Source organism: Oryza sativa, chromosome 1 (genome assembly GCF_034140825.1).
Source record: "Oryza sativa Japonica Group chromosome 1, ASM3414082v1".
In the NCBI taxonomy this organism is placed as follows: domain Eukaryota; kingdom Viridiplantae; phylum Streptophyta; class Magnoliopsida; order Poales; family Poaceae; genus Oryza; species Oryza sativa.
This window is the reverse complement of record NC_089035.1, coordinates 24,318,119-24,598,994: the sequence shown is the minus strand read 5'-3', so window position 1 is coordinate 24,598,994 and position 280,876 is coordinate 24,318,119. Positions and strand designations below refer to the sequence as shown.

The window sequence follows — 280,876 nt, the reverse complement described above, 5'->3', positions numbered from 1 at the left end:
GCAAGCTGAGGTCCTTGAGGAGCTCCATCCACCAGCCTGGATTACATCCCTTTGCATCAGGGAATATAATGGTACGACATACCCAAGTTGGTTGTCAGTAAAAGGGGTCGTGCAGCAGGGAGAATTCCCGGCCGCATTGCAAATCCTTATGTTCTGGAGTTGTAAAGGCTCGAATAACCCACCCATGATTGGTGAGCGTTTCGGTCTTCTGCATCACCTCTCAATCACAGATTGTAGCTGGAACTCTTTGCCTGCCAACTTGGATTGCCTGACAAAGCTTGATATCCTGACCATCCAAGAGTGTCCAAATATACAGTCACTGCCGACGCTTCCCCAATCCCTCGTGAACATTGTAGTTTTTCAATGTAACCGCTTTCTCACAGAGAGCTGTCGGATACGTGGGCATCCAAATTGGCAAAAGATCAGGCATATACCGTACCAAAGCATACATTAATTTTGGGCTGTCTTTGAGAATACAAATGTTCACGCATGTGTAAGGAATATAGGCTGTGTTTAGTTCCACGCTAAAATTGGAAGTTTGAAGAAATTGGAACGATGTGACGGAAAAGTTTAAAGTTTGAAGAAAAAAATTGGAATCTAAACAGGGCCGTAGAGTCCTTTACATTCGCTTCGGAAGAGCCTTCCTTTGGAAGGGAGATGACCCCTAAAAGTTCAGTGTTGGAACCAGCTTGGTTAATTGGCAAGGTGTTTGCAAGCTGAAAACTGGTTCCGAAGGTCTAGGAATCCTAAACCTTGAGAAGTTTGCAAGAGCTTTGCGCCTCCGATGGCTTTGGCAGGAATGGAAGTCACCGGAGAAAGCATGGGTGGGTTCTGGTACGCCGTGCGATGACACCGATAAGCTCCTTTTCGCAGCAGCGACATCCATAACAATCGGAAATGGGGCGACTGTGAGTTTTTGGGAGTCAGCCTGGTGGCAGGAGAGAAGGATGAAAGATGTGGCACCGCTAGTCTACGCGGTCTCCAAGAAAAAGAATAGTACCCTCCAACATGCCTTGCAATCAGATCAATGGCTGCTCGATCTGGGATTTCCAGCGGACGTGGGCTGGACAACAGAGCTGATTGACCAACTTGTCACGGTTTGGACCGCCATCCAGACAATAGAGCTGACAGAACATGAGGACGACCAAATATCTTGGAAGCTCACTAGCCACGGTCAATATACGGCAACATCGGCCTATAATGCACAACTACTTGGAACAACGGCCAACAACCTAATTTGGAAGCCCTGGGCTCTTCGCAAATGCAAAACCTTCGCCTGGCTGGTCATTCAGAATAGAGTCTGGACCTCTGATAGACTATCTACCCGCGGATGGCCAAATGGATCCATATGTCCCTTATGTCGTCGGGTCCAGGAGACGGCTCTACACCTCCTCGCAGGCTGCCGCTACACAAAGAGAATATGGGCGACCCTAGCGGAATGGACGGCGTGCAACAATATCCACCCCAACCATTGGTGGCAGGTTTCGTCGGTGTTAGAATGGTGGGATCAAACCACAAGTGTAAAAGAGGCACCCAAAAAGGCTCTACGCTCCCTAACGTTCCTAGTCGTCTGGGAGATCTGGAATGAAAGAAATCGCAGAACATTCCAGCATAAGGAGCTCCCACCGAGTGGTCTTCTGACAAAAATCAAGGACGAGGCCAAGATATAGGCCTTAGCAGGCGCGCATCATCTGAGAAATTGGCTTGTTCCTTAGTTGACTAGGGCGAAAGGTCCTGAGTTTTTTTCTTTCCCTTTACACTGTACAGTTTTCTCCTTCTATATTCAATGAAATTGGCGGCTCACCGATTCGTTCAAAAAAAATGCGCTGAAAACTATGGGAGGTCTGGGATTTTGAACATTGGTTTTTAAGGGTATTAGATTTTTTTCTATTTTCTTTTAATTTTTTCTAAGTTGTTGTCGGTGACATGGGACCGGGAGTATCATGACTAGAGGCTTGAGGCAGACACAATCGCCCACGTAGCCTGGCACCCTCGGGGGGCGTCGGGCCCGAGGGTGATGTGTTCGCCCTCCTCTGTCTCCCCGAGGGGGTTGGACCGCTCCCGCCTCGGCCCCGAGGGCCGAGGCGCCCCGACCCCTTGTGGGTTTTGCGCCGCGCGTATGGGTTAGGTGAGCACAGCGGGGCTCACCTAACCACATTTATTGCGGTTTGGACGAGCGCGTCACGCCGCATGTAACGCAGTGCAGCGCGCTCGTTTATCCGGTCTGTGACCAGTCACAGACCGATCAGATCGTGGGTTAGGTGGCGACAGGCGGTCTGACGCACGCCTCGCCCCATCCCGTCAGGACGAGAGCCTCCAAGCACTCGTCCCTAGCCGGAGCCGGCGTGTTAGCTCCTGGAGATGGCACGTTGGTTCCGGTCAGATATATGCCAGGCTTCATCCTAACCATTACAGGCAAGATATTGTATGAAGAAGGGCGAACATGCAGATTGTTAAACTGACACGTGGTGGACAAGAATGACCGATTTGTAACCGGACTGACTATGGTCATGTCATCAGCAGACAGCCATGTTCCCACGTCGCGCCTGCTTCCGGCGGAAGTGGAGGTAGGTATGGGCCGTCCCATCAGAAGGTCATTCGGACGGCAGCCATACAAATCTCCGTCCATTAATGAAGAGAAGTCAAGTTGGAGGGAAGGGAGGATGAGTCCCGACACAAAAGAAAGAGAGGGAGAGATGGTGCATGTGGTATCCCCTTGAGATATAAAAGGAGGACCTTGCCCACTTAGAAAAGGGGGAAAAAACGATCCCAGAACGATCAGGGGCTGGCAGGCACTTTGTAGCTTCTTCATACACAGATCCACCAAAACACAGGAGTAGGGTATTACGCTTCTCAGCGGCCCGAACCTGTATACATCGCCCGTGTCTTGTGCTTTTTCCATTCTCGCGAACCTTCCACACACAGACCAGGAGTTTAGAACCTCACCCAGGGCCCCCGGCCGAACCGGCAAAGGGGGGCCTGCGCGGTCTCCCGGTGAGGAGCCCCAAGCTCCGTCAGTTGTTTTTTTCAATTTTGCTATATATTTGTCGAAAAATTTTCTCCTAAAAATTTGACAAATGTAAATTACAATACAATCGTAGTATAATTACACTGTAACTTATATAACTTTTACATAATTTTAAACCGTTAGATTTGTTTCAAGATTTATGCAAGTGAAGAAGGAAAAAAGTCATAACACGCACACATGTGAGAGGATTCGTTCCCACGACCTCCGTTTCACCAAGATAGCATGTTACGTAGAGATTTTAAAAGTTACATTGTAATTACATGCAAGTTACAGTGTAATTACATGGTGATTATATTATAATTACATCTGTCAAATTTTTGATTGAAAATTTATCGATAAATATATAGGTAATCATTTTTTTTGGAATTTATGATGCAATAGGTAGAGGAGAAGGGAAGGAGCATGCCCGATCGCTCTCGGTGATCACCCACCCATTAGCCCTCCCCGAACAAATCAAGTGCCTGCCAGTTGGGAACAAATCAAGTGCAAACTCTTCATTATTCATAAAAAAATCATTAAGAGAACACTACTTGTCAATACATTGATTTCTTGTGTTGCTATCACAAGACAATTATTTTTTTATACAAGATCAAAATACACTCATATATATTATGATGAAAACTACGTGTTGATGAATTTTTGCAAACGTATATAGTAATAGTATTCTTATCTCACAACCACAAACTAGTCGATAAGAGATCCATGCATGCATATGTACGACAGTACAAGACCAGCCTCGACGTTCGTGCGTCCGGCCGATCAGCAAGCGCCGACGCGGAAGCCGAAGACGCCGCCGCCGACGTCGTACAGGACCTCGAACGTGCGCTGCTGCACGTTGCCGATGGTGCCGAAGGCCTTGTCGTCGCGGGTGGGCGCGAACGCGAGGCAGCCGCCGGACACGATGCCGTGCGCGTCGAGGTCGACGACGGCGCCGCCGGCGAACACCAGCGCGACGGTCGGTATGCTGACCTTGTCCAGGCCGGTGAAGTTGAAGCACGTGTCGAGAATGCCCAGGGGCTCCGCCCTCGCGTACCGCGTCATCCCGGCTCGGAACGCCGACGACAGCGCCGCGTACGCCGCCGGCGGCAGCCGCGTGATCACCGTGCCGGAGTCCACCAGCGACCCGGCGGCGAACACCGACGGCGACAGCCCGAGCTTCTTCCCGCCCACGGCGATGTCCTCCAGGGCCGCGAAGTAGTACGTCGGGACCTTCTTGCTCCTGAGCATCGGCGTCGTCGCGAACCGCGACGCGCCGCCGCCGCCGCCGCTCGCCGGCGCGCCCAGCGTGAGGAACCCCGACGAGGCCGGCGTCGCCGGGAGGCAGTAGAAGAAGGACTTGCCGTACCTCGCCGCCGTCTGCGACACCGGCGACTGCGCGTCGCCGCCGAGGCCGATGAGGCCGTCGGTCTTGTCGTCCATGCCGGCGCCCAGCTCGGCGTGGCTGCACCCGAACTGGAAGCCCCTGACGACGTCGGAGCCGGACAGCGTCAGCACGTCGGAGCTGTACGTCCCGGTTGTGTTCGAGCCGTCGCCGTACTTGACGATGTACTGGCACCGCGACTTGGCGTCGCAGCCGTTGGCCTCGCCGCTGTCGCCGAGCTGCGCGCACGCGGCGGCGCTGCAGTTGAACGCCGCGTACGTGCTCGACGCGGCCGGGTCGAACAGCGCGCCGGCGTGGGCGTGGCACGGCGACGGGGCGGGGCACGGCTCGCACTGCACCCACGACACGTCGCTGCCGGTGTCGATGACCACCCTCTGCGTCACCGCCGGCGAGCCGAGCCCGACGGAGATGACGTACTCCAGCGTGTCCAGGGAGGAGCCCAGCGTGGTCGGCACGGACACCTTGGACGACTGGCCGTCCTCGCCGGCGGCCGTGCCGTTGCTGCCGGAGAACTTGCGTCGGATGTAGTCAGCTCGGAGCTGGTCACGGCGGAGCAGCTCCTCGTCGGTTGGCCTCTTCTCGCCGGAGTTGGGATCCGCCGGCGAGCATGGGCCGTACCGGTGGCTCAACGTCACCGAGCTCGTTCCATCTGAGGATGACGGAATGGTCGCTGCAAAAATTAAATTTCATTTCTTAGGAAATTTGAACTTTCACAAGAAGTATATTAAAACTTTCACTGCATGCAAAGTATATTAAACTTTCACTGCATGCATGAAATTTTAGTTGCAGAAAGATACGAGAGATTTTTATGGACAGTTCACTACCATTGGGCTCAGAGCAGACGGCCCTACTAGGATTAAGGTCAAGAACCTTGTAACTCTATTCATTTCCTGCACGAGCAACGAAAGAATGGTAACTGCACAAGAGGAGCAGCAACACAAGCGAAACAGAAGTCATTGCTGTTCCTTTGCTTCGTCCTAGGTAGCTAAGGCTATGGGCAAACCTGAGCTAGATAGATGCAGCTTCAAAACCCTACCTTCTCTATATATAAGAATCGGAGATCGATTTTCATCCTCCGATGGGACATCCTCTCGTTTCTTTCATTTCATCTAAATAGTTATAAAAAAATAAAAAAACTGATAACATAGATTAAATATGATATATATCACTTCATAGACGTCAAATTCGACTTTTAAAAGTTGTAAAAAAACTGAAACTAGTTAACATACAATCATAGTTGTATTTATTGTTTTTGTTACAATATGTAAAAGTCGAATTTTAAACTCGCATATCTATGGAGTGATACATGCCATATTAATCTAAATTATCATTTTTAAAAAAAAAAGTATAACTATTTAGGTGATAAAGAGATATTTTCTTGAGGGATGAAAACACCTTCTCATAAGAAACTATCTTAATCACAGCCCATTCAGTTCAGCTGATATGCTAACAGGTTCCACTAGCCAATAAATATTATAGATTATAAAGTTAATAAATAGTAAAAAAACTATGGACCAAGTATAGGGTGGCACGAATTAGAAAGTGGATTGTTTCTGTCCTTCGAGGGACATCCTCTTGTTTTCTTGTTTTATGCATGGTATTTAAAAAATCATAAATTTTTGTTAAAAAAAGTTAAAATAAAAAACATACAAGTTGAAATTCAACTTATACAAATTTGACTGTGATTACGCGTTCTATCCATAGTCAAATTTATTTTTTTTCAATTTGTATAAGTTGAATCTAAACATGTATGTTTGTGATGAAGCGATATATCACATATTTATCTATTTTACTATTTTTTTAAAAAAATGATGATTTTTAGACTACATGTAAAAACAGGGGACATTCTTAAATGAATAGAGTTTCCCCACGAATTATCCATATGCATCTCCATTAACTCTAAAAAAGACAGACCCCTTGACCGAGACTCATAGTTGACCCAGTAAATCAAAGTTCTTGCATTTTAAAACTAGATTTAATTTGTTGAAAGCCATAGCAAAGAAATGCAACCTAGGCAAGATCATCGCAAGTACGTCATGCATGTATAGCAAATTAAATGGCGACGCGCAACCGTTAGTATGAGAAAAATCATTGCTGTCACCTGTCACAGCATTCTCTGTTCATTTTATAAACTTCTTTAACCACAGAAATATTAACATCCCAAAAAATCAGTAAAGCTATTTAAGTTAGCAAGCAAAATATCCCAAAATGAGAAGTTTGGATTTTGAACACAATATATAGCAATTAGAAAAAAAGATCATAATACGAGCAAGAAAGAAAATAAAAAACTAAATAAAAAATATAAATATCAGTAACATTTTTCCTGTTCTAGGTATTCAAAATTCTATCTCGATCTAAATTAAATTTTATTAATGGAGAACTTTTTGGATCACATTTGATATTTTTTATGCAACATTTAATAAGTTCATGGATAAAGAAAGGCAAATCTTTTTTTTTTAAGAAACGACTCGCACCCGATGGTGCAAAATTTTATATTGATATAGCATGAAAGATACAACATTATAACCTTTGGAGGTTAACCGGGAAAAAAAACAAAAACAAACACACCAGCACCGCACGCTGGCAGCTCCTCACACAACCCAAAAGAAGGCGCTAGCACCAAGCCGACCGCCATATGCGTGCGATCACTGCTAAACTTTAAGGGGGGTTGCAAATATTTCCCACATACCGACTCTGTACAGAAGATAGTCGAAGTTTATGGTTATCATCATGTAGAGGTGTTGAAGAGAGGGAGAGGGCGAGAGAGAAGAAAATACACATACTCATCCCTCCTGACAACATGATGATGACAATCAAGAACCGCCAACAATCAAACCGAGAGAAGGCGGCAAAGGCAGGGAACAAGACCTCCTAAGCAACGTCTTCAAGGAGGTCATGACATCCTAGGTGCCACCGTTGTCCATCCAACTAGACTGGTTTTTCCAGCCGATGAGATTTGCAAGTAGGAGGAAGGGTAGCTGCTTGACAACGGCCCAAAAGGGGTCACGGCGCCCGAACACGTTGTCATTGCTGGCTCGGGAAATCCACCCTCTCCCACACCTTCGATGCCACCCCAGAACTCCTCCGCCCAACAATCTCTATCGGCCGGCAGCTCCACCACACCCGGTGCCACTGGGCCACCTTCACGACCGACGCTGCATTCCGTAGTGGCGTAGAGTCGTTACCCACGTTGACCACTATCTCGGCCAGCACTGCGAGTAGCCGTTCCTGCCCTCTGCAACAGCCGCAGCCTTCTCTGTCCATGTCGACCTCACCTTCACCAAATGCCTGCTATAGCTTCGTATCGGCCTCCTTGCCCTTGGGCCCTGGTCATGGTGGTCTCCTGCCGTCGTCGCCCACGTGGGCCTCCTATCGCCGCAAGCCATCATAGCCTCCCGCTATCATTGCTCGTGCTGACCTCCTTGCCACTAACCCCCGTGGCATCTTGTTGCTGCTGCTTCGTTGCACTGGCTGCTCCGGCCAGATCCGGCACAGGGGCAACGGATACACACACGGGGCGACCAGACCTAGCTGTGGTAGAGCCGGATCCGTAGTCTCCACGTCGTCTTCCCTATGCTCCACGCACCAAGCCACTTTCCTCGCGCTGAAGGCGAGGCACCACCATGGTTTAGTCCCGCCGCCGCCATCCCGGTTGACCACTCAATTCTCCGGTGGCGAGGAGAGGGAGAAGAGGGGAGATGGGGCAGCGAGCGCTAGGGTTCAACCCCCTAGGTAACTCTCATGTGCGGAAGAAGGGCAAAACAATTATTTGTATCATTTTTCTCTAACTTGAATGGATGCTTTGCATATGGATTGAAAAACTATCGATCGGTGAGATGGTACTTTTCAGATTTATGTGTTCATTCCCGCAAAAAAAAAGATTTATGTGTTCATTTGCAATATCATTTGGCTATGAGAGAATTTTCAATTGTGTTTTTCTAATACCTAAGTGGCTAAGTCATGCTTATATGCGATGGGATTTATCAAATTTCCTCTTAAAATTACTCCCTCAGCAGGACAATATAGTATGCATTTTGATATAGAAATGTCAAACTTTTTAGAATTTGATCGAGTAGTCAAATTATAGAATATTTAGTATATAAAAATTATTCTAATATTTATATTTTAAGGTGATTTTGCAAATAATAGAGAGCTATGAAAAGATATATAGAATGAGCCCAATGCAAACAAGGCTCGAAAGAACCGAATGAAATACATATATATTTTACGAGGAATGCATGGTCAAAGTTGACTAAATGACTTAAAAATTAAAGTAAATGTACGAAAGGGATAAGATCTTGTTAAATTCATCTGGTGCGATGCTGCCGTCATCAGGGCAGGAAGTGATACATGAATTGAATCGTACGTCCTTGAATCTTATATACTCCCTACGTACTCTACCATTTAAATGCAATCACAGGTTTTTTTACAATATTTAACCATCCATCTTATTTGTAATTTTATTATTATTATTATTATTATTATTATTATTATTATTATTATTATTATTATTATTATTATTATTATTATTATATAATACATGACTAGTACTTTATGCATGATTTTTTAAAATTTTTTTATAAATTTTTTAAATAAGACGAATGGGCAGAGGGAGTAGATAACGTGATTGGTTTACATTGACCGGTGTTCTACCGCTGTTAGCCTGTTTTGATTTTGATCACCAACAAATTTTAAGAGAGAATCTATTCTATACAATTGAGTTTGTTCGAGTTCAATAATTTGTCATTAACATTTTCACTTTCTATAATATATTTTTGACTTTATCAATTATTCTACAATAAGTCATTGGGCCTGGGGCCTTCTTTTCAAAAATACCAAAAATACCCTTATGGACATACAAGGTTAACAATTAATTTATCTCATTAGAAGTTTAAAAAATATATGAAAACTTTCATGTGACCTCCTTACATAACATGGAAATTTGTATAGAATTTCTTTCTTTTTTACATTTTTATTTTTTAAAAAATATAACTTATCTGTTGTATGCTATATAAAATAATTTTTTATTGTTGTTTTTAGTATAAATCATCTTTCATACACTACATAAGATATTTTGTGCTATTTTCTCTTATATAAGCAAATTCTCTCTCATATACCACATGAAAATATTTTCTTTCTAAAAAATAAATATACCAGAAAACACTTGAAACATGTACACAAACTTCCATGTTGTGTAAGGAGGTCACGTGAAAATTTTCTCTCTTTTTTTTAAACTTTTGATGAAATAAATCAATTGTTAATCTTGTATGTCTCAAAGGGCTCAAAACTTAGATTTAGATATGCAAACACGAGATTCCCTGTAATCTATGACGGGCTGTCCCTATTGTAGGTATTCTCACGCCCAATGACGTATTGTAGAATAATTGATAAAGTCGACAGTATATTATAGAAAGAGACAATGTCGATGATAAATTGTTAAAGCCGAATAAACTCATTGGTATAGAAGAGATTCTCTCAAATTTTTAAGAGAGAATTACTGTTTGTGCCAGGTAAAGATGCATAGCTTTATGTGAAAACCTTAGATTGGAGGTAGTCCAAAGGGAAACTTTGATTAAAAAACATGTCTCAAACTACAATTTACTCAAATTTAAATTATGAAGTTTTGGCCAAAGATAATTGAAGATCATATTTAGATACAGCATACTTTCATAGTACAGTTTATTGCTAAAATATAAGTAGTCAAACATTATATAGAAATAGAGTCCAGTGACAATTGTTTAAGAACCGAGGTTGCTAGATGTAGTTAATGTTATTTCTTATTCTCTTATCATGCAACAATATACCAAATATTTATAACTATTGGATGATTAATATATAGTCTAATAAATTGTCCTTCTTCTTTATTTTTGCTTCTGTGACGAAGGTAATCACATCGATTATTTTTAGCCTTCATCCAGAGTGTATGTCTTTCCTGCTATATATAGCTTGCACCATCTCAATTATTTCTAGCTTTTTGGGACAATTGATTAAAGTTCAACTTGTGAAGAGCACATAAATCACGTAATGTAACTATAAAACAAATCCATCTTGCAACCCATAATTGCCCATTGTCAACAGTGCATGCAAGGTTATCATATAGTATATTTTAATAGCATTGGCAGTTTTTATATGGTAGAGGCACTGGACTTTTGACGTTGTAGTACTTTAGATTATACATGTTTTACAAAAATAGATCCTCTAGAAAACTTGTCGTATTTGACTACACGGAGGGACTTTTTTTTTATTCAACTGTGCTAATCTTGGTATGGAAGATACATAATCTTGGTATGGAAGATACATTTAATACATGTTTCTCTCAAGTTATTTAGGGCCTGTTTAGTTCCAAAAACATCACATTAAATTTTTAGATATATGTATAAAGCATTAAATATAGATTTAAAAAACTAATTACACAGTTAGAGGCGAAATCGCGAGACGAATCTTTTGAGTCTAATTAGTCCATGATTAGCCACAAGTACTACAGTAACCCACATGTGCTAATGACGGATTAATTAGGCTCAAAAGATTTGTATCGCGGTTTCCAGGCGAGTTATGAAATTAGTTTTTTTATTTGTGTCAAAAACCCCTTTCGTTATCCGGTCAAATGTTCGATGTGACGTTAAAAATTTTCTTTTCGCGAACTAAACAGGCCGATGTGACGTTAAAAATTTTCTTTTCGCGAACTAAACAGGCCGGTATAGACCTCTACCTGGGGATCAGCTAGGTCGTGGTCTTGCACTACTACACAGAAGGTTTTCCCATGTGGTCGAACGGATTTTCGCGTGCAGAGATTCGGGCCGTCTGGAGCAATTCGTCTGCGAAAATTGCTATTTGTGCGTGCGAGCGGCACAACCGCACGCGAAAATCCGATTTTCGCGTGCGGGTGCTTATGTCGCCCACACGCACAAATAAAAAAATAAAAAAAAACAAAATTGAAAAAACAAAACCCTAACCCTAGCCGTCGCCGCCTTCCCATCGCCGTCGTCATCCCGTAGTCGCCATCGCCTTCCCGTCGCTGTCACCGCCTTCCCGTCGTCGTCGCCGTCGCCATGGCCAGATCCGCCGCCTTCCCGTCGTCGTCGCCGTTGCCGTCGCCAGATCTGCCGCCTTCCCGTCGTCTTCCCGTAGTCGCCGTCGCCTTCCCGTCGCCGTCACCGCCTTCCCATCGTCATCGCCGTCGTCGGAGGCCCGCCGCCACCGTCACGCCGCCGGATCCGCGCGGGGGGCGGCCGCCGCCGCCGGATCCACGCGGGGGCGGACGCCGCCGCCGTTGCACCACCGGATCCGCGCGGGGGGTGGCCGCTGCCGCCGGATCCGCGCGGGGGGCGGTTGCCGTCACCTACGCCCACCACGCGCCGTCATCGCCGTCGCCGTCGCCGCGGGCCACCGCCCTCGCCTACACCCGCCGCCGTCGCCGTCGGTGCGGGCCGCCGCCCTCGCCTACATCCGCCACGGGAGGAGAGGAGAGAGGAGTGAGGAGAGGATAGGAGGGGCACTGAGGAGAGATAGGAGAGAGAGCACTGAGAGAATAAAGGAGAGGGATGGGACCGAGGCATGGAAAAAGGAAAATTTTGAAGTGGGTACGAGGGAAAGGAGGGATGATTACTTTTGCGTTCTTAATAGGCCCGCACGGAAAAATTGGTTTATTTTTCTGTGCGGTTCATTTAGGAGGACTGCACGGGAAAATTGATTTTTCCGTGTGGGCGACAGCCTGACACCAGGCCTCTATTTTTCTGTGCGGTTCCACTTACGAACCGCATGGAAACAAAAGGGGATCGCGTCCAGAAAAATCAATCCTCTAGTAGTGTTGGCGCTCATTGTTTTGGCTCTGACCTCTCTCACTTAAGAACAACTCCTTTCTTTAGATTAAAATAATATATTCATTTGTTTTCTAAGTTTTAGAAAAACTGACATATCAGTGTATCCTAATTCATTTCCGATAGTTTATTTCAAAACACACATATTATAGTTTAAATTGGACAAAACCACATGGTGACACATAACTCTGGGTATTATAATCCTAAAATTTCACAAAATCACATTACTGATCATTTTGACTTTGATCTAACATATTTTTTAGTTATACAATCAGATCTTAAATTTATAAAGAATTTATCCATCATGTAAATGATAAATCCACTTTATAGAATTTTGATATAGGAGTATGTTAAAATAATTAATGGTGTAATATTGTAAATTTTTAGAAACATAATACCCTGGATTATGTGCCATGTATCAAAATCCACGTGGTTTTGTATAACTTGAACCATAATAGATAACATTTTATAAAATTTGCTCTTACTTTTATTTTTAAAAACTCATTTGGGAGGAGAATGTGGGTCCCCCCCTTCATGCTTTCAGAGGTGAAAGTTGTGAACTTTACCTCCCCACAAGCAAATCCATTAGTGCATGATTAATTAAGCTTTATCTGGAATAAATCTAAAAGTATTAATATGATTTTTAAAGCAATTTTCATTTTATTTTTGCAACACACATGCTGTTTAACGGTTTGGGAAGTGTGCGCGTGAAAACCCGAGGAAGTAGAAGTTGAGAAGAGGTGAAAATGAACACAACTTTAAGTTTTATTGATTTGCTTTCGTATTTTCTGAAAAAAATAGGGGAATTAAATTATGGCGCATGATTTGTAATTGTTTTCTCAAATTTTGATACAGGATTTTGGTATGACAAGGAGGGAGGGAACCATATCCTCCCTAATTAAGTTGGATGACGGCAAATTTTTCGGAGCTTCTTTTTCTTTAGGTTCTATGTTTACGTTTATGTTATATATGCAATGGAACCAAATATTTTCTATATTTTTTTACGGTTTGATTAAATGCACCGCTGGAGATAGCCTAATTGTATCGATCAAGGATTTAGATTTTCGTTGAATGGAAGCTCATAAATTCAATGTGTTTGGTTTAAGGGCAATACTTGATAGGACTTGACCATCTATGGTTTTCGGATGAACAATCCATTAAGGGTTTGTTTGGTTGGGTGGATAGAAAGGGTTAATATTTTGTTTGGTTATATTAGATAAACTCGAGGGTGGATAGATTGAGAATAGTAAACAATTGATTAATAATGAACTACTCATTAACAATAAAGTAGACTATAACCAATCGAGTATGTTATTTAGTAATAATAATCTTATTGTGATAATACCAATGATGCGAACTAAACCAATTATCACTAATCAAATAACTAATAATTAATTAAGGTCAGTGAAGATGGGTAGTACTTCGTTTGGCCAATTTTACCATATGACCTCGTCCAACAGCTTCCTAGAATATTCCTCTAGCTATCATCCACCCTTATTGTCAAACCAAACAGGTTCAAAACTTAAAATGGTCATCTCCTATCTAAGACTGTGTTTAGCTTCACACCAAAATTAAAAGTTTGAAGAAAAAAGTTGAAAATTTATGTGCGTAGGAAAGTTTTGATGTGATAAAAAAGTTGGAAACTAAACAAGGGCTCAGGATAATTATTTACTCCGAATGTACCGTACATGGTATGAAGAGGGTCAACCTTCTAGTTTTTTCTCCTCTGGTGATGCACATGCATCAGAAATGCTCAAAAAAAATTATAAAATCATATGGAATTTTTAAAACTTTGACTCTGATGTTTAATACACTTAGTTTAAAAATGTAAAAATGGTGCTTGTAAATTTGTATTGAAAAATACTTTCAACCTCTTATAAACTCCTCGTGCTTTAGAAGATGATACCCCAATATAAAACTGGACCAATGTCAATCCTTCATATCCATATCAAAAAGTCAAACATCAAGTAGAATTTTTACCGAATGAAATGTTAGTCTATATTTCTTTACCCAACTCTTGAAGCTCCGGATTCTTCCTTTACAAATTGCACGGAAGAACATCGCCAGAGTTATTTATCCAATTGGAAATATTTGTGCAATAATATGAACAGGTCTTGGCTGGTTTGAAATGTTAAATGGAGTATATCTACACTAACCAAACAACGATGGCAACACTTATACATAAGTGCATGTTTATACGCATTGAAAAGCTTATCCTTTTTGCCATTTTGTGCCACTAGCCGCGTTTGCCAGTTCAAATGGCGGTTGCCAGACTGTATAAAGAGTATATATAGTAGTGAAAAATCGAGTGACGATTGCCTGAAATAATGGCCAAATCAAATACCGGATGCTTGTACGCATCATCGATCTTAATTACTACTACCTCCATATTTTAATATATGACGCTGTTGTCTTTTTATTCAACGTTTGACCATTCATCTTATTAAAAAAAATTATATAATTATCATTTATTTTATTGTAACTTGATTCATCATCAAATATTCTTTAAGTATGATATAAATATTTTCATATTTACATAAAAATTTTAAATAAAACGAAGGATAAAAATTGATAAAAAGTCAACGGCGTCATAAATTAAAATACGAATACGGAGGGAGTACGTACTATGTCAACTTCTTGCTGAGTTTGGTGATTTGTGACATTGCAAGAGAGGACTTGGCGTTGCCTCGAACTTTCTATAAGGTCGATCGGTCGTCGTCGCCATATATACTAGGCATCGGTGCACCATCATTCAAGAGCTATCGATCTCTCCTTGAAAATATAATTGATCTACCAGACATCTGTCCGTGCAAGATCAGACGATGACACCAAAAACACGATGTTTAATTCATAACGGTGCAGCCAAAGTCTATATATATCTCCGAAGCACACATCACGGGTGTTTCTCTTCAATTAGCATCAACCGGCTAAGCCGGCCAATCGTACCTATTAGTGACGGCTTCGAGAGGTGGTCCATATAGCCCTTGAGGCCTTGAACCATCCACTACCACAGAACCCCTAATACAAGTGGACACTATAAGTGTCGAAAGTGGTAAAACAAGCACCTATAGTATCGTTCCCGCCTACCCGCCTGCTCACGCCACCCCGCCTAAACCCTGAAAACCAACACCTTTTTTCTTCAAATAGTTGCTGGTTTTTAAAAAGATCTTTCACCTATTACCTCTGTCAGAGAAAGGTGCCGTTTTGTATATAAAATCCGGCACCTTATATTCCCCAGCCCATCGGAGTAGTTGGTGCGGGACCCACCCTAGAACCGGCATCTTTTTGGTGAAAGAGATTGATTTTATTTTAAGAACCGACATTTTTCACCCTTCACCTCCTGAACTATAGCTGTTGGGGGACCCACCCTGTAAACCGGCACCTTTTGTACTGTCAAACATAGGTGCCGGTTTTAGTGTGTAGGGATACGCGTAAGCTACGATAGCATAAATCAAAATTTTCTACCGCGTAAACCAGGAACCAAGCAAGTCTTAGATCATAGATCGTTACCACTCGACGCGCTGCGCAGTAGAAGAAAGCGCTAAGAAGGCAAAGGAACCCTCACGATGTAGCGCGCGTTGATGTAGAGGAAGTAGTCGATCGCACCGGCTCGACCTTCTCCTCCTCGTGCGTTCTCCTCGCCGTGCTCCCACGCCGATCAGCACCGCAGAGCAGCGGCGCCTCTATCGGTATCCACACGTATAGGGACAGAACGCCACGTGCAGATGTGCTAGCACCCGCGCGCGGCTAAGGTTTTGCTCGGGGAGGGGAGCGGCGGCTAGGGTTTCTCACGTGATGCAATACCTCCGCCGGTCACACCCCTCACGAATATATACGATCCACGACTCGGGCCTCCAAGGCCCGTAGGATTTATATTCGGATCCCTATCCGAATTAAGCTCATATTGGATATCCATCCATTCCCCTTATTCCAGCCCATTAAGTGTGTAACCCTATAGGTTCATATACACTCGCCTGTAACCCGAAAACTCTTTTTCGGTCCATGTGTCAATAGTGGTCCCTAGCCGAATGTATTGACCCACCGGACATACATAAAGATCATATCGGCTGAACCTCTAGTGTATACTTGTATGAACCCCTTTGCCTCACGATATCGATTAAGCTTAAGGCTAGATATGTGCCATCCTCTAATAGCTCATTCACTCGAACTTGTGATAGATTATATATTACTTGTGATTGACTCCTCAATCACCTTTGGCATGGCCATGCACTTTCATAATCTATAACATCGAGGGGCCTAGGGATATCTTTTCATAGGAGGGGCAAATCCCATCTTGATTTTTCATATCCCACTACATGTTTCATAGCATACCCGAAAACTACTTTTATAACTACCCAATTACAGAGTAGCGTTTAGCAGTCTCTAAGTAAGCTACTACATATGTTGGGAACCATGATAATCTCAAGTCTAAGGATTCGACACCAACACTAAATGAGATCACTGATGACAGAACACATATGGCTCTTGCAGTGTCTCATGTTGGGTCTATCCAACAATATGTTCCCCAACATGTGTCCACATTATTAATTTAGTATCTCTATACCATGATCCATGAGACATAATCATCAATTAATACATGTGCTGATTATTTAAACATATTTGTTCCACATTTGATATTTGATCAGTGATCCTTTAGAAATAGTGACATACAACATAAAGAATCTCATGAAAGAATCACATATTCATTAACCAATAATGAGTTATCTATTTCAAGGAACAATATCAGATAAATATGTAAACATAGTATGTGTGGGGATACCCGGTTTGAGTATGGTATCCCGAAACCACCCAACCGTCCAGGATTTCGATCGCGCACAGATTGATATACAGAACAACTTTCGATACGTATACCCAAGTTTTTATAGAAATTATTACATAAAAGATAACTAAGACAGGTTTTAGGGGCCGACAGGGCAAACACACTCCCCACAAACAGAAGACCCATACACAAAATAGGATAAAAACACCACAGGCAACGCCTGAGAGCAGATCGACCTAGAACAAGAACTCGTCAGCACCATAGAATTCTTCCCCTTCCTGCGCCTCCTCAGGGAAGAACCGATCGTCTGAACCACATTTTATGCAAGAGGTGAGTACCGAGGTACCCAGCAAGCCACATCCATAATAATACAAATAGAATATGTGCAAGGCGTACAAAGAAGAATATAGTTCATCAAGGAGGTTTCATAACAAGCCTATTATAAATAGTTTTTTACTACTTTGTAAAACATTTCATTTGCAAACAGTTGTAAATCATTATTTTAAAATAGTAGCAATATTAATCACCATTCATCCTCATCTTCATCATATTCCATATTTTAATTTAAAATCTACTCATACCATGATAAATAGGAATCACCCAATGACATAGCTTCTTAACCGGAAGCACGGCACATTCGAATGATTTAAGACTCATCTCTGCAGAGACTGCCTAGCTTTACCCACCTGATGTCAACAGCGAGCTAGGCTGAGGACAACATAGCCGTTCGAGAGTCCCACTTACTACTAGTTACTGCCCAGTGGGATATTGATCCGTCCTAGCAGTCGGGCACTTGCTGGGCCTAAGCAAGGCTAGACGGTCGCTGCTTTCATGGGTTCCACCGTTGCGGATCATGTCAACCTGGCCGAAGCCCCTTCCACATGTCCACCCCAAACCTGCTCATAGAGCCACCCTACAGTCTTTCATATAGTGGGACCATGTACTAGGCTAAGTCTGATTACTTGGTCCTGTGGATGGGCGCAAATTACATCATTTTCCATGGCATAAGGGGGTAGTCCTTATATCCGAGGGAAGCCACCAAAACTAGCACAGGCCCGTGCATACTTTAAGTGTAAATATACACTTTCAACAAAATAATTATAACAATATGCACGGCCTAACACACCACAACATCCATCTTCATCCGGAATTAATCTTCCATATCACTCCAGGCGAGTGACTCATATCAAATAACATATTTTATATCACCCGACACGCCACCACGTGACAACGGGTAAACCATGTATATGAGTATAGATATTTTGTGGTCTTATCCACTAGAATATTATTGTGAAGTATATAAATCTACACCTAGGTTATCAAAGGACGTGATATAGCAATTCATGGATCTGGCCAATAATAACAATGTAATATTGGGTAATAACTAAACTAACAAGTTTATTCAAAAATAATTCATACGCAAAATAATTTTATAAATACTCAATGCATAAAATAACTAAGTGGTTCTCTACTAGGTTTCAATATGATCAAAGATTGGAACTGTGGCTTGCCTTACGGAACGTGGCCTTCCGAAGCTTCAGCGTAGCCTTCTAGGTCCACTTCAATTCCCGTGAGTCCGGTGGGATCTTCAACGTGATCTAACGTACGCACACAAAGAAACGACCAAATAAGCCTATAATAAAAATACTACAAATAAATGGTAAAATAAATATTGTGAATCAGAGCCCGAACAAAAAAAAATGATAAATTGAGAGTTAACTTAATTTGGAATGGCAAACGATTTATCCTAGGGTTATGATTTATGGCATGTGTAATAGTGGTTGCAATTTGAGAGTAACGCTATAGACAACAAAGGTGAAAACTGAAATTGATTTGGTGTTTTAGAGCTTGAACAGGAGGAAAACAACCTAATAGAAGTGTTTGGACTGGTTTTATTGTGGTTGGGCACTATTTAGGTGGTTTTGATGGGGTTGGTTGGGTTCAACCAATAGGAAATAGTGCTGGCCGGCACTGTTTATCTTCTTCCCGTGGCTTTTCTCGTGATTAACAGAAGTGGAGAGAAAGGCTCCAGAACTTAAGTGAGGGAACGGCGACGGAGACGATAGCATGATGTGTTCCACAGGCTGACACCCCCACAGGACGTGGACGCTGGGCTGGAAGACAACAAAGCTAGCCGGAACGCAAGTTCTAGATCTGCAGCTATGGTGACATCGGGCATGGAAGTGGCAGCCCCGGTGGCGAACGCGGGCGGGTGAGCGCGTCAAAACATGTTCCCGGATGAGAAGGTTCCATTTTTGTGGTTAGTTGATAGAGGTGAAGCGTCGGCCATGCCGACCACGGTGGCAGCCATGGTGACGGACAGGAGCACGATGGGAGCTCGACACAAGCAAGGAAAGAAGGTTGGGGAAAATTCTCACCAGTGAGAGGTGATCCTGCTGGTGCTATGGTGAGGAGGCAGAAGGTCGACGACGGCGAAACGGCTGCACAGCCGGCCTTGGCCCTGGCAGGAGAAATTTTGGGATGAAAACGTACGAGATTAGCACTTGATGTCTACAGAGGAATAGCAGACTTCGGCTCGTTCACTTTGAAGGAGAGAAGGACTGGAGGAGGAGGGAAAACAAAGGAGGGATGGCTACGAGCAGCTGCGTGGCTGTTTCGGAGCCGCACGGCACGACGGCCATTGGAGATCGGCGCGTGGTTGGCGCGAGGCGGCACGAGGCTGCACAAGGCGGTCATGAGTTGGGCTCAGGGTGGCACAAGGAGCAGCGTAGGCAGGTGCAAGGCGGCACGCAGCTAGCGCGTGCGGACACGAGCAGGACACAGGGCGGCACGAGCGGCGGCTAGAGCGAACGAAGCGAGCAGCGGCTTGGCTGGGGTGGCTGCCTCGGCTGGGCCAGGACATGAGCTAGAACAGCCCAACACAGAGAGTGACAAGGGAAAAAGAAATCCGGGATATGGGCTGGAATGCAAGGAACTCGGCCCGAGAAGAAACACAGTGATCTATTTGAATTTTTGGAGAGATTTTTGCATAGAATTTTGGTAGGATATTTTTTAATAGGAATTGATGGGATTTGGGGTCTTAGAATATTTGCATGATGACTCTGGGATAACTTAAAATAAACACGAGCTCTTCTGATGATTTTGGGAATTTTCTTTGGGATATCTCGGATTTTGTTTGGAGAGGGAAACTAAACAAGGTTATGTGGGAGTAGGAAACTTAGAGCGAACAAAAGAAATATAAGGATTGGGAGACTCCAATTCGAAAGAACGAAGAACATCGACTTTAAATATTTTCGCAAAAATTTTACCCTGAAAAATCTAGTATGTTACAGTATGTGATACAATCATCTCTATGATTGTCTCTAGGGCATATCACTAACACTATGAGCCGACCACATATATGAGTACCATCCTATCCACCGAGTTGATCAAGCAAGAACAGACTTGCGCCTCTTGTTCTTGCCCGATCAGCTAGAGGAGGTGTGGTTTTGCTCCTTTTTTTTTTAAAGATTGAAGCCTGCAAGGTAAATATTCATTATTTCTCACTCCATTCCTCTCTTACTTTATGATTTGAATTACCATGTGCTATGTATGCATGTAAAATTATGTGTTGTTTTTAGAGATAATTCTTATCTTTTTTGTGTCCATTAATCTCATTAGATCTATTCTCGGATGACATGCTAAATTTGAATTAATGTTTTCTTCCATATGTAGGATCGAATTACTAGAACTAAGCCAACCAGAGAGGAGTGAATGGTTGGTGTACCCAAAAAATCAAACTTTTTACGGAATTAAAAGTTACCCTCAAATCGATGTAGATCGGTCTGACCGCGCCTGTGCTGCCGGTCTGACCGATCTGGATCACCCGGTCCAACCGCCTGAAATCGCCTCTGCCTCTTGACGCTGCCGCCGGTCTGATCGGTGTGTACCCGCCGGTCTGACCGCCGTGATGCCGTCGGTCTGACCACCGGTGTTTCGTCGGTTAGACCGCCGAACCTGAGCAAACACAAATCGAAGATCTCTCAAAGTAGATGACAACTTTATTACTTCTCTCTGTGTTTACAAAGTGCAACAACCACACTCCTTATGAAAATCTCAACTAAACTCGAAACCCTAACTCAACTATCAACTCAATGCTCTCAAAAGCGATACTGGGAGGCCACGCCCTCCCTCTCTATTTATACATGAGGTAGACAGTCTAAAACTACGAACCCAACTCATACAAGACCACACTTTACATAACCAATTGTACCAAATTTGGACTCCTTCCAAATTCGACTTCGTATCCCATACGCACACAATATCTCCATCGTATGCCATATGGAACCTTCACCAACCATTTGCATTGAACCCTAGCCTAAGTATACCGCATGATATCTGATCATCACGGACGTCGCCTTATCCCCAAGTCGACTCCCGATCCATAACCGGCAATACTCTCCCGAGGCATCAAGTCACCTACATATGAATCAAACAAAGAAACCATATTCCGAGACCAAGCTATCTCCAACTTGACTCATTGTTAGCAAACAACAGTATTACATACATATAGTATCTATCTAGAAGCCATAAACATGAAACAATCATGGATATCCAAACAAACAACCCGAAACCGAAACCGACATAGAGTCGGCTAGTCAGACTGCGGGCTGGCCGGTCTGACAGCTCGATATATGCCAGTCTGACCGCTCGGTATATGCTGGTCTGACCGGCAGCACTTACCCGATCTGACCGGTCCCGACAAAGCAGTAGTCCCTGTTCACCGTCTAGAAATCCATCATCTCCAAAACCACTTCGCCAATAATCTCCAAATATCAAAACCAATAATCACAGATGCCAATTGTTCATCACAAAATAATAATCAAACACACTTTGATTTTACGCCATATCTATGCTATCACCGTTAGTCAATTGTTAGTCAATCTCCGTTAAGGACAAGAAATTGTTTGTCTTTTCGTTATCCCATATCCCGTAAGTGGTAACCTCAAAATATTTTTTTTCTAGCATATGTGGCATGAGTAATAGCATAACAAAATTGCAGAGAATCCCTGTGTGGTGGAGATGGTACTATTGGGCAAACCCAGTTGCCTGGAGCCTCTAGCGTCTGACTTACATCGCAGTTAGGGGATCGGGATGGCATGCTGGACACCGGCGAACCCATAAGGGCATTCCTTCTGCGGTACTTTGGTTTCGAGATGGGCTTCTTGAAGCTTGCCGCCATGGCTGTTCTTGGCTTCAATCTCCTCTTTGCTCTCATATTCGTAGTGTCCATGAAAGTGCTCAACTTTCAGAATAGATGAACATCATTGACCATCTCCCCTCTTTCATGTACTTCCTGGGCATGTTAGCCCTAAAATCTAAGCTCCAATAAAAAGAAGAAACAATCTTCTTGTCTTGAACGAGAGCTAGTCTATCTTTTCAGGCCAACTTGTGTTGCAAAGATACTTGCTTTACTTGCACAACATTTCGGATTGATTCAGTGTTCCAGGACGCATCAGATTATGGAATACATCAACACTTGCAGCATCCACGAAAACGTACACAAACAGTTGGTGATACTTAATAAAAATGGGAGAAATTAACATCCAAGGCTCCAAGCCATTGAATTCGGAAATCCTAATTGGCGATCGATCGTCTGGGACGGGGGTAGCGATCAATTCCCCTCCCCCCTCCCTCACTCCACTGGTTTCCTTTTTTGGTACCGCATTACTTTTCTATTTTAGTAAATTTATGCACCTCAAGTTTATACACCTCAAGTTTACACATCTAAAGTTTAGAGACCCAAAGTTTACACATCTAAAGTTTAGAGACCAAAAGTTTATATATCCGATTCAAATTTGAATTTGAATTCAAAATTTTTTATATATAGTATTTCTATACATCTAAAGTTTATAGACCAAAATTTTATAGACCCAAAGTTTATAAGTCAAAAGTTTACATACCCGATTCAAATTTGAATTTGAATTATATCTGATTTAAATTTGAATTTGAATTCAAATATTTTCTATATATAGTATTTTTATGCATCTAAAGTTTATAGACCTAAAGTTTATAAGTCAAAAGTTTACATACCCGATTCAAATTTAAATTTGAATTATATCCGATTCAATTTGAATTTAAATTCAAATATTTTCTATATATAATATTTCTATACATCTAAAGTTTATACACCTAAAGTTTATAGACCCAAAGTTTATAAGTGAAAAGTTTACATACCCGATTCAAATTTAAATTTGAGTTCAAATTTGAATTTGAATTCAAATTTTTTATATATAGTATTTCTATACATAAATTTTTCTAACTTTTTGTTTTTTTAAAAAAAATTATGTGGTGTACTGTAGTAGGAAGAGAAGAAGGGGAGGAGAAAGGGGGGAGAGAAGGGAGGAATGTATCGAGTATAGGGGGAGGGGGGCGGATATGATCGCTGGATCGATCGCCCGCCCATTAGGGCCCCCCCACTGAATTAGATCAAGGGAAGGGTTTCTTTGCATCCTGTTTGGCGATGGCCCAATGTGAAGCCAGGAACAAGCCCAACATCTGGTGGGCGTTGGCCTTCGGAGAATGATTCGGTTTTCTGGGCTGCATCTAAACTTTGAAGAGTTTTTTTTCCCCTTCTTTTGTTCACCTTGAGATTCGTTTTGAAACATATTACAATCGCAGTCGCTTACAATGCGCGCACACTCACCACTATAAAGGCACATATGCACACCCTACGCCTATGACGCAGTCGCTCATAACGCGCGCACACTCACCTATATAAAGGCACACATGCACACCTTATCCCTATGAGCACCTCCGGAAGACTGAGCCGGCATATATTGAGATTAACGAAGTCACCATAGGTATCTCACTGTCGACGTGTATGTCACTTACTACTAAAAGAATAAATAGCCATAAATGCGAGCACCTATATCAAGTTTAAAACTTGAACCAGTTGAACTATACTCTGAAAAGCTAGCTATTGAGACTTTTTTTAAGGGGAAACATTACTTAAGGAAAGTTGTTTTTCTCATCTTCTAGATTTAGGGTTATCTTCTAAAATCTGTAGGTAGTAATTGTAAAAAAAACTAGAGATTTTACAGAAACTACATGTGTTATAGGATTCCTCAAAAGGGGTTCAATTTCTAATTATTTTTTTTCTTTGCGAAGAAAAGGGTTACAAGATTTAGGGTGAGTTTGAGGAGAAGGAGATTGGGAAAATATGCAAAACGAGGTGAGCCATTAGCGTATTATTAATTGAGTATTAACTATTTTAAATTTCAAAAATGGATTAATATGATTTTTTTAAACAACTTCCTTATAGAAAATTTTTGCAAAAAAACGCACCGTTTGTTAGTTTGGGAAGCGTGCACGCGGAAAACGAGTTGTTTTCTCACCCTATCTCACATGAACTAACACAGCCTTACAGCTCTTGCTTATCCCTTCCTAAGCATTCTCCCCTTGTCTAAATAAAAGGATTTTTTTTATATGGCAGTAGATTATAATTTGGTAGTGCAACAACTTACAATTTCGGTACAGTTTAGTCGTAAAGGTCTGACGGCTCATGTTTATTTTGGCGGTTGAAAAACCATGGCCGAATAATGCCAGTGAAGAATCAAGCATAAATCATGGCCTCATGGGTGCAACAACTATCCAGCCTTCTTGTGTTGTGAGACAGATTTTTGCATCATACAGTTAGGTGTTCAGCCAACCTAACTTTGAGAGCTCGATTGAATGTGTGCTTTTTCTATAACATAGTATGATTCTTCTGTCCTCTAAAGGAACATCCGTTCTTTTCCCTTTTATTTTTTTTTGAATAAACTGTATTTTGTTGTACGGCACACGGGGTACACAGATGCACCTAACAGTCTATCTATCAATCAACTATGGCTGGTTATTATACATACATGGTGTGCTTAGCTAGAGCAACCTAATATAACCACCGCCGTCCAAGGTTAGATCGCCAAATTAAGTGACGGAATTCCACAAAACAGACCAAGCGTACGTATAATCCGTACTCCCTCTCTCGATCGGTCATAAAAACATGTACTCCCTCTGTTTTTCAAGCCATTCATATTAGAATTAGAATTTTGACCACCGATTAGATCATTAGACTAAACTTAACAAAAGATTTACTATTATATCTAAGTACATGGTACACTTTAGTAACATAAAATTATTTTAAGTATTTTTAAATATTTTTTAAAAAGATAAATAGTCAAATTTTGAAAATGAATAGTATCCGTTGTCATTTATTTAAATATGAAGGGAGCATCTTTTCAGCATTGACGGGTATCCAGAATATAATTTTGACCATTGATTTCTACACAATAAATACTTACAAAATCTGACATAATAATATTATGAAAGTACAAATTTGAACACATAAGTTTCACACGCCCAGTCTAAATATTTGAAAAGATATATTCGGCACACTATGTATGTTTTTTTTATGTTCTAACATAGTTGGATCTAGGGGTGATCATGGGAAAAAATATTAACCCAATTTATATATATATGCATATATAAAAATACTTTTGAAAAAAAAAACAAAACTCTTTTATTGATATATTTTTTGCGGGGTCTTTTATTGATATATTATGATGCATATTTCATCAATTCATACTTCTAACTTTGGTATGTTTAGGGTATTTAATAAAATTATATAAATTTGATCAACTATATAAAAATATATGATACATTGCGTTTTAAACGAGTTCTTTGCCCAGTTTGCTACTAGTACCATGAGCTAAGATACAACAAGTAAAAGTCTTTCGCGTGGCGCGTGACTCCTGTGTCGTGAGAAAGTCGTCATGGCATCTTGCTCTGTCTGTCCGTAGTGAATCTCCCCGTCTTTACGCTCGGATCGATCGGTTTCCGTTTTCTCTGGCCCATGCCAACGCACCCAGCAGTCGTACTGTCGGCTGAAAAATAGCAATTTTCCATGTTGACCAACTTGTCGACTATAAAAATATTTGGTCATTCTGGCAAGGAGATGCTCTCCCCTACCCACCGGTTCATATTCATAACCTGCTTTTTCTTTAGAGTATTTTGTTTTTTACATGCTTTTGTGATAGATTATGGTTATGTTTAGCTCACACTGAAATTTGGAAGTTTGGTTGAAATTGGAACGTGTGACTGAAAAGTTATGTGTATGAAAGGTTTGATGTAATGGTAAGTTGGAAGTAGAAAAAAACTTTGAAACTAAACAGGCCTATATATGGGTGAAGTTTGTAGGTGACCTAGCTAGGCAGCTAGCTATATTTTGCTTCTGAGCTTTGTTTGGGGTCATATAATGTCTAAACGTCAAGTACTACCTGAGTCTTAAATATTTGATGTTGGTAACGTCAAATAAAAAGTAGAGGGAGTATATAAGAGATAGTATATTTGTTTTATATGTGATGTAGTTCTTGTGTCCCAGATTAAAATAGAAGATATGTGTCTTTCAAGAAAAAAGACCAGAAGTTAAAACTTTACAAAAGTGGTATAATTGGATTTGTATTTAAAAGTATTTTCTATGATATTAATTCCATAGTCGTTGATAATATATTACGAAAGAAATTCATATCATCAGGATTTTTTGCACTACCGCTATGTCGGTGACATGGGACCGGGAGTATCATGACTAGAGGCTTGGGCAGGAGCAATCACCCACGAGGTCTGACCCCCTCGGGGGGGTCGGGTCCGAGGGTGATGTGGCCGCCCCCCTCTTTGTCTCCCCGAGGGGTCGGACCGCTCCCGTTTCGGCCCCGAGGGCTGAGGCGCCCCGACCTCTTGGGGGTTTTGCGCCGCGTGTCTGGGTTAGGCAAGCGCAGCGGGGCTCACCTAACCGCATTTATTGCGGTTTGGTCAAGCGCGTCACGCCGCATGTAACGCAGTGCAGCGCGCTCGTTTATCCGGTCTGTGACCAGTCACAGACCGATCAGATCGTGGATTAGGTGGCGACAGGCGGTCTGACACACGCCTTGCCCCATCCCGTCAAGATGAGAGCCTCCAAGCACTCGTCCCTAGCCGGAGCCGGCGTGTTACCTCCTGGAGATGGCACGTTGGTCCCGGTCAGATATATGCCAGGCTTCATCCTAACCATTACAAGCAAGATATTGTATGAAGAAGGGCAAACATGCAGATTGATAAACTGACACGCGGTGGACAAAGGTGACCGGTCTGTGACCGGTCTGACACTGGTCATGTCGTCAGCAGACAGCCATGTTCCCACGTCGCGCCTGCTTCCGGCGGAAGTGGAGGTAGGTATGGGCCGTCCCATCAGAAGGTCATTCAGACGACAACCATACAAATCTCCGTCCATTTATGAAAAGATAGGATAAGTCCCCACACAAAAGAGAGAGATGGTGCATGTGGTATCCCCTTAAGATATAAAAGGAGGACCTTGCCCACTTAGAGAAGGGGAGGAGAAAAAGAGGGGACCGAACGATCTGAGAACGATCGGGGGCTGGCTCGCACTTTGTAGCTTCTTCATACACAGATCCACAAAAACACAGGAGTAGGGTATTACGCTTCTCAGCGGCCCGAACCTGTATACATCGCCCGTGTCTTGTGTGCTTCTTCCACTCTCGAAAACCTTCCTAAAACCAAGAGCTTAGAACCTCACCCAGGGCCCCCGGCCGAACCGGCAAAGGGGGGCCTGCGCGGTCTCCCGGTGAGGAGCCCCACGCTCCGTCACGCTAATACAGTAATAGCCACTTACTCCCTCTGTTTCACAATGTAAGTCATTCTAGCATTTCCCACATTCATATTGATGTTAATGAATCTATTAACATCAATATGAATGTGGAAAATGCTATAATGACTTATATTGTGAAACAGAGGAAGTATATATATATATATATATATATATATATATATATATATATATATATATATATATATATATATATATATATATATATATATATATATATATATATATATATATATATATATATATATATATATATATATATATATATATATATATATATATATATATATATATATATATATATATATATATATATATATATATATATATATATATATATATATATATATATATATATATATATATATATATAGGACACTCATATGGGGCACCATGGTGCCCGGGCACCATGGTTTCAAATGCACAAAATCACTCAAATTTTTCAAAATTTTTAAATTGTGAGTATATACCTAGTTATAAGAATTCGATTCATACCTATACCTATCAACAAAACAACTCAAATTTAACTTTATTTCACAACCCATGATTACATACCTAACTAATTATATGTATGGATGCTATATACCTAGAATCAAAATCTAACAAAAACAAGTTCAAATTCAGTTCAAACTTGCTTTCAACTAGTTAGTAAAGTAGTTAATATTAATACCTAAATAATTGAAAAAGTTTCATGCTCATTTGAATTGGGTATATACTCAATTTCAACAATGGTGCCCGAGCACCATGGAGCACCAAACAAATTTACTCTATATATATATATATATATATATATATATATATATATATATATATATATATATATATATATATATATATATGTATATATATATATATATATGAACCTGGAAGAACCTGTCAATGACGGTTCTTGCATCCACGCGATACTGGATAGGATCCAATTCCATACGATTGATATGGAATATATATACTTATTTGATGTTGTATGGAAATGCCACAAATGATACCTTAATCTTTAAAGGATCGATTGAGTGGTTTGAATCTATTACAACTGTTTGCTTTCATAAATAAGATGTTATAGTTTATGCCCCTATCTTTTTGAACGAATAGTTTATGCCCCTATCATGGCTGATCTGAATGAAAATAACATATAAGGATGTAGTACTAGAAGACAATGATATGAGAGAAAAAAGAAACAGATATGCCAATCGCAATGCCCTATTCCTCAAAGTGGTAAGTTCTAGCGTGATTGATTATTAATTCCACAAACCAAACCAAACCAAACCAGCCGATCATTTCACCATAGACGAATTCATCCTAGAACAGGATGTCACCTAGCCAAAAACACCTAATTAAAACGCCTTTTAGGCGCGCGCTGCCCGTACTTAACCCCCATGATTGCGCCACTAAACACATGGGCCGATCGAGATGCTTCTTTTGCAGTTGCAGGCTGTAGTAGTACAACCGAAGAATCCAAGTACTCCAGATAAAGTGCGGTTTAGGTCCAACTTAATCGCGATCGATATATTTATTCGGTGTGATTAAGAAAACCACCAACCTAGAGATGCTACTGCTGTCGTCACATAAATGGATGTCTTGATAGATTAGTTAATGCTTCGATCAGCTGGCAGCATATAAAGATCGCAAAACCAATTTCTCCTGCCTTTTACAGGAGATCGCCAGAATTGATTTTGAGTCTGCTTGTTTAGAGTAGAGGCGTCAATCAATTTCAATTTAAATTTTCGTCTTTTTTAATTAATTTAAGGGTATTTTTCATCGTTGTGTTGCTCAGTCTAGATCGCTAGAAATAGGAGTGTAAAAGTTTTGTCCTGAAAATAGTTTCCATTGTTTCGGCACATATGTTCGGTTTATAAGCTACATAACACTTTTGCACTTTTTCTTTAATTCTTTGCAGAAAGATATATTGTAATTATTTTAAGTAAATTTAACAAAACTACATATACTTTGATCAAATTATCGTAAAACTAAAATTCAAAGTGATGTATCAGAAAACTACATATTTAAGGTGGAGTATCGTAAAACTACAAATTTAGTAATAAAATTATCACAAAACTACAGGTTTAATATCTATCTATCTATCTATCTATTATTATATACTAAAAGTCCATTAAACTTTCTACAAACGCTCTCAAGCCGCCACGTGAGACTCCTACAAACGCTTCTAAGCCGCCACATGGCATTCTAATAAACCGGTGGACCCAATATTTCTATAATAATAATAATAAATCGCTAGACCTATTATTTTTAACTATTATATTTATCTTTAGAAAAAAAAATCCCACAACCCACCTCTTCTCCCATAGTCCCACCCTCTCATACGTGCGTACGTACGTATACATACATAATCTAAAATAGTCATCGTCACGAGGCGGCGGCGGTGGCAGCGCCGCACGGCGCGGGGCAGAGGGTAGGGACGAGTGCGGACACGACGAGGCCGAGCATGCCGAGCTGGGACAGAACACCGCCGGCGGCGATGGTCCAGAGGAGGCGGCCGGCGAAGGAATCAGCCGTGCCGGTGAAGTTGGTGATGAGGTTCGAGGCCTCCACCAGCGGTAGGTCCAGCTGCTGCGTCAGGTACGCGTGATCATGTTCATGTTGAAGCCGGCCATGGTGAACCTGTCACACACATCGTTCACTACATTGGCATAGTAGTGTGTATTTTTTATTATACTTAAAATTTTATATATGTAAATCATAGATACATAGATTTATCCAGATTAACATGTCCAACATCCGTGATGACGTGATGAGGTAAGATGAATAATTTGGTTAGTTGGACTATGCATAATATGCTAGGTTATCTAAATATCCAACGGTTAGAAATGACGGACTACCGAATTAAGTAAAAATTGAGAGTCATATATTTGTTTTTTCTCATAACTTCTACTATTTTTTTTTCTAATTTGTATCCCTATACTGTACACATATTTATAATTTCCTATGAGGAATTATCCGTAGCTATGACCAATCGATGTCTGCCATCAAATAATAAAGTTATTATATTTTTTTCTACATAAATCAGTAGAACTATTAATTATATATGGTTGTATATGTAATGTCTTTTATAACTTAGGCCAAATTTGGTTAATGGGGCTAATCCATTAGTCCCTCCATTTTAGTCCCTAAGAATTCAAACAGGGTGACTAAAAGTGCATATTGAAACTAAAATCCATTAATCCCTCTTGAAGGTACTTATAGGGACTAAAGTGACAGCCTCTTTCTTCTTTCTCGCTCAGAGCACATGCCTTTAGTCTTTTTTAAATCCCTGGATCCAAACAGTAAGCGACTAAACTTTTTAGTCTAAGGACTAAATGATCCCAATAGGCCTAAGTTTTTTCTCTTTCCATATGAAACTTCAAGAGTCATGTCTTAGGTACCATAAGTTACCAACCCCAATCTTCAATATGTAATTTTATAAATAAAATTTAAATTCATTTTGTAATGCTAATGAAGAAAACTCATGAAAAACAATCACAGTTTTGAAACATTTTATATATTATTTCGCTGGTATACCGTCCCTATAAGTTTCTCAAATTCATCCTACATACGGTACATGCTCGCGCGAATGCGCGGGCTACCTTCCTAGTTAATATAATTACAAAACATGAATGTTGATAACTCAAATGTAGGATTTAGACCTCCAAAATATGTAGTTTTGAGATAATTCTATTATTATAAATCATAAATCTATAGTTTTGCGATACTTAGTTTTAAACCTATAGTTTTATTATTGCACAACCGTCTAGATTTCAGTACGAGACATTTAATTCCAATATTATGTATATTGAGTTATATATGCACCAAATAGTTTAACACAAATTAGACGTAATAAGATAAAGTTGACAATTCAAATATATAGCCAGTGTTCGCCTAGATAATAGTTTGAACAAACCAAATCACGTCTAGAAGCTTCGAGACTGTCTAGGCCACACACTAGACAACATCGAGATGAGTGTAGATCATAAAACTATCGTTTAAACTATGGTAGGCAATGAGCTAATGCATTTTTTATGTGACCGGAGTTGAAATTTTCTATCCCACCCAAAGCTCATATGGCTTAGGGTTTTGACCCCATTCCAAACCCCTCCCCCTGCTCTAAGTCACTCGCTACCCTATAATCATGTCGCCTCTCCTCTACTAGTCACCATCTTGGATCTTGCTGAGTTGCTTCGATGACCTCTCTTCGACCCATGGCTCTACATAAGTGACTACACCGTACCTATCACCTTGTTATTAAATTTTCTTAGGAAGTATACTTATATGTGCCAAAAAAATACGTATAATATGGAGTATTGTACAGTATATAATATATTGTACGAGTTTACAATATCGTGTACTCCCTCCATCCTATAATATAAGGGATTTTAAGTTTTTGCTTGCACTGTTTGACCACTCGTCTTATTCAAAAAATTTTGGAATTATTATTTATTTTTTTTGACTTACTTTATTATCCAAAGTACTTTTAAGCACAACTTATCGTTTTTTATATTTGCACAAATTTTTTAAATAAGACGAGTGGTCAAACAATACAAACAAAAACTCAAAATCCCTTATATTATGGAGACGGAGGGAGTAGTTACTTAACAATAGACCAACGTGAACACTGAATTATACTCTATGTAGTCCATCGATGGTACCACCCTGTGGCTCATCATGATGTGTCTTAATTTTATCGTGTTATGGATTAATGTGCTGTACTAGCTGTGCTAGGAGCTCGTAGAAGCTAGCGTAGATCGAGCCGTCCGTCGTTGGCCCATGTGTGCGAATGTACAAATGATACTCGATAACAACACGCGCGCGACGATCTCTCGGCCGTCCGATCGGGCATCAACCGATTGGATTTGGAGGGGTCCGTCCGACCGGCCGGCCGGCTACATGGTGCGCGGCGGGCCGACGAGCTGAGAGCTAGCGAGTATAACTGCGAGCAGTGGCGGCAAATAAAGTGGCGGTTGGGGGGTGGCCGGCTCGATCGCTGTGGAACGACTCCCCCACGCACCGCACATTGGCACATGCGTGCATCGCAGCTGACGGATCACGGGATCACGGATGGCGGATGAATTGTGGGATTTTGTCCTATCAATCAATGGGGACGCGTTGATTAGGGCTATATCGTGCTACAGTACTTGCAATGCCTTCCTTTTCTCTTTCTAGTTTAAGATGGATGTTCCCTATTAAAAAAAAAGACAAAATTGGTTATATAGCATGAAAAATTCACGTTTTTTTTATAACATAAAAGATACCGGTTACTTTAATAGCAACTAAAGTTCATCCCGTTCTAGCTAGTAAGATGTAAATTAGATGATTATTTCCAATGTTCATATGTGATCTTTTGTTTTTCGAGCTAGTCATATACTGTGCCAAGCAAAATTCTCTCAGTTATAAATATATGGCGTTTCAGATACGATTTTATGAGCTATTTTAAATGGCAGCCATTAATTTTGTGTTAGAGGAGCTATTTTAAATGGCAGCCATTAATTTTGTGTTAGAGAAAGGCTCCGCGTCGAGTGGGGGGAATTACCACATGGTTAATTGAGTATTACCTATTACAAACTTTAAAAAATAGGTTTATTTGATTTTTAAAAATAGATTTAAACTAAGCATTTGAAAAACTATTGATGGTTAAAGTTTTGAAGTTTAACCAAATCTTGATGACTACCATGAGTAATAACATTGATGCACAAAAAAGAAAATTTTTAAAACAAATAATTGATGTCATTTTAATTAATCAAATATTAACATTTTTTATTTGTTAGTAAGTTAAACCTTTTTATATTTGAGTGAGCATAAAGTCTAAGGGCATTATGGAGAAGTACAAGGGAAAGCTGATTTCTCACTTGGTGAGTTGCGGCGAGAAGAAATCGATGCTACGAGAGAAGATGGTAATTAAGGGCATGTCAAACACTCGTGCCTTGGGTATGTAGTGGTGGACTGAGGTTGACGGCACCAAATCGACCTGTACCAAATGCTGGTCGGCTAAGGGCGAAGGTAGAACGAAATATATGACTTTTCAACTAAGTTTAGACTGATGCAGATATTTATGTTTTATGCTAAGAGAGTGTGCATATAATAAAAATAAATAAACTTTGGAAAAAAAATCTTAATCAGGTTCATGGGTAACCCCTTCTTATAATGTGTTAATGTGGTTCGGTCTTAGAGGTGGGCAGCGTTAAGGGCATCCTCAATAGGTGGGCAGCGTTAAGGGCATCCTCAATGTTTATTGTAAAAGTAGATAATAAGGTGGGCTCATGTAAAATGGTAATAATAGATTGAAAATGCACCACAATATATATGTGTAGAGTGGGTAATAAGGTGTGACCCATCTGAAAAAACCCTAAATATAAGCCATACCACAATTAAAAAATAGATAGGACCCACCACAAAGTGCTATATAACTTGGTGGTAAGCTTTGACTTGGCAATAGCTATTTACTATTACTTCCACAATGTATCTACCTAGTAGCTAGTAAGAATATTTTAATCCCTAATACCCACTTTCCAACTAGATTGTGGATGCCCTAAAAATCGTGTATCATCGTGACACTGTAGATCAGAGTTGATAATACATATAAGACTTGTAGGGGCCTCCGTCATATCAGCAGGAAAACCCGCGTATGACAGCGTTCACTCTCCAAAGACTAGTAGGAGGATACATTGTGGTTTCTATTTAGAAATGCCCTGAGAAGAGGATCTCTCAACTGTAGTCGAATGCACCGTGTCTTTGTCATTAACATGTGGACCTGACGATACATCAGGCCTATATGTCAGTGACAAAAGCACCGTGCAGTGACTGCAAAGGATACTAATCCCTGAGCAGAGGGGCTCTTGGCCCTAGCAATGGCAGCAATGCATAGCATATACTCCCTCCATCCAAAAAAAAGGCAAACCCTGGGTTTTCATGTCTAACTTCGATTGTCCGTCTTATATGATTTTTTTTATAATTCGTATTTTTATTGTTGTTAGATGATAAAACATGATTAATATTTTATACGTGACTTGTCTTTTTATTTTTTTTATAATTTTTTTAAATAAGACGGACGGTCAAAAGTTAGACACGTAAACTATGGTTTTTTTTTTTTGACGGATGGAATATAGCATAGCATAGGTGGTTGTGGTCCTCATCATACTAGTTGCCTGGTAGGCTGGTAGTAGGAGCAGGATACACTAGCCAACAATTTCTTCACAAATTCGCTTCAATCATTGTACCGTCCATCTTATTGGTTCTACTGTTCTTAGTGCCGGTTTAGCTCGATGATGGTCACGCACCTTGTGCCTGGTAGATAATATCAACCGTCTTCATAAGTTCATTTTGCCAAAATTATAGTATATTGGACTGATTAGTTCGTGTTTAATGTATAGTTACTCCATGTACAGTGTATATATGCTGCAATCCTTAGCTGATAACAAGTGGAGTTTTGGTTCGATCAATTATCAAGTGACTTGCCTTGCTGGCTTCGTCGCCTTATCAAATCATACAAGTGCATGAGTGATTAAGCCGCGTTAGAATAATGGCATGTCCGCGAATTGAAGGAGATCGATCGTACTCTCCATGCATTGCTTATATATATTTGCATGCATAATATAGCAAGCTGGTGCATGATGAGACCACATGACAATGCGTTGGGGATAACATTGAGAAAACGTAGCTTTTCGAGGCATTTTGAAAAATTAAACGTGATCTCCTCGCTTTAGCCAAGCACGCTGCCCTGATAGCCAATTATTCGGCTTCGCTGAGATTCATCACGCTGGGAGATCCCCATCAGTATTCGCAAATATTAGATTATTATATATAGCCTCCGAACAAATCTATCAAATTACAATTTGCTAATTATTGATTTCAGACATTAGGATTTTAGTTATGAAATACTAGTATGATACTAAATTGAGAGCCAAAGCAAATATGACTATCCATATAGACAGACCAAAATTTAACTAATTAGGTTAGATAATTATTAATTTTTTAATTGATTGCTATGGGCCTGTTCGGTAAGCCAACCTGCAGCTTTTTCGGTTGTACAGCGCAGCCATAGCCGAACGGCTGAAGCGCTGCAGCGGAGGGTGCCCCTAATGGGCGGGTGATTGATCCCAGCGATCAACCCGCCCCTCCCCCCTATATTCCTCTCCCTTCTCTCCTTTCATCATAAATTTCAAAAAAACAAAGTTAGTAAAAAAATTAGAAAAAAATCTAATACTCTCATTTAGGGATGAAAACGGTTGGAAACGATCGGAAAACAGCCTCAACCATTTCCATAATCATATTTTTCTCGAAAATGAAATTGAAAACGGTAAAGCCAGAAACGAAAACGATATCGGAAATATCGGAAAACCGGAAACGGAATAATACGGACAGAAACATGTCGGTACATATCAAAAACCGGTAAATAAACATTAAACTATAGAAAACATATATTTAATTTTACATAAGTATGTTATATGTACAAATAAATTCAAGCTATACTATATAAATTATAAATTAACTCCATTTTAGCCCTCAAGTTAGGGATTTAATTGAAGAGTCAATCAAACTCTAAACTATGGGTCAAGTAGAGACATGCCCAGGGCATCCACAATGTGAAGCAAAAGTAGTCCATAGGCAATATTATATTCCATTCAGCTACCTATTACCATTGTGCAACTGGTCCATATAGAAAAAATAACAAAAGGTATCCATAAGCATATAGACTACCCATATGGAATAAATAATACTATCTATCTTTATTTCTCTCTCATTTCCTAATGCAACATTGTATCTATATACATTGTGGAGATTGTTATAGTTAAAGTCCTTTTATGTGAGTCCCATTTATATGGATCACTTTTGCCATATACATTGGTGATGCCCATTTGATTGAAGAGACAATCAAACTCTAAACTATGGGTTAAGTAGAGACATGCCCTATAAATATCAACATATTTAGAAATACAGTAATTACTATATTATAAGAAACGGTAATTTCCATAAGAATACGGTAAATACGGAAATGATCAGTATAACAGCAAAACCATTTCTGTTTCCATTTCCATATTTTATCGGTCGATTACCATTTCCGTATGGCTTGGCCGGTAGAAAGTCGGAAATGAACACCGGACGGCCGGGAATTTCTGTTACCATTTTCACCCCTACTCTCATTCATGTGCATAGACTTTATATCGTAAACTTTGCATGCATAAACTTTATGTATAGAAATATTCTATATAAAAAATATTTGAATCCGAATTTGAATTTGAATCGGGTATATAAAATTTTGACTTATAAACATTCGCTCTACAAACTTTAGGTGGATAAACTTTAGATGTGTAAACTTTAGGTTGTATAAACTTACTAAAAAGAGGAAAATAATGCACGCATAAACTTTATGTATAGAAATATTCTACAAATAAAATATTTGAATCCAAATTTGAATTTGAATCGGGTATATAAACTTTTGAATTATAAACATTCGCTATACAAACTTTAGGTAGATAAAATTTAGATGTGTAAACTTTAGGTGTATAAACTTACTAAAAGAGAAAAATAATACGGTGACCAAAAAAAAAAAGAAACCAGGTGGGAAGGGGAACCGGTTGCCACCGATCGCGTGGGGCGATCATTCACCCGTTAGGATTTTCGTGCAGCGGATGGCTATTGTAGTAACGTTGTAATAAGCTTGTCCTGCTGCAGACCTGTAGTTACAGCGGTTGTAATAACAGCAGTTGCAGCGCAGATGCAGGGCTGCAACAGCTAGTTCTGTCGAACAAGCCCTATGTTACTTAAATTGAGAGTCCAAAACTAATGCATTAACTAATTCTAAAAATTGGATTTAATAAATCTTTGAAAATCAATCTAAAAGAAACTCTGGACCTGAGATATGATGAAATATTTAGGGAATAATGCCTATTGACTAAAAATAATTATTAGATGAATTTAGTGAAATAATTTGTCGACAATAAAGAGGATGCGTGAGGATCTAGTCCCAATAATGCGAGCAACATCTTATGATCATTACTTTTATCATTTCAACGGAAGAACCTGTGCTAAAACTCTAATCATGAATTGCTGTATTTACACACTTAGTTTTCATAAATGTGGTACTCTTTGTTCGAGTAAATAGTGTCCATGGTGCACAAAATTGTATTTAAGTGCAAATAGGTGCTATAGCTTAAAAAGAACACGAATGCAACAGGTTGCAAAGTCCTTGAAAATTACAACCAAAATAGGCCACCCAAGCAAATTGGCGCTCTCAAACAAGTTTGGAGCTTCTGTGTAAAAACGATGCTTATCTTCACAAGTCCTCAATTGCAAGCTAAGTGACATTTCAATCAGCAACACCCCCCAAAACTATTAGCTGTTGAGGGCCCCTTTGAATCGCACGAATGAAATTCTCTAAAATTTCTATCTTTTTCTTCCAAATCAAAGGAGCCCTAAAAGTTTGGTTGTACGAGATTACCGTGTTTGTTTCAGGTGTGGGGGAGCTAGTTGAGATGAAAGTTTAGGGCCCCTTTGAAATAGAGGATTAGTAAAGGAATTTTGGAGGATTCATTTTTATAAGGATTTTTCTTTTCTATAGAGGCCTTTGATTCGTAGGAAGAGCTTTGATTCGTAGGAAGAGGATAGGAAAATTTTCATAGGATTGCATTCCTATGGTCAATTCCATAGAAAAACAAGCAAGAGATTAGACCTCTTGTGAAACTTTCCTTTATTAAGTGTTTTCTGTGATGTAATCAAAGGGCTTTTCTCTCTGTCTCCTGTGTTCTTAATTCCTACAGGATTAGAAAAACATACTACTTCAATCCCTACATTTGTCCTGTTCATGTGATTTTTCTATCATGTGTTTTAAAGAGGGCCTTAGCATTTTGTTTCTCTTTTTTAGGTTATCGCTAATGTTTTTTTTTAAAAAAAACCTTATAAGAATTTTGGGTTTGCACTTCTATGAGTTTGCGTACCAAGACTAGGTTTTAAACCATTTTCTTAAAAAAAAACTTCTAGATAGTAGACATGCATGTTATATTTGGTTGTGTAGATATAGAGGTTGGATTTCAATCCATCTATTACCTTATTAAAGTAATAGAAAAAATGAGTCTCCATGTTCGTTTTCATGGTCTAGAAACTTATCTTGAACAAATGCTTGTCTCTCCATTCTCTCTTGATTTAGTTAAATAATGTCGTGGGTATCCTATTTACCTTTTTTTTACCGCGTCTTTCAGTAAAAACACGTTCTTACAGTGTCTTCCAGCAAAGAACGTGAATTTCGGGTGTCATGTAATAAATTTTGCCAAACAAAATTAAGCAGAGTTCACATGGTAGTAGAACAGTTTTTTTTTCTTTTTAAAGGAAAAATATAGCAGTAGAACTTAATAGTTTGAAGAGAAAAAACACATACACACAATCGGTACTGGCAATCGCACAGGTCGCGGCACTATATTAACCCCCACGTTGATTCTTACAAATACGGACCTCGGTCGGCTGAAGGGGTAATTTGCCCCTGTCCGGACGTCGAGAGCGGATTTTCTCCATGTGATGTCCCCGTTTTGTCTGCACGTTTTGCTGCCCCAGAGGAGAGGACAACGCTACGTGCCCGGGGAGATTCCGGTTTTCTGACTCCTGGAACAATGAGAGAGGGCGCTCGCTACATTTTGTCTATCTTTGACCTGACCGCGCCGGAGAGAGCCGCTGCTACACACGTCAGATAAGACGATCAGCATCTGCGTCTGCCACGGTACACTGTTACTAATTGGTTAGACGCGCGAAGCCCATGTAATCTCTCGCTGTCAGGGACAGTATCAATCAACGGTTGCAAAGCAAAGCTAGCTAGCTAAAGCCAGGTGGTGATCGATTCTGTTTGGTTTCTGATCAAGACGCTGGGATTTTTATCAGCGGTTGGGGCTAGCTAGCAGCACGAGAGCGCGCGCGCGCGTACGTGCTCTGGTCGTTGGACGTGCGCCCGGTTGTTCGCTCGCCGCGGTTCGCTCCGCGCGCAACGACGACGGCGACCGGCGATCCGCTTCGATCGAGCGGCCGCCAACTTTCGGCAACTGTACTTAACCGCCGTGGCGATCGAGCTGGCTGTCTGTCTGGGTGTGCCGAGGATTGATTGACCTTGTATGTGTGACTAGGTGAGTGGCAGACTGCTGGTGGCTGTGGCTTGTCAGCTCTGCATGCTCGTTGCTCAGATGATGGGGTTTGTTTGTTTTGAGGGGGTTAAGCGATGGAGATGGCTTAAGATGGGTTTGTTGGTAGTAATTTGGAATTTTGGACCCCCAACGTTTCGCTTTGCTGGAGCGAGAAGCTATTAGGAGGGGGATTCTGTTCTCTGGTTGCCGGGTGTTTTTCAGGTTGCATCGCTGAAAAAGAATATTGGATGGACACACATTTGTGTGATACACACTTGTTCAGCACCCGATAGCGTGAGCCGTGGAAGATCCTGTTACAAGGGTCGATCACTTTTTGCACCTGATGTGCGAGCTCTATACAATCCTCATTTAATTCGAAAGCTGCGTTATTAGAGAACTAGTTATACAATTTGTTTGGCAAATGATGCTGTTGCTATCACATTGGCACTCTAAATGAACAGTCTTATTTGTTCATTTATGTGGACGTTTGGAAGTTAAAAAGGACTAATTGAGATCCACAATCTCTTAAAAATAGGTCTTACTACCAAACAGGATTAAATTAAAAACACGCCAATGTATAACTGCAAACGCAAACAAACACTTCTGCTAGAAAGATCTGTAAAGTGTCAGAGTCTGGTGGTATGAAAACGAGATGAACGGAAGCTAATTAGTTTTGAACGGAAGCTAATTAGTTTTATTATTAGTCTACATTTAATACTTATAATTAGTGTCTAAATATCCAATGTAATATTAATCTATTATATTATTAAATGAATAGAAAAAGGAGCCTCCACATTCGCTCTCATGGCATAGAAATTCTCACAATAATCGAAGAAAAAGAAAAAACAGAGTCCATATAGAAATACAATTTAGAAATAGCTGAAATTCGGAATTAAAAAATAAGGAATATTAGAAGATGAGATTAGAGTCCATATAGAAATACAATTTAGAAATAGTTGAAATTCGGAATTAAAAAATAAGGAATATTAGAAGAGGACACTAGAGTCCACATAGAAATACAATTAGGAAATAACTGAAATTCGGAATTAAAAATAAGGAATATTAGAAATAGAGTATAGAGTCCATATAGAAATACAATTAAGAAAATAAATAGAAATTCAGAATTAAAAAAAAAGAATATTAGAAGTAGATTATAGAGTCCATATAGGAATTTAAAACTAACTAAAATTCGGAATAAACATAACAAAATTAAAAGTAGAGTTTTGAGTCCGTATAAAAATACAATTTACAAATAACTAAAATTCGAAATTAAGAAAAACATGGGAAGAGTTTAAAGTCAATATAGGAATACAATTTAGAAGTAACTAAAATTCGAAATTAAAAATTAAAGAATATTGAGAGATGAGTTTAGAGTCCACATAGAAATACAATTAGAAATAATAAAAATTCAGAAATAAAAATAAATAATATTAGAAGAAGAGCCTAAAGTCTATATAGAAATACAATTTACAGAAAATTCAGAATTAAAAAAATATGAAAAGACGAGTCTAGAGTACATATAGAAATATATATAATTTACAAATAACTAAAATTTAATATTAAAAATAATTAATAACTAACACATATATAAAATACAATATGAATATTACACATTTGTAGTTTTGTAAAGTTATTGCAAAATTTAAAATTTTGATGTCATTCTAAAAAATTTGAATAATATAATGAGAAAACATATATGCTATTATATGAGAGAAAATATAATGATTCTTGCCGCGCAATCTGTGCGGGCCACCATGCTAGTTAAAATTTAATTCATAAATCCAAGCACCACCTTAAACGGAAAAGCTCAAAAACCGATCTCGAATTCTTTTTTCCCCCCGAAAATTCTCCCAGCTGGACACGCACCGACCCGTCCACAACGACACCCCCGTGCTACGCATGCAAACCATGACGCGGAACCGGCACCTGCCGCACCACACCCAGCCCCCTGCCCGCTCACGAGTCACGAATGCAACTATGGCACAATGCGTGTGAGCCACCCGCCCATCCACAAAAACCCAGAAACCAACAAGGGCGCAAGCCCAGACACGGCACAGTGCAGAGCAGAGCAGCGCTTCGCTTCGCGCCACTGCGACGCACAGCCACAGCGTCCACAGATCACAAGGCGCGCGCGCGCCGCGCGCCACACGCACACGCCCGCGAGACGCCCAGCGTCACGGGCTTTACCACCACGGCATCGTATGCGCCACTGCCTGCCGATCCGGCCGCGCTGGCTGGCTGCTGTGTAGTGTGTACTCCTACTGCTGCTGCTAGTATAGCACACCACGCCACTGCATAAAACGCTCCCGGACACGCACATTCTCCCGGATTTTCCCACCACTTCTCTCGCTAACCCACAGTGTGGTCGTATCCGCTGCAGTTTGCTAGCTTCACACTCCGATGCCTCCTCGCCCGTAGCCGTGTCCAGCTGCTGTGCGACGCGATGGCCGGCGTCGTGACGAGGGCGGTGGCGGCGGCGGTGCTGGTGGTGGTCGTGGTCGTGGCTGCTGCCGAGCTCGTGGCCGCGGAGCCGCCGCCGAGCGAGCGGTCGGCGCTGCTGGCGTTCCTGGCGGCGACGCCGCACGAGCGGCGTCTCGGGTGGAACTCCTCGACGTCGGCGTGCGGGTGGGTCGGGGTGACGTGCGACGCCGGGAACGCCACGGTGGTGCAGGTGCGGCTCCCCGGCGTGGGGCTCATCGGCGCCATCCCGCCGGGCACGCTCGGCCGCCTCACCAACCTGCAGGTGCTCTCCCTCCGCTCCAACCGCATCCTCGGCGGCATCCCCGACGACGTGCTCCAGCTCCCCCAGCTCCGCCTCCTCTTCCTCCAGAACAACCTCCTCTCCGGCGCCATCCCGCCGGCGGTCAGCAAGCTCGCCGCCCTCGAGAGGCTCGTCCTCTCCAGCAACAACCTCTCGGGGCCCATCCCCTTCACGCTCAACAACCTCACCTCGCTCCGCGCTCTCCGCCTCGACGGCAACAAGCTCTCCGGGAACATCCCCAGCATCAGCATCCAGAGCCTCGTCGTCTTCAACGTCTCCGACAACAACCTCAATGGCTCCATCCCGGCGTCGCTCGCGCGCTTCCCGGCCGAGGACTTCGCCGGCAACCTCCAGCTCTGCGGCTCGCCGCTCCCGCCCTGCAAGTCGTTCTTCCCGTCCCCGTCGCCGTCGCCCGGGGTGAGCCCCGCCGACGTCCCCGGGGCGGCATCCTCCTCCAAGAAGCGGAGGCTCTCCGGCGCCGCAATCGCCGGCATCGTCGTGGGCGCCGTCGTGCTGGCGCTGCTCCTCCTCGTCGCCGCCGTGCTCTGCGCGGTGTCCAAGCGGCGGCGAGGCGCCAGCGAGGGACCGAAGAGCACGACGGCGGCGGCGGCGGGTGCGGGCGCCGCCGCCGCGAGAGGTGTCCCCCCGCCGGGGTCCGGCGAGGGGACGGGCATGACGTCGTCGTCCAAGGAGGACATGGGCGGCGCGTCCGGGTCGGCCGCGGCGGCGGTGGCGGCGGTGGCGGCGGAGCCGAGCAGGCTGGTGTTCGTGGGGAAGGGGGCCGGGTACAGCTTCGACCTGGAGGACCTGCTGCGGGCGTCGGCGGAGGTGCTCGGGAAGGGGAGCGTGGGGACGTCGTACAAGGCGGTGCTGGAGGAAGGGACGACGGTGGTGGTGAAGCGGCTCAAGGACGTGGCGGTGGCGCGGCGCGAGTTCGACGCCCACATGGACGCGCTCGGCAAGGTGGAGCACCGCAACGTCCTCCCCGTCCGCGCCTACTACTTCTCCAAGGACGAGAAGCTCCTCGTCTTCGACTACCTCCCCAACGGCAGCCTCTCCGCCATGCTCCACGGTCAGTCTACTCTCTCTCTCTCTGCGTCACCGCATTGCCATTGCCAAATCGTATTTTGGTCGCTTTCTTGCGCGGGGATTTTTCGACATGAGATCGGCATTACGCGCGAGCGGAAATCACCAAGTCCAAGAAGCGATCGATGAGTGCGTGCGTGCATCGTAGACGCAGAAATCGTCGCGGAATTCGGCGGCATTGATGGGTGTTCGCGAGCAAGGTAGTAGGTAGGAGCAGGAGCGAAAGCCAAAGCCTCCATGGGAGGGAAGAGGAGGACGAAATTCCCTCTCCTCTTTTCCTCGCCATGGCGGCATGTGGACGGTGGCGTGGTGGCTCCCGCGCTTTTCCTTCTTTTTTTTTTTATCCCTCTCTCTTTTCTCTTTATCGTTTATTTATTTATTTTTTTCGCGTCGCTTTTCTTTGATGCGGAAGTGTGTTGTGGGTGTGGAAGGTGGTGGTGGTGGTGCGTGCGAGGGAGTGATGACTGCGAGGTTTGGGCTGTAAAGCGCCCGCGACGGTCTGGTCCATCCCATGCTCCGCCTCACGCTGGACCGGTGCGTGCCATCACATTGGCTGCTGCTACTACTCCGATACACTTGCAGCTCTGCTGCACCTGCACCTGCAGTGACGAGTAGTAGTACTCGTAGCGTATCGTGTCGTTGCGATCAAGCCCCGGGACCAGGTTTCACCAAACTGCCGTTTGAGATGGGCTTACCTCCACCCCACGGTTACCGCGATAACCATGTCGTTACCCAAAAAACCGAGCAGTAACCACGAGATATATACGGTTTTGTAAACCCAGAACAAAGTTCAGAAACGCGCAGGTTGCTGCAAATTTGCTACGGTGACCCCCCGGGGCTCATAACCACCCATTGGCCTGGTAGTTTTTGTACTCTTCGTGGCACCATAGTATCATCATCATCATGGGCACTTGATGCGGAGGGAGAAAAGGTGTAGTAGTAGTGCAGTACTTTTCCTTGGGGTCCCTGGCGTGTGGGGCCCAGCTTTTTACCGTAGAGTAGAGAATGTCTAGTGCCTCTCCACTTAATCCTGTCCTGCTGCCTGTACATCGTGGTACAGTGTACACCCCCTGGGTGTTTAAAGGTGTGTAAAATGTTGCCACGAATTCTAGCTGTGTGCGTGCGTAATGTGTACTGCCGGCCGGCCGGGCCTTCGTGCATAGTAGTGGTTCCCTCGAAGTCAATATATTCTTCAATGGTAGGGCAACGAGGGAGGAGACTTTTATTTATCCTTGTACGCTTAGCATATATTGTCGTTGGTACAGTCCCCATCTAGCTATGACTTAGGCTGTGTTTAGATCCAGCGGTGAAAAGTTTTAGCGTGTTACATCGGATATACAGACACACATTTGAAGTATTAAACGTAGACTAATAACAAAACAAATTACAAATTCCGCCTATAAACTACGAGACGAATTTAGTAAGCCTAATTAATCCGTCATTAGCAATTATTTAATGTAGCACCACATTATCAAATAATGTAGCAATTAGGCTTAAAATATTCATCTCTCAATTTACACGCAATTTATGTAATTAGTTTTTTATTTTTTTATATTTAATACTTCATGCATGTGTCAAACATTCGATGTGATAGGGTGTTTTTGCTTAGGAAAAATAGGACCTTAGGAGTAGCTAGCATGCAAGATTGAGGCGAGTAGAATAATAATGGACAAGTGTATTGTAGTGTGTGTGAGTTGTCATCATGGACATGGGGCCATGGCCGCCTTGCTCGGCTACTACGTGCGCCTTCATGGCTTCGGCGTGGCTTGGCTTGGCTTGGCTAGGCTTCACCAGAATCCGTGAGATTATTGCGGAGCTGTTCGTGCGGCCGGCCGCGACACGGGGTTGACGCCGTGTTGTGGTGTGTGTGTGTGTGTTTGCCTCACCTGATCGGGCTCCTTAATTGCCTGCGCTTAAACGTACCCCCAACTCCCTGGAAAACGACGGTTGATAGTTGAATCGATGAACTCGTAAACAGTCGAGGTGGTTGCCTGTTAGTGTCCATCACTGTCTTGGCGTCCTAATCCTCTGGCTCCGTTTCTCCCAGAGAAAAAACAGTTAAAATTTGGAGCTGCAGCCTGTATCAGCTGGAGTGCTGTAGAGCCTTGAGAGTGTTCACAGATATCAAAGTTGAGAGAATGTGGTTTTTGAGTTGGGTTGGGATCGGACTGCCAGTGGCAACAACTCTGCACTACGGCTTGCTGGTAATTCAGAGAAGGGTCACAGGAGCAATTGCAGTTGCACATGCATGTTCTTGCTCGCCTGGCCTCCAATTGCAGGGTACTATAGCTATAGTAGGTCCATGGCACCGGTCAGTGCTGCCACCCACATATGTGTAACCAGTGCCCTCTGCTACCTGCTCGTCAATGTTCTCCACTACTTGACAAGAGAGTAGAGACCACAGCTTTGCTTTTGGATCTTGCCCAGTGGGTTAGCAAGCTCACTTGCTCATCAGCTCTATTTGCCTAATTGCTCGGCAATGTTTTGAAAACACTTGGCAGAAAAATTCAGTTTTGCACATTTAGAAATGATGATGCATACTCTATTGCTGTAGGATCAGTCGCACCATTGATTTTCTCCTTGCTTTTACTAGACAAGAAGCTAACAATTCGGTGTGTTTGCTGGTCTGTAATGTACTAGGCTACCTAACAGATATGCTTAATTGATGGCCAGATGAACAGCTAATAGTCTATTTATAGTAGTACTTGCTAGGATGCAATCTATGTAATGCACTGATATATTTATTCTCTTCTTTAGTAGACCTACTGAACCAACTATTGCGCTGATTGATTAGTCGTGTGCTTGTTTGTGCTGTCCAACTGTACTTAACCAATGAAGATGTCTTGTCCTCTTGCAATGCATAGCCTGCAACAGTCACCCCATCCCATGCATGCAAGTTAGCACTACATTTTTTGTTTAAGACATACTACTTGTTTGTTACTCCCGATTTCTTTAACAGTGACCAACTCTGGACCAGTCCAAGATGAGATTTTTATTCACCCCATCAATAAAAATATCAACCTTCTCTGTCTATCCTTACCAAGAATCCAATACAACAACCAGGAGTATTCTGCGATTTCAACCAAGTGATGGCAGCAAATTTTCTCTTGTGAAGGATCACTAATTATATTTTTTTATTGTTATTTCCTTGCAACATTCACCAAAGATCATGGTGGAATGTAAATGCATTCTTCCATTGGTAATTGGATGGTAGTACTATGGCAGAGTTATTTTCAGTCTTTCATTTTTACAGATACTCATTGCATTAAGTTTGGAGGTGTTTGATTGGAGAATGCCAGAATGTAAATTTCTCACCGGAGTTGTGTTTTCTTTTTTGCCCAGGGAGCCGGGGGTCCGGCAAGACGCCGCTGGACTGGGACGCGCGGATGCGGTCGGCGCTGTCGGCGGCGCGCGGGCTGGCGCACCTGCACACGGTGCACAGCCTCGTGCACGGCAACGTCAAGTCCTCCAACGTCCTGCTCCGGCCGGACGCCGACGCGGCGGCGCTCTCGGACTTCTGCCTCCACCCGATCTTCGCGCCGTCGTCGGCGCGCCCGGGCGCCGGCGGGTACCGCGCGCCGGAGGTGGTGGACACGCGGCGGCCGACGTACAAGGCGGACGTCTACTCCCTCGGCGTGCTCCTCCTAGAGCTCCTCACCGGCAAGTCGCCGACGCACGCGTCCCTGGAAGGGGACGGCACGCTGGACCTCCCACGGTGGGTGCAGTCCGTGGTGCGGGAGGAGTGGACGGCGGAGGTGTTCGACGTCGAGCTGGTGCGGCTCGGCGCGAGCGCGGAGGAGGAGATGGTGGCGCTGCTCCAGGTGGCCATGGCGTGCGTCGCCACCGTGCCCGACGCGCGGCCCGACGCCCCCGACGTGGTCAGGATGATCGAGGAGATCGGCGGCGGCCACGGCCGGACGACGACGGAGGAGAGCGAGGAGGGCGTGCGGGGAACGTCGGAGGAGGAGCGGTCGCGGGGCACGCCTCCGGCCGCCCCGACGCCGTGACGACGCCGGCGGCGGCGGCGGAAGACACCTTCTTGGTCAGGGTAAAGGTTAAAAATTGCATAGGTTCTTTGGCTGCCTGTATGCCAATGCTCTGTTCTTTGCCAATTTTTTTCTCTTCTCTTCTCTTCTTCAGTTTCTTTTCCTGGGTATTGTTTTGTTGGATCAAATTGTATTTTTCTCAGGCTTCATTCTTCCAAGTAAATGTATTTTTTTTCTTCTCTTTTTTTTACCTTCATTTCATCGTCTGCCCCCTTTGTGATCATTGTGCCTCATCCTTCTTTCGTTTATGTTGTTCTAGAATTGAGTAATCACATGTTGAGCTGGGAGCAAAGGAATTCCAAAACTAATCATTTCCATGGCCTTTCTATTGTCCATGGCACTACTATAGTGCTCCTCTATCGCAAAAAATATAAAACTTTTTTATGCGATCTCCAATGCAAAACATTACTCCCTCTCTTAGTTCACATTCATCTCTATGATTGGATTTATTTTGGGGCAAAGAGAGTAATATCGTATATTAGTTAAGTTTAACTACTACATCCATTCTAAAATGTATCCATTTTAAAATGTAGCTATTTTTAATAATATGATTTGGTTTAAGATGAAATTATTTCTTCACCTACTATTTTCCTTTCAACCAATCAGTTCACAAGCATTTTCAATTAATTTATTTATCCACTTTCTTTTTTCAACCAATAATAGCATTCCTTTAATCATTTATATTTATTTTCTTAATATTTGTGCTCACCTAAAAATACAATTTAAGATGAAGGAAGTATTAGTCAAAGTTTACAAATATTGATTTTTTTCTTTAAAGTTGTGGGTGACACATATTTTAGAATAAATGGAGTATTATTTTTTTCGATTTAATGAGAGTACACATGTACACTCACCATCGCGTACGTCCACCATATAATTAAATCCTTAATTTTTTGTTTGTCTTTAATACACGCTAAAAGATGCGGACACTAGCGATAAATCATTAAATCCGTTAGCTTGTTAAATTTTTTATTTCCCTACTACCTCGGTCTTTACTCTTATTAATGTCGACCGTCCGTCTTATTTGAAAGTTTTTATGATTGGTATTTTTTTAATTACAAGATAGTAAAAGATGAATAGTACTTTATATGTGATTATTTTTTTTATAAATTTTTAAAATAATACGGACGGTTAAATGTTGGATACGAAAATTTACAACTACACTTAAAATGCGATGGAGGTAGTAAGTTACTAGTAGGACTACGTTTTTTGTTGCTGCTCACTCTATGAAACACGTACATTATTGTCGCCGATATAAGGTGAATCAATTTTGTTTTTGTTTTTCTTGTGCCAATTCTGGCGAAGAAGAGCGAGGAGGTCTTCGGCTCTGTATTCGTCAATGGTGAGGGCGTTTGCACAGCAGCAGTAGCGTAGAGTTTCTATGGCATCGCAACGTAGCGACGATGGAGAGCAATGGATTCTGCATTTCTTCCCCGTGGAGACCAATGGATTCTGCTACATGTAGGGAAGGCGACAAAGGCACGGGCTGCGTGACATTGGCGTGGCCCGTTCGTGCTAGGCTGGCCGGCGCGTCTTTACTTGCGCTATCTTGGGCGTTTTTACTGCATCCCCTCTCTCCCGTCCTTGTCATTTGAGTTCCATCTTTCCTTTTTTTTTTTACCAATGCCGAGTTGCAGATACTAGCAACAAGCCAACAGGTAACAAGCCATGGTATTGTGATAGTGAAGGAACAGTGGTAGAAAAACGGCACGACAGACAGTGTGACTGTTCAGTCTAAATCATCCTGACCTCCATTAGTGGAGAACAAGGGTAGGAACTAGGAAGTACCAACCGGATTCGCCTGCCAATTGGTTTGATGTCGAAGCAGCAGGGTTTGCAATAGCACGCCGTTACTCCATACGGTAATCTTATATTTTGAAACTTTTTCATTTTACAGTAATCTCACGGTTTTCATAGTAATCGTGATACCGTCCTTATAATCTACGAGGCGCGAATTGGCAGAATTCGACGAAATTCATGAACGGTAGTCGATCGGCAATTCATCGAGGAAGTCGTGTGTGTACATGTGCGTCTTCCGTATCATCGTTTGAGAGAAAAGTCTGCAAGCTACATCGCCCTAGCTCAACGATCCATTTTTCACAACGGGAATGGATCATATGCCTCCTCACTCATCGGTCAGCGTCATCATTCATCAAGGGGGGGTCGCACAGATGTGCCCTTCACGCGCGCTATAGCCTTGCATCGCATGGACGCGACGTACGTACCAGACACGCACAGAGAGCTCGTGTGGCTTGTTGGCCCATGTACCACACGGATCAACGATTGTGGATGCGAGATCTGATCTGCCCTGCGACATCTATCCCCCAGCAAACAACACGTCGAGCCCAGGTGCACCGTGCTCGTACAAACCGATGGCTAAGTTCTGGAAACCTGGAGTGTACAATGTTTTACAGGTTCAGATGGGTCAGTCAGAATGCGATGACCCCCTGTTGAATCACCAAAATATAGCTCATAATTCGCAAATCTCGTTCGAATTTCGTCAAATTACACCGAAAGCCTACTGAATCCTATCGATTCTAGCGGTTTTCGTCGCATTTTGCAAACCGGTGGAGTATATAGCCCTTCAATCTGAAAAAAGAAAAATCGTTCGCGTACTCATGCATATTGGCATTTGGTAGTACGGAGGCCTTGCTGTGTTTTCTTTCTGTAGGCCTTCGCTGAATGGTGATGTTGGGCAGTGATGAGCTGAGGACACGGGGGCCTTGGCACTCGCACTCGGCTCCATGATTTGGCCTCGGTGCGTGCCCACCTCTCACGTGCCTGCCTTCCTAAAGCTGGACCGTGTCGTCCCCGCCCACCGCCTCTCGTCGCCGTTGCTGCCCGGCCGTCCACAGCCAGGACGACGATCCAGCTAAGCGAATCGGGGGAAATTACCTGCTTAATTAATCGGCAGCCGTCAGGTCAGGTCAGGTCGGGTCGGATCAGGCCGGTTTGCAGTTTACAGAGTCCACCCACTGTGGGCTGTGGCGGAGGCACCGATGCAGTTCTTCCTCGGGTCGAAAAGCTCACATCCCGTTCTGTAATGTAATGTAAATGTAATGCGCCAGTTTTGCAGGATTTTCGTAAGAATTTCTCATGAACCGTTTCAGTTATTACTATTGCGACATGGAATTCTCAATCGTTACAGACAAAGTCTTTGGTGATGTTTCCTTCTTCATGTTCTGCAAACGAGCCAGGAATTGAAGTCAGCTGTGCAATGTCTATCTAGGCAGGGCTTGTTCAGTTTAGAGGAAAAGTAAAGGATTAATTCTTACGAGTGCCATTCGGTTTCTAGGAATATAGAAAAACATTTTTTTTTCTTTCCTACAAATTGCTTAGAGAAAACATAGTAAATTTTCCATCTAAACCTCTTGAATTTATTTTATGAATTGATATGTGCATGCATTTATATTCCTCCATTTTTTCTATTCCTATGGGTCGAAATTCCTCCCAACCGAATGAAGATCAAAGTAACCAAATTATTCGCAGCGAGTCCATTCCAGTGCAACAGTAAGGAGAAACACAAGTTACTGTGCTACGGCAGCGACATGTTAATGCGTCCACAGCATCACATTCCCAGCGAGCATGCCTTCCCGAAATGGGCCAGTGCAGGGGGCACACATTCTGATCCAAAACGGAGCAAACCGGGGGCACACACACCACCATGAATGCGGCACATCTCTCGACAATGCTACCCGCTGTTACAGGAGCTACATATATGCAGTACGCCCCCCACTTTTGGGCGAATAATCTCGATCATCTGTAGATGCAAGTTTCATCATCAAGAAGAGCAGTCCTGTGCCCAGCAGCTGCTGCAACTTCTAGCTGCTCGATGGTCCAGCCTCTCTCTCTCTCTCTCTCTCTCTCTCTCTTAAGACGCCGGTTTTTCTGATTGGAACCTTCTGCACCCCATCAAGATCGGATGCAGGGCTTGCGAAAAGAGACAAGCACCAGTTGTTAGCATGGGAGTGTGAAAGAAGTGGTAACTCATACTTCAAGTGAGTAATAATTCTGCAATTTCTGGAGTGGAAAAGTGCTGTGTATAGTTGTTCAGAAAGATATGTACAATGAGTTGACACTTTACAGGAGGAATATACAGTTACACTTTTGTTTGCAGTGTGAAAAGAAGTAATGACCTATATAATGATAATAAGTTGCCCATAACATCTGGACATTGTTCTTTGACAGTATCCGAAAAAGGGCCAGCACAGAGTAGCGATCCTAATTCAAAACCGAACAATTGGATGACAACAGAACTGCAGCACATCTGTCAGCATGTTATCATATTCATCGTTACAGTGACTAAAACAGTTATGCTTTTCTTGAAATTATTCAACCACTTGTAGCTGACTAGCTGTAGGTCTCAAAGAGAGTCATGTGGCCACAGAAACACTGTTTACTCGCTGGTTTCAGCCCTTTAAGGTGATTGGTTCTTTTATCAGAACCTTCTGATTTTAGGAATAATGCCTCCCAACAATAGATGCATACTCTGTAATGTATCTGCAAGGTTAATACAATCATGTAAGAGATGTTATTTCGTATCAAACTGGTATGACGTATCTTTGTTTCATGACCACTCTGATTTAGTCCATACTCCATCACTCAAAATAGGAATTGTATTATGAATGTGAATTCATATGTGCAAACGCCATGTATTTATGTACAGCTGTAACCTGTAAACCTGTATGTCCTATTTTACTAGCACCACATTCTTGACGCCCTGAAATTATTTACTGTGCAGCAGCAAGAAATCTTAGCAAACTCTCTACTGTGCCTCTATCATTGAAGCTACCATACATGTTTAGCAGCGACTGCACCACAGATTTCGACAATAATAGGCCCTTCTTAACAATGCATGCGTGCATTGCTTTTCCATACTGTACTGAAGCTGCAGATTTAACAGCAAGAAGTGCTGCAGAAAATATTGTTGGACTAGGTGCTGGCTCTACTTCTTGCATCTTGCAACATAGATTCATAACCTCAGGATGCATACCATTTCGAGACAAGCCGCTTATTAACAGACTCCATGTCCGCAGATTGGGGCGTGTGCTCGTTTGAAGCATCTCATAGAAGGTGCTTAGGGCATCATCTAACTGTCCATTTCGAATAAAAGCTGAAAGTACTGAATCCCAACATGCTGCAGTTGGAGATGTGCCTTCAAGCTGCATTTGATATAAAAGCTTCAGAGCCTCAGAACCCATTCCATGGTCTGCATAAGCACAGATCATCGCTTTCCACGTGGCTATATCTCTCCGTCTAATTGAATCAAATACTCTGCGCATTTGTTCGATTCTCCCACTACTTGAATACAATTCTATCAGGCTACAAAAAACCGTTTTATCTGATTCAAGATTGTTTCTCACTGCGTAAGCATGAGCAGCTCCACCCACCTCCATTCTGTAAGATTTCACGCAAGCCATGATAACGGACGCTAACGTCACACAATCAAACTTCAGGCCACTCTCCAGCATTCTATGGCATGTGGTAAGGGCTTTGTCAGTTTGCCCATCCTGCAAATATCCTGAAATCATCAGATTCCAGGTGACAATATCTCTTTCAACCATCTGCTCAAATATCACCTCTGCAGCCTCCACCAAACCAACCTTACAGTAAAAGTTGATCATTGAACTGCCCAGAATCAAATCCATCTCCAGGCCGCTTGATACTGCAACTGCATGGCCCTGCCTTCCCCCATCAAGAACCTCAAGATCCGCGGATGCGGACAGAAAGCTCAGAACACTCACCCTTGTCGGCAGCACGCCCTCGACCCTCATCTCATAGAACAAGTCAGCAGCCTCATCAATCCTCCCATTGTGTATATACCCCATCAGCATCGAGTTCCAGCTCACCACTGTCCTCTCCGGCATTACGTCGAACACCTCCCGCGCATCATCCACCTCGCCGCATTTTCCATAGAAGTCCACCAGGCTGCTCATCACGTACACGCAGTTCCCGACCCCCGCCTTCCAGGCGTAACCGTGCACCGCTCTGCCGGGGCCAAGCAGCCCGAGCCCCGCGCAGGCCTTGAGCACGTTGGGCACGACGAAGTTGTCCGCGGGAACGCCCGCCTCGAGCATGGCGGCGTACCCGGCGAGGGCCTTGCCGTGCAGCCCGGCGCGGCTCCACATCCCGATGACGGCGGCCCACGCGAAGGCGTTCTTGGCCGGGAGCGCGCTGAACGCGCGCTCGGCGTCGCCGAGCGCGCCGCACCGGGCGTAGAACACGGCGAGCTTGGTGCCGATGTAGGCGTGGCGGCAGTAGCGGGGCCCGCGCTTGACGGCGGCGGCGTGCACCTGCCGCCCCGCGCGGAGGCACCCCGCCGCGACGCAGCACTGCAGGAGGGACGCGTACGCCTCCGGGCCGACCGAGACCACCGCTGCGGGGCACGCGTCGCGCTCGGCGCGGGCGACGAGGGCGAAGGCGTCGCGGAGGGCGCCCCCGCCTCCGCCTCCCGCCCCGCACTGCTGGGAGAGCGAGGCGAGCGCGGCGTGGAGCGAGGCGGAGGCGGAGGCCGAGGCCTCGTGCGGTTTGGGAGGGTGGCGAGTGGCGGGAAGCGGGAGGGGGAGAGGGAGCGGCGCCATGGCCGCGTTGGAAAAAGAAAGAGAGAAATCCTCGGATGTGGAAGATAAGGCGGGTAAGGGCCGTGAGGTGGTCGTTCCACCTACTCGTGGGCCTAACTGGGCTTATACTAACTCGACCATTTATTGGGCCTCCGTTTTTTAACGACCCATGGGCGTATTTGGGCCTATACTTACTTGGGCCTTTATTAGGCCTCCATTTTGGTAGGCCCGTTCAACGTACGATGGTGGTGGACACTGGTGGCGTTCTTTTCTCTAAATATGAAAATGATGACGAAGATTAAGCTTTTAACATAAAATGAGATTACATTAACGTACGATTGATTAAGTTTTAATTATTATAAACTTAGAAAATAGATTGATATGATATTTTAGAGCAACTTTTATATTAAAAGTTTTCGCAAGAAACACACCATTTAGCAGTTTGAAAAACTTGCCAAAAAATCTTAATCTTCATCCAACTCTGGTTGGACAAAAGAACGGGACCACTGTCCTCGCGTTGAAAATGGCCTTAGTACCCCTACCGAATCAAAGTATTCGGGACCTGTTGCGGAGGGCTTTTATGTAATTTTCTCCCCTTTTTTCTTCTATTTCCTCACTGGCCTTTTCCTCTTCCTCTTTCACCTCAGGACAAAGTGGAGGAGATATTTTCTTATGGCTACTTGCAAATTATGAGCTGTTACAGTACTTTTGAGGCTATTATGACGAGTGACTTGACCGGGTACTAAATAAGCAAAGACCACATCATTCTTGTCTTCACGTCAATCCGATGTACATCAAACATGCTTTGACAAATAATAATAATAATCAGATAACGTTGGACGATTGGTTGTGTAGTACAACTGAATAAGCCTATAAGGAACCTTTTATCCCTTTTTTTTTTGACAAATCTTTCTTGCACAGCCATAACAATTCTCGCATCTAGTCTAGATATAAATAAGGCCATCTACGATGGGTAGCTTGGCTCGTGGCTTCAGCTCACGGAGTCCGACTCCCATTCACGTTTTTGCTCGAGCCGTCCCCAGCAGAGCCACGCATCTACTCTACAGGGGTCGCGGCTCTACAAGCTCCTCGGCTGGGGGCCCGAGCAAGAAGCCACGCTGGGTCGGTCGGCGCTAGGCGAGGAGCCTGTAGACACCGCCCTCTCCCCTCGTTTGTCCCTTTCCACCCCTCGCCCCTCCACCATCGCGACCTCCTCTGTCGGCGCCCCCCCAATCGTCGGCGACCGACGCCGCTCCATCCCGATCTGGCCCAGGGGAGGGGGGCACAGATCCGCCCACGATGGGGCCAGATCTACCGCCCTCGGTCGGTGACGACGCGAGGTAGAGGAGGCCGGGGAGGACGGTGACGACGCGATGCGACGGGCGGCGACGGGAGAGAGTGCCGTCAGCCACCCTTTGCTTGTCGTCGGCCACCGCGCCCTGCTCCCGTGCTTTGAAAGAGAGAGGGAGAGAAAGCGGCAGAGCTCACGCGCCGTCAACCAACTGTCGCTCGCCGTCGGCCACCCTGTCCTTCGCATCATTCGCCGTCGACCAGCGCGTCCCCCACGCAGTTCTCTGTCGGCCACCGCGTGGAGACGGATGGCGGCGAGTGACGGGAACGACAATGAGAGAGAGGGAGGGAGGCGGCCCTCCTCATCACCCTCGCGGCCGCCAGTGACAGGAGGGAGAGAGAGAAGCGAGCGGCGGCGACGAGAGGGATAAAGAGAGGCGAGCGACAGCGGGCGAAGGGAGAAAGACGAGGCGAAGAAAAAGAGAAGAGAGAGAGAGAATTTGTGCGGTCATCGTGGACTAGGGGTAGGGAAGTGAAAATATACATGGGGCTTCGTGGGCTGGGACACCCGTTGTGGGTTGGAGTATCTCCAACAAGTTGCTTCAGATTTTGAGGAGCCCATTTAGGGTATCCTCCAATGGGAGATGAGTGCCCTGAGGGCACTCTAGGTGTGGTTTGGTGGTAGATGCCCTAAGGGGAGTAGTTTGGTGGATTGGATGAGTTTGCGTGGCAGTGGCAGAACCATAAATGTTACTTTGTATTGTTAATTACTATCACCTCGTATTTTGGGTTGTATATTTCAGTGAATTCGCACGTAAAACAGAGACCATAAGGTATTAATAAAAAGGAGTTGTGGGTTTATAGCCAAATCCACCTATCAGTACTTGAAGTACTAAAATAAATCAACTTGGAAGTTGAAATTTTATCTCAAAATAAATTTAACTTCTATCTCCTTATCAATCCTCATTTCACAAACTTCTATCTCCTTACTCAAGATATTTTATCCTTTCAATATTCTTACCTAACCATTCACCAATATTATATTTTATTTCTCAATGTGAGGCATTTTGGTCTTTTTCTCCTTATAAAGCTAGAAGTAGGTTTTTTATGGTTGGGGGAAATAGAAGTATATAGTATAAGAAGACATGATTCCCCCCCCCCTCCCTCTTGGATAGATTATTTTTAGTTAGGGCCTCATCTTTTTTGCTTATGCTTATGCTTATCAACCAAAATTTGAATTTTCAACTTTAAATTTGGAGTTGATTTTGGGGGTTTTTTCATCGAAGTTCATTTTACAGCCTTTGCTTTTAGATCGTTAAGAACACCTATTAAATTACTTTTCGTTTGCAAATATACCGTTTGGCTTATTCCACGAATAAGACAAATGATGAGGCATTTAGTTTCTTTTTTTAGCACAAAGTTGGACACACGTACTCTTATACATATTTCACATCCTATTTTTAGTTGGTTGTATAACTAGTGAGAAAGGCAAAAGTTATCAACACTAGATCATGGAGTAATGAAAATTTAGTATGATCATACTTTGTTTTCGAGATAATTCTCATGATGGGGAAGTTTTACCTATACTTAAGGTCTCGTTCTTTTCTCCAACAAGAGTTGAATGAAGATTAAGATTTTCGTGGCACGCTTTTCAAACTGCTAAACGGTGCGTTTCATGTGAAAACTTTTTATATGAAAGTTGCTCTAAAATATCATATTAATCTATTTTTCAAGTTTGTAATAATTAAAACTCAATCAATCATACTTCAATACCACCTCGTTTTGCGTAAAAAACTTAATCTTCATCTTCAGGAGAAAAGAACACCACCTTAAACAGTAATAGTGTAGAGTTAGGGCTGGACCAAAAACTTGTGTGCCTCGTTAACTCGCTCGACTCATGACTGACTCAGTTCAGCTCGTTGAGATTTAGTAATGAGCTGAGCCAGAGGTTTAGCTCGTTAGACATAATGAGCCAGCTCGAGCTGGCTCGCGAGCCAAACGAGCCAAGCAAAAGCAAGCAGCCCAAGGCCCATCTGGCCCAACGAATTCCCAACTGAACCATAGTGACAGCCAACTAGCTCAGAGATCGATCAATTTCCCCACACCCAGTTTCCAGCCGCGCCGCCAGTTCTCTCCAATATGGCCGTAGCACCACCCCCGCCATCACGCCCTCACGCCCTCATCACAACCAGTCATCATCGACCATGCCCATCGCTACCAGCCCTCTTGCCCTCCAGTGGGTAGCGAGCTAGTGATGTCGCGCGAAGTTGCCACCCCCAAATCCCAATCCGAGGCGGACCATGGCTCCTCTACTTCATCGTGGAGGAACGAACGAGAAGTAGGAGGAGGCAGTTGTGCTCGGACCGTGCTGGCGTCACCACGTCACCAAGATACAAATCGAGAAGGAAAAGCTCAAGCCTGCCGTCCTTGTCAATGTCGGTGGTTCGGCAAGTCAATCTGCCTTGTTGGTTTTGGTTTTTTTTTTGGGGGGGGGGGGACTCAGTAGGATGTTTGTTGCCTTTTGGTTGGTTCCGATGTACCAATACTTCCAGATCTGCTAAGGCTCAGGTGTGTTGATGGATGAAATATTCCCAATTGATGGGTACACAAATTTTATGCCAAGACTTTGTGATTCGCAGGTTGCTTGATTTCTTATTCTTCAATTGCAGAAATTATAGTTTGCAGCTATTGTTATCTTTGATATATTTGATATCGTTCTTTGAAGTGCATTGCGTTGGTCATAGGTGGCTTGCAAGCTAAACGAGCTAGCTCGAGCTGCTAACCGAGTCGAGCCGAGCTGGGATTCTAACTCATTAGGATAACGAGCCGAGCCGAGCTAGCTCGTTATCCACCCTATGTGGAGTACACCACTTTAATACCATCATCAACCGATTACTTGATCACCACGTACTTAACGCAATTGATTTCTTGCCTAGCAAGGGTATTTTGTCAATTTTGTAGAGTTGTGTTCCTCAGAATTTGAAGTATGGGCGAATGTGTACTGACATTCCAACTGCATTGTAAAATAGATCAAATTTCTGGTGACCGTCTCTAAGCGTGTAAATCTAATTGTACATGTTTGGTATCCCTCTTCATGGCATACGCTATTTTGATTAGGATGTTAGCAAATTCTAGGTCTTTATATACTCAGATACTCTTTTAGCTTGTAGGTGCGCATTTACAAGGTTGATGCACATTTTTTAGCTTGTAGAGTAGGTGCAGGCTTTCAATATACCTAATAGTACTTAGTAAATTGCTAATAACTGGATATAAGAATAAAGAAGGATGTAAAATCAATAGAGAAGGAAACGAAAATACCCACCTGAATAGAATGATATATGAAAGGAATGGTTGAGTAATCATCAATGCATCTGTAAGGTAGCATATAGAAATGTCAACGAGCAATGAAAGGAACTATATCCCTACCCGTGCTTTTATATATTTTCTTCAAATAGAATGGTGAAAGGGATGTGTGTACTAAAAATGAAGAAATGGCCATGTGATTTTGGGGGAAATGACAAATCAATCAAATCCATAACAATCACATAGAAAATGTGCAATCTAGATTATCCCTCCACTTCCATATAAGCTCAGCTTCCCTCATTGTAACCTAACTCACTCATATCCTCTTCCTCTCTTAGGCGCCTCCCTAATTAGGACATCAAGCATTGACACTGTCCATCCCCATCTCCTCCGCTTAGCTTTCCTTGCCTCCATGTACATCCTTTCCCTTTTGTGGCAATGTTATCGTTGATTGAGCACGCACCACCATCTAATATTGCTCTATTCTTACTATCTCATCATGACATCTATGTCCACCAACGTCCTCATTCGCGCTATAGCCAAGGTCCATTGAATCTTAATCGTTCCCTCCCCTATGCCTACACTAACCTTAGCCTTCTTTGGAATCGAGGAAGTTTGTGGGAACCGAACTAAATCCTATAAAATTTATATTCTACAAAATTCATGCATATCACAGAAGGGCACATTAATTTGGCAAGCTCGTTAGAGAAGAAGAATCACACAAGTCACAAAACATATAAGAACTTCAATTATTTTATTAAAAATATTTATTCTAGGTAATAAATATGCAACAATTGACATATTTCTACCCGCATAGCTAGTTAAAATTTCCAGACACCCGATTTTGATCCAACGCTTAATAGCCATCGACCTCTTTACTATATAACTCACCCTACCCACCCCACCGAACCCTAACCAATCCTAGCCACCGCCGCGGTTCCACCACCCGCGTCGGCCGCAATCCCCCTCCGTGTGCCATCCCTAAACTTCTTTTCAACGCCGGCAAGGGCCACCACCTCCCTCCGCCACCGCAAACCTCTCATTGCCACCACCCAAGGTTGGACCAATCTCCCTCTAAGCTCGCTTCCTCATTCTAATACCTCCCCAAACTCTAAAAGCTACCATCACATCCTCACCCTCGGAGGCCGTTGGAGTTGGAGAAGCGGAAGCGTGGAGCATGGTTCTGTATTCAGATAATATGGCCCAAAACATGTGAGATTTCTTCACTGATTTTCTATCAAAAAATTCTTAGTAGATCCGTTTGTTCTAACATGCCCCTCTTTTAGATCTAGAAAGCCTTGTTATATTTCAATCCGATTCACTTTGAGAATTGACCTGTCTCGTACTATCCAATCTTTTACCCTCGCACACAACAATCTCCTTACATATGAAAGAGAACACAAGAAAAATCATCTTGAGTTACTAATGTTGAAGTACTATATGATTATGATGACATGCATCATGCATTTTTCATGATTTCTGTCCATTTTTTCATTAGTTTTTCTTCCCCCATTTCCAAAATATATGTATTTTTTTTAGTTTTGGCACAAATTAAGATTATAAATGGTTGTGATTGATTAAGACAAGAAAATAAATGGAGAAATTAAATGATAGCTAACTGGTTGAGATGGAAAAATAGTTGTTATGCATCTTGCTTCCTAGGTGGTGTTTGGCTGGCGTTAGATCAATTTGAGTGTTTTCCATTTTTTTTAGCAATACCGAACGGCGGGATGGTAGCTATGTTTGGAGGTTCAATCTTGTATGTCTCACGAGTAGGAGGATAGTAGACGTGAGTTTGGGAGCTGGGGTTTCAGGGAAACCCCACTTTGTTGTTTTGGATGGTTTTCAATAGTTTGTTTGGCTTGTGAAAATGATTTAAAGCATAACCATTTGGGGTCTAGGTCTGGAATGCCTCAAGAAAACAAAGTAATGGACCAGGGAGTGGGGTAGATTTCCTCTTGTCTCCAGAAAATGTTGTTTGTGACAATAGGTGAATCCTAAGTATTGCTTGTAAAGCGGGTCATACAAGGAATAATATATGCCTTGTTTATGACCGAGAGGGGTCTCAATATCTAAAAATATTTAGTACAATTTTGTCTTGGTTATTTTAGTTGGGAGTAAATTGTATTCACGATACATCAACTTTACAAGTGGGTATAACTTAAGAAGTAACCATACGGGTGTACTCGCTCCATCCCGAAAAAAACGAATCTAGGACGGGATATGACATATTCTAGTACAATGAATCTGGACAAAGGTATGTCTAGATTCGTAGTACTAGGATGTGTCATATCCAGTACTAGGTTAGTTTTTTTTACGGGACGGAGGGAGTACCAACTTGGAATGTATGTGTAATGGTTGTACCATTACTTAAGAAGTGAGCATGTTAGCGCATTAACTTGATTTTTTTAATTAGCATCGTTTTGCTATACATGTTCAATTTCCAAGTATATATTTTCTCAATATATAACATAGTTTTATATAGCATATTTAATATGCTGTCATTCTAGTAATTAAAAGTCAATTAAATTGTATTATTTAGAAAATTTTGTATTTTGGTTTAAATTGTAGAAGGTGAAGAAACAAATCCAAACTAGTGGTGCAAATTGAATGAGTAACATAATTTTTATAGATTAAATGCAAGATTGTAAGGTAATATCTGCATAACTGGTATATGATGGCATATAAACATCATGAAAAAACTCATCTAGCATTTCTGAACTAAAACAACACACATCTAGCCAAATTGTTGCACAAAAATGCTAAATTGTCAAGTTTCTTTTACTAGAACGTACCCATTTGCCAAGTTGATGCACTTAGATGTTCAATTCTCACTTTCTTGTACTACTAGATCATACTCGCATGTCAAGTTGTTGTTCCAAGTTTATACTATTTTACTGGGATTCAGGTCTTCTTTTAGTTGTGAATGTAGAAATGGCTAGTTTTTGTAGCATTCTAATTGCAATACGGAATTTGAGAGTACTGTTATTGTTAATGGGTATTTTTGTAAAGTCTGGACTTTGTAATAAATGGATTAGCCAAAGCTTGTTTTGTTTTGGGCTATCATTTAACAGGCTTATTGATGAGTCTTGGTGATTTCTATAATATCTTGTGGAAGCGTACATAACATAGTGTGTTAATGCACCTTTCTAATATCCGAGAGAAATCCCAGTTCCAGAAACACTAGAACAAAACATGGTTGCTTTCTACTATTATTTAACATTTTCATTTCTAAGAAATATCAAAGGTGAAAAAAGTATACAATGTGTACTATCATGTATCTTTCTACATCCTTTTTGTTTACAACATTATTGTATGATAAGTTAAAATTTATCTGTTTCAGAATCCATCCTTGGAAGGACTAATTTATTGAGTGTGTAACAAAACAGGCTGGACATTTACATATATGACTATTTTGTCAAGAGAAATTTACAGACAACAGCAAAAGCCTTCCAATCAGAAGGAAATGTCTCAACGGATCCAGTTGGTATGCATCTCCCTGATTCTTTTTATGGAGAATCACCTAGAAAGTTGCCATGGAGCTATTTTTTTTGGCTTGTGTTTGCCACCGAATTTTAGTGATTGGAAGTTTTTTTTTTGACTTAATTAGTGATTGGAAGTTGCTATGGAGTTATTTAATTTGGCTTGTGTTTGCCACAATTTTAATGATATTACTTACTTCCTTGAATTAACTTTCATACAGCAATTGATGCTCCTGGTGGCTTTCTTTTTGAGTGGTGGTCAATATTTTGGGATATATTCATAGCACAAACAGATCGGGAACATTCTGATGTTGCAACGTCATATATTGAGGTGTGTATCTGTGCTTTTATTTATCCTTTTATGATTATAATTTCCATCTATGACAAATGCTACTAATTAGGGCCTTTCATTCTTCCTTTTCTGCTACATCACAACATAGAAAATTCTTTGTTGCCTTCATAAACCATGTATAATGTAGATAGTTGAACCATTAAAAACTCAATTTTATCTACTTCATAATGTGGCATGCTAGTTAAATCATCAAACATTTTTCCAGTGAAGCCTATTTGGATTGCTAATTGTTTGTCTTTTATTTGTTAGCTCCAGTTTAGCCTGTTGATAACCTCTTTCAAATTTGTCATATGTATTTCATCTGGTGCTAAGTGTAGTCTATGAACTTTATAGTTGAGTTGCATACTTGATGATGCGTAGTTTTGGATTGAATTAAATAATAAAGCAATGCCCAAGTGCATAAAAAAATTGCAGAACAATAGACAAAGAAAAAATGGAGCACCTATCACCCATTTTGTAGCATGCCTAATGGGAGCCTTTGCCTACTCCCTTGTGCACCACCTACATAGGCACTGCACATGTAATGGGCTTCTGTTATGTCTGATCTACATGATGCATTGGAAAACCTAGTACCTTATTGTGACAAACCGTAGCTTGTCTCATGTTGCCTTGATGTGAATTAGAGTCATGAGTATAGTGTTACGAAGAGTAGTCTGGCTTGGTCATGGCTGAACCGCCTTGACGTGATATTTTAGGATATTTACTACAACTAATGGGTCTTTGCAGGTAAATAAGCTTACTATTTGAATGATGTTACTTTCGCAATAAATGAAGTATCTTTTTCCATGTGTAGTTTCTGCAGGACAAGAAAATAATTGTATCACCTCCTTAATTCTCGTGTACGAGTGTAAAATGACTTGCATTTGGAATATGATGCATTTTTCACATGAATAGATAATGCTAATTAAATTGTACTTTGCTAAAATCTTTCAGACTCAACAAGCAAAAGCAGAGCATCAAAAACAACAGCAACAACAATATCATCATCAACAACATCAGCATCAACAAATACAAATGCAACAAATGTTATTACAAAGAGCTGCACAACAACAACAACAACAACAACAACAACAACAACAACAACAACAACAACTGCATAGAGATGGTTCTCATCTTTTTAATGGTATCACAAGTGGATTTTCTGGAAATGATCTTTTAATGCGACATAACCCTGCTATTGCAAATGCTATGGCAGTAAAAATATATGAAGAGAGGTTAAAGCTCCCTTCCCAAAGAGATTCTTTAGATGAGGCATCAATAAAGGTACCACACCAAGTCCAACCTTCCTAGGCTCCTATCTGCCTCTTAGATAATGCGTTTTTGGTTGATCTAAATCTTGCGTTGTTGTGCTGAACTTATAGTTGCAACAAAGATATGGGGAAAAATATGGGCAAGTGCTTGATCCAAACCAAGCATCATTGTTGAAAGCAGCTACATGTGGACAATCTTCAGGGTATTTTCTTGCACTTTTTTTTTGTTGTACTAACATCAGCAAAGTTTACTTGCAAAGATCACTAGAACTTAGTAGATGCAACACACTACTAAATTAAAGTAATTGTGATTCTTTATTCTTTTTCAATGTATGCTATGTTCTTGTTAGAAAATTATTATCTTAATCATGCATGTAGTTTGCTATGATATACATTTGTTTGCACCTAGTAATTTCATTTTGTATATGTATGCACATAGTTAGAATTTTGACATTAGGAACACTATATTATTTTATTGGGTATTGCATTGCGTGTACACTTATAATATTATTATGGCGTGTAAGCTATGTAGCTTTATTCTTAATAGTGTAAGTTCATAGCTTATCCAGACCTGCCATGATACATGAATCATGGTTAAGCCATTCAGAAATGAAGTTAATAACCATACCAGCAAGGATTACTTGTTGACTTGTTGGATGTTCAATGCATGTAGCAACTAGCAACTTGTTGTACATGTGCTTTCATATAGTATTGACACATACCTTTCAGGCCAATTTTGCCTGGAGGTATTGGTGACTTATCAAGTACTCTGCAACAAGTTCAGGCAAGAAGTCCGCGACTTCCTATTCCAGAACAGGTTAATTTGAATTGTATACTGCTTATCACCTCTCACCATACCAAATACAAAATAACATAAGAAAAAAGATTATTACCAATTTCATCTTATCATGATATTCTTGGCAGAATATCAAAATTAGGATCAATCCAATTTTGACAAATAGAGATGTTATTTCTGATGGATCATTACTTGGTCTACAAGGTAATTTTCATCTAGCTTGAACCCTTGAATTACTGTTCTACCTTGCCTAGTAAATAATTCATGTTTCAACTTTCACTTTCCTTTTTAGTTCAAAACTCGTACCGCTTTTTAGTCTAAAAAATTACATGAGTTTTGATTCATGTTGAATTCTTCAGGCGATTGTTATTGGTATGCAAAGTTGCATAATTTTATTGGTTAGTTTTTGAAGCTAAATTGAGATGTCATTTTAATAGGATCTAATCATGGTGGAAGAAATTTTATGCTGAAAGGTTGGTCACTCATGGTAAGCTTTAGAGCCAACTATTATCTTGTATTTGGTTTAAGTGCATTTTCTTTTCTCTAGGAGACGTTGGAGACATTTATTTTAGGAAATTACATATTGCAAAAAACATGGGTATTTAATAAAAATATGTATGCATTAATTAGCGTTCTATGTTTATGGAATTCCAAGTAAAAACCCTCTACTTATGATAGGAAGCCCCTAATTGTCTGATGTCAGCTATTTTCATTTTCTACGGCATATGCTCGATGTTCATATTATATTTGCATCTGAAAATTCTATTCTTGTGATAGCTTGCTATATTGGAGGGACTAGGGACTTGTCGAGTACTGATATTTTGTTGACAGCTAATTAAAAACTACCGACAACAATTGCTAGAAATGTTTGTGCCAATAAAACTCTACCTAGCAATTCACACAAAATTCATTGGAATTTTGTTTAGTACAATGACATGGGTGGTAGCCATGCCTCGTCATCATGAAAGAAATTGCCAATGTTTCTATGTGCATTTTTGTTGTATTACTTGAGAAAACCCTTTGATTGGTTTTCTTTTAAGGAAAACCATCATAGCACACTTTATTGTTTGCAAATAAAGTTATATCGTCTAAGAGCAAACCAATAATAAAATTAGGAGATTCATCAGCCCGGTCGGGTTACTAGATCCATCCGCTTCACAAGCCAAAATGTGATTGAGAGTCTTGTGATTGTTTGTCCTACTCAAGATGCCAATGCACATTTCATATCCCACATCTGGTCACCATTTGTTGTTCCTTTTCTCTAGTTGGTGTACATTATGATCTTTGGGGTGTTAAAAGAGCACTATGTTTATGTAAATAAAAAGAAGCATGGTGTCGATAGAAATTTAAAAAAAACACCAAATACATATGTAGTTTTTCCGTATAGTGCAAAACATGACATTTACACATTATTATATTCTAGAAGCTTGCAACTTTTTTTTAACATATACATCTTTCTATTATCATTGCTCATAAGGCTTGATCAACATCGTTCTGGAATTTTGCAGCAGAAGCCGCTCCTACAATCACCCCAACAATTTCAACAACTCCAGTTTCTAACTCCACAACAACAACTTTTGCTGCAAACCCATCAAAACATGGCTTCCCTTCCAGCTAATGATGTAGAGACTAGAAGATTATGGATGCTTCATAACAACAAAAATATGGCCATTCATCTAGATGGACAGATTAATAATAATAGTGGTCATATTATTCCAAATATTGGTTCCCCTGACCAAATTGGTGGATCACGTAATAAGATAGATATGTTAATAGCGGTATGTTCTATGACTTCCTACCTTGGAAATGCTAGTTTTCTGCTGATACTCCTAATTCTGGAAATTTATGTACTAGTTACATTTCCAATAAAAGCTTTGATGCTATTAGTTTCTTACTTTCTAGATGTTGCATAACCAATTTGCTTAGAGGTGTGGCATGTCCTATCCAAATGGCACTTCTGTCTGATCTGATTAAAAGTTGAACATATTTATTTGTAGTTTTTTTATTGAAGACAATTTTACTTGTTACCAACATTTCCCTATATAACATATTTCAAACAATTTTCTATACTTTTTTTAATCATTTTCATTCGACCCTGAAAATTTTATTCTAAATGTACTTAATTTATTCTCACAATTGTAGCCTAGAAGCTTCCCTGGTGCTTTGCATAGCTTATTTATTAAGCAGAATGCTTTCCTGCTAAAGCAACTAAAGATATCGAGTCAATTCATTCTATGCCATCGAAAAAAGCGCATGTTCTATAATATGCCACCAACAAAGCTCAGTTCTACAATATACCATTGAACAACTCATTTTATTCCTTATATGTCATCATTGTTAGTTGACTGTTAGTCAAACTCCAATAGGGAGCAAAAAATGACCATTTAGCCCTTGGATAAAATTGAGATTTTGCATAATGACATGTCGCATTGAATAATCTTGGATGATAAAAAGACAAGCGATTTATATTTTTCATCATTAAGAAAAAGTAGTGGGTCATGACCAATAAAATTCATGACTACGCATAATAACATAGGGGTAAAATGGACATTTTCTCATCTTTAACGAAGTTTAACTGATAGTTTACTAGCAATGATGGCATATGAGGAAGAAAACGATTGACTGATGGTTTAACTAACGGTTGTTTGATGGTTTATTATAGAACTGAGCTTTGTTAGTGACATATTATAGAATCCAAGCGTTGTCAATGGCATAGAATAAATTATCTCAAAGATATTTTACAATAAGATATGCTGATAGTGCAGTATGAGAAGGACATTACAGGGATTTGTCTTTAGAGTGTTTTATAATACACCTATCAGAAATACTTGCTTTGGACAAGAATTCTTTCCATTTGTTTATCAACTACTCTCTTATGTTTCTATATAGTAGAAAATTGCTCATTTACAACAGTTGCAACAACAGGGTCATAGCCAGCAGCAACAGCTTCAACAGTCTACAATCTCCCATCAGCAGGCTCAAAGCTTGAATCAGCTTCACCATCAACAGGCTCAAAGCATCGGAAGTATGCTAGATGGGAGCATACCAAATTCTTTTGGATTAGCTAACCGAGTATGATGTTATAATAAAAATATGATTTATTGTTTATAAAGCTACATAAACTCTATATCATAGATCATATATATACTACATTTACACTACACTATGCAATGTTTCTGCTTGTTGAAGCATTACTCTCATTGTCTACTGAGAAAATTCGTTATGCGCCTCCAAGTTTTTGCTCAACCCCTTCTATACCCCCAAATATGATTTTTTTTTCTAGTCTATTCCGATGGAACTTTACTGTTCCATGTCTTCATACTATATCTTTTCGCTACTACTAATTGTTTTAATCATTTCTGGGAAATATTTGGAGTTGTATCGATTTCTTAAGCCTTGTAGGATTGTATTGTTACCAATATAATATTCTTGTATTGTATTATTTTATATATTTATATATACTATATTACGTTGTATCCACTAGGGTTCTGCCCCTATTAGTCTCATGAAACAAGACATATTTACGATTGCCTTCCAATATATTTAGATTGGCAAATTGCATGTTTACAATGTGTCCCTCGTTGTTCAGGCATCAAAGAAGAGAAAGAAAATTGTCTCATCCTCTGAAAGAGCTAATAGCTCAGGAACATCAAACAATGTTGGGTCGTCTTCAAGTTCTGCACCTTCAACACCTTTCACTCACACTCCAAGAGATGAAATGTCCATGCCACAACTGAAGTATAATGGTGGTAAATCAAAATCATTGTCTATGTTTGGCTATGATGACACCAAAAGCTTGATCTCTCCAACAAATCCACTGGTATTTATATACCACTCTATTTTAAAGTGCCACTAGCACATAGCTTGGTAAGTAAGATGAAAAATCTCTCAATTCCAGGGTGATGTAGACCAGTTGCAGGAAGATGGCTCCTTGGATGAAAATGTAGAATCTTTTTTATCTCAGGAAGACATGGATCCTCAGGAGACCATGGGGCATTGCATGGATGCCAGTAAAGGTATCTCCATATTTCACCCTGACTTAATGATGATGATAACCAAAATTTAGAAAGTGAGTATACATATCACAAAGCATCATATTTCATAATTGGATTGGGTACATTTAACTTTTATTGACCTTGATAGTAAAACAATCAAGAAAAAAAATCTATGCCATCCCATCATATGCAGTATCATATGGCACCTCCCTAAAAAGAGTTATAAAAGAAATGTGTGTCTTTTTGAAAAACTATTACCCTTCTCTTTGCTTAAGACTTTCACAACCTCACCACTTGTGAGATCAAACATATTGAAGGGATCATTTATCCTAAAGGATGTTTCCAATAATCAACATCTGCATTGATAGGGATCTTTTCTTCACTTCAAATTTCATTGCAACATCTAACCGGTCTCCATGCCTATTTGAACTATTGAGTGTAATGCAATTTCAATCCCTGTTCGAGCATGCATACCCAAAGTCAGCAAAAAAAGGTCATGAAATGATTTGCACAATTTCCTCATTCATTGCTTAGTATGTGGAACAGACATGATAAGATTTCAGTTTTCAGAAAGCAAAGATGGTGGGATGTGTTGTTTTAGGATTCATTCGCTTTCAAGAGGATTGAAATGCTCATATATGATATGCCTTTACTAGGGTGTTATAGAGTATTAGAGTTATGTGTTCTTTAGCTTGACTAGAATTATTTGGCAGAGACTAAATGCATAACATGTTCTCTTTGTTGTAGGGTTTGGTTTTATCGAGGTTGCAAAAGCTCGTGCAAGTACAAACAAGGTTGATTGTTGTCATTTCTCGTCGGATGGGAAACTTCTAGCCACGGGAGGCCATGATAAAAAAGTGTGTAAAAGCAACTATGGATTTTGTGGTGCTAAAAAGGCTATATATTTATACTTATCTTTTTTTTTCAGGTTGTTTTATGGTTCACAGATGACTTAAACATTAAAGCTATATTTGAAGAGCATTCTATGATAATTACAGATGTCCGATTTAGCTCAATCATGACTCGTCTTGCTACATCTTCCTTTGACAAAACCATACGGGTTTGGGATGCTAACAATGTAATTCATTTGTGTCAATTACCCTCTTATAGTAATGTCACTTTGATGTGTTCAAATGTACTAACTATTTTACTATCTTGATGCTATGCAGCCGGAGTATTCTCTCCATACTTTCATAGGTCATTCAACATCTGTTGTGTCACTTGATTTTCACCCAAATAAAGAAGATATAATTTGCTCATGTGACAGTGATGGGGAAGTGCGTTGCTGGAGCATAGATAATGGTAGCTGCGTGAACTGTGTTAGGGTATTTAATGTATGTATCAGCTATTTCTTTTCTTGTTCTTTTCCTTAGTGTTGATATATGTTGTTTGCAAGCTAAAACTTGCCCTGAATGCTTTTTTATCATATCTTCGCAGGGAGGTGCTATTCAGTTGAGATTTCAACCTCACCATGGGAAATATCTTGCAGTTGTCTCAGAAAAGATGATTTCCATACTAGATGCAGAAACGCTGCACATTTATAGGAGTGATCTACAGGTAGACAACCAATGATATTTACCTATATCTTTTTACATATGCATTTCTAGGAGAATTTCTCATATCGATAGAACTGTTGCAGAATATAGTATACACATTGTTCAGCTATGTTTAGTAGAAGTCGTTTTGCATTTACACATTGGACCATCATTCCACTAGTTGGCTAGAGCTTTTTGGATTATTTAAGACATAAAGAAAAGGTGGAATTGCATTCTTAAGTGTTCAACGCAATATATATTCTAGAACTTGACATCATAATATTGATATTGCAATTAAAAATAGTGATAACTTTTGGTTTCTGCACCAATGTATATATGCATTTAATTGTGTGCACCCACAACTCCCACCATTACATCAATACTTCAAACTATGTCATTCGGTATTTGACTCAATTGGAGCATGTGGGTCTGCGATCATGTGCAGGGGCACTTAAAGAATATCCATTCAGTTTGCTGGGATGCTACGGGTGGCTACCTAGCCTCTGTTAGTGAAGATTCTATCAAGGTTTGGTCATTTACTACAGGAAATGATGGTGATTGTGTGCATGAGTTGATTTGCAGCGGGAACAAATTTTATTCTTGTGTCTTCCACCCAAAATTTCCATACTTGCTTGTGATTGGTTGTTACGAGGCAAGTTCTCTTATATATCATATTCAAGATAATCATTTTATAGTACTTTAAAAATATTTTAAATTAAATTTTTGTATGGTTAACATCTTGCAGTCTTTGGAGCTGTGGGACATCAGGGAGAAGAATATCGTGACCATTAACAATGCTCATGATGGCATGATTCCATCGCTAGCAGCATCAAATGCATCAGGGTTGATTGCCTCAGTGAGCCATGATAGGCTTGTCAAGCTCTGGAAATGACATTAAGTTGCAACCTTCATCAAACTTCGTTGTAGGAACATGTCTTTTTTGCTGCAGATAATCATAGGACAAAATGGCAGCTAACCAAATTGTTGAACCGTTTGTGCTGAGAACTAACCCTATTTACATTTTATGGTTGTCCCAGTCTCTCAGACTCCGTTGCTGCATGTGAATCTCTGGTAATCATCATACATGTTTCCTTAAGAATGCCCCATATTTGTTGGTTGTGGTACTTGCGCAAACTCGTAGTAGTTGACGTGGACTCATCATTATTGTCGTGGACTTATAATTGCTAGTGTGTTATGCTGGAAGAAAAAAAAGTTATGGTCTTGATGTGCTTCAGGTGTCTACTGCATATTTATGGCCAAATGGGCACTTTTCTTTTTTTATTGGAGAACGTATTGAGTAGATTTTTTTCTTGAAAAAACAAGAAATATATTTTGCTATGTGCTTTCTAGGTCTAAGTTGAGTTTTGAGGCTGTTGGCTATAGGCCATGTTTTAGGACGCTTTTTTTGCACCTAAAGCTTCTTCGAGTATAATTTTCACAAACAACCAGATTCTCACAAAGATTCTGATAACTAGATGCCATAGAATCTAGAAAATGAAGTAGGATTTGTTTAGATTGTAGTCAAGTTTGCTACCAAAATTTTGGCAACTTTATCATATGGATGTTTGGTTTGCTACCAACTTTTGCCCACGCTAGTTCAAATTCTACAATATCAAATTTAGTAGTGCCAATACTTGCCAAGGTTCTCACCATCTATTTTCATAATCTCCAACTCCAAAACAAGGCCTATGGCTCGTTAATTGGCTTGGCTTGGCTAATCTGTTATACACTGTTGTAATAGACTTTTGAAGGAAAGAAGCAATTTGACTACAACACCTAGAGTCTAACCACATATATATAGTTGTCAATTTATTGTGAACATTTTTTCATCCATGTTTTTTTAATGTTTTAGCTAAGCATATCCACCAATTGTCCATTTCCAATGATTCCCAATTACTAACGTGGAAGAATAAAAAGAGCGGTAGATTTTGAAATTAAAACCAATTGCTTACGCTGAGTTCGATTTAGCTACTCTACTGAGCTACTTTCTCGTTCTACGTGGTTACGCTTTCCAAACTGATAACTAATGTGTTTAATGTGTTTTGTGCAAAAACTTTATATATAGAAGTTTCTTGAAAAAAATCCATTTTCAAGTTTGTAATAGTTAATACGTAATTAATCATTCACTGACGACTGTGTCGTTTTGCGTGAAACATATTAGCGTAACCTAACCAGAGGTTCGAACGAACCCTTACTGATTTAGTCGTCATATTTGCTTAGGGCATATTTGGACAGGAAGGGTTTTATTCAATTCCTTTTAAGTTGTAGTATAGGTTTAGTTCAATTCCTGCCAAATAGAATAGGGGTGATCTTTACCTATGTAAATGATTGCTCCGCCTTTCTTTACTCTTAGGTCTCAAGGCTACCGTAGCCTATTGATTTGCTATATTGTAATACAAAAGTTTATAGTAAAAGTATAAGAACCCTTTACTTATTTGACACGTAATAAGTCAATGACGTGTGGACAACTAATGGATCTCTTATTATAGATTGTCATGGTGTTATTGGGTACTCCTTGATGATGTACTTCCTTAAATCAAAGTATGAAGCATTTTTCTACTGAATTGTCTATTTGTGTGATACTCCTTGATGATATATTCTCTAGGCACTAGGGTTACTCCAAAGTTCTACCCATCCTATAAATCTTAATAAACCTCTCCCTTTCTTCTCTTTAAACTGCCATCACCACAACTAATTGCACTTATTATTATATAACGGTCTGTATTGGTGAGGCCCATTTAGGGTGTGTTTGGTTTGTGGTCGAGGTTGGATAGGATATGGCCATCCATATTTACAGGGATATGGTGGTACTCTTTTTTTGGTTGGGTGGAGATGGCCATCCAGTTTCTTGTTTGGTTGGATGGATGAGAATGGATAGAATAAAAATAATAACATATTAATTAATAATAATATATGTTAATTATCATTAATATAGCTATAATTTATACTAATTAACAACAAAATAGACCAATTATATCTAATCAACACTAATTTTGATAAGTTGATTACTAATTAACAACAAAATACATTAATTATTGCTAATCAATTACTAATGATTAAGATTAGCAAAGGTGGATATCCTCATCCGACCAATTTGGCCAGATACACTCATCCAACATCTTCATGGAATATTTCCTCTCTAGGCCACCCTATCCACCTTTGCCCACCAACCAAACACCCTTAAAAACTGGATCGCCATCTTCCATCCAGGGATATCCCTAGAAACTCTGCGTTGGTGAGACCTATTTAGTAACAAGTCTAGAAACTTTTTAGAGATCTGACAAACATATACGTGAACAATTATAGACATGCCGATCACTTAAATTTAAAATACTACAATGACGTGATCCAGAGCCTCTGCTTGAGGTACCGGACTTTGAATCCGCCATTGAGCCTGTAGGGACTCTTCCTCTATCGCCACCCCTTTCTATAGGGATCTTGGTTAGCTCGGAGATTGAAGAAAAGAGATATACCCATGATCTTAATCTCAATCTAACAACAGTACAGATCAACAAGTTTTGGCGAGCAGCTACCATTAAACCTAATAACTCTACACTTTTATTACGTGACACTGCTTTTTCGTTAAACTTGAGTTAATAGGATTACTATCCCGTTAAAAAAAAACAACTTTCATGTCCTCAAGTTATTCTTTTTGACGTGACGAGTGAGTTCAAGTGGACAAAACTGCGATGAACCCGAACTGTGCCATACTACCTTCCGCGGGTGCACAAGCACACCTCAGCCTCCGCCCTTCCTCAATGCGCCTCTCTTTTTTTCCCCTTTTTTTTTCTCTCACATATCCAAAAAAATTCTCCGTGTGCTGATACGTCACCAGCCAGTGTACTATATACCCTTGCCTGCGCCCCCACTCCTCCTCTCCTCTCCCTCTCGCGTGTCCATTTCACGAATTCCTCGTCTCCACCTCTCTCTCCCTCTCTCTCCGCTTTCTCCCCCTTTCCTCCACTCGCCTCACGCCACACCCCTCTCTCCCGACCACCACCCGCCTCCGCCGCCGCCTCCGCCTCGGTTCGGGTCGGCTTGGCTGCTCCGGCGTCTGTTGGACGGTGGGCGCGGCGGCGGCGGCGGCCGCGGGCAAGGGGCGGTGGGGGTGGGGGTGGGGGCGCTTCTAGGGTTTGGTGGGGTTCGGGCGGGCGCGCCGCCGTGTTTGGGGTAGCCATGTCGCAGACGAACTGGGAGGCGGATAAGATGTGAGGATTTGTGTTTTCCCTCTCCTTGTTCCCGTGGATTCACGCCGTGTTTTGCTGGGAGGTGGAGTTTTTTTTTTTTTTTGCTGCGTGTGGGGGGCGGGGGGGGGGGGGTTGGCGATTTTGAAGATGAAATCACGGGAAGGGATCGAAGTGAGTGGTTCCGGTTCCGGCCTTGTGCTCTAGGTGGGAGAAGGGTTGTTGCGGCGTGTTTGGCCGCTAGGGTTTCGCGGGCGATGTTGTTTTTCTTTTTTTTGGGGGGTGGATTTCCTTTGAACTTTGTTTGTTTATTGGACGAACCCACTGTTTTGGTTTGCGGGACTGTGTTCTGGATACAGTATAACTAGCTTCTCTGTACGATTTGGAATACCGGTGGGAAAATAAGATAACATGATTTCTGCCAGTAGGTTTTGAATATTCGACTGTATTATTTGAGCTATAGTGATCGTGAGAAGAGAGGAGCGGGATTTGTTTGGCGGTGATTAGTTTTTTCAGGATCTGTGGAATCCTGGATTAGCCTCCTACATCGGTTTACTTACTGACAGTATGATAGGGAGTACTTAGAGAATAACTTGATTTCGCTTAGACATGGATGAAATGATTTGATAGAGCAGTTCTGGTATGCTACTACAAGTTAGATTAGATCAAAGCGGTGCAGTTTGATCTGTATAAGAATTTGAAGAGGAGTGGAAATATCCCATTCTTCTGGTAACTAGGCTATACTTTCACTGATTAAGTAATATATAAGCATTATGTTTGCATAGACAAGTAATAACTAGGAAGCCTCATTTTAGTGTTGGTCAATTGGAAATTGGTCACTCTAAATGCTTCTTTCAAAATATAACTGATGTTGATTCATGGATGGTGTAAGGATCGAAAGACAGGGATAAAGGCGAGATCGCTGAGCTTGGCCCAATCACCAGGAGTCTCTTATCAAGCCAGACCTAATATTATATTTCCTTATTTCTTAATTATAATGGGGTATACGAGTCCTTTTATATCGGATATATTAAGACCTCCCCACTTGAAGCCACCTCACAGTTTTGCACTGACGTGTTACATTCTGGTGATGTCCACGTCATCACTGTGCTAGCAGGCAGCAGGATTTTGAGCACCCCCGTTGCTCGGTAGTGACGTCCCTCTCTATACCATATAGGGAAGACTGACTTGGCATCCAAGGAACTTATCTTTGATATTATAAAAACTAATTCGTTCTCTATCTCTAATCTCTAATCTTTCCTAATTAGATAATCTCTTAGCTTTGTTTGATCTATTCCTAATTTGTCCTGCCTAACCTGCCCCATGGGCCTGACGTGTGGTCATAACACTAAAACCCTCATCGTGACACAGCTCGAACAAGCTGTCAGCTATTCCTCCCTGATATCTTGACAATGCTGGATTTGTGTCCATCAATAGGAGTCAAAACATAAGTGGTAAGTCCTGGAGAAGAGCTCATCGGGTGCCAAAGGAACTGAACCACTGCTCTTGAATATAAAGAAGCGACTCTGCCACGGTCTGAAGGTGGAATGTTGGTGTTCGTACTACAAATAGTCCGTAATTTGCTGAATAAACGAGGTTACCATAAAGTAGCTAGGGAGGTGAACGAGCACAAAAGTGCATCAATGTGGCAATGAGAGAGGCAGGTTTATTGTCCTTTTGCCATGCCGGAGGTGGGGTTCTACAATGTGGTAATATCACGAAGATGGAAACTGGAGCAGTGGTAGGCGGCGAAGTCAGCTAAGTAGAAGCGAATCCTCCAGTCAGTGAGTCAAGTACCCTCAGCTGCAGCAGTGGTTTGAGGGGCTAGAGCAGTCCAAGCTGGTGGAACAGGGGCAGGAAGCGGAGAGTTGGGTGACAGCTTGGCGGACGTGGGTTGCTGAAGCAGAGCAACATGGCTGATAGCGAGCAGAGCTGGTGGAGGAAGCAGAGCTCAGGACGATGGGATGGCTAGCACCAGGAAATTGGTGGCAATCTAGTGGATTTGTGGGATGGAAGGAGAGTAGGCCACGTTAGAGGTAGAGACGAGTCTGCATGGGAGGATTGAGGGCAATGGAAGTTAATGGCAAAGCAGAGTAGTGGTGGTAGCCATAGTTGTGCTGGGGGCGGAGAGAAGCAGCAGGGAAGCTGGGGGCAGAGTGACTGGAGACAGAGAAGATGAGGGCAGTTATAGCAGAATGGGCAGAGGAAGTTGGCAGCATGCTAATTGATTTATTGAGAAACTAGAAGGGAAAAAATGGATGTACATTGATGTAGATAGATGGGCCATTGAATATGTTCACTTTTCCAGCTATTTTCCTGTCATTTTTATTATAATTCTTTCTACGCCTACTAGTTTCTTATTCACCGCTCTGCTTGAACATCCTTCGTTGTCTTGTACTTGGATAAAAGAGTTGTATGTTTGGCAATTTTCTAACCTCCAACCTAAATGTTCGACTGCTTGCTGAAATAGGCTGGATGTCTACATATATGACTACTTTATGAAGAGAAATCTGCAGGCAACTGCAAAGGCCTTCCAAGCAGAAGGGAAGGTCTCTTCGGATCCAGTTGGTATGTATTTCCCAGCAAGTTGAGTGAAGCTATTTGTGTCATGAGTTTTGCTACAATTTTTTACCTTTTGTTAGTAAAGGATGTCGCGAACTTTCTGAACTCTTGTTTCTTGCAGCGATTGATGCTCCTGGTGGTTTTCTTTTTGAGTGGTGGTCAGTTTTTTGGGATATTTTCATAGCAAGGACAAATGAGAAGCATTCAGATGTTGCGGCTTCATATATTGAAGTAAGTGTCTGTGCATCTAATTATCTTTTTATGGACATATTTAATGTTTCAGGCATTTTAGTTTGCCATGCTGGCGTTTTCAAATAAGTTCAGCTTGAATTGTAAAGCATTACGCTCAGTTTGTTTCTGCATATTGAAATGGCAACTCCCTCGTTTCCCATTAGCACGCTTCCCGAACTGCCAAACAGTGCATTTTATGCAAAAAAAAAATTCTATATAGAAGTTTTCAAAAAAAAAATAAAAAAAAACATTTTTCAAGTTTATAATAATAATTAATACTCGATTAGTTGCGCTAATGACTCGACTCATTTTGCGTGAGATACTGAGCCTTTCTGATTTTACCTTGTCAATAACTGCCTTTTGATTGGTTAGTGATTCTTTCTGTTTGTTTGTTGCTTTATGATTCAACTGCTTGTGTTATATGTATGTCAGATCCACCACAAGCAGGTAATTCCATTGTAACTTATATTTTGTTTCGGTTTTACATTGTAGGCTATTCAATTTTTTTCCTGGGAGCATATTTTACTAATGCTGTAATCAAGTGCGATAAATATTCCAAATTGTCTGATTTGCATCTTTAGTTATGGTAGTATGAACTTGAAGAGATCTTTTTCCCTGAATTGACAGTTCTAACTCAGCTTCAACTCACCACTCTTTCAGACTCAGCACATGAAAGCCAGGGAGCAACAACAGCAGCAGCAGCAGCAACCTCCTCAACAGCGACAACAGCAACCACAGCATATACAAATGCAACAAATGTTGCTACAAAGAGCAGCACAGCAGCAGCAGCAACAACAGCAGCAGCAACAGCAGCAGCAGCAACAGCAGCAACAGCAGCAGCAGCAGCAACAACAACAGCGCAGAGATGGTACTCATCTTCTTAATGGTACTGCAAGTGGACTTCCTGGAAACAATCCTTTAATGCGGCAAAACCAGAGTACTGCAAATGTTATGGCAACAAAAATGTATGAGGAGAGGTTAAAGTTGCCTTCCCAGAGAGATGGTTTGGACGAGGTGTCAATTAAGGTTGACTGTTATCTATAATCATTGATTGATGTTGTTTCTATAGATTCCTCACCTCACCAATATGTTCATTTTGTGGTTAATATTATCATAACACGTGAACTTTGGTTTCAGCAAAGATATGGAGAGAATGCTGGACAACTACTTGATTCAAACGAAGCGTTGTTGAAAGCATCTGCAAGTGGACAATCTTCAGGGTACCTGCTGAATTTGTGAATTAAGTATATAATTACTTTAACAAGCTTTATACCGTGTACAGTTGTAGCTGATATTTCACCATTCGTGTTACAGCTTCACTGTAATCTAATCCACACTACACTTAGTACTTCTGGTATCGAAATTCACAGAGTTGTCTATCTGTTGGTCGAAAAATATTATTTTATTTTGAACTTTTCTTTTTAGTCATTTGGTTAGTTATGGAGATAAATTAGACACACTTCTATTTGTTATTCTTATTTATGCTTGGAATTGCTGCTTCTGCATTTTGCTGTTTTTTTTACATGCATGCATTGTTTTGGCTCTTAATTTTGGTTCTTAATTACTTGTGTAGATATAAATCATTTAGTTATGTTTTGAAAAATGATGTGTCCAAAACAAAATATACTGAAGTGTCATCTCATTCCCATATTTTATTGCTTATTTAATGGAATGTAGATGCCTATTGAACATCACCATGTTTTATATTGACCATAATATACATGCGCTGCAAGAGGTAACTTTTCTCAGATAGTTTACTTCTTTCCTTTGTAGGCAAATTTTGCATGGTACTGTTGGTGGTCTGTCAGGCAGTCTGCAACAAGTTCAGTCCAGGAGTCCACAGATTCCTGGGCCAGCTCAGGTTAGTCTTCTGTTTATTCTGATCTGTCATGTATCTCTAATTCCTAACATGCTTACCTCCAAGGCGAGGAGGACAAAAAGAATAAATGTCAACATGTATTCCTAATATTATTCATATTATTAGCAGAGTATCAAGACAGAGATGAATCCCATTTTGACACCAAGGTCAGCAGGTCCTGAGGGGTCATTTATTGGTGTCCAAGGTAACATGTTTTCAGTATAGTCCCTGGAATTACTTTTCTTGTAATTTTTTTTCTTAGTTCAATCTTGAAGAGTTTATTAGCCTTGCTGTAAAATTATAGGACCTTGGAACATGATCTTTTTTATGTTATGCATACCTTAATCAGATGTATTTTTAACAGGGTCTAATCAAGCTGGAAACAATTTGACTCTGAAAGGATGGCCACTCACGGTAAGGTTTAGTTTATGATCAAGTAGTAACTTTAGTCTTGGACATGAATGGTTTCTATATAGATTGCCTGGCTTAAATACAGATTTTATGCATTTTCCTTATGATTAATGCTCCTGCAATAGACTGCGCCTAGGTTTAACTCCCCTATAGAGAGGAAATGCAGCGGTCTTTTCTCCCTTGGGTGTTCATGCTTTCTCTAGTTTATTAATGGCATAGACTGTCTTGTAGCACTTCTACTGAGCAAGATAAGCTTATAAGTTTTCCTGTGTTGTTTTTGTTTTGTTTGCACTGTCCATTTGCATAGTGCAATTGTAGTTCTCAGTTTATTTTATGAGAAAATCCAAGAAATGCCATTGGCAAGCGCCTAATTCCAAGAAACTTTTATTTTATTGACCATCTTTCAACAAATTTCACACTTGCCTTACTGATTCATCTTATATTTAAAACTTTAAATCCATCCTTCTTTTTGGGTCTATTCCTCTGCATATACGTAATTAATTTGTGGCAGTTTGTGTATTGGTAATATATGCCAGCATTAATATCATTGGTAGCAATTATGGGACCAACTTGCAATTTTATTTTCCAATATAGTGGTAAACGACTGTGATTGGTATCTATTATTAATTGACTGCATATGCTATCTCTCGGTGCTTATTTTCATGTGCCATTTTTTTTCTTTTTGTTTTCACAGGGACTTGAACAACTTCGCTCTGGACTTCTGCAGCAGAAGTCATTTGTGCAGAATCAACAGCAATTACAACAGCAGATTCATTTTCTTACCCCGCAACAGCAGCAGCAGCTTATGTTGCAGGCTCAGCAAAATATGGCTTCCCCAACATCTAGTGATGTTGACAGCAGACGATTAAGGATGATGCTTAACAACAGGAATGTTGGGCAGACAAACAGTGGTGGTGATATTATTCCAAATATTGGTTCTCCTAGTCTAAGTGGTGGAGATGTAGATATCCTGATAAAGGTATATCTTTTGATTTTTCATCCTTACAAGTGTTATTCCACCATTAAACTGGTGTAAAAGCTTTTGTTTGTTTAGATTTACTTTCTAGGTTTTGCAGTTACTGCATGTTGTGCTTTCTTAATTTCTTGCTGAATGTGGATTAGCAGCTCTCTTCCATTTTTCTGTTATACTAGACCTGTAGTTCTTTACAGAGATAAGTACAATGCTGCCTGTTCGATTTTTGAGAAGATAACTCAAATTTACCTTGTATCCATCAATTTTCCTAATATCTATGTTCTATGTTTTCTAATATGGAATTGATGGTTTATTTATCATTTAGTATTTGTTACATTTCTGCTCTTTTCTGTATGCTTACCTTATGCATATAAGTTGACCTAGATTACTGTAATGATTCCATCGTTCTCATTCTATGGACACCTTCCTATGCGTTATTTTTCTCTCTTTTGTATGTTCCATGTTCTTATATGGATTTTTCTGCGTAGTAGAAGAAAATTGCTCAGCAGCAACAATTATTACAGCAGCAAAGCAACAGCCAGCAGCATCCACAGCTTCAGCAGCCTGCTGTCTCCAGTCAGCAGTCTCAAAGCTCAAATCAGTTTCTCCAACAAGAAAAACCAGGAATCGGAACTATGCCTGTTGATGGGGGCATGCCAAACTCTTTCGGTGGAGTTGATCAAGTATAATTCTTATCTGTACACATCCATGCTTGCCATGCTCCATTTGCATTAATGCTTAGACCTAATATACTACTGTTCGTTGTGGTCTGAATTGATCACTGTCAGTTTTGTGGAATCTAACTGCTTTTTTGTTTCTATCCTGATATATATTATATATAATTATAGTATTTCTACGTGATACAAAAATTGCCATGAAATGTATCGTGTGCTAGTTTCAGTTTTAAACTCAAGCCTTGTTCAATGACTCAGCTGATTGCTTTGTGCTTTACTGTAATCACTGGAAATGAATCTACTATATAAGGCTGTGGAGCTAAGTGATTTGTGCATTCTTTGATTATATTGTTCTGAAATTGATTGTCCTTTGGCACAGAAATTATGTTGTTGTGTAGTTTTTCCTGCCGACAGAGTCACCATATCCCTTGCTGCTACTGATGTTCTTTCACCTTTCGTCAAAAAGGAATTCAAAACGCTTGCCACTGTTTAAGATAATATGAAGAGTAAATATTAACTTGACCACAGTCATTGAGTCACATAAACTGTGCTGTTTGTTGTCCAGACTACAAAGAAGAGGAAGAAACCTGGTTCATCCTCTGGTAGAGCCAATAGTTCAGGAACTGCAAATACTGCTGGCCCTTCTCCAAGTTCTGCACCATCAACGCCTTCCACTCATACACCAGGAGATGCAATGTCTATGCCACAGCTGCAGCAGAATGGTGGTTCCGCAAAACCATTGGTAATGTTTGGCTCTGATGGTGCTGGAAGTTTGACGTCTCCAGCAAATGCACTGGTATGGACATATTTTCTTTGGAACAACTCCATTCTTGACCATTCGAGTACAATTTAGATTCAGAAAACCTCCTTGAACATTGACCTATCATCTTTCGTCCCTCAACTATTAAAACCAATGGAAACACGTCCTCCCCTTAAACCACATTGGTTTTTTGTGGTGTGGGACCTGTGTCAAAGCATGTGCGTAACCCATACTTAGGTATTGTCTTGACCATATCAGTATGTCAGCACCCCTCCTAAAAATCTTAGTTTTTCTTTTAGTTTCACTCCATCCCTTATCACTCATCCTAGTCATTAGGATTATCAGATTTCCATTAACACTATAGTGTTGACTAGAATTTCCACATTAAGAAAATAAAAATAAATTGCTTAGTGCTACTCGCTTACTCCATCTGTCCTAAAATATAGTAACCTAGTACTACGAATATGGACTGTGCCCTGTGTTCCAAGAAAAAGAACTTTTTACTCTTCACTAATTCTAATCTCATCCATCCATCCAAAGAGATTCAATACAAGATATGTATCAAGAGTAAGTGATTACTCATTCAAAGAGATTCAATATACTATATAGACTTGACTAGAATTAGTGATTTGACTGCCAACATAGTGAACGGTTTCGATAGTTTGAGGTGGAGGGTGAAATGTGAATAGTTTTCAGAGTTGGAGATTGTTCTCTGGATTCGGGCAATAACTGAGGGCATCAGTTAGTATTGTTATATATCCTTAAAACCCCCAAATTTTATTCTTGTTTTTCATTTGTATTTAACAACATGACCACAGAAAGTTTTCAATTTCAGGCTGACGTGGATCGTTTGCTAGAAGATGGTTCATTGGATGAAAATGTTGAATCTTTTCTATCTCAGGATGACATGGACCCTAGGGATTCATTGGGGCGCTCCATGGATGCTAGTAAAGGTATTTTAATATCCTGCTGATACCTGGCTGCTGTATGCAATCAACAGGAGTCATAAATAAATGAACATAGTCTCACTAATAATCTGCATTTTTTATCTTGCCACCACAGGCCTTTGAGAAGGCAAAACATGCTTGCCACTGTTACATTTTAAATATCTATCATCACATCTGATTACACATTAAATAAGAAATGTCTCCATAACAGATCATAATCAAGATGATATGGGTGATTTTACTTATTGTTTCTCTTGGCCATATGATGAAGCTTCTGCTTGATCGCACTTGATTGATCTGTTTATACAGGGTTTGGTTTTGCTGAAGTTGCGAAGGCACGTGCAAGTGCAACCAAAGTTACCTGTTGTCACTTCTCCTCTGATGGCAAACTGCTCGCTACTGGTGGACATGATAAAAAGGTGCAGTTGTTAACACAATATATTTTGATTTCTTAGTGCATGAAAATCTTTAACGCATGCCTCTTACTCTGCGCAGGTTCTTTTATGGTGTACAGAGCCTGCTCTAAAGCCTACATCTTCATTAGAAGAACATTCGGCATTGATTACGGATGTTCGATTTAGTCCAAGCATGTCACGGCTTGCTACATCTTCCTTTGACAAAACCGTGCGGGTTTGGGATGCTGACAATGTATACTCCTTTTCACCATATATATTTTTAAGAAAAAAAAAAGCTCCACTTTACAACATTGAACTTTTAAGTTTGGGAATCAACCATCAACTACAAACCCAACCGGACAACTGTAAAGCAAACTGTTTGGATGTTTGAGCTAGAAAATGTCTAGTGTTGTAGTTTGAGGTGATCATTTCAAGACTTTTTTCTTGAGTTCAATTTTGTAAAATGGACATTTTCCTATATTTTATTGCAAAGTTATCCTATTAGGGTGCTAATAGCTTATTGTGATATCAATTCAAAAAAAAACTATTGCGATAGTGATTGCAAGATGTTCCATAACCTAAAACCATGTAGTGACTAATCATTTGATTATGTGCAGACAAGTTATTCACTCCGTACTTTCACGGGTCATTCAGCATCTGTTATGTCACTTGACTTCCATCCGAACAAAGAAGATATGATTTGCTCCTGTGATGGTGATGGTGAAGTCCGCAGCTGGAGCATAAATAATGGTAGCTGCCTGACCTTTGTTAAGGTCTTTAAGGTATGCAATGCAACTTCATGTGTTTCATGGTATCTTCTGCTTTAACATTCAACTTCTGATGCTTGTCTCTGTTTCCAATCATTTTTGTCCCAACAGGGAGGTGCTACTCAGATGCGATTTCAACCTCAAAAGGGAAAATATCTTGCAGCTGCCTCAGAGAAGGCCATCTACATACTTGATGGAGAGACACAACTTGCTTGTAGAAACCCTCTGCAGGTCTGTTAGCATTTACCCATTCAGAATGTGTATAAGGAAGCATTCACTTAGCCCTTGTAATTAACTGCATTGCTGTTTATGCGGCACCATGCCTCCGCCACTACCACTAGTTACTCGTACCAAATTGTGGTTGCCATTCTTGATCATTCACTTGGTACAGTGCATCATAAATAGGTTTGTTAGGACTTGGATGTTCAGAAAAGTGATTAAACCAATGAATATTCTTATATCCTTGATTTTTTAGCAGTTCTGGATTTTTTTTTAAGCCCATTACATTTGATTTACAAATCCTTTGGTTCTTAGTTCTAAATTTTGGGGGAAAACTCTTGCAAAAATTTCATGAGTAGGTTTTATGATAATGAAATTTCTTTAGGTTTGAGGTATAATTTAGTTTACTTTTGGACAAATTTCCATTGGTTTTTCTGTCTGGCCTGGTAGGAGTATTGCAGAAGAAACCCACAATGGCAATTCCCATAATAAGATGTATATATAAGCTGCAAGATTGAGCCCTGTTCTGTACTTCTGTGCACTCAGATTAATGCCTTCTTTGCTATATACCTACTCCAATATAAATAGTTACATGTTAGAGATCATTGCTCGATTGATATGACTTGCTTTATATGACAATATTTTTATTATGGCAATTGCAAGTATCTTTAGGTTCAAGTTCCATTGAAAGTTTTATTGGTATCTGTACTCTGTAGGGGCACACAAAGAATATTCACTCACTTTGTTGGGATTCTACCGGTGACAATCTGGCTTCTGTCAGTGAAGATAGTGTCAGAATATGGTCGTTTGCTCCTGGACATGACGGTGAATTTGTGAATGAGTTGAGTTGCAGCGGGAACAAGTTCCAGTCATGCGTTTTTCACCCCTCTTACCCATATTTGCTAGTAATTGGATGCTACGAGGCAAGTCTCTTATCTTGTTTGGCATAGTTCAGTTATTTTGTGAGTGCATTTGATTAATAGTGTACGTTTGTTTATTTATGTCGTGCAGTCTTTGGAACTCTGGGACATTAGGGAGAAGAACGCCATGACGGTCCACAGTGCTCATGATGGTTTAGTTGCAGCGCTAGCAGCATCGAGCGCAACAGGCAAGGTTGCCTCAGTAAGCCATGATAGGTTTGTCAAGCTCTGGAAATGACTTGCTCCAGGTGACCACATGACAAAAGAGGGTAGCTAACAAAAAAAAAAAATCTTGAACCGCTTTGGGTGCAAGAACTAACCTGGTTTGTGTTTTGTGGTTGTCTTCAGTTGTACCGTGTATGCTGCTCTATTAGCTTCTGAAGTTTGTAACTCTGTAGAAATGTTTGTTGGCGTGCTGTAACTCTCAACATGTCTCTGATTTGTACTGATCATAAGTTACAAAGTCTGTTAGTCTTTTTCCTTATGTGTTGTGATGCATCGTCTTATCTTTCTCGTACCCGTTTTCATGGTTCGAATCTAAAGGCCCAGTTCGAGGGCGTTGGCCAGCTGGTGAATGAATCTAGAAGCAGCTAGTGACTAGGGAGTATCCTGATTAGCTGATAAGAATATGAAGATCTTTTCTTTTTCTTTTGGATTAGCTACTGACTCAACTCATGGTCTGGAGCAAACATGCGCTCGGTTTTGGGATTTGAAGGAGCTGCTCTCATTTAATATCAGCACGCTTTTTAATTGTTGAATATTTTTTTAAAAAAAATATCGAAGTTGTTTTAAAGAAATAAATAAATCTGTTTTCAGGTTTATTAGTTAATACTTAATTAATTTTATGCTAATTATCCACAGCGGTTTGCGTGTTGGTGAGAGCTTAGCAAAGTAGCTATAACAAACACATCCATCATGTTTGTTTTTCTCCAAAATTCCAATGTAATGGCTCATTTCATAAGATTTTTCATACGAAACTTTTGGGACCAATCCAAAATTCTTTCATATTTCCTTTGTTCTAAATGGAAGTCCTAAAATGCTCAGGGAAACAGTTATTAGTGAGCAGATATTGTCTATGTTTTAAAATGTAGATATTTCTAACACAATACCTTATTCCAAAATAAATCTAAAATAAAGTTTTTTTTTCACCTATCTTCTCCCCTCAACCAATCACAACCATTTTCTTTCACCTAATTTCTCTTCTCAACCAATCATATACTTCCTCCAATTATTCCAATCTACTTTCTTAATATCCGTACCAACCTAAAAATTGCACATTTTGGGATGGGAGTAGGCAACAAAAATTGAAGAGATCGATTTATGAACGTAAGATAACTAAGAGGATGGTAGAATTCAATGCAAGTGCTACTTTTTAACACATGATTTTGCGAACACGGGAATAGAAAAAAAAATACAGAGATGCACAATAGAACCATGTATGATTCCAAAACATGGAGAATATTAGTAGTACCTTTCGATAGCTCCAAGGAAATAAAGGGATTATTTGAGGGAGTTTAATATTCTTAAAAAACAACTAGTTGGTAAACTTAGCTTCTAGCTTGTAGCATCTCAGAATCTGAATAAAAAGTTAAACTGTTTGAAAAAAACTTCTGATTCTGAGAAAAGCTATAGCTGTCAAAATTTCCTCAAACAGACCCAATTTTAAAGGAATTAGATAATGTAGAGGGATACTATCTTTCTTTACAGAGTACAAACAATTGGACGCACACATTCAATAAAAGCAGTCACGCTCGTGATAGATTCACAAAGCCAAGAGAAAAGAAGAGTTGGCAAAAGGAAAAACATCGATTCATAAAATTGGGGCAGGCTATCGTCTACATACATTTGACGGTATAATATCTACTATGGATATAGACACCAACGGCTCTTTAGAACAGCTGGGACTAAAAGGAGCTAAAGCGCAAGCAAAAAATAATAACCATCCGAAGTTACCAACAACGTCCCAGTGAGGGGCACCCAAAACTGAGCGTGTCTTATGGTCATAATCTTCAGCGTGTCTTATGGAGCACCTCAACCATGTCCTCGTCCTCCAGGCCAAGGTCCTCTGGTGTGCTTTCTGCGTCAACTTTGTCACCATCGAATGCAAATGTCAGGTCTGCGACGCTGAGATTAACCTTCTTAGCATATGCCCTAAAAAGCTTGCCAAACTTCTCATCCTGTAATGAGAAAGCACACAAGGTTGGTTCAAATTCCCATCCAGCAAGGTAAATGGACAACTAAAATTTCGCAATCCAGCTAAGCTCCAATACACACTAAACTAATGTAGATATCATGCAATCAGGTAAAGCTTCAACAATCAAATGAAGGGAAAGTGTATTGAGCATTTATTTTGTGAAATTGAATGTATTGGTTTAAAGAAGAGCATGCCAAATTATCACAAGTTCACAACCATCTGTTAGAAAATTCGAACTGCCTAAAAATGTCTAAGAACATCATATAGGTTTGGTAATATAAGCAGTGCTACTCCATTAGAAAACCAACCTTGTATAACCGAAACTGGTGATGTCCAGCTTTGTCCTGAACTGTTACGACCACCTTTTCTCTTGCTTCGTGTCGTTCAGGTGACTTGTCTAGATCTATATGTTCAGTTGGTATTCTGGCCTCAACCTTTTGCCTAGCAGTTTGAGCCAACTTCTCCAGAAAATCATCAGCTGATTCAGCAAATTTCGCCATTGCTTGCTTCTGTAATCTGCATAATACGTAAGCAGAAATCAGATGATCATAAATTCACATCTCTAGGAATCGGTAATTAAAAAACAAAACAAACAAAGCACTGCTTCCAAATCCGTACACAACATCACTGCAAGAATCATAGTATATACAGGACTTCCATTTCAACTTCCAGATATATTTGGATGTCCAGCAGGGATTGGGATCACCTGCAGTATGAACAGCGACTGCAAGTTAACTACTGCACGCGATTACAGCCATTCATTTTGGTGATGAATGGACCAGATCATCAGCTACAGTATCAACGCAAAATACCGAATATTTTTGCTACAGTGATCTACAGTATCCAGGTGCATGTGGACCGTTAGATTCGGATCTAACAGGTGGCAGTGGACTGCATAAGTTGCAGTCACAGTACCAACTGCACCTACCAACTGCACCTGATCGAAATCCGTCAAGCAGACTACAGCCAGAAACTTTAGGTCGCAGACTATTTTCCCTAGGGAAATTGTCAGAAACAATCGATTTCACCACTCATTGGGATAACATGCTGGCTATGTCATATGCAGTAGGGTATTCCGATTTTGGTCACTAATCTGTCAGAAAAGCAAAGGGTACTCTGGCCATATGAAACATGAGTTGTTATGGCACTGAGTGCTTCGATAAACAGCAGTGCATTCGCCTTATATGCACTAAATCTGCATCATCTAAAAAAAATGTTGCACAGCTCTGTCCATGACTTGGAAAAATGATGGTGAAAACAACAGTACAGTCTACCTTCCACTCTTATTAATCTATACAAGACAAGCACTTTAGGTTCAATGATGCGAAATTTAATAAAGCAGCTTTTAAATTGGAACGTCTTGACTTCAATAATCTCGCATCAAACAACAATACCTGTTTAACAATGCTTTCCTCATCAATAGCAAAATATAATATAGTTGCTCATTCTAAAGTTGATAAAAGAAACACAGCTGTACACCTTGATACGGTATGACTTTCTTAAGCTCACCGCATCATCTAATACATACTCCCTCCGTCCCAAAATAAGCCAACCTCGTACTAGGATGTGTCACGTACTAGTACGAGGTTGGCTTATTTTGGGACGGAGGGAGTACCAAGTATGGATCCCGATATGATACTAGAAAGCAGCAATCAGCATACGGCATCACCAGGTAAACTTACAGAATGGAACCATGCACAGGTTTATACCTCAGCTCCTTCAATACGCTGCTCTGCTCTGATTCGTCCGTGACAGTGGACTTGGGCTTGGGGGGTGGCGGCGGCGGCAGCCAATCCTCCTCTCCCAAGTCGACTACCGCGGCAGCCTTCGCGGCCTTCTGCTCACCCTTATCCCCCTTCTCCTAAGGAAAAAAAACACATACCAGCGCGTCAAACATTTTTCCCCCACCGTAAAACTGGAATTGAATTCGAGCGCACTCACGTCGGCATTGGCGTCGCCGTCGCCGTCGGCCACCTTGCGCCGCTTGTTGCAGTGGACGAAGATGTCGGACTTCTCAATGTCGGTATCTGCGCATCGGGGAGAAAAAAAAAACAGAGACAAATCCCTAAGCGAATCCCCCCACGCGAGAAAAACCCTAGCCCGATAGAACCGAAGCGATGCGATGGCCGCAGCCGCCGCCGCAGCGACGCGTACCGTCGAAGCTGAAGGCCATGGTGGGCTGCACGCGGGAGTAGTCGAAGAGCGGCTCCAGCTCCTCCTCATCCGCCTCCGCCTCCGCACCCGCCGCCTGCATCCACCAACCGCAAAATCCAGCCACACTTCAGCACCGCCGCGAATCGAACCGGAGGAGGAGGAGGAGAGAGCGTACGTACCATCGGAATCAGGAGGCGCAACCTGGATGAGATGGGATCTCTTCCTCCCGCTCGCTCGCCGTCGGAGATGAGATGGTTTGGGCGCGCGGGGGGGGGGGGGGGTGGCTTTGGGTTTGGAGAATTGGAGGGAAGCGCCGCGCCGCGCCGCTGGATTTTGGAAGCGGATTTGAATTTGGGGGTGGGTTTGTATTGGAGTACTGAAGTTCTGTGGATTTCTGAACCTGAATTACTACACGTTCCCTTCCGCGGGAAGATTCAGAGGGTTTTGGCTCCGGCGGCCGCTGATCTGCTCTGTGTTTTTTTTTCCCGTTATTTCCTAACTCACTTTTTTTTTCACGAACGCGTTTTTTAAACTGTTACACTGTATTTTTTTAAAAAAGTTTGTTATAAAAAAGTTAATTTTAAAAAATTATATTAATCTATTTTTTTAGATTTTTTAAGCTACTATTTAACTAATCACATGTTAATGGGTAATGTTGTTTTCCGTGTGGGGGAGGTGAAGTTCTCAGCGCCATCTCCTAAACTCAGCCTTAGAAAGGCGATAAGGGGCCTTTGTAAGAAGGCATCTCCGATCATTTTGTAGAAAATAACGATAAGGTTACCTGTAAAATAGTCGATCCTTCTTAAGATAGTTGTTTAGCATGTGTCAACAACCATGCGTCATAAAGATCGTCTTTTCAGAAAGCCTCAGGGGTGTACTTCCTCCGTCTAATAAAAAAACTAGTCCAAATTCATAGTACTATATTAGGTTGGTTTTTTATGAAACTAGGATGTGTTAGATACTGGTTGGTTTTTTATAAGATGGATGGATTAAATATGTAGTAGTAATATTTTAATATTTTTTACATCTGCGAACATTTACTTGCAACGTAATAACGCAATCACACACTCAAAATTCCACAACTGTTTCAGCTGCTTTTAGCCTTCAATTGAATCGTCAATTTCTTAGTACATATTGTCAATCTACAACCAGTGTATAAAATGTATAATCCCCTTCCACGTAATATAATTTCGCTGAACAAATCAACAACTAATCACAACACCACCACCATGACATGATATGCTCCCGTTTCCCTTCCAGATCATCTTCTTACCTGTTCTTCAGTTATACTTCTCCTCCCACCTGAAACGCCTCCGATCATCGACGACGATTCTTCCATCTCCCACTGCATTTCCATATCCACCGGCGAAAACCAAAACCAAAACCTCAATCTTGGCTTAGCTAGCCATCGAGGTTGGTGATGGGGCCTTTGAACCAGTGCCTGGCGCTGAGGAGCCAGGAGGAGAGGACGAGGAGGAAGAGGCCGCCGACGGCGACGGGGGTGTAGTTGAGGGTGTCCTTGGTGACCGGGTACGACACCGGCAGCGAGAAGAGCACGGTGATGGTGGCCACCCACAGCACCGCCGCCCAGCCGACGGCGACGCCGCACCGCCCCAGGTTGAAGGGCCCCGGCACGAAGTGCTTCCGCGCCAGCGTCACCCTGAACAGGATCGGCAGCGCGTACGCCACGTACAGCCCGATCGTCGCGATCGACACCATCGCCTGGAACGCCACCAAGCTCCCCAGCGACTGCATTTCCCATAGTTTTTTTTTGTTGTTGTTGTTATTATCAGTATTTGAGAATTTTGAGCAAGAATCAATTTGTCAATGTTTCGTTGCGTTTTCTGAAACTTTCTGAGATGTGAACAAGATTGTCAGGAACTTACCGGCAATGCCATGCAGAGGGAGATGAGGGCCGAGAGCCAGACGGCGTTGATCGGCACCTCGTGCTTGTTGACCTTGTGCCAGACGGACGACAATGGCATCGCGCCGTCTCTCGAGAACGCGTACGCCATCCTAATCAGAAGAACAGCGTTCGCGAAAAAAAAATCACGTTCGCGAAAAATAATCAGAAGAACAATATGGATACATATAGCAGTGAGTGAGTGAACTGTTGCTCTACCGACAAAAGTTAGAACACTAGAATGTCATCCATTGTGATTCAGTCATTCATTTGTTTTTTTTTTTACCTTGAGTTGCTTGTTACCGAGCTCATGCCACAGAAGTATATCGCGACGGCGACGATCCCTAGGCAGATGATCCCGCCGATGCCGCTCCCGTACCGGCTCTTGAAGGCGAGGTAGAACACCTCAGCAATGGCATACCCTCCAGCATCGTTCTCGGGGTTCAGCAGGTAAGGTATGTCCTTCACTGCAAAGGTGATGCCAAGAATGTATCCCCATCCTACTATTATCGATATCCCAATCGCGCTGATGATGCCGATCGGGCCATTCCTGTCAGCATTCTTCGTCTCCTCGGTCTGAATCATGAGCAAAAGAACCATAATGTCAGATTGGCCAGAAACATTTCTTGGCACAACAACATTGTCTGTTAGCTCTTGAGCTGTTCATTTTTTCGCCCTTACCATATGCGCAGACGCGTCATATCCTGTCAGCGTGTACTGGCTCATCAGGAGCCCCAGCACGAAGATGTAAAAGTTACTGTGAATCCCAGCGTTGTTTTCAGTGTTGAAATGGGTGAACACAAACTTGGCACTGGCCCTCTCGGTAGCAACCGTCGGCACAGCAATCATGAGGACAAAGACACCTGAATATTGCAGAAAACCACACAAATCTCCTTCAGAAATACTGGTCACTGTCTGTCTCTGTAGAACGAATCACTGAATCCTTCAATTTATGCGAATTGTCAGGTCAAAGAGAGGGAGGTGTCACCTAGCATGTTCCAGGCAGCCGCGAACTGCCCAAAGAAGGAAAGCCAGGTGATGGGGAGGCTGTTGATGGCGGCGTGGCTCAGCAGGATGGCGGCGTGGAAGGCGATCACGACGTACTTGGACGCCATGTACCCTCCTCCGTTGTTGCCCCCAGTGCTGAGCAGGATGATCACCTGAATCAGCTGGGCCAGTGAGAAGTCCACGCTGGTCGTCACCGCCCACTGCAAAGCAGAAGAAAGTTCAGATATTCAGATAAGAACTGAAAGTTCAGAGAAGGGATGGTTTGGTTCGGTTTACCTGTCCGACAATGTTAAACCTGCAGGTGACAGAAACAAACAAGCAAAAAACAACAGAGGATTAGATGCTGAAAGTAACTGTTTTGGAATCAAATCATACCCAATTCATTATGGTGACAGGTTGAAAGGAACATAATTGATTGATGTCATGTTTCAGTGGTATCAGAATGAAGACTATGTCTGCACGACCAATAAGTACCATCATCAGTACTCAAATGAGAGTTTGTTGCTGGGAATAGAAATGGAGGACTTGTCCGAGAAGGGATATGCTGACAGTGTGACAGATTTCCAATGAATGCGAAGTAAACCCATATCCCCTCCCAGAGCTACTTAGAACTAAATGTTTAGTATTAAGAAGTTGATATGAGCACAATATATATACTCAGTTGAACTACTGCTACTGGGCTTCAATGATTAACCCTGATCAAACACTATATCGTCAGTCGTCATCAAAACCAAAATTTCTAAACTTTGCCCAATGCTCTCCCTGCACAAGGTCAAAGAATGGAACATTGACTAAAACGCATGAAACAAAAATTCCTACTTGGATTAATAGGACCACATCATTGAATACGACATCAGAACAGTGCAAAGTAGTAGTACGAATTAGCAGCACTTCTCTCTCTCTCTCTCTCTCTCTCTCTCTCCATCTAATTGGGCGGAACAAAAAAGATTTTGTTCAGCAGGAAAAGAAGGAGAGAAGATTGCAGAGCTTTTGAAGATGCCGCTTTGATGTCACTCCAGAAAAGAAAACAAGGAAACGGAAGGGAACATGAGAAAGAAAAACAATCAAGCTTTTTGACAATGTTCCCATTATCCATATATATCTTGAACTCCCAACAAGAAACAGAAAAAAAAAAGAGAAAAACTGGCCTAACAATTAGTAAATCAACAAACCCCGTTCACATGCAAGTATCATGATCCTTCTCGTGCGCCCCCAATTCACATGATCCGAACCAAGGCAAGAAATCAGGCAAACGACAGTAGTAAAGTAATTAAAAAATGGGGGGTCAAAAAAAATTAACCGCTATGGATTAGTAAAAAAAAGAATGGCGGTTGTACCATCCGGTGATCCAGGAGGCGAAGGGCGCCCAACGCTTGCCGGAGAGGCGGGCGCTCCAGTAGTAGAGGCCACCGGAGGTGGGGAAGGAGGAGCAGATCTCGGCCATGGAGAGGCCGACGGTCATGGTGAAGGCGCCGGCGACGAACCAGCCGAACGTCATGGTGGCCGGCCCGCCGAAGCTGAGCCCCGTGTTGTACAGCGTCGTGATCCCCGTCAGCACCGAGATGATGGAGAACGAGAAGGCGAAGTTGGACAGCACTCTGCACGCCGCCGTCGCGCGCGTGAACCGGTTTAAAGTCAGCCAAGAAAAGGGCGAAAAGGGACGAGAGAGAGAGAGAGAGAGGGGCAGTGTGGCGACGTACGAGAGGTCGCGCTTGAGCTCCTGCTTGTAGCCGAGCTCCCGGAGGCGCGCGTGGCCGGTGTCGCCGCCGCCGCCGGCTTCGGCGTCCGCAGCCGGGGCCTTGTTCCAGGTCATTGCGGCGCTTCGCTCGCTCGCTTGCGCGCGCGCGGGGGAGAGGAGAAGGGCGAGGTTGGAGTTGGAGGGGAGGTCGCGGCGAGTGAGACGTGTGACCGTGTGTGGTGTGGTGGTGTGGTGTGCTGCGCGCGCGGCTACTACTTGTAGGCGAAGCGCGCCGAAGGCCGAAGCCGAGAGGCGGGCGGGGGAGAGGGGGTGCGGGGTCAAACGTACACGATCGAAAGTGCGGGGTTTGTGATGGTTTGTTTGGTTGGTTGCTTTACCTCCGGGCGCCGGGCGGACTGGCACGCGCTGATACCGAATCTGCCAGGTAAGATGGTGGGATCTGCGACAGTGTTGGGGTGAGGAATCTAGCCTTGCTCCCTCCTGCCTAAAAAAAGAGGAGACGAGACCCCATTTGCCCACGAGGGGTGGAGATCCGTTTTGCTATTTTTGATAGAGCTTTCCTGACGAGAATCCGAATCTCCCTATTATCTTCTTCTTTTGGCTGTCAGCATATGTTTTAGATATTGGATAAAAAATTGTCATATCCACTAGTAAATATACACAATCAAAAGTACACGAGTGCATACAATACTAATCTCATAATTGAGATAAATAACAAACAACGAAAAAGAAAAACTAAAATACTACGTTTTAGTCATGCTATTTTGCTATTTTGATTGAGCTTCCTGGTGAGTGCGAATCTCCCTAAACTAATATCTTCTTTTGCCTGTCAGCATGGTGCTGCTCTTTAAACTATTGATAGCCGCCACGAACAGAAATAAGTTAGAGCAAGTTTAATAGTACCGCCATCAACTGGTGATAAAAATGTACATGTCATCCGGAGGTAGAAAATAAAGATGATACGTACAATAGCAGGCTGCTAATCTACCTACACACTTCTCTAGGTAGTTAACTTTTTCTATTTTTTAATCTAACTTGCTACTCTCTATCCTATCCCGTGTGTTCTGCTAATGGGGCCATAGCTATGCTATTGGAGAAAAACAACCACAATATTGATTTTGCATTGGTTCCTATAATATGCATAGTTTCTTGTGCTGTAGCTCGGCGCTTGCAGAAGCGCCTGTTGCCCTCTCCCTCTATCTTTCTCTCTCCTCCACGAATGAATTTAGATGATGTGGCACTCTTATCGTCTGCTGATTGTGCCTCATTAAACTTGCTCTTAGTACTCCTACTATTTGGTGTTCGTGCTAGATATATATTTTTTAAGTAGATGGCATGAACACGCGTAATCTCTTTTTTATAGTTTCATAAAGTAAAGTGTTCCTACTAAACTAAAGTAAAGGTTTGCAACTTTGGATTCGGGCGTCTAGTGTACGGGCCACCCCAACCCCATGGGAATTCGAATCATACGACACAGACTGTAGATGTCTCAATTTTAACACGAAACCCAATCAAGGGATATAATAAGAAAAAAAAGGAAAGTACAGTATATAATACATACTAATTTTTTTCTTACAAAATGCTCTCTACGTAGTAACTCTGACGTGGCATATTGTGAGTAAATCAAGATTATTTTAACTTCCATGAAATTAAATTAAACGGTTGAAAATTTTGTTTGCAAATGTTTTGTAAAAAAGTTTTAGTACGTGTAGAAGTCCTCAGAAAAAAAAATAAAGTCGCGTGCATCAGAGATGGCAGGACCGCAGGATGGGATTCGGTGAAAATGTGCACGCACAGCACGCGCGCTGCGTACGCAGGTCAGGTGGCATATAAAATGCTTATAAAAATAACAGGTTCTGTTACATGCGAGTCTGCAAACGTGATTCATCATCTGCACACCAAGTAGCAAATTATATTTGACACTTTATGGAAAGAAATGTAAAAGAACCTTTTATATTCTTATCTACGACATGACTCACCAGCTAGATCTTCACCGTGTTTAGTTCTAAAATAATTCTTCAAACTTCCAACTTTTTCATCACATCAAAACTTTCGTACACACACAAACCTCTAACTTTTCCGTCACATCATTTAAATTTCAACCAAACTTTTAATTTTAGTGTAAACTAAACACACCCCTTTTTTGGGTGCTGCAAAGGATCAGGTTACGGTCAATTCAGATTATCAGAGGAGTACTAGCGTACGGGTTGGCAGGATATGGATTGTTTTTCAGTCAACCACGAGACAAAGAGGCAATTTCTTTTTTTTCTGCCATCCTACTATTGTGGATATTTTCCTCGTAAGAAGGATTTGTACAGATTCATAATATTAGATTAATATTAGATTCATAGTATTAGGATATAACATACTCAATACTAGATTCTTTAATTTTAAGATGGATAGAGTATATATCTTGGAAATAAAATCGAAAACGATGAAACCGAAAATAAAAACAGTATCAGAAATATCATAAAAACGAAATTATATAGACATAAACATATTGATGTCGAACGGAAACATTGAAGTATAAAATAGAAATACGATAATTACCACAATATAGAAAAAAATAATTTCCGTAAGGACATGGTAAAATTCAGAAATGATCGATACGCGGCAAAGCAAATCGTTTTCGTTTCCATTTCTATGTTTCTTTTTTTATTTTATTTTTTTTTGTCTGTAACCATTTTAAGGGGGTGTTTGGGAACTAGGGACTAAATTTAGTCCCTCTCACAAAAGTATAAGTCCCTATGGTAAGAACTTATATTTTTGTGAGAGGGACTAAAGTTTAGCACCACTTTAATCCCTCCAACCAAACACCGCCTAACATAGCTCGGTCAGTAACAACCGGAAATTAGTGTGGTTGGGAGTAGTATCTGACAAGAAAATGTTGTTTGAATTTAACCATTCCTTGAAATTAATGATTTCAGACTCATAGGAAAGATGCAGAGCCTATATTATGCACCTAAGAAACAGACTTTGAAGATGACTGAGAGAATGAAAGGTTGGAATAGACAGACATGTATACATCTTAAATTGTCAACGGTTCCCCTTAGAGCAAGTTTAATAGTATAGCCAACTACTAGCTCCAATTTATCTATAGCCATTCTAATAGCTCATTCATACAATAGCTACATACTACACTATTAATACATGGTCCCACCTGTCATACGCATACTGCGTCTTAGAGTCCGTGCTACAGCTGGCTATAAATCTGTAGTCCGTTGCTCTTCTCTCTCCTCATTTAATTTTTTAAAATATATTTACAGCTATCTTATAGCATGTTATTGATTGTACCTGCTCTTATATTGCCGGATCGTGTCTACGGGATGTCGGGATTCGAAGTCGGCACACAACACGAAATTAACAACCGAGCATATATAGCCTGGCACGCCATTTCCTCTCTTTGCTTTGTCCTGATTGCAACCTGTCTCGTGTTTATTAAACGAGCCGTAGAGACGTGTGGATTCGCTAGCCGGGCGTACGTGCAAATTAACGTACGTACTCACTCAACTAGACTTAATTATTAGGGCACCCGTAATGATTATCTATAAACTATCTACAAGATATCTATGTCAGCATATTTTATTGCTTGGAAGAGATTAAATGAAGAGAAAGAGCAAAGCTATCTACTAACCTGGATATAGTCTATAGAGAAAAACGAGACAATTGATTAGAGAGCTATAGATACCCATGTAGACATATCATTGAAGTGGTTTATTATTAATCTAGTCTATTGCTGAGATGTACATATTTTATAGATATCACCTTACTTTACCATTGCGGGTGCTCTTATGGGCCTAGCCGTGGAGTGCTAGAGATGCCAAAAGAACTAATATTTTTTCTTTCTTTTTTTTGCACTTTGCACTTTGCGCAATCAAAAGATTCGGGATTGACTTTTCGCCCATATCCTCCTGTTTATCGGACGTCGATGGCTCTGTCTGTACGTGCGTCGATCGCGATCGCATGACGCACGTGCCGCCGCTCGCAAAAACCTCGCCTCACCCCTACGCCGGTGGACGAGAGGCCGCACGCGCAGCCACGACACGTACCAAGCAGGCGAGCGCGAGGCCGACATCTTTTTACGTGCGTGCGCCACCAAGACGGAGGAAAAAAAAAAAGAGAAGTGCGGCTCTTCCTTCCGCGGCCGACTGATTCGTACAGAACGTGTTCATGGCTCGGTTGCCTTTTGCTCCCACACTTGCAATTTTAACTACTCCGACTCCGTACTCTGTAATCCACGGACAGCAAGGACTCACGTACTCACGTTGACCAACCTATGGCACGTACGCAGGCGTTGCATCTGAGATTTTTTTGGCTTTTGGCTGTAGATCTGTTTATGGGTATAGGCAGGAGGTATAATCCATTTTCACTATCTTAAAAGAAAGTATTTGTATATAAAGCTCAACTTTTATATACGTGTTAGTGATTCAAAAGCAAATGGTATAAAATTCTGCGATAAAAAAAAACCACAAAATCAACCTTAAAATTAAGTTTTAAAATTTAAAATTTAAATTTGGATTTATAAGAATAAGCATAAGCGTAATAATAAAACTTGTGTTAATCAACTAAAGCAGCATGATTAGATTAATTTTGTTGACATTTACTCACAGGAATATGTGATCAACCTACGAAGTACTACTACATTATCAGTAGTACATTGATAATAAATTACTATGGAGTGCTTAGTAAACAAACACGCAGAAAGGGAGGTACTCTGATACTTACCAGCCGGTGAGCCATGAAGCGAAGGGGCCCCAGCGGCGGTGGCTGCAGAGCCTCGCGCTCCAGAAGTAGAGGCCACCGGAGGTCGGGTAGGCGGAGCAGATCTCGGCCATGGCGAGGCCGACGACGAGCGTCATGGCGCCGGCGATGGGCCAGCCGTACACCATCGTCGCCGGCCCGCCGAACTGCAGCCCCGTCCCGAACAGCGTCGTGATCCCCGTCAGCACCGACACGATCGAGAACGACACCGCGAAGTTGGACAGCAGCCTGCACGCCAAAAATTGTCAGTAGTGACACCTTTCGCTGATTCCCTGTTTCCTTTGTTCATTTCTTTTCCTCCCTCTTTTTTTTTTAAAAAAAATGAAATGCAAAAAAAGCATATAAAAAGATCTGTGAAAGAAAATGTAGTCTAGTGGTTATATGAATTAAGATCACAATTTAAAAAGGCTGTATATACTATATATAAAAAGTGCCCTTCTTCTTAAAAAAAACTGAAAAAAAGGGGTCTGTTTTCTGATGGGCCGAAGGGGATGGGCCAGAAGGCCTGGTTTTAGATAGGCCCTGTTGGACGAGTTTGAAATCTAGGCCTCAACTACTTTGGGCTCACTAAAGATCAACAACTCTATGTGTACTATACTACTGTGATCTCTAAGAAAATATATAGGCAGTGTTTGGCTAATGGGATAGGGTGATCTCTAAGCAAATATATAATGTATAAAACTCCAATAGATTGGGGAAGGACAGTCTGCAACTCTGCATCCTAGTGACAGCAAAAAAAAAGTGGATATTCTTAAGTATCCTTTCTTTTTTTTTTCTTAAGTCTCCTTACGAATTGAGGATGTTTAGAGAAACTTTACAGAAACTGAACTGATTCCTACGAAAATACAATGAAATTCGTATGTTTTAAAGAAGCCCTTAGTAGTTTCACAATTTGAACTTAAATTCCTCCATTTGCCAGCATTAGAAAGTGTGCGTGTCTTCATAATTGGGGAATAGGGAGCGAAGCGCACAAAGCCCGCAAGCAAGTACTACTAGCTACCCATCGCGCGTCAACACGAAACCACAATTAATAAACACGTAAACAACGACATAAAACACGACCAAATCCAATCATCTCAGCGCCTCGATCAACCGCAAGTTCAGAAGGATGATCCGGCCACGAGAATCGAAACGGATCGACGACCGCGCGGATCGCAGCGAGCGCGAACGAGATGAGTATGGCGGATGATGAGGAGGAGGGGGTACGTACGAGAGGTTGCGCTTGAGCTGCGGCTCGTAGCCGAGCAGCCTCAGCTTCCGCTCGTCGTAGTCGCCGCCGCCGCCGCCGCTCGCCGTAGCCACCTCCTCATCGCCGGCGAGCCGGCTGTAGCCGCCGCGCTGCCCTTCCTCCGCCATGTCGGTCTCCGATCCCTCCTAATCCTCTCCTGCCTACTGATCGCTACCACCAACTATTTGGGGGGGGATTTCGACTCCGACGCCATATGCCATGGCAGCGACAAAGCTTTTTAAGGTGGAGGACGGGGTGGTGGGGCCCACAGCCCGGCCCCACCACATGGGATTCCCGATTCCCCTCTTCCTGGAGGATGTGAGTGGGCTCCACCCGCGAGATGTGAATCTCTGCGACCGCATCGGTTCGCATCGCACCTAACGATCTCCGGTCGGAAACAGTGGTGCGGCCGGATTCGCTGTCGCGTGTCATCACTCATCAGCGCGTCATGTGCGCGGGATTTGCAGCCGCGCGCTACACGCTTTTGCTATTTTATATGCTCATTTTCCCCTCTGTAAATAGGACTGCACGTGAGATCGAATTTGTTGGGGGCATAAACAAATTTTCTTTTGTAAAAAAAAAATGACACACCACTGTTGCACCAATGAAGCTCATATTAAATTACTCCATCCATTTCATATTATAGTTGTTTTAATTTTTTTCTATTCAAACTTCTTTAAATTTGGTTTATAAAAAAAATCTAGCTACATCTACGAGATTAAATTAGTTTAGTTACATGTAACATTTAATATATATTCATAATATGTTAGTTTTCGGTGGAAGATGTTACTATATTTTTTTATAAACTTAATTAAACTTAAAAAGTTTTTAAAAAAGAATGTTAAAGCGATTTGTAATATAAAACCAAGGGAGTATTCTTTTTGTTCCCAAAATTCCTCCTGTCATCATGTAAAACACTTTGCAGGAACAGCTCCCAAGGTTCGCATCGTGCGGTTATAGTCTTGTAGTTGTTGTAGATTGAAGCTACTTGAGCTGACGAACGATATCGATGCATCGCAGTATCGCACGGTAGGCGGTAGCGCATCATCCATTGTTTTTTGAGATCAGTGAGCTAAGCTGAGGCTCGCCCTGTACGTGCAGCCTTCCTCGCCCGGAGCGGCGACCTCCTGGTCACCGACGAGCTCCGCCGGAGCAGCAGCGCCTCCGCCACGCACAGGTTCAGCACCACCCCTCTCCCGTCGACCCGGCCGCCGTACTGCCTCGACGCGGCACGCCGAAGCCTCGCCGTCGGCGCCGCCGCCGCCGCCGCCGACGACGCGTCGTCGTCCGAGCTCGCGGGTTCCTCCAGCATCATCCGCCGCCGTCGTCGCACGGAGCTGAGGTACTCCCCCACGACGCGACCCAGCAGCTGCAGCGGCGACGGCGACGACGACGACGACGGCCACCACCACCGCGTGTCCGCACGTAGCTGCGAGAACCTCCACCACGCCACCGCCGCCGCCGGCCGCCTGCCCAGCCTGATCCCTCCGCCGACCGCCGCCGCCGCCGCAGGCCGCCGCCTCGGTGTCGCCGGCGCCGGCGCCAGCCGCCGGTAGCTCCTCGTCCACCGGTGAGCCCAGCATGACCGGACGCTCCGGCACACCTTGGCACCAATCGATCCTTCCATGCGTGCGTATTGCACTTTCGTCACTACGTGCTTGCTAGAATTAATTAACTCCAAATATGTTTGCACAATTTCGCCTCCTATGATCCACAGTGGATGTTGCAGTTTGCAAATCTGTAATTCTGAGAATTCTTGGGTATATGTAATGCAGAGGTTTGAACAATCTGTGGCTTTACATGAGAGTGAGACTAGAATCGAATGGAATTCAGCTAGAATTTAAGCAAGCGAGGGTGTGTGTGTTCTTGCCTTCTTGGTCAAGTTGTGCAAGTTGCTGGGCTTGACTAGACTGGGTTGCCTCTGCAGAAGGTAACCCTGATGCCTACTTCCAGTTGACTTGTGGCGATGAAGGTAGTAGCAGTTAGCACATAGGCTGGCCATCTTGGAACGTAAATGGGGAAGCAGCTACGTTGATTTTGTTGCACCAGCCATTCGCTAATCGTTCAACTTAAGGCTTTGTTTAGAAAATATTGGATGGACTGTTTTTTTGTAGATTATCTACTTTTTAATAGGGATAAATTAAATGTTGTGATAAATAAATTTAACAAACTATTTAAGACAAGTGGTCTAAGCAAATACTAGAATATTTTTCTTGACAGGATGTATTTTTTTTTAAAAAATAGAATAAATAATCCTAAAGGAATTAAGCTGGATATGTGAATCAGGTGCGAGGAGCCGAACCAAACGGCCCAGCTGGCCAGGTTGTAGAAGAAGACGTCAGGCATGGCCAACATTTTGACAAGGTGAGCCAAACGGGTTTTGTTTAACTGTTTGACTTGTGCGCGACTGGACTCTATATTACTACATCGATTGAGTGCGGATGCTGCATGACCGTGTGACTGCAGAAATGCTCTTCTTTGGCTTCCAGTGACATGAAGACTATGGGAGAATATAAACCATATTCTATCCGTACCCTATGAATGTTGTCAATGGTGCATGACATAGCCAGAAGCAGCACACTTGTACTGACATACCATGGATCGGACTATCGGAGCACACCAAAAGAGAAAACATCACCATTCCGGACAAAATTTCTCAGAGATCATCCTCCCCTGCATCTGTACAACACACGGCACCACCTGATTTGAGTCCAAAGCCGACCGACAGAGGAAAGACGCAACAGGCATAAGTTCGTCAGGAGCGTGAGTACTGGGCATGGGCAATGACATATCAGAACTACAGCTGGATCAAATCTGCCGCTGCTGCTGCTGTTAGGGCTAACAACACCACAAGGAAATTCCGGCTGGGAGTTGAGGTCTCCGATCCAGACCGGTCCTGTGGCGGCACAGGCACGGGCGTCGAACGCTCCTCCGTCGTCGGGGGCATTGATCCTGGGACGGCAGCTGCACAGGCATTCACAACAGATTAGCGAGTCCACATAGGCGTTGCCGTGACTGTGATTAAACGATGAAATAGACGATATGATCATGGTCATACAGGAGCTAAAAAGTACTGTTACAACTGAAAGATGAGAAGATTATACATATAGTATAGCATCAGCAGGACACTCCATGCTGGAAATGGTAGTAACAGTTACAAGTCTTACAACTCAACAGAAGAGATGCTGCAAGTAACAGTATACCATGATCGCACAATTACGTATGTGATTCTTTTCGTGGTATTACTAAGTTCAAATTTCTACTATCATAGTTTTATAGCTGCACATAACACAAAATTGAGACAAAACAACATGTGAGCAGAGGCGAAGTACAGGATGATACGGATGAGGATTATCTCACGAATGGAGTCAGTGGCCAAAAGGTCACAGGATAAGTGAACAAGCTGAATAACGTTTACCTGGAGAAATTGTTGGCGTGGGAGGTGGGTCAGGTAGGAAACGCATCTCTGGCAGTGACTTGAGGTCTGCTTTAGAGGGGTGAAACAAACAAAGATGATAAAGAATCAAGAACTCATGATGTCAATTAACAAATCAAGTTCAGTGAATAGTTTTAAGAACTCTCTAAGAGAAAAGCAATGACGTATTATCTGAGAATGAAATATTGTAAAGCTCAAGAAATTTGGTGAAATTGATGCCAAACAAGGCTTTCAATGTGTGTCATGCATTGCAATTTGCAAATTTCCTTGATGACCGTAGTATCAATTTGTCCTACATTTGTATCTCTGCAACTTTTTAGTAGTTTGGATAAAACGAGAATTTATGAAGTAAGGTTGACGTTTATGGATAGACACAAAAATAGGCAAACACTGTTTTCCAATTCAATAGTTTCACACAGTAATACAATTCCCAGTAACTACTAACCAAACTAAATTTTATCTGTTCACAAATAAATTTCATTTCATTTCTCGAATAAATTTATCTGGTTCAATCTATTTGCTCTCAGTAGTATCTAGAGCTTGCGGCTCGCCAACTATTTGCATCTATCACCAACCGTCGTGAATGCACATACTAGTTCAGTAGTTCTCCAACATGATCGGTGATCACGAACACAAGAATACGCAAAACCGATGGAAGCAAGGACATGTAAAAGGAGGAAGAAGGGGGGCACACGGTAATGACCTCGGCACGTGTCGGCGAAGAGCGTGGCGGCCTCGACGGCGGCGGCCGCGGAGGCGTTGGCGTTGGCGGCGGCGCAGGTGGGGAGGAGCGCGCCGAGCCTCGCGGTGTTGACGGGGAAGCCAAGGAGGAGCGGGTCGCGGAGCAGGTGGCAGAAGCACCCCTCCCCGCCGCCGCCGCTGGGGGAGACGCCGCGGAGGAAGGCCGCGCAGCAGGCCTCCGTGGGCGCGGGCGCGGGCCGCGCGGGCGGCGCCACCACCGCGACGTGCGCCAGGCACGGCGCCACCGACACGATGGCCGCCGCGCACGGCGTCTCCGGCGGCACCTCCGAGAACGCCCCGGCCGCCGACGCCGACGCCGAAGCCGGTGCCGCCGCCGCGGCCACGACGGCGGCGACGGCGACGGCGATGAGGTGGAGCGCGGTGGGGCCCATGTGCTCTCGCCGCGGCGCGCGCTCTCTGCCTCTGTAGGTGGGCCCCGTGTGTCTGTGGGGACGGAGGGGTTTTGGAGGAGGGGCTGCGGCTTCACTGTTCCGTTGTTGTGTTTCCATCCGTGTTCCGTACCACGTGGAGGGCATCGGTTTGTCGATTCTTTTTGGTGGTGGGGTCGGCTTCTATCTGCCGTGCAGAATATGACGCCGTCACTACTCCGTCAAAACAAACCGGGTACTAGTACTTTTCACTCCGCGCTGCACAACTTGGAAAACCACTGCATCCTTATCTCTTGTCCCCAAATCAGAGAGTTCATCTGAAGTTCTGCTCATCTGCTGCTCTCCTCATCTTCCTCTTGGCCGCACGCAACCATGGTTGCTCTTGCGTTGTCGGCGGCCGGGCTCGCCGGCTTGGCGTGGTCTGCACTCCGCATACTCGTCGGCTTGGTGTAGTTTAATGGTCAGTACCAAATGTGGAACTCCCTTGCTGCTGGCAACTACTGTTTGCTATGGTGAAGAAGTGAAGAATTGAAGATCGAAACTTTTTTCACCATACAGCTGCATTAAGGTAGTTTTATTTGGTAAGTTCATTTTTGCAAACACCTCTTGTATTTTGATGCTTCTAAATTATTAGGATTTTTTTTATATGAGCCAAACAACATGTTTGGTGGGAACCATATATTTGATGCTAATACAAGAGAAAGTACTAGTATGATTTGACAGCTTGAATCGATATGGGAATTCAGATTAAGATCCAACCTTATAAGTTGTAATGTGATTGGAAATTGGTAAAGGTGCTAATTAATATGAAAAAAGGTGGGGATTTTAATTTAAATGGGCAAACATGCTATAGGGATATGTATCAAATGTCTGTGCAGTCTCTTCATGCTGCATCCCTTGACTTTTTTCAGAAGTTCTGAAATAACCAGATGACTGAAGTAATGAAGCACCTTCAACATGATAGTAGTCTGGCATTTGCATGTGATTGTAGTTAGTGGGAATCTCTGAACGACCCTGAATCTGTATAAGGCAAATAATAATCAGTAGCACTAATAAGAGTCTCTTTTGCCAAGTGTGTGTATATCTTGAATCTACTGACCTGCATCATGGTGTATGGCAGTGATGGTGTTACCACCTCTGCTTGTACTGGACACTTTGATGTGTTTGAATCACTCTTTTTCTTTTTACTCCGTTGTGTTGCCTTGTCAAAACCACCAATTGGTCTCCTCGACCCACGAATGGCTTTCTCTTTAACCTTTATGCCTCTTGCTTTACTCGGGTCAACATTTTCCTCTGTGCCTATGATAAAATATTTTTGAGATAGCTGATTTAGATTATAACATAGTAGTCACTAGCATAAGTACTATTCAACTCAGAGTAGGATACAAACCAGATTTATCCAAATCTGGATCAGGCCTTATACTCAAGTATTTCTCCACATCTTCTGCTAACTTTTGTGCATTGTTGGCAGCCATTAAGTATGTTTCATCAGATTCTGCAGCTCGAGATGCTATTTTAACAAACATTCTGCACAAGTCTCTCCTGCGCGTTGATAACTTTATTTTAGGATCTTCATGAGTACTGCAGTTGCTCTTTATATGTAGAGATTTTGCATCAATGGTCCACCTTTGTAGTATGTATTGCTTAGGAATTTCTTTTATATTGTTAACATCAAGTATCTTCAATGCATGGCAACATAGGATTCCGAGAAATTCAAACTTCTTGCAGCTGCACCTGACTTTACCTTCTGTTGGAGAAAATTTTACAACATGCTAATGGTGCTTACCGCGAACTTTTAATTTGTACACCAGTATAGGTCACAGTTCAATGTTTGCAACACTTGTTCCTGAAACACTTTAAATATTGCTGGAGTATAAATTCTTGTTGTGCCTTAATATTGTCAAATCTGCTTTCGGCCATGGTGTACTTTGTGTTGTCTTAAAGTCATTTTTGACTTCCTCATATCTTTTGTCTGACAACAACCTGTCAAAGTGTTCCAAGAAGGTAAGTATGTCATATTTCACACTGATATAGCCCTTCAATTCATTGTTCATGCTCTCACTTCTCTGTGTTCCACTCATATCAGCAGAAAATGTGTTTCTCCCATACACTAATGCCCATTGCTCTTTTTTCTGAAATAGCCTCTCAAGCCATTTGTTCTCCTGCAGATCATACTTTTCAAGCATTCTATTCCATGCATTTATAAATTCATCTTCCTCCTCTTTGTCATAAATACAATTCTGAAAATCTGCATTGAATTTCTTGTACTCCTTCACAACTCCAGCAAGGTGTTTGCAGGCATTCTGGTTCATATGCCAAACACAAATTCTATGATGACTTTTTGGCATGACTAACTTGATTGCTTTGGCCATTGCTGCGTCTTCATCAGTCAATATAGTCTGTGGCTTCTTTCCAGACATGGCTTTTAAAAATGTCTTGAAAAGCCAAACAAAACTATCAGCAGTTTCATCATACAAAAGTGCAGCACCAAAAACAACGCTTTTCTTATGATTATCCACACCAACAAGCAAACCAAATGGACGACCATCATTTAGTTTTCTATATGTTGTGTCAAAACAAAGAACATCACCAAAAACTTCATAATCAGCAATCATTTTAGAATCAGTCCAGAAAATATTTGTTATCAAGTCATCCTCATCAACCAGAATGGAATAGAAAAAATTAACATCTTCCGATGATTTTTTCTCCATATATTCCAAGACTCCCTCTGTGTCACCTTCGTTTACCTTCAATGACCTCTTTGAATATAATCTATTCTTCATGTCTTCACGAGTAAATCCAAGATTCTCATATCCACCCGCTTCTTTTGCCATTAAATCAATAGTAGCCTTATTAGAAATGCCTACTGATTTTGCATTTTCAGCACTTGCCATCTGTGCTTCAGTTATTTTCCTTTGAGATCTTAAGTAGAGGGCCTGACTTCCAGTAGCAAGAATGTGGTTATGCTCGTGCAAGAATTCATATATGCAATACAATCCATCATCCCTAAGACTTATCTTCATGCATGCTCGGCACATACATCGTGTTTCTGGCCTACTAAAACACTGACCGTAATTTGAAATTTGGTCTTCTCTTTTATCATGACCACGAGTACCTATTGTTAAATAAAACTAACTCAGTATATGAATTCTATATGAACACTAAACTTTGTAAATATAAGTTGGAACTAGTACCTGCACGAGAACAACAAAATGTCCGATTCTTTATTATGGTGGAATCTTTCACATAATGGTAACTGCTTCTTCGTATGCTAAAACCCATGTCTCGAGCATAGGCATTATAGAAATCATATGCCTCTTGTTCACTGTTGAATTTCATACCGATGATTGGTGCCTTCCCTTTGGAGGGATCTGCTTGTGGAGTAGCTTCAATTTTACTAGGATCCTGATTAATATACCTGTTTTTTTATCTGAGACAAATTAGAAAAGAAGAAAAACTTTCATGAAACTTACAGAAAAAAAAGGGCTAATAGAAAAGAAGCAAAACTTCTATGAGATTTACTGAACGGAGATATGATGTGCTTGTAGTGATCAAGTCTCAATGATTACTAATAAAAGAAAGTGAAAACATTATGAAGTCTTACCGTCTCTAATTCCCCTTCTAGGTTACCATGAAAGCTTGTCCCTGGATGATGCAGTACAAACATTCCAGCAGAGGCAGCTGGTTCCGTCGGCATGGTTGTCACTTGTTCATGCAGTGAATCGGTGACCTTGATTGACCTTGGAAGATTAGATAGAGAGGCCATTGTTGTTGCGAAGAAGATGATTGTGATCCGATAATAATGTGCCATATGTAAAGCTTAATCTATTTTCTGAAAAACTGTCTAATGGTTTGGCGCCTTAATTTTTATTTGGCGCCTTTGTTTCCCTGGAGGGCCACGCTAATTAGGATTAATCGCTAACTGCGTAATCTGGTGATTGACGGAGAGAATAATCCTGTAATCTCCGTTTATGGTGGGGCCACACAAAAAGAATCGACAAACGAATGCCCTCCACGTGGTACGGAACACGGATAGAAACACAACAATGGAACAGTGAAGCCGCAGCCGTGACAGTGTCGATGCACCTGTTTCTCGAGTGTTCGACCAAATTTATTCATCACTGTGTTTCGTTTGCGCTGGCATTCCTGTGAAAAATTCACGAACTCTATACCTTTCTTCAAATCGGAATTGAGTTTATCACATTTCAAATCGGAATTAAAAGGCATGCTAACTTCATTGCTAAAATATACCTCCTAATTTTTCGTAACGCCAAATTTTAGCATTAACAATAAGGTTTGGCCATGTTTGGTTTGATGTTTTTCAAAATTTCGGTAAAAGTTTTGAGAGTAGAAGAAGGTTATGAAATTATCAAATTTTGGTGAAGTTGTACTGTAATGATATGTTTAGTTTGTAATCTTATCAAGTTTTGGGGATTGTTAAAATTTTTGAAAAGTTGAAAATGCCTATAAGGTAAACAAGCCTTAAATTTTCTCACGTATAATGGAACTTGAAACGTGTTGACGCGATACAGTTGTAATCTTATTTACATGCCAAATCAGTAAACGTGACAGCCGCAACATATGCTGCGGTCGCAAAGTCGCAGGCCGCGAAACTTCGGCGCGGTCGGCCCGGCCGTACTAAACGAAAACACAGGAGACACGATCACACGACTACACGAGCAGTGGCATTAGGCCGGACACGAGCAAGACGGAGACGACGACCAAGCGCGACGAGAGCCCGCCGTGGCCGGGACGCCGACGGTGAGCGGCGGCGGACCGGATGTACCCCCTGACCTGCGGGTACATCTCCGCCGGCGTCGACGGCGGCCAGTACGCCGCCCCGGCCTGCCCCTGCGACGGGTACGGGTACGGGTACTGCCCGTACGGCTGCGCCGGCGGCGGGAGGGAGTACGCGGGCGTCGTCGGCGGAGGGTAGTGGTGGTTCACCGGCGTCGGCTCCGGCTCCGGCTCCTCCGGCGGCGGCGGGTGGTGGCGCGACGGCGGGAGCGGGTGCGGGTCCACGTCGCAGACGCACATGAGGCACTTGCACTTGCTGCCCCCTATCACTCGGCCCAGCGACGGTGTCGCGAGAACGGCGGCGAGGATTGCCACCCGCAGCAGCAGCAGTCGCAGCATTTGGCTTGGATTCCTCATGTTTTTTTTTTCTTTTTGCATAGGATTAGTGGTAGGATTAAGATTTAACTGTGATTCAGGAATGCATTGGACATGAATGTGATATATATATGAACTGGGACTGGGTTAGATGTGCTGGTGTACGTGACGTGTATTCTTTTCCTTTTCTTATTGTGTTTCTGGTAGGAGCGTGGAACTACCGCTAATATCTCGGGGGGTTTAAGACTTTAAGTGCTCTGGTTACGGGAGAGCATGCACCGAACAGGATTGATTAGTGGTTCTTTTTCTCTTTTTGGTGCTGAAGTATAATATATTCGGTTCTAGATGTAACTTCAAGCTTCATTCTATTGTCATTCAATTCCGTGCACCTTGGCCACAGGTGAACAAGTCCAAAACAACTAGTGCCAGTCGGGGAAGTGTATTTGTGGGACGTCTTCCTGTTTCTGCATATCACCGAACAACTAATATTAAAATAGTATATGATTTCAGATAAATACTCCCTCAATTTCTCAATTTTAGGTTATAAGACATTTTGAATTTGGTCAAAATCAAACTGCTTTAAATTTGACTAAATTTATAGAAAAAATAATTATATTTTCAACTCAACACACATTTATTATGAAAATATATTCAATTATTGATTTAATGAAACTAATTTGGTATTATAAATACTACTATATTTGTACATAAACTTAATCAAATTTAAAATAGTTTAACTTTGGCTAAAATTAAAACGTCTTATAACCTGAAACGAAGAGAGAATCAAGTTCAATTACTAAGTAGAAAAAAAATAACATTTTTGTTTGTTTAAATTCAATTCAAAATTACATGTTTCTGGAGATATATATCAGTATTGATCAATCTCTGTATTTTTTTTAAAAAAAACTTCATTTCTCTGTACTAGTCTTCTACGGTTTACTCCTGTAGAGGAAGATAAGGTGCACGTTTTTTTTTTTTTTAAAAAAAAAGCGAAACACGAGTGCAGTTTCACACCAAAGGGATCGTCCCATCATCCTAACAGAACGGAACAACGACGATCATCATCATCATTGTCACTAGTTCATTACTACTACTTCAGATTGTTTATCATGAAACTGTACAAAGGCAAACAGTCCCGTGATATCACATTGTCACGGTACACTCGGAACAGTATAGACAGTTCTCGCTGCAGAGCCCATCCCATCGAAACAAGACAAGAAAATAAACAGAAATACTTTGTTCCAGTGCCCTGCCTTGCCACCTTTCTGCATGCACCTTCATGAGATCACGACGCTGACGCGCCTCATCGGCAGCAGGGGGCGGCGCCGCACCGCCGCCGACTACTCACTCTCACTCGATGTCGACGAGGCTAGCTAATCTATGCAGGTGATGATGTTGCGGCCGCTGGCAAAAATTGATCTCAGTAGCTGGAGAAGGCCATCCGGCTGAGGCAGGCAGAGTTGCCGACCACCTGGGGATGAGCGTGCGCGCGCGCGGAGGCGGAGCCGACCCCGCGCTGCTGCTGCGCGGCGCCGGTGTCGGCGAACGGCGAGGAGGGCGCGCCGGCGAAGAAGCCGCCGCTGGGCGAAGGCAATTCGGACGAGGCGAAATCCTGCATCATCCCGTCCAGCATGGAGCGGAGCTCGTCCAGGCAGTACACGGGCTCCTGCACGAAGTGGATTAACACAGGTTTTAGACGCATCGGAAATTTTTGTAATTTGAATTTTTCTCTTTTCGCTGCATTTGGGTCTAGAGTATAGCTGATTTGTGATCGAATCGCTCGTGTCGGCTTAAATCGGTCATCAAATTTAATTACCTCTCTTCCTACCGTGGCCATGAGGGACACCATCTCCTGGAGGAAGTCGTGGAAGCCCTGGTGGTGTCGCAAGGTAAGCAAATCAGCAAGTTAGATCACAAAAACCATCGCAATATCAAAAAAAAAAAAGAAAAAGAAGCAAAGCACGCATGAGAAAAGTTTGATGCTTAGTGGATTACCTCGACGTCCTCCTCCTGGTCGTCGTCGAGCGGGTCGTACATGCCTGAGTCGTAGAGCGCCCTCCTCTTCTCGTCAGACAACACTGCATTCGCACGCGACAGACAAAAAAAAAATTCGTATTCAGAAATTCGTCCGAAGAAGATGATGCAGATTGCAGAGGACACGCACGAGAAACAGAGGATTTGTGCTTTTTGATTACCTTGGTACGCCTCGTGCACCTGCTGGAACCTGCTCTTGGCTTCCTCCGCATCCACGCGGCCGCTGGTGATCTTGTCCGGGTGCCACTTCTGCACGCACCAAATCCCAAATCACGTCAGCGCCATATATGCTCAGATGCTCTGCTTCCAACTCCGGCGAAACCAAACCACAGGAAAACCAGACCGGGTGTGTTGCAGAATCGCACTCACCATGGCGAGGCGGTGGTACGCGGCGCGTATCTCGGCGGCGGACGCGCCGGGGTGAACGCCGAGCACGGCGTAGTACGACGATCCCTGCATCATCCTCCTCCTCCCCCTCCCCTGCTGCATCCGCCCGATCGACCGATCGATCGCGATATCCTACTCCGACGCAGCAGCAGCAGCACACACTATCCCTCTCTAGTCTCTACCTCCCGCTCGATCGATCGCGATGAATCTATCTATCTTGGGTGGCGCGGGGGCTAGAACAACATTGGGGGTGAAGTGAAAGAACGATGGCGCGGCTGGAGAATGTACGGGCGACGTCGAGGAGAGGCCTCGCGAAACGCGGAGGGTGGCGCGTGCATATATATGGGCGCGGACGCCGGAAAATATCTTTGATCGTGTCAACCAAAAGAAGAGAAGAGGATAGCCGAAGCGTTGCGAAGCCAAGCTGGAAGGCGGGAAGAGTTGCGCGGCGCGACGCGGCGCGCGGGAAATATCTGGCGTCGGGAACGTTCGCGAGCGTCCGATGCATCGTCGGGTGGGATAAAAGCGGAGGCAAAGGGGGAGAGATATTTTTGTGCGGCCCGGGTTCTGTGGCTCTCGCGCCGTGGGCCGGTGGGCGCGCGGGGCCCCCGTGCCAGCCTCTGCAGTCTGCACTCTGCACCCCCGTGAGATTCTCGATCCTGTGGGCGCGGCGCCCCGCGTGGCGTCGGGTCGGATACTCGCACTGACTAAGAATAAGGCGCCGTTTCAAGTTTTGACGTGTCATCAATACATTCATTCGAAATAGTTTAATAACAAAATAAATTGATTTATCTGGTAAACTGAGAGATAAATTTATTAAGCCTAATTATTTTAGCATTAGCCAATGTTTACTGTAGCACCATATTATCAAATCATGGTGAAATTAGACTTAAAAGATTCGTCTCACAATTTACACACAATCTGTGTAATTAGTATTTTTTTATCTATATTTAATATTCCATACATGTGTTTAAACATTTGATGTGACATGGTAAAAAGTTTTTGCGTGGGAACTAAACAGGGCCTAACGGATCAGAAAGAAATAGCGAGACAATTTCCATCGAAGTATGGTAAAAGAAATTTATAAAAAAAAAAGTTTTGTAGAGGTTTCATGGGTCTCCTACGATCCTCATGCTAGTAGTAGACGCTCGAGCCCCGCCGCTACCACACTGGATTCATCCCTGCAAAACCATAAATTAATAAAAAAACTATGCTCATACACACAGTGTGTAGCCGTTTACAACCGATGATAAATGATAAATTCAGTCGTATGTGAGTTGGAGAATCAGATCGTATGCGTAACCATTTTTATAGGGAATTTGGCATGTGCTGTTTGACAAAGGTGGCGATGGCGAATTTTCATCTTTGTTGGATGGACAAAAAAGAAAAGGGCGGGAGCACGTGTCAGTTACGACTGTTTTCAACGGAGCGGTGGAGCGGCCATTGGACGAACACGAGAGCATTGTGCCTTTCTCTGATGTTCTCCGAGATGGCGAGATGCGATGGAGACGCGGCGACCGACGGGCGAAATCAACGTGTACAGAGATCTTTTCGTGGAATCATCTGGTTTCTTCTTCCTCCAGCAAACTAAGCTAGTACGTGCCTCCGAGTATGTGGGAGCATGTAGATACGAGTATAATGTAAGTTCGCGTGGGCGCGTGGCGTGGCTGGGTCAAGCTGCTTCCCCACGAAATATCGGCCTTCAAGCCAACCAACAAACCCATTTCAGAGCAAGGCTAACAGTGAAAGTACCCAGTCGGCGGTAGTACATCAGGTCATCTAAAGTTAATACTGTAGATTGTTTATATAAAAGATTGGTTCTATATTGGTTTTACGGAAGCAAGAATATGTTTAATTGTTGCATGTACAGGTGATTAAAACTAAACTAGTACTTGAAACCACACAGTATGCATATGCATATAAGATCAAGTAACTGAACTATAGACCCACAAAGCGAATAAAATATTTCATCTTGCCTAATTTGTCGTGTTATCGTCCGGCGCTTGCAGAAGCTCTCGCTTCACTCTCTCTCATGCTTTCTCCCTCCTCCACGTATGATAATACTGATGTGGTGGTTCTTATCGCCGGCTGAGTCAGTACTATTATACCTGCTCTCATAGCACCAAAACCTAGCTATACGGAAATGCACACCTTTTTAAATGTTTGATGAGTACATGTTTTTTTTATTTTTATTCTTTTACATAGCACACTTGCATACACACACGTAACATCACACTTAGATCCCCACAAATGCGCGGTGGCGGAGCTGCGAATTTAATCCCGTGGGATCAATTACTAGTAATTTGTATTTAAGTGGGATCATTTCTCAAAATATTTTGAATTTATACCTGAAAAGGTTTGTAGGGTGTACAAACTATGGGGTCAGCCAACCCCACCGAATATACCTGGATCCGCCACAGCAAATGCGTCCGCTAACACACGCTCTAATGTAGAAATCAGTGGCACATATCTCACTAAAATTGTGTTAATGCTCAACTTGCATATACGTAATATTTGTGCGCATTAAGATTTGAACCTTAGTGGGTAGAGTCATGCCCGGGTGTTTTCGGTTTAATTAAGTTTGGAATTTATATGATATTGAAGTTCTAATTTTATTTTATGTTTTGTCACGAATTAGAATTAACATGGCCGCTTTAATATGGTCTCTTCTTTTTCTCACTATTTTATTATATTCCGAATTTAGTGATTTGTGGATTATAACCGTGGAATTTGTTTTGGAAATGAATTGCTCGTTTTATTTTATTTTTTACTCCAAATTTCAATTAATTTTGTATTGTGTTTTACGTGAATCTCCCTTGGCATTTTTTAGTCTGAATTTGGCTATTTATAAATTATTTTTTATGTGGGCTCTTTTGTTTAATCAATACCGTTATGATCGATTTGGAACATCCACAATCAATGGTTTAAATATTAATGTAAAATTTTCTAAGCCTCGTGAGCGAACACAGAGATGTATAAATTATACGGTTAGGAAATTCCTGATCGACTGATAGCCGTTTCCGTGTAAGGGCTACCATCGTTTCCGTGTAAGGGCTACCGTTTCCGACTGTATCCTTTTTGGCTATTTATAATTTTTGTTTTTTCTAACTTTCTTTCTATATCGTATTAATTTTGACATTGAGTAGTTTAAAGTAATTACCCCCCGAACTATCGCGGTCGTCTAAATTACCCCATGAAAAACAAAACCGGACATTTTACACCTTCAAGTATTTATATCGGACAAATTACCCCCCTGAGCACTATTCTAAGTGGTTTTGGTTTAAGCTTGCACACGTGGCGCCAACGTGGCAATCCAGTCAGCAAATTAAAAAAAAAGCGTTCGGGCCCACCTGTCATCCCCAAATATATATATATATATATATATATATATATATATATATATATATACACACACACACACACACACACACACACACAGAGTTTACTACAAAGCCATGACAACTTTAGCACCTTGTGCCAAACATTATACACCAAAAGGCCTAACCACTCTCCTTCAAACCAATCCTAATAACAGACATACTATCCCCAAAACCCTGAAATGGGATGAGATCACCCTGCCTGAGAAATGGGTTTTATCTCAAGCTGTTGAACCTAAGTCTATGGATCAGTCGGAAGTCGAATCCTTGATTGAAACACTAGACGGAGATGTTGAGATAACATTTGCTTCAAAACAAAAAGCCTTTCTCCAGTCTAGACCTTCTGTCAGTCTAGATTCTAGGCCTAGGACAAAACCTCAAAATGTTGTCTATGCTACCTATGAAGACAACTCCGACGAACCTTCAATCTCAGACTTCGATATCAATGTTATCGAGCTTGATGTTGGCTTTGTTATTGCTTTAGAAGAAGAAGAATTTGAAATTGACAAAGAATTGCTTAGGAGAGAAATAAGGCTCCCCAAAAATAGAGCTAAGACTAAAAGATACCTTGAAGAAGTTGACGAATCATTCAGAATGAAGATAAGAGAAGTTTGGCATAACGAAATGAGAGAACAAAGGAGAAATATTTTCTTCTTTGACTGGTACGAGAATAGCCAGATTATACACTTCGAAGAATTCTTCAAAAGAAAAAACATGATAAAAAAAGAGCAAAAATCCGAAGCAGAAGATTTAACTGTTATCAAGAAGGTTTCTACAGAATGGGAGACAGCCAGTGGAAACAAGGTAGACTCTGTTCATCCTCCATTTGAATCCATTCAATTATCTCATAATGGAGGAAAAGCTTGTCCACTAAAAAGTATTTCTAAAAATACATATGGAGAAACAGCAAAGGTTGAACACATAGGACATTTGGTAGAACAACAAAATTATGCAAATATATCTCTACGTTCTCTTGGTCAACAAACAGATCGAATAGAGACAATCCTTATGGAAGGCTACAAAACAGGAAGACCTGAGGTAAAAATAAATATTCCTTCTAATTCTCAGTCTTCTAGTTCTCAGTCTGTTAGTCCTATGTTTGTCCCAACAATTGATCCTAACATCAAATTTGGAAAACAAAAGGCTTTTGGACCCGCAATCTCTGAAGAACTAGTCAATGAGCTAGCCTTAAAACTAAATAATTTAAAAGTAAATAAAAACATCAATGAGATTTCTGATAATGAGAAATATGATATAGTCAACAAGATTTTTAAACCTTCTACTCTTACTTCCACAACTAGGAATTATTACCCTCGACCAACTTATGCAGACCTACAGTTTGAGGAAATGCCTCAGATTCAAAATATGACTTATTACAATGGCAAAGAAATTGTAGAATGGAACCTAGATGGCTTTACTGAATATCAAATCTTTACTTTATGTCATCAAATGATTATGTATGCTAATGCCTGCATAGCTAATGGAAACAAAGAAAGAGAAGCTGCCAATATGATTGTCATTGGGTTTTCTGGTCAATTAAAAGGATGGTGGAATAATTATTTAAATGAAACTCAAAGACAGGAGATTCTTTGCGCAGTTAAGAGGGATGATCAAGGAAGGCCATTACCTGATAGAGATGGTAATGGGAATCCAACCGGTAACATTTCTGATGCCTTAGCCACTCTAATCTATAACATAATTTATCACTTTGCTGGAAACTATCATGATATCTATGAAAAAAATAGAGAACAATTGATAAATTTAAAATGTAAAACAATGTCAGATTTTAGATGGTATAAAGATACTTTCTTGTCAAAACTATATACCCTACCAGAACCTAATCAAGACTTTTGGAAAGAAAAATATATTTCTGGTTTACCTCCTTTATTTGCTGAAAAGGTTAGAAATTCCCTAAGAAAAGAAGGGGGAGGGAGTATAAATTATCACTATCTAGATATTGGAAAAATCACACAAAAGATACAATTAGTAGGGGCTGAGCTTTGCAATGACCTAAAAATCAAAGATCAACTCAAAAAACAAAGGATTCTTGGTAAAAGAGAAATGGGAGATTTTTGCTATCAGTTTGGTTTTCAAGATCCTTATGTCTATAGAAAAAGAAAAACCCATTCCAAACCCATGACAAAACCAAATGATAAAAGCAAGATGAGCTTTCAAGCTACCAAAAGGAAACCAAAAAGAATTTACAATAAGAATATAAGAACACAAGACACTGAAAGCAAAGAAACCATTTGTTACAAATGTGGCTTGAAAGGACACATAGCTAACAGATGTTTCAAATCCAAAGTTAAAAAAGAGATCCAAGCCTTGTTAGATTCAGAATCAGAAGACGTTAAAGAAAAACTTGAAGCAATACTAAATAATATAGACAATGACTTAAGTTCAGATGAAGAAAAAAATGCAGAAATTAATTGTTGCCAAGACAGTGGTTGCTCTTGTTGTGAGCCAGATAATTCAGAAGAAGAGTCTGATGAAAATATACTCGTTTTAACCAGTTTAGAAGAATTTGTTCTCGATACTTTTGAAACCATTCAAGATCCAGAAGAAAAAAGAAGAGTCCTCGAAAAATTCCTTTCAAGAGTCAAAACTGATAAGGATAAACTAAAAAAGGATATTCAAAAGAGCAAATTCCTCTCTATTGATGAAGTGTTTAAAAGGTTAGATGAACAGAAAAAGAAGAATGAGCAACCAGATTTGATCAGCCTATTCGAAGACCAAAAAATTATGAAACAAGATTTAGAAGAAATAAGAAAGCGTCTATACATGTTAGAATCAAAAGAAGGATTCCATATGGAAGAAAAGGACGAACCAATTCAAGAAGATGATCATGTTGTTGGAACCATTCAAAAATATATGAAGCAAAAATGGTACACAGAAGTTATGTATCGTTTTATAGACGGATCCTACTTCCAGCATATTACTTTAATTGATTCTGGTGCTGATGTCAGTTGCATTCGAGAAGGTATTATCCCTCATAAATATTTCTATAAAGCCGCCCACAGAATTCGTGGGGCAGATGGAAGGCTTTTAACAGTAGAATATCAAATCCCTGAAATCTATATTTGCATATCTGAAGTTTGCATTAAAACATCTTTCCTACTCGTTAAAAATCTTAAGCAAGATGTTATTTTAGGAACACCATTTTTATCACTTATTCGTCCTTTCCTTGTCACGAACGAAGATATTCAATTTAAGATAATGGACAAACAGGTGAGCCTAAGATTTTCGTCTAACACAGATGAGATTCTTGACCAGCTTATTCAGACCAAGAGAGAACAAGTTGTGAATACAATATATTTACATGACAATTCTTTCCCATCATATCTTCCAAAATCTATGGACTTGCCAGGTAAGACGTCATGGGAAGATAGATATTTATTAAAAGCTACTAAAGATTTTGAATATATATGCAGGGAAATGGCTTCACAGAAGTCTGAATGGCTCACGAATATGAGTTCATGGAGACTGCCCCAACTGCCCAGAGGCCATGGAGAACGATTTAATCACAACTTCAGAGTAACAGAGCTACAACAAGGGTTATTAAACCTCTTGTGGCAGACAAAAAACAAAAAAGAAAAAGCTCATGCCTTAAATGGCCTGGCATATTATTTCAAAAATTTCGTGCCCTCAGATCAAAAGATAACAGAAAAAAGGGCTAAAATACAAGATATCCCTCATCATGAGGAGATGTTACTAGATTATCGCGAGGAAAAATCCCGTGATGGCCAAGATAAACTTCCCATGGAAGTTGAACAATCTATGGCAACAGATAAGAATACCAAGGTATTCTCAGATAAGATTTTGATCTCAACAGATCCTGCTTCGAGCATGGTTGCTTTCCACATAAATATCAATAACCTATTGCAATCTTTTCCACATAATAAACCATCATCATCCACAAAAAGGCATGATACCATTCCCCAAACACCATACATACTGCATAATCATCCCAATTCATTCCTTCCACAATATATACTCCGGACCCAGCCAAAAGCACCATGTAGATCTTGTGCCTACAAAGATTCTTGCCAAAAGAAACTTAAAAGCCAAAATCCCATGAGTACTACATACGAAAATCTCCAGCCCAGATTAAGCTTCAAAACGGAGCAAACCTTATCCTGCTTTGGGCAAGACATCCTCGATCTTGTTTGGCACAAGTTTAAGGAGAGACAAATGAAAATATTCCTTGGACTCCAAGATTATTTCTTTGATCTCTTAGAAGGGAGAGAAAGAAACCCAGCCATACGAGTAATCATATATATGCTCCCTCTCTTAAGGCTAGATGATCAGGCAATCTCTGACCCATCCTATAGATTCCTGGTTCTCAAAGCTGAGATAAATCTTCAAAGATTCCGGAACCTACCCACATACAACCATGAAGAAATATCTCTCCAAACCATTATAGATCATGGTCTTGTGAATTCCATCTATGCAACCCTCGATCAGATCCTTCAATCTGATTTAGGAAACGCTGTGAAAGATATCTGCAGGAGACTTGGACATGGAAGATACAGAATTATCTTCTCCTCAATACCACCAAAATTCACACCACCTGTTCGTCCAGCAATTCATTATATATATATCATGAATAGACAATTTAATTTTCAAGAAGACGGTCCTAGCAAACTATCGGATGAAGAGGAAGAAATATATACAACAATTGCTAATCATGAAAATTGGAGATTATTTTCTGAAGCTGCAGAAATTGAAGAAGCTATCACCACAGATTATGAATATCAGCTGGTTTTCCAAAACAAGATCACAAGGATTTTTATCAGCAAATTCTACAACCAAAGTTATGAATACTTCAAGGGAGCAGGGCACATAATTAAACCGGATTTTGGAAATGAATGCTCCAAGAAAAGTTACTACAGAAGCCTGGCTCAGTGGTTTCAGAAAACAGAGCCATCAGAGATCGACACGGTGCAATCAGCACCCATGATAATCAACGAAGATAATGAATAAAGATCTTGTCATCCCCGACAAAGATCACTATTCAAGATAAGGAATCTACACTATTCTAGATAAGATAAGTCTATGGTCAAAAGGCGATATTATGACATCTTTATTGAAGGTCAAAAGCGTCATCATCAAAGATTCTCTCCATGAAGTCTAAAGGGATATCATGAACTCTTTGAAGTCAAGAAGAGATATCATGAAGATTCTCTACCGAGCGCTATATAAGGGGCTCAGAGGCATCGCATTCCACACACAACACATCTCACTCAACCGTTCCTCTCACCGCTCCACCAGCCATCACACTCCACTCCACTCCATCAAAGTGTTAGTACTATAGTATAACCTAAATAAAAGACTCATGAGAGTCTAAGTGTGAGAGTCTATGTAAGAGTCTTTGTGAGAGTCCTGTACCTGTATAATTACGAACGTGTTGTACCAAGTCCTTGGTGTAATCTTCAGAAGGAACTACCTTCAACCTATCAAGGTATATGAATGAACACCTGGACCGTTCTATATAAACCTATTATGTTCTAAATATCTAATTTTATATCTTGTACATAATTTGTATTTACATCTTTATTTCCAGTACTGCATTTATGTTTGCATAATAATATTAAAAAAAAAATTTAACAACCTGGATTGCCATCCAATTGTCACATACTAATCTCACATCAAAGATTGCATATAGATAAGCATTCCTATCCTCATATCTGGTGACTAGACCCCTAGTCACTGCCCTGGGCTTATATATATATATATATATATATATATATATATATATATATATATATATATATATATATATATATATATATATATATATATATCCCTCTCTCTCCCAGTCTCCCTCGGGCGACCGGCGGTCTACGGCGGAGGCGGACCTCGCGGGGATGGGAGGCGGAGGCGGGCGCGGCTGGGACGGGCGAGGAGAGCGCTGCGGGGACGGGCGAGGCGAGCGCGGCGGCGGAGAACATCCGCACTGTACCGGTTGAAGACGATGAACTCCGATTTCTCTCTCGCAAGCGCTCGGGCGGCCGGCTGTGGCGGTGGAGGCGGAGTCGCCCAGGCGGTTGGTGGCCGCTGCGGAGGCAAACCGGGCGGCGGGTGATGGTGGCGGAGGCGGACAGGGTGACCGGTTGCAGAGGCGCGGCTCGCCCGGGGAGCGAGCGACTGAGGCGGAGGCGGGGCTCCGCCTCCACCCATCGCCGTCGCTCTGCCTACCGCCGAAGCCGTCGCGCCCCGGACGAATTACCCTCCTCCGCCGCCCAAGCACCGCCTCCACCCAAAGCCGTCGCGCCCCGAGCTCAGCCGCCGCTGCCGCAGCCGCCCCCACCGTCCCTCAGCCGCCGCCGCCGCAGCCGCCCCCGCCGCCCTCAGCCGCGGCTGCCGCAGCCGCCACCACCGTCATCAGCCGCCGCCACCGCCGCAGCCGCCCCCACCGCCCTCAGTCGCCGCCCCCGCATGCCGATGACCGTGAGAGAGGGGGAAGATTGAGAGAGAGAGAGGAAGAGTGTATGACGGGTGGGTCACACACACACATATATATATATAATGCTGACTGGACTGCCACGCATACGCCACGTAGACCAAAACTACCGTGGATTGGGTCGAGGGGGGTAATTCATCCGGTTTGTATAGTTGAGGGTGAAAAATGTCCGGTTTTGTGGTTCAGGGGGTAATTCAGACGACCGCGATAGTTAGGGGGGGTAATTCATACCTTTTCCTAGTTTAAATGATAAATATGATCAATTACCGGCTGGTCGAGTATCGTTTCCAAAGAGATGCTACCGATTCCGACCGTTTTCACCCCTACAGCCTGTTTGCATGATTCGATAATTTACTGTTACCCTAAGTTACCAGTGAAGTAAAAGTCCCTACTACACTGACCATTTGGGAGAAGGGTAATACTAAACATTATCCAGAAATCAAGAGATTATGGAGCATTATACTTGTGAGCGTTGGGGGATTAAAGTCTCAATATCAATTGACGAAAGAGTGTCAATAATGCATGAAATTTGCAGACTAAAAATTAAAATAGATGGACTCATGGACCAAGCAGTAGAAACCGGCAACAAATTCGAAGCACACACGGCCTCAGGAGTCGGGACAATGCCCCTGGCACATATGAATGCCAGCAAGACAACAGAGGCATATGCAAGCGAGGTGGCAGCAAAGGTGGTGCTAATGTGCTATGGATCGAGGCGAGGGACGTTGCAGTAGGGAAATTTCGTTGCAGTGGTGGAGGAGAGGATCGACGCAACGCGGGCTTTCTAGTGGAACGGAAGCGGCGCCGATCCGAGACCAGGAATGTGGCATCAATCGGGTGAGCTTGTGAGGGAGCAAGATGGCAAGGACAACAATCTGGATTGCAGCAAAGCAACCAGAAGAACCTTACTGAGGTAGCGGAGCGAGCGAGATCGCGAGCCCGATAGAAATTTCGATAGTCGTTGGAAAAAAAAATATGGCTGACCGAGGAGATTTTCCTTTTTAAGTTTCTAGGTGAAACGGCCCAATTTGAGCACCGAATTTGCTATATATTTGTCGATAAATTTTTCACCCAAAATTTGACAGATATAATTATAGTACAATCGTAGTGTAATTACACTGTAACTTGCATATAATTACACTGTAACTATGATGTAACATTTTTGTAACTTTCAAAAATCTCTCCATAACATTTATTTCGGTAAAATGGAGGTTGTGAGAACAAATTCTTTCACATATGTGTGTGATGTGATTTTTTTTTCTTCCTCACCAGAACAAATTTTGTAATACATCTAACGATTCAAAATTACGTGAAACTTATATACAAGTTACACTGTAGTTACATACAAATTACAGTGTAATTATATACAAGTTACAGTGTAATTACACTACGATTGTACTATAATTATATTTGTCAAATTTTTAGAAGAAAATTTGTCGATAAATGTATAGGTGGTCCCTTTGAGCACAGTAGCTCTAGTGGGTTACCAGCCCATCCAAGCACATTTTTCAAGGGAATAAATAAATTCACTTTACTCCCTCAATATATGTTCAATCTAATTACTTACTCCGTTTCACAATATAAGTCATTCTAGCATTTTCTATATTTATGCTAGAATGACTTACACTGTGAAACGGAGGAAGTATCTCTCAACCACAATACCAGGTATTTTATTCCCCAAACTATTAAAACCCGTGTAATTTGACTACCTCAGCTGCTTTTTAGATGGTTTCTATAACATGCTCATTGACCTAATCCAATCGACTAAGTCAACATATGGGACCTACATATCAGTTATTGGGCTTATGGTTACCATCTCCGTCGTGAAGGTACACATTGAAGCCACAACATTCTCAAATGAAAGATTAGTCTCTAAAGCGTTATGTAGAAGGACACAACTACACCGAGAGTGCTAGCTGGATAGTGCTAGAGAGAGACACCCTTCTTTAAAAAAAAAAAGCTACTAGTACACTCAATATCTATGTATTTTTTTCCTTCTTAGAGAAATTTCTCTTAAATTACTTATCCGATTTATAATCCGATTATACCGTTGTGTTCGTTGTAATTAAATCTTTACAACAAGATCTCACATGATTATCTTTTGATGAAAAATCACAAATTACTTTTATGATATGTCTAAATTACTTTTAGATTTCACTAAGTTACTTCTTAAACTATAAAAGTAAATTCAGTAAGTATAAAAGTAATTTATATATATTATAGAAGTAACTTAGAACAAAACGAAGGTAACTTTGACATGTCATTTGAAGTAAATCTGTTGTAGAGATAAAAACATGACTCTATCTAGAAATTAAATTAATCAGCACAAATTATGGAATTAACTAAAAAGTCATATTTTATCCCCTACAACGAATTTACTTCTAATGTCGTGACAAAGTTACTTCTGTTGTATTTTAAGTTACTTTTAGAATATATGTAAATTACTTTTAGATTTTATTGAATTTACTTTTATATGTCTAAGAAGTAATTTAGTCAAATCTAAAAGTAACTTTTATATATATATATATATATATATATATATATATATATATATATATATATATATATATATATATATATATATATATATATATATATATATATATATATATATATATATATATATATATATATATATGATAAAAGTAACTTATGTATATAATAAAAGTAATTTACAAATATAAATACTTTTACACCGGAACATAATCATGTAAGATCTTGTTGTTAAGATTTAATTGTAACGAACACAATGGTATAATCGGATTGTAGATCGGATAAGTAATTTGAGAGGAAACTTTATTTGAATAGGAAAAAGACACCCACGTGAACTTTATTTGAAAGGAAAAAGACACCAACGTGGGTGGACATCATGACGACGTGCACAATTAGACGGCTCTGAGATGCGTCGCGCTATAGAATTAAACTGAGAGCGCTCTTGAAATAGATTTCGCGTACGTAGAAGGATTACTGCGGGAAGCAATGCAAATTGGCGGCAACCTCAAGGACCTGGGCACCTTGCTTAGGTGGTGTTTGGATCTAGGGACTTAATTTTAGTCTCTATATTTAGACACTAATTTAGAGTAATAAATATAGACTACTTACAAAACTAATTATATAAATGAAAGCTAATTTGTGAGACAAATTTTTTAAGCCTAATTAGTCCATAATTAGAGAATGTTTACTGTAGCATCACATAGGCTAATCATGGATTAAATAGGCTCAGTAGATTTGTCTCGTGAATTAGTCCAAGATTATGGATGGGTTTTATTAATAGTCTACGTTTAATATTTATAATTAGTTATCAAACATCCGATGTGATAGGCACTTAAAAGTTTTAGTCCCATTTAAACATGTCTTAGCCGCCCCTAACCTCACCGCGGGTTGTCACCACTCCGCCTACCTGTCGCTTTGCTGGTATCCACACCTGCTCGATCAGCACGGTGAGCCCCACATACTACCGATTCATTTTCTCCATGGTGAAATCTCATTGCGCCTCTACTGTGTCAAGCACCTTGCGTAGCTGATGCCGCTTAGCCTGGGTACGTAGGTACGCGATGATGACGTCGCTGGGTGGGTGGTGCACCCTTCACGAGCGACTCGTCGTATGTAGCGTCCTTGATGCTCACCAGCTGGTGCGTTGCCGGTGGCTCGGCTACTCCTAGCACGGCAGGGCCGACGCGGAGAGCGCGCCAGTTGCTCATCATTGCTACCCGTAGTCACTTCGTCATTGACTACCTCCTTGCTTGTGGGGCGATATGGGCACTAGGGAGGGGGAGGGGAGGAGAAAGAAAGGGGCACTGATATGTAAGATATGTAAAAGTACATGCTGACTGGACCAGATCAATGAGCCACGTTAGTGAAAACCATCTAAAAGTACTCGAAAAAGTCAAATTACTCTGGTTTTAATAGTTGAAGGGTCAAGATATTTAGGCCTTGTTAGGTTCCCTAAAAACTTTTCGCAAAAACATCCCATCGAATCTTTGGACACATGTGTAGAGCATTAAATATAGATAAAAAGAAAAACTAATTGTACAGTTTGCATGTAAATTGCGAGATGAATCTTTTAAGCCTAATTAGTCCATGATTAGCCATAAGTGCTACAGTAACCCACATGTGCTAATGATGGCTTAATTAGACCCAAAAGATTCATCTCGCGGTTTCCAGGCGAGTTATGAAATTAGTTTTTTCATTTGTGTCCGAAAACCCCTTCCGATATACGGTCAAACGTTCGATGTGATACCAAAAAATTTTCATTTCACCAACTAAACATGCCCTTAGTATTACGGTTGAGGGATACGAATTAGATTGGTCCTATAATTGAGAAAGTTAGAGTGGACTTATTCATTTTTAAAGGCCTAATATGATTTTTTTTCAGGCCCATATATTGCACTAGTCTTTTAGTATAGTAAGGTAATAATAAATACTATTATAACCTATTGGATATGCAATCCAATCCAGTCATAATCCTCGTAATTACACATTGCTATCCTTAGCAAATCAAAGATACGCTCCTAATTAATCTCTCGGGGTTTATAATAAGCATCCAATCAAACCCAACAAATTATGGATGGGGTTTCTCCCTTTGGTAAAGATAAGCTTCTAAACTAAGCCAGCAATTTCGTCATCTATAAATTACCTAGGACCCATTGCATTCCATCAGCACACAAAACAAAGGTCCAATTCAGCAATCATCACACACAAATACAATAGTACATAGTTACATACCACAAACTTCGCAAACCACACAACATGAAGTGCAGCGCCATTTTCATGCTCTTCCTCGCCCTCGGAAGCCTTGCCATCGTGGTACATGGTAATTAATTAAGTGTGGTCAGAGGGCAATAACCTCACCATTTCTTTCTCATCTTTCTACCGATCCATATATATGTTCATCACACACCGAATAATTAATCTCTGTAAATTTCTTTGGAATAAATAATTAACCCCAGGTGGCCGCACACACGCCGTCGTCGTCGTCGAGCCGGCGAAGAAATCAGCTGCTGGTGGCGGCGTCGTGCAGCCGGAGATGGACCCGATCACCATCTGCAGCCCGTCCAACTTCTGCATCCCGGAGGCGTGGAGCTCCTGCTACAGGTGCATCGTGAAGCCCGACGACAACTCGCCCTTCCGAACCATCGACGAGTGTAATAGCAACTGCCCGGTTCCTCCGGCCAACGCTTAATTAGTTAGTTATCTGCTCTCGATCGGATGAGGATGAGAGAGATCTTCATCTTTGGAGATAACGGGGATACACCTATGTAATGCTGTGCGGCTTTTTTTTTTTGTGACAAGATTGAATAAATACATGATGTTTTGGAGGATGTTGTTGGAATACTCGTGTCATCGGAGCATATGAGTAATGCTATAATGGACTGACTATTCGCTTCCCACCCACATTCTTTCCTTGTCCTCCCTAGCACCGATTCGGACCTTCCATTAACCATAAGGCACAACAGTACAACACATCAGATATTTAAAATGCTCTTGTTAGGGATGTACGCTTGTGATTTCTTAGCAACTAGATGATACCCTGCGTGCTGCTGCAGGATACTAAGTATTGACATAGGTTTAAAGGGTCCGTGCACGGATTCTATATGGAAGGATTTAACATAAAAGCTGCACAGATGTACACCATTTTCAAAGAAATGAGTTAGGGTCCTCGTACAATAGGAGCTTATTAAGGATGATGAACCAATAAGGTTAAAGAAATGAGATAAAGAGAAGTCTTTCTCATGTAGCGACAACAATTGAATGGTCACATATACATACTTTGGCTGGAGCTACTGTAGGCTATCTATTGTCTAACTGAACACAGTTTATATAGACCAAAAGCTTGTTTCCAAATGAGAAGAGCAAAGCTGAAAAATACCTGATACAGTTAATATCGATGATATGAAGCTTATTGCCCAGTCACCAATCCCTGTTTTATAGATGAGTAACCTAATATACATACAAATTCGGGGGGAAGTTCTGCAGATTGATCGACTGAACTGACGTTAGCAATTGACTAATCGCTCTGTAAAAAAAGGTTACTGGTTCTTGCCTCCTCAAATACATAAGAAGGAAAGATAAGGAAAATCAAGAAAAATTTTGAGATAATAATACTATAATTTAAATTATGAAATCAATTAACATTTGAAAAGAAAATCCCAGGAGGGAGGGACCTGCAGAGACTATACCTTTCACTTACATCATTGATCACCGTGCTGCATATGATGGAATTATCTCCAATCACATCATGTGCAAAATCACCGTCTGCCTGGAGGATGACATTTTTTTATATAATTTGTCACCTCAAAGAATTATCTATAGTTGCATAACTTGCATATCAAATACTGTAGTTGCTTCACTGACCTGGTCAGCTCGGTTTACTACTCAGTGTTTTGTACATAATACTATAACCAGTATAAAATATAAAATTCATGGACAGTTGCAAGGTAACTTAAATGATTGAAAAATTGAGCATAGCAGAAAATGTATATTTTGGAATCAAATCTAGTAGTATGTACCCAAAAAAAAATTGTGCCAATATACTTATTATTCAACGTTGTAGTGTACTTGAATCCAGAAATAAACCTACAGTCAAATTTGAGAAGAAAGTGAAGCAGGGAGTGAGTAATATGCAACCACAAATACTGTTGTACGGAAGAAAAGAGGTCAGGTTGGGATACTAATATATGTCATGAACTAATAGCTGAATTGCCGAGAAACAATCTGCATCAATCAATATCGATTAGAAAGAGATATTTACCAGGAATGCTGGATTAGGGATGAACCGGGAACAATAGGGATCAGCATGAAGGGGAACAATTAATCTCATCGCCTATAAGATGGATCCATGAACCTGTGTGATCGGATGGTGCAGCAATACAACAAACAACATAATGTGTGTAATATATACAAAGAAGACAGCAAGAGGGAGGCGAGACAACAACCAAATAACGCAGGTGACATTTACTAGGAGAGGAAGATGGATAGACAACTGGGAGCCGGCTAGGCCTGCGCATGTTTCCCTTGAACTGGCGCGGCCGCGCGTGTGGTATGGCTCGTTCCGTCGATTGCCTTACTGCCGACGTCCGACGATCCCCTTTATGCGATGCGCTGATGCTGTTGGTGGGAGAGAGGGAGGTGATGCGGTGCGAGCTTAGGTCACGCGGCGTGGGAGAGGTCGTGCTCGTTGGGATTCGATGCGGTGGAAGAGCGAGCGTTGCAGTGGCCGCGGCCGGTGGGGGAGGCGGAGCGTGATGCGGGAGGAGAGGATAAGATCCAGGTGGACGACACGTGATGCTGTGCGGGTGGAAGCGCGATCTGGGCGGACGGATCGCTCGATTTAGATCCAAGGGTTTGGAGAAAAAGGATGACGTGGAGGCACAGGAAGCAGAGAATTCCTAGTAGTGGGGATGATTTGTATAGGTATATAGGATATATGCATACCAGCACCTGTACCCACACCTAGGCTGTGTTTAGTTCACACTGAAGTTTGGAAGTTTGGTTGAAATTGGAACGATGTGACTAAAAAGTTGTCTGTGTATGAAAGGTTTGATGTGATGGAAAGTTGAAAGTTTGGAAAAAAAAACTTTGGAACTAAACATGGCCTAAATTATACACATTTTGCTGAGTTCGGTAATGCCTCCTTCCAGAAGAAAATTAGGCAGAATCTCAACTATTCGACCGGATGAAAATACTTTTATTTCCTGATTGACACGTGCCCACACGAATCTTATAGCACCCATCTCCTACCTCCATCTCAAGTGCTCAATTTTCCTCGCTTCCCTCTCCCCTTCACTCCCTACCTCACTTCCTCTCTTGGCAGAGGCTCAATCGTTGGCCGGGGTAATTGGTTTCCACGCGCAAGGGGCAGCGAGCTCGCTCACCCAACTTTTACCCCTCTCCTCTCTACTTGGACCACTCCCACTACCTCCATTCCTATTTTTATTTGAAGTTTTAAGTCTAATCTTTGGCCGGAGCCTGATGCGCGGCAGTGATGTGGACGGTGGCAGAGAGCACTTCCATCTGCCTGGGCGTGAGCCGTCGACCTTAACAACCTCGCTATCCAGGAGCACATGTACCCGCACCTGGTGCCGGTTGGGCGTGGCGGCATGTTTCTTCTGCACCACGTGCCTTCTGGCGCCACGACAGTGAGGAAGCAGCGGCAAGGGAGCGTGTTTCTGGTGCCAGAGAATGAGCTTCTGGTTAAGGAGAAGTGAAGAATGAAGGTGGGGGAGGAGGGAAAAAATTGAGCACTTGAGCTAGAGGTAGAAGATGAATGCTTCAAGATTTGTGTGGGCACGTGGCAAGCAATAAAACAAAGTCTTTCAATCCAGAACCGAGGTCCTGCTAAATGGTGTGTGTGTGTTTTTTTTTTTGCAAAAAACCTTTTATAGAAGAGTTGCTTTAAAAAATCATACTAGTCTATTTTTAAATTTTTTAAGCTAATACTTAATCAATCATACGCTAATGAACTACTTCGTTTTTCGTACCGAAAAGCAAGGTTCCCAACCTTCATAATCAAACACAGCCTACTATGTCTTTAGATCATGGAATTTTAGGACACTGATATGTCCTATGTCTTTGGATCATAGAATTTGAGGTGGTCCTTGACACCTCTCGTTAGTGCTTAATTGGTGTCATATTTATGATATTTACTATGTTACAAAGCACCTCCACTCTATTTATCTAGCATGTGTTGTAACATTTAGATTTTTATTTTTCTAACATGGAGGAAAAAAAAGGGTAATAAGTCTATTTTGCGTTCTTCATATCTTGCTGCTAATTGAATCACCCCCCCCCCCTCAATCACACAACCAGGTATAACGTATCCCCATCTTTCAAACTTAGTGTAAATCGACTCTTTTGATTATTGGGAAATCATTTTTTGTTGATGCGGTAGGTGGGACCCATATGTCAAGCACTCTCCTCTCCTCCTCCCTCTCTCTTCATCTCTCTTCTCTTTTCCATCCTCATGACGACACCAAGATGAGATGGGCGCTCAAGAGGAAGACGGTGGCAAGGGAGGACGCAGGAGCTCGGGGTGAGCGGTTCGTGCTTAGGACGGGTTCAAACCCACGCTCTTGCCGGCTCGCCTGGCTGGTAGGCACGTCATGTCCTTTGTCCCCGCACATTCGGAGCACGACACCTCAATCATCGGCATCGGTGACGTTCATGGGTATTTAGCTGAATACTCCATTTTTTTAAGATGTAGCTATATCACATTGCAACACACCACACTCACGCACCTGCAAGCGCGTCCCAAGAACACAAACTTAAAGGAACTAGTACCAGTGGCACATCCTTAGCCCCACTAAATTCCTACTGAAAGCTCGCTCGCATGTCTGTAATATTTAGAAATAAGTTCACCAGAGGTCTCTCAATTTAACAACGAGATTTTTTGAGGTCCCTTAACCATAAAACCAGAAATGTGTACCCCTAAATTCTCACAAACCGTTCACAGGAGATCCCTCGGCAGTATTTTTGCCCGGTTTTACTGACGTGGCATCCTGGTCAGCAAAAAGAAATTGAAAAAAGTATATGGGGCCCACATGTCAGATGCACGTCTTTTTTTCCTTCTATTTTCTTCTCCTTCTCTTCTCTTTTCTCCACGTCGGGCCGCCCGGACAGTATCCAGAAGAACCAGGTCAACGCCGACGACGGGCGAGGGCTGCGACGGGCCCGCGCGGCAGCGGAGCAGCGCCGGGCTGTAGGCGAAGCGGAGGCGGGCATCGAAGTAGAGCGTGGGCGAGTGGACGCGGGAGAGCGGCGTGGTGGAGACTGTGTCGGGCCGCGGGCGGAGTGCGGCGGGCGAGAGCGGCGATGGGCGGGCTGCGGGCGAGCTCCAGGTCGCTCCGTGCATGCCGCATCACTGGGGGCGCGACGACTGGCGGGTGTGGGCGGCCGCCCTCCTCCGGCTTCGCCCCCTACTCCCCGCACACCTCCACCTTCTCCAGCTTTGCCCCCTACTCCCCGCACAAAAAAAAAAACAGTTTGGGACATCAATGCAGTTCAAAAGTATTCGGATGCTAGTAGTTCAAAGAGCTTGCCGAATACTCTGCAAATATGCAACCATCCAAGAAACAGGAACCAGACACTCATCCAAGAACCAAGCAATTCAAGGAATCTGAGGGAAATCTATGTGATAACTTGAGGTGGCGGGGGGCTGTCTGAAGAAATGACTGGGAGGTGAACGAGTATGCAGAACGAAGAGGAATCCACGTAGAAAAACCCAAAGGGGCTACGCATGAAAGCACATCAACACAAAACTGAACAAGCAATCCAAGCAACGAAAATGAGCGCAGTTACCTCTCAAAACATCAGGACAAATCCCCAATACTAACGCCTCCTAATCATGAGGACTGGGTGGGCGCGGACTGGCCGGCCGCCTCTCACGCCGACACCCCCACCTCTCGCGTCGGCGCGCCTCCTCTCCTCCTCTCCCGCTGCCTCCGTCGCGCTGACCGCCTCCGCTTGCCGCTGCAGCTGCACTCGCCGACACCCGCCCTCGCAGCCGCGCTCGCCTGTCGCTCGCCCTCGCAGCCGCTCTCGCTGACGCTGCCGCTCCGCCTGCCTCCGCCCGCGCCCGGAGAGAAAAAGAGAACAACAGAAAAATGTGGGTCACTTACATCTGGGCTCCATATATTTATTTTTATTATTTGTGCTGACTAGAATGCCACGTTAGTGAAACCAGCCCACTATACTGCCTTGGGACCTATTTTGAAGGTTTTATATAGTTTAGGGGTGAAGATTTCTGATTTTGTGGTTAAGAGACGTTAAAAAACCTCGTTGTTAAGTTGAGGGACCTCCGGTGAACTTATTCCTAATATTTATAGTCACCAGAATTTAATCCTTAGAAGGTAGAGTCATGTGACTCTACCGTCAAATCATTGATGCTTCCCTTCAACAGTGCTTAATTGTTGCCATAACCCTGAGGACCCTGGCACATACCATGCTAACGAGCTCCTCCACTTGGCTCATTTAGCATCTGCCGCAACATTAAGAGGAAGTGAGGAACGGCCCAAACAGAGTGCAACTTTAGTGGGTTACCAGCCCATCGAAGCACACTTTTAGACCTTGTGTGAAAAATTTCAGGCCCATATTTTGCACTAGTTTTGGACCAAAAACCAGCCATCCAAAAGTAATATTCTAGTATAGTAAGGTAAAAAGATACTATTAACCTCTTTGGTAAGCAATCTAATCCAGTCATGATCCTCGTAATTACACATTGCCATTCTTAGCAAAGCAAAGATACGCTCCTAATAAGCATCCAATCAAACCCAGCAGATTATGGATGGGTTTATCCCTTGTAAAGATTAGCTTCTAAACTAAGCCAGCCATTTCGCCATCTATAAATACTTAGGAGGACCCCATTGTATTCCATCAACACAGAAGACAAACAAGGTCCAATTCATCACAAAAATACACATACACACCACACATACTTTTGCAGAGCAGCAACATGAAGTTCAGCGCCATTTTCATGCTGTTCCTCGCCCTCGGAATCCTCGCCATCGCGGTGCACGGTAAGCGTGGATCATCACGGGAAATAATCTCATCCTCTTCCTTTTTTTTTATTTTCTTTCATCTTCTACCAATCCATATTATCTTCATAACAAACTGAATAATCTCTGTTGATTAACCCTCAGGTGGCAGGACACACGCCATCATCGAGCCGGCGAAGAAATCGGCTGCTGCTGGCGTCGCGCAGCCGCAGTTCGACCCGATCACCATCTGCAGCCCGTCCAACTTCTGCATCCCGGAGGCGTGGAGCTCCTGCTACAGGTGCATCGTGAAGCCCGACGACAACCCGCCCTTCCGAACCATCGACGAGTGCAATAGCAACTGCCCGGTTCCTCCGGCCAACGCTTAATTAGTTACGTGTTCTGTTGGGTGAGGATGGTGTCTTCTTGATCTTTAGCGATAACGGGGGTGCACCCATGTGATCCTATACGGCTATTTTTAGAAGAAAAGATTGAATAAAGAAACATGATGCTTTTGGAGGATGTTGCAGGGGTACTGATCATATGAGTAATTTTTATTATTTATAAAGGGCACAACATCAATATATGAACAAGAATGGCAGAGCGATTTGCTAAAAAGATAGTAGTGTAAGGAGAGTGGATTTTAAACTCTTTAGAGGATTTTTTTTTCCGTTTTTATTTTACTTAAATAATTACGAAAAGAATTAAGAAGACGATACCAAATGTCGAGCATTGTTTTAAACATGGATGAACTCATTTGATACTTAGTTTGATTGCTTCATTCCCAATATTTTCGAGAAGACAAACACATCGATCCAAGATGTCCCGCTTGCCTCCCTGCCACTACGTCGGACCTTTGCCCATCACATAGTCACCTCCTATGGCTATAGCGCGTCCACCGCAACACTCACATTAGTTATCTAGAATACTATTGCAAGCTAAGGAATGTATCTACGTGTGATTCCAGCAACATATGTATCAAATTGTTGATTCTTTAATTCTTACAATTCTACGATTCACTTTACATAGGTAAAAAAACTAGGATTTTATGATGACATATATGATTTTACGATTAAGCTGTACAGATTATATCCAACACCACTGTGTCTTTCGATTATGAATTTGACTATTTGATGCAGTACCACTATGTCTTTCGATTATGAATTTGAGGCTACGGCAAGTCCTTGCCACCTCTAGTACTTAATTGGTTTCATATATAGCTCTAACACTAGTGCCTAATACTTAATTGGTTCGACATATCCGACACTTGCCATGCTATCAAGCTTCTCCATTCGGCTCATTTATTGTGTGTTACTACACTCAAATTCTCATTTGAAGGCAAGTCCGCAATATAGATGATAAGGAGACATTGGCACACAAGTAGAAACTCATGGTATTTATAAGAGATAGTGTTGTTGCTACAAGGTAGAGTCAATAGTAGCGAACTTATAACGAAGATAGATGCAAAGTCACAATGTGAAGACTTATTCTATTGTTCCATTACAGCAGCATAGCGGATAAATAGTCCATTGAATAGGAGGGTATAGAGATAAAGAGACCCATCTCCGAAACATTACGTGGTATGCATGTTAGAGCAGGTACAAATAGTAGTCCAAACAATAACGATTTTTGTTCCACATGAGATTATAAGCTGAGCTGGAGAGGAATAATGAAGAGAGCAGATAAACCAGTGACTAATTTATTGCCTGCTGCACACGCGCTCCACGACGGCTGCCGCTCAAGTATTGCTGGGGTCGATGTCTTCATTGTGAAGTGCTGATAGAGAAAGAATAGTAAACGGGGATGAATGAGTGGACAAGAACAACCGGAAAGAAAGAGCAATGTGAAAGTTAGATTAAAATATTAAATGTAGTTTTATGGATATTTGTGTGTAGCTTATCAACAGCTAAACTATTATATCTACTATTTTTTTACTAGTTTACTCTATTGTTAACATGAATATTTTTGAAGCCAACCATTAGCAGTACTGTTGAACTTGCTCTACAGCGAAAATTTAGAGCACATCCAAAGTTCCTCAGGCCTCAAATGTCAAACACTTTGTTATCTGATTGACAACTTCATCTTTTCGCTTATACTTATGCTTATCAACCAAAATTTAATTTTTTACCTTAAATTTATAGTTGGTTTTAAGTTTTTTTAATCAAAGTTTATTTTTTTAGCATTTGCTTTTAGGTTATTAAGAGCATGTATATAAAATTTTTATTTATAAATTATTTTTCGTTCTTAAATATGCCGGCTTATTTTGTACTCCTCTACACCTGTGCGATAGACCAAAAGAAAACGAGTATACTGTCGTTCAACCCTTTTCCAGTTCATACGTACAAAAGAAAACGAAAATAAGTCAAAGGAGGAGGCGCAAATCGTCTTCGCTTCTTCGGCCTTGGAACGAAACGAATCTCCGCAGAAGCAGAACGCATCCAATCCAATCCGATCCAAAGATGGCCGCCGCCTCCCTCCTCCCGCTTCTCCTCCTCCTCCTCGCCGCCGCCGCCGCCGCCTCCGCCTCCGCGCGCCACGTCATCACCTTCACCCCAGCCCGCGGCGTCTCCCCCGCCTCCCTCGCCTGGGACCCCACGGCGCAGCACTTCGTCGTCGCCGGCGGCGGCGAGGCCGTCCTCTCCGTCTCCGACGCCGGGGTCACCGAGTCGATCGCGTCCCACCGCGGCGCCTCCGCCGTCGCCGTCGACGACCGCCGCCGCCGCCTCCTCGTGGCGTCCCCGGGCTCCGTCTCCGCCTACGACCTCCGCACACCGCGGCCCCACGCGCGGCTCTTCTCCGCCACGCTCCCTGACCCCGCGGCGCCGCCGGGCGGCGTCGCGGTGGACCCGCACTCCGGCGCCGCCTTCCTCACCGTGGGCGCGCGGATCTACAAGGTGTCCCCCGACGGCGACCTCGCGGCGCTCCCCCCCTCGCCGGCGTACGGCGGCCCCGACCCGCTCGCCTCCCTCGCCGCGCACGTCAGCCGCGGGTTCCTGCTCGTGGGCCAGCCCAGCACGGGCCGCCTCCTCCGCGTCGACATGGAGGACGGCGCCGCGCGGGCCGTGTCGGGAGCCCTGACGCCCCCCTCGCCGGCCGCGGTGGCGGTGCGGAGCGACGGGACGGTGGCGGTGGGCGGCGGCGCCACGCTGCGCCTCGTCGGCAGCAACGACGGGTGGTCGTCGTGCGCCGAGCGCGACGAGGCCGAGCCGGACGGCGGCGCCGCCGCCGCCGTGGCGGCCGTGGCGGTGAGGGAGCGGAGGCGGGTGTACGCGCTGGTGGCGGCGGCGGACGCGGAGAAGGCGGCGGCGTGGCGGATCGAGGAGGTGTCGTGGAAGAAGGAAGGCGAAGGGGAGATGGTTGTGGGCTTCGTCTTCGTCGGCGTCGCGCTCGCCATCTTCATGTTCTGGAGGTTCCAAATGCGGGAGCTCGCCGGCAGCATGAACAAGAAGATCAGATAGTAACAGCATTGCAATGCTCTGAACTCCAAATTGTTCTAGGATATTTTTGATTTCTGGTTGAATTTAGGAGGATTTTACTTGGTTTTGTTGCGCGACAGTTGGTACAGACACTTGTAGAATAGAAATTTTACTCATCATCGAACCATGAATCTATCTACGACGACAGAAGAGGATAGTAGAAATGATCCTGGTTTTCAGTTGTTTATTGGAAGTACACGATGTAGTAGAATTTGATCAAAAGGCTGTTACGGTTATCTTGGTTCATGAATGCAAAGTGCAGTTCACATCAGCTGTTGTAAATGATTATTACTTCTATAAAATTCTAATTCATTACTACCTACGATAACTTCTTAAAGTGTTTATCATACTCTGTTCCAATAAGTGTTTCTGCAGTTTGTATGATCGTGGGTTGGATAATTGAAGCTGGTAATGTTCCTGCAAATCAGTAAGAGCGTGAATGGTAGTATGGAATCCTATGCGCGTGTGTTTCAGAACCAGCAGCGCTCAGCCGTTTCCTGTTGGTTCAATCAAAAGGAAGTGGCGATTTGGAAGGAAGCTGGGGTTGAAGTATAGGAGAGTAGTCCCTCAGTGTAATCTTTTTCTTTTGGGAGGTTTTGCTCGTGACAACTTCCATTACTTCGACAGCTTCTTGTTGAACTTAAAATTTTTTATATTTGTATATATTTTTCAATCTTAAGTAAATTTGGTTGGTCTATTTTGGCCTGCCCGGCAAACATGCAGCCGCATGCCTATGCATTTCACCTTTTTTTTTTTGCAATAAGGACGTGTATGGTGCAGCCTTGCAATAGTAGCATATATGTTGTCCATTGCTGTGTTGCAAAAATCAAAATTAAATTCAAATTTTCTGACAAATTTTGCATGAATTTCATTGGTTTTTGTTGATGACCACTCAGTCATCGATGAAACTACTGGTGAGCGGTTTTTGGTTGGCAACATTTTTTTTTAAAACACTGCACATTGTACATGCAGGAGGGGATATACATTTCAGTTTCTTTTGATAGGAAAATAACGGTAGCTGTGCAATGTTGATGAGCTTCTGCAATCCAAAGAAAGAAGGGCTTTATTTTGTAACCAGCAAACGATCACTTCTTAGGCTGGTTAAGGATGATCAGGCGTTTGCTGTAACTTCCAAGCATTTGAATTGTGCCAAAACTATCATTCCAAACAAAAGATTTTATATGGGCCAGATAATTCTTTGCCAACTTCCAACCCCAAGGATAGTCATGCATTAAATACTGCCAATATATAATGATGCAAATTTTTTTGTATCCTTTCTCATTGGAAAAAGATTTACTCCTTAAAAGCATTAATTCCCAAGAAGAAGAAAAAAAATGTATTTATTCCTTTGCAATCTGCATTGCCCTGTACTACTAGACTCGAGTACAGAAGTTCCAACACCAGCGGAGGCCGACGGCGCGGCGGGGCGCTCTCCACCAACATCAATGGCCGGCGGCCTCCTCAGCAAAGCGTCCAGCGCCGTGGCCGCCTGCGCGCGCCGCGTGTCGCGCGCCACCCGCCGCCTCCTCCGCGCGCGCCTGCTCCGCCGGGGCGGCGGCGGCGGTGGTGGCGAGACCGGGAAGCCCGACGGCGGTGGCGGCGGTGGTGGCGAAGGGCTGTGGCGGCGGGCGATACTGATGGGGGAGCGGTGCGAGCCGCTCAGCTTCCCGGGCGCCATCCACTACGACAGCCGCGGGCGGCGGCTCTCGCAGCCGCGCCGCGCCAAGGCGAAGCCGGCGGCGGCCACCGCCGCGCTGCTCTGCCGCTCGTCGGACGCCGTCGACGAGGCCGTCGCGGCGGCGAACAACAGCAAGGCCGCCAGATACGTGGCGGTGTCGCTGCTCCGAGACTAGACATCGCGCGCGTGGCGCGCGTGTTCCGGTGGCCGCGTCGCGCGCGCCGCGTGTTCCTCGGGCTGCTGCGGCGGCTGCTGCTGCATCAACGCGCGTGATTCTTGCTCCAGCTTTGGAAATGGATGATGCATGCCATTTTTGTTCTTTTTCCAAGCGTCGACAAAATTACCTGTACTTTTTTTCCCCATTTCATGTTACCATATCAGTGTAGAATGTTTGTTTGGGCTTGTTTGGGTTTTTTGGGTTTGTTTGGGTTTTTCTGCCCTACTAAAATTCTGATTGCAGCGAAATTTGATGGTTCAGTTTGTATCAAAATTTTGAAATTACTCCCTTCCGTAATAAGCGCAGTTGTGAGTTTCAGTGTCCAACTTTGACCATCCGTCTTATTTAAAATATTTTTATGATTAATATTTTTATTGTTATTAGATGATAAAATATTTATAGTACTTTATGCGTGACTTAACTTTTAAATTTTTTTCATAAAATTTTCAAATAAAAAAAAGGTCAAATATTAGCACAGAAACTTACGGCTGCACTTATAATGGGACGGAAGGAGCATGAGATAATCATATTCAGCTCATATCGGCGTTAATAGATATCAATCTGAACATTGCACCTCAAGGGAGGTAACATCTTCAGGGCAGGGTAACAAGACGTCAGGTTTCACATTCTTCAACATATGTCCCAGAAATGGGACAGATGAGGTGAAATTCAGAAGACAGCCAACATGCCATTTGCACAGAGATGAAACACATCCTAGTACTGCAAATCAAATCTGAACAGACAAAATACTTTATATTTTGGGAGGGACGGAGAGACTAAATCTCAGAAATCCAGGATACAAACCAAAAACAGGTGCATGACTGAGACCAGATAAAAAGCACACAAACCAGTGCCAGCACCGCTACCCAAGGAGTTCCCTTCAACAAATTGAACAGTATTAATGCTTCAACAGACATAATCATTTCTTTGTATTCCCGAAAAGGATACGTCATGATTTCTTTCAGGAACCATTTGGATTAATGACACTAGTAATAAGTTCATAATGCAGTGGTTCATAGGCTCATAGCTTGAAAATCCAGAATCTATTTATGCTTTCAACACTGCGATTCACTGTCGTGAGCCATCTGAACTCACAGCGTACCAAGGCAGCTCTTTTGTACAACATCTTAGTAAAATTTAATTGTCATGATGAAACCAACAATACGCTACCATAACTTACGGGCTACAGTTTACACCAGATCTCATCACAAGACAAACCGGAAGTTTAAGCACATCGTGCAGTTATCCACTTCCATCGAGCTGCCCATGGGAGAGAAGGTGTGCCATGTATTGCTGAAAAACATAGTGAAAGTACACATAAAACTTGCAATTTTAGCAGGGAAAAGTTAGATCCTAACAACCAAAAGAATATATGTGTTTTCGAGAGAATGCAGATTTGCAAGTGTTTAGCAAGCTGAGTGTGCAGTAAATGAAAGATAAGTGGGCAGCTACTTACTGCATGATACGCATATGGTGGTTTGCCTTGCCGATCAAAATGTTTTGCCATGATAGAGAACTCTATTGGACCCCAGTCATCTATTTCGAAACAATTACCTAATGCAGCCTTGTAAAGCTGCAAACCACCAAATCAAATCAAACATCACCTTTCTGAAGCAAGTGACTTGATTTTTTTTTAAATGACACTTCCTTTGCATTCACGTCCTGTTAAGATGATAACAAAGCGGCACCAAGACATATTTCAGTTTTTCATACCTTTGCAGTGTCAGTTAGTAGCTCCGTACCAGCGGGATATGAGGCATAAAATTGGTCGCCCCTAGAAATGCCAGCCCTTGTCCTGCAATAAGTTCAGAGATTATTGGCAGGGAAGAAAACTAAGTGAGAAAATTCTGCAAGTACACAAGAAAGGATAGATCAACAGTAATATACGTATTGCTCGTGTAAGCATAGGTCATTAGGGCAGTGAAGCAGTAGAATCCAGCATAGGACGCCGTACGCCGGAACTTCTGGATCTTTAAGAACTCCTTACATTGGTACAAAATATCCATCCTACAACTGGTCGATGCTGGTGTTAGAAAAGAAAATACCAAATCAGTTAGAGATACACACAGTTCTTCACAGTAGCCAATTTATTGGGAACAAAAAACCATGTAAATAAAATTTCTAAAATGTCATGTGAAGCCGAGTTTCAGCCATAGATAGAAGCAACACAGAAAGGCAAAAATATTTGCATCACCATGAAGTTTGACAATTAAATAAGCAACATTATAGGAGTGGTTTCTTCAGGAAATCACAATACTATTCACATGCAAATGATACACAATGACCATATAAGAGAGAACTATCAAGATACCAACAGAATATGAGCTTCTAGAGGTTGCACAAAGTCAGAAACAGTACAGCTCCAGGTTGAGTACTGGAACATACAATATTTTCCAAATGACCATGAAAGAGAGAGCTATCAAGATACCAACAGAATATGGGCTTCTTGAGGTTGCACAAAGTCAGAAACAGAACAGCTCCAGGTTGAGTACTGGAACATACAATATTTTCCAACAGAATGCCTGAAAATATCGTCGCAAGGCCTGTCTATAGCAATGTTCTCATTCAACTACTAATTAACTCATCAAACAACTAAATCAGGCTAAACCATTGGATACAAGCCATACAACTTCAAAGGACAGGTATACCAAAGTAATCGAGTTGGCATGCTTCGTACCCTCAAATAAGTAAACTACCCTTTCAGTAACCAGATGGAACACTCTTAGACAATGTAAACTCCACTGAAGTGTGCTTTCTTCAACCTATCAGATAGCACTTTGTAAAATTCTGTTTGGCACGAATCAGGCAATCACTCAACTCGCCGTCAGAAACATTCAAGACAGCAGGTGCAAAACTACGTATCGAATCCACTTGCTTTTATCCCAGACCACAATACCCCCATACACACTGGATGAGTCTCCTCTGCAGTACTGCCCTCTGACGTGGGTCACAAAGAAGACCTCCCTTACTATCATTTCCACAAACACCTCCTATGCATCAGTGGCGGATCGCTAACATGGGACATTGGGGTTCAGTTGAACCCCCCAATCTTTTTGGGAACCATCAAAACTGTTACTGTATTAGCATTAAGTTTAAGGCAAATTTCTACTACAACAGAAGCTAGGGTTAACGCGAATTCGAGAAAAAAAAAGTGCGTGGGTAGAGACAGAGAGAGATGGGAAAGAGGATGCGCGTAACTGATGCGGCGGAAGCAGCAGGACGAACGACGGCGACACTGCTCGCCTCGCTCGCTCGCGCGTTTGGATGGGGATCGGTGCAGGCGGCGGTGGCGGAGGGTGTGCTCACTCACCAGGATGGATGCGGCGGAAGCAGCAGGACGAACGGCTTGGGCAGCGGCGGTCGAACGGCGCGAGGAGGGAGAAGGGGATCGAGGCGGGTGGTGGCCGGCTCGGTGGGCCGGGTTGGGGAGGAAGGAAAGGGAGAAAGGGAAAGATGGACTTAGGGTGTGAGGGGAAAGAGGGTTTGGACCGGGCTGAGCTAGGCTTTGTAGGGAGCCAAACTGAACTTTTATGAAAAGCTTTATAATTAGCTTCTTAAAGGGCTCAATTTCATAAAGAGGTTTTTAGAACATAATTTATTAGTTTCCTTTCATTTGCAAAATAATTATTTAAAGAAATATTAATTCATAGAAAGGAGAGATTAGGAAGATAATTAGTATTTGCTTTTGTTTTCAAATATTTTCTTAAAATTACATTATTTGATAACCAAGGTTCTTTAATAAATATTATTCTAAATTCATAGATGAATTTAGAATTTAAATTCAATTCCTTTGTTGATCTTAATTTGGCACTGGCACAACAGGAAAGAAAAGGAAAATCCAAAACATACCAGCATGAAAGAAAGTTTTCGAAAGATTCATAATTTTCAGGGTGACATCGCGATACCAAACTCTGACAGCCGTTTGATCGGGGATTTGGTACCAGCAGGTACCATTGGACGATAAATTTTTTTTATTGGCCAGAGTGTAGAGAGGAGACTAGTTTATTTGGGAACTAGTTTTATTATTTTATAAGAGGGTGCATTAGAGTATTAGACTGGTGATCAGGTCTCAAAAATGACCCACATATTTTGGCAAGCAGTGTGCATAGTTAGATTAATTGATGGCTTCCCTCCGAGTCGTGCAAGGTTGAGCAACTGCTGTTGTTTGTGTCATTAGACTGACGTTCTACCTGCTTTATATCATGTGAACCTTTTTAAGGAAAACTCTGAATTTGGTTTTAGGCTTCTAGCGTTATCTATGGGCTCTCTGACTAAACAAGTACTTTCGGCACTTATAGAAATACATATTTTTGACTAGATTCCTCTTGTTTTTTGTTCAGTCTTTTGTACGTACAACACCAAGATGATCCGAATTCGGCTGCTGAATAATTTGCTTAAGGCACGCAAGAGACCCAAGGAAAAGAAAGAATGAGCCCACAGCACATACTGCTCCTCTGCACCGGTCCTTTTCAATCTAGCTAGCACCTGGACACGCCTGATCTCCCTTTCGATTGCAACAGGTCTTCTACTGCCAAAATCCTCCACATTAATTATTGACCCAATTCAATTCTTCGATCGTCTAATTAAGTAGGTGATGAGAGTAAAAGATTCGCTGTGTTGCGACAATAACCTGCACACACGTTGCAGATGAAAAAGCAAATTAAAGCCGTACTGAAGATCCATGGACAGCTTATTAGCCTAACCAGTGTCGAACTTTTGACCAGTATAGTAAACGAGGTGGCACACAGCAAGGCGAAGCAAAGAGACAAATTAACAACGCCATCGTGATCACGACACCAACCAAAACCAAAGCACAGGGTAGCATGGTCTCATTATCTCGGCATAATATATAATTATGACTAAATTACATGCATGCATGAGCTGCATGTGAAATCAAGTCCTTTCACTACTACGGGAAACCACGATGACACACGCTCTGAGCTAAAAACCACTCGACATTTCAGAGGATATATGATCGATATGACGGTCGAAATCACGTACGACGACGGCTTTGCTAGCTCAGTTCAGCTCATCGCTCGACGGTGACGGAGACGCTGCCGCCGCCGGTGTTACCGCCACCGGCAGCGGCGGCGGCGCCGGTGCCGGAGACAACGACGGAGGGCATCTCGACGTCCTTGGCGGCCTTGGTCTTCTTAGGTGTGGTCCGGTAGTAGCAAGCATAGAGAATGAGCTGGATGGCGCCGAAGAGGGCGCCGAGACCATTGGGGATGGTCACGTAGATGTCAAAGCGGATGAGCGCGTAGGCCGTCCAGCAGACGCCGTTGAGGAAGCACACCAGCGACAGGAAGAACGGCATGTACTCCACGCTCTTCGTCTTTATCACTTTCCCCTGCAGTGATAATAATCACAATTAATCTTGTTAGATAAAAATCTTATATTGATTAATGATCCTAGCTAGCTAGAAATTAAGATGGAATCATATATATTAACACATAACCACACACACACCTCATTTGAAGATCATGTATGGAATGCAAGGGCTAGATTGATAAGCAGATATAGTAACATGCTGAGTAGAGATGGGTACCTATCTAATTTAATTAGGATAGGTACCCAATAAATTTGTTGACGAATTCAGCTGGTATATAAGGGCATGTACAGAGGTAGAGTCTAATATGAGTTCTCTGGTACTAATTAATGTCATTAGAGACTATCCTCCTACAACAATAGAGAAAATAAGATTTCTAAACCATTAATGCACTAAATAATTTTTTTATTATACTTCTTTCCTTTTCTACACCCACATGCAACAAATTTTTTATTAATAAATGCTAAGAGTCGACTCTGAACCGTTGTCATGCGTAGCAACGATGCTTCTCATTCCTTCCCTATCTTTCTTCCATGTCACCGAATTTACTTGCATGACAACGAAGAGAGCCCGTTATTAGACACTATTGTACATGAGTGCACGTCGATTTTGTTGTCCTGTGTAACTAAGGTGGGGGAATTAACTTGCACACATCTGGCAAATTAACACATGGCTGATGGTTCGGAAGATGCAAGTTCTAGTTCCAAAGTTGGCTTTCTCCTTTTGTGCAAGGATATGTACAGAAGGATCAAATCAAGAACCAACTGCAAATGCTCACAGATTGTGAATGCTTCAATGCCCCCAAACACAACCTGATGAGTCACCTGCCCTGAGTAGAATGCAAAATCTTCAGCAGATGATGATGGATACCTACCTTTTTTTATGTCTAGATCATGCAACAAGTATTAAAGATGACAGCAACCCCTGGGTAATCACCAGTAGGAGGTAAGCAACAGAAAACAACCTGGACAATTAAGTTGCCAATCTCTCCTCTCTCAAATGTTCCAGAAAAAAAAAAACTTGGACCTATCTAAACAGTGAGTCCCACAAAATTAGGGCATGTACAACGGTGTTTATTAGTGATCTCTCTCTATTGTCATGCAAGTAAATTTGATGACATGGAAGAAAAAGAAATGAGTATGGTTGTTATGCATGACAACAGCTCAGAGTTAACTCTTAGCATTTATTAGAGCAAATTTTGTTGCATGGTGGTGAAAGAAAGGAAAGAAAAGTAAGAAAAAATATTTTGATACATTAATGATTGAGACCATATTGTCTCTAACTATTGTAGAATGCTAGTCTCTATAACGTAGAGCTTATATCTGACTCTATCTTTGTACATGTCCTTAGTAAGTGGATTATAACCTATCAAACGACCATCCACACAAGGCAACACAACAGTATAGTAACCACTGACAGACATGTGGGCCCCGCAAATCCATGCAGATTAACAGCCGCAAAATTACATAATCTGCATACTTACTATTACTAATCACCTCGGACCGTACGTCCAACCAGATCATTATCCACAAATAATCCACGACATTACCGTGGGCATTAATAACAGTATAAGAAAGAAAATTCGTAATTACTTGGAGAAGATACAGATGGGAGAAAGGAAAGGAGGACATACGTACCATGATAGTGAGAGGGGAGAAGTACATGATGGAGCCGAAGAAGACGCAGAGGATACCGACAATCATGGAGCGCTTCTCGTGGGTGTGCGCGCCCAGCAGCACACCCAGAATCACCGCCAACATGAACACCAACTCCACGCCCAGCACAGCACACATCCTCAGCTGCACGATCGATGATATGATCAATGGTACGGGTTAATTAGATCATGATAAAGATTAATGTATAGATCGAGGAAGGAAATAATGAACAGATCATGGATCGATCGACGTACGCGTTTCTTGTTGGGGGAGTAGAGGAAGAAGATGAGGAGGTAGGTGCCCTCGACGAGGAGGCCGATGCCGTTGATGGTGACGACGAGGATACTGTTGGGGTGGACAACGGGAATGCCGTAGAACACCCAGAGCATGCAGTTGAGCAGCGTCGCTAGGTATGGGTCCGCCTTGAACTCCTCCACGTCCTTCCTCTTGCAGATCCTCCAGAACGTCGGCCTGCATACATATATACACACAACCAGAAATGAATTTCAGAATTTGTTGTATTGTATCCTATCCTGCATGCAGAGAGAGATGGTCGATCGATCGGCTTGATTAGAAGAACTTAATTACACGGGGGCGAGGAAGAGGCCGAAGGAGATGACATTGCCGATGATGCCGACGACGTTGCGAGCCGCGTCCGGGGAGATCATGCTTCAATTCTTTCTCGGCGCGGCGGAGGAAAAGAGATGGGAGGGATGGCTGATCAGCTCAGCTGGGGGGTGGTGGGTGGTTACGACTGATGCGGCGCGGCGAGTGGTTTGTTTATATAGGCGTGAGCGCTGCGGCGCGGGGGAGGAGGCGATCGATCGAGTAGTTCTCGCGGCGCGTGGACCAGAGTAGTGTAGTGGAGTACCCAACTCGCGAATGAACCGGGCGGATCGCGTCGCGTCAATCGATCGATCCATCGATCGAACGGATGGATATGGCAGAAGGACCGGGCGAGCTGGGAGATAGATGGGCCGGGCCGGCCTAACGCGGCTCGGTCATCTCGTTGGGCCGGAGCGGAGCGGAGAGGACGGTGGCGGCGCGGCGCGGCGGTGATGCGATGCGACGCGCGCGAGGGCTCGTGGTCGCGACAACACATGAGACGAGGCGATGGCCAGCGACGGAGCTAGCGGGGAGGTACGGTACGGTGTCGCTCGCGTTGAGGACGACGCGACGGCCCGCCCATCTGCCACCGCCGCCACGGCGTTCGCCCCTCCTCGTGGAGCCCGGGTCTTCCCCATCCCCCACCATCACCACGCTTCCTCGTATGCTAAATCATCGTTCTCAAATCATTTCATAATATTTCAATCAAATCATTTCATTTTCGTAAATGTGCAAAAAGATTGTACGTTAATATATTAAAAGAAGATATCATAGTTTGATTACGCAACACACACGGTCAGAAAGCCGTTGCCAGGGGTCAAGGAAAAAAGAAACAAAAAAAACAAATACAAGGAAGATAAGCTACTAGGAAAGAAAAACACTCCTATTGCAAGGGAGGGTGGGGTAGGGGGTCCCACTACACTCCGGCTTGCGCCGGACGCAGGGAGCTGGAGAAGAGCGAAGACAGGACATGATGTGATCCGAAGGGAGGGACTGCACGCGTGAGGTAGTGTCACTCGAACTGGTAAGCGTGAGCTTGGCCGCAATCCTCTTGCTACGCTTTGGCACTACCCCCACGGTGAGAACGGCAGGCGCCGGAGGCGGCAGCAGCGGGGGCAGAGCTGGAGGCAGAGACCTGGAGCAACTGGTGAGGAAGGCACGCAGTGCGACATTCTCGGCGACCGAAAGAGGGAGCTGCGCGACCGTCAAGATCAAGGGCGACCATCGGAACGTCGAAGAAAACCCCATCCCCTAGACCGAGGGAGCCTTCGGTGGCAAGGACAAGGTCGGTGGCAGAGAGTAGTCGGCTGGTGGGACCCGACTCGAGAGAGGAGGTGACCCCGCCGTGGCCGGTACCCCGTGGCAGCTACCCATCTTGACGGCGCCTTTAGGCAGGAAAGGGTGGGGAGAGCCGAGGCCAGGGAAGCCGGTGCTGTCCCTACTACCGGCTCAATTAAATTGTTGCCGGCCAATGGGGAGGGTGAAATGGCGACCACCTCCACCGACTTCGGTGATGGGAGAGATCGCGGCGGCAGGGCGAGGAGCCGAGGACACGCAGCCTAGCGAGGACAAGGCCGACAAAGGCAAGGGCACGCAGACCGCAGCGGCTGGAACTTGCCTCGGCGAGGAGAGGGCCGGCAGAGGTGGGGGCATGCATACCGCAGCGTCCCTCATCGGCCTCGACAAGGAGAGGGCTGGCGGCGTTGGCTGTGGAGGATAGCGAGGCGGCGGCAGCAACGAGGCCACGTCAAGCGCCACCACCGATCTCGGTGACGGGAGAGACTGTGATGGTGGCGGTGACGTGCAAGGCGCACACACACAGACCAAGGCGAAGAGAGGCCCGGCGACACCAACGGTGGCGGCAACGTGCTGGGCGCACAGACCGCAGCGGTCGCCGCCACCAACCTTGACAAGGAGACTGGCGGTGGAGGAGAGCACAACGACAGCGGCGATGTGCGGGCAGCACAGGAGGTGGCCCACTGCGGAGCTTGGCCGACGACGAAGTCTCGGGTGTCGACAAGGGGTCTAGCGATGGACGAGGTGGCGAAGACAACGGCGGGAACGCCGATGGTCGTCACTGTCGAGCCGGCAGAGCAGACGGCCGCGGTGATCGACGAGCCAGTCAGTGAGCCAGTAGTGGCAGCTGACGAGTCGGTAGCGGCGGCCAATGAGCCAATGGAAGGAACAGTGGCGGCTGACAAGCCCACGGTGAGGGAAGGCATCGTGGCACCAACGCGGCTCATCAGCCCGGAGAAGGGAGACGGCCCAGAGAGGGAGGGCGGCCCACCGGAGAGGGGGGGCATGGGGAGAGGCCCTCGAATCGAAGCATCCAGAAGATCAGCTTCGAGCAACATGGGATCCATGGTATCATAAGAGACAAAAGGAGATGCCACCTGTCTGGATGCCATTGCTTCATCATGTGATGTCACACCCCGAAGTTTTCCTCCCAAGCCAAAATTGTAATTTTTATAAATGACCCTAAGAAAATGCAGGTGAAATCAGGAGAAAACCCTAAGAAAGTAATGCAAATAATAATCGAATTTGACATGTGGATTTTTTTCCTTGAGTTCTACATGTCGAAATTCATTAACAGGATTTTAGTGGAATTTTCAGAGCTCTAGAAATAATTTTAACCAATTAAAATTGAGCAAGCAATATTTTAATTCCAGGGAAAATCCTTTTTCCTTTTTCTTTTTCTTTTTCCTCTCTTTTTCCTCTTTTTTTTTCGAATGGGCCGCCGGCCCATTCCCTCCTTCCTCCCCTCCTCCTTGCTGGGCCGGCCGCAGGCCGAGGCCCAGCCAGGCCGCCCCGCCGCCTCCTCTCTCGGGGTCGCCGACAGGTGGGGCCCACCTGTCGGGTCCTTCCCCCACCTCCCGCCGATCTCGCTCGCGCCGTCGCGCCCGCAACCGCCGCCGCGCCCTCGTCTCTGCCTCCTCCGGGCCACGTAGACCACGCCCGCGCGTGCGCCGCGTCTCCCGCGCCCACTCCTCTCCCTCTCCCGCTCGCGCCCGCGCCCGAGATGGCCGGGATTCGATTTTCGAATCCCGCCTCTCTCTCCTCCCCCACTCCCCACGTCGGCCGGCGATTCCCGCCTCTCCCGGCCACGTCCGGTTCCCTCTCCCCCTATTTAAGCATCGCCGTCGCCCCCTCTCACTTTTTCCCCATTTCGCCGCACTCTCTCGAGCCTCCCATCGCTCCCGCGCCGTGCAACCCCTTGCCGCCGCCTTTTCCGCTACTCCGGCCGCCGCTAGCCGCCGTTAGGGTTGCCGCCAGGCCGCGCCGTCGCCGCCGTCGGGTTCGCGTGGCCGAGATCCTCCCCGTCCACCCCTCCTCCGTCGAGGTTCGTCGCCGGAGCCCTCGTTCCCTCGCATTCGGGTGAGCACCACCTCCACCGCCGCCTTCGGCCATGGTTTCCGGTCGCCGTGGTCCATCTCCCTCTCTCTAATCCCTCTCTTCTCCTTCCTTAGGGCACCCCGAAGCTCGTCCGCCCGCCGACGTCGTCCTCCCGTGGCTTGCCGTCGCCGTTCGCCATCGTCTTCCTCCGCGCCGGCCACCCTCGGTGAGGCACCCCCTCCCTTTTTTTTTCCCCTCCCTCTCCCTCCTAGCCGCCGCTTTAGCGCCGCCGCCCGTTAGTCGTCGCTTTAGCATCACCGCCCTTCGGCGCCTTGCGCCGCCGTCTCCGCCGGCGTTTGCCGTCGTCGGCAACGCGCGTGCGCGTGCGCGCGCCGTCACCGTGACCGCTCGGCCGGCTTTGTGCCGAGCCGAGCCTAGCCTGGCCGCCGCCGCACCGTCCGATCGGCCCCGGGCCGATCCGGGCCGTCGATCCCGTGGACCGGCGGTGGATCACCCGCGTGGTCCCGGTCCACGGTAGACCGGCCACCCGTGCGCCGCTGACATGCGGGCCCCGCTTGTCAGCGCCGCACCCCCCCCCCCCCCGTGCTGACGTCAGCCCTGGAATATATTGCGCAATAAATGATTTAAGGTTTTTCTTTTATAGTAATAAACACAGTGAATCTTCTAAAATTCATAACTAATTCATCCGAGCTCTGTTTAAGCCCATTCAAGTCTCAGTAAATCAAGAAAAATGTGTAGAATACATTAAAAATGGTTTTGTTCCCTGTTTCAGTAGTCTTATAGCCTGTTTGCAATGTTTGCTTTGTGTGTCGCTAGATTCCGATTCCTCCGACGCTCCGGTGTACTTCGAGATAGTCGCCGAGGTTCCTCCAGCAGCAGAGCAAGGCAAGTCATGCTTGTCACTCGAACATGTTGATCCTATAGTGCAAATGCTCTATTGTTTTCTTTCAAATATTGCATTGTTTTATAACATTACTATGGGATGGTTACCTATTGTTACAGCCATGTTTTTGGATATCATGCTCCTTTGTTAGCTTGGGGTTATAACATGATTAGAGTTTGGACTAGGAATTGCTTAGCCATGCTTAGTTCAACTAGTTCACAATGGGGAAAATCATATTAATGTTTAGACTGTTGGTTCTAATGATAATGTCGGATTAGTACCACCGCTCTGGTGTTGGTTAATTAAAATGAATCACATGGTGGGCTGTGGGTGCATGGTTTTGCTGGTCGCACCCATGGCAGTTAAGGACCGGTTCGCGGGATGCCCTGGAAGAACTTATCGTACTTACCACAAGCCAGCGTGGGCAACGGCTGGGCTTGTAGTGTAGCTTTCCTCTAGCCGACGCATCCAGGCAAGGGTGGGCGTGATGGAGTTTGGATGGGCCCTGCGACGGCCTATGCGGCTTCCGGATTCACCTAGGCACGAGAGGGGACTGCCCGCTGCCTTGCGAGGAGTGGGGGTGAAACCTGAGGTGTGGTGTGCTTGGTTAGAGGGGGTTATGCGAATGGTCCTGTCACGGCCTCTTTCCGGTATGTCGTGGTGACATGTCGGCGCACGGAAACGTGTCGTGGGGCTGTGTCTTGTGGGTACAGTTGTACACCTCTGATCAGAGTAAAACTATTCGAATAGCCGTGCCCGCGGTTATGGGCGGTCAACCAGATTCACCGTGATTAGTTTCACCTTAGTGTAATCCTTTAATTTGGATAGTTTAGGTGGATGGTTGGGCCTGTCGCAACGTGGGTTAGCGTTGGACAGTGGACAGTTAATATTAATTAATTATTACAACTGTTTAAATCTTTCAATCTCTGTTTATAAATGCTCGCTTTATGCAAATGAACCACTTCAGCTCTTCTTTGATGATTTCCCTGCATCATACCCCTATTCCGGTATGACTTGCTGAGTACAGTGGGTAGTACTCAGTCTTGCTCTACTTTTCCTAACCCCCAGAGTTCGAGTTCGGGTCAGATGAAGGTTTCTCTGAGGAGTAGGCTTCGTCCGTGCCGTCGAGGATGCCTGTGGAGTGGTGTTCCCGCTGCAGTTTAGTCAAAGTTTAGTCAAGGCTTAGCTCCTGTTATCTTTCTTTTCTTCCGCTGCATTTATGTAAGACTTTATGATGTTTGTAAGACGTGGATCTGTATGTCAACATTGTCGTTTGTGTACCCCGGCTGGTCTTGGACGGGGATTTTAATGCACATTCTGCTTGGAATTCTATTCGGGAATTTCTGGGCGTGACATGTGAGAGGACATGGTCAAAAGAAAAAGAGGAAACGAGGGAAAGTACCGTTCCTTTAGGCGTCTAGCGAGCCGATAGGAAGGGAGCAACTTTTGCCACCGTGGCCCCCCCACCTCCTCCGACCGTTGGGGGAGTTGCTGGAGAGGCCATCGCTGCACCGGTGAGCGGGGGGCATTGACAACGGCCCATCTGCCGACAGGGCTAGCAGCTATCCGACCGGCAAGGACGGTGACCCGACGGCCGGCGACAACGACGACCGGTCGGCCGGCGAGCAAGACGGCACACACACCAAGGGGACGATGACGTCAGTCGGCTCGCCCACCCCGCAGGGGGGGGGGGGGACGGCCTCGCGACGGGTGGCGATGCATTCTACCGCCAGCGGCCTCGCGATGAATGGCGAACGTACGACATCGGGAGGCGGCGTCGCGACGGACGGCGGAGGAGTCGGACGGGGGGCGACGAAGGCTTTCGTGGCCACTCAGCGCTTGCAGTTGTGAGCCAGATGTCGGAAGCCCCGGCAACGGCAGCATCGCACCGGGAGACGGCACGAGGCCACCTGATGTGAGGTAAAGAAACAGTTGAAACACCAGTCGAGAAGGTCCGGCGGGATGCCGTGGGCTTTTAAATCATTTCATTATAATATATATCCGCAGCAAAGCTCAGGGTATAAGTATTACTAATTTTGGTGACAGCAACACGACGAAGGATCAACAACTTCTCTGACTTGTATGTTGTACGTGGCAGGCTGTGTCTGGAAATTCTGGAGAAGTAATTACTCCTAGCGCGTTTTTTTTGACCGTGTAAATAATGCGGCTATATGTTTTTAGTTGTAAGCAGTTGTACACGTGGATTTTACCTTTTCGTTTCGAAAGATATGCATGCATGTTGTTGTGTTAGGTCGGCTAGCACTAGCATGGATCAAAATATTTGTCTAAAAAAGTTTCAAAAATTGTAAATTTGTAAGCGGACATGTAGTTGTCCATAACGTTACTTATGTTGCGTTTGGAACTCCTCTTTTTCAACTTCTCTTCTTTCCTTTTTCATATGCACACTTTTCGAACCGCTAAACAGTATATTTTTTAAATAATTATACGAAAAATTCTTTTAAAAAATTGTGTTAATCTATTTCTTAAGTTTTTAACTAATACCTAATTAATTATGTGCTAATGAGTCATCTCATTTTCGATATCGGAGAGATTTGTTTCAAACGTCCACTCTTGAACACAGCCTTATTCATGACTGAATAGAATCCTTTACTCCCTCCGAGTTGATAATAATTATTGTTTTGGACAAGGACAAGATTTCAAAAAGCAACTATGACCAATATTTTCTATTATAATATATATATAATCAATAAATATATTATTTTATTGAAGTATTTTTAAGACTAATCTATACATATGGTTTTCATATTTTAGGATAATTATTTTAGAAATTATTCATAATTAAATATTTTAAAAAGTTTGACTTTTATCATTATCCAAAATGACAAGTGTTATCAGCTCGGAGAAAATATAAGTAATGATAAAAAATACTTCTCTGGCTATAATTAAATTAAGTAATAAAAACGTGTCTTATCGAATATTCCTACGCAATTGAAACAAAAAATAGTGGACCATATCACCGAAAAAATTAGCCATTGGATTAATTTCATTTGCGTTCGATTCATATTTATAAGGTCGTTAATTTTATGTATTTATAGATTTTTTTGACAAAATTGGTTATATAGCATCAAAAGTTCACGTTTTTTATTTTATAGCACCGAAAGATATCTTTTCATTTAAATAGCACCCAAAGTTCATCCCGTTCCCATTTTTAACGCTTCCGCCAATTCTCGATCGTTTTCCGTCTACCTTGATCGCTATTGACACAACCAAGCACGCGATATGATGTTTCTACCTCTCACAAGTACAAATAGAATGCATAGCAATGAGGGGTATAGAAATGTCATATCGCGTGTGTGGCTGGGTCAATAGCGATCAAGGCGGACGAAAAACGATCGAGAATTGACGGAAGTGTTAAAAATGTGAACGTGGTGAACTTTGGGTGCTATAAAAGTGAACATGTATCTTTCGGTGCTATAAAATCAAAAAGTGAACTTTTAATGCTATATAACCAATTTTTCCTCTCTTTTTTTCTTACCATTATTAATAACCATGCTGTCAAGCATGCGTCACTATTGTTTTTATTAGGAAAAGTTGTTTTTCCAAATGTAGCGTAATATATTATGAAGATTTTCTCATTTGCCGCATCAGGAATCCGTTAGCATCTATGACGATCATTTACAAGCATATTGCCTTGACCACTTAGCATCACCAAGCACCTCAAAGCATTGGATGGCACTAGTTAATTAGGCATTATTATTTGTGTGAGAAACATCACAATACATATATTAATATCCCTACAGCGTTACTTCTTTTTATATATTATCCAATATTAATTGGTTCCAAAGTTGCACTAGCAGAGTTCTCCAAAATGCCGCATATAGACACACGAAGGATAGGCCGTCAGGTTTCTAGTGACCACTCACAATTTTTTTTAAAAAAAATACATTTTTTTTGCAGAAAATGACCCACAAATTTTTAGTGGCATAAATCTATATTCACAATTTGTTCGATAGATTCTCCGGGAATGAGCCGTGCAAGCCTAAACATGCAGTATTTTATTTTTCCTGTGTGCTCTGCGTCTGATGATTAATTAAGCGAGTTGGCTGGTCAGCCATTTATTGTTGAAACGTTAGATCTGGACCGACGTTGATCATCGGATCATTACACCTACCATACCTCGTGAACTTGTTAAGGAACCTGACTTTGTCTATGATTAACGAGATAAGCTCACATATTCGTCCTACTGGTTGGTTTTGTTTTATTTTTGTCTGTTAACTAAAAAGAAGTGTTCATTATTGGTCCTTCAAATCTCGAAACTATTCACATTTCATCCATAGCAAGGTGGTTTTTGTGATGTGGCGTCTATACGAAGTCTATTTATTAAATTAAGAGTGACGAGACCAGTTAATCAATATAATCAAAATAACAAAACAAAGAAAATATTAAAACTCATACTGTTGAATTCTACCAGTACAGATCTTTCTCATACTGCCTAAGTAAGAGAGGCTAGGAGGCTGATAAAGGGGGACAGGGAAATTACTGTCAAAAAGATCCATCGCAGTCAGAACCGAGTTAGTCATACACTAGCAAATAAAGCTCGGACTAACCATATCTCCGAAGTTTGGTTGGATGGGGGATGTACTTTTATTTCACAGTATGTCGTGAGGATGCTATGATTGAGTAATATATTTTCCCTTTCCCCGTAAAAGAAAAAGAAAATATTAAAACTCAATATATATTTTAAAATGGCTAAAAACGAGGAATGGTTGAAGACTTGAAGGGTAGGAGAGATTACTATTGGTTCGATGGCTAAATACAAGAAGAAAAAATAAAGTAATATTAAAAAGGTATAGTGGACCACTCTAAAACTAAATATGTAGGCTAAAATTGCACTTATTTAAAAGATGGATGAAATAATTAATTAGCTCTACCTCGGACCATATGAGAAAGCAAATACTTAAGCCCCATCGTTTGCTCATATTCCCTAATGAATTTATAGGTAAAATTTATATATATATATATATATATATATATATATATATATATATATATATATATATATATATATATATATATATATATATATATATATATATATATATATATATATATATATATATATATATATATATATATATATATATATATGTTCTTGCTGATTTAAAAGTCAATACTAAAATCAATCTTAAAATTATGTTTGAAAATTCATATTTTAGCTTTCTCTTTAGCTGATTAGGACATCAAATGTGGGCCTAAGTTGTTACTATCTCCCTTTTAAATAGGGTCAATTTGGCTAGTACCATCACAAAAATCACGGAGTTAAAAAATACCATCGTATATATCATTGACATATGGGTCCAGGCCCCACATGCCATTCTCACGTATTTTTGCGATAGTATTTCCCAAATTTTTCCTTTTAAATATACGTTGTATTGACTTTTAGTACAAAGTTTGAATATTTATCTTATTAAAAAATATATAATATCCTTTATTTTAGTATAACTTATTTTATCATTAAATTTCCTTTAGTTTAATTAAGAACAACATACACTAAACTAAATTCTTAATAAGATAAATGATCATACATAATATCTAAAAATAAACAAAGTCATAAAAAAACGGAGGAAGTATTTGCTATTAAGAAAAGCACGTTTGCATTTGAGTTCAGGCTAGAAGATACTCTCATCTGGCCCTCTCAGGTATTTTAATTCGTCATATGCTAATTGAACTGCTGGTCTTTTCGATCGATCTGCCTAATCTCCGCGAGCTTTCCCGAATTGATCTTCAGTGCAGGTCAGCAGATAGATAAGTACGTAAACATTCGGACTCCATACGCATGCAAGTTTTCACTGCTTAATTAGTTTTGCTTTAAGGCCAAGCAAATTGCTCATCTGCAAGTCATTTTCAAACCAAGACCAATCCATGATCATTTTTCTCGCACCGTCCTCTTGATTGTAACTTCTGCCTTTCCTTTTTGTCATCTTACCCGCGCTAGCTCTCATCACTTTTTTCAACTTATAGGTTGATGATCAAATTGATGACAGTTAGCATATAAAGCAAACACATCATTAAGGCGTACGTCGCTATATCTCTTGGATCGTTCCTTCTCCTGCGCCAACCAACCAACCAAAACAAAACAGTGAAGAAATCCCCAGTTTTCTTTTACCCGCATAAATACATGTGAAAGCTTAAATAATTAGCATAAAACGATCAGGGCATGCATAGCATTTAGCAACGCAGGTGAGAGTGGCGGAGCCAGGAATTTAAACTTGTAGGGTTAATTACTAGTGGTTTGTATTTAAGTGGGGTCATTTCTCTTTATCGTTTTGAATTTATACATGAAAATTGAGATTTATATGACATTTTTCAAAAAGCTATGGGGTCGGCCGACCCCACATAAATAGCCTAAATCCGCCACTGGCGGGTGATATTGTATCATTGTATTGTCTCATCAAACTTCAACTATATAGGTAAATATTACACTCTCACTTAGATCATATATATCGAGCCGAAAAAACTACCACCAAAATTAACACAAGCTAATTAATTTAATTTTACTTAATTTATCGCTCGACGGTGACGGAGACGACACTGCCGCCACTGGCGGTGGCGGCGGCACCGGGACCGGAGATGACGGAGGGCATCTCGACGTCCTTGGCGGCCTTGGTCTTCTTGGGTGTGGTCCGGTAGTAGCAGGCGTAGAGGATGAGCTGGATGGCACCGAAGATGGCACCGAGGCCGTTGGGGATGGTCACATAGATGTCGAAGCGGATGAGCGCGTAGGCCGTCCAGCAAACGCCGTTGAGGAAGCACACCAGCGACAGGAAGAACGGCATGTACTCTACGCTCTTCGTCTTTATCACTTTCCCCTGCAGTGAGTGAATAATCTCGTTGATTAAAATCTCATTAATTAATTATATAATGATCCTAGAAATTTAAGTATTGTAACATTGTTATAACAAAGAAAATAAGTAATTGATGAAGGTTACCATAGATTAGAAGCAGGTGTGGCCAATTCTGGGCCTGCAGCACAAAGCTGCAAGCGATGCCATGGGACACGATGAAACAACTGGCACGTATTACGGTACCATTGAGGACATATGGGAACTTGACTACGGTCCTCTCAAGGTCCCTCTGTTCTGGTGCCAATGGGTTAGGTTGACTGGTGGAGGCGTAATGATTGATGACAGTGGGATGACAACGGTTGGCCTTAACAACTACCATATACTAGCAGTCTAGCATAGTGGCTGGACAGTATAAAAGCTCCACCCTTCTTTTTCTTTTTCTTTTTTTCGTTCCAACGTGACAATTACCTGATCACAGGGGAAGGTCGCTCGCAGAAAAAAAGCACAGGCTCGGAAAGTGGACACATGTTGGTAGCAAATTAATTAACGACGATTTGTAATCTGTCACCAGAAGTAGCACGTATGCCTTGCTGAAACCGAACCCCTTAATTACCTGGTACGATATACTCCCTCCGTTTCTAAATGTTTGATACTGTTAACTTTTTAGCACATGTTTAACCGTTCGTCTTATTAAAAAAAATTCATGAAATATGTAAAACTATATGTATACATGAAAGTGTATTTAACAATGAATCAAATGATATGAAAAGAATTAATAATTACTTCTTTTTTTAATAAGACGAATGATCAAACATGTTTAAAAAAATTAATGGTGTCAAATATTTAGAAACGGATGGAGTATATACATAGCTGTGAACGAAATCTCATTCAGAGACATACGCGTTGATCAGCTGATCACACGTTTCTGATGGAAGGCAACATGAGAACTAATCAGCTGATCAACACGTTTCTTATGGAGTATATACCTTTCAGTTTTCCCCAGATCAACGTACTACCCGTCTCTCTCAGGAGAGAACAGCACACGGGTTTTGGCTTTGGCGACAGCTAATTAACACACTAATCAACGGCTTAACTAACTGCATGGCTAATCGGATGTAACTAATGCTACACTAGAGCACAGCAGCTAGCACAGGATCGATGATATGCAAGCACAAATCGAGATTAATTATACTGTTACCCGGAAGGGTGCATCGATCAGATCACAGATCAAACGACGAGATTAATTAACAGATCGAGATGATTATGCCTGCTACTAGTTTGATTGGATCGTGATGAGAAAATGATCATGCGGACGCGTACGTACCATGATGGTGAGCGGGGAGAAGTACATGATGGAGCCGAAGAAGACGCAGAGGATGCCGACGATCATGGAACGCTTCTTGTGCGTGTGCGCGCTCAGAAGCACGCCCAGAATCACCGCCAGCATGAACACCAACTCCACGCCCAGCACAGCCAACATCCTCAGCTGCAACAATGAATTAATGTCAAGATTATATTTCAGATAGATTCAAATTTCGAAATTAAATCGAGGAAATATGGATATATAGATATATCAAGAGGGAGGGAAAAGCGTATATACGCGCTTCTTGTTGGGGGAGTAGAGGAAGAAGATGAAGAGGTAGGTGCCCTCGACAATGAGACCGATGCCGTTGATGGTGACGACGAGGATGCTGTTCGGGTGGACGATGGGGATACCGTAGAACACCCATAGCATGCAGTTGAGCAGCGTCGCCAGGTACGGGTCCGCCTTGAACTGCTCCACGTCCTTCCTCTTGCAGATCCTCCAGAACGTCGGCCTGCACACACACACAAACAAGATCAAGATTTGTTAATTCTTCAGTTCTCACATCTCACCAAAAACCCTCATCAAATTAATTAAACAGCTAGCAGCAACCGGGTTTAGAGAGCTTAGTTACACGGGGGAGAGGAAGAGGCCGAAGGAGATGACATTGCCGATGATGCCGACGACGTTGCGAGCCGCGTCCGGGGAGATCATCTTTGCTAGCTAGATGGCAGGAAAGGAAGGGATCGGAGGAGATGGGATTTTTGGTTGGGAACTTTGCGAGTCACAACGAGCGGCACCGCTTATATAGACGCGCGAACAACGAACACAGTGAAATTCTCGGTGAAAAAAAAAGTGAATATCTAATTTAGTCCCTCAAGTTTTACTGAAGGCTCAATTTGATACTTTAGGTTTCATTTTATCCACATAGATCCTCTAAGTATTTGTTTTGGGTTAAAATCATCCTTGGACCCACTTAATTTGCCATATGGCTATTTTTAAGTCAACAACTCTATTAAAAAATATCCCTTTTGCTCTTAATTTGTATAAAACTATACACTAGAAAAAAGAAAACAAAAATAAATAAACAACATTACATATGTACTTCCCATTATTTTAACATATGCACATGAAACTTGAGCCTAATGGCTATCGTATACACTTGTAAGGACATAATTTATTTTTGTTTTACATAAATTGCTATGCATTGTCTATAAAAAGAATTCATTGCATGCAATTATTTTCTCTTATATATGTGAATGAGGGGGTATAAGTGTCATTTATCAAGAGAGTTGTTGGTTATGTGGGTTCAAGGATAAGTTTGAATTAAAATAAAAATTTGAAGGACTAATATGAACATATTGATACATTAAGGACTAAACTAATTCTTGTATTAAACTTGGAGGACATATTTGGCTATTAAAAAAAAGAATGGATAAGGAGGCAATTAAGTGAATTAACTAATTCCCTTTCTTGAGCAAAGGGGAATAATTAATAATAATGTGGCTATTGTAGGAAAATTAATCCATCGATAGGATATGCATATTGACTTGCTGTCTACGTATTTGTTGTAGGATTTTTATCTCTCAGCAGATAGGAGTAATAATTAATATGGCAATACACAGATATATCATGTTGTTTAATTTGGCTTTCCGAACAAGTAATATATTCACACGATGATTTTTCTATTTTGATTTGAAATAGCTTGATGATCTGCAGTTTGACTGCAGTCGCTTGCAGATACGTTAAACTAGCATGGTGGCTCGCGCAGATTGCGTGACTAGCATCATTATATTTTCTCTCATATAATAACATATATGTGTTCTCATTATATTATTAAAATATATTACAATGACAACATAATTTTAAATTTTGCAATAACTTTTCAAAACTACTAATGTGTAATAACTACTCTAGTCTCCTCTTCTAATATTCCTTATTTTTTAATTCTAAATTTCAGCTATTTCTAAATTGTATTTCTATATGGACTCTGCTTTTTCTTTTTCTCTGATTAATGTGAGAATTTCTAGGCCATGAGAGCGAACGTGGAGGCTCCTTTTTATTCCGAATTTTAGTTGGTTTTAAATTCCAATATGAACTCTATACTCTACTTCTAATATTCCTTATTTTTTAATTCTAAATTTCTTTTTTTTTCTTAATTGTATTTCTATATGGACTCTATACTCTATTTCTAATATTCCTTATTTTTAATTCCGAATTTCAGTTATTTCCTAATTGTATTTCTATATGGACTCTAGTGTTCTATTCTAATATTCCTTATTTTTTTAATTCCGAATTTCAACTATTTCTAAATTGTATTTCTATATGGACTCTAGTCTCCTCTTCTAATATTCCTTATTTTTTAATTCCGAATTTCAACTATTTCTAAATTGTATTTCTATATGGACTCTGGTCTCCTCTTCTAATATTCCTTATTTTTTAATTCCGAATTTCAGCTATTTCTAAATTGTATTTCTATATGGACTCTGCTTTTTCTTTTTCCCCGATTAATGTGAGAATTTCTAGGTCATGAGAGCGAACGTGGAGGCTCCTTTTTTTTCCCGAATTTTAGTTAGTTTTAAATTTCTATATGGACTCTATACTCTACTTCTAATATTTCTTATTTTTTAATTCCGAATTTCTGTTTTTTTTCTTAATTGTATTTCTATATGGACTCTATACTCTACTTCTAATATTCCTTATTTTTAATTCAGAATTTCTATTATTTCCTAATTGTATTTCTATATGGACTCAATACTCTACTTCTAATATTCCTTATTTTTAATTCTGAATTTCTATTATTTCCTAATTGTATTTCTATATGGATTCTATACTCCTCTTCTAATATTCCTTATTTTTTAATTCCGAATTTCAACTATTTCTAAAGTGTATTTCTATATGGACTCTAGTCTCCTCTTCTAATATTTTTTATTTTTTAATTCCGAATTTCAGTTATTTTCTAAATTGTATTTCTATATGGACTCTGTTTTTTCTTTTTCTCGGATTAATGTGAGAATTTCTAGGCCATGAGAGCGAACGTGGAGGCTCTTTTTTCTATTACTTTAATTAATTATATAATAGATAGATTTCAGTTATTCTCAACAGAGCATGAAAAGATCCCTCGCCAGAAAGAAAGAAAAAAAAAAACATGAAAATATATGAACGAGTTACATGCGCCATGCATGCGCAATCATACTCCCTAACCGATCATCTCAATCTGTGGATGCAAATCTAGCTGGGTTGTTAGCTGAATTTCTAGCGCTGATTGATTTGGGAACGGAAGACGTGTTCAGTAACAACTTCTGATCCACGTGAAATGCAAGGATAAATCGATGCCGCTTTTCATTCAAATTACGACTTTCGGCTGGCCATAATATTTCATCAAGAAGGCTATTCAAGGAAAAAAAATAAGTAGTGTGGTATATTACATGCCTATCCCACGGCCTTTCTGAAAAAGATTACTCGGAGACGAATATGCAACAACAAATTAAGCAATTCAAAATGATAAAATGACTGCAGATTGACACTAGCGTCAGAAAATGTCGTCGTTTTCATCAGCTGTACTACTATCTGGCATCAGTGAGTGAAGGTGCAGAAAGACACGCCTAACGCGACTGGCGTTGTTGGCAAAGTCGCCAGGAAAGCGCACGCAACCGGCATGCAGCACAGGCGCGCACAGCCACAGCACAAAACCTTTTCAGCTGTCACAAGTTTCAATTACAGGAAGGAAGGGCAGGCGATGCATCAAACAGCTGCAAAGCTTGACTCTTTTTGGAGCAACAGTTTACACAGGTGCTGGAACCACAAACATTACTAGTAATAAGCTACAAAAATTCCAGGGGGGAGGAAATGAATGCCCTCCATTTTTTTTCTTTAAACCACCATGAAAGGAAGGAATAACCAATGGTCTTTACAGTAAGATTTCCAGGCAGTGTTCGTCCTAATCAAGCATGCCGTTGGAACAAACCACAAATCCTTACGCTTTTCTTTCCTTGTTCCCACCACCCGACATTTATACAATGCATACAGACAGATTTCAGCAGACCTGGTTGGCTGGTCGTGTCTCATGATTTCAGCCGTCTCGCCAACAAATCTGGTTCTAGGGAACCCGTGAAAACAGTTTGGCTTCTATCACAGTACTCATGGCCACAGGTGGAGAGCTCGCGACCAGTGTCCCAAACATGTTTAGACAGATTGGAAGAGACTCGCCTGAACACCCAACTCTGGCCAATACAGTTCTGACTTATCAGCCCTTCTCTGCCCGATGTATCCTCAACTTCTTTGAAGGTGGTGTCATGAAAAGCTTTCTAACAGACGTAACAGGGTCATCCTCCTGAAATTATAAAAACCGTAAGGCCATGATTAGAGAGAAACATGGTGCATTCAATACTGCTAAGGTAGCAGTTAAAAAGAAACAAGACAGGATTCAGTACTGCAAGCTTACAGTTAAAAGGAAATTGAACAGGATTCAACAAAAAGCACTACCTCACTAAGAAGGCTAATCTGAGGCTCCACTTGTGAATCCTCATCAATTCTTTTGTCCTGAGAAAGTAATGCCGGCAGTGTCAGCCTCCATCCAGGCAAGGTTTCACCACCATCAGGGCATATCCAAGGGCAGAAAGTCCTGTGCTGCTTCATAGGATCAAATTCATTCAATTTGTCATACAGGCCTTGGCTTCCTGTAACGGAAAGACTTTGTTAAGCTTATGATATGAACTGAGAATCAACAGACATTTCAAAACCATTAATTAAAGACATCAATAAATAAGAACTATTCTATTTGTGCAATATCAACATTTACAAGAAGTTAGTAGGCTAACTGTAGTTAGATTAGAAGTTCTCAAACTCTTGCAACTATATAAAAGTTAACTAACAAGTTATTACTCCTGGTATTCTCCATGCTTTTCCAGTCCCTTCAATATTCTGCTTATTTATCTCTTTCAATTCCTTTAAATTGTGGCAATTGCACAGAATATATAGCAAACAAACAATTAGTACTTGACATTACGTTGTCCAAATCTATAGAAATGAAATCCTTACCTGATGGTTGAGATGCGCCCTTTTCCCCATCGTTAGACGATTTTGTGAGTGTGGCAGCCTGAACTGGCCTGGAATTGTTCGTGCAAGTCTTTGCCAAATCATGAGCATTAGAAGAATCTTCAACTGGTAAAGATTTAGGATCTGATCCATGTTGGCCAAGTTCATCTGTGCTTGTGTGACTTTTGATTGCAGCATGACCTGTTTCTGATTCTTCATTGGAAACTTCTCCTGTGCTGGTAACCCTACTTGTATCTGAATGTGAACCCCCTTGTTGGTGTTCAGGGTTTGCTACCAAGTTTGATGTGCCATTTACAGAATTCTCTCTTTGATGATCTGCTCCATTGGTGGTTGTGCCAGCATCAGTTGAGATTGTATTGTTGCCTTCCAACATATGAGACTCATCCATGCTTCTTTTGTGTTTGGTCAGCCCTGAAGCATGCAAAGTAACAGGAACCATGTGGTTATCACTTCCAGAGGAAATAAAATGCCCATGGGAGCTTAAGTCAGCTTTCAAATGTCGACTGACAACAGGTAAGGAAACTCTTGGCCGAAAATTCTGTCTAGTTGGCGGAGGACCACCAGCAATAGTGAAATTAAAACCAATATTCGCAGTCTTTGAAGGTCCTGCGCCACTGACTCTGCCAGCATGCCCCTCAGTTTGCTCATCTTGCCTACTAGAATCTGATATCAGCTTAAAGAGTTGAAGAGGTCGTTCTACAAGTGAAAAAGGCCACAAGGCAACACAAGCTCCACAAAATTGACAATCTAAAACAACTGATAATGGATCGTAATGCTGATATGCTTGACGAGCATCTGCAATTACTGTTGAACCATCAACTTCATTAGGTGCATAAACAACAACCCGATCTTCCATTGAGTTATTTATTAGCCCTGGTTGGGTCAATGTAGAGGAAGAGTTTGCATCTGAATGAGATTTAGTTCCACAATCAACAGCATAGGGTAGCAAGCGGGGTTCCCAACCACACAAACTTATTATCTTCAATGCCTGTTAGGCAGTTCAGCATTTAGTTAGCATGCAGGGAGACAAGATGTGGTGCACGTGAATTGGGCACAACAAAAAATGCAAATGAAAATGCACACAAGAGTTAATGTAATCCAGGGTCTGTATAGAAAGTAATATGAATGCCTAAGATAAGTAGGAGGATTTAATGCCAATAGAACTGACAAGTCAGCTTGTAGCAAACAGAAATTAAGTGCGTTCCTCGGGTTATATAAAATTGTGCACAGTTGATGAAACCTAACAATATGCTATTGTAGATGTTTATCAAGAACCTTGCAAAGGATTTGCATCTGTATGAAGTAAAATAAAATACTCTATACTCTAGTTCTAAATATTGCAATTTTATAATAGCACACAAACTACTTCAAAACTTGTACTTCCTCCGTTTCACAATGTAAGTCATTCTAGCATTTTCCACATCCATATTGATGTTAATGAATCTAGATAGATATATATGTCTAGATTCATTAACAACAATATGAATGTGGGAAATACTAGAATGACTTACATTGTGAAACGGAGGGAGTATATGACAGGATCAGCAAGGAAACAAAAGGAGAGCATAAGAATTTCTAATTCTGCATGCAACTGGTGGATATGCATGGACAACTGAACATGATATCCAGTGAAGACTGTATATAGGTGGTAAAACTAGGAAGTTACATATGTGTATTGTGCATGATCCATCAAATGAGTCACAAAAACAAAGTAACTCTTGCTGTAGCAATCAGGCATTATTCATCATGCGGAACATGTTTTATAAACCAATATCATGGAGACATACTAAAGTGTAATCTAGAAATGAAATGGGTATGTAAAATTTTAAAAGATAAATCTCACAGCAAGCAATTGAGCATAATCAAAAACCTGACCTGATAATATGTGTCAGCATCTTGAAAAGTGTGATCCAAATCCTTAATTGTTGAATCTTCAGTAAGTATAAATCCCCCTTTAAGGACAACTGATGAAGAGAACGGTTTCAATAGAAACTGCTCTAGCTGTGGGCTCCTCTTCTTCATGCTCTCCAGAGAAGAGCACGAGATTCTTGGAAGTGCTGAGAGTCGTAGAAGTGAGGAGAAACCCTCGTGGTAATTCTCAACTAAAACAGGAGGTGGTGTTGGTGGAAATAAGGCAAGTGATTCATCACATATGTTGTCAATCCATGGACAGAGTAGTTTATGTCCATTGTCCAGCTTCAAGCTAAAAACAGCAGCAGCCTTTTCAACTGCAGGGCAAATAGCTTTAGATGTAAGAAAATAAATATAAACAGATGCTTAAATCAAGGAAGCCATTGATGCCAAGATATTGGAGGTTCGCATGAACTGGCATGAAAACTATACTCATTGAATACACCCTCATTCTAAAACATAATGGTAACTTTCTTCATATAAAATCCAAATATAAGTGTATGCCTATTTATAGGCTTCTTGACAGTAGTTGAGATGGAACACGAGTCAAGTACAACAATGCACAAACCTTGCTGCGGTGCCCATGAGGAAGGAGTGGAGAACAGAAGCCGTGCCTCACATGCCTCACACGTTATAACATCGGGCTCAATATTAATCCATCCTCTCCTTGCGCAGTTAACTGGACTAATAACCTGGAAAGGACAACTTGTTATCACCTATCAGAAAGCAGCGAAGATACTTGAGCTAAGCATGCTGGTTCAACAACTGCAAAGATATCTCCCTTCCGATTCTCAAACACAATGGAGAGAAGGACACTAACAAACTCACTGATTCCACAATTTACCAATGACAGCATCACCATACATAACCCCTCACCGAACAGCAGCATCACCAATTCATAACCCCAAACCGAACCAATTTATAGAGGAACAATTCCAGGACATAACCATACATTCATTAGCAATTTTCACCGATCAATTGAGAGAGACCTTAAACATCCATTTCGATCTAAAAAAACTCCATTCATTAGCCATGATTATTGCAGTATATTACAAAGTGCACCAAACCACTTAGCTAGGTGTAACGCTTTTATTTTCCACAATCAGTGGCCAGCGGTCAGCTGATGCAAACCAACGGAGGGTAGAACTGGGCGTACCTTGGGTTTGGCGAACCAGGTCATGGCCTTGAAGGTCGCGAGCCGCCGCATGAGGTCGGCGCGGTCCCACGGGCGGCACGGCGGCGGCGGCGAGATCGCCGACATGGCCGCGAGCTGCGACGGGAGCCGCGAGCCCCGCACCATCCCGAACCTCCTCCCCCCTGCGCCAGCCGCCTTCCCCGCCCTCCCGATGCTGCACGGCCGCCAGATCAGCACGCCAGGGGCACACGTCAAGATGATGCGAGATGCAGATACGGGGCACGGCCATGGCTAGGATTAGGGCAAAGCGAAAGCGAACCCTACCTGAGAGCGGAGGAGGTGGATGCGGAAGAGGGCTTGGAGGAGCCGGGCCCCGTGCCAGCCTTGGGCTTGGGGAAGTGGTAGAGCTTGTCCATGGCCTTCTTGAGGCGCCGCTCCGAGTCGGCGCCGATGTCCCCGCCGCCGCCGCCGCCGGTGGCCATCGTGGGGTGGCGCGAGACGAGTGGATCGGCGGCGAGCGGCGATGCGTCGTCGGGGCTGGAGAGGAGAGGCCGCCGCTGCTTGCGCTTGCGGTGGGACGGCGAGAGAGAGAAAGAGCCTCGCTGCCTGGTGCCTGCTTGTTGGGCCTCGCTTACATGGGCTTGTGATTCCAGCCCATCTGTGTGGACGGGTCGAGATTTGGGCCTACCACAGGGATGGGCCAGAATTGCTGGCCTACAAAAATAAGATAAAGATGGGCAATTCTGATTGGAATAAGTTCACCAGCAGTCCCTCAACTTTACGCCGACTTTGTATGGCATCCCAAACCCCAAAACCAGAAATCTTCATCCCTAAACTATACAAAATCATGCAATTTTGATCCTATGGCAGTATGGATCTTGGTTTAACGTGACATCCTAGTTGGCAAAATAAAAAAATAAAAAAACTATGGGACCCACATGTAAGTCTAATTATTTCTTCTCTCCTCTTTTCTCTTTTCTTCTTCTCTTCTCCTCTTCAGCGATAGTAGAGAGGGGACAAGCCGGCGGTGGCAGAGAGGGGACACGCGACCGGCAAGCCCGACCGAGCGAGAGGGGAGGCAGGCAGCGGGAGAGGCGCGGTGACGGGGACGACGAGGTGATGGGGGACAGGGTACCGGTGCGGGGTAGGCGCGTCGCGAGTGGCGTTGCGTTTGACATGGTTGCGCCCCTTGACTTGGACGGGCTCTCTAGTTGCAGCTAGGAGCTACTAGCTAGCTATATGTCCACGCGTGTACGCGCACCTGGTCATCGCGTTGGAGCTCGGAGCGGAGGTGACTGGCTATTTGGGCGTGCATGGAGGGACGCGACCGCCACCGGAGCGTGTTGTCCTCGTCGTCCGGGAGGTGCACGCTGGAGTCGCTACGAGCTCCTACGGCACCGCTGTTGGACACCGACGACGACAACGGCGATGGAGACGAACAACCGGAAGCTCGAAGACGGCCGCGTCGACCTGAGGCGGTCGTACTCATCGTGCATGTGGACGAGCTCCTTGTCGGAGGTGACCAACACCAATAGGTCCTTGTCGGCGAGGCGGTACCTGACTGCGGTGATGGCAGCGGCAGACCGACAAGCAGCGAGGCCGGCCGTGGCGCCTATCCCCTCCCCCATCTCCAAAACTGAGGGCAGCCACTCGCGATGCCTGCCTGCCCTGTCCCTCATCGCCTCGCCATCCCCATCGCCATGCCTCTCCACTCCCCCATCTCCCGCCGGTTGCCTCCCCTATCCCCCTTTTCCTCCTCCCATCGCAAGGCGACGACAGTGGCGGAGCTCGGCCGGGCTCACTAGCCGCGTCTCTCCTCTCTGCCACCGTCGGCATGTCCCCTCTCTGCCATCGTTGAAGAGGAGAAGAGAAGAAGAAAAGAAAAGAAAGAAGAGACTTACACGTGGGTCTTATAAATTTTTATTTTTTATTTTACTGATTGGGATGCCACGTCAACGAAACTAGATATCCATATTGTCATGGGACTGAAATTACATGGTTTTATATAGTTTATGAGTGAAAATATCTGGTTTGGGAGTTTAAGGATGTCATACAAATAAATTTGACGTGAAGTGGAATGACAGCTGGTGAACTTATTCCATTATTATGATTTGAAAGGTTCGGTGAGCGTAACACCAATAATGACTTATTTAAAACACATTTGTAGTTTTTTCAAGAATTTTTTTCACAAAGTATTTAGTTCCCACACATTGCTAATTTGCTAGTACCACTGTAATTTACTAGGCCACTCACGAGCTAATCACGCCCAAATTGATTGAATATGACTACCAGTAATAAGTGAAATTATTATAGGGGCATAATCACCCGCAGGTGCACAAAGCGAAGTCAATTAATGTCCCCCCGGGCCCGCATGTCATCCGCCTCTCACCGATGCGTGTACACAGAGAAAGCGTGCAAAAAGGCGAGCTCCCTCTCGACCGTTGCCACCTCGCAGCGTAGTCAGAGACCCACCCGACCGTTGCACCTCTCGCCCCACCCACACCCCTGATCCCTCGCTGACATTTCAAATCCCCGGGTACCCATCCGCCGTCCATCCCCGATCCGACGGCCACCGCGCGTCGCGTCCGTCTCCTCCCCTCCACGTCGCTTGCAACTTTTACAAGAGGAAACCGGACGAACACCTCCTCTCCTCTCCGCCTCCCCGGATCCAGAAACCCCAGCCAGCCAGCCCCCCAAATCGGCGGAATTCCGAGATCTCTTGCTGGGATTCGAGCGATTCGACGCCCTCCTCGTCTGCTGAATTCCTTCGATTCTGTGCGGTTTCGTTTCTTGGTTTGGATTTTACGGGAGGTGCTGCCCTGGGATCGATCGATGCGGAGTTTGTGATCTGATCTTTGTTGTGTGGGGAAGATGCCGGTCTCGACAAGGGCCAGCGCGGCCGGCGGCCAGCCGTGGAGCTCGGCGGCGCCCGCGCCGGCGTCGGCTCCGGGACGCGGCGGGGCGCGGCGGGAGATCTTGACGAACCACCACCACCACGGCCTCAAGGAGAAGATGCGCGCTCTCACCCTCTTCTACGAGCAGCACAAGCAGCAGCTCGCCTCGTCGCAGGGCGGCGGCGCGCGGGGCCGCCGCAGCATCCAGTACGCCGTCGGCGAGGTGGGCGGGGACGAGAACGGGAGGAACGCCGAGGAGGAGGACGACGTGGGGCGCAAGCGCCACGACGCCGTCCCGGCGGCGGTGCTAAGGGAGAACATGGCGCCGCCGGAGGAGCGAGCCCCACCCCCACCTCCAGCTCCGCCTCCCAAGAGCAGCCACGTCGTCGTGTTCTCCAGGCAGGCCGACCCAACAGAGAAGGAGAACGTCAGCCACGGCGGGATCGCCACCATGTCGTGCCCCATCAAGAAGGCGGCGCCGGCGCTCCCCGCGCCCGCGGCCAGGAAGCTCTCGCTGGGGGGCGGCATGGCCGCCAGGCTGAAGACCGCAGGGGAGGCCGGCGCCGGCAATGGCGACGCCGCCGGCAGCCGAATCATGGTGTTCGTCAGGCTGCGGCCGATGTCGAGGAAGGAGAAGGACGCCGGGTCGAGGAGCTGCGTCAAGATCGTGAACAAGAAGGACGTGTACCTGACGGAGTTCGCCTCGGAGACCGACTACCTCAGGCTGAAGCGGGTGCGCGGCCGCCATTTCTGCTTCGACTCCTCCTTCCCCGACACCACGACGCAGGCGGAAGTCTACAGCACCACGTAAGTGGAACACAAATCTCATGAGCTTATAGCAAATTAACGCTTGATTAAGCTAGCTTGTTACTGCATTTTTGTTTTTGCTTCTTGTAACTTGTTAAATTGAGAACGCAAAAAGTCCACAACTTAGGTTTCTTGCATTTTGGTATGATGATACTCAAATGTGGTAAATCTGCTGATGGAATTGCATAAGTTGATTATTAGATATTAACCCACATTTCATGAAAAAAGTGTAATAGCATTTGCTTATTTGTGATATGACATTGTAATGTGACAAACATTTTGACATGACACTCTAATGTGATAATTCTGCTGATGGAATTGCTCAATGGTAACAAAAGTTGGTCAGATATTAGGCCACATTTCATGAGAAAGTGTACTAGCCTTGTTCGATTGCGATTCATCGCTAAAATCCGGTACATATATAGCATGGAGTTAATTATCCATCTTCTTTGATGCTGCAGAACATCAGATCTTGTGGAGGGTGTTCTGCAAGGTAGGAATGGGACGGTGTTCTGCTATGGAGCCACTGGTGCTGGGAAGACCTACACAATGCTTGGGACGATGGAAAGCCCCGGCGTAATGGTGCTCGCCATCAAGGATTTGTTCACCAAGGTGAGGCAGAGGAGTCATGACGGCAACCACTCAATTCAGCTGTCCTACCTCGAGGTCTACAATGAGACAGTGAGGGACTTGCTCTCTCCTGGTAGACCCCTCCTCCTTAGAGAAGATAAGCAGGTCAGTGATCTTAAACATATTGAACTAGTATGGAAAAAGTCTTGTTCAATGATTCTATTTTGATGTTGAGTAGAATTGCCTAATACATGTTCTATTCACGCTCAATGGTAGGCTTCTTGCAGTTAGCATTCTAACAGAATAATTTATTTTGGCATTTCAGGGAACTGTTGCTGCTGGTCTTACTCACTACAGAGCATACTCCACGGATGAGGTAATAATTTTTTCCTTGGACACTACAAGTTTTACAGTGTTCTTGGTACTGAATGGTGGAAATGATCTTACGTAATTTATGGTTATTGTCACAGGTAATGAAATTACTTCAGCAGGGTAACCAGAATAGAACAACAGAACCAACCCGAGTAAATGAGACCTCATCACGCTCCCATGCAATCCTGCAGGTACATTCTAATATGTGTTGTGGTCATTCTTTCTGAACAACATGATCCCACAGGTTTGGATTGGATTGATGAAAACCTTTGAATATCTGCAGGTCATCGTCGAATATAGATCCATAGATGGAGGTAGCATAGTGACGCGAGTTGGAAAGCTCTCTCTCATTGATCTTGCTGGATCAGAAAGAGCTCTAGCAACTGATCAGCGCACGCAGAGATCAATTGAAGGCGCAAACATTAACCGCTCGCTCCTTGCGCTCAGCAGCTGTATCAATGCTCTTGTGGAGGGGAAGAAGCACATACCATATCGCAATTCCAAGCTGACACAACTCCTGAAGGATTCACTTGGGGGCTCCTGCAACACTGTCATGATCGCGAACATAAGCCCCTCAAATCTTTCCTTCGGGGAGACACAGAACACGCTTCATTGGGCTGATCGTGCCAAGGAGATTAAAACCAAGGTCTGAAACTATGATTTTACTAGTAGATGCCATTGTTCATTCTTCTTAAATAGAACAAGTACTAAACTGAAAGAATCTCATGTTTCTTTTTCAGGCATTAACCACTGCAAATGAGGAGGTTTTGAGAGTCACAGATTCTGAGACTGATCAGGCTAAGCTGGTGTTGGAGCTGCAGAAGGAGAACAGTGAGCTGAGGCAGCAGTTGGCACGGCAACAACAGAAACTACTGACTGTTCAGGCTCAGACACTTGCTTCCAATGCCTCGCCGCAGCAATCTCCTGCTCCCTCAGCGCAAATATCAACACCATGCTCAACTCAAAGAAAGGTGAAGCGTTCTATCCTAGCTGGGAACTGCTTCAACACACCAGATTCCAAAAGACCTGCAGCAGAGAATGCACAGGTCCGGGATCTGCAGAGGAAAGTCAAGGCCATGGAGGCCGAGATCGAGAAGATGAAGAAAGAGCACCTTCTGCAGCTCAAGCAGAAGGATGAGTTCATCCGTGATCTGATCAACAGGAAGACCTCAAATGTTCCTGAAGCAGCAACATGTGAGAGAAGAGTTGCCACCAGAGCAAGCGTGCGAAAGGCGCAGAAAGATGCAGCAGCTGCAGGCGAGCTAAGGAGCCCGAGCCACCGGTTTACGTCACCAGTACCAACAGCCAAGAAGCGTACCTTCTGGGACATTGGAGGCAACAGCCCTTCTACACTTGCAGTGAATGGAAGGAAGACCCGGAGCCATGTAGCCGCAGAAACACCAAAAGGCACTTCAATGCTTCTTCAGGTATCTTCGACGTTGCAAACTTGCATATTAGTCATATTTTGGCACATTCATGTGTTCTCTTTTTTGTTGTTGTTGTTGAAGACTCGCTTATCATTTCACTTTCTTGCAGCCTGGATTTGCAAGGCAGAGAGCGATCCATTGAGACAACACTCAGAAGAAAATTGCTTACAGCAGATAGGCATGTCCATACAATTTTTTCCAGCCTTATTCAACTGTGTTAATTGGAGTCAGTTGAAATTCATGTATCCATAGTCTTGAGTTCAGTTTGTCCGAGCAAACTGAAGCTCCATAGTTCTTTTTCCTAGCTTTTTAACCCATTTAAGTTTAAATTATTGGACCTGTAAAACATTTGATCAGGAGAGAGGATGTGAGCTGATTTTTAAATTAATAGTTTTGAGGCCCCAGTTTCCATACTGTAAAAGTCATTGCTGAAGTTTAACATTTTATTATTCCTGGTATTCATCAAAACAAATGACTATCCCCTGCAGCCTTAAAAGGATAATTTCAAGAAGCCAAAAGGAAAAAAAAAAGGATACTTGATGATGTTGCAGAAGTTCGCTTTATAGTTTGTAAACTGTTGGTCCCTCTCTCCCAAACACCCCCTCAGTATCAGTATGTTCTAGTGCATCTGGACCATAGAATAAAAACAGCACACGGCATCGTTAAGAACATTTTGCGAATCTGATTTGTGGATGTTGTGGCTTGGAGGACAGGAGGTTGAGGGAATTGTTCATTCATCAATCAAGCTCTCCTTTTAAAGGGATTACAGCATGACAACTTCATAACAAAGTGCTAATCTTAACAATGGCCATAACAATCAAAATCTTGAAGGCAAACCAATCCTTAATCTGGGTTAAGAAGGAAAGCTAATCCTTGAACTAATTCTGATGAAACTGAAACTGCGAAAGTCGTCGTCACGTTTCCACGCCTGATGAAGGAATTCCCCACGTATGACATATCTAAATGTTCTGTTTACTTGAAGGAAAAGTTCGCCTCCTCTTCAGATACATTCTCTTGCTGGGCGCTTTATCATGCATGGCCTCCATCAGATATTCTTCCTTGTGTGGATTTGTAGATTTGATGTCAGATACACATTCATCTTGAAAAACTTGGTCTGCTCTATCTGCATAGTTGGAAGGTCCAGCCTCTTGTGCTGCTGACTGAAAGTTTGTGCCCAGCATCTCATCTCCGTAGCTACAGTCACTGCAGCTCTCACTTTCACCAGAGCAGCTGCTGGTTCCATTCTCAGAGGAAGAGGTGCCGCTAAACGTGTTAAAGACTGTGATGCTCTCTTCCCGTGAGTTGCGAAACGAATGGCTCTTGTACTTCGTACTGTTCAAAGGCAAGATGGAATCATGCTTCAGGCCTAGCATATCCCTGCCAAGGCTGTATGAGGAGCATAGTTTCCTCTCGATACATTCCTTAGCATTTACAGTTTCACCCAATTGTCCCAAAGCTTCATTCGAGGAGGCGTCGTGGACAGTCTTCTGCTCCAGCTCTGATATCCTCTTGCCTAAGATTTTCCTCTTAGTGTGAAGAGAGTGCTACATTCATTCAGAAGGTAGAGGTGATCTGGAGTTTAGTAAAAACTAATCTGAACAGTGTAAAAGCGACAAATAAAACCAATGCACATACCCTCTTCTCCAGGAACTTTTTCAAGCCATTCTTTTGAAGCTTTTTCTTCCTCCAAAAGATGCAGCAAAAGCAGTTAACAATCGCTATCACTATGACAATAAAATGGAAGAAGAGAACAAGACGGATGTTGCGGTCGCCTAATGGACACAAGTAAATTCAGTCAGTAAGATACATTCTCAGCTAAATAACAGAAGGAAAGAAAATGAGAAAACTTCACCTTGATCATTGCCAAAGTTGGGTTTTACTGTTCTGCAAGTCCAAGCAATTCTTTGCCCTTGTGTAACAAAGAGGTGAAGTCTCACTCAGTATAATAGCTACAATTTCAATTGAAAAAACAATGAGATACCTGAGAAAAGAAACATACTTCTCGTGTAGCACTGCGTAGTGCTGCCAATTCCTGCATCAAGAAATTTCAGAGGAAAAAGGCTTTGTAAATTAGTTGACATCGTAGCTTGTACTATGTAGCAAGTTATTTTGTTTATTTGGTAAACGTAAGCATAGCAATCGCTAATAACTCCAGACCTAAACATACTTACTTGCGGCAGAAAATAACCTCAGAACAATGGTCTCATCTAGTGCAAAATCATTCAGGTCAGTACTGGACAGAAAATCTGATAGTTCTCCTGCAAGTCAAATGAAATGTATCATATGATAGTCATTTCAGTCATTATTTAGGGGTAAAAAATGAATCACACTGGACAATACAAGGACTGATTCATTCTAAGATAGGAATAAACCAGGATAGTTTCCAGTCCAGTGGATTGTTCCATTTGCCGGTGTCAACAAAGTAAGCAAAGTGCTCGATGACTTCATCACAGATAAAGATGTAGAATCACCAATAGTTTGGTTTGATTTTGCTTCCATTATGGTCTGGCTGACATATACTGAAAACCCTGAGCAGTCAAGGACGGGACTTGCATGGATCACTGATCCAGGTGTTGTTCTTTCAGGAAACCTTCTGATGTCACCATTAGGGGAGATTGAATACAGGGTCCCATCTAGTGAGCCAACTGATATCCAACCTGTTACAGCCTTACAGTAGTCAAACAAAGTAGCACGATGAAAATATATTACTACAAAGTAGCACACTCACAGGTGTTGGTGATACTATGAATGTGCAAGTGAATGCAACCACTGATGAGGACACACATTAGTCCAAAACCAAACACAACTTCAAACAAAATAAAGAATCTTACCATTGGAATCAACAGGTGGCAAGATTTTCTCATTACTCAGTGGACCAATGGTCTGCTGCCATGAAATGTTTCCTGTCAAAACATCAAGCCCCATTACAATTGACTTCCTTGGAAGGACAATGTATAAGAGCCCATTATTTCCTGGTACAATATTCATCACTTTGTCAAGTGAGCCCAAGTCTTGGATCCATCTGTACTGACCGCTCTTAATGTACAAGGAGTAGAGCTGGCCTTCAGTATTTGATACCTGTGTAGGCATATGGATTGCAACAGGAAATTAAGATATAAATGATATGATAAAAAGGTGAGAAGACAAAACTACGGATATTGAAAACAATTAGTAGCGAAATGAGGCCTTACATAAAGAGTTCCCTCACATCGATCAACAACTGGAGGTGAATTGAAATAGCAGCCTGAGATATTTGTTTTGCAGCCCAGACGGCTGACGAGATCAGCCACAGGCCCTGCACTCCACTGTAGCTCAGCATGCAACGAGAAAGCGAAAAGGCCACGGTTTCTAATGGTAAGAAAAAGAGATGAAGAACTGCCACTGATCGATAGACCGATGATCTCCTCAGACCTCCCTGGTGTTGCATTGTAACTGAAAAATACTTCTGACGGTGGATCAGCAGTGTGTAGTTTCTTCGGAGTTATCTTTATGACCTTGTTATCTTCTGCCACCAAATATATCTGCAAAATGGATACAACTCGTTCTGACAAGGCTTACAAATGGAACAGCAAAGCAATCCATACATCTAAATAAGCATTTTCGCACAGTAAAACCTTATCCATCATAAAATGAAGAGTCGCAGCGGCAGAAAGGAGAGGATCGAACTACTGAACAATTGAGACTACAAAAAGGATCATGCATAATTTCACTGCAAGTCTTTACCAGATCATATGCATCACAGTTTCACAAAAAAACTCAATTGATTACCTCATCCCTCTCGGCAACCGGACTGATGCCCTCTTTACAGGTGTGACCGAGAGTAACCATCCAAGCGATGGACCCATTTCGCTCGAAGGCGACAAGGCTCTTCTTCTCAGAGCAAGCGATGAGACGGCCGTCATGCCCAATCAGGGGGCTCCCGAGGGCACCAGCGACTCCTGGAGGACGCCTCTGTACTGCAAAGAAAACATCTAAAATCAGACACAACTCCGTGCTGCAAAGAAAACATCTAAAATCAGACACAACTGCAACCGTACGTCTCTCATGGCAGGAAGAACATCCAAGAAGCAAAAGAAATCACAAGAAACCGTGGGAGAGACAAATGTACAATACGTACGCCTTACCATTTCCAGCGGTTGTTGTTGTTGTTGCGGGGAGTCGCTGATGCCTGGGTGATTGTGAGCACCCTGCGCCGATCAGAACGCACACGAGCAAGCACAGGCGATGCAGCGCATCCATGGCCATGGCTACTCCGGTTTCGTTTCAGAGAGAGTTAAAAAACTGAGAAGAAGTGAAGAGAACGCAGGAGGTTGCCTTGTTATATAGGGGAGGTTAGTACTTAAGTAACCGCCCAAAACAACCCCAAAAAAGTTTACACGCACGGACGGACAGGTAGGCGTGGCAGAAGCAAAGTGGGACCCACATGTCAGTGACAGCTGCATAGTCTTAGATATTACAGCAGGATACAGAAAGGACAGTTAACACAAGCGGGCTAGCAGGCAGGCATGGAATTCTATGAAAAATTCTACTAGATGCTAGCGCAGCATGTTCCGAAGTCCGAACACCCATATCATAGATAGGGCAACATAAAGATAAGAACGTATCACATATGTGATCATAAACAGTCAAGAGAATTTACTGAAGCATTGCCATCTTCCATGACTTTACACGGTAGCCTATGAAACGCCGAAGATTTTGGGTCAAGTTAGCTTCTTGGTTTTCCAGCCAATCGTCTCCTCATCAATGAGAGCCTTGATCTTGAAGGTCTTTCACATTCATCAGCACTATCTTCACTATCTGAAACAACAATCCTCTCCACAGGAGTTGTGTTTTGTTGGATGGAAGACTTGCTTTGCCTGGCATCTTTCTGTGGATCAATGGTACCCAAGATCTGATTTTTGAGGACAGGCGCTGACAACGGAAGTTCATTGGGCTTCCTGTTGTTTTGAGAACAATCTGTTTGCATATATTCCTTCTCAATGGTCTTGTCTGCAGGCAGCTCAGATTTCAATGACAGCCTCTTACTTAGTAAATGCAGCTTCTTTCGGCCTTGATTGCATTCTTTACTTGGTATCAACTGGGTACTTGGAAGTACATTTTCGTTGTTAGAATTTTGTTGAACCAGATTAGTATGCCCAATGGAATTTCCCCCTGAAATAACATGCGATTGTCTTTTATCCAGATTACTGAAGCCTGACAATGAAGGCAGATGATTTGGAGCCATGTTTTCCTTCTGAACATTGCTCTTGCTTTCAGGCTTTGCCGATTTCAGTGACAACTTCTGACCAAGTGACCTCACATTTGTACCATCGCCTTCTGATGCTTTATACAAGCTATCTAATGACTCACCAATGCGCTTTGCACTACTCTTCTCTAAAGCATTATCAGAAGATCCCATGACAGGATGCTTAGTGTTCGATGATGCTGATGCTAGAAGATGATTAGGTAACTTATCTTCCACACTGCCATTACTGTTCTTGCTAGGACCTTCTGATGTAACAGGAAGCCCCTGCCCAAGTAACTGCAAGTTCCTTCTAGTTCCTTGGTATTCTTTCTTTGAAGTCACTGCACTATCTGCGATGACAGATATGCTTTCTGAGGTATCATTCAGTTTGCCTGAAACATCAGACAAGCATGCAGTAGGATCAGTGGGTCTTGCTGTCGATGATAAGTGGTTTGTCACCAGGTCCTTTTTGCCAGTGGTGGTATTCTCTTCAGGTACTGATTTCAGAGATAACTTTTGACTAAGTAGCCTCATCTTCTTTCTACTCCCATCACAATTTTTATTTGAAGCTTTTGGCAAAGGCTCCAGGCTTAGCTTCTCCTCTTGTATGTTTGGTGCCTGAAAATTTGATAACACACAATAAGCTCAAGCAAACATCAAGAGAAAACTATCACACTATTGGAACAACAACTCAGCAAAATTGAATCCATAATTTGATATGCTTCTTTACCAGGGTTGAAACATCTACAGAGCTCCAACCACTAGCGCCAATTGCTGAAGGATTAGCATACTTTTCAGTCCAGGACCGAGCATTTATGTCAAAAACTTGTCTGTTGTATTTGTACTCTCGACTCTGTCACAGAAAACAACAATACTGCTTTAAGATGAAGGACAAGTACTTAACATATTAATATTATGTATCACTATTCTCCTGCTGTTCCCATGGAAATGCACTTGCTACTTCCTTGCAGTAAAATGTACTACTTACTATTTCAGCCATCAGCCCATCGTCAGGGTTTGGGTCACTTAGCAGCAAACCAATGCTTGTCAAAACAGTAGCAATGTTGAGCGATGGTTGCCAGGCACCCTGCACATTAGTATTTGTTCAATATAACACAAACTGTTTGAAATTTTAAGAGGAAGTATAAATTGTTGAATTTTAAGACCTCAGAAGTCATGCACAGCAATTCATCTAGTTGTAAAGTAACTCCTAACAATTACCTTTGGTGGTAAATTTAGTATATCAAGGCAAATTCGTCCTCCATTGTCTATGTTGGGATGATAAATAGGAGTAACAAATGTCACATTGGGAGGTTGAAAAGGATATCTGCATCGCAGCAAAAGCAAAACCTTCAGAACATGATGAATCATAAGTGAAACACAAGTTGGTTTCCATTATAATACCTTTCAGGAATTTGGATCTTCAGAACAAAAACTCCTTTTGAATAAACAGTTTCATCAGGTCCCTGTATTCCTTTATTTAATGAGCAGGGATGCCAAATGCAAAGCAAGGGCAATAACAGTTAGCATGCCAGATTTAATTATTGAGTAGAAAAAAATGATATACTGCTAGGGGCATAGGGTTAGTACTGAAAAGACAAAGAACGTACTGGCCTCGAAACTCAACAACGATGACAAGGCACTTTCATCCCCAGAAAGATTAAGGGAGACCCCATGAGGTGGATCATTTAGAAGAAGCTTAACCTCTTTCTGCATTCGCAGATTCAGTCTTGCAGCCTGAGCCATCTAATAATTTAAAGGGTATCGGCCTGAAAATTAAAGGTACATTACTTTTCAGTGGTTGACAACTCAAACATTAAAGCATTTAACTCATACACATTAAGATAAAAGGACATGCATGAACATTGTTTTGCACAATATTCTTGATCCATATTTCATCTGTACCAAATAATGTAGTCTTGTGCACCACGTATACAACTGAAACAAGACATGAGGACAACATAGTACAAATTTGCAGAGAACAATGCTTGTGGTTTGATTTTTTTTTCTTTAAGAATATACTGAATCCTGCTAGTTTGCAATGATTATGTCAAGTAAGGGCAAGCTATCAAAGATCACAGATGAGAAGTTCTTCATGGTTCTCAATTCTCATATAGGAGTAGTTCCCTCTTCTCCTTAATCCATGTAACTTTTTTTTTAGAGAAGGGTATTTTACCTGGCCTCTACATCCAACCGGATATATGCAGTCTTTAATCCGTGTAACTTGTTCATCATTAATTTAAGATAGAAAGAAATTGTTCGCTTCACCTAGAAAGCTAGAACAATGGGTCCAACACAACTACACACGCTGCACGCATCTAAATTCAGCACTTTCACGAAGCAGGAGCAAAGCTCTAAGGTGAAAACCAGACAGCTTACAACCCCCATGTGTTCAAGCCTTCAAGGCAAATAAATCAGCACTCTACATTTCACCAGCAGACCGCACCATCAGCGGACCAACTGGCGCGCGGTGTCCCCCCCCCCCCCCCGCGTCGCTTCTCATTCGCAGGCGCCATGGCGGCTAGTGGGGAATTGCGTCGAACAGTTGGCGACCCCGGACGAGGCCGGCCGCAGATTGGAGCACAGCGGGAGCATGTCAGATCCTTACCTGCCGCATCAACGGCGACCAGCTCCGGCGGCCACAACGGCAAGGGTCTTCCTCCTCCTCCTCGGTTGCGCCCGGCGATCGCGAGCTCCCGCGTCTCGTTTCGAAGGGGATTTTTGGAGGCGAGAGGCGGGAAGAAGTGAAGGCGATGGCGCGGCGTCGCGAAAGGCAAGCAAAAACGAGGAGACGAGAAAAAAAAAATCATGGACCTATATGGGCTTAGTCTCTCTGCACATGGGCCACATAATGGGCCTAATTCTACGGCCCAAATACTTAATTTTGGGCTTTCCTATTTTCCGGCCATTTTACCCTTTTACTATCATCCAACGGAAGAGGGGAGAGGAGAAGCGAACCCTCCTCCCGGCGATGGCGACGACGGCTGCGGCGTACGGCTGCCCGGCGGCGGCGGCGGCGGCGCCGTTCGCGGCCAGCGTCTCCCGCCGCCGCGCGCCCCTTTCCTGCGTCTCGCTCGCTTCCTCCTCCTCCCGCAGGCGCACGGCGGAGTTTCCCGGGTGCGCGCCGCTGCTGCTGGCTTCTTCCTCCCTCTCGAGTCGAGCTCGGCTTCGTTTGGTGTCTGAGTTTGTGTTCTCTCCTCTCGCAGGTTGAGGGTTTCGTGTCTCCGTAGGATACTGGCTGTCTCTGCGTGCTCCGGGGAGGCTGATTCGGACGCGGGGTCTGCGCCGGCGGTAACTTTCTCCACTCCCTGCGTGCTTTCTGATCTGTTCCGATTGTAAGGGATGAACTAGCTTTGGGTGTTTTCTTGGAACGGATTAGTTGTGCTCTTGCTAGCTTTGGTGATGCTGATGCACCACCTCCAGTGAATTCAGTAGTATGTCCTATAAGAATGTAAAGATAAAAATCTTGCTCCTCTTGAGCCTGATCAGATGGAATTCCTACTGGGAGGCCCTAGGAACCATAGGGGATTTAGCAGGATGGAGAGATACAGAGCTCTTGGGGATTCATTGCAAGTTGATACAGTTGCATGCCATTTCTCTGTGCTGAGGGACATGTTCCCTAATGGTATGAATGCCCTGTGCATGTTCCCTAATGCCATTACTGATGTTCTAAATCCTACTGCTGAAAGAATTGAATCATTCATCAGATGATTTGGTTGCTATGACCTGGTGATCGGGGACAGCTTGTTGAACAACATTGCTGGTGATCGGGGACAGCCTGTTGAACAACATTGCTGGCAGCAACCGATACCACCATGATGGTTTGGAGGGTGAACATTATGTGCTTTTCTATCGCTATTCAGAATCATCGATGAAAATTCTAGTAGTTAGTTGTGGTAGGCTGGTAGCAGTTGTAATACAAACTCTCTGATAACGGATTTCGTTACCCAATCAGCAGCAATATGAATGTCTGCTTAAATTGTAGTAAGTTGTTAGGATATGTGACATGCAAATATATAACATTAGTATGGAGTGGAAATGGCATCCTGCATGTATATCTACATATAGGAGACATAGTCACATTACACCGTGCAAATATACTATGGGCCTGTTCACTTTGATGCCAAAAAAAAACCTTGCCAAAATTTTGGTATAGTTGCCAAAATTTTGGCAAGATTTCTTATATAGTTACCAAAATTTGGTAGCAAACTAAATGTAGCCACTTTTTTTTGGCAACTTTACCAAAATTTGGTAAGGTTGAAAATGGCATCAAAGTGAACAGGCCCTATGTGAATTATGGATGATGTTCAACCTGGTGTCTTGATGTAGACTACTAAGTTATGATTTTTAACTTTGAGCTTGGAATAGGGTGTGGTGTTCCAGCATTCTTTTGTTCACCTCTTAAATGCACATATGTTTTGGTTCATAAAGATATGCTAATTGCTAAAAGGGTAATGTTTCATTAAATTTGTGTTTCTGGGCATTTTAGAGACTGATTTGTGCATATGACCTTCAAAAACAATATGCTGCATGGTGCGAAAATACGGAAAATAACACCTTGTTTTTTTCCTGATATGTCCTGTACAGCCATGGACTGTGCAACTTGACTGCATGGGCAGCTTCAAAAACTGAAAATAAATAACTCAAGTTAATAATAATATTTTGTGTAATTTACCATTTCAATGCCATGCAAGCGTCTTTCTTCAGATAGTTCATTATTCACCATATGAATGGAATGCGGGCATTCTTACTAATCACTACGCTGGAATGGCTTAAATGACAAAATTTTGTTTGATGTTACAGGAAAGCACTTTTGATCTAAATCTTCCAAGAAGAAGCTTACTTGTTCAATTTACATGCAATGCATGTGGAGAAAGGACCAAGCGGTTGATAAATAGGGTTGCCTATGAAAGAGGAACAATATTTCTTCAGGTAAGTTATTTTGTCTGTTTACTTATTTGCAGCTTCATTCAGTCCAAATTTTATTTATACACTGCTCACATGCTTGCTTTTGTTAAATATGAGAAAAGACCACATGGATATGCCCGTTTGTGTCCAGGCATGCACTGTAAATTTGTGTTCTGATGTTACATTGCATATGCAGTGTGCAGGGTGCCAGGTGTACCACAAATTTGTTGATAATCTTGGTCTAGTTGTTGAGTATGATCTACGAGAAGAAAATGGGATGAACACCGATACTGAAACTTGATCTGTTATGAGAAAGCATTTTGGTAGGCAATTTGTCTTCTAAAAGTCATGGTTTTTGCAACAGTGATGGTTTGCACATTGTAGCATGTTTAGATTGAATAATACTTTACTTTGAAACTGCTACATATGAAACCTTACTATGTATTTTGTGATAATAGAAATAGTATCACAAGCTCATTTCCCTAGAGTACATTATTATTCCAAAAATGATCTTTTACTAGTAGTCAAAACGATACATCTGACAGAATTTGATGCACTAATTATATGCTATGCACACTGTTTAAGCATCATTATTTGCTTGCATCTTGGGGATCTTGATTCTCTGGGACATCATTTTTCTTCATCATCCCTTTCTCTGTTTCTTCTGCCTTCACCACCTGCTCCACATTTTCAGCTTTGCCTTCCTTGCCAACATCTTTCTTTCTCTTGAGGAACTGAATAAGGCCTTCAAGGGCAACATCAGTGTCATCATTCCTCATGAGCACCTCAGCTACCTCTGCTGGTGTCACCATGACCTCCTTGATCAACTCTTCTATCTCTGGGTATGTGGCATGGTTATCAATGGAGTGGTAGTTAGAGGCCAGAATTCTAAATGACTCTGGGCAGCAGTAACCCATATGGACATGCATGTCCATCCTGCCAGGACGCAGAAGCGCAGGGTCGAGCCTCTCCTTGTAGTTTGTCGTGAAGACAATTATTCTCTCCTCCCCACTTGTTGACCAAAGCCCATCCACGAAGTTGAGTAGCCCAGATAGTGTTACCTGTTCCAACATATTACCCAAATACACAACATAGTTGGTAAAAAGACCCCAAAAAAAATAAATGTAAGAGAGGCTAATGATTCCAAGTTATAACCTTGTCCTCTGAAGGATTGGATTTGGAACTCTCTTGACCTTCCTCCCGTTGTTGTAGCTCTAGAGTGCAGTCGATATCTTCTATAACTAGGATTGACCTGTTGGTCATCCCGATGAGCAACCGTCGAAGGGTTGAGTTCCAGTTGACCTCAGTCAGCTCGAGATCATATACGTCGAACTTGAGGTAATTGGCCATGGCTGCAATCAAGCTGGACTTGCCAGTTCCAGGTGGGCCATACAGAAGGTACCCCCGTTTCCATGCTTTGCCAATCTTCTTGTAGTATTCCTTTCGCTTGATGAACCTCTCAAGATCATCCATAACTGACTGCTTCTGCTTGTGATCCATGGCGAGCGTGGTGAAGGTCGAGGGGTGGTGGAGGTCGATGGCGAACCACGACTCACCTTCGTTCATGTAGATCTTCAGCGTCCTGTCCTGATCCTTGATCTTCTTTGCAGTGGCCAGGATGTGAGGGAGGTAAGAGTTGAGGGCCTTGTCCTTGTGCTTCTTGTGGAAGCTCATCTCGAAGGACCGGACCTCGAGCCGGTAGTTGCCGTTCCCGCCACGGCCGTTGCCGTTGCCGTTGCTGCTGCTGGAGTTGTCGCGGCAGACGAGGCGCCACCTGAACTCGGAGCCCTCATGGACGTCGGCCATCTCCTCGCCCTCCTCCATGCTGAACATCATGCTCTTGGTCTCGTCGACGCGGCTGACCCGGAGGCGCTGCATGTCGGTGTTGATCCTGGTGGCGAGGTACGTCCTGACGGCGTCGTAGAGCTGGTTGTTGGTCCAGCCCTCGGTCTCCTCGATGATGACCATGTGCTGGGACGACATGCGCGACCGCAGGTACCCGACGCCGGAGAAGAGCAGGTCCCGCACCTCGTACGGCACCAGCTCGTTCACGACGCCGCGCACCAGCATCGCCGACGCCGCCAGGGACGCCGCCGTGGTGACGGCCCTCTTGTACGACTCGATGGCCTTGTCGTAGGACGCCATGGCTGGCTGGCCGTCCGGCGAGCCTACTGCTGCTGTTGGCTCTGGTACGTCTCTGAAAACCTTCTTTCCTTCCAGACGAAGTGTTTGGTGGTGGTCTTAAGTGGCCGTATGCTGGTAATGGTCGGTGTTGAATGACTGGGCGTTTAGCTCATTAGCTGGGCTCCCGGTTTTATAGACGCCAGTTGGTTCTGTGTCAAAGTGGTTGATGTCCCTGATGATGACTGATTATTAGTAACATGAGGCTTAAAAAAAAATATGGGGCAGATTAGTGCGTTGTCCAAAAAGGAGGTCGTGGCCAGAGTAGGGAGAATGGCTTGGTGAGGATTTTCTAAAGGCCCGGGGGGGGGGGGGGGGGGGGGCTTTGATTCCTGAGGTGGCGGTACAAAACAAACACCAGAAATGGTATTGAAAACTGCCTAGTTGGGTATTGAAAGCTCAAAAGAGAGCAGCTAAACTGAAGCCTCGCTGGACGCCCCACTTCGTGCGTGTTGTTTATCTTGTCGCTTTAGACCTATTTGATGTTGACCGGCATGTTTGTGCTTGGGATCCAAGTTAGTAAATTGTAGTATAGCCCTTGTTTAGTTCCAATTTTTTTCTTCAAACTTCTAATTTTTTTTATCACATCGAAACTTTCCTACACACATAAACTTTCAACTTTTCCGTCACATCGTTTTAATTTCAACCAAACTTCTAATTTTGGCGTGAACTAAACACACCCAAAATTAAACATAGTATGGATTACAGTAGCAAAGTACACTGCACTAAAACATGTAATACTACTATACCAAAGTACACGGATTTGCAGAATGCATATGTGATATGTCTGAAGCATTTGCACTGTTCAAATTTCCCTCCGTCCCAAAATAAGTACAGTTTTAGCACTGTTCATGTCTAACGTTTGACTGCTCGTTTTATTTGAAAAAAAAATATTATTAGTATTTTTATTATTATTACATAATAAAACATTAGTACTTTATGTGTTACTAATTTTTTTTAATTTTTTCATAAATTTTTCGAATAAAACGAACTGTCGGAACGCTAAACACGGATATTTATGGCTGTACTTATTTTGGGACGGATGTAGTACATTGTAGTATATGGCACATTCACATGCCCTGTTTGCCTCTTCTTTTGTTTCTCATAGGATCGGACAAAATTGATGCCAAAAATCTGCACTCGTGCACGATTCCTTCCGGCTATTTTTGGGATCTGCTATTCAAAGGGCTTGTTCACTTTGATGCTATTTTCAACCTTACCAAATTTTGGTAAAGTTGTCTAAAAAGTGGCTACATTTAATTTGCTGCCAAATTTTAATAACTATATAAGAAATTCTGCCAAAATTTTGTGGCATAGTTGCCAAATTTGGTAAGGTTTTTTTAGCATCAAAGTGAACAGGCCAAAGTATGCAAAGGTAGACCTACAGACTTCATTATTGTATATCCCAGTCATCATCACATTCAGTTGAGGGGGACACAGGAAAAAGGAGAAAACTTTTCTATTTGGCGCTTTTGCTTCGAGGCCAGGGCTTTTCCGATTTTAACGTCTCGAAAAGAAAATGCACTACGAGCATCCAATTTCGAAGAGAGCTGTGTGTCGGCAATCGCATCGCATGGGCTGCAGAATTTTCGCTGGAAATTTCTGCTCCAGTAGCCACCGGACGACTTCGTTTTGGTCTCTCTAGCTAGACTAGAGGGTTTAGCGTCTAGCGTTTCCGCGGTCTGCGTCGGGCCCGTTTTCCATACGTCTACGTGCGTACGGGGTGGTGCTGACGACGAACACGTTGACGTCGGATTAGGATTATCGTGAAGGAGAAGAAAGGGATTATCATGGTAGGGTTTATGACTTGTTTGGACTCATGCATGATCAAGCTTCTTTCGTAAGGAAATGGATTTTACATTGATTTTATAGGATTTTTGCATAAATCAGTACAAATCCAATGAAAGTGCGAAGGGAAAAAAACCAGCGTGCCAAAGCATGCCTGGAGTACAAGCCTTGTCAGTGAAATTTAGCATCTTGTGTGTCGCAAAAAGAAAAAAAAAACCAAACACCATGCTAAAGAAAATGTGAGGGTAAAATCAATTATTGACCGGATCATTACCTCTGGATTATTTACTTCATTGTAGGGGTGAATCAAATATTTTAAATAAATAAAGTGAACAAATAATACTCACCTTGTTTCATATTATAATTTAATTTAAGTTTATAGAAAAGTTACTAACATCGACAACACCAAATTAATTCACTATAATCTAATTTATTTGGTGTTGGTAATGTTATTATAATTTTCTAAAAATTTGGTTAAAATTGAAAAGGTTTGACTTAGAACACTTGTAGTATGAAACAGAGTGAGTAGCTTAGGCAACGTAGTCTATACAACGCAATAGAAGAATGCTTTTGTTTTTTTAGAAAAGAAAGTTTTAGAGACATTGAGTAAATAATCTGCAGCAATAATCCAGTAAAGTAGTAGCTGAAAAGAACATATGGCCTAAGCATTAGAAACTACCTTCCCTATGTAGTATTTTCATTTGTAGATTTAGAGCAAAATTCCCTTCGATCCTCTTCCCCTCTCTCTCTATCTCCTTTTGCCTTCTTGGTTCGTGTATGGAGCTAACTTTTTTTTTGGTGTGAGATCTAGTATTCTCTTCTATTCTCAATAATTTAGGGGGTGTTTGGAAACTAGGGACTAAATTTAGTCCCTCTTACAAAAGTATAAGTCCCTATAGTAAGGACTTATATTTTTGTGAGAGGGACTAAAGTTTAGCCCCACTTTAGTTCCTCCAACCAAACACCAACTAACTCAATTGAGTATCTTGCATGGAGCATTGAGACTGCTCTCACAGCGTTAACTTTGAAACCATACGTACTAAAGTTTTCGTTGGTCATCATCGCCTCCACATTGAGATGGAAATGATTGTGTCATGAAGTACTTTCCGGACAAAATGTACTCATATAACCCGTCTACAGAGTACCGATTATAATACTGAGAGTCCAAGAAAGTTTTTGGTCAAATTTTAGAAGTCCAACCTTTTTTTTTAGAGATTGGAAAGGTGTCTCTAGCGGCGACTACTGATGACTTGACAAGTCATTAAGTTGGTGCAGTGTTGTGGAAGACGGTATACGGATATCGGACGGAGAGGGTACCGCTAAACGATTAATCGGAATGCGGACGATTAATCGGAATTTGGCGGAAATATAACGTTTTGAAAATATATGTACATAGTTGATAATAGTTTTCCCTTTTTGATAAACAAATGCATATAACTTAATATATTCCTTCTATATATCCTTAAATAGAATAACCATATATGATATTTAAATAAGTTCATAATGGATAGCTGTTACTGTATATCTCAATTCTGACGTAGTGATGGGTTTTTGTTCATAATGCATGAAATGAATTATCAAGAGAATGTAGTACATAGCATAAATGACCGTAATCAAGGTCCCAAATAACATATGTATCGGCTTCATCAAATACAAACTCCAATAACCTGATCATCGTCAAAATCAAGGAACTCATGTTCAAACTTTAGAGGAAGTCAGTTCCTTGTCATTTTATATCTTGCTGCCTTGTGAGAATTTCGGAAGAGCAAACTTCTAGTCAATAGTAGTAAAGGGCACAGCTAATGAGCTGGATTGTGGAATCGACCTTTGTCATCACGCCGATTATACGGCTAATTAGACGGAGACGGACGATTTAATCGGTAATGATCGGATTTATGCGTTCGTTACCGACTAATGATGACCGCATCGGCGTGACGTGACGGACTGATCTCCGTATCCGTATTATCGGACGTATTAACGGCCGTTAACACCGTTTTCCACAACACTGGGTTGGTGGGAGAGGAGGCGATAAATGAGCATAATTTCTGTTTGGTTGTGAAAAGGAGCATAAACATCCTAATGTACCAAACATTTAATAATTAATACTACACCATGTGTTTAAAACTATTATCTTCACATGCCACACTACTAGAAAAACAGTCTTCTTCTTATGTGGACGACCGGTCCCACATGTACGAAAAGGCATGTGAAAATGATTTTTTTTTTCGCAGGCGGATAGGAGCGCGACGCGCTGCCTGCGATGGCCACCTAGCCGCCTGAGAAAATGGGACAAGTCCGCCTAGGAAAATATGCGTGCTAAAATATAAATTTTCCCGCCAAATCTTTTAATATCAATTTTTAATCAATAATGTTGCAATTAATTAATTAATACATAAATACATTTAGCCACTAACAAACTAGGATATAATACATGTAATGCATTAGTTAAAAGGGTCGCCAATACATACAACTAATATTGTCATTTTGAAATGCAATAATATAATTTTCATTATGGCATCGTGTTGCTCCAATCCCGAAGAGACTTATATTCTTCACTCATCGCTAGGCTACCTTCGGGGTCGAAAAAAAGTCCATCCTTATGACAACACTTGCGGTGGATGAAGTGGCAGAGGTTCCGCTGTATATTTTTAATGCCTATGTCCTCAAAACTAGTTCAACGTTTGATTTTAGGCAACTGCATGCACAAAAGCACGAGAATATATTAGTATATCAATTAGACGTGCAGTTCACCATTGAACTTATATGTTGAGTTGAGGGACTTACATCCTCTGCGTTGGTCGTGTACTTCTCATTAACCCTAAGGAATTCACACGAGTAATATCCGCAAAGGACATTGTCTTTAGGTTGCTTGTGACATTTTATGACATACACATAGAAGGAATTAATTATAAAAAAATAAGAGTGTAGAGTATTACCGACCAGTATGTATGCACTAGCAACTTCTAGTTGTTCCCCGTCCTTTACTTATAGTAGTTGTATGCATCTTGCAGGTGGAATGATGGGGCTGATACAAATTTTTTTCTAAAGCAAATCCCCCACCAAATGTAGCAGCCCCTTGGCTAAAATTGTACTTTCTAATGGATTTATATTATGGAACCTGAGGTTTTAGACGCATAACTAGGAAGGACTTTCAAATACCACAGATCGTATTAACAAATTCTACTCTACATTTATGGTAGAATCTTTCATCATCTTTCTACATACATGAATTATGCGAAAATAAAGGTGTCGGTAAAAAATGGATTTTTTTAAAAAAATAGTGTGGTTCTGTTCAGTTTTATAGAATTAGGCAATGACGAACATAGGAAAAAATTACCAAAGGTCTAATACATATTAATTATCTAATTATTCACTAATATATTAATCAATATGGTATAAATTAGCTAGAATTTAATATTTTATTATATCCGGGGTGTTGGGGACCCCAATAAAACATGTAGACTGATATTAGCTAGGTTTATATTTTTGGACGGATGGTTATTTATGCGGTGCCCAAACTATAACATGCAGCGCCGCCTGTAGCCGATCGAGTCGATCGAGCACGGTGCTCTCCACGTCGTCGCGCTTTATTATTTCTGGATATCCACATGGCCAACCACGACGGCTCATCGATCGATCGGTCGCGACTCGCGAGCCGTCCGTTATGCATATGCTTCCCTAATTCCTTTTGGTGGTTTGGTGGAACAGAAAGTTCAACTTCTAAAGGGTCGTTTAATTCCAACATCGCCCAATCACACACTCACCTAGCTATTGCCGTCACTCATATCATCCATCCATCCATCCATGGATATATCATGTACTCCCTCAATTTCATAATATAAGTCATTTCTAGCATTTTTCATATTTATATTGATGTTAACTAATTTATATAGTTATATATGTCTAGATTCATTAACATTAATATAAATGTGGAAAATACTAAAATAAATTATATTGTGAAACGGAGGAAGTAAGTAACAACGGCACCGGCACCGGATTGGCAGCGATCGATCGAGCTAGGAGCGAGAATTCGATCGCCTGCATGAGTGCATGCTCCAGCTACACTGGCACTGTGTGCCAGCTGCCAGTGTGCGTATGTATATGGTGGTCGATCGATTATTCTTGCATTGGGATGATGAGACGGATCGCAATATGTTTCTTTTTGGCGGCAAATGTTAGGAGTTAGGACGTGGTGAGAAGAGGGCGGCAAAAAGGAGAATGCAATGGTAGTGATAGGTCATAAGAGTCATATAGCTCGGCTACTGCTGGTTGATGTAGCTGCTAGTACAATGTCTTTTCTTTTTTCAAGACGAAAAATAGAGCGAATTTTTTTTTTAATGTTCCGAGATGACATCTTTTCGTTTCTTACCTGTCACATGAATAGTTGTAAAAAATTTAATATAGATTAATATATCCTTTCTTCGAGCTAATAGTGCTTATCGTTTTTGAACGAATATGCGATCTAACAAACAGCTTTGACCACTAGTTTCTATATATATATATATATATATATATATATATATATATATATATATATATATATATATATATATATATATATATATATATATATATGAAAATGCAGATATGCATATGTACCTACAATCTCTCCCGTTCAGCCACGCAAAGATTCGTGCGGCCTTGGTTAAAGGCTGGCGCGGCAGGCTTGCTTAGGCAGAGAGCAGGTGGGGGTTAATGCAAGGGGGAGACATATTCAACTAGTACAAGCGTACAGAGGAACATAGCGAAATACCCTTAATGCCCAGCTGAGGACGTGATGAGGGACTCGATGTTGACAACACATTGCAGCTAACATGTGAGTTGACAACACAGTGAATGATGGACTCAAGACAGCACGCATAAGACAGCATGCATGCAACATCTGCTCGAATGTTGTATCTAAAATACTACTCCCTCCTTTTTTTTTTATGTAACCATAAGTTTTCGTGTGCAACTTTGACCATCTGTCTTATTTAAATTTTTCTTATTATTATAAGATGATAAAACATGAATAACACTTTATACGTGACTTATGTTCTCAAATTTTTTCAAAAATTTTTTAAATAAGACGGACGGTCAAAGTTGGGCACGAAAAATCATGGCTGCACTTGTAGTGAGATGGAGGGAGTATATAAGCTCATAAATCCGTAAACATTTGCTCCAAAAATTAAAGGAACATGAGGAAAAGAGAGGAGTGGATTAGCCGAAAGTGTATTGAGCTATTATTAAAGGCAATGTACTGTATATGTTGACGTGAATAAAATAAAAGGCGGACGAATCTACACCCTATATATCGCTGTACGAGTTATATATACGAGTTATATATATGTGAGTTATATATATATGTGTGTTATATATATACATGTGAGTTATGTTTTTAAAAATTTTGATATACGAGTATAGCAAATTGGTTAAGGGTGTGGTTTTGTGAAATTTAGATTATAATAGATGGGCTAATTATGCTGGTACGTGCTGTACGATGCATGCGTGGTGCCAGCGAGTACAGGAAAAGATGTTTGATAATTTTTTTATTTGTTTGCATTTTTTATTTGGGGTGTCCAGTGTCCTACACTGTCAAAAGCATTCAGCAAGTACTGCACTGTCTGCCCTTTTTTGGCAGATAGCGGCAAGGTCATCGGTGGAAAAACCAGCGTCGTGAGTATGCAAGCCCATATAGAATCAAGGTGCGGTTGGTACATTTTGTATGCAGGTTAATATCCGATCAGAGAACACTAGTAATGACAGGTGGGTACGTGTCGGTCTCCGAGCGCTTGTTGTTTTTTTCTCTTTTTCTTTTCTCTCTGCGCCATACTTCCCGGTTTTTCGGTTCCATTCGATGAGCTGGCGTCCCCTCGATATCTTAGGGCCCGTTTGGTTGGAGGTAGTTTTTAGGAGGGATTGGGAGTTTAGAGGGATGATGCTATTATTAACTGTTTTGTTTGGTTGGGAGATATGAGAATTTTGGTGGGATGAGGATGGGGAATTGAGGGAGGAACTCCCTCATTTTCAATACCTGGGTAGGGGAGGGAATTCCTCCTTTACTTTGTCTAAACAAATCTCAGCCATCCGTTTTTATTAATGATCTAATCTCCAACTAAACTCCCTATCAAATTCCACCACCTCTATCAAATAGGATATTGGGATTAAAAATCAAATTCTCATCTTAATCTCGCCATCAATTCCCTCGTGTAAACTCCCAATCCCCTTCCCTCGAGTTAGTTCTTGCTCCTGTTCTGCATGCGTTGATTTTCCCAGTTAAAAAAATTACTGGCTTGCTTCCAGTTAAAATATTACTTTGTTGTTTGCAGCCTCACATGCATCTATCGTTGAAAAGTAAAAAAATCACTAAAAGGATTAGGTCTCGTTGACATTACCATTACCGTCTTCTTTCTTTTTGTTTGATGCATAGTAGTTTATTTACTTAAGGTTTATTTACACTTAGTAAGAAATTATTATGCACTAATTTGTACTGCGAGTAAACAATTATTACCTCATCTCTAATTTCCGTACACACAGTTCTATTGAACACTGAGTAAAAATATTTTTCTCATTACTTTCGGAGTGCCAATAGTAAAATCTTTACTCGAATATGTTTATATCACTTTTTGATGTGTTCGTAGTAATATTTGTACTGTGCATACATCACACACAATCAAGATTATTTTAACCATGCAAATCAATCATATTCTTCACAGTAAAAAAAATTACAAATCGAAAGAGGAAGAATAAAAGAAACGCATCTCCTCCTCGGGGAGGAGAGACAGCAGGAGTCTTCCAGATCCAGTGCCGCTGGTCTTGGAGATGGATGCAACCAGCGTCGGCGACCCAGTCTAGGAGCCAGCAGTTGCTTCAACGTCCTAGCTCCTTCCCTCCCAAGGAGGGCCTGCCACCACGTCGGTAACAGTGGGCAATCGGATCTGGGATGATGTGAGAGGGCACCTCCTTGCCGTTGGAACTCGTCGGAGGTCGCTAGCGGGGTCGAACGACGGCGCCGGTCTGCTGCACCCTCACGCCGATGGCTACCAATGCTGGCTGCTCAACCCCTGGGAGGTGCCATACTCCGTCTGTATCGGACCTGCAACCCCGGTAGGGGCTCCGCCCCATCAGAAAGCGGAGATGGGGGTCGCCGATGTCGCTGCCTCGCCATTCTTCGAGGTGTTGCAGTAGAACCGGGTAGCAACGAAAGTTGATGTTGACGACCTCGCCGTAGTGGCCTCCTGATAGCTGCGCCCATCCGCCCTCCACGCTTCACGCCGGAGTACGGGGCAGCGCACGCCATGAGGAAGGCCACCGAGTCTCATCCCTAGAACCACCGCCTTCACCGGGGGATCCCGCCGCCTCCGTGGTTGATAGGCCATCACGCCGCTTTGTCCGCCCAGATCCGGAAAAAACGGGGAGAGAGATGAAAAGTGGGTGGCGATTCCTACAGCATGTAGGATTGTATATAAATAGGCAGTTATGTGTTCAGTAAATAGATTACTCATCATAAGGGAGGTGGAGATGCTTGCGGGATGTAGAGGTGGTAGTAAAAATTTTACTCTTGAGAATTTTTAAGAAGTTAAATTTTAACTGTATATAGAACTACGAAAAAGTTGGATAACATTAAGTAAAAAATTTACTTGGACCATGAGAGTGGGGGAGGAGGCGCAGGGGTGGGATGGTCGTCCGTGAGTTAAATTTTAACTGCATACTATGGACTTGGTGGGGGTAGGATGGGGAGTGTCACGTGCTGTTTAGTACGTAGCACCTTAAGGTGCTATATAGTAGTTCTTTATATATATATATACACACACTAGCAAAAGTGCCCGTGCATTGCACCAGGTGTTTACGGAGTGTGTATATTGACCAAAAGTGTTGTTTGGTTTAGCAAAAGTGCCCGTGCGTTCCAACGAGAAGCGTACATATCAGAAAAATATGCAATTAATTAAAATACAAATTCGCTGAAATATTTGGTATTTTTAAGTAGGTATATGTGTATAATTAAATAAATTTACAAGTAAAGCAAGTGTGAGAAATAACTATAATTGTTATGCTTCTGGAAAAAATGAGCACTAAAATTGAACTTATTCTCTTTTTTTCGGCCCGAGGGACCTAAAATAGACTTATTGCCGGCCCTTGCCGGTCGGCCCACGGCCTTTTGCGCACGCGCGGGTTCACTTCCCCTCCCCAGGCCACAACCTGGGCTTGGGCCGGAAAAGTGGCCTCACTCTCGATCCCTCTTGGGCCGATTTTGGCCCGGATGACACCGGCCGTCCGATCTCTAGGGTTTTGATCGGACGGCCGGGCATCAATATCGGGGAAACAAAACCCCCTCCCTCTCAGCGGCCGAAACCCTAGCCCATTTCCCTCCCCTCCCTCCCATCTCACTTTGCCGCCCTCCCCTCCGTGCCCCCGAACGGCGGCGGCACCCCTCCTCCCGTGAGCGGCGGTGGCCCACGGCTGCGCCCTTCCCCCCGAGCAGAGGCGGCGCCCTCCCCCGCGAGCGGCGATGGCGTCTCCCCCACCACCTACGGCGCGGCCGCGTCCCCCCCACCACCAGCAGCGCGGCGGCGTTCTCCCCCACCACCGGCGGCGCCCGGGGAGGCGATCTCCTCTCTCAAAGCGACGGCGGCGCCCCTCCTCCTCTCCCTCTCAGGTCGGCGGCGGCGGGTTGGTGGCGGCTGCGGCGAATCCGAGGGTGGGGGCGGCGTCGGCGGTGGCTCCCTCCACCCCCTCTAGCCTCCCTCCCACGGCAGATCCGGCGGCGACTGCGGCTCCCTTCTCCTCTCTCGCCTCCCTCCTGCCCCAGATCTGGCAGCGATGGCGGTGTGGGCGGCGTCGGCGGGTGGGTCCGTCAGCGGTGGCGGCAGCCACAGGCCGACGACGGCTCCCTCCTCCCCTCTCGCCTCCCTCCCGCCCTAGATCCGGCGGCGGTGGCGGCGTCGGCGGCGCCCCCACCACCCACGGCGGCGTCAGCGGCACCCTCCCCAACTACCGGCGGCGACGGCGCCCCTCCTCCCGCGAGCGGCGGCGGCGGCGGAGTCCTCCCCCACCACCGACGATGGCGGCGGCCCTCTCCCCCACCACCGGAGAGCGCCCTCCGCCGCCGCCGGCGGCGGATCTAGCGGGAAGGACCGGCGGCGGCGCTCTCCCCTCCGCCGGATCCAGCAGGAGGGGAGCCGCCGGTGGCCAGCCGTCCCTGCAGCGGCGACGGCGACGGCGGTGGTTCGGCAACGACGGCGGCGGCGGCGACCCCCTTGATCTAATTTTTGGTTTTGATTTGGATTGGATATATATATATGTGTACATGCATCATGATTTGTGTGATTGAACTCTGATTGTGATTGTGATTTTTTTCTAGGGTTTGATTGGATTCGGATTGGGATTTTGGGAGAGGGGGGCGACGAAGCGGGACGAAAAACCGGTGTGACGACCGGAAAAATCCGAATATATATATATATATATAGTGAATCTATTCTACACCCCTTCCCTAGAATAACTATTCTACACCCCCTCCCATAGGCCGACCCCACCTCCCCCACCCTCCCTCCCACCCCGGTCAAAGGTCGGTCAAAGCGTCCTCCCGCCGGTCAGACCTCGGTCAAACCCGTCTACTCACTTCCCCCCACGTCCACCTCTTTTTGTCCTCGTCTCGCAGGAATTGCGTAGTAACAAGACGACCATCGTGCAGTAACAGGGTTACTTTCTCGCAGTAACAATATTATAACGTTGTCAAAATATAGTGATGACGGATCTAGTTTTGTAAAGCTCTTTTTTTAAAGCATTATGGTGGAAACGGTTCAAAAATATAATATGTGATGCGAGAGATACGATTGTTTAAAGATTAGAATTTCAAATAATCCACTTGTGTTTAGTTTGCTATTATGTATCTTTTGTGTTGCTCACTTCCCTCCACGCCCACCTCTTTCGTGTCCTCGTCTCGCAGGAATTGCGCAGTAACAAGACAACCATATTGTAGTAACATGATTACTTGCTCGTAGTAACAACATTCGTAGTCTGTAGAAGTATCGTTACTACTACATACATGTTCCGTGTTACTACAATATTCACATGATGTTACTGTCAGAACTACAGTAACAACCTATATATTTTTGCAATAACAGCCTATATACTTTTGCAGTAACGTAACGTGTTATTGCACTTTTACAATAATATTACTACTCTACTGGAACATAATAACAGATTATAAGTTTCACAACAATATATGTGATTTGCTCTCATAAAGCTTGAATAGAGACATAAAATTGATGCAATAAACTCTAATCACAAGATCTCATATGGTTAATTGGTTAATAGAGAATTTGTTTGAACCATAAGGTCATGGGTTCAAGTCTTAGTTTTGTCATTTTAATTTTAAATTTTCTTTCCAAGGTGAGATGAAAAAAAATTAGAGGGGGAGAGGCCAATAGGCGAGAGAAAAAAAACTAGGGTGCCAGGAGAGAGGAGATAGAGAGAGATCGAAAAAAGGGAGAGGGAGAGGGGAGAGAGAAGAGAGAGAGAGAAAAACTAGGGCGCTGGGAGAGGGGAGATAGAGAGAGATCGAAAAAAGAGAGAGGGAGAGGGGAGAGGGGAGAGAGAAGAGAGAGAGAGATCGAAAAAAGAGAAAAAGAGAGAGGGAGAGGGCGCCGGGAGAGGGAGGAGGGGTGTATACTATATATATATATATATATATATATATATATATATATATATATATATATATATATATATATATATATATATATATATATATATATATATATATATAGACACACACACACACACACACACACACACACACACACACATACTAGAAAAATGCCCGTGCGTTGCAACGGCTAAAAACATTTTTTCAGTGGTACAACCGCTATTACGAACTAAGCGATGAATTGAAACGTTAGGATTATCATATATACATTATAATTGAAAAAGTTAATAAAAATTGTTCCTGGGTTTGGGCCGAAAGCACACTCTTTCCTTTCTTTTCAGTCCCAACCTAGTTCGGTACCTCCCTCACCTGATCTCCCCGATCCAAACCCACAAGTGGAGCTATAGGCCCAGCTCGCACATTCGACTGCCTTCTTCAACCTCAAGATAATCTTGCCAATACGCCGGAGCCGATCCTCCCCATAAAATCCTCTGGCCGAATTTTCTTTTATATAGATTGGTTGAGGGTTTTTTATTCACTCGGTCTCCTCTTTCCGTTTTCCCAAAATCAGAACGAATCAGCAAAATTCGAGATAAAAAACCGGCCGACTATCATCGGCGGCTAAGACTAAATCTAGTGAATTAAAGCCGAATATCATCGGCGGCTAAGACTAAATCTAGTGAATTAAAGCCGAATTGAAAGAAAAATTATGAGAAAAAATGATGAGTGAAGAGTGGGGAATCCAATTTTACAATCAATTGGAGCACAAAACACATGGGAATATATCGAAGTGGCCACGCCACGGCGTTAGGGTTTGCTCAAGCAGCGGCGGCGTGCAACTGATCAGATGAGATAAAAAAACTGGCTAAAAAAGGGATGGAAAAAACAACAAAAAAAAGCACCTAAAAAACGGAGAAAAGAAACCGGATAAAAAACAAAAAAAGGGAAAAAAAAACAGAATCAGAAAAAAAAAAAGCAGCGAAAAAAAAATGAATCGGAAAAAAACAGCGAAAAAAACAAACGGACAAAAGGATATAAAGATAAAATTAAAAACCAACTCAAACACGGATGATGTACCAAAATCCCGGCAAAAACATCTTCATTTTTTATAATAGTAGAGATATTATATATATATATATATATATATATATATATATATATATATATATATATATATATATATATATATATATATATATATATATATATATATATATATATATATATATATATATATATATATATATATATATATATATATATATATATATATATATATATATATATATATATATATATATATATATATATATATATATATATATATATATATAATCTTGTTGAATTACTTTTTAAAACTAATCTACACATATATCTCTATATTTAATATAAATATTTTAGAAATTATTCATAGTCAAAGATTTTAAAGTTTGATATTAATCTTGTTAAAAAGACAAGTATTATCAACCTAAAGTGAGTATGAGATATCTCTTCATGAACATGCTAAGTTAAATTCTACTTCTATAAATTTAAAAAAAGGAACAAATTAAATTGAAACTAGGTAATGGTAGATTCACATCTATATTTGTTATTTTTGTTATAATTTACATAAGTTAAATTTGAATATGAGGGAATGTCCCGTTGAGCGATGAAAACACTTTCCTAAAAATAAATAATGTTTAATATTATTCATTCCGTCCTATAATATAGTAACTTAGGATTAGATGTAACATCACTTAGTGCAATGTATTTGGATATATCCCTATCTAGATACGTTATACTAGGTGATGTCGCATCTATTTATAGGTTATTATATTGCAGAAGGAGGGAGTAATATAGTAAAAAAAAGAAAAGAAAACTATAGCCCTTGAATACTACAATTAAGAAAAAGGGAAAATAAAACAAACCACCACACATCGACAACACCAGTGGACTGCCCTAGATTTTAGCCTAGTGACCTTATCCCTACTATCAAAATAAATTTCTTAGGCCACAAAGTCTGCTAAAGCATACCGTATTTACCTTTGAGATTTATATTCTTACTAGAAAAAATGCCTATGCGTTGCAACAGGTAAATGCTATTTTATTTTATTATTATACAGTTTAGTTAGGGTAAAATTCACTGTGAGAATTCGCTTGAATATTTTTTTTAAAAAAAATCATTAGCTGCAATTAAGAGTCCATATTTTATATCAAGTTAGCATGAGTTTTTTCTTAAAAGAGATTTCTTATATGACTCCTTTTGTATTTTCAAAAGCAATCGAGCTTAAAATCCAACTCAAACACATATATGTATTTCCAAAAGCGAACGGATTTAAAAACCGACTCAAATACGGATGATGTACCAAAATACTGGCAAAAAACATCTTTAATTTTTATAATAGTAGAGATATTAAATATATTTGCTCTTGTTATAAAGGTCCTTTTGGCTCTCCTGATGAGTCTGACCTTCAGTTTGATGAGAATTATGTTGCTGACATTCCTCAAGTTTCATATTTAGAGAATGAAGCCTTAACTAAGGAATTTTCTGAAAATGAGGTTAAGGATGCTATTTTCCAAATGGAACATAACAAAACTCCGGGTCCAGATGGATTTCCTGCTGAGTTTTACCAAGTTTTCTGGAATGTCATTAAATTTGACCTTTTAGAACTGTTTAAGGACTTTCATTCTGGGAGTTTGCCTTTATATTTGCTTAACTTTGGTACTATCATTCTTTTGCCTAAGTGTGCTGAGGCTTTAAAGATTCAACAGTATAGACCTATATGCCTACTTAATGTTAGCTTTAAGATTTTTACCAAAGTTGCTACAAATAGAATAATGGATGTCTCTCAAAAGGTAATTAGTCCTACTCAAACAGCGTTCATTCCTAGGAGAAATATTATGGAAGGGGTAGTTATTTTACATGAGACTTTACATGAATTACATCGCAAAGATAAAAGTGGTGTAATTTTTAAGATTGATTTTGAGAAAGCTTATGATAAAGTTAAATGGCCTTTTGTACAACAAACTTTGAGAATGAAAGGCTTTTCTCCTAGATGGTGAGTGGATAGCTTCTTTTGTTCAAGGTGGTCATGTTGGTATAAAAGTTAACGATCAAATTGTTAATTGTTTTCAAACTTACAAAGGTCAAGGGGATCCTTTATCTCCTGCTCTTTTTAATATAGTAGCTGACATGCTTACTCTATTGATTAAGAGGGCTAAAGAAGCGGGACTCTTGAATGGGGTTATTCCTCATCTTGTTGATGATGGTTTGTCTATCTTGCAATACGCAGATGATACTATCATCTTTTTGGAGCATGACTTGCAACAGGCAAAGAATTTGAAACTGATTTTATCGGTATTTGAAAAGTTATCTGGCCTAAAAATAAATTTTCACAAGAGTGAATTATTTTGCTTTGGTCAGGCAAAGGAATGTTATGAACAATATTATGATATTTTTGGTTGTAAGTTCGGTACCTTTCCTTTTAAATATCTTGGAATTCCGATGCATTTTAGGAAGCTTTCTAATAAAGATTGGAAACTTATTGAAGAGAGAATTGAGAAAAAGTTTAGTAGTTGGAAAGGCAAGCATTTATCTGTTGGTGGTAGACTGGTGTTGATTAATTCTGTTCTATCAAGTTTAGCCATGTTTATGATATCTTTTTTTGAGGTGCCGAAAGGGGTTCTTCGTTAAATTGATTATTATAGATTGCGGTTTTTTTGGCAAGGGGATGGCCATAAGAAAAAATACAGGCTCACTAGGTGGGATGTTGTTTGTCAACCCAAGGACCAGGGGGGTCTTGGGCTTCATAATTTGGATATACAAAATAAATGTCTTTTAAGTAAATCGTTGTTTAAGTTAATTAATGAGGAAGGGGTTTGGCATGATTTATTGAAGAGGAAATATCTTTATAATAAATCTATAACCCAAGTTGACAAGAAACAAGGTGATTCCCATTTTTGGTCTAGTCTTATGAATGTCAAAAGTACTTTCTTAAATATGGGTTCTTGGATTGTCAATAATGGGGAACAAATTAGATTTTGGGAAGATAGATGGATTGGTTACTTGTCTTTTAAGGATAAATATCCATCTTTGTACGCAATTGTTCAGAGGAAAACATCTTAATTCTATTGCCACTGTTATGGGATCTGTTCCGCTTAATGTTTCTTTTAGGAGAGCTTTAGTTGGTCAGAATCTTGTTTGTTGGCATGAGTTTTGTGCCTCTATAGTACATATTCAGTTGAATGATTCGTCTGATAGTTTTAGATGGAATTTCCATCAGAATGGTTTGTTCTCGGTGAGGTCTATGTACTTTAATTAATAATGGCTATATCGAGAGAAACAAGTGTATTTGGAAGCTTAAGTTGCCACTTAAGATTAAAATTTTCATGTTGTACCTGCTTAAAGGGGTTGTGTTAACTAAGGATAATTTGGCAAGGCGTAACTGGAATGGCAGCTTGAGGTGTTCTTTTTGTTTGAAGAATGAGACTATTCAATATCTCTTTATGGATTGTCATTTTGCGAAGTTTCTATGGAGAGCAGTTCAGTTCTCTTTTGGTTTTAATCTTCCAGTTAGCATATCTCGTATTTTTAATGGGTGGCTTTTGGGAGTTGATAAGAAAATGAGTAAACTGATACTTGTTGGAGATTCTGCCATTTGTTAGGCAATATGGCTGAGTAGGAATGATATGGTTTTTGACAGATCACCATCATTTTCCTATATGCAGGTTATTTTTAGGGCAACTCATTAGCTCCGGTTTTGGGCACAACTACAAAAGTGTGATGAAGATGAAGAGTTTCTGAAAGTTGCATGCCGAAAGTTGGAGACCACGGTTATGCAACTTTTTGCCAATTATGGTTGGAGATTTACAAATAGACTTCAATAATTGTGACCTCCTTACGTTAGGCTGGTTTCTTTGTTTTTCACTTCGGTGTGTTCTATTCATTTAGATTTACACTATGTTCATGAAAACTACTATGTAATAATTGGCTGTAACTCTTTTGAGTAAAGGCCGGGATATTATATTCCATTATCTAAAAAAATGGATCATTTGTAAAATATATCATGCTTCTTAGACTCATTAGTTAGCCTTACGAGTGTTATGTAAGTTTTTTCTTGTCATGGTCTTTAACAAATTTTGTAAATGCATATTAGATAGTATGGTGATATTAAAATTGTAGTATAAGTAGGCATGAACAGGGACAAATTATGTAAATTTTATAGTATAAATTGTTTTTCATCATTCTATTTGCTATCTACTGGGTACTTGGTCACACCTAAATTTTTTTCGTCCTCCGTCATTAGAAATAGGACTACCCAACGAAACAACACTATCCTGCACAACACGACAATGCCTGCACAGGCTAAATAGCTAGTACCGCACTATCCGCACCTATGCATAACCAGTTGTTGCTAGACTTATAATGAAGCCATCACCGAGACCGCCCACCAATGCACATCCAAACAGCTGAAAACACCCACGGCATATAGTACAATGCCTTTTCTTACTTTAAACTGATCGAATTCAACTTAGATCCTTAGAAAGGTGGCTGTTAGGTGATTAGGTCATAGCAGTAGCTGGAGTACTTAAGCGTAGAATGCATGATGGTTATATTATCTGTGTGTGGGATATGCAGTGGTGGCAGTACAGTTGCTTGCATGTGATGAGATGCAACAGAAAAGCCTTTTCTTCGTTGGGACAAACAAACGATGGATCTGCTGCGAACGCACCATGGTGCGCGGCACCTGGCAGTGCGCGGAGGCTCCTCTCTGTGGGATTGGGACACTGCGATGTGCACACATCTTGCATCGATGGACTGGTTGGTTGGTCAGCGCTCTTGCAGAGGTTGCCAATATTATACCCTGCACTCGACAAGTTGACATTTTTGGATCGAGCACGTGTGGAATTGATTTGACAGGTAAGTTTGGTCCTGGGAATTTGGTACGAAGCACGACGACCACTACCTGGATTTGGTAATGCGGAATTTTCTACTCCCTCCATTTCTAAATAGATAATACCGTTAATTTTTAGACATGTATTTAACTTTTTTTTACTAAAAAAATTTATACGTAATTATCATTTATTTTGTTGTGTGATGTTTTATTATTAAAAGATACTTTAATCATGATTTAAGTATTTGTACGGAATTTTTGAATAAGATGAATGTTCAAACGTGCGTTTAAAAATCAACGACGTTATTTATTTAAAAAAGGAAGGAGTAGAAAATTTTGCATTGCTAAATTTAGATAGGATAGATCAGTCGAGACAAGAAGAATGTGTTACTAAGAGTCATATAAAAGTTTTATCCGATATAAAATACTTCTTTAAAGTTGAGTGAAGCATAACGTCATCTTGGAAATAATGCGATTTAGATTATGAACCTTTACTCCCTCTACCCCATCAAGAAAAACAACATCTTAGTATAAGGATGTATCATATCCGATACTCACTCTGTCCCATAAAAAGCCAATCTCCTAGTAATATACTCCGTCCGTTTCATATTATTAGTTGTTTTGATTTTTTTCTAGTCAAATTTATTTACGTTTGATTAAGCTTGTAGAAAAATATAGTAGCATTTTTAACACAAAATAAACATATTACTAGTATCAAAACATATTCAATCATAGATTTAATGAAAACTAATTTGATGTTTAAATGTTGTGATTTTTTTCTATTAACTTAGTTAAATTTAAGAAAGTTTGATTAGAAAAAAGTCAAAATGACTTATATAATATAAAATAGAGGAAGTAGTTGCAACACAATTACAAAACCATTAATACGAGCACCCCTTATTAACAAAGAAAGCCACAAAAATAATCAAATGCAAAAAGAGCAGTGCTATATGGACTAACTAGATGGGTACCCCGCGCGTTGCTGTGGGAGAATTATGTGATAATATAGTATAAGTTCTAAAATTTTCTTTCTTACCTATTTACGATTTTTTTCCATGTATTTATGTATTTTTGTACCTTTATAAATTATCCAAAGTTTATAAATGATTGGATTATATGGTGTCTTTTGGAGTGAAGAAATGCAATTTACACTCTTGATGAATCATCTAAAGGCTAAAGGTGACGTGAAGAGATGCAATTTACACCCTTGATGAATCATCCAAAGAATAAAAATAATCGAGTTGATGTGGTGTCACGAGAGAAGAGAGAATTAGCATTAACTACACTTAGTGGGGGATAAACTTTATAGGTATATAGGATTCTTTTTATAAAATTTTTAATACCATATATTTCAATCAACTAACTATCTAATTTATTAATTAGTCGAAAAAGTTGGTAGAAAAAGAATCAAAATCCAATCAGCATACGACACATCAGCATTTTATTAAGTGTTGGTGGACTTTTCGCTCGTTTGGTTGGCCAACCGAAAAAAAGAAAAAGGAAAAGAAAAAAAAATCTTCCCAACAGTAGTGTGTCATCTCATCTCCCTCTTCGTCTCGAGACGCGACGCGACTCTCTCGAACGAACCCGGAGGAGTCCCGTACCCCAGCGGCAGCGAGGGGGGAGGCGGAGGCGAGCACCGGCGGCGATGGGGGATGGGGAGGGGAGCACCGGCGGCGGCGGGGGCGGCGGAGATCCGCAGAGGCTGAAGCGGATCGGGGCCGCGGCGTACGACTACGAGAACGACTCGCGGTGGGCGGGGTACTGGTCCAACGTCCTCGTGCCGCCTCACCTCGCCTCCCGCCCCGACGTCGTCGACCACTTCAAGCGCAAGTTCTACCAGCGGTACATCGTAAGCCCCCCGCCCGCCCGCCTCCGCTTCTTCCGTGCCTGATTGGATTGGTTACGGCTCTCGGCTCTCGTCTTGGTGATGTGCGAAAATTATGGATGCATCTCGGCATCTCGTGCTGCAGTTAGTTCGATCTGTTTGTCTCGGTGTTGGTAGGCAGGTACTAGTGTCGGAGAAAATTAGGTGTCGCGACGAAAAAGGTTGATGATGGCTTGTACTTGATGATGCTAGAAAGAGCTGCTTAGTTTAGACTGTAAAATTGTATCTATGGTGTCGAAATATCAAATTGAGTTTATGGGGTGCACGAGGTCGTCATCGTCATCGTTGTCATCGTGCTCGGTATTTCATTGTCTTTGGTTCCATGGAGTTGATAAGATATTGAATTTTACTATTTTTGCACTCTTAGATTTGGTGTAGCTGCAGTTTTTATACCGTATTGCAATGATTGTGTAAGGAAATTGAGTGTGCTTTACTTGGTCATGTTTATGTCTTGGTGCTGTGGATGAAGATGGTTGTTGTTTGCGCCAGATCAATACATGTAAAAGCAGAAAACATATGATGAGGTTAAATTTTTAGACCAAACATTTTTTGTTGGCTTTCAATTAGGGAATGTTTGCCAACGATACGAATCAATAACCTTGAAGCAAAAATATAGTTATTACTAGTGACATCAAGAAAATTTGTAAACAATCTTGTGACTTCTAGGATGTGCTAGCGATGGTATATTTCTTCTATTGGATAGGGCTTCCTTTCCGAGCCAATATTTGTTTCAGACAAGTTTCTTCAGTTAGCTTGTGTTATGGTAGCATTTGTTTCAGACAAGTTTCTTCATTTAGCTTGTGTTATGGTAGCATGTAGATGTGAAATGAAAACAAAAAAGTTGTGAATGGTGAATTGGATCAAAGGCTGTGGTGCTTTGACTTCCTCACACCTCATCCCATCACTTTCATCTTGCTGCCGCACAAATACCTGGATTTGTTATATACTAGCCCTTCTACTAAACCTGATTTATTATTTGCTTGATGTTTTCCACTTGGTTGATGGTGACCTTACTGCTGTGACTTTATGCACAGTCTGATTATAGTTTATTTTATTAATGTCACAACTCACAAAAAAAGAATGTTGTTTGCAATTGGCCTTCTCAATTTCGAAAGTCAGAGGAAAGTAAAAGATTCAAGACAGAACAGTAGTGAAATTGTTGTTCCTTCACATTCCAGGATCCTGATTTGATTGTTGAGCCAATGTCTTCCACAAGTTCAAGTCAATCCACCAAACCAGCAGCAAGGTCTTCAGCAACACCATCCAATGAGAATGTCAGAGCTCGTGACTCAGGTACGGTGAACTGCCTGTTCTGGTATTGCTGTTTCAGGTTCTTGTGTCTTCATTTTTATTTTTCAATGCCCTTTAACGTTTGCCTACTTCATAGTAAGATGGTCTTCAATACAATTCTTCCCCTTGTCTAAAAAGCCCAGGTTCTTAATTGTTTAATTAGTAATGACAATTTGAACAAAGATGGATTCCTACCTTGATGCTTTCACACCAGTATTATTATTATTATTTCTTTGTAGGATCAAGTGCAAGATCAACTGCTGCCTCCCAACCATCACAAACGGAAAGGACTGCAAATTCTTTATGGTTGGATGGGCGGACTATACATTTCTCTATCAATGCCTGGGTATGCCATTATATACCTTCCCCTTTAGAGATAAACTGTGATATGTATGATCTAGTACCCGTGGGAGAAAATGCATCTTATTATGTTATGATATTCTATCCATATTATTTATTTCACTTTTGCAATTACCATTCTTTGTATTCTGGCCTTGGGATTTCTCTCATATTTTTCGAGTCTCAACCACTGACATATATATATGACCATGAAATTCCCCTTGTTGAATTATGTGATCCATAGCTGGATCAGCTGACTGCTTTACCCTGGCTTAAGATTGCATAATTATTTTTTGTGACATTTCTTGTTCTATCCCTTATATATTGTAACCATCATTATCTGTTAGTTGATGCTGGTACTATCCTACATGTTGGAGTGGAATAATATAGTTTTGTGAGCTCTGATTTTGTAGGTACTGGTAGTTGCTAGTCTTGGAATATTGCCAATTCTACCAAAACATATTGCAAGCAAAGCCTATAGACTCTCATTACTAGGAACAATATGCTCCTCAGCATATTCTCTTTATGTCACCTATGGGGTAAGTGTTTCTATGTGAATAACCTGGAATACGCCTTTCTTTGTCTAGTTTTGTCTGTGCTAATTTTCCACTACCTATCGGTTCCCCCCTTTCTGCTTGTAGAAACCAAGAGCATGGAACATGGCTGCAATTCAGCCTTGGTTGCAATCTATAATTGTAGCCAAGGACTTTGTTCATTTGATGTTCTCCCTTATGATGTTCACATCTAATGTGCACTATAAAAGTAAGCTGTCTTTCCTCTTTCCTTCAAATTTGTGAGCTTCATCTCTTTTGTCCTTAGCTGTTTCATTTTTCTATTGTTGCAGTTGCTCTTCTTCCTGTGCTTTGCTGGGCACTTGATCATGTTGCTAGATTCCTAAGGCGTAACTTTGCACGCTCCTCTTTGTACAGGCAAGTAAATTCGAACACGGTTCTTTGTTTTATTATCTTCAGGGCATGCTACTTAACAATTCGTTTTTTCTTATAAGGCAGCTTTGACCTTTGCTTGTATCTGTGCCTTTACTGATTTCTTGTGTACTTCTTATTCAGGAAGTATTTGGAGGAGCCTTGTCTGTGGGTAGAAACAAACAACACAACACTCAGCCTCCTTTGTTCAAATGCTGAAATTACTCTGGGTTTCCTTATGATCGTATCTCTTTTCTCGTACGTGGATTCACTTTTGAATGAATCAATTCAATTAGGTTGTTGTGTGTCAACTGTCAACTTATGCAATATGTTCTACACATTTGGTCATGCAGGTGGAGACGCAACATAATTCAGACTTTCATGTACTTCCATGTGAGTTAACCTGCTCCCATAAAGCAATTGCTTTTTCGTCAATCTTCATTGTTTCTTCTTTTAGCAAACGGGGAGAACACAGGAACATGATTGGTTGATTTTTTTTTTAACATTCAATTGATTGCACTAACAAGGCAGTGTGACTTGGATCTCCTCATTCACTGTTAAAACTTGCAATCCTTGATATCTTGCAGAGAAGTGCCTACATAAGCAACTGGCATTACTTTAATACTATTATATGATAGCTCAGGCACTGCACTTTTTGTTGAATCTGAATGCTTATTTCTAACCAAACCTATTAGGTTTTCAAGTGATGCATTATTATCTAGCTAACCTTATCATACACATTCTTTTTGTGCAGCTATTGAAGCTGATGTACCATGCACCCGTAACATCTGGCTATCACCAGAGCGCATGGGCGAGAATAGGCCGGGCCGTAAATCCCTACATCCATCGCTACGCACCGTTCCTCAACACACCCATTTCAGCTGTTCAAAGATGGTGGTTGAGGTAGAAAGCATGATGAATCTTTGCATAGCCCTCCTACAGAAAGAAAAGGTCCAGAGCTTTTCCGTTACAATTTCGTTAGAAGATACTCAGCACGTCACTTGCATTCTATTGTTATGCACAGCCGTATTCTTCACTTGCGTAGCGTTCTATTGTTATGCACAGCTGTATTCTCATTTCAGCCATAGTGCCAGATAAGTTTCTGCAAGCTATATATAGCTCTTGAATGCATTAACGGAATTACTGAGGACAGACGTTATAATCAATAACAGAACGGTAAACAACAAAAGCGGCATTTTCCTTGATCCATTTTTGAATTTTCGATTAATTATATCATCGGTGACGTGGAGCTCTTCAACAGTTGCACTTGTGATTTCTCATTATCCTGCAACTATGGTAGTACTTGTTATAAACTGTTATCTTAGCTGCTTTCCAGCTGGGCATCTTTTGTAAGCACGAAAATGGGACTTGGGAATTGAGAGCATTGGTGGTACTTATTTGATGGCATTCGTTTAGACACAGTAATTTTATTTTAGGATATATGCTCCCCTGCTCCTTTGCCATGCTGCAACTCAAAATGTGTAGCAATGTAAAGCAAGCTTAGACTTCCCACATTAATGAACAATCTGAGAGGTCTTTACCTGTGTGCCATTAAAAAAGATGGTGTCTGCCTCTGTGCCACTAAAAAGTTCGAGACTCCCTTTATGCCATCGCCGAACTTTATCGTGCCCTCCATACCATTCCGTCGCTATTCTGTTTGGCTTTAACTGTTTGGGAGCTCTGACATGTGGGGCTGGGTAGGAAAAATGTCCTTCTTGCCCTTTTAGTCTCTGCTTCGTTCCCCTCTTTTTTTTCTTCCTTTTCACCAGAGAGAGAGAGGTAGCCAGGCGGCGCCGACGGCGAGTGGGCTAAGCGGCGTCGGCGGACAGCCAAGGCGGCGCTTAGCGGCGCGGCGCGTGGCAGACAGGCGGTGGCGCGGCGTGGCCGGCGACTGGTGCTGCGCGGCGGCTGGGTGCAGGTTCGACGACGGCGGCGACCTGCTCCCCCTCCCCTCCCTGCACCGCATGGCATCGAAGCGCCCCGCCGAGGAGGCCGACGCGGCGGTAGCGGCGGGATCGGCCTCCGAGGGCTCCGACGCGTCGGCGGAGGTGGCCCGCGGGGCGGGATCGGCCTCCGAGGGCTCCGACGCGTCGGTAGCGGCGGGATCGGCCTCCGAGGGCTCCGACGCGTCGGTAGCGGCGGGATCGGCCTCCGAGGGCTCCGACGCGTCGGCGGAGGTGGCCCGCGGGGCGGGATCGGCCTCCGAGGGCTCCGACGCGTCGGTAGCGGCGGGATCGGCCTCCGAGGGCTCCGACGCGTCGGTAGCGGCGGGATCGGCCTCCGAGGGCTCCGACGCGTCGGCGGAGGTGGCCCGCGGGCACGGGTCGTCGCCGTCCCCGTCCAAGACGCCGCCACCGCGCCTCCCTCCGCGGTCGCCCCCGCCTCCGTCGCCGGATTCGACTCCGGCGCCGCCTCCGACTCGCCCAGGGCCGCCGGCAACCCCACCGGCCACCCCTCCAATCGGCGCTCGTCGTTGTCGCAGCGCCCTGTCCGTCTTCAAGTTCATCCAAGCGCCGTCGGTCTTGTCGATGTAGGCGTAGCCGCCAACCAGCAGCGACGCCATGAACGAGCTCACGAGCGACATCCTCCACCTCCCAGCACTGTGCCGCCGTGCTGTTGTCCATCCACACTGGCGACTCCGTCGTGGCGAGTGTGGCGGTGAGCTATGGCGCTAGGTCCTGGCCAGGTCGAGGGAGGCGAGCACCGCCGCCGCGACGTGCTTCCAGTAGACGCTGCCGTGCTGCTGTGCGTTGCCGGAGACGGCGGCGACGCGGGCGTAGTCCTTCCCCCATCCTCCTCGACGCCCCGGCCTCCTTCCGCCGCGTAGGGCCGACCGGCGCCGCCGTCGCCTCGGCCCGGTCGTTGTCGTCGTCGTCGTCGCAGCGTTGTTGCCGACATCTTCATCGAGCAGCGATGCCGCCGCCGCCGTCGTCGCAGCGCCCCGTCGTCGTCTGTGGTGGCACAGCCGCGCACTAACGCCGGCCACCGGTGGCGGCGGCACAAGGCCGACGCGGCGAGGATGCGAGAGATGTGGTGGCTCAGCACCACGGCCGCCGTTGTCACCCTTCGCCTCGCCGACCGCAGCGGCATCGCCGGCGACTCCCCTCCCGCTTCTTTGCTGCTGCTGCATCTGAGGGAGAGAGGAGAGTGCTAGGAGGCCTAAGGGCAATTAAGTCATTTGGCGCAGCCGTTATCCACCGTTAGGATAAAAACGGACGGAATGATGCGGAGGGCGCGATAAAATTCGACGATGTCACAGAGGGAGGCTCGAACTTTTTAGTGGCACAGAGGCAGACACCATCTTTTTTTAATGGCATACCGGGAAAAACCTCACAATCTGACATCCCGTTCTTCGTAGATGCTATCCAAATGTCAGGTATTCGAGTGCAGTCACTTATAAATATTAAGGTCTGTGTAGCAGACGCATTGCTCGGAATTATTTCGCTTTTAGACCACTGTAAAGCTTACGGTTACGGGCACATCGTATAAATGGCACCACCCATCATGGTATACACACATCGTTCAAGCGCATACCAGAAAGATTTCATCCTATTTATATCATAAAATTTATTTAGCACCTGAGGTCTCCGAATCCTATTGTACACATAATATAAACATAATTCTATGTTAAATAGAAATTGTTCGATATATCCTATAAGAAAAGCGTTAATTGAGGAATCCCCTTGATCCTTTAGGCCGCTTTGATTTGTAGGAAAAGTGTAGGAAATTTGAAGGATTTCAATCCTATGGAAAATATTCCTATGAAAGCCTTTGAAACAAAGGATTGAATGCTACACTATCCTTTAAAATTCCTATGAAATGTCTAATCCTATAGAGATTTTAGAGAAAAGTTAGCAAGAGGTCCAACCTTTTGAAAAAATTCATTTGAGTCTATCTCTCATCCGATTCCTGCGTTTTTCCTGTGGTTCAATCATACGGTCATTCCTGTGTTTTTCCTGTATTTTCTAATCCTCTGTTTTACACATGCATTCCTGTCAGAATCCTACGTTTTTTCTATTCCTCCGTTTTTCCATTCCTGCGATTCAAAGGGGCCCTTAGAGGAGAGATTAACCGAATAAGGCATCGCTGAGATATGCTATGTTGGACTCTCTCTTTGAACATGCATGCGAGCAATAAAACAAAGAAAAAAATTGTAAAAATCACCCCATAATTCATTTGAAGCTTGGACATTTTACCCTATATAAGTCATTTTGTTTCAAATGTCCATCCACATAATCAATTTTGTTATAAAAATATCCCAAGTACACAAATGCTTAACCAAATTAATACACTTTTATAAAATGTGAGCCGTCTTTACCAAAATTAAAAATTTCCAGAGTATAGTCTAGATGCTTTTTTTTGTGAGATTTGTCGCACCGAGTTTCGCTATTTTCACAAAAGTGTTCAATCAAATATGAAAATGAGTATAATGCAAGCACTTGAACAAGATTAACATGGCTATAGCATAACCTATGGTAACTCTGCATAAACAATAATGGGCTGATTCAGTTAAACACATGAGCATTGAGGTGTTTTTACAACAAAACTAAGTAGGGGTGGGTATTTGCAACAAAAATGACTAAAAAGAAATGTCAAAGTGATTTTATGGATGATGGTTTTTCTGTTTTTGCAATTTTCCCTAAAAGAAATCCATTTGTGGATTGAATCAGCTCAGAATTACTCCGCGGTGCCCCACTGCTCGGAAATATATATATATATACCGTGTGCGATGCGAGGGCGAAGCCACTGCGACCGCGACGTCGTCGTACGCAAACGCAACGGCTGCATATCCATCGAACGTCTCACTCCCACGCAAACGCAAAGCGGTCAACATGCAGAGCCAGAGGGAGAGGCCCCGCGAAGACCGCGTCCACGAAGAAACCCGAGGCGCAGACCACGCCCATCCATCCGTTCCGCACGCGGCGGCGGCGGCGTCGGCGACGGCGACGGAGACGGCGACGCGAACCATGTCCCTCCACGCCGGCGGCGTCGTCGTCGTCGACGGGAAGGAGAAGGGGAAGAAGGAGGAGGGGGAGGGGAAGCGGAAGGGGAAGGCCCCAGCTACGGCGGAGGCGGTCCGCGGGCGCGCGCGGCTGCGCGGGGAGCAGCTGCGCCAGCTGCACGAGATCTTCCTCCGGTTCGACCTCGACGGCGACGGGAGCCTCACCAAGCTGGAGCTCGCCGCGCTCCTCCGCTCTCTCGGCCTCCGCCCGGCCGCGGGGGACGAGATCCACGCCCTCATCGCCGCCATCGACGCCGACGGCAACGGCACCGTCGAGTTCGACGAGCTCGCCTCCTCCCTCGCCGACCTCATCCTCGGCCCGTGCCGCCCCTCCGTCGCCGTCGACCAGGCGGAGCTCGCCGAGGCCTTCAGGGCCTTCGACCGCGACGGCAACGGCTTCATCTCCGCCGCCGAGCTCGCGCGCTCCATGGCGCGGATGGGCCACCCCATCTGCTACGCCGAACTCACCGACATGATGCGCGAGGCCGACACCGACGGCGACGGCCTCATCAGCTTCGAGGAGTTCACCGCCATCATGGCCAAGTCCGCCCTCGATTTCCTCGGCCTCGCCGCCTTGTGAGCGACATGGACATGGATCGATGCTTCATCTCCTTCTTCCTCTGGTTAGCTTTGGACTTCTTCTCCGTTCCTGCATTTGTTCGTTTTCTTCTCTCTTTTTTTTAATCCCTGGCAAATATACGCTTATTTGATTGAATTGATTGTATCATTATGTGTTGCTGTAAATATTGTGCAATGTTATCTAGTGAAAAATCTCAATTGTTATCCAGGAACAACATAGATGATCGGGAAATGCCTGACCAAATTATGAAATAAAAAACCGGTAATGCTTGATCCATATTATTATGGAGTTACCGTGCTTATCAGTATTTGAAACTGGCTGTTTAATATATGCACAAACAAGATGATGAAGTTTGCTTTTGAAGCACTTGAAAGAAAGAACTCAAACACACATCATAGAGGTCCTTGCAGTGCTTGTTTAATTTGCAAGCCTTTCTGAACGAACTTGCATATTCTTCTTCACAAAAAACAGAGTATGGATGATGTACTGAGCCTCAATTGACATAGAGGTCAAAAATCAAAGTTTGAGCTTCTGTTATCAACTTATCATTATTTATTTTTGAGAGGTTCAGTTGTAGTAATTCTTAAAAGTGCAGCAAAAGGATTTTGCTTGCTTAATTTGTGCTTCTGTTTCTGAATGAAATTGACGATGTAACAACCACTCACACATAAAATCTTTCAGAGAACTTGTCCTGTCCAACACGTGAAAAATTAATAAGCCATAAGAGAACAGAAGTATACCAGAAGTGAACAAAACAACAATAAGAGAACCTTCTGACGCTTGCCCAAAATCTGAAATGTATGTCAGTTTTATCTTCCAATCTTGTATTGACATCTTCAACTGTCACAACCCTTGTACATGTTATTTTGAAAGAGAAGGTAACCGTAGATATAAGCCGTATTGTCATTGTTTGACTGTATATAGAAATATAGTAGTTGATGCCCCAATGGTATTCTCACTGATAAATTATTCTAGGTTAAGTTTACAAGTAACCTAAAATTTATTATCGCTCAAATTATTCTAAGTAACCTAAATATATATAATTCCATAGCACCAAGGAACTTCATCATTCACTAGAAGGTTGGTTGTGTGAGAGGTTGAAACACAAATCGTTGCAAAAGGGCAATGTCACTTGGAATACCTCTATAGTTCCACTCAAATTCCAAAATTATTACGCCATGTCTTGCAGCATTGCCTTTTGCTTGCGTAATTAGGGTAGTTTCAGACCCTAAAACTCAGTTTCACCTAGAATCATACGAACAACACAGACAAGTTCAGTATTAGTGTTCTGCTTCGAGAAGGGTCGAAGGGATGATGCTGGTGCTGCTGAGAAATGGGTGCAGCCAAGACAGGTAAGTCCCTCTGGGAGAACAGCTTACAAAGCTCATTGGGGATGGACCGGGCGACCACAATTAACTGTATGTTTTGGCAGTCAAGGATGGAGCTGCATACTTGATGATGACATTGTTGGTTTCCCTCGATGATGATGATGAAGAAACCCGTCAGGAATTTTGGATTTTAACTTCGGGTGCATATCGTGCTTTTAGGGTCTAAAACTCAGAGAAGCAAAAAATTACTCTTCACCTGTGCAATACTACAAATTTTGTCACCCGATATGAAGGTTTTTCTCTTCAGAAAAGGGATCTTCCAGCTAGAAAGAGAAGCAAATCCAGTGCAATACTGCCGAGTGATAAAGCCCTCAATGTCCTAGCTGTTTGGGGGCATGCATTATTGCTGTTACAAAAGGCCATTATTTGATCTCATCAAAAGCAGCCATCAAAGAGGATTTGAATCTTGTAACAGCCATATTTAAAGGCATAAATCATCCTTATTGCTATATTGATGTAACTTAATAAATGCCTAGAATCCTAGACTTGTAATACTCTAAATCTCCCCATATAATGGGACATTGAGATCAATGGAAATTGAGAGAATTTCACATTTCTCTGTTCATATACTTGTTATCTAACATGCCATCAGCATGCTCTAACCGAGCAAGAACGGTGAAGAACTCACTGGCACCGTGAAGGGTAAGATGGCTTGCCCCATTCCTCTCGATGTCGGATCTTCTTTTCCTCTCAATCTTCGTGCTCGTCATCTCCGTCGCCTCATGTAGCAGCTCGATAAGCTTCTCCGGGCTCTGGCGCGCCATTCTCACGCGGCAGGGGCTGTGGTGCTGGCATTGCCGGCCGTGGCCCCTAGTCTCCTCCCTCTGGCTTCGCCAAACGAGGAGGACGACGTCACAACGACGGCGCCACTGCCTGCAGAACCACCAGAGCTGGGAGCGCTGACTTGAGCACCCTCGCGATTCGCCGCGGGCCTTCAATAATTCTTGACACCTGCACCGCGCTAGAATGCATTCTGGTGGAGTCGCCGCACCACTACAAGTCCCATGGATGGACGGCAAGAGTGCGACTGCAGTTCGACTGACTGCCGCAGGAGGTGCCAAAGGTGGTGACTTCATTTTGTCCTCACCACGGCTAGACGAACCACACTTGCCGTGCCATATCTCCATTGCCTTCGTCGGAGCACTCACCAGCGACACCGCTGTACAGCCCTACGCTGGCTGCACCGTCGCCAGAGTTCCTCCTCAGAGGTACCATGCTCCAGCGAAGGCGATGGATATATGCCAGCACAACGGCCCCTACCACGTCGAGAACGACGCGCTGGAGCCTGGAGAAGCTTGTCAAGCTGCTGCATGAGGCGACGAAGATGGTCCGCACGAAGATTGAGAGGAAGAGAAGATCCGACATCGAGAGAAATGGGGCGAGCCATCTTACCCTTCATGGTGCCGGTGAGTTCTTCACCGTTCTTGCTCGGTTAGAGCGTGCTGATGGCGTGTTAGATAACAAGTATATGAACAGAGAAATGTGAAATTCTCTTAATTTCCATTGATCTCAATGCCCCATTATATAGGGAGATTTAGAGTATTACAAGCCTAGGATTCTAGGCATTTAGTGAATTACATTAATATATAGCAATAAGGATGATTTATGCCTTTAAACATGACTGTTACAAGATTCAAATCCTCTTTGATAGCTGCTTTTGATGAGATCAAATAATGGCCAAATAATGGCCTTTTGTAACAGCAATAATGCATGCCCCCAACCAGCTAGGACTTATTGCACTGGATTATTTGGCTTTATCACTCGATAGTATTGCACTAGATTTGCTTCTCTTTCTGGATGGAATATCCCTTTTCTGAAGAGAGAAAAACCTTCGTATCCAATGACAATTTGCAATATTGCGCTGGTGAAGAGTCATTTTGCTTCTCTGAGTTACAGACCCTAAAAGCACGACATGCACCACAAAATCCCTGACAGGTTTCGTCATCATCATTATCGAGGGAAACCAACAATGTCATCATCAAGTATGCAGCTCCATTCTTGACTGCCAAAACATACAGTTATTTGTGGTCGCCCGGTCCATCCCCAATGAGCTCTGTAAGCTGTTCTCCCAATGGGACAAACCTGTCTTGGCTGCACCCATTTCTCAGTAGCACCAGCATCATCCCTTCGACCCTTCCCGATGCAGAACACTAATACTGAACTTGTGTGTGTTGTTCGTATAATTCTAGGTGAAACTGAGTTTTAGGGTCTGAAACTACCCTAATTACGCAAGCAAAAGGCAATGCTGCAAGACATGGCGTAATAATTTTGGAATTTGAGTGGAACTGTGGAGGCATTCCAGGTGACATTACCCTTTTACAACGATTTGTGTTTCAACCTCTCACGCAACCAACCTTCTAGTGAGCGGTTGAAGTTCCTTGGTGCTATGGAATTATATATATTTAGTTTACTTATAATAATTTGACCGATAATAAACTTTAGGTTACTTGTAAACTTAACCTAGAATAATTTATCAGTAAGAAAACCATTGGGGCATCAACTAGTATATTTCTAGAGTTAATTTGATCCATACCATTACAAATATGACATATTAGAAAAATATTATTGCAATTCACGTTAGTGGTTGGATGCCACTGAAAATTTATAAAATTGGAACCATCACTCTCTCCGTCCTCCTCTCCCACGTCACCATCCTCACCATCACCCCGCTGTGCGCGGGCGGGGAGAAGGCGAGCCGCGACAGCGGGCGGCGGCTTCGGCACGGACTCGGCAGGTGGTGGCCTGGGTGCGATGGCAGTGGGCTCAGCGGGCTCGGCGGGCGGCGGCCTGGGCGCGATGGCGACAACCTCGGCGCGGACAGAGCGTGGGCGGCGCCCTGGAGCAAGCACGACGGCCTCGACGCTTGTGGCGATGGCAGCGCGAGGCGATGCAGGTCGACGACGGCGTGAAGTGCTCGGCCTCGGCGCGGTCGCCGCCTCCTCCAGCTCGTCCGCCTCCCACGATGACCACGACAAGCGCGGAGAAGTGCTCGGCCTTGGCGGGCTCGAGGTCACCGCCACCGCCGCCGCCATTCGTGATCTCCTCCACCACGGAGCCGGACGAGACGAGGAGGTGCGAGTTGAGCTCTTGACATGGCTCAGCCTCTCGGCGCTGCATGCCGTCGAGGTTCTCCTCCCCTTCTTCTTTTTCTTCCTTTCTCCGTCTTTCCCCTCCTTCTCCCTGCCCAGCACATCCTCTTCTTGCCCTTGGCCGAGCTGACCTACCGCCAGCTGCGCCAGCGCTTCCCTCGCCGCGCGCCGTGCGCCGCACCCCGCCATTGCCAGCCCGCCCTTGCCGCTTTGTCGAGAGAGAAAAAAGAACGAGAGAGAAGAGATAAGAAAGCAAGAGAAGAAACAAGAGAGGCTGACGATGTGAGAGAGGAGATGGAAATAGTGACGGTAGTGGCATGGTTCTAATTTTACAAATTTTCAATGGCATCCAACCAATAACGTAAATTGTAATGATATTTTTCTAATATGCCATATTTGTAATGGCATGGATCAAATTATCCCAAATTTCTATATACAGTCAAATAATGACAATACGGCTTATATCTACGGTTGCCTTCTCTTTTAAAATAACATGTACAAGGGCTGTGACAGTTGAAGATGTCAATACAAGATTTTGTTCACTTCTGGCATACTTCTGTTGTCTTATGGCATATTAATTCAGTAAATACCTAAAATCCTTGGCTTGTAGTACTCTAAATCTCCCTATATAATGGGACATTGAGATTAATGGAAATTGAGAGAATTTCACATTTCACTTTTCATATAATTTTTATCTAACAATTGCTACAGAAATCTTAGTCGATTAAGGTGTACCATATAGGTTGATCTACAGCAACAGCTTTTTTGTTTTGTTGTTGTTGGTTTTTTTTTGTGTGTGTGTGTGTAAAGGTAACGTCTCACGTTATCTTGATCAAGGATCTTACAGACTTGCCACAAAAAAAGAATCCTAAGCATTGGATGTTACAGAACATCAAACTGCAGGATTGGATGTTACAAATTTTCAATGGCATCCAACCAATAACGTAAATTGTAATGATATTTTTTTAATATGCCATATTTGTAATGGCATGGATCAAATTATCCCAAATTTCTATATACAGTCAAATAATGACAATACGGCTTATATCTACGGTTGCCTTCTCTTTTAAAATAACATGTACAAGGGCTGTGACAGTTGAAGATGTCAATACAAGATTTTGTTCACTTCTGGCATACTTCTGTTGTCTTATGGCATATTAATTCAGTAAATACCTAAAATCCTTGGCTTGTAGTACTCTAAATCTCCCTATATAATGGGACATTGAGATTAATGGAAATTGAGAGAATTTCACATTTCACTTTTCATATAATTTTTATCTAACAATTGCTACAGAAATCTTAGTCGATTAAGGTGTACCATATAGGTTGATCTACAGCAACAGCTTTTTTGTTTTGTTGTTGTTGGTTTTTTTTGTGTGTGTGTGTGTGTAAAGGTAACGTCTCACATTATCTTGATCAAGGATCTTACAGACTTGCCACAAAAAAAGAATCCTAAGCATTGGATGTTACAGAACATCAAACTGCAGGATTGGATGTTACAAATTTTCAATGGCATCCAACCAATAACGTAAATTGTAATGATATTTTTCTAATATGCCATATTTGTAATGGCATGGATCAAATTATCCCAAATTTCTATATACAGTCAAATAATGACAATACGGCTTATATCTACGGTTGCCTTCTCTTTTAAAATAACATGTACAAGGGCTGTGACAGTTGAAGATGTCAATACAAGATTTTGTTCACTTCTGGCATACTTCTGTTGTCTTATGGCATATTAATTCAGTAAATACCTAAAATCCTTGGCTTGTAGTACTCTAAATCTCCCTATATAATGGGACATTGAGATTAATGGAAATTGAGAGAATTTCACATTTCACTTTTCATATAATTTTTATCTAACAATTGCTACAGAAATCTTAGTCGATTAAGGTGTACCATATAGGTTGATCTACAGCAACAGCTTTTTTGTTTTGTTGTTGTTGGTTTTTTTTTTGTGTGTGTGTGTGTGTAAAGGTAACGTCTCACATTATCTTGATCAAGGATCTTACAGACTTGCCACAAAAAAAGAATCCTAAGCATTGGATGTTACAGAACATCAAACTGCAGGATTGGATGTTAGATGAATATTAAGCATTGTGAAATTCGATTTGATTCACCGACATATTATCGCAGGATAACTAGTTACCTCTTTCATTTCATACACAGGACAGGATAACAACTTCACCATAAAAATAAAACAGTGAGTGTATAGCATATGTTGTAAGCGTATACCCTGTTTTGTTTTCCATGCAGTCATATCATAGAGAAAAAGGATGCACTCACCATTCTTAGCAAATTTTGCACACAGATAAAGCTAAGTATGCTAATCAGTCCATGTGCAATAAACAAGCATGTCACAGACAGGATCACAGAACACAAAAGGAGGCCCTTGATAATGCCTAACCAACAGCTACATAGCTGCTGACACATTAGCCACCATAAGAAATGCTACAAACAAAAATATCCCTTTCCCCCATGCAGTCTAAACTGTTTCGATAGATTAACATTGGCCGCAAATAAAGAAACCATGCTAAGAGCATTACCCAGTTTGAGCTGCGGTGGCCATTCTGTTCCCGAAATTGGTTTTGTTTCTTGCTGATCAGTGACCACCAACCACTGCCAATTTGCCATGGGAAGATTCAGGATATTATGCTGCATTTTCTGTTCCTCACTGAGGACCAGACCAATGATATCATCTCCTGACCTACAACGTTCAAGCATAGCTCTCCCCTCCTCAAGATGAAATACCCTCCAGCATTCCTTGACTCCTTTTACATTTGAAAGAATATGTGGCCACGGTCTTCATTCAGTCGATTACATACTGGGCACACCATCTCTAGGTTTACACCTCTCCTAACAACGAGCGATTTGATTGCGAGATGAAAGCTTTTATCACACAGAGACAGCATGTTTGTTCGTGGGAATACCATTTCAGCCCAGAAAACAACGGTGCCCGGGAATCTCATTCTTCCGGCCAGGACGAGATGCAAATCCAATGCAGTACTGCTGAGTGATAAATCTCTCAAGTCCTAACTGAATGTCATATACATAAAGCAATCTATATCCTGGTTGGGGGATTGGGGCTACATTGCTATAGCAATCCTCTTCTTCCAAAGGCCAAATTACTACAGCAATCTGAATCGAGTACTGGGTTCACTGTGGTGTACGATGCAGGTTGATTAGAACGCAAAGTTATCTTTTGCAATGAGGTATCTGGAATTCTGGATCCTCTTCCATACTCACAACAAAAGAGAATCCAAATACAGTATATGTATCAAAATTCAGTAAAACAGTACTTTCACACCCGTACTGAAAAGAAAGTGCTGAGGAATGGTAAAATGGTTAGTATTACAGAATATCAAAATACAAGATTGAATGGTAGATGAATATTCAGCATTGCAAAATTTGAGATTGAATGGTAGATGAATATTCAGCATTGCAAAATTTGATTTAATTCTCCGCATTATCACAGGATAACTACTTGCCTAGAGTATTTCATACATAGGACAGGATAACAATTTCACCAGTTTTTATTTCTCTGTAGTTAAAAAAAAACAGGTGAGTATAGCAGACATCATAAGCTACCCTGTTTTGTTTCTAAGCAGTCATATCATACAGAAAAAGGATGCAGTCACCATTCTTAGCAACATTTGCACACACATCCATATTATGTAATGAGCAAGGATGTCGCAGGCAGGAGTGGCAGACTCAGAACACAAAAGAAGGCTCTTAATTGTAATGCTAATAGCCAACATAAGAAATGGACCAAGTTGAGAAGTTATACAAACAAAAAGATCCCTTCGCCCATGCAGTCTAAACTGTTTCGGTGCTCATAGACATAAATATTGGCCCCAGATTATCTTACAGTTGAGTAAATAGCAGATTAACATCTGTCACCAATAAAGAAACAATACTGAGAATGCTATCGCATTTGATTCATAAAGCCCATTAAAATTCCACCAATAGTCGTATAGGCACAGAGACTACCAAAATCACTGAAGTGGAAAAATTATCTTTTTTTTTTCAGAATATCACCAAAATGCTTGTCCCCTGATAAGAGAATTGGATAGAACAATGTCTCAAGAGATAATTAAAGATTAAATTTGCCGACCTTAGCCTAGTTAGCAGTTAAACATTGGTGAGATAGTCTTGGAGCTGCAGACTTCCCATAGTTTCCTACTAAAGACGGCGGCCACGCCATGATGTAGGGATGGAGATGACGGGACCGAAAACTCATTGGAAACAGCTTCTCAATCTTCTTTGTTTCTATGCAGAGTGAAAAGATCATCTCTGTTGTGGCCAAGTACACAAAGCCATCGTTTATAGAGTCACCACCTTCAGCCCACCATGGATTCCCAGTTGGTTTGCTTCCTCACTGGAAAGGATACTGTCAGCAAATCTCCACCTCTCAACACCCTTCTCGTCGAATTTGCGCATCCATACACTAACGGTGGTTCCGACGACGCAGACAATGCAAGGGACGTCATCTTTGGTTTCACCAACGGCGAAGCTGCAACCCTGTTGGACCTCGGAGAATACCGGGATCTCGTGGACTGTGAACTTCATGGTGTTGGTGTCCAGCACCAGCATGTGCTCCTTGTTCTTGAAAGGCCAGAAAATGAGGCCATTGGCCTGCATCCCGGGCTTAAGCCAATGCTTGTTACCGTCGTGCGGCGCAACCGGCGAAGCTCTCGCCTCAATGTCTACCCACGGGAGATGGCACCAACCGTTGGTGCCATTTGAGAAGACGGTTGCCTGCACCCTGGACTCATCGTGGCAGCCAGACCAGCTGGAATGACATGGGATCCTCTTCCGAGCAAATCAAGTGTAGGTCGAGGGAAATTGGCGAAGATTCTTCTTCTTGGCCGGTGGCATCTGCCGCACCCGCATTGTTGGCCGCAGAATCGTTGATCCGAAAGGGCATATTGATGAAATCTGTCATCCGCGGGGCCATGGGGTTGACGGTGGCGACCAATCCGGCGTCGGAGTTCACGAGGAGGAGGTAGCCGCCCCGGCAGTCGGAGACGCGCCATCGGAGGGGCGCGCCGCCGTCGTCGAGGTCTCGGAGGCGGCGGGTGAGCAGGAAGTCGCCGCCGCGGATGGCCGCGAGGACGTCCCGGTCGCGGCCGTGCGAGGCCATGGCCGCGGGGGTCGCAGAAGACGCCGAGGAGGGGCGGCGGGTGGAGGTCCCGGAAGCGGCGGCGGAAGGACGGGGAGGAGGCCACCGCGGCGCGCCACGCCCGGCAGGTGAGCGCGGCGCGGACGAGCGAGGCGAGGGTGGGGAGGCGGAGGAAGATGTCCAGCAGGAGGTCCTCGCCGAGGGAGTCGATGGCGGTGTGGTGTGACGTCTTCCGGGATTTCGCCGGCGGTGGCTGGGTTGGGTCACCTCCGCCGGCTGGAGCGTCGTTCGCCGGCCGTGGCGGCGGCGATGATCGCCGGGCAGTAAAACATACTTGCCCCATGAGACAAAATGGACGGAGTTTCTTTTTCTTTTTTTTCTTTTTTTTTTAGAAATGGACGGAGAGTTACGGTCTGTTTGGAACAGCTCCAACTCCTAAATTTAGCTGGAGTTAGGTCTGGAGTGGAGTTGTGGAGCTGTCTAAATCTAGCTCCACAACTCTAGTTTATTTTGTGAGAGAGCTCTACCCGGCTCCATTCCCAGTTTTGGTGGAGCTGAAACTGTTTGGCTGAGCTCCAGCTCCAAGAGGGATGGAGCTGGAGCTGGAGCTGTGCCAAATAGACCCTTAATTTAAGGGCTTTATTGTTGGAAATGATTCTTATGCGTAAAAAATAGAACGGTTCATTAGCACATAATTAATTTAAGTATTAATTTTAAAAAAATATTAATATGAATTTTAAAGTAACTTTGTTATAGAACTTTTTAAAATAATGCACCATTTAACTTTGGAAAACTTGAACGTGAAAAACGAGTGAATAGAGTTGAGGAAAGTGAAGGATGGTTATGGGTTGATAACTTGATATAACAAAGATATAATATTGGGCGGATTATTGTCTTATGGTGTGAATTGTTTATTTATTTTATAAATATATTAAATATTTTAATAAATGAAGTTAATGAATAGTTTAAAACAAGTAGCCTAACTAATGCAATAGAAAATACATTTTTCGAATTGTGAAGGGTATGTATAATTTATTTTAATAATCTGGTGAATAAAAATATATGGCCTTAGACTTTTGTTTTTTTTAAAAAAACATGAAGTATAAAGAATAGAATACTTTGGATATATTTGGTTAACAAGCACATCTTGTCATATTTTATACTACCTCCGTTTTAGATTATAAGACTTATAATATGTCTAGATTCATTAACACATATATGAATGTGGGTATTGCTAGAAAGTCTTATAACTTGAACGGAGGAAGTAATGTTTAAAGTAAGATAAGTTTAATCAACTTGCATATTTGTTGTTTACGGATACAGTTGTGACAATATACCTTTCCAACTCTTCAAACAAACTAGGTCACATTCATCAATGACTTTGAAATGTGTGTCGATATTATTTTAGACTTGTTAAGATGGGAAAAAAATTGAGTACCTAACCTTAAACATAAATAAGTTTGATAACTTTTTTTTCAAATGGTGACAATATATGGTTAGCAACCAATCAGACATATTTTTTTTTACAAGAGATCAGTCAGGTATTTTGATATATCTTATTGAATGAAGGGTGAATGGGGTTAGATGATAGTAGTAGGGTAAAGATGTAAAGGACATTTAATAGAGATTGGTTGATGAGAGAAGTTCTGTATGTTCTAAAATATTTTGAAGTATGTTTTTTTAGATAAGACTTTGATAAATATTTTTGTTTCGTTATTTGTTCTGACACAAAAATCCAATTAATTAGATTCATGTTTAAAAGTGCTTACTTATGATTATGTTTCTATGACATAAATGATACCCCAATAATGCAATTATTGGCTAGTCAAAGTCTTGTCATAACGAAACAAAATATGCATTATATTTTGAAACGGATGGAGTATTTATGAGTTATTATATTTGTGAAAAAAATAAATGTTAGAAAATCTTATATTCGTGGACACAAGAATTATTGGTATAAATAATAAAACAATAAATGCCAAACCTCCCGACCAAACTAGAAAAGCATTTCATGTCATGGTAGGATTTTTTTTCCATACAGGCTCCTTTGATTCATAAGGCTGCGTTCGATCTCTACTTTTGAAGAGAGATTTTTAACACATGTAAAACGAGAAAACTAATTAACACATGATTAATTAAATATTAATTATTATAAATTTGAAAAGTGAATATATTTGATTTTTTAAACAACTTCTTTATAGAAACATTTTGCAAAAAAAGAATAATTTAAAACAGTTTGAAAAACGTGCTAACAAAAAACGAGAAAGTTGAAGAAAAAAACCTAAGCCAAGATACTACCTTCATCCTAAAATATATAGTAGTCTCATATTCTCTTAAGACAAATGATATTACAGACTTACCAAAAAAAAAAAATCCTCAGCATTGAATGTTACAGAATATCAAACTAGCTACAGGATTGAATGTTGGATGGATATTAAGCATTGTGAAATTCGATTTGATTCTCCGCATTATCACAGGATAAGTTGATAACTACTTACCTATTTCATTTCATACATAGGACAGGATAGCAACTTAACCATTAAAATAAAAGTGAGTAAGCAGGTATTATAAGAACCCTGTTCTGTTTCCAAACAGCCATATCATACAGAAAAAAAGATGCACTCACCATTATTAGCAAATTTTGCACACAGATGGAGGCATAAAGCAAAGTTTGCTGATCAGTCCATGTTATGTAATGAGCAAGCATGTCACAGACAGAATCACAGAACACAAAAGGAGGCCCCCTTAATAGTGCCTAACCAACAGCTACATAGCTGCTGACACAGTAGCCAACATGAGAAATGCTACAAAAAAAATCCCTTTACACCTTGCAGTCCAAACTGTTTCGATTTTCAGAGGCAAAAATATTGGCCACAATCGTTTTAAGCAGTGTGAGTAAATTGTAGATTAACATTGGTCGCAAATAAAGAAACAATGTTAAGATCATTGTCAAGTAAGATTCATATATCGGTTTAAAAAAAAGTAAGATTCATATAGCTAAACAAAATTCCACCAATAGAGTCGTATAGGCACGGAGAGTACCAAAATTTTGGTCCCCCTGATAAGAGAATTGCATATAACAAAGTTCCAGAGGCAATTAAAGATTAAATAGACTAGGTAGCAATTAAACATTGATGAGATCATCTTGGAGCGGCAGCAAACTTCCCATAGTTGCCTACTAAAGAAGGCGGCAACGCCATGGGATGGTGATGATGGGACCAGAAACCCATTACAAACAGCCTCTCAATCTTCTTTGTTTCTACACTATATGAGGGTTGTCATAGCACAAACTCATATAAGTCTAGTAGTAGATCACATGTCGTACATATAGCTTCTTGCCACATTTAATTTTGTCTAACTATTTTATGGCCATCGATTTTGTAGAAAAAAAAAATGTGGCATGCCAAACCTTAATTAGCAGAAGAAATTTAACAAACAAGTCTTCCTTGATTTGGGCGCTAAAAGCTTATTCTTCTCCGGTGCCTTTAGGTACTTGACGAGGCACTAGCCTTTCTGAACCAGAGTGCCCAACTAACAACGACGAACACATACGCTCTATCATACAGATTATCAAAGAGACGGAAATAAGCAATCCTCCATGTCTTCTTGAATAACAAAGCACAAAATACTAACCACAAGCCAAGCAGAAACCCCACGATTATTCCTAGAGTGAAAGACATCTCTGTTGACCAATCATTGTTTTTTTGAAACCTTAGCCAGCTTAGCTGGTTTTATATTTCAGAAGATAAGCACCGTACAAATGCCACCAATGGTGACAAGGGGAAAGACAGGGGGAGCAGAGCAGAAAAAAAGGAAAATTAGGATGAGAGGTTAAGGCGCTATTCTCGCAAGATTTTTTGCCCCACATGCCGACCATGTATGTATTTCGTCCATTATTCTTGCCGTTAGTTGAGGGATTTGAAGTTTTTTATCTTTGAAAACTCGCCTGTTCCTCTCGCACCAGATTTCCTAACTCAAGAGAATGTGCAGTGACTGCATCCCCTTACTTTGACATTTGCTTTGTTGCTTTGTTCTTGATTCCCACCAGTCAACTAGGCTCTCGTCCGTATTGTGCACCGGGAAGGGTTGGTTGTGGTTCATCCTAGCCATTATTTTGTCCCAAATTTCTCGCGTGAATGGACAATCCTTGAATAAATGTTGCACCGTCTCCAAGTTCCTGTAGCAGAGTTGGCAAAAGTAGTTATTGGGCCATTGTCAGACTTGCAAGCGGTCGGATGTCCATATCCTGTTTTGCAGGACAAGCCATGCAAAGTTTTTGCATTTGGATGGCGCCCATGTCTTCCAAATCAAGGTGGCGGCCCTTGAGTCTTTTCTACCAGCGAATTGGGCTAAATAAGCCGATTTTGCTGTGTATTTACCGGTATTTGTCCATCTCCAGGTGATGGTGTCTTCAACTCGTTCCTCCAGGTTTGTCTCATTATCCCAGATAAGGCGGAACACTGCGAAGAATTCTCGGATCAGTGGCATGGACAGCTCATGCCTAATATCCTCAATCCATTTGTCATTGGTTAACGCATCCTGAACCAAGCGTTGCTTTCCTTTAGAGTGGTTGAAAAGCGCTGGCGCTAGGTATTTCAGCGGCTGGTGTCCAATCCAGTTGGATGTCCAAAATTTTGCCTTCCGCCCATTACCAATTGTTACCTTTGTTGCGGCCGCGAAGATTTGCTCATCTAACTCATCGCAGGGGGGTGTTGTCCCAACCCAAGGTTTGTCAGGGCACTCCCACTCAAACCATAGCCAACGGAGTCTCAAAGCTCTCGCGAATTTATCAAGGTCCAACACGCCTAGTCCTCCCATCTTTATTGGGGAGCATACTTTTTTCCAATTCACTTTGCACTTCCCCCCGCTAATCTCTTGATCGCCGGCCCAGAGGAATTTCTTCCTAATCTTGTCCATGTCTGTGAGGAACTGTTTAGGCGGCTTTAAGGCGGTAAGGAAGTAGGTTGGTATGAAGCTGAGAACAGACATGACTAGCGTCTTCCGCCCTGATTGCTGGATTAACTTCCCTTTCCATCCCGCTAACCTTGATTGCAACTTGTCCATCACCGGTTGCAGGTGTATTCTCTTGATGCGGCCTGGGGTGAGCGGCAATCCCAAATATGTTATGGGAAAATTGCCCCGCTGTCCATTGAAATTTTCCAACACCTCAGACAGGTTCTGCTCTGCGCATTTGATGGACACGACCGAGCTCTTGTGCAGATTCACTTGAAGGCCTGTGGCCTCGCCGAAGAACTTGAGGATGCTAATCAAGTTGTTGACATCATTCCTGATCGAGTTTATAAAGATCGCTGCATCATCAGCATATAAGGATATTCTGAACTGCGCTGCTCGGTTTGATAACGGAGATAGAAGCCCCTCTTGCGTGGCCTTGTTGAGTAGTCGTTGAATCGGGTCAATTGCTAGGATGAAGAGGTAGGGCGAGAGGGGATCACCCTGCCGGAGACCTCGCCTGTGTGTAGTTGGTTCTCCCGCTATCCCATTGAGTAAAATTCTAGATGATGCAGTCGATAGGAGAAGCACAATCCAATTTCTCCAACGCTGACTAAAGCCTCTCCACTGCAGCATTTCGACAAGGTATTCCCAAGATACTGAATCAAATGCCTTTGTTATGTCCAACTTGAAGAAGAGGGATGGTTTCCGTTGCATGTGCAAGGACCGGACCATGTTGCGCACATAGAGAAAGTTATCTTGTATGCATCTCTTCTTGATGAAAGCACTTTGGGCATGCGAGACCAAATCACCAAGCAGTGCTGCCAGTCTCATTGCCAAAGTTTTGGATATAAGCTTCGCCACAGAGTGGATCAGACTAATGGGTCTAAAGTCATTCACCGAGCGTGGCGAGTCTTTCTTCGGCAGCAGTGTTATCATGGCCCTGTTGATGCTTCCAAAGTTCCCCCCTGTGAGGTTGTGAAAGCTTGCAAAAACGTCCACAATTTCCTTTTTTATTATGTGCCAGCAGCTCTTGTAGAAAGCTCCAGTGAAACCATCTGGGCCCGGCACTTTTTCCTTTGGAGAGTTTTTAATTGCTTCCCAGATTTCATCCTCTGTGAACGGCTCATCCATGCTATCATCTTGTATTGTACTCAGTCCTAATGCTTCCCAATTTAATGTGCAGCCACGCTGTCTTCTTGTCCCTAAGATTGAGTTGAAGTGGGCATGAAGGTGAGCTGCTTTGTCCTCGTGTGTGTGCAGGGTATTTCCATCTTGCTGCAAGCAATGAATGAATTTTTTTCTCCTTCGAGCATTCATCTTTATGTGGAAGAACCTTGTGTTAGCATCACCTTCTTTTAGCCATTTTACCCTAGATGCTTGCTTCTTCCTCGCCTTTTCCACCGCTGCTAGCCCTAGAATTCTTATCTTGAGGTCTTTCCTGAATTGGTGTTCCTCTGCTGTCAGAGTTCTTGTTTCCAGGGCTACATCCAGCCTGTAGATAAGTTCTTGTACCATAGCGAATTGTAATTTTGATTGCCCAAACTTTTGCTTGCTCCATTTCCTCAAGGCTGCTTCGGTGTTTCTGAGCTTTTGACTTAGCCGCCAAGTGGGGTGACCTTCCTGGATAGGCTCGTTCCAAGCCTGGGTTACGACGCCTAGGAAACCTTCCACTCTAATCTAGAAATTTTCAAATCGGAACCTCGGTTTCCTCTTTGGTTCTTGCATTGGTGCTAGTAGCAACTGGCAGTGGTCTGAGCAGGATGTGGATAGTGCTAGCAAGGAATGCCCAGAGAAAAGAATATCTCCCTCACTATTGCTCAGAATCCTATCTAATTTGCTTAGAATCGGGTTTCCCTGCTCATTACTCCAAGTGAACTGCCTGTTTTGCAATCTAATGTCTTTTAGCTCCAAAGTATTTAAGGTTGACCTGAAGCGCCCCATTAGATGCCTGTTCAAATTCTGGTTATTCTTATCCCTAGCCTCGTATATGATGTTGAAGTCCCCCATGACCAACCATGGCGTGTCTGTTGGTGGCTTGGCTGTGACTAATTCGGCGAGGAAATTTTCCTTGTCACAGTCTTCTGAGGGTCCATAAACTACTATGATGATGAAGCTGAGGTTATCAGTTATGGTCGTTGCCATCACCGAAAGATGGTGTGTTCCTTGGGAGAAATTCGCCATGTTAACAATTGTGTCATCCCAGAAGATGGCAATTCCTCCACGAGTTCCATTGGCAGGAAGGAAATTGAAGTTCGACAACCTGTTTCCCCCAATCTCTTTGCCGATCCATTGGTCTATACTACTTAATTTTGTTTCTTGCAAGCACAGGATGCCTGCTCTGGCCAGCTCGGCTGCTTCGAGGACTGCCTCTCTTCGTGCTGGGTTATTTAGTCCGCGAACATTCCAACTGAGAATTCTCAGATGTTGTAACATTTGGGCGAAGTATAACACACAATTTTTTCCAAAAGGATCGATCCCATAGTGTTTTCCAAATGAATTAGTTCATAAGCAGATAGAGGGCTACATATTTTCTTCCATGACCTACAACTACAAACCAAACATGACCATGTAGAAGCAATTTCACTATCTTCTAGCCTGTCTACTCTGCTACTAACCAGCTGAAGGCCGGTGTCTACCGGGAGCGCTATTCGCATCAACCGACTAAGGAGCTCTGGCTTAAGGCCGTTGCTGCATGGGAGCGCTAGTCGCATCGACCATACAGCGAGCAGCGGCTTAAGACCGCAGAGAAATGTAAAGGATACATACAGATGATGATGGAAGACCATTTCTGCAGCTCTAACACTGATGCGGACAATCATGACAGCTGACGACTTCTCTCAGGGCGCGGCAGCGCGTGCCTCAGACCACCGCCGTTGTGGTGGTTCCTTCCTCTCCTGGCACCGGCATGTCGTGCACTCCATCCAGGCGTGTGAGCACCCGCAGACCGGCGATGACATGCAACGGAAGTGGTGTGTCGAAGGACTTTGCATAAGCCTCCACCGCCGCATCCCCGACCGGTTCACCCGGGGTGAGCAGCCCCATCTCCTCCATGAGGCGCACTTCTGCGCGCTTGGACACCGGCACCGACGAGAAGCGCGCCTTACGGCCGCTCCGCCGTGACGGCATCTGCACCACCTTGCGTCCGCACCCCTTCGTCTTGGCCGCGCCGGGCGGCGCCAGCTCGAGCGGCGCCTGCAGGATGATCGGCGGCTGCAGCTGTGAGAACAGAGGAGATAAGACGACCTTTTCACGTTCACCTTCTCCTCCGTGGATGGGCTGAGTCTGGACCGTGGCCTGGTGTTGCTCCTCGCAGTCGGCCTGCTGCACCAGGGTGGGCTGGTCTCCTGTGGAAGCTTGGGCCTCGTCATCTTGAGTGGACTGAGCGAGGAGGTCCATCTTGGGGGCCTGCTGCGCATCTGGGCCGAGATGGCCCATCTTCTCCTGGCCCAACTCAGCTGCCGACGCCACCTTATCCTCTCCCAGTATCGGTTCTTCCCCACCCGTCCTCTTCGTCTCGTTCTCCGCCTCCCGTGAAGACTTGGGAGCGATCTCTGCCAGGAGCGGCAGCATCGGGTCATGGTCCCCCTGTTCGTCTGAGAAGGGGAGGAGAGGTGAGGAGCATAGGATCTGGATCAGAGGGTCGGGGAGACTCACGAGAGCGTTGACTGGCTGCTGGTCGCCATCAGCCTGGCCACTGACAGCGACCACCTTGGTCGTCGCGCCGCCTGCATCGCCCGTGCCGTCCTGACCGCGAGGAGTCAAGGAGCTTGGGGAGCGCGTGCGACGGGATCTGCAGCGGCAGGAGCATTGGGAGCTGTGCCTGGTCCGTGAGCGGCCTTGGCGCCCATTGCCGTGCGCTCGCTGGCGGCTGGAAGGATGCGGCGTGCGGCTCCGGTGTCGCGCCCCTTCCGCCGCCCGCGACTCAACCGACCGGCCCCTTCCAATGATGACATCGCGCAGCGAGCGGCGGCGTGGTGGAATATCCTCAGCGTGGCACCGCCGCCCGTCGTCATCCTCATCATCCTCCGGGTCTTCTCTTCTCTGCGGCGGTGCCCTGCATCCCCGCCTCGCTGCCGCCCGTCGCCGAGGACCAATCATTGTTGCCCTCTCTGATAGGATGACCATGAGGTGTCTCATTCTCTGAACAATTGTTTGGAAGAGGGTGCCCACACAAGCCAGTATTTCCAATATACATTGAAGCTGGATCATCAGTGTGGAGAGTGTCTAACTGAGGTCCTGAAGGTATTCTCCCTGAAAGATTGTTATAGGACAAGTTTAACTCTCCCAAAGAAGTTAAATTTGACAGGGTCTGTGGAATTTCACCAGAAAGTTGATTGTGTGAGAGATCTAGAGACTCCAACGATTGTAAAACGCCAATTTGATATGGAATATTTCCAGTTAGTTGATTGAAAGATAGATTCAAGTTTATTAAACCAATTAGTGAGCCAACTTCTTCAGGTATGTTTCCAACCAAATTATTGCTGGATAGATCAATCCTCACCATATACTTCAGCTGGCTGCTATACTGAAGTTCCCTCCCTTTTATTGCCATGAACAAGCTATCATCATACCATTCAAATTCCATGACTTCTCCGAATCATTCAGATGTCTGTACAAAAGTGCCATTCAGTCCTGTTTGGCGAGGATCTTGATTCTCTGAAGACATCCCTTTCAAGGTTGCAAGAGATTGTGGAATTATTCCTGAAATATTGTTTTTTGCTAGATCCAGGTATTGTAGATCCTCAAGCTCTGTGATTTCACTTGGAATTTGACCAGAGAACATGTTTGACCTTAGTCGAAAAATCACCAAAGATGACAAATCACCTATCCACTTTGGTAAGCTTCCATGGAAATTATTCCTCGCCAGATCAAGGAAGGTGATTTTCATGCAACTTCTCATAAATGAAGGGAATTCACCGGAAAGACTATTGTTTTCTAAAAGAAGAGTACTAATACCCAAGCTTGCCAGCCTACACTGAGGAAGCTCTCCTACTAGAAGGTTTTTTTTTTTAGATAAGTCATCGGAGGGGAGAGGTTCCCCACCTGAATTGCATTAAATAAATAGAGTAAGGGTTACAACTGAGATTACATGACATGAAGAGATTGCAAGGGGGAGGAGAAGATCCCTTTCCAAATTGAAACTACAGCTCTATCAGGAGGCTTAAGACGTTCAGACCAGAGAGAACATTCGTCCACACATTTACTAATTGCTGCCGGAACTGAAGCATCCAGGTTGCAGAAAACAACGTCGTGTCTGTGGTTCCATAGTGCCCATAAGCAGAGAAGATAGAAGACCTGGTGGTGCAGCTCGGGCAGGTTTCCATTGGGGCGCAGACGTCCGAGTTGACGAACATCCTAAATAAGCGGGTCAATGCCGATCGTCATCCAGAATTGCCGGGCAAAGGGGCAAAGGAAGCAGATGTGGCTTGCAGTTTCAGATGCAGCTCTGCAAATATCGCACAAATCTGAGGCTACAATTGTCTTCTTTACCAGATTATGCTTTGTCGGTAGCCTTTCCTTAGCCAGGAGCCATGCGAAGAGTTGAGCTTTGAGTGGTGCCTTGTTATGCCACACGAACTTCCAGTTTGGACAAGCATCCAGCCAGACCTGAGTGGCTTCATATATATGTTTAGCTGACAAGATTGGCAATTGAGGAGAACATTTCGCGGCTCTGAAGTCTGGGCATTCATGAAGATGGACCGAAAGCAATTTATCCTGAAGAGCGTCTAGCTGCGCTAGAGCCACTGAGGATAACCTGGGGACGAAGCAGTGTTGCAGGCCTGTTTGAAATACGGTCTGAACTGTTATTTCTAGGTCGAGAGAGTGCGTGAGCAGGGCAGCAAAGGAGTCACATAGTGGTCCATCAGGGAGCCAGTTGTCAAACCAAAAGGAAGTGTGAGCTTCGTCGCCGATAGAGACTAGGGAAAGCCTGCGCATCGTCGGCAGGAGGGACTGCAAGGAGCTCCAGTGTGTTCCCAGGTGAAGTAACGAGGTGTCCGAAAATTCCTCCCAAATCCAATTTGCCCAGGATGAGTTCGAGTGGTGAAGATGGAAGAGACGTTTTATCAGGAGTGCCTCGTTCTGAAGGTGCAAATCTTTTATGCCCAATCCTCCGCATTCCTTTGGTTGGCAAACTCGATCCCAAGCAACCAGACAGCGAGCTCCCGAGCAGCTATCGTCTCCAGTCCAAAGGAATGCTTTTCTTTTTTTGTCAATTTCTTCGATCGTTCCAAGAGGCAACTTGAGGGCAGACATGGCATAAACTGGGATACTATTAAGAGCTGCATTAATCAGGACAATCCGTTCTGCATAGGATAAGAGGCTGGCCTCCCAACCTGCCAGGTATTTGTCCACTTTCGCAATGGTAGGGCGAAGATCTTGAATGCGAAGTTTGTGTGTTGACAGTGGCAGACCAAGGTAAGAGAGAGGGAAGTTCTCTTTTTTGCACTGAAGGATTTGAAGGAGTTGTTGTTCCAAATCTTCAGAATCAAGGATAGCCAAAAATCTGTAAATCACATATGGACAGTGGAACACTGCCTGGAATGTAGTTGGAGAATAGGACAAGTGCTGCCAATTCCGGAGCTTGAAAATCTGAAGGCAATGGTGCAGATAAGGAGTTTCTAGAGATGTCTAGCTTGGTGATATTTCTGAGTAATTGCGGAATTGAGCCCTTTAGCTGGTTTGAATTGAGGTGCAATTCTTGCCTTGTCCTCGCTTCAAGTTTGGCTGGTAATTCTCCATCAATTTGATTGTGAGACATATCCACATAAAATGCATAGGAAATTTCATCCCAAAACCAACTTGGGATTGCATCGGCTATGCCTGCATTTGAAACATCAATGTAGATAATGCCCTTTTGGTGTTTAAACAAGATAGGAAATCCCGGACCCAGTTGACATGAAGCCAGTTGTGCTCTGATTAACTTGAATGGAGGAGTCCATGTGGAACCCACAACAACCTCTAAAGAAGTGTAGCTCAAGTCCAATATAACCATATTGCAAAGATTAGCAAGATAGTCTTCTGATATGATACCAGTCAAGTTATTGTGGCCTAGATACAATATAGTCAACTTAGTAAGAGCTCCAAGCCCCAAAGGCACAGGCCCACTAAGCTGGTTCCCTGAGACACTAAGGTCCTTCAAGTTGGTCAAGTTTACCAACCAAACTGGAAGATTGCCTGTCATGTTGGTTGCATCCAGATTTAATGCCTGCAATTTGTCCCATGCACACTTTGGCAGCCTCTCCATCTGTTCTGTTATGTCCCCGCTCAGGTTAGTCCCAGTGAAGACTTCTTGCAAATTGCATAGATTCTTCAGAGTTGGTGGAAACATTCCTGTGATATTATCATTATCTTGCATGTCAAGAACTTGAAGTGCAGTCATGTTTCCCAAGCTATCAGGAAGAGGGCCATATAGGGAACAGAACTCCACTTCGAGGGTTCTAAGGGTGGTTATACCCCAGAACCAGTTAGTAGCAAGTGGTCCATAGAAGTTGTTGGAAGAAAGAACGAGCTTCTCAAGAACTGTAAGGTTGGAATGCAGAAGTGGTGGGTTTGATCTCGTGAGTTGACACAGTTCGAGATTGAGAACTCTCAAATTGGGAAGCATATTGACCACATGAGCCCAGTCAGAAACCATGCTGAGATTGACACCGCTCATGTCAAGATACTTCAGTGAAGAGAGGCGTCCCAGCCAGGAGAGATCCGATGAGAAAATCTGTCCAGAATAATACATGCTGCCAACGTCGAGGTAGGACAGCCGGGAGAGATTGCCAAGCTGAGTAGGCACCTCTCCAAAGAAATCGATACAGGAGAGGTTGAGATAGACCAGGCTCTCGAGAGACCCCAAGAACGATGGTATGGCTATACCCGGTCCTCCAAGGTTGTTCCCGCTGAGATAAAGATACTTCAAACGCCTCAGGGCAAGCAGGGAGGTGCTTACCTGTCCACGCATGGCGTGAGGGTTGTCCAGTCTAACTTGGCGCTGGTCATCCCAGTAGAGAGTGTTGCGGAGGTCGAGCTTGACGACATGGCCGGTCCTGTTGCTGCACCCGACGCCGTTCCACCGACAGCAGTCTCCTGCACCCTGCCATGAGTCGAGGAGCCTCAGCGGGTCGGCCATGACACCTTCTTTGAAGGAGAGCAATGCCGCCCGCTCCGCCGCGATGCAGCCGACGCCATAGCTCTGCTGCTGTGGTGGATGGACAGAGGAGGCAGCGGCTGCGGCGGCGAGGATGATGATCAGAGTCCAGAGCATGGATGCAGCAGAGGCATCCATGGATGGTGGATGGGACCTTTGCTTGCCTTGTGTCTGTCTGTGGTGCTAGGACAGACAGGGAATAGAAGAACCAGCAGTGGAGCTAGTGATTGGAGTACAATAGAGCCGTAGTTTTTCTGGGAGAAGAAATTCCAAGTCATGCAGAAAGATTTGCAGAGTCTTCTGTCTTGGGGAATGCTCTAGTAAAGTTGGCAAGAACCTGTCTCCATTTGATTTAACCTGACAAGAGAAAATTTGTATGGTCACTTCTCCTGTCAAAGTCTCAAAGATCAATATTAATTCACAGACAAATATTTGCCATTATTATTGGAGTCTGAGAGACTGACTCTGACTCTAAATCAGTGAGAAAATTCTAACATACCACAGAGGTTTGACTCACCACAACAGATCAGTAAATGACACTAAGGTTGTGTTTAGTTCCTTCCAAAGTTGGAAGTTTGGATTGAAATTAGTACGATGTGACTGAAAAGTAGTGTGTGTGTATGACAGGTTGATGTGATGGAAAAAGTTGGAAGTTTGGATGCAAAGTTTGGATCTAAACACAGCCTAAGCTTAATCAGCATGTAGTCAAAACAACAGTTTTTCTGCCAACGAGGGGAAAAAAGCCAGACAAATACTTATGGCAAGATTTTCACATCACAAGGTTGCCAACAACCTCCTTAAAATATTTTGGCATCAAATTATCGAAGTAACAAAATAAACGGCATCACTCAGAACTTACAGAGATGAAAACTATACAAATCGTGGAAGGGCGATGAGAACGCAGCGGGCGGGTGCAGCCTCATTGTGTGGGACAAGCTCTGCCTGCCGTTTCACAGTGGTGGGCTGGGTATCAAAGATCTGCGGCTCATGGTTGTGGCCATGCGTACTCGATGGGCATGGTTACGGAGGGCGCATCTGGCGCGTCCCTGGACTAATATGGCGCCACCACTTGACAAGAAGGTGGCACACTGTTTAGCAGCCGGCTGTTCCATTATATTGGGCAATGGGGAGCAGGCTTTATTCTGGACCGACAATTGGATGCCTGGCAAAGGCTCGATTTCTTTATGCCCATTCTCTTTTCTTTTGTCCAAGACAAGAAGAGATCGGTTGCGAAGAGCTTGCAGGACAATAGATGGGTGGATGACATTAGAGGTGGCCTGTTAGCTCAAGCTCTAGTGGAATTTTTTGCGCTTTGGGATTTAGTCTCTCCCCTAATTCCAGAGCAAGGTGCAAGCGATGTGTTTTCTTGGTGGCTATCAGCGAATGGCAAATTCTCTGTCAAGTCGGCATATTCCTTGCTTTCCACCGGCCGCACATGATGCATCATTGGAAAGACCATTGCGAAGTCCAGTGCTCCAGAAAGATGCAAGTTCTTCATGTTTTGTGCAATGAAGGGGGCCTGTTTAACAACCGATAATCTTCAGCGCCGTGGTTGGCACCTCGCCTCCATCTGTCATCTCTGTTCCAGGGAGGAAGAGACGTGTGCCCATATCTTTCAAGGCTGCTCCTATACCCAGGAGGTGTGGAGCGATGTTAGGGGGCGGTTGGGCCTTCGTTGTTCATTGCCGGCGGTGAATTTTCCTTCTTGGTAGTGTGATGCTTGCAAAACAATCACGAAGAGGGATAGGAGAGCGTTCGATGCAGGCGTCATCTTGGTGACTTGCTGATTTGGAAAGATCGGAATGCCCGTGTCTTTGAGGGGCGTGCAGCGTTGCCGGTGAGCCTTTGTGCCACCATTGAGGATGAGTGGAAGTCATGGCAAGAAGCGGGCTTGACCGTATCTGTCACAGGTGTTTCGTAAGTTCAGGGTGCCGGCTGGCGCCCGCTTTGTAAATAGTTGTAAATTCTTTCTTCCATCTTAATATACTCCGGTCGGCTGTTTGCCGACCCGGCGAAAAAAAAACTATACAAATCAGTCCATGTTATGTAACCAGCAAGGATGTTTCAGACAGACACATCAAACTGTAATGCCAAACCAACACCTAAAAGTTGTCACAGAAGCCAACCTAAGAAACTTTACACCTTACAAATAAAATGACCCCTGCAGCTCATGCAGTTGAAACTGCTTCTGTTTCCAGAGACATAAATAATTAACATGTCGCAAATAAAGAAACAATGCTAAGGGTGTCATCAGGTTTGATTCATAAAGCTCATCAAAATTCCACCAGTAGAGTCATATAGCCATAAAGAGTACCGGAACCATTGAAGTTGAAAGATTTTTTTCTTTTTTGCATAATATCACCAAAATGTTGATCCCCTGATTAGAGAATTGAATAAAACAATGTTCCCGCAACAATTAATAAAGATTAAATTTGCCACCTTAACCTAGCTAGCAGTTAAACATTGCTAATATCATCTTGGATCTCTGCAAAGCTCCCATAGTTTCCTACCAAAGTAGGAGGCCACGCCATGATGTAGGGATGGAGAGGGAACTGGAAACTCATTGGAAACAGCTTCTCAAGCTTCCTTGTTTCTAAGCAGAGCGAAAGGATCATCCCTGTCGCGGCCAGGTACACAAAGCCATCCTTTATGGCCACCACATCAAGCCCACCATTAATACCCAGTTGGTCCGCCTCGTCGTCGCAATTGACGCCGTCGACAAACCTCCACCCCTGAACACCCTGCTTCTTGTCGAATCTGCGGATCAACACAACAATGGTGGCTCCATTGACATAAGCAATGCAAGGGATGCCGTCTTTGGTCTCGCCGACACCGAAGCTACAACCTTGCACGAGCTTAGAGTATATTGGGAACTCATACACGGAGAACTCCATGGTGCCAGTGTCCAGCACCAGCATGTGCTTCCCATTCTGGAAGGGCCAGAATATGAGGCCATTGGCTTGCATCCCGGACATAAGCCAGTATTTGGTGCCATCTTGTGGCACATCCGGCGAAGAAACCCTCTCCTCGATGTCCACCCATGGGAGAAAGCACCAATCCCTTGTGTCGTTCGAGAAGACGGACACCTGAACCCTGAACTCGTCGTGGCAAAGCCAGACCAGTTGGAATGACATGGGATCCTCTTCCGAGGAAATCAGGTGCACGTCGAGGGAGATTGGCAAGGATTCGTCTTGGATGGCGCCATTGCTGGCCGAATTGTTGATCCGGAAGGGCGTTTTGATGAGATCCGTCATCCGCGGGGCCATGGGGTTGACGGTGGCGACCAATCCTGCGTCGGAGTTGAAGAGGAGGAGGTAGCCGTCCCGGCAGTCGGCGACGCGCCAGCGGAGGGGCGCGTCGTGGTCGGGGTCCTGGAGGCAGGTGAGGAGGAAGTCGCCGCCGCGGTCCCGGTCGCGGGTGCGCCGCGCGGGGAGGAAGACCGGGAGGCCGTCGTGGCCGTCGGGGTCGCCGAAGGCGCCGAGGAAGGGCGGCGGGTGGAGGTCCCTGAAGCGGCGGCGGAAGGACGGGGAGGAGGCCACCGCGGCGCGCTACGCCCTGCAGGTGAGCGCGGCGCGGACGAGCGAGGCGAGGGTGGGGAGGCGGAGGAGGATGTCCAGGAGGAGGTCCTCGCCGAGGGAGTCGATGCCGACGACGCGGCGTGTTGTCCTCCGGCGTTTCGCCGGCGGCGGCGGCTGGGTTGGGTCGCTACCGCAGGCCCTCGCCTCGGTCGCCGGCGACGGCGACGGAGGCGGCGGCGGAGATGATCGCCGGGCAGTAAACCCTACCTGCCCCATGAGATGAGAGTATGAGACAAGGCGGTAAATCGAGGAAATGGGCGGCGAGTTGATTCCGGGAGAGGAAAAAGTACACCCAAGGTCCCTCAACCTGTCATCGAATTACAAAATCATCCCCCAACCACAAAATCAGATATATAACATCTATCAACTTACAAAACCGTTCACTCATTTATCCGATGTGATGGCTGAGTCAGCATGGGACCCACGTGAGCCCCACGTGTCAGGATGCCACGTCAGCGCCCTCTATCTCTTTCCCCTCCTCTCTCTCTCTCTTCATCCTCCTCTCTCTCTCTCTCACTCACAGCGACAGGGGAGGAGTGCCGCGCACCGGCGGCTGGCGGGGGATGGCCGGTGAGGCGGGCGTGTCGGCGGCCGCCGAGGGAGGAAGGCTTGGTCAATTGAGCACAGCCGCGCGCGCATGGGCGGCGGGGGAAGAGATGGGCGTCGGCGACAACGACCGAGGAGCTGGGCACGGGCGGTGGCCAAAGGGGGAATAGCTGGGCGCGGGCGGCTGCCGCCGGGGGAAGAGATGGGAGGCAACGACAGTGGGCGAGGAGTTGGGCGCGAGCGCCCGCTCCTCCCGACGGGATCCTCTCTTCCTCGTCGGTGTCGTCGTCCCCCTCGTCCCCGCTGGATCCCGCCGTGGCGCAGTGGCCATCGTCCTGGTCGCCCGCCGCGCCGCCGCTCCATTCGTCCGCGGCGTCCCACCTCCGCGACCTCCCGGCGGATCCCGCCGCCACCTCCGCCGCGCCACCTGCCTGGATGTGGGAAAAAATGGAATCGACCACCACCGCCTCCAAGGGGACCTCGTCGTGGGCAGCGGCCATCGTCGATCTCGCCGCCCCTAGGGCCCTCCATGCCGGTGCACGAGGCCGGGGTTGTTGGCCTGCAGAATGCGGAGGCCAGACGACGGCGTGGTGGAGGACCAGCTTCGGTACAGTATAGTTCAGTTCAGTTGAGGAATCTTGTCGTGGAGACCGACGACGAGCGTGGTGGCGGCGAGCTGGTTCACCGTCACCACCACCGTCTCCCCGACCTTCCCCTCCCTAACCACTATCTCCACCTTCGCCTGCATACCATTTCACAATTAAAAAGATGATTTGCTTCTTTCTTTGTTTTGAGTTGAGCCAACTACCACCATTGATTGATGGGTTTACCTCCGCGATGCCGTTGCAGAGCTCCCTGAAGGCGAGGGCGAGCTGGAAGCCGCCGAGGCGTAGGCTGCGCAACCTCGCTGGCGGGCAGACGTGCAACAGCGTGATGTAGTCACTGGCGCGGATGAAGTTTTGGATGGCCCACTGCAGCGTGCCGCCATCGCCGATGGCAGCGACTGATGGCGGCGTCGTCGAGATGTGATGATGGCCGTAGCCGCGCGCCGCCCTGAACCCGCGCGCCGCCACCCGGGAGCCGCCGTCGCCGGCCGCGCGCGCCGTCGCCTGTGCGAGAGCAGAGAGCGAGAGGGAGGAAAGGAGAAGAGAAAAAAAAAAAAGAGAAGAGAGGAAAGAGAGCAGGAGCTGACAGGGACACCCTGCCATGTGGGGTCCACGTGGGTCTCACGCTGACTCAGCCGTCACGTGAGACAAAACCGGGTCAAAACAAGTTAGGGGATGTGTTGTATCGGTTTTATGGTTGGGGGACGATTTTGTAACTCGGTGACAAGTTGAGGGACCTTCGGTGTACTTTTTGCCTTCCGGGAGATGGTGAGATGGACAGCGCGACTTAGCTATAGTAGTTGGGCTCGGCCCATTTAGTCACACATTCACAGTGCCCACAGTGCGTGGAACACGAACGGACCGGGACTGCCTATATATTTATTGACAAATTTTCCTCCGAAAATATAACAGATGTAAGTAATAATATAATCGTGATATAATTACATTGTAATTTGCATATAACTATAATGTATAACTTTCAAAAATCCCTCATTACCATGCTTTTACCGTAAAACGGAGATCTTGGGACCGAACCCCCTCGCACTGTGATTTTTTTCTCTCACTTGCATAAGCCTTAAAGAAAATCTAAAAGTTTAAAATTATAAGAAGGTTATATACAAGTTACACTGTAGTTATATACGAGTTATAGTATAATTAAACTAATTTTAGAGAGAAAATTTATCGATAAATATATAACAAAATCGAACAGACCGAGCCTAAACTCTAGGCGAGGCCCGAGGCACAAGGCTGAAGCTGCTTGTGGATTGTGTCTGGGTGAAGGAATAAGTTCACTTTAGGTCTAGGTATAACCCGTTCCTGAACTCACAAACTGTGTCAACTTTCATCCCTAAGTAATATGGCTCTTGGTTTCGTACGACGTGGCGCTTTGACTCTAGTCAGTTTGTGCTGAGTCAACGTGGGCCCCACGCGGGCCCCACATGTTAGCAGCCTCTTCCCTAGAAGGCAACAGGCGGATAAGGTAGGGCTAGAAGGATAAGGCCGTTTAGGTAACGGGAGGTAGGCGCAAGCGGCGTGGATAGGGGCAGCGTCCACCATCTGGCGGGTGGTGGGGAAAAGGGCAACCGATCACAACGATGGATTGATGTATTTGTGGCAAGAGGAGGCGACGGTTGCCATCCAACAGGCGATAGGGAGAAAGGTGGCCGACCGCGGGTGGCGAAGAGAAGGGCGGCCGACCACGGCCACGGATGGATGGATCATGGATGTGTAGTTGGAGGAGGTGGGCACCAGTCGCGCAGTGGATGGATGGATTTGTGGCGAGAAAAGGTGGATATGTGGGTGGCGGAAGCACGTTTGGTGCGGTGAGGGTCATGGAGGGAGGAGGGGGAGGACAACGAACAGGAAGATGGGCAAGAGGTCCACACAAAGAGGGGCTTCTTCGCTGACTTCGGCGATTTCTTCCGCCGCATCCACGCTTGCTTCGCGAACGCCACATCCACTGCACTTCATACCTTTTCGTCTGCTCTTTCTTCAGCCCTTGGGTTGGAAACTCTCGCCATCGCCGTTGTCATCGTCCGTCCCTCGACTGGAACACCGGTCGGAGCTTGGTTGCCTTGTCGATGTCCCCTCTCTTAGCCAGTTGGCTCACATCTATGGTGGGGATGGTGGCGAGCTCCCGCTACGCCGCCTGCACGACGCTAGCCACAGTGCACGGGTGGCGGCGGAGGAGGTGGGATGGGGATTTGATGATGGCCCTAGTGGCTCACCATCACCGCGGAACAAGCTACTTCTGCAGGCATGGTGGCGTGCCCCACCGCAAGTATATACCGATGACTTAATTAATTGTTTTATAATATACCATCGGACTGGGTTTTTTTAAAAAAAAAAACCCAAAATACTTTTAGAGACATACAAAGTTAACAATCGATTTATCTCGTTAAAAAAATGAATTTTTAATGTGGCATTCTTACACAAAATACATCATCGAAGTTTGCAAAACCTTCATAGAATTTTGGTAGTGATGTATTTGCAAAACAGACGGCTACACAATACGCGAAAAATATAGCTTTTGACTACCACGGTCGAATTCGTTTGATCTACTATCTGCACGCAACGCATCCATTGCCCAGTTTGGTAGTAATCCTGGATTCTTTTGTTCCTCTCGCAGCCAAGTGGGCCCAAAGCTAAGCCTGAGCACATGAGGAAGGCCCATGTGCGTGACTCATCATCCTTCGGGCGCGCCGTCGTCGCCGCCGCGGCGGCGGTGAGGAAGAAGTCCCCGTCGCCCCCGCCGGCGACGAGCTAGTCCTTGTGGAGGCAGCGCCGAAAGCGTGAAGGCCGGGAGCGGATTGAAGCCGCTGCTGTCGGCGAAGAGCCGGAGGATGGGGGCGCCAGCCGGGTGGAGGGCGGGGAAGCGGCGGCGGAACTCCGGGCTGGAGGAGACCACCACGCGGACGCGGCGCCACGGAGGGGAGGGGAGGGGAGGGGAGGCGGAGAAAGATCTCCTCGATGTGCTCGTCACCGAGGGCATCGATGGTGGTGTTGCTCGGTTCCTTTCCTTCTCCGGCGGCGGCTCGCTGCGACTGTCCATGGCGGTGGTGGGGAATGGGGATTGCCGGATTAGGGAACTAGGGTTTGATCCAACTCCTCGACAATGGCTTTATTAGTCGATCACCAACAAACAGGCCAAACAAGGCAAATCCTCCAATATTCATGCTTGCATCGGCCATCAGGTACAGTCTCTGCTAGGCTGCTAGCCTTTAAGCTTTCTTGTAGTCTTGACTGAAAACCGAATTTGATTCCGGAAAATAGAACCAATCATATAGACTATATAGCAGTAGTGTTCATTTGATTCCAGAAAATAGAACCAAAATTTTGACCACTAAAAACGAGGAGAAAATTCAGATGCTAACAGAGGAGTAGATATTTCTGAATTCAAATTCAGATGGCTATTTCTTATTCCTGCCTTCCTGCTTGCTTCATTTCTGCTAACTGCTAAGCAATTTCATTCATCTTTTGGCCACTGCTGTGAACGTAAGTCAACTAACATAGTTAATATATATAGGGGCTCATAACATGAGCTCAGAATGAACTAACAGATTGAATATATATTGATCAAAGGAAGTGATTGAAACAAAACTCATACACGTAAAATTTTGTGCACGATATGCTGCGAGATTATTATTTTCTAATACGAGTGCTTGAAAACAAGACAAGAAGGCAACATAGAGAGCCACACATGGGCTAATATTACAAAGATGTAATGTAGGATTATTTTTCAACTTCCGATTGATTAGATGATCCTTGAGAAGATATCGAGAAGTTCCACATTTTTTAGTCTAGAAAATATAGTAGCTCTCGGTACCTTCTCAAGTACGAGAAAATTTTCTCAGGTAGAAAGCCCTTATATGTAGGAATCCACTCAGCTTCTTCCATCCTTAAATCGTGTAGCCTTTTGGAGGTATATCGCTGAAGTGACAGTAAGAAACACATTCAATCTGTCATACTGCCTATCAAAGTGGTGAAAGTAAGAAAACCTCCAACTCTTCTTGAACAAAAGTGACGCAAGAACCATCCAAACTCCAATCACAAACCCCACACTGAGACCAGCACAGAACGAACCATCGTGATGACTTTTAACGGTTTGACCTTGAGATGTCCCATTTTCAGGACAATTCTTTGCAAGGGGATAACCACAAAGACCTGGGTTGCCGATGTACATCAAAGATGGATCATCTGCATTGAGTGTGTCCAGTTGATGTCCCCGAGGAATCCTTCCCGATAAATTGTTGTAAGACAAGTTCAGATAGCTCAAGAATGTCAAATTTGATAGGCTTGAAGGGATTTCTCCAGAAAATTGATTATATGATAGGTCAAGGGAGGTTAATTGGTGCAGCTCACCAATCTGATCCGGAATGTTTCCTGCTAACTGGTTCCAGGACAGATTCAAATTTACCAATTCGACAAGAGAACCAATCTCCTTTGGAATATGGCCAGACAATTTGTTGCTAGAAAAATCAAGGCCCACCAAGTACACAAGTCCCTTGCTGTATTCAAGTTGTTGACCTTGCAGAACACATGATATGCTATAATGGAACAGGCCGAATACATCGAAAGCTCCGAATCCGTTTTCCAGTGCCTCTCCAAATAGGAACCATGTTTCTAAATTTTCTGGTTCGTTGATCATTCCTTTCAAGCACGGAAGGGATTGTGGGATAGTACCAGAAAAACTATTATTAGCTATATCCAAATACCGCAGATGATCAAGTTTGGTAAAACCACCTGGGATATGACCAGAGAACTTATTAGACCTGATAGCAGAATTACTATGGATGGCAACTTTTCACCTATCCACTCCGGCAACTTTCCAGAATATTTGTTCCATGCTAGATCAAGAATGGTGATGCTTTGGCACGATTGCAATAGCATAGGGAACTCTCCAGAAAGCTGATTTTTGCTTAGTAAAAGGATATGAATGTTCAGACTTGTGGAATGTATAAAACTACCACCAGTCGATGGTTTCAGTTCTGTCGGCAAACAGTGAGGAAGTTCTCCTACCAGAAAATTGTCTGCTAAATCCAAGGCACCCAAATTGTGCATCTTGCAAAGGGACTGTGGAATGCTGCCATTGATATGGTTGGAAAAGAGAATGAGTTTACCAAGATTTGCGCCACCAAAATGAAATGGCAGCGGACCAGACAATAAGTTTCTGGAAATGTCCAAATAATAGAGATTTTCCTGTAACGATGGCAGGCGACCAGTCAGCTGGTTCGAAGCTAGAATGAGCTTTTCAGTTGACATACCTTGAAAACTGTCTGGTAACTTCCCTCTGATCTGATTATGAGATATATTTACGTTTGCAACGTCAGAAACTAAATTCCAGAACCAATTAGGAAGCTCATCTTTTATGCCTGAACTTGAAACATCAATTGAGTAACAATTATTCAACGATTTGATCCACACAGGAAATTCTGGACCCAGTTGGCAAGATGCAAAATAAACATCGAACAATCCAAAGGGAGGGCTCCAACTTTCGTCCAGCACTACCTTTAAAGGATTATAAGACATAATGATTCTCTCCAAACTCTCAAGGCCTGAAAGATGCTGGTTTGAGATCACACCACTGATATTATTGTTATGTAGAATTAGAGTTGTCAAATTAGCCATTTCTCTGATTAGCAAGGGCAAATGACCACTGAATTTGTTCCAAGATAGGTAAAGGCTTGTTAAGCTAGTTTGGCTCCCCAGCCAATCCAGGTTTCCAGTAATGTCATTATAAGACAAATCAAGCTCCTCCAATTTATTCCAAGTACAGCTTGGAAGCTTATCCATCAGATCTTTGATTTCCACGCCGATCAAATTCTCATTGAGGTATAGGACCCTCAGATTGCAAGTGTTGTTTAATGTTGATGGCAGCGTCCCTTCGAAGCTATTACTTCCATGGTAGCTATCACCTCCAAGGTTAAGGCCTTCCAACAAAGTTAAGTTGCCTAATCCATCAGGAAATGAACCAGACAACTGGCATGAGGCCAGGTTAAGCATCTTAACCGTCTTCATGCTCCACACCCAGTTGGGAATTACCGTGCCAAACAAAGTGTTCTCAGAGAGGTCAAGTGTTTCAAGGCTTGTCAGATTGGTGAGTCCTGTTGATGATGAACTCATGATCCAACACCCTGTAAGGCGTAGAACCTCAAGACGGGAAAGCATATTCACTGGACGGACCCAATCAACCACTGAGCTTAGATTCACATAACTCATATCAAGATACTTCAATGAAGGAAGGCGTGCCAACCATGAGATGTCAGCTGTGTGCATAGGAGGATGGTCATAAATTTCAGATGTTATGTCAAGAAACTGCAAATTAGACAGATTACCAAGCTGATGAGGTACTCTGCCGTAAAAACCCATACGTGCTAGGTTGAGATGGGTCAAACTTTGAAAGGAGCCCAAGAACTCTGGCATACTTTCTCCAAGGACGTTCCCACTAAGATCTAGGCGTTTCAGTTGTCGTAGACTTACCAAAGACGAACTTATGTACCCATACAGCGGAAAATCAACATGGGCGCACTTGTAATAATGCGGATCATCATAATATAAGTAAGTGTTGCTGAGGTTGAGGATGATAACATGCCCCGTCCTGTTGCTACACCTCACACCGCTCCACTGGCAGCAATTCTCACCTAGCCATGAGCTGAGGCGTTTCTTGGGGTCTCTTGTGATGCCAGCCTTGAACGAGAGCAGGGCATCCCTCTCGGCTGCAATGCAGCCATTGGTGGATGCCGGAGCTTTGGGAGATGCAGCTGCGGTGGTGATGGCGTCTCGGAAGAGGACTAGCAAAAGGTAAGTGAATGCAGCTACAATCGAGGACGATCGTGGATGAACTGGAGTTCTAGCCATTCTAGCCATTGTGTGTTAGTGATAGTCCACGCTACGCAATGCAATGCAACCCTCGTTGAGAACTAGTGCAGTATATGTTTGGAAGAGATTCCTCGAACATGTCAGTATTACAGACTGCAATATGTGTCAATATCAACTTTAGCTACTCTGAATCTCCCTCTGTTGCACGTCAAAGAAAATTTTTAAGGCTGTCACTGTTTTATTTTGATAATGGAAGAGTAAACTCCAGGGTATGCAACTGCTTGCCTGTCAACGAAGTTCCCTTCTACTCCTGGCTGTGTGATTGTCGACATACCATACCGGCAAAGCAACGGTGCGGGTTCGATACCATCATCGTTCCCGGGGCTTGGTCGATTTGGAAGGAAAGGAATGGTTGAGAGTATTCGAGCACCGCCAACGCAGCGGGACTGAGGGCGCCAAGGCAATGTCAGAAGAAGCCACACTTTGGAGATTGGCGAGGACTGCAATACCTCAACTAGGTCTAGGTCACACAATAGTTTTGGGAGATCAGTGATTTAGTGTGTCTTTTTCCGTTTCTCCTTTTCTCCTCCCCTCCTCTCTCCTCCCTGTTCTTCTCTGTCTGTCTTGTATTACTTTACTCCTCTTAATGCAATGATATGCAAGTCTTTTGTGTATTTCAAAAAAAAAAACTCTAGGGTATGCATTAATTTGTGAGTATTCTTACGATCTAAGCTATTTCACTCATTGAGATTTTTCTACAATGACTTCTTCTGGCCGTAGAAATCAAGCTAAGCCGCTCTTTTTTTTTCTAATGTAATGAATGTCTCTATTTGTACTACCACCTCAATTACTTGTAATAGAATAATGTTTTGTACTGATAATAGAAGTCTCATTAATAAATCTAGACCTGCTCCTTCTTGTTTGGTTTGCCCCGTGGGAGCATATAACCTGTTTCTGTGCCGTGTCGATCTACTTATCGCAACAACTGAAGTTGATGACCGATCCGAACTTGGTCATGTTACTACTTTTTTTATATAAACTTGATCAAACTTAAAGCAGTTGACTTTAACTAAAGTTAAAACATCTTATAACTTGAAGCGGAGGTAGTAGCTTTCACCGCACGGCTTCCACAGCAAGCCTCAGGAATGTCATGTGTCCCCTTCCGGCCTTCCCAATCGAACGCGCTGTAGACTCAGCGCGAACACACAGCCAAACACTTGTCGAATCCTACTCAGCAATTATTGAATTATACTCAGCCGAAAAAGGCTGGCACACTATTCACCGTCCTGCAAGAACAGAACTGAGCAGAAAAACTCGGGGACTCTTGCGCTGCTCAACTGCCGCAGCATTTTCTGTTCTTTTTCTTTCTCCCCTTTTATTCATGGCATGAACATGCATGTAAACGTGCAGCTATTACTGGACTCCTAAAATGCAAGAGACAATCACACGCACGCTTTGTACGACGTGCAGATTCAGGATGCCACCCCCCTCAGGCCCTCACCACCATCAGATAAAAATCAGGCTGTGTTCTTCCCCCTCCTTTCCTAACTCATCCCTCTTCTTTCCTAACTCATCCCTCTTGTTTTTCACGTGCATGTTTTTCAAAATACTAAATGGTGCGTTTTTTTTTGCAAAATATTAATCCATTTTCATGTTTTTTTTGCTAATACTTAATTCCTCCCCAAATGAGTCAAGCACATAGATCACATTTATTTATTTTCTTGATTATGTTGGAAATAGAATATATCTCAACCGTAGGAATAAAACGATGTATATGGATTCAAGAAGATCTTCTTCCTCCTCCAATCAACATAGAAGAACTTTTTTTTTGTTGAGAAGCGTGGTATTGTAGTCTTGTAGATGGTGAACATGCGCAGGATTTTGCGATGGTGCAGAAACTGGGCCAGCTCACTATAAGCAAAGCCATGTTCATACATCGCACCAAGCTCCTTGATGCTGTTGTACAGCTTGCAAATAGAGCCGATGGTAGAGGACTTGTTTATACAGAAAAAGGTAAGATTAGAGAATGAAGAAACAAAACTAAGGACATGTTGAGGTGTATTGATTTAATCTCAACCGTCGGTGACAAATAGTGGCTGAGATTAGCCCAAATCTACCAGGTGGAGTTGAAGCCAACTCTAGGGGATCCGGACCCATCTCTCACAACACTAGCCATCGTCAGACTTCATACTATTCCACCGAAACAGGTAACAATCATCCCGTTATTTGCATTTTTCAATAATTTTGTTGCAAGAGATTTGTAGTTAAAGAATAATATAGATCAATTTTATCTTCATCTTCCTGAGACAAGTGATGTCGAGTCATGCCCTTAACGGGGCATTTCAACCTTGACATGCAAGAACCCCATAATCTTCCACCAAAGCACGGGACCATCGCATGGTGAAGACAATCTTCATAGGTCCTATGAAAAAGCACCTTCGCATCCATTGCTTACAGGCACAGTCACTACTAGTAAAACTATTTTTCCCAACGCTGACATTTATTTTTCCAGGCAGCAAAAAAAAAAAATCTCTTACAGCTGTTTGCAAAAATACCTAAAAAACCCTAGTTCTAGCCCCGCTTGCGAAAATTATGCGGACCCAATTAAATACTACCTCCGTTTCATGTTATAAGACTTTCTAGCATTGCCCATATTCATATAGATGTTAATGAATCTAGGCACACATATATATGTCTAGATTCATTAACATATATATGAATGTGGGTAATACTAGAAAGTCTTATAATATGAAACGGAGGAAGTATCTTACAGGCGGAGTCTAATTAAAGAGGTCCGCCTGTGGACCTCTTAAGGTTTCGCTTGGAAAAATATGATTTTCGCAAGCGGGACCTTAAGTGGTCCGCCTGCAAATTATGCGGACCCTATTAAATTTGGTGAAGTCCTGGCCGGGTCCTCGTCCATCTTCTTTCCTCTCCCTCCACCTACTCTCTTTCCCCACTGATGGCTCTTTGGTCAGCTGCCGGGCACGACGACAACGGGGACAGCGCCTGGATCCGCCTGCTGACCACTGGAGGGGGGGAGGGGGCGGCGGCGGTGCAACTCCTCCCCTCCCTCTCTCCCAGATTTGGCGGAAGAGTGACGGCGGCAACGTAGCCTAAGGAGGGGGGGAGGGCAGCGGCAGCGGCGGGTGCGGAGGGATGACGGCAGAGGCCAGATTCGTTGTACTAGGATATACCACATCCCACCAAAATACTTTATATTTAAGGACAGAGGGAGTACATTTTAGTAGTTTATGTACTCTCCCCTATCCCAAATCCACCACTTAAATGAGAATTTTCACTATTTGCCACCGAATTGGTAGCACTCACAACATTTACCACCTAATTCACAGCACTTTCAGAATCTACTACTAGAAACGTGAATTCCTTCTTTCCACACCACTTTCAGCCCATTTTCCTATTTTCTTAGGTTCTTTGACATTTTCTTTTCTCCATATAGCCAAGCGGATGGTTTTGCCCTTGGCCCCACTTGTGAGGTCGCAGCGAACACAGTGACGGGGTGGCTCGATTTGGATCGATTGATCCATCCACCCTATTTCCCCCTCCACCTTGAGAATTTTCAGAATATGCCCCCGAATACGCGTTGATTTCAGGATTTGCCACTCAATTCGTACTACTTTCAGAATATGCCATTGAGATGTGAATTTTTTTTCATCCCATGCCACTTCTGTCTCTGTCCGTGCCGGCGCCATTGATTCCGTTCGCCACTCGTTCGTCCGGCGCCACTGCCGACGAGTCCCGGCGAGCCCATCCTCCATTCTCTCTAGGAGGCGCAGCGAATCGCCTTCTCTCTCCCTAGGAGCGCGGTAGACCGGTGGTGGAGCCGTGGAGAGCGCAGGGCGTCGATGGCTGAGCTTGGTACGAGCTGGAGGCCGCAGTGGTGGAGGTTGGACCAGCGACGGCTCGAGGCGCGGTGGCGGCAACCAGATGTGGCGGCGGCTGAGCTCGGGGACGATACAAGCACGAAGAGGAGCTCGCCGGCGTGGGGGGGGGAGCTTGTCGGTTGGGGAAACATGAGCTCGCCGGTGTGGGAGAGGAGGACCTCGCCGACGTGGGAAGGAGGACCTCGCCGGAGTGGGAGAGGAGGACCTCGCCGACGCAGGAAGGAGGAGGTCGCCTATGTGGGGAACATGACCTCGCCGGCGTGGGAGAGGAGGACCTTGCCGGTGGCGGCCGGATGCGCGCAGGCAAATGTCGCGAGAGGAAGGAACTGACGACACGCAGCTTTCGTGAGACGGAGTGGCACGGAATGAAAAAAATTCACATCTCAATGGCATATTCTGAAAGTAGTGTGAATTGAGTGGCAAATCCTGAAACAGCGTGTATTACTATTCGGTGGCATATTCTGAAAATTCTCAAATTTCGACTGGGAAAATCCTCCGAACGCAAACACAGAGGATCCACACGCTTCCAGCGCAGGGGAGCAAGCGAATCAGCCTGCGGCAGTGACCGCGAGGACTACCGTGAACCGCCCCTCCACCGCCGGGGACCCCGGGAGCCAGGACGCCGCCGTCGACTCATCAAGCCGGCGGTGGTTGCCGGCGGCCTGCATGGCCATCTCGCCGGCGCATGCACGTGATGCGATGCGCCACCTCCTCTTCTACTACCAGGTAACCGTTCCACTCTCCCCCCTTTCGGCTTGTGAGTGAAGTCCCTTTTGTTTGCTCAGCTACTCCGCTAGTGTATATGCTTATGCATTAATCTAAGAAGCTGTATTCATATGTTGTTCTGGGCAGCATAAATTCTTCTGGCATTCTTCTCAACAAACACAGGAAACTAGGAAAGGGAAAGATGGATTTTCACCCGCACAATGTGGTACCTGATTTGGTAAATTCTGGGGAAATTAATTCTCACATTGTCACAAATTTAAGGGGTAACCTGAAAGAACATGAAGATGAGACTGGACACGCCAATAGTATTAGTTTGGTAGAAGATTCTGTTGCCAAACTACACGTGCAAAAGGGGTAAATCTGAAGAACAAACAACGAGATGAAAACGAAGAGAGTTCTAAATTCATGTGCCTTCAGAGACAGATGCCTGGCCTTGTCCCTTCTTGTTTTGAATCCTCTGTGATTTGTGAAACCACTCTGCAGATGTTTTCCACACAGATGTTTGTATGCTGTCCTGCAGTTTGTCAGACAGTTGAAAGTAGCGAAATCTGCAGGTCTTCAGAAATAATAAGCCAATAAAGACTAACCAAAGTCCCATCACAAATCCTACAGCCAGCCCAAGGTGAAAGTATGTTTTCTCTGTTGAATGCCCTTCAAGAAGGCCTGTAGTTACCTCCGGTCCAGAACAATTCCTTGAAAGAGGAGGTCCACAGAGATAGTAATTGCCGATGTATATGAAATCTGGATCACCAAGTGTCTGTAGCTGATTCCCTGATGGTATTCTTCCGGACAAATTGTTGAATGACAGGTTCAAGTAGCTCAGTGAAGCCATGTCTGAGAGACTTGAAGGGATTTCGCCTGATATCATGTTGAATGATAGGTCAAGAGACTCCACATATCTCAGGAGACCAATCTTCTCTGGAATATTTCCTGTTAAATGGTTATGGGAGAAGTTCAAGTTCTTCAGTCCAACAAGAGATGTTATTTCCTCTGGGATATCTCCTCCTAAATTGTTGCAGGAAAAATCAAGACCAACCATATATACGAGTGTACTGGTGTAATAAAGTTCCTGACCTTTTACCACAACCAGTAGGCTATTATGATATTTTACGTAGTACCCATCATTGAAGTCGTTTGGATTTCTTGGCCTATAGTAATTCCACACCAAGGGATTAGTATATTTTGTACTATTACCTTGAATCATTGCTTTTAAACCTCCTAAAGTAGGAGGTATACTTCCTGATATCCTGTTATATGCAAGGTCCAAATATCGGAGATTTTCAAGTTTTGTTAGCTGAACTGGAATAGAGCCAGAGAACAAATTGTACCGCAATTGAAGATATGACAAACGCGGTAATTTCTCTGCTATCCATATTGGCAACTCTCCAACAAACTTATTGTGGGGGAGGTGAAGAAGAGTCAACTCTTGGCAATGTTGCAAAAATTCAGGAAATTTGCCTGACAGGTCATTGTTGTACAAAATCAAAGCAGACAGTTGCATTTGTGTAGAATCAGGGGACATGTTAAGTTCTTGCTTAGCCTCTGAACCGTTGGAGCATCGAGGAAGTTTTCCAACTAGAAAGTTATCTGACAGGTCTAATACCTCTAAATACTTCAATTCACAAATATAAGATGGAATGGTGCCGTTGATTTTATTTATGGACAGTACTAGTTGTGTAAGCATTGGAGCTCCAAAGATTAGCGGTAGTGGTCCTGACAAAGAGTTGTTGGAGATGTCCAATGTTAAAATTAAGTTTAAAAATTTAAAATTTAGCTTTTTCTTTAACTGATTAGACCATCCCATGGGGTCTAGTTTCCTGTGGTCAATAGAGATTGAAGTGTGAATACGTGCGCCTAGTCATGCTGTTCGTTTTCAAGCTTTTGGCGTGTTAACATCCTTCGCGTGCACTTCTTTCAACAACCATGATTTTTGTTGGAAACCGCGGACCGTTCTCCTATGTCCGCATCCGAGATCTATATCTACGAACCTGTTTATTTAAATTGATGCTATTTTTAACCATACTATTTTTGGTAAAGTTGTCAAAAAAAATTATCTATGTTTAGTTTATTGTCAAATTTAGTAAATACATAAGAAATCTTACTAAAATTTTGACAATATTGCCATCTTACCAAAATTTTGGCATTGTCAAAATTTGGTAACATTTATTTTGGCTAAAATCTGAGCAGGCCCTATATCTATATCTATACCTAATTGTAAAATAGGTAAGAGCAGATACAATAGCAGGCTATTAGCCAACTATAAATATATTTTAAAGAGATAAAGGAAGAGAGAGAAAAGCAGCGGACTACAGATTTGTAGTCAGCTGCAGCACAGACTCCAAGACGTAATGTGTGTATGACAGGTGGGACCAGATATTAATAGTATACAGTAAGCAACTATTGTATGAATTAGATATTATATCGGCTATAGATGATTTGGAGCTAGTACTTGGCTGTACTATTAAACTTGCTCTAACTTGCTCTAAGGATTCCGGCACTATTTTCGTCCATCATCGTCATCCGCGTGTATACGCGATTTTTTTTTATGCAAAACGGAGACTGAACTTAGGGTTTGCTTGCTGTAGGGCTCAATTCCGAGATCAATACGACACGATTTTGCTCTAATTCTTGAGAAAACGGAAAGAGGACGAGATAAGGATTGAAACCCCTCAATCAATTTTGGATTATCTCCAAAGGTACGAACAGATTTTACGGAAGAGGTGGCTTCCGGTGGTGTCGGGTAGTTGCAGGACTTGGACGGAGGTAGAGGACGACACTGTGCACTGGAACCTACACAACAGTGAGAGGAACAGGGGGACGCCAATTAGACTTGTGGTTGCTAGATGGGCCGGATGCGCGCTTGGAGGCCGAGGCGGAAGGGAGGAAAACGGGCCAGCTCAGCTGTGGGATGAGGAAATAAATGGGCTGAAAATGGCCCAGAAAGATAGGAGGGTTTTTATTTAGATTTTAATTTAAATAAATGCTGAAATGATGTATGTATTGTTAAAATTAGTAATGGAGCTCTGAAAATTCTGAAAAAAATTCAGATAATGTAATTAATCATGGAGAATTTAATAAAAAATAATTCCATTGTTTGGGAAATTTTATTACCCACATTTACCTTGAATTTCATGATCCTTTATTTTATTCAACATCATATACATGTCTAATTGTGATTTCATATGTAGTGGGGATGAAATAAATAAATAATTATATATATATATATATAGTTTCTTTATACGAAGGATGGTGAAATTTGTATTTTAATTAATTGCATAATGTTAATCTTTCTTGACTTTTTCTTAATTTTTTGTGTTTTCTTTCCGTTGCAACGCACGGGCATTTTTTTATAGTCTACTACCAAAATACGTAAAGCTTATAGATATTATTTTGGTCCATCTTTTTTTCCTTTTTTCCGGTTTTTTTCCTTTAGGATATTTTACGTCGCAGTTTTTTTACGCTGATGTTTCTCCTGATCACGCGCGAGCGCGCCTCCCCGGGCGTGGCTAATGGGCGATCGATCGATCGATCCCCATCCCCTCTATACACTCCTCTCCCCCCTTCCTCCTCCCCTTCTTCTCTTCTTACTACACCATAAATTTTAAAAAAAATAAAAAAACAAAGTTGAAAAAATTTATGTATAGAAATGCTATATATATAAAATATTTGAATTCAAATTCAAATTTGAAACGGGTATGTAAACTTTTGACTTATAATCTTTGGGTCTATAAACTAATATTTGAATTCAAATTCAAATTTGAATCGGATATATAAACTTTTGATTTATAAACTTTGGGTATCTAAACTTTAGATGTGTAAACTTGAGGTGTACAAACTTTAGGTGCATAAATTTACTAAAATAGGAAATTAATGCGGTGCCAAAAAAAAGAAACCACATGGAGGAGAGGGGGGGCGACCCGATCGCTAGTGGTAATCGATCGCCCATTAGGAGTTTCGCGCCTTCCCTCCCGATCTCTTCTTTTTTCTCTCTTTTTATTTTAATAAATAAATAAATCAATAATCTGAATTCCTAATCACAAAAGAATAATAAAAGATCTAATCACAAAAGACAAAAATACATCCCACCACATCCGCGCTCGCTTCGCTTCTCCTCCCCTTCCGGTCTCTTTTCTTTTCTATAAAAATAAAATAAATCCATATCCATACCTATATATATCTATATCACTATCTCTACTATTATAAAAATTGAAGATGTTTTTATCAGTACTTTGGTACGTCATCCGTGTATGAGTCGGTTTTTAAATTCGTTCGCTTTTGGAAATACAGATCTGTATTTGAGTTGGGTTTTAAGTTTGTTCGCTTTTGCAAATACAAGAGGATTCATATAAGAAATCTCTTTAAAAAAAATATTTGCATGCTAACTCGAGAAGATAGGACTCCTAATTGTAGTTCATGATTTTCTAGGAAAATATATATATCCCGAATTCTCATAGTGAAACTATTATGAAAATTGTAGATGTTTTTGCTGGTACTTTGATACGTCATCCATGTATGAGTCGGTTTTTAAGTTCGTTCGCTTTTTGAAATACATATATGTATTTGAGTATGGTTTTAAGTTCGTTCGCTTTTGGAAATACATAAGGAGTCATATAAGAAATCTCTTAAAAAAAACTTGCATGCTAATATGAGATGATCAGATTCCTAATTGTAGCTCATGATTTTTTAGAAAAAAAATATATATCCAAGCGAATTCTCACAGTGAATTTCACCTTAACTAAATTGTATAACAATAATAAAATTAAAATAGCCTTCACCGGGCATTTTTTTTTCTAGTTATTTGAAACATTCAAAATTACATTTTCAAAATAGATCTAATCATTTATAATGCATATTGGGGCATGTAAATTATCTCAAATTTAAATATTGACAATTTTGAAGTTATAGCTCGCATCAAGATCTACAACTTTCATACAAGGTATTATCTAATAAAAACTACTTTTATATAAGGTATGTTTCTATCTTAGGTTGTTTTAATAAAAAATCAAAAATTTAAAATTTTCCCTCATACCGTTTATCTGTGAAAGATGGTAGTTACGATTCGTAACATATGAATGTTCTCATCTTTGTTAGGTCATCTCATTACACCCATCAAGGATAATATGTTATCTATGACAGGACATGGTTGTGACCCGTTATAGATCATCTGTGACATGTTACAACTATAAACCGACATAGATGACCTTATATCAGTGACGGATTATCCCCGGTAGTCATATGTTAAATGGGATATTTTTCGGTCGGTTAGAGACCAATTATCCTACACGAGTTATATTAACCTGATATGGATGACTCGTCAAGAATGCTCGGATCTGTACTAGTGCACGGCCGTGCTAACTTGTTTCACTTGCACCAGTCTTGGACTATTGGCCGCACCACGACTCCAACCGCTTCATTGGGTTGCTCTTGATGCCGGCTTTTAAGGAGAGCAGTTCGGACCTCCTTGCTGCTAGGTTGCCGGCCGAACCTAGTACCGCAGCCACATCGGTCTGTCTTTCCGTGCATTTTTTTTCTCATCCAATTAATTGAAAAATTAGATTTCTCATTCATCCCTCATCATTTTTCTCACGATTTTCCTTTTCATTTCGGCTTTAATTCATTAGTTTTAATCTTCTTTTAATGAGAAAACGGAAAGAGAAGTTCGAGCAATCAAAATCCCTCAACCAAGATTAAAAAAATTCAACTAGAAATTTGGGGATTGTGGTTCCACTTGTACATAATATTTCAATTATTGCTCAGCTCTTAACTGAAAAATGAAACGTTTTTAATTTCAATTATTGCTAGGCTGTTAACTGAAAAAGAAAGCGTTTTTATCCGGTGCAACGCAGTAGCTATTTTCTAGCCGATTATAGAAATCTTTCACGTAACCACGTTTTGGGTTGGTGGCAGTGACGTAACAACACACGCATGTTTGAACAGTGGGCCAACGGATCTACGGTGCCATGGTGGGCTCGATATTAATTAGCCCACGTACTGTCTCCATTCTCTAGATGCAGCCCATAGCCCAGAGGAACATTTATACAACCGAGATAACAGGGAACTGTCTAGGCATCTTTCGTGTGATTTTTGAGAAAAATTCTCCCCTTATATTTACATCCAACCATAAATAAAAAGTACAGAGAAACCGTTCAGATAGCTTGTGATTGTATTGGTTACTAGAGTAGTATTTAGTAGAGATTAACACAAATGTTGCATTTATAACTAAAATTACAGTGCCTTATAACTAAAATTACATTTGTAAAAAAGTAGATATGGCATGTAAGTACACTGTAATTTTAGTACAAATGCACTGTATATTTTGGTAATTAAAATATTTATCGTTTTAGTACAAATGCACTGCTTGAGAAACCGTTCAGGTATCTAAAGTGTTAAATGTTGCATTTATAACTAAAATTACAGTGCTTTACAACTAAAATTACATTTGTAAAAACAGTAGATATGACATATAAGTGCACTGTAATTTTAGTACAAATACACTGTAAATTTTGGTAACTATAATATTTATCTTTTTAGTACAAATACACTCCTTGAAAAACCGTTCAGATATCTAAAGTGTTAAATATTGCATTTATAACTAAAATTACAGTGCTTTATAACTAAAATTGCATTTATAAAAACAGTAGATATGGCATATAAGTGCAATGTAATTTTAATACAAATGTGCTGTAAATTAAATCATGGTGTTCATATTTTGGCCCGTACTCATCAGTTTGTTTGTATTATTCATTGTGTGCCCGGTAAAGATACTGCTAGGTGGTGTCGTGGTGGTAGGGGGATAAATCACGACCGTTAAATTAAACCATGCCCAAGTGACCCGACGAAAGCAAATTCGGGTGATTTGACGCAAAAAATCTGTCGTGAGACGTATAGCAAAATCGAGATAACAGAGATGTGTGTAAAGAAAAAGATAGCGGAGACCGGAGATACTGTATCTTACACAGGCTAGTCCTATCCAATACAACTACACATACTACAAACGAGCACGAGAAACACGTATATACTCCATACTGACAATAGATAGATCAGCGGTGGTCCACAGAACGCAGAGCAGAGCATATTCCAATCAACCACAGCGAAATCCTCCATGGAAGAAAGAAGAATTAAACCCTATCCTATCCACATGCAAAGCCAGAGCGAGCGAGCGATCGACAGAGCGCTACCGTCCACACGAGCGCCCCCGCCATCTCATCTCCCCGCGAAGCATATTCACCCGCGCTCCCCCCCCCCCCTCCCCTCCCCGCCACAGCCCACACCACAGTCACGCGCGCGCGTACGCGTACGCGTACGTGTGTGGCCACCGAACCCCCGGATAGAATAGAATCCACCCGAGCCCCAGAAACGTCGCACGCACCGCTCTCACCAACGCGCGCAACGCGGCCCTCGCGCATCTCTCTCCCCGTTTAACAATAGCCGCGCAATCACCGCCTCGCTAGCGACCGCGCGCGCGGCGGGGAGACGAGAGGGGTAGGGGGACAGGGCAGGGCCCGCGGGACCCGGTCGCTCGCGCGTCGCCGTCGCCGGAAAGACGCTCGATCGGGCGCGCGCCTATAGGCGAAAGGCAGCGTCGTCTCGTCCTCTCCGCCCGCGTGATGCAGCGCGTACGTGGCGGTGGACCGCGACGGCCGGCGCACGCACGTCGGCGTCGTCGTCGTCGCGCGCGCGGGCGTGGCCTCGCGGAGTCGCGGTCCCCCTGCGCCACGGGGATCTCGCGCCCGGGGCTCTGCTCGCCCGTACGTTCGCGTAATAAACCGATCGATCGTGGTGGATAGGGTTTACGCCTGCCTACGTATATACACCAAGATTGGCAGATTGCCAATCGGATGATGAGACCAACCCGGGCCGCCCGGACACGTGTGCCGCGCTACCGCCGCCGCCTGCGACGCACATGCATGCGTACGGGTGTGCGGGCGAGGTTGTTTGTTTGTTGTCCTGCTCCTGCGCTGACGCAGCTGAGCCGTTGGATTTACATCTGTCTTTCTTTGTTTCTTTTTACCCTTCATCCGTGAGTCTGACGTGTCGTAGATTAAGTATCTTTGGCGTTTTCGTTAATCCGTCCTGCCTATACCTTTCTTCTTTATACGAGGAGAGGGGAGGGGGGTAGAGCTTGAGTGATTATTGGCTGGGGGCTGATCTGGATGGTGATTATCCACTGAAGAGATCCAGGAGCCCAGGATGAGGTGCTTTTTCACAGTTGACACCACCAACCAAGGAGTCCCTGGTGATTATCCACTGTGGACACAGAGTCAGCAAGGACGAGCTGCTTTAATTTTCACAGTTGCCACCAAACAAAGGAGTCCCGGGAGACACACTTATCACTCAAGCTGAGACGAAAATATGCCCAACAGCTGCTGCTGCCACATTGCCACTGGAATCTTGGGACAAACAAAGTGGCTGCACCAGATAAACACCATGTCTATCTATCCCTCCCCTAGCTACCTTTTCCCTTCCTGGCAACACCTTCGTTCTTTTTTCTGAAAGATAAGGACCAACTTGTTCTGAATTATGCACTAGTAGTACAGTACATTGCAACAATAGGTGTTCCTTTCGATACCTTAATTCGCATTTGCATCGGCGATACTAACGCATCATCGATGCAGCTGTGAGCCTGTGACACGACAAGGATAGCCATAGGGCGGAGCCCAACTGGGACGGCAACTTGGTACCCGCTAAGCTCTCTCGATCAGTCTATGGTTTTATCCTCATCTACGAATGAATCTGGCCTGCCTGGACACTGGACTGGCTGCCATGTACTCCGTATCACAGATGCTGGGGGCGCGCACGTACAGGCGTAGGACCCGCGCTGGCCCGAACGACGACGATGATGATGATACGATGCTGTGCATGCGCCACACACTGTTGCTACCTTAGCTAAGCCATCCATCGCCATATGAACTGAATCCGCCTTTGTCATCGCCTGCGGTTTCGTGCATTGTACGAGTGGTTTCTGTCATGGATGGCACTAGAAGATAGGATAAGAATCTGGATAGTTTCTGAAACTAATTAGCTAGCCTATTAGGGTTATTTCTTTAGTGCGTGACAGTAGGATTATAAGTTGGATTTGTACGGTATTTGGCTATTGTGCGGTAGAGTTAAGGCCTTTGGTCTGGTTAACTTCTCTGTTTGACCTGAGCCGAATGACCATGGATGATTGCTGGATTCAACCATCTCGTCCTCCTCGGAGCTAGCACAGCATGGCCGACCGCATCGATCGACAGCCACATCTTGCATAAACAAAACAATGGCGTCATGCATCACCGTGTCGTTCAGCAGTCAATTCAGCAGACGAATGCGAAGGTTGGCAACCGCTGTCGACGAACGGGGAGCAGAGGATACTCGGGATAGGACATAAAGACTAGTCTCCTAGATTGCAGTTGACAGGCAGAGAGATGGACGGAGAAGGAGAATTAATGGGGAAATCGCATTAAGTGCATCATTTTCATATTTAGTTCATTCTGGTTTCAGAAAAAAAAACCTTTCTTGCATTTGGACTGTCAGGTTGCCAATTCCACACATCAGCAATGGCAGAGTTGCAATCTTCCCAAAACTTAAGCAAAAGCCAATGAACACAAGGCGCACATGACATGAGCAGTAGAGAATCGGTGTCTCTGATTACACAACCTAATTAATTAAAAAGTAGTACGGACATTACTGTATCCACAGTTGGTACTACTCGTTGATCTCTCCACTTGCACCAGCTTTACAATTACTACAAACATTTGCCAAAATACTCCAGCCCTTTACTCCACTTGGCAGACAGATCAGACTGCAGATATATCAGCCACAGTTTTACAGCGTGTACTATATCCTGCAGACCTTGCACCGACGAAACTGGAGCATCTCCTAACGACGACGGTGTGCATGGCATGGCCGGGTCATGTGCCGATGGACGGCGTCGACGAGACGGACATGCCGAGCTCCAGGTCGAGCGGCGTGCAGTGGTGGTGGTGACCATGTCCATGGGAAGCCTGCTGCTGCTGCTCCATCAGAACCACCGGGAAAAACGGCCTCCCTGACGCGCCCACCGTGTCATCTTCCTCGGTGGAATTCAGATCAATTGCCGCCACTCTGTCCGAGGAGGTCTCGTGCGTGTTCATCAGCGACAGTGAGGTCGACGCCGCCGCCGCCGCCGCCGCGCCTTCGCCGCTCAGCTGCTCCGAGACGCGCGCACCGTTCTCGCAAATCGGCACCTGTTGCATGTAAATATATATTAGAATCGAACTGGCTGTTAGCCAAAAAATTCAAGAACTCGGATTAATTTAAGGAGGCCAAGGAATTGGGATTGTACCATGTCGAAGAGGCTGGAGCGGCGCTTCTTCTTGCCGATGCTGCTCTGCCTGAGGAAGAACTTCTGGGCGTGGCTGGCGACCTGGGTCGGGGTCCTCGTCGTGACGTAGCTCCGGGAGATGCCTCGCCAGTCGCCCTTGCCCAGCTTCTCGAGCCCGACGAGGAACAGCCGGTGCTCCTCCTCGCTCCACGGAACTCCTGTCATGTTCATATACAGATTATTTTGATTTGTTATATGACTATATATATGTACTACTAGTACTGAATTTTTCTGGGGGTTATGTTGTTCAGGATGATAAGTCGTCCTGAACATTCATTTGGTGAATATATAAAAGGAGACAGATATGCCTTGGTATCCTTTCATCGCAGAAGATAATGCTACTTTTATTTCAGAGGGATAATGTAACTTTTGTTCGGTCGGGATGATAAACTAAACAAAGAAAGATACTAGTAGAAGATTTGGTAGGTAATTTAAGATTACAAGCCTCTGAATTTCCATACCAAATTTTCTTTTCTCTCTATTTTTTCCCAGAGAAGATTTTAAATGCTTCTGTAATTGCAAAGTATGCCCTCTAAAAAGAAAACTGCAGAATGTTTCTGAACAATAAAAAAATTGCAGAGTATTGCAAGGCCATTTCAACATTAGTATTACCTTTCTTCCTCTCCTGGACAATTCTGCCATGGGGGCCATCAGACAGGTACCCATTGGACGCCCTCTCCAAGCCCCCCTCGTCGATCGACAGGAGCATCGACGACGAGGACGACGACGACGGCGACACGAGCGAGCCCGGAGCCGCCCCCGCCGCCGCCAGCTGCAGGCAGTCCATGCTGTAGCTCTTCTTCATCGGCAAACCTCCACCTCCACCTCCACCGCCGCCGCCGGCAGCGACATGGACCTGCACTCCGAACAGCCTCAGCCCACTGCCGCCACCTCCGTCGCCGCCGTCGCAGAGCATGGTGGTATCCCTGTGTCCAGCGCTGGCGCTGCTGCTGCAGGTTCTTGAGTTGTGGCCGTAGTTGCCACAGTAGGAGCACTTCCTCGCCATGGATGGCGTGGCTGGCTATAAATCGGGGTGGTGGTGGGTGCTAGCTGAATCTTTGTACTGTGCCTTCGCCTTTTGCTGCTGCAGAGGCGGTGAGAGAGATGGGTGGAGGCCAGTGCGTCCACACCCGCAGCACACGGACACTGTGTGGTGGGTGGCGTTGTACTACTACTACTGCTGCTCGTGTTTTCTCTCCTGCAGCTGCGGCGGCTAATGAGCTAGGTTAGGGGAAGCTTAGGCTTAAGCAGCCGCTATAAATGCGGGTTTGAGGTGTGTTGGTGATTGGATATGGATGTGGACATGCTGTTGGATGGAAGCAGGCCATAGGAAAAAAAAGGAAAATTGTAAATGTGGTGATAATTGGAGTCGCCTTCTAGATCTTGTAGCTTGGACTTCAGTGACAATTTGATGATTGGTTAGTTGTCCTAACGTTACGAAAACCGGGAATTTTCACGTGAATCCGTTTGTAAACACGAATTTCATGTCTGAACTGGAAGGGAAAAAAGGGCATCCCAAACTGAACTTGTTTGTAATTGGGTCAGACCGTAAACTCACTTATAAACCAATTAAATGAGCAGACAGACCAGCTCACTTGTACCCATTGACTGATGTGTCAAAAATGTATGAATTTATGGAAAAAAATTAAAAAATGAATTACTTTCTTTTACAAAATTTGAATATTTTTTGGAAAATGAAAAATAAAAATGAACATACTAATTCCCATCAAGATACTCTACCAAATCTTCAGTATTGCCAAATTCTTAGCATTTTTTTGACACTAGCTATCAATATTCTAATTGGAGTATTATACATATTTGAATTGATACCAAATATTGATGATATGGGGAGAAAAAGTTCAGATTAATACCAAATTAATTATTGGCATTACCAATGATTTGGTTTCAATCCAAACATACACTATTACTACTATTCAAACTATCAGTAAATTGGTGGGGACACGTTTTAGCATCAATATCCTAAAATTTACATGCGAAATAATTAAACCATGTCCCGTTGTACTGTGTCTTGCATGTAATTTTCGTAGAGAAAATCTTGATTGTTACTACGTCGTGGCCTCGTAGGCGTTCTCGGGTGAGAAATGGCCACGACGTCACACGTCCTACGACGAGTACGCAAGACTCTGTAGACAAGTCCAGTGACTTCGACTGTTCGCTTCCGCACGTGAGATCCGCATGCACGTACTCTGCTCTTCACTGTGTTTTACTCCTATATCAAACAAATCTGTCCATTCGAGACAATTGGACCACGAGGAAAAACAGTGCTTTGCTTACTTCCAAAGTTTATTAGCATATTATCGATATGACAACTGACAAGGTTTGAATTGAGCTTAATTAAGCTCCAAGTTTATCAAGCTCAATTAATTCTAAGCACTCTAGCAGAGTGGCCTTGAAGTTTCTTCACAAATAGGCCCCAAGTACCAAGTTACTACCTCTGTTCTAAAATAAGTGCAGTCGTCGAAATCCGTGTCCAACGTTTGACCGTCCGTCTTATTTGAAAAATTTATGAAAAATTTTAAAAAAATTAGTCACACATAAAGTACTATTCATGTTTTATCATCTAATAACAATAAAAATAATAATTATAAAAAAATTTCAAATAAGACGAACGGTCAAACGTTGAAGATGAATAGTGTAAAATTACACTTATTTTGGGACGGAAGTTAAATGGTGATATGCAAAATAACACATGAGTTTCACATGTATTGGAAGATAAAAAAATCAAGACGGTTCATATCAAACTCTGACCTAAATTCTCAACCAAACCTAAGCCTATTTATCAGTTTCCTTGAGAAACACAAGCATCTTGTCGGCTAGCCCTTCAGATATAGTATTTGAGAAAGCATCAATCAAATACTCTAGACTATAGCGGTCAATGGACATCCAAGTGAGGCTGTGATAGGGCATCTTTTGTGTATCAGTCTATTTTGAAGAACAAGTAGCCCTTATCTTACCGTATTTGATTGCACAGGTTCAGAGAAAAAAAAAACCATGTCAAAGCTACCAAACAAGGGAACAAAAGCTCTTCTAATGGTGGAAAAGTTTGGGAGTGATTTTAATCATTGTTATCCTATCCAAATCTCAATATTCTAGCTAATCGGATCCCATGCATTGAGAATATTTTTCATTATCTCCAGTCTTTCTGAATTCTAGGCTAGCTTGCTGCTACTTTCTTCAGCTTGGAATCTTCGATCCACCGATAAAGCAGAAAAGATTTGAGCAGAGTGCATGCTATCAGTCCATGACAGGGACAGCCATTACTGAATTTAATGTAACATGTTTGTGCAGATAAGATGGGGATAATATTGTTTGTTTAGGTTGTGTTCTTCCACTGCCTCTACTTAGAGAAGCAAGAAGATATCAGACAGCTACCGGATTAGCCATGTAGTAGTTGCCAAAGTGCTCTTTGATCCGGTTTTTTTGCTAATTAATTCCGCTGGTCTGTAGTGCTTTGGTGGCGAAGTATAGTAGACTAATCCAGATCATTATCTGATCTGAAGTATTATCCTCCGCACATGATGCCTTGCATAATTTTATCTCATCTGAATAAAACCACCACGCTTGTTCTATTCGAAGAGGCGTGAAATTAGCATTCTTCAGGCACTAGTGGTCATATTGTGCTCTTACATTTTACATTTATAAAGGTGTATTTTCATGTGTATTCCTTTTACTGCAACAAAAATAAACACTTCATCTGCGGTTAAGGAAATATGTACTCTATCCTCCGAGGAACAACAAAGAGTCTTCCTTACCTTTTATGAACATTCTCGTATATCTTTTTAAACACGGTACAAATACAGAAACTCACAACTAGGGGTGAAAACGCTACGAAAACGGACGGAAACTATCTTTATCGTTTTCGTTTTTATTTTTTTTCGGAATCAGAAACCCCGGATACGAAAACGGAATCGAATATTATCAAAACCGAAAACGGAGCGAAAACGAACCGGTGCGAATACGGTAACGAAAATTTATTAAAATACAAAAACCCCTCAAACTGATAAATACAATTCTCAAGTCTCAACGGTCAACAATTCATCATAAAACACAATCATATAAGTCCAATTATTAAGTTTCAACAGTACATCACAAAATAAAATCTATGAAATAAATTATCTATATTTAAGAGAGTAATGTTGTTAATAAATCCCAATGCATAAAAAAAATTCTTATGTAACTTCAGATTTGTATAACAAATATTTTTTTAAAAAAAAATAAAAGCCAAATACCATGGTATTCACTAGAATAGTGCTTAAAAAAAAGAATCCAGGGTATTTCAGTCACAAAATTTTTGGAAATTCCAAGAAAATTTTCGAAAAGTTTCCGACCGATTCCGAGTTCCGACGGAAACTGCCCTTAACGTTTTCGGTTCCGTTTCCAAGAAAATATTTCCGAATTCGTTTTCGTTTCCGAAAAATTCCGAAAAGATTCCGACCGACATAATCCATTTTCGAAAATAGGTCCGGAATCCGGAAAGTTTCCATACCGTTTTCACCCCTACTCACAACACAAGCACACTCATCCATATGAACTTATATTCACCATGTACGTCTCACTGTTGACTGGTATATCGCTTACCAATAAAAGAATAATTAGCCGTAAATGCGAGCAACGGTGCTAAATCTAGGACAATCCAAGTGGGCAGGTTCTAATTAAAAACAAACTAAACAGTTAATCTATGCTCACTTCGCAAACATTCTCATATGTTTTGGTTTCATATATCACGACGATGAAACATGTATCTATATTTTTAGCAGATAAAATACAGTAATAGCTATAAAAGTCTAGAATTTGATTTTTGGATAATAGAATTTGATGCATCAGTCTTCTATATCGATGTGATAATTTCTCATTTCCGTTTAAAAATATGGAGGAAAGATACAATCTCAGGCCCTGTTTAAATTCCACCCTAAAATTTTTCACCCTGTCACATCAAATGTTTGGACATATGCATGAAGTATTAAATATAAACGGAAAAATAACTAATTACATAGATTAAGTGTAAATTGCGAGACAAATCTTTTAAGCCTAATTGCTCCATGATTTGACAATGTTGTGCTACAGTAAATATTTGCTAATGACGTATTAATTAGGATTAATAAATTCATCTCGCAGTTTACAGGCGGACTCTGTAATTAGTTTTTTTTATTAGTCTACGTTTAATACTTTAAATGTGTGTCCGTATATCCGATGTGACACACCAAAACTTTACACCCATGGATCTAAACACCCCCTCAATTGACAGTTCCCTATATATTTTTTGTACTAGGTAGTCCAAGGTATTTATTGTACTGCTAGCACCACCACTATCTTGTATTAGTTGAACTATAGATCATAATGGTGTGGTTTTAACGCACTTTCACGAGATTGTGCCTATTTCATTGAAAAGAAGAAAACAATTACAACCCCTAGGGGCTATGAGTATCTATTTGTGACTAACTAACTATAGCGTTTTCATGTACACGTCTTAATTTTCCGACGATTTTCATTCATACCATGGTGTGATTTGATTGACTACATCAAAGTTATTACTCAATTGTGTTACTATAAAAATAATTTCATGTACAAATCGGAGAATATTAAGGGGCGCATGAAGGACGCGCGAGGAGCGACCCCACATCGGATTTCGCTACAGTCAGTGTGCACGGGGTGGTCGTTTTGCGAAAAAGTCCTCCACTTTCTGTGTAATTCGATATGGCTCCCTCGCTAACCCTTCCTCTGAGCCGATGTTTTGCAGGCCCTTGTAGTGGCCGGATATTTCGTGCAAGGGAGAGAAAAACGCGAATCAGGACCGTGCTGTAAAATGTTAAAGTCGATGGGCTTTTCCGCATAATGACCCTTACTAGCCCACCCACCCCCAAACCCTAGCCGTCGCTCCCGTCTCGCCTCCTCCCACTCGTACATATGTAGATGCACAAATTGTAGAGAGTTTGGTTAGTTTCAGTAAATCCATAATTTCAACTCACATAAACAAATTACCGAATGTGCACCAACAAAACTAGGTTGGCCATCTTAAAAGGATGGATCCTTCGGTACAGAGTGGAAATTCACCGTTCGGCATACTGGTCATTTTCGGTCTTGTAGCAGGTAGCAATATTTTTTTAAGATAATGATGTCTTTATTGAACTCAGTCAATTAAATTAAAGTGATACAATTATTCTAAGAACACTTTCAATCTCTGCACAACTAAGATACATACAACCGAATATACGAAACCATGCTTAAAAAAAAGAATGACATGGAGTACTGAGAACCATTAATCCAAAGACTAAATCGACACACATGAACAACTCCCTGGCTAAAATCACGGAGTATTAAGAGCCACCAATTCAAAGACTAGATTTACCCATATCCCAGGGTAAAAAACTCCTTGACTACCTTCTCCAAATTTATACATGCCGCAACCACCATACCCCGCGAAGTAGGCTTGAGGCTTCTATAAGATAGCCCATATACGAAGCCAATGAATAAGAGAATATATAACCTGCAAAGGTGAAGATATAACTTATTTTTATAAAAAAAAACCACATTATTCCTATATAGCCAAAGCGACTAACAAGTAGCATACGCTCCTAATAAGACATGTGTTTTCAAATTATTATAAATTCCAGCAAACCAGCTCCCAAACATATGCGCTACACAATGCGGATGCTACTTGGATGTGGGCCAAAACAGAATGGGCAACAGTGGCGGACACACCCATTAGGCATGGTGGGTCGGCCGGCCTAGCTATGGTCCGTATCGCCCCACACCCCCAAACCTCATTTTAGTCCTATTTATAATACATTAGTCATTATTCTACTATTGAATAATTAGATAAATTAAGTATTTTAAGTAGGAACAAAAACATTTATGAAAATTCATGTATAAGTAGTACCTTTTTTGACCGTTTCTGATTTTGGCCATACATAAAATTCGATTTTCTTTCTATTTCTTTAGCACATAATATAATCTATAATAAATAGTTAAATTGATAAATATATAAAAAATCCATTTTACTCACTTGAACTATTTTGACGAAGCACTTAAACCCCTAAATAATTTTTTATCTCGTTTTATACCCCGCCCCATAAACTATTGAAAGTGGTTCCTTTATCATCTAAGAACATTTCTCATTTTTTATTTCTCTATATATAAGTCATATACATTTGTTCGACTAACAATCTTCGTTGTTAACTTTCTCAATGTCCATGCAGTGCGCTGATGCGCCAATGCTGTGAACTAGCGACTACGGTTTGTATGCATGCCATCACCTAATTAGAGCTTTGCTCTGCCATCTCATATGTATTTTAGACCTGCATTCGCCACTGATGGGGCAAAACGACATAATGCGGTGCAGGCAGCAAGATGGTGTGGTGCATTTTCAATTCTCTCCATACAATGGAATTGGCCGCGTGCAGTGGGGGCAAGACGGTATTCCTATACACCAAGTAGTAGTACCAACCTAGCTGTGACTGTGAAGCTGTGGGTAGAAGCTACTATCGACAATTGGGCGTCGGCAACAGCTAGTCAGCTATACATTCTGCTAGTAGCAGCAGTACAGTATGGCTAAGCACAACACAAGTATTGCTATCAAAGGAAAGAAAGGGGTTAGTGTTGGGTGGTGGGAGTATAGTTAACTGGCGGCCGTACAGGCTCGCTCACTTGCAGAGGAAGCTGGCGCGAATGGATTAGATTAGCGTGGTCGTGTGATATACCGGAGTTTAATTTGCTTCCGCCAAACGCCAGATCGATATGACTCCTGGAGCCCCAAGTTGATCGATCAACCAGTGATCGATGATGATAATCCAGCGTGCATGCAATGCAGCTGACCAACACCGGACCAGCAGGGGAGCGGGTCAAACGCGCGCACGCATATGCTGCTTACCTTGTCGCCGGCGCGCCGGAGCCTGCAGGGTGGAGCCGGAAGTAGGTACAGTACTTGCAGGGGTGCGAAGTTAATCATTTTGGTTTGTGGCCTAAATTATCCTTGCTAATTTTTGGCAATTTCGAGGTGTTTCTATTGATGTCATTTCAAATCATATCATTTCTTTTGTAAAGTTACTAGATATGTGCATCCATTTAGTTTTTTTTTACCAAACTTTAGTACATGCATATCAAAACTTGACAATATTATTAAATTGCCAATAACAAAATTTGGTAAGGTTTATTTTGGCTACAATCTAAACAGGCTCTTCAATAGTGTTTAGTGTCAATTTGGTTTGAGGCTAAAATTTGACATGCTTAAAAAAATAGGCTATTTCAATAGTTAACTTAGGTATTTTGGGTTTAATCCAAACACAACTTTCCCTTGTCAAGATTAGCTATGTTAAAACTTGTTAAAATTTGATATTAAAAAAATTAGAAAGACTAATTTAGACCACAAATCAAATCAGACCTAAGTATTGGAGTACCTTGTTTGGGCTCGAGAGTCGAGAGCGCCTATGCATGATAACAATGAAGGTCAGCCTCAAGCCGATGCGAGTACTGGGACTCTGGGAGCAGACTAGGGTCGGGGACGTAAGTTCAAGTGGCCCGGCCTACTGCGTACAAGGTCAGACAGCCAGCCAATATAAGGGGAGCATGTACAGCGGTATTTAATAATAGACTCTCTTTATTGTCATACTAATAAATTTGGTGACATGAAAGAGAGAGCGAAGAAATGAGAAATATCGTTGCTATCCATAACAACAGCTCAAAGTCGACTCTTAGTATTTATTAAAAAAAATGTGTTGCATGTAGGTGGAGAAATGGAAAAAATGGTGGCAAAAAAAAAGCCTAGTCAACATCACAGAACCCTTCCCCCTCTACTCTCTCCCCCAGAAATTCCCCTCTCCCTCACTCAAATTTGAGGGCCCAGAATGCACACTCGACGGGCTCGAGCGAGGGCATCAGCACACCACCCCCACCGGCGCACAGCTCCATGAACCATGCGAGTTCCGCAACGGCCTCCCCATACCACAGCAACCTCTCCAGCCCCGCCAGGTCAAGCACCCTCCGACCACGTTGATAATGACTGGCGGCACCTCGAGGTGGGGAAAGGAGAAGCTCCCAGCCTTCCCCCTTTCCCTTCCCATTCCTCTCCACTGGCAGAGCTTCTGTTGTTGTCGTATCATCCGCGAACAACCTTTCTCTGAAGGCGACTTCCACGGCGAGTTGATGATCTCGTCGACGCGGCTTGTGCTGGTGCTACTCCCAACGTCATATGTTGACCAGCGTCGAAGGGGATCCCAACAACGGTGTCAGGCTCCTCTAATGTGTCTGTGCTAAGGTGGTGGAACAGGAACTTGAGGGAATGATCTCCGTACTGTGGCTGGTGCTCCCACTGCCGATGCTAGAATGGGAACTCAAAGAGACATGTGGCAATGATGTCGGGCTCCACCCGTGGGTCTGCTACTGCCGCTCCATGGGAGGCGGGGCCCATTGTTTCTTGTGTTCATGGCCTCTTCTTGCCGCAGAGAGAGAGGGGGGGAGGGAAAGGGGAATTTCGAGGGTATAGACATAGGGAGAGATCGACCGCACCACCTTGCCTCCGTATTCGTTGTCCTCACCGCCGTCTCACCGCAGTTGCCACCCTCACCTTTGGCTAGGGCTTTGAGAGAAGGAATGGGGAATTTTCTAGGAGAGAGAGTGAGAGAATAGAAGGAGAAAGGCTCTATTATGTTGATGAGGCTTTCTCTTGCCACGCAGGACAGCATGTGTTTGCTATTCGAACCCTAAACCACTCACAACAGTGCTCGGGGGGTTTTGTCTAGTGTTAAAACTTCAGGGGTGAAACAATGTCTGGTTTTCGAGTATATGGGGGTAATTCATATTCACTCAATATTTTTTCAGGGGTATAATTCAGACTTTTTTTTTCTTTTGCCAAAACATGCCGATTATTATTGACTGGATTTAGATAGACAAAGTGGAAGAATCGGATTGGGCCGATCCAGTCGTCATCTTCCTCCTGCGGATGTTGATGGCCGGACGGTTGGGATGGACGGCCGCCACGCGTCGCAGTGCCTCCTCCACCTTCCTCGTCACCGCCGAACCACCGCCATCTCCCGTGTTCTTGTACCAAACCTCGACGCGAACGTCCTCGAGCGAAGGGAGGTTCTGCATGCCCAGATCGCGCAGCCCAAGCCTAAGCCCACCACCACCGCCGCCATCGCCGGCGGCGGCGAAGTCCCATGCCCTGAGGCTGAACGAGAGCCGCCGAACCCTCGGCATGGCGCCTCGCGGGAACATGGACGGCGCCGTCACGAAGTGCAGGAGCGCGCACGCCGCCGCGCAGGGGAACGCGCCGGCGCGCACCGCGAACCGCTCCACCGCCGGGCGCGCGTCTATCCGGCCGGTGGCCCGCAGCCGGAGAGACTGGAGGGCCGGCAGCTCCCCGACGACGCCGATGTCGCCCCGCCTCACCCGATCCACCCACACGTCGAGGAAGGCGAGGCGCGGCAGAGGCGAGCAGCGCACCCACGCCGGCAGCGCCGAGAACGCGCTCGTGGGCCCGTTCGACACGAACCGGCGGAGGCACGCCGGAGGCACCCAGCCGTCGCCGACGTTACCGACGCCGCCGCCGCCACCGCCGTAAGCGTAAATCTCGATGCTCTGGATCCCCTGCAGCTCGCCGAGAGCCCCCACCACAGCTCTGCCCGCGCCGTGCTCCATCTCTCCCCACTGGAGCCGGAGCACCCTGAGCTTCTTCAGACAGCGAAGCTCTCTGACGACGCCGTCTGCAGAATCACGGCGAACTCTGAGCCCGGTCATCTCCTCCAGCGACGTCAGGGTTGCGAGCCCACCATTTCTTGGTAGCCTGGTGTCCCAATCGAGGCGAAGGCACATCAATTGCCTCAGCCCGGTGATCGCGGGCGGCAACTCCCGTATGCCATGAGCTCCTCTGATGTCCAGCGTCTGCAAAACCTTCAGATTTCCGATCTCTGTAGGGAGCTCAGCGATGTATGTTCGTCTTAGCCCAAGGTACCTCAGGTGAGAGAGCTTACCGACATGCCTCAGATTAAGATTGCTAAATTTACTGAGATCACAGCCTTCTAAATCCAGTACACGAAGAACCTGAAACAGTGACAGGGATGGCATCGAATTAACACCAGGTCTGAACAAAGTGAAGGATCTCACTTGTGACATGCTGCTTGCTGTAGCCTCTTCTGCCATTCTTCAAGTGTTTTGGATGGCTAACCTGCGAATCTTATTATCATTCTTATGTTGCCAAGATGTTCTGTGCTCACTGTCATCTATTATAGTAATAAAATTTTCTTCTTTTGATAGGGAAAGGATAAAATCAAGCATCATATCATGCACGCGACAAGCTTGAGCTCTGCCTTCAAAGTCGATGCCGACTGGCTCAACCATGCTTCTGTTTATAAGCTCATTGAAGTAACTCTCTCCGACCTCAAATAAGTTGTCCCAATTATTTTCACATTGGACAAAATCTTCAGCTATCCACCTCCATATTAACCGATCTCTCTCAATTTCATAATCTTCTGGAAATATACTTAGATACAGTAAACATGTCTTCAGATGAGGAGGTAAATCATAGTAGCTAAATGATAATATCTTCTGCATATCATCCACACCTTCACCTACTGTGAGTCCCCGGCCAATAGAATTGAGCAAATTGTGCCATTGATCCTTAGTTTTTATGGGCCTATTATTATTACCGGCCAACAGACTAGCTATAGTGATGATTGCTAATGGTACCCCGTCACATTTCTTCAAAATGTCTGTAGATACTTGTTTCAATTCATGAGGACAGTTGTTCTCATGGGTAAATATCCTTGTGTATAAGAGCTTCTTGGAATCATCATCCGAAAGACGTTTCATTTCATAAATCTTGTCATCACCCGAAGAGCAACAAGCTTTAGAGACATTGATTTTGCGTGTTGTTGTGATTATTCGACTGCTGAGATTGTTCTCATATAAAACACACTTGATGAATTTCCACACATTTTCATCCCAGAGGTCATCAATTACAATGAGGTACCTACATTTGTAACAAGGCATTAATTGGGTAAATCAGTGAAATGTAGGCCTGGTTTAGTTCCCAAAATTTTTTTCCCAAAAATGTCACATCGAATCTTTGGACACATGCATGAAACATTAAATATAGATAAAAACAAAACTAATTGCACAGTTTGCACGGAAATCGCGAGACGAATCTTTTGAGCCTAATTAGTTCATGATTAGCCATAAGTGCTACAGTACCCCACATGTGCTAATGACGGCTTAATTAGGCCCAAAAGATCCGTCTTGCGGTTTCTGGGCGAGTTATGAAATTAGTTTTTTCTTTCGTGTCCGAAAACACCTTCCAACATCCAATCAAACATCCGATGTGACACCCAAATTTTTTTTTCACGAAATAAACAAGGCTGTAACTGTTTTATGAAAGAAAGCAAAATGATTGTCAGCACTCCTACATTAATAACTAGGTGAAACCCACACGTTATTGCAGGAATTTACTATGATAACAATAAGTCGAAATAATGTGTAAGATAGCTTAACCAACATAAGCTTACATAAATATTACATAAACATAAGTTTTCATAAGTTGATATGATTTAAATTAAAATGATATGTAGAATGATGTTCAAATGTAAAGTAAAATGATGTGATTTTATGAGAAAAAAAAAAGAAGATAACTTAGACCATACATCTAAGGGCTAAAAAATTGAGATAATATGACTTAATGAGAGAAGAAAAGTAGCAAGATAATTTGAACCATTTTGCCTAGATTAATCATCTAAGGACTAAAAACAATTGATGTGATATGACTTAATGAGAGAAAACAAAAACAACATGAACTAAGTGAGAATGAACTATATAGATATATACCTATATGAATATTTAAAAAATAATGGAGAGATATATTGAAATATTATGTGAATTATTTGGGATGATTATTCAATTATAGATAATATAGCATGCTTGCATGATGTTTAAATGTAATAATTGTTATTGGATGATAATGCATCATATTTGCATGTTAAGCTGTAAGAATTAATGGGCTATAATTTTATAGTAAGAGACGATACAAGAGATGTTAAATACTTAATTGTGTAGCAATTACTCTATTTCATCATATGTTAGAGAGACAATGGAAACAAAGAACATATCAGAAGAAAACAATATATGGCCCGTTTGGTAGAGCTCCAACTCCTAAATTTAACTTCATGAGTTGGGTCTGAAGTGAAGTTGTGGAGCAGCCTAAACTGTCTCAACTCTCTAGTTCATTTTGCGAGAGCGGTTCATCCAGCTCCACTCTTATTTTAGGTGGAACTGAAACTATATGGTTGGGCTCTAACTTCAGGAGAAGTGGAATTGAAGCTGTACCAAACAGTTCATAATACTCTCGCACTATTTCCCCCAATAAGAAATGCTTATCACTTATTCCCTTGCTCTGAACAAACAGGTCAATCACTGATTAAGTACTAATGTGCTAGTATTGATAAATCCCCACAATTTTTCATCCCAAATGTCATCAATTATAATGAGATACCTATATCATTTTGTAAGAGCTAGCATTAATTGCAGAAATCAGTGAAATGTATAGCATTTCTGTTTTCTGGGGAAAAAAAAGAGAGAAAAGGATTGCCTAGTATATTAGGGTGAAATGTGTAACAGTGACTCTGTTTCCTATTTTACTGAAGGAACTCGTCTCTGAACTTCTGAAGGAAACCTGAGAATAAGGCGTAACACTTATTCTCAACAAGAAGTCCACCAATGGTAATGTAACACTAATGTGTAATTCCTCCGTTTCATAATGTAAGAATTTCTAGCATTCATTCATTAATATTTATATGAATGTGGGCAATGCTAAAAAGTTTTACATTATGAAACGGATGGAGTAACTTTTAATACTGAAGAAAATCGACCTCAAAGCTCAGCAGTGTGTACCTTCTACTCTGGAGAAAACTTCTCAGCTCATCAATTAGCTGTACATCATCTCTGTCTAAATCATTGATGTCTGAGTACTGTTCCCGGTCAAGTTCAAACAGCAATTTCCTGAAAATCTTGGTGATGTTGGGATTCCTGGACACGGAAACAAAAGCAGCGCAATCAAATTGCTCCCTGATGCTCTCATAAACCGCTCTGGCAAGAGTCGTCTTCCCCAGCCCGCCAAATCCAAAGACCGAGACCGTCCTCAGCTGCTGCTGCTGCTGCATCGAGCCACCTGAAGAAGACAGCAGCAGCTCGCTCAGCTCGTCCCTGGCCTTGTCGACGCTGACGAGCTTGGCCACCTCGACGTACAGAGCTGTGAGCCGAGGGTCAATGGCGGCGCACCCCTCGCCGGCGCCGTGCAGCTTGAGGCCGCCGTACTTCTGACGCAGGTCGGACAGCGACTTGCCGCGGCCCTGGGCTTCTTCCACGGCGCCGGCGATCTGATGGAGAGCCCTGCCCTTGGTGAACAACCGGGCGGCTCTCTTCAGGGACTCGCTGAGCCGCCGGTTCTGCTTGGCTGCCTCCGGCTCGCCGTCGGCGACGCGCACCAGGTAGGCGTCGACGGCGTCCTCCATGTCGTAGGAGATCTCGCGGACCTGCCGCGCCCACAGCCTCACCTGCCCGTCGAGTTGCTCCGGTGGCACCTCGCCGATCCAGCGCACGACGCCGTGCATCATGGTCAGCTCCGTCCGGAGATCTCCGATGCTCTTCGTCAACTTCTTGTCCAGGTTGAGCTCAGCCATGAGCAGCTCGCAGACCTTCTTGAGGAGCAGGCTCATCGCCCCCGCCGTCAGCTCCATAGCTGCTCCTTCTAGCTCGCTAGCTCTATTTATAGGCTCATAGCCGGGTTGGCCAAACCGCCTGCAAGTTTTTATAATACAGTTGATGATGGTCACCTTCAATTTTATGCTATCTGCATTATTCATCCATAAAATTAAAACTAACATATATAAATGCATTGCATCTAATACATTAGAGTAAATTTTCAATTTTATCTGGCTATCTGCATCATTCATCCATAAAATTAAAACTAACGTATATGAAGTTTGTGTGAAGGTTGTCCTTGCATGAGCGGTGACTTCTTCTCTCTATTTTTTCTTCTCTACGTCACTATGGAGCGTGTTTTTAGAAGTGGCTTGTTTTTCTTGTGCACGCTTCCCAAACTACTAAACAATGCATTTTAAAATAACATGAGGAAGTTACTTTATAAATAATATTATTATATTTTTAAGACTAAAATAACTAATACTTAACTACTCATATGATAATGACTTACATCGTTTTGTGTATCTTCTCAATCTTTTCGTTTATCGTCCTCTCAAACACTTCCGAATTGATTTAGGAGGTAAGTATAAGTAGGTTCTCTTTGGCACAAATATAGAGTCGAGATTCGTTAGATCTGGGTATTCATATCTCCCCAAATGCATGGATTTAAATTAGCGATTACGATAATTAGATAAATTATTTTGCGTCTGTTTTAGATAAAATTTAAAATTTAACATACAAAATTCAAATCTATCATTGCTCTAAGATTTGAAGCTATATCAAACAGGATCGTAGTAGAACATCGAGACAAGGTTGCCGAAACGGGGGGGCAAAGGTATATGTAAACAGATGGCGGATCGACCGCAGATCTTGAACTTGTCAAATTCTAAAGCAAGCAACCTCCCTCCAAATGATCATTCCATCTTTGATAGCGAAGAACAGCTGCGTTTCCGAGGTTTACTTCTGATTGAATATCCTCACATTCCTTTATTTCCAAGTGAACCAGCAGACCAGGAAACCAGTGAATCGAAAGTCGGTTCGAGACTTGCTCCTAAAGCCTTCCTCTCACTCTTCAGCCATAAGTCCACTTGGAGGTTGGAGCTGGAAGGTTATATTAGCCCAGCTTCTAAATTCTAAATTTTTAATCCTCCTACCACTCCGTTTAGGGCATGAGCAATGTATATTGCTGAACTAGTCATTATAGATGAGACCACAAGCATTTGTCCTTAGCTATTTTATTTCTCACCATGGCTGAGTTTATAAGTGGGCTATAAGGTAGGTCCCATCAAAACTATATTAGATATCTCATATGTTTAGAAAAAGAGAGTGTGGAGAGAAGAGAGATTATATTATTATTTTATTCCTTATAGGTAACCATATGCATGAGTAGCTCAAGCTATAAATAATTATAATGACCACACTCATAATATATATATAGGCTATATAAGACTCACACTATGGATATCCTTATGCAAGGGCAAGTGACAAACAAACAAGTACCGTCCTCCTGATTTGCATAGCGAACATCGATTTTGGTGAGGCAAACATCTTTTCTAAAGGTTAAAAATGTCTCATTTTTTTTTTATGTTTATGCTTAATGGAATAATGGAAGCACGCGGCAAAGACGATGGTCTTACAAAGTCAAAACATAGCCCATTAACACTACCCGCAGGCCCAAAGACGATTCTACAGGGTTCTCATGTAAATCAGGTCACGGCCCAGAAGCCCAGCACGGTGCTCTAAAATGACACAACTACCCAACCAACCCACTCAGCTCTAAAGCTCTCCCGTCGCAGAACACGGTGTCGAGAATAATCGGAAAATCGTGGGTATATTTGTCATTTGCTAAGCTAAACTCACACAACTAGTAAGCCCTCCGTTTGGAGAGGGTAGAGTAGAGAGGGGGTGAGCTCCAGGTGGCGGCTAGGGTTAGGGTTTTAGGGTGAACTCACCGCGCCACCACCCCTCCCGCATCTTCCACCTCCGCCTCTAAACCCCGCACGCCCGCAACCCATCGTGCCTGATTCGTCCATCCGCCATTGATGGCGGTCTTGTCACCGGCGGCGTTGTCCTAAGTGGTTTGGGTGTTGTGCAAGAGGGTGGTTTCGTTGCGGGGGGAGGAGGATCCGATGGGGACGAAGAACCAGTTCGACCTGCTCGTCGACGTCGACAACGACGACCCCTCGCACCTCATCGCCGCCGCCGAGAAGAAGGCGGCGGCGGCGGCCGCGTCGCCCAAGCCGGCCGCCCAGGCAAAGCTGCCCACCAAGCCGCCGCCGCCCGCGCAGGCTGGTGAGTTCACACGGGCTGGCTCGGATTGGATCGGGTGTCGGGGATTTTAGCGTCCGCGCCTTGTGCTGGGGATTGGGGAAGCTAAAATTTACTTCGTTTTAATCGAAATGCTCTTGATTTATTTGGGATGCTCTGTCCAGATGTGCCAATCTGTTGCAGGGTAATAATAGTATGACGTTATGTCAATGTACCTATGTGGTTGCAGTAGCCTGGAATTTTTCATTTTGTATAAGTCACTTTTACTTTTTTTCCTAGTCAATTTTTTCTAGTTTGACTAAGTTTATATAGACATATAGCAACATTTTTAACACAAAACAAGCATACTATCAAAATATATTCTATATTACATTTAATGAAACTAATTTGGTGTTGTAGAAATTTAATAAATTTAAAGAAATTTAACTAGGAAAAAAGTCAAAGTGACTTACAATATGAAACGGAGGGAGTATTATCGTTTAAAGTTTTGTTTTTTAATATCTCTTAATACCCCTTAACTGCAATGTATTCACCGCACATGGGGATAATTTAGTTACATAGTGTTAATTTGTCAATGCAGTAAAGGAGTCCAGGAACTATGGTGCTCCAGCCCGTGAGGGGGCAGGCCGCAATGGACCAGGGCGTGGCAGTGGTGGTTTTGGTGGAGGCAGGATAGGCCAAAGGCGTGATTTTGGTGAGGGTGATACCAACGGTGTAGAGGGAGGGTATGGCGCTAGCGGCTTTGGGGATGGAATTGTGAGGAGGGAAGAAGGTGAACACAGACCTTCAGAGAGGGGCCATGGACCACGCCAGCCTTACCGTGGCGGAGGCCGACGTGGCGGTTACACTGGTGGGGAGGCTGGGGATGAGTCTGGTCGTGCTCCTCACCGTGCCTATGAACGTCGTAGTGGCACAGGTCGAGGGTATGGGATGAAACGTGAAGGCGCAGGCCGTGGTAACTGGGGAACTGTGACTGATGAAGCCCTTGCCCAGTTAATGCTGATATCTGAAACTTCATATTCTTTGGAAGTGCTATTTCATGTTTAATGGGTTTGTTTAAGTTTAATGTTTCTTTTTGGTTTTGTGATTTGTTAGGGAATCTGGTGAGGCTGTCAGTATTGAAGTGTCTGTTACCGTGACTGA

General features: G+C 43.1%; 34 protein-coding genes, 4 long non-coding RNA genes and 2 pseudogenes across 50 annotated transcripts in view; 13 read left to right on the top strand and 27 right to left on the bottom strand.

Moving 5' to 3' along the window:
• Positions 1-1,751, top strand: part of LOC107277690 (disease resistance protein RGA2) — a 5,622-nt gene extending 3,871 nt beyond the window's left edge. For both annotated transcript variants that reach the window (XM_015769018.3, XM_015769012.3), the window contains one exon: positions 1-1,751. This exon is cut by the window's left edge. Coding sequence is in view for 1 of the 2 variants with exons in the window: in XM_015769012.3 (XP_015624498.1) it covers positions 1-454 (454 nt within the window). In the remaining variant the exon portion in view is untranslated.
• A 1,774-nt stretch (positions 1,752-3,525) lies between these two features.
• Positions 3,526-5,417, bottom strand: LOC9271269 (aspartyl protease family protein At5g10770). The gene is given in 2 exon segments (XM_066306779.1): positions 3,526-5,079; positions 5,234-5,417. Coding segments are annotated over 2 exon segments (1,425 nt in total). The 5' UTR covers positions 5,367-5,417; the 3' UTR covers positions 3,526-3,787.
• An 11,515-nt stretch (positions 5,418-16,932) lies between these two features.
• LOC136354924 (uncharacterized) lies at positions 16,933-19,553 on the bottom strand. The gene is made up of 3 exons (XR_010738795.1): positions 19,385-19,553; positions 18,518-18,604; positions 16,933-17,313 (listed from the first exon to the last, which is right to left on the bottom strand). It is a non-coding gene; the product is annotated as an uncharacterized lncRNA (long non-coding RNA).
• Positions 19,554-42,057: 22,504 nt separating this feature from the next.
• On the top strand, positions 42,058-47,946 carry LOC4327723 (probable inactive receptor kinase At2g26730). Its single transcript, XM_015771788.3, has 2 exons — positions 42,058-43,564; positions 46,921-47,946. Exons 1-2 carry the CDS (start codon positions 42,175-42,177, stop codon positions 47,583-47,585), a joined length of 2,055 nt encoding a protein of 684 aa, XP_015627274.1. The 5' UTR covers positions 42,058-42,174; the 3' UTR covers positions 47,586-47,946.
• Positions 47,947-51,623: 3,677 nt separating this feature from the next.
• On the bottom strand, positions 51,624-54,236 carry LOC4327722 (pentatricopeptide repeat-containing protein At5g55740, chloroplastic). The gene has a single exon (XM_015774129.3). The coding sequence runs from the start codon at positions 54,203-54,205 to the stop codon at positions 52,355-52,357; it is 1,851 nt and encodes a 616-aa protein (XP_015629615.1). The 5' UTR covers positions 54,206-54,236; the 3' UTR covers positions 51,624-52,354.
• A 5,458-nt stretch (positions 54,237-59,694) lies between these two features.
• On the top strand, positions 59,695-71,223 carry LOC9269401 (transcriptional corepressor LEUNIG). Its single transcript, XM_015778666.3, has 18 exons — positions 59,695-59,989; positions 62,167-62,264; positions 62,481-62,590; positions 63,545-63,874; positions 63,973-64,064; positions 64,591-64,678; positions 64,786-64,861; positions 65,095-65,144; positions 66,166-66,435; positions 67,583-67,729; positions 68,247-68,477; positions 68,556-68,673; positions 69,400-69,509; positions 69,581-69,730; positions 69,822-69,986; positions 70,090-70,209; positions 70,633-70,839; positions 70,933-71,223. The coding sequence occupies exons 1-18, from the start codon at positions 59,955-59,957 to the stop codon at positions 71,077-71,079; spliced, it is 2,544 nt and encodes an 847-aa protein (XP_015634152.1). The 5' UTR covers positions 59,695-59,954; the 3' UTR covers positions 71,080-71,223.
• Positions 71,224-74,077: 2,854 nt separating this feature from the next.
• Positions 74,078-85,572, top strand: LOC4324222 (transcriptional corepressor LEUNIG). 2 transcript variants are annotated; one of them, XM_015758880.2, is made up of 18 exons: positions 74,078-74,395; positions 76,842-76,939; positions 77,055-77,164; positions 77,825-78,190; positions 78,302-78,384; positions 78,938-79,025; positions 79,152-79,227; positions 79,387-79,436; positions 80,128-80,412; positions 80,898-81,089; positions 81,646-81,876; positions 82,676-82,793; positions 83,097-83,206; positions 83,283-83,435; positions 83,800-83,964; positions 84,061-84,180; positions 84,885-85,091; positions 85,180-85,572. In XM_015758880.2, the coding sequence occupies exons 1-18, from the start codon at positions 74,364-74,366 to the stop codon at positions 85,324-85,326; spliced, it is 2,631 nt and encodes an 876-aa protein (XP_015614366.1). In that variant the 5' UTR covers positions 74,078-74,363; the 3' UTR covers positions 85,327-85,572. The 2 variants fall into 2 exon arrangements, with proteins under 2 accessions (XP_015614366.1, XP_066161934.1); XM_066305837.1 differs by having other exon boundaries at positions 76,842-76,957.
• A 1,157-nt stretch (positions 85,573-86,729) lies between these two features.
• LOC4324221 (uncharacterized) lies at positions 86,730-89,702 on the bottom strand. Of its 2 annotated transcripts, XM_015778072.3 has the most exons (6): positions 89,616-89,702; positions 89,437-89,530; positions 89,224-89,309; positions 88,992-89,143; positions 87,591-87,798; positions 86,730-87,265 (listed from the first exon to the last, which is right to left on the bottom strand). In XM_015778072.3, exons 1-6 carry the CDS (start codon positions 89,616-89,618, stop codon positions 87,098-87,100), a joined length of 711 nt encoding a protein of 236 aa, XP_015633558.1. In that variant the 5' UTR covers positions 89,619-89,702; the 3' UTR covers positions 86,730-87,097. The 2 variants fall into 2 exon arrangements, with proteins under 2 accessions (XP_015633558.1, XP_015633548.1); XM_015778062.2 differs by lacking the exon at positions 89,616-89,702 and having other exon boundaries at positions 89,437-89,536.
• Positions 89,703-90,510: 808 nt separating this feature from the next.
• LOC4324220 (amino-acid permease BAT1 homolog) lies at positions 90,511-100,244 on the bottom strand. 2 transcript variants are annotated; one of them, NM_001428076.1, is made up of 8 exons: positions 100,018-100,244; positions 98,772-99,035; positions 92,624-92,642; positions 92,328-92,547; positions 92,021-92,202; positions 91,626-91,915; positions 91,323-91,452; positions 90,511-91,185 (listed from the first exon to the last, which is right to left on the bottom strand). In NM_001428076.1, exons 1-8 carry the CDS (start codon positions 100,161-100,163, stop codon positions 90,838-90,840), a joined length of 1,599 nt encoding a protein of 532 aa, NP_001415005.1. In that variant the 5' UTR covers positions 100,164-100,244; the 3' UTR covers positions 90,511-90,837. The 2 variants fall into 2 exon arrangements, with proteins under 2 accessions (NP_001415005.1, NP_001415006.1); NM_001428077.1 differs by lacking the exons at positions 98,772-99,035; positions 100,018-100,244 and adding exons at positions 93,685-93,945; positions 94,048-94,271.
• Positions 100,245-102,598: 2,354 nt separating this feature from the next.
• On the bottom strand, positions 102,599-104,666 carry LOC107276242 (non-specific lipid transfer protein GPI-anchored 25). Its single transcript, XM_015786135.3, has 3 exons — positions 104,175-104,666; positions 103,454-103,519; positions 102,599-102,999 (listed from the first exon to the last, which is right to left on the bottom strand). The coding sequence occupies exons 1-3, from the start codon at positions 104,602-104,604 to the stop codon at positions 102,833-102,835; spliced, it is 663 nt and encodes a 220-aa protein (XP_015641621.3). The 5' UTR covers positions 104,605-104,666; the 3' UTR covers positions 102,599-102,832.
• Positions 104,667-105,426: 760 nt separating this feature from the next.
• Positions 105,427-107,883, bottom strand: LOC112938165 (protein FAR1-RELATED SEQUENCE 5-like; annotated as a pseudogene).
• Positions 107,884-109,068: 1,185 nt separating this feature from the next.
• On the bottom strand, positions 109,069-109,812 carry LOC4324219 (formin-like protein 14). Its single transcript, XM_015787051.3, has one exon. The coding sequence runs from the start codon at positions 109,774-109,776 to the stop codon at positions 109,273-109,275; it is 504 nt and encodes a 167-aa protein (XP_015642537.1). The 5' UTR covers positions 109,777-109,812; the 3' UTR covers positions 109,069-109,272.
• Positions 109,813-110,749: 937 nt separating this feature from the next.
• Positions 110,750-112,445, bottom strand: LOC4324218 (uncharacterized). The gene is made up of 5 exons (XM_015777445.3): positions 112,117-112,445; positions 111,909-111,996; positions 111,709-111,791; positions 111,530-111,586; positions 110,750-111,379 (listed from the first exon to the last, which is right to left on the bottom strand). Exons 1-5 carry the CDS (start codon positions 112,234-112,236, stop codon positions 111,134-111,136), a joined length of 594 nt encoding a protein of 197 aa, XP_015632931.1. The 5' UTR covers positions 112,237-112,445; the 3' UTR covers positions 110,750-111,133.
• Positions 112,446-126,632: 14,187 nt separating this feature from the next.
• On the top strand, positions 126,633-127,295 carry LOC136351881 (uncharacterized). The gene is made up of 2 exons (XR_010735145.1): positions 126,633-126,787; positions 126,924-127,295. It is a non-coding gene; the product is annotated as an uncharacterized lncRNA (long non-coding RNA).
• Positions 127,296-127,577: 282 nt separating this feature from the next.
• On the bottom strand, positions 127,578-129,189 carry LOC136351880 (uncharacterized). Its single transcript, XR_010735144.1, has 4 exons — positions 128,933-129,189; positions 128,726-128,818; positions 128,154-128,233; positions 127,578-127,959 (listed from the first exon to the last, which is right to left on the bottom strand). It is a non-coding gene; the product is annotated as an uncharacterized lncRNA (long non-coding RNA).
• Positions 129,190-135,866: 6,677 nt separating this feature from the next.
• On the top strand, positions 135,867-137,243 carry LOC4324215 (uncharacterized). Its single transcript, XM_015772875.3, has one exon. It carries the CDS (start codon positions 135,905-135,907, stop codon positions 136,901-136,903), a length of 999 nt encoding a protein of 332 aa, XP_015628361.1. The 5' UTR covers positions 135,867-135,904; the 3' UTR covers positions 136,904-137,243.
• Positions 137,244-138,288: 1,045 nt separating this feature from the next.
• On the top strand, positions 138,289-139,142 carry LOC107278648 (uncharacterized). Its single transcript, XM_015772978.3, has one exon. The coding sequence runs from the start codon at positions 138,367-138,369 to the stop codon at positions 138,772-138,774; it is 408 nt and encodes a 135-aa protein (XP_015628464.2). The 5' UTR covers positions 138,289-138,366; the 3' UTR covers positions 138,775-139,142.
• A 698-nt stretch (positions 139,143-139,840) lies between these two features.
• On the bottom strand, positions 139,841-142,240 carry LOC9268014 (uncharacterized). 4 transcript variants are annotated; one of them, XM_015773092.3, is made up of 5 exons: positions 142,015-142,240; positions 140,704-140,839; positions 140,530-140,611; positions 140,273-140,389; positions 139,841-140,109 (listed from the first exon to the last, which is right to left on the bottom strand). In XM_015773092.3, the coding sequence occupies exons 2-5, from the start codon at positions 140,820-140,822 to the stop codon at positions 140,059-140,061; spliced, it is 369 nt and encodes a 122-aa protein (XP_015628578.1). In that variant the 5' UTR covers positions 140,823-140,839; positions 142,015-142,240; the 3' UTR covers positions 139,841-140,058. The 4 variants fall into 4 exon arrangements, with proteins under 4 accessions (XP_015628578.1, XP_015628732.1, XP_015628656.1 ...); XM_015773246.3 differs by having other exon boundaries at positions 140,704-140,829; XM_015773170.3 differs by having other exon boundaries at positions 142,127-142,240.
• A 1,338-nt stretch (positions 142,241-143,578) lies between these two features.
• Positions 143,579-146,508, bottom strand: LOC134336364 (bidirectional sugar transporter SWEET6). The gene is made up of 4 exons (NM_001428074.1): positions 146,389-146,508; positions 146,055-146,271; positions 145,783-145,944; positions 143,579-144,166 (listed from the first exon to the last, which is right to left on the bottom strand). Exons 1-4 carry the CDS (start codon positions 146,466-146,468, stop codon positions 143,846-143,848), a joined length of 780 nt encoding a protein of 259 aa, NP_001415003.1. The 5' UTR covers positions 146,469-146,508; the 3' UTR covers positions 143,579-143,845.
• A 10,498-nt stretch (positions 146,509-157,006) lies between these two features.
• On the bottom strand, positions 157,007-159,531 carry LOC4324213 (bidirectional sugar transporter SWEET6b-like). Its single transcript, NM_001428075.1, has 4 exons — positions 159,387-159,531; positions 159,050-159,266; positions 158,774-158,935; positions 157,007-157,473 (listed from the first exon to the last, which is right to left on the bottom strand). Exons 1-4 carry the CDS (start codon positions 159,464-159,466, stop codon positions 157,168-157,170), a joined length of 765 nt encoding a protein of 254 aa, NP_001415004.1. The 5' UTR covers positions 159,467-159,531; the 3' UTR covers positions 157,007-157,167.
• Positions 159,532-162,493: 2,962 nt separating this feature from the next.
• LOC4324212 (uncharacterized) lies at positions 162,494-167,419 on the bottom strand. The gene is made up of 7 exons (NM_001428073.1): positions 167,181-167,419; positions 166,878-167,070; positions 166,290-166,413; positions 165,686-166,038; positions 163,793-164,798; positions 163,238-163,431; positions 162,494-163,085 (listed from the first exon to the last, which is right to left on the bottom strand). The coding sequence occupies exons 1-7, from the start codon at positions 167,336-167,338 to the stop codon at positions 162,999-163,001; spliced, it is 2,115 nt and encodes a 704-aa protein (NP_001415002.1). The 5' UTR covers positions 167,339-167,419; the 3' UTR covers positions 162,494-162,998.
• A 1,996-nt stretch (positions 167,420-169,415) lies between these two features.
• On the top strand, positions 169,416-173,347 carry LOC4324211 (kinesin-like protein KIN-8A). The gene is made up of 7 exons (XM_015776626.3): positions 169,416-170,557; positions 171,019-171,292; positions 171,453-171,503; positions 171,598-171,690; positions 171,783-172,145; positions 172,240-172,926; positions 173,036-173,347. Exons 1-7 carry the CDS (start codon positions 169,728-169,730, stop codon positions 173,066-173,068), a joined length of 2,331 nt encoding a protein of 776 aa, XP_015632112.1. The 5' UTR covers positions 169,416-169,727; the 3' UTR covers positions 173,069-173,347.
• A 296-nt stretch (positions 173,348-173,643) lies between these two features.
• On the bottom strand, positions 173,644-177,311 carry LOC4324210 (protein GAMETE EXPRESSED 3). The gene is made up of 10 exons (XM_015774904.3): positions 177,051-177,311; positions 176,695-176,882; positions 176,118-176,447; positions 175,758-176,004; positions 175,299-175,583; positions 175,098-175,184; positions 174,926-174,958; positions 174,779-174,835; positions 174,562-174,698; positions 173,644-174,470 (listed from the first exon to the last, which is right to left on the bottom strand). The coding sequence occupies exons 1-10, from the start codon at positions 177,169-177,171 to the stop codon at positions 173,886-173,888; spliced, it is 2,070 nt and encodes a 689-aa protein (XP_015630390.1). The 5' UTR covers positions 177,172-177,311; the 3' UTR covers positions 173,644-173,885.
• A 14-nt stretch (positions 177,312-177,325) lies between these two features.
• On the bottom strand, positions 177,326-180,935 carry LOC4324209 (uncharacterized). The gene is made up of 7 exons (XM_015774915.3): positions 180,759-180,935; positions 179,761-179,919; positions 179,555-179,624; positions 179,372-179,477; positions 179,139-179,237; positions 178,881-179,003; positions 177,326-178,768 (listed from the first exon to the last, which is right to left on the bottom strand). Exons 2-7 carry the CDS (start codon positions 179,894-179,896, stop codon positions 177,632-177,634), a joined length of 1,671 nt encoding a protein of 556 aa, XP_015630401.1. The 5' UTR covers positions 179,897-179,919; positions 180,759-180,935; the 3' UTR covers positions 177,326-177,631.
• A 122-nt stretch (positions 180,936-181,057) lies between these two features.
• On the top strand, positions 181,058-185,170 carry LOC4324208 (uncharacterized). 5 transcript variants are annotated; one of them, XR_010737881.1, is made up of 7 exons: positions 181,058-181,267; positions 181,357-181,441; positions 182,954-183,082; positions 183,255-183,381; positions 184,271-184,456; positions 184,669-184,960; positions 185,054-185,170. XR_010737881.1 is itself a non-coding variant. In XM_015765742.3 (4 exons), exons 1-4 carry the CDS (start codon positions 181,122-181,124, stop codon positions 183,357-183,359), a joined length of 465 nt encoding a protein of 154 aa, XP_015621228.1. In that variant the 5' UTR covers positions 181,058-181,121; the 3' UTR covers positions 183,360-183,548. The 5 variants fall into 5 exon arrangements, 1 of the variants encoding a protein (XP_015621228.1); XR_010737882.1 differs by having other exon boundaries at positions 184,575-184,960; XR_003243439.2 differs by having other exon boundaries at positions 184,575-185,170.
• On the bottom strand, positions 183,447-185,344 carry LOC4324105 (AAA-ATPase At3g50940). Its single transcript, XM_015765741.3, has 2 exons — positions 184,214-185,344; positions 183,447-184,119 (listed from the first exon to the last, which is right to left on the bottom strand). Exons 1-2 carry the CDS (start codon positions 185,201-185,203, stop codon positions 183,649-183,651), a joined length of 1,461 nt encoding a protein of 486 aa, XP_015621227.1. The 5' UTR covers positions 185,204-185,344; the 3' UTR covers positions 183,447-183,648.
• A 19,705-nt stretch (positions 185,345-205,049) lies between these two features.
• On the top strand, positions 205,050-209,176 carry LOC4324102 (uncharacterized). Of its 2 annotated transcripts, none has more exons than XM_015765969.3 (9): positions 205,050-205,379; positions 206,594-206,708; positions 206,945-207,051; positions 207,458-207,583; positions 207,686-207,806; positions 207,889-207,973; positions 208,112-208,225; positions 208,321-208,360; positions 208,722-209,176. In XM_015765969.3, exons 1-9 carry the CDS (start codon positions 205,176-205,178, stop codon positions 208,872-208,874), a joined length of 1,065 nt encoding a protein of 354 aa, XP_015621455.1. In that variant the 5' UTR covers positions 205,050-205,175; the 3' UTR covers positions 208,875-209,176. The 2 variants fall into 2 exon arrangements, with proteins under 2 accessions (XP_015621455.1, XP_066161865.1); XM_066305768.1 differs by having other exon boundaries at positions 207,889-207,977; positions 208,116-208,225.
• LOC4324101 (uncharacterized) lies at positions 208,973-211,656 on the bottom strand. The gene has a single exon (XM_015765970.3). The coding sequence runs from the start codon at positions 210,549-210,551 to the stop codon at positions 209,730-209,732; it is 822 nt and encodes a 273-aa protein (XP_015621456.1). The 5' UTR covers positions 210,552-211,656; the 3' UTR covers positions 208,973-209,729.
• A 1,125-nt stretch (positions 211,657-212,781) lies between these two features.
• Positions 212,782-213,763, top strand: LOC4324100 (probable calcium-binding protein CML12). Its single transcript, XM_026026975.2, has one exon. The coding sequence runs from the start codon at positions 212,800-212,802 to the stop codon at positions 213,547-213,549; it is 750 nt and encodes a 249-aa protein (XP_025882760.1). The 5' UTR covers positions 212,782-212,799; the 3' UTR covers positions 213,550-213,763.
• Positions 213,764-221,937: 8,174 nt separating this feature from the next.
• Positions 221,938-223,542, bottom strand: LOC4324099 (uncharacterized; annotated as a pseudogene).
• Positions 223,543-226,232: 2,690 nt separating this feature from the next.
• Positions 226,233-233,004, bottom strand: LOC107277339 (receptor-like protein EIX2). Its single transcript, XM_066305749.1, is given in 1 exon segment — positions 226,233-233,004. A coding segment is annotated over 1 exon segment (882 nt). The 3' UTR covers positions 226,233-232,122.
• Positions 232,686-240,066, bottom strand: LOC112939626 (receptor-like protein EIX1). The gene has a single exon (XM_026026960.2). It carries the CDS (start codon positions 236,377-236,379, stop codon positions 234,592-234,594), a length of 1,788 nt encoding a protein of 595 aa, XP_025882745.1. The 5' UTR covers positions 236,380-240,066; the 3' UTR covers positions 232,686-234,591.
• LOC136351152 (uncharacterized) lies at positions 238,564-239,507 on the bottom strand. The gene has a single exon (XM_066305754.1). It carries the CDS (start codon positions 239,505-239,507, stop codon positions 238,698-238,700), a length of 810 nt encoding a protein of 269 aa, XP_066161851.1. The 3' UTR covers positions 238,564-238,697.
• On the bottom strand, positions 238,564-241,573 carry LOC4324098 (uncharacterized). The gene is made up of 2 exons (XM_015771703.3): positions 241,196-241,573; positions 238,564-241,107 (listed from the first exon to the last, which is right to left on the bottom strand). The coding sequence occupies exons 1-2, from the start codon at positions 241,571-241,573 to the stop codon at positions 240,985-240,987; spliced, it is 501 nt and encodes a 166-aa protein (XP_015627189.3). The 3' UTR covers positions 238,564-240,984.
• On the bottom strand, positions 239,790-240,865 carry LOC136355428 (uncharacterized). Its single transcript, XM_066307997.1, has 2 exons — positions 240,341-240,865; positions 239,790-240,026 (listed from the first exon to the last, which is right to left on the bottom strand). Exons 1-2 carry the CDS (start codon positions 240,863-240,865, stop codon positions 239,790-239,792), a joined length of 762 nt encoding a protein of 253 aa, XP_066164094.1.
• A 3,001-nt stretch (positions 241,574-244,574) lies between the features above and the next one.
• Positions 244,575-248,696, bottom strand: LOC4324096 (receptor-like protein EIX1). Its single transcript, XM_015775705.3, has one exon. It carries the CDS (start codon positions 247,835-247,837, stop codon positions 245,672-245,674), a length of 2,166 nt encoding a protein of 721 aa, XP_015631191.1. The 5' UTR covers positions 247,838-248,696; the 3' UTR covers positions 244,575-245,671.
• A 3,516-nt stretch (positions 248,697-252,212) lies between these two features.
• LOC136354104 (uncharacterized) lies at positions 252,213-253,967 on the top strand. The gene is made up of 2 exons (XR_010737855.1): positions 252,213-252,420; positions 252,547-253,967. It is a non-coding gene; the product is annotated as an uncharacterized lncRNA (long non-coding RNA).
• A 7,990-nt stretch (positions 253,968-261,957) lies between these two features.
• Positions 261,958-263,792, bottom strand: LOC4324094 (transcription factor MYBS3-like). The gene is made up of 3 exons (XM_015793319.3): positions 263,375-263,792; positions 262,724-262,920; positions 261,958-262,625 (listed from the first exon to the last, which is right to left on the bottom strand). The coding sequence occupies exons 1-3, from the start codon at positions 263,766-263,768 to the stop codon at positions 262,311-262,313; spliced, it is 906 nt and encodes a 301-aa protein (XP_015648805.1). The 5' UTR covers positions 263,769-263,792; the 3' UTR covers positions 261,958-262,310.
• An 8,798-nt stretch (positions 263,793-272,590) lies between these two features.
• On the bottom strand, positions 272,591-277,797 carry LOC4324092 (disease resistance protein RGA5-like). Its single transcript, XM_015793279.3, is given in 2 exon segments — positions 272,591-274,745; positions 276,656-277,797. Coding segments are annotated over 2 exon segments (3,150 nt in total). The 5' UTR covers positions 277,717-277,797; the 3' UTR covers positions 272,591-272,656.
• Positions 277,798-279,356: 1,559 nt separating this feature from the next.
• LOC4324091 (RGG repeats nuclear RNA binding protein A) overlaps positions 279,357-280,876 on the top strand; it is a 4,105-nt gene continuing 2,585 nt past the window's right edge. Inside the window, exons 1-3 of the mRNA XM_015793309.3 lie at positions 279,357-279,757; positions 280,314-280,725; positions 280,829-280,876. The exon at positions 280,829-280,876 is cut by the window's right edge and continues 97 nt beyond it. Coding sequence (XP_015648795.1) covers positions 279,595-279,757; positions 280,314-280,725; positions 280,829-280,876 — 623 coding nt within the window. The 5' untranslated portion in view covers positions 279,357-279,594. The remainder of the gene's footprint in view (positions 279,758-280,313; positions 280,726-280,828) is intronic.

Coding starts and splice junctions, on each gene's coding strand:
- LOC4324210 (XM_015774904.3), bottom strand. CDS start 177,171: ATGGCCATGGATGCGCTGCATCGCCTGTGCTTGCTCGTGTGCGTTCTG. Junction 174,836..174,925: donor TACGCAGTGCTACACGAGAA/GTATGTTTCTTT, acceptor TTGTTACACAAG/GGCAAAGAATTGCTTGGACT. Junction 174,699..174,778: donor CAACTTTGGCAATGATCAAG/GTGAAGTTTTCT, acceptor TGTGTCCATTAG/GCGACCGCAACATCCGTCTT.
- LOC4324101 (XM_015765970.3), bottom strand. CDS start 210,551: ATGTCGCTCGTGAGCTCGTTCATGGCGTCGCTGCTGGTTGGCGGCTAC.
- LOC9269401 (XM_015778666.3), top strand. CDS start 59,955: ATGGTTCTGTATTCAGATAATATGGCCCAAAACAT. Junction 59,990..62,166: donor GATAATATGGCCCAAAACAT/GTGAGATTTCTT, acceptor GTAACAAAACAG/GCTGGACATTTACATATATG. Junction 70,840..70,932: donor TTGTGATTGGTTGTTACGAG/GCAAGTTCTCTT, acceptor AACATCTTGCAG/TCTTTGGAGCTGTGGGACAT.
- LOC4324105 (XM_015765741.3), bottom strand. CDS start 185,203: ATGGCGTCCTACGACAAGGCCATCGAGTCGTACAAGAGGGCCGTCACC. Junction 184,120..184,213: donor CCAATCCTTCAGAGGACAAG/GTTATAACTTGG, acceptor ATGTTGGAACAG/GTAACACTATCTGGGCTACT.
- LOC4324213 (NM_001428075.1), bottom strand. CDS start 159,466: ATGATCTCCCCGGACGCGGCTCGCAACGTCGTCGGCATCATCGGCAAT. Junction 159,267..159,386: donor GGCCTCTTCCTCTCCCCCGT/GTAACTAAGCTC, acceptor GTGTGTGTGCAG/GCCGACGTTCTGGAGGATCT. Junction 157,474..158,773: donor TCTCCCCGCTCACCATCATG/GTACGTACGCGT, acceptor CACTCACTGCAG/GGGAAAGTGATAAAGACGAA.
- LOC4327722 (XM_015774129.3), bottom strand. CDS start 54,205: ATGGCGCCGCTCCCTCTCCCCCTCCCGCTTCCCGCCACTCGCCACCCT.
- LOC4324222 (XM_066305837.1), top strand. CDS start 74,364: ATGTCGCAGACGAACTGGGAGGCGGATAAGAT. Junction 78,191..78,301: donor TGGACGAGGTGTCAATTAAG/GTTGACTGTTAT, acceptor CTTTGGTTTCAG/CAAAGATATGGAGAGAATGC. Junction 81,877..82,675: donor CGTCTCCAGCAAATGCACTG/GTATGGACATAT, acceptor TTTCAATTTCAG/GCTGACGTGGATCGTTTGCT.
- LOC4324102 (XM_015765969.3), top strand. CDS start 205,176: ATGGGGGATGGGGAGGGGAGCACCGGCGGCGGCGGGGGCGGCGGAGAT. Junction 207,052..207,457: donor ATTTCTCTATCAATGCCTGG/GTATGCCATTAT, acceptor CTGATTTTGTAG/GTACTGGTAGTTGCTAGTCT. Junction 207,584..207,685: donor CTCTTTATGTCACCTATGGG/GTAAGTGTTTCT, acceptor TTCTGCTTGTAG/AAACCAAGAGCATGGAACAT.
- LOC4324096 (XM_015775705.3), bottom strand. CDS start 247,837: ATGGCTAGAATGGCTAGAACTCCAGTTCATCCACGATCGTCCTCGATT.
- LOC4324219 (XM_015787051.3), bottom strand. CDS start 109,776: ATGCAAAAAGAAAAAAAAAACATGAGGAATCCAAGCCAAATGCTGCGA.
- LOC136355428 (XM_066307997.1), bottom strand. CDS start 240,865: ATGGCCGCTGCCCACGACGAGGTCCCCTTGGAGGCGGTGGTGGTCGAT. Junction 240,027..240,340: donor GGCACTCCTCCCCTGTCGCT/GTGAGTGAGAGA, acceptor CTCATGGGGCAG/GTAGGGTTTACTGCCCGGCG.
- LOC4324098 (XM_015771703.3), bottom strand. CDS start 241,573: ATGGCAGGGTGTCCCTGTCAGCTCCTGCTCTCTTTCCTCTCTTCTCTT. Junction 241,108..241,195: donor TCTGCAACGGCATCGCGGAG/GTAAACCCATCA, acceptor AATGGTATGCAG/GCGAAGGTGGAGATAGTGGT.
- LOC4324209 (XM_015774915.3), bottom strand. CDS start 179,896: ATGGCTCAGGCTGCAAGACTGAATCTGCGAATGCAGAAAGAGGTTAAG. Junction 179,478..179,554: donor AAGATCCAAATTCCTGAAAG/GTATTATAATGG, acceptor GCTGCGATGCAG/ATATCCTTTTCAACCTCCCA. Junction 178,769..178,880: donor CTGTAGATGTTTCAACCCTG/GTAAAGAAGCAT, acceptor TCAAATTTTCAG/GCACCAAACATACAAGAGGA.
- LOC4324215 (XM_015772875.3), top strand. CDS start 135,905: ATGGCCGCCGCCTCCCTCCTCCCGCTTCTCCTCCTCCTCCTCGCCGCC.
- LOC134336364 (NM_001428074.1), bottom strand. CDS start 146,468: ATGATCTCCCCGGACGCGGCTCGCAACGTCGTCGGCATCATCGGCAAT. Junction 145,945..146,054: donor ACTCCCCCAACAAGAAACGC/GTACGTCGATCG, acceptor TCGATCGTGCAG/CTGAGGATGTGTGCTGTGCT. Junction 144,167..145,782: donor TCTCCCCTCTCACTATCATG/GTACGTATGTCC, acceptor TTATCACTGCAG/GGGAAAGTGATAAAGACGAA.
- LOC4324218 (XM_015777445.3), bottom strand. CDS start 112,236: ATGCAGCAGGGGAGGGGGAGGAGGAGGATGATGCAGGGATCGTCGTAC. Junction 111,792..111,908: donor GGTGCACGAGGCGTACCAAG/GTAATCAAAAAG, acceptor GTGCGAATGCAG/TGTTGTCTGACGAGAAGAGG. Junction 111,587..111,708: donor ACCAGGAGGAGGACGTCGAG/GTAATCCACTAA, acceptor CGACACCACCAG/GGCTTCCACGACTTCCTCCA.
- LOC107278648 (XM_015772978.3), top strand. CDS start 138,367: ATGGCCGGCGGCCTCCTCAGCAAAGCGTCCAGCGCCGTGGCCGCCTGC.
- LOC9268014 (XM_015773092.3), bottom strand. CDS start 140,822: ATGGATATTTTGTACCAATGTAAGGAGTTCTTAAAGATCCAGAAGTTC. Junction 140,612..140,703: donor TATGCTTACACGAGCAATAC/GTATATTACTGT, acceptor AACTTATTGCAG/GACAAGGGCTGGCATTTCTA. Junction 140,110..140,272: donor CACCATATGCGTATCATGCA/GTAAGTAGCTGC, acceptor TATGTTTTTCAG/CAATACATGGCACACCTTCT.
- LOC4324211 (XM_015776626.3), top strand. CDS start 169,728: ATGCCGGTCTCGACAAGGGCCAGCGCGGCCGGCGGCCAGCCGTGGAGC. Junction 170,558..171,018: donor GCGGAAGTCTACAGCACCAC/GTAAGTGGAACA, acceptor TTGATGCTGCAG/AACATCAGATCTTGTGGAGG. Junction 171,691..171,782: donor GCTCCCATGCAATCCTGCAG/GTACATTCTAAT, acceptor GAATATCTGCAG/GTCATCGTCGAATATAGATC.
- LOC112939626 (XM_026026960.2), bottom strand. CDS start 236,379: ATGGATGCCTCTGCTGCATCCATGCTCTGGACTCTGATCATCATCCTC.
- LOC4327723 (XM_015771788.3), top strand. CDS start 42,175: ATGGCCGGCGTCGTGACGAGGGCGGTGGCGGCGGCGGTGCTGGTGGTG. Junction 43,565..46,920: donor CCTCTCCGCCATGCTCCACG/GTCAGTCTACTC, acceptor TTTTTTGCCCAG/GGAGCCGGGGGTCCGGCAAG.
- LOC4324220 (NM_001428076.1), bottom strand. CDS start 100,163: ATGGCGGAGGAAGGGCAGCGCGGCGGCTACAGCCGGCTCGCCGGCGAT. Junction 91,453..91,625: donor TCGGTAACAAGCAACTCAAG/GTAAAAAAAAAA, acceptor TCTTCTGATTAG/GATGGCGTACGCGTTCTCGA. Junction 91,186..91,322: donor CCCTCTGCATGGCATTGCCG/GTAAGTTCCTGA, acceptor TGGGAAATGCAG/TCGCTGGGGAGCTTGGTGGC.
- LOC4324094 (XM_015793319.3), bottom strand. CDS start 263,768: ATGGCGAGGAAGTGCTCCTACTGTGGCAACTACGGCCACAACTCAAGA. Junction 262,921..263,374: donor TGTCCAGGAGAGGAAGAAAG/GTAATACTAATG, acceptor TGAACATGACAG/GAGTTCCGTGGAGCGAGGAG. Junction 262,626..262,723: donor GCTCCAGCCTCTTCGACATG/GTACAATCCCAA, acceptor TACATGCAACAG/GTGCCGATTTGCGAGAACGG.
- LOC4324212 (NM_001428073.1), bottom strand. CDS start 167,338: ATGGCCACCGGCGGCGGCGGCGGCGGGGACATCGGCGCCGACTCGGAG. Junction 166,414..166,877: donor CCTGGTTCGCCAAACCCAAG/GTACGCCCAGTT, acceptor TGTCCTTTCCAG/GTTATTAGTCCAGTTAACTG. Junction 163,086..163,237: donor AGATTAGCCTTCTTAGTGAG/GTAGTGCTTTTT, acceptor TTATAATTTCAG/GAGGATGACCCTGTTACGTC.
- LOC4324208 (XM_015765742.3), top strand. CDS start 181,122: ATGGCGACGACGGCTGCGGCGTACGGCTGCCCGGCGGCGGCGGCGGCG. Junction 181,442..182,953: donor ACGCGGGGTCTGCGCCGGCG/GTAACTTTCTCC, acceptor TTGATGTTACAG/GAAAGCACTTTTGATCTAAA. Junction 183,083..183,254: donor GAGGAACAATATTTCTTCAG/GTAAGTTATTTT, acceptor TTGCATATGCAG/TGTGCAGGGTGCCAGGTGTA.
- LOC4324221 (XM_015778062.2), bottom strand. CDS start 89,536: ATGCAGGCGGCGGGTGCGGAGGCGGAGGCGGATGAGGAGGAGCTGGAG. Junction 89,310..89,436: donor CATGGCCTTCAGCTTCGACG/GTACGCGTCGCT, acceptor CCCGATGCGCAG/ATACCGACATTGAGAAGTCC. Junction 87,266..87,590: donor ACCAGTTTCGGTTATACAAG/GTTGGTTTTCTA, acceptor TTCTCATTACAG/GATGAGAAGTTTGGCAAGCT.
- LOC136351152 (XM_066305754.1), bottom strand. CDS start 239,507: ATGGCCCCGCGGATGACGGATCTCATCAAAACGCCCTTCCGGATCAAC.
- LOC4324100 (XM_026026975.2), top strand. CDS start 212,800: ATGCAGAGCCAGAGGGAGAGGCCCCGCGAAGACCGCGTCCACGAAGAA.
- LOC107276242 (XM_015786135.3), bottom strand. CDS start 104,604: ATGGGCCCCACCGCGCTCCACCTCATCGCCGTCGCCGTCGCCGCCGTC. Junction 103,520..104,174: donor CTTCGCCGACACGTGCCGAG/GTCATTACCGTG, acceptor CCTCTAAAGCAG/ACCTCAAGTCACTGCCAGAG. Junction 103,000..103,453: donor CACGCCAACAATTTCTCCAG/GTAAACGTTATT, acceptor ATGCCTGTGCAG/CTGCCGTCCCAGGATCAATG.